We start from the raw sequence: 231,657 nt of genomic DNA on the forward strand, positions 1-231,657 counted from the left end.
AATAAAACGTTTCAGTTGAAAAGAAAAGACAATCCTTTTTTAATGAATCTACAATATGTCCCGTGGGGATCCGGGTTAAAACAGGTCCTCAGTACCCCTTACTTGTAGTAAGAGGTGACTAAATGGGGCGGTCCTTCGGATGAGACCGCAAAAACTGAGGTCCCGTGTCGCAGCAGGTGTGGCACGATAAAGATCACTCCCTGCTCAAAGGCCGTAAGCGCCGAGCATAGGCCTAAATTTTGCAACCCTTCAACGGCAATGGTGACGTCTCCATATGAGTGAAATATTCTCGAGAGGGACGTTAAACAATATATAATCAATCATATAAAATCCGTCAGACCTTTTTCTTTTTCTTCTCGACGGACTAATTCTCATTTTTATTTTTTGTCCTAATGGAATAAAAAAAACAATGAAATATGTGTTTTGCCCAGATTAACGTATACTTCTTTTAAAACATTCTTCATGTTCATGATCGCCATTTTAATAAATCACTGCGCTTAAACGTATTAAAATTCCTTTGCTGGCGGGGTTTATTTTATTGTTAGGTAATTTTATACACCATCCGCACGTGTGCTTTTCCGGAAGCCGTTTCTGGTAGAACTTGCAACAGTTCCGTTTAGAACACTAATATCTGCCAAATCAATTACAGGGTAACAGACTGCAGCTCTCTGATTTTTGTCGTGTTCTCTACTGATACTTGTTTCATCTGAAGCACTTCTGTCGATAGGTGGCGCGAGTGTTGCGCTAACAATATGACTGTTCTTCCAGTGAATTACAATACCCCACTCTGATCTCATAAGTAAACATTAATCTTCGTCTATTTTACAAATAAGATTTGTTCAATGTATATAAATGACCGCCATATACAAAAATCAATTAATGACAGTGAAAAATATTTCTCCCCTCGTAACATCTGGTGCGGGCTGAAAGTGAACGTAGCTATTTCGGACGCGTGCGAGTTCGCACTTTAAAATTCACGAGAAATGACGAGAATTAGTTGTTGGATCCTGTGTTCTTTGATTCTGTTTGTGAGTGGAAATGACGACGCCAAACGGCTGTATTATGACTTGTTGAAAAGATCCTACAACAAACTGATCAGACCCGTGAGCAACAGTTCGGACAAACTGATCGTCAAGATGGGGATCCGACTGTCACAGCTCATCGACATTGTAAGTAGTTTCTCGTTCCTAAACCTGCATAATAACTATTTATGTTATGTATGTTTGTACCGGCATATATATAGGTCATCAATCTGATACATATTCCATTTCGCGTTACGCAACATCAAATTAGATTAATTTGATTTAGAGTTAAACTGGTAGGGTATCTTGGATTAGTAGTTTAGTCGGATGTGGAACCGATTTCCGGACACCAGTGAGAATAATACTTCATGCAGTTTTAATCAATTCCGGACATTGGACTTGAAATTTTCTATTGTAGTATTCTCTTCGCGATACCCTCTTCAACTTTATATAATTGTTCACAGTATTGTGGCTTGTTAATTAATGGGAATCGAAATGAAAATCAATAGCAAAGAAAAAGCACGTGCATTTGTACGTCTATATACTTATCCTGTCACCATGGACACTGTGTTGGGACTCAGACACGACCTGGCGAGCTGGCTGCTTGTTTCTCCATACTTTCCTTTGTGAAATTGTCTAATGTGGCACCGCTGTCATTCCAGCTCTGTATGAATATTCAAATTTTTCTCCAATATATACAATTGTAATTGCTTTCTCTCTTGTGTATTGATTGAGTTAAAAGTATTGACACAGGACAGGCCCCATAGCTAATTTCTTTGTTCCAAATATTTCTTTCAGATATATAGATTTGTATGTTGCATATTTGTTGCATTACTCTTCTAAACTTTACTTCTCTTTTTCTTAATTTATGATGTTTTGATGTTTTCATAGCCATTAATAGATCACAGCTGTGTACTTCTCTTTACTTTATTAAAGTGCAATTCCAGAAAACGTTTACTTTTCCTCGGGTTATGTTACACGTGTATACAGAATCTTGATATTGTATCACTATATACATACGCTTCTTGTAAGTGAAAAATGTAAAACAAAGAATTAAACAAAATAAACGCACTAAAAAAAGACGGAACATCTTATACTGGCTGTACGTTAGGGACGGAGATAGCACCATAATCAACAAAATTCTACAGTATTTTAACCTAGTAAACTTTAGATATCTCTCTTCGATGTTAACATGTTTGTCTTTGGTTTTGTAAATTTTATTTACGTTTTCTTTCAGGTTTGCAACAAAAATATAGACTTTCACAACTGAATTTTGGCAATCCCTCTATTTGGGTCATACGAGCTCATTTTGTGAAAATCTTATTAAAAGAATTCATGTACAATACATCATGATACATAGTGCAGTTTATCGGATTTTTAAAAAACCTTAAATCTTTTCTTAAATGACATCAACACATCAATTTTTTAATAAAACCTCAACCAAGCGTGTAAAATTGTACCCGTATACTAAAAGAAACAAGAAACCTATGAATAATACAAAGTGGGTTTTCATTTTCCTCATTAACTTTCATTGATGGAGCCAAAATATCCTTTTGCTATCGTAGATTACTCTAAATCAATTTTTGTTCTTCTATTCTAAAACAGAAACCATGTACCGCCCAATTTGCCTTGAGCATTTCTTGTTACCCTCATTGATTTTTATTTTAAAACTGGAAGTTGTAAACAAACTGTAGAGGAATACTTCTAAAATGTTTGAACATCCCCGTGTACAACATGAAACCAAGCAATGAATGCTGTATATTAAACCAGTAATTACCAACGATGATTCTTCCTCGGAACAAGTCCTGTCAATTTAACCATGATTGATTTAATATCGTTTTCTGAGTTCATCATTCATATTTTGGACAATTTATTCAATAGTTTTCAGTCTATCCTCATCAAATCTTCTTCGACATCCCCTGATTCCCGCGTCAACTCTTCCGGCCGCGTGATAAATTGTCCCTTGTCAAATAAATCCCCGAGATCTGTCGCGGAGGAATATATAAGTTGGATATATTTTGGCGCAACAATAAAAACATTTACATGTCCACTGAGAATAATGTTTACTGTCTCCGTGGGATAGCCCTATTACTTATAACTGAATATTACAGACGAAGGACATTAAGACATCACGGCCGAAATTAGTCAATATCAGGGTATCTTCATTTATAGAGCACATATATAAGAAAACAAATGACTTGATTATTATGAATTCATTTGTGATAATTATCGCAATATTTCGGTTAATTAACTATTAGGATTAATTACTATATTCATAAGAAAGACAAAATGCTATAAGCATTTTGTATACTTTGAAAACATGCGATATGTCCTTTAAGGGAATAATTGAAAAGCAGTTAAGTTCTATAGCTTTAAAATTTAGAGCGTGTCGAAGATAAAACATTGCAGATCGCCCGGAAGCAATATCGCCCAGTCTCAATGAAATTTGATGGATATGAACAACTTACAATAGGTGTTACAATTAGATGGATGTTTTTAAAATTAGCTTTAAAACCTTGCTTTTGGACATAATTTTCAATTTAAGGTAGTTTCACCCTCATGTGACGAGATGTAAACTAGAAAAACTATTAATTTTCCCTTAATGTCGCTTAAGGGGCATTACATGTAGCTGTGAAAGTGATGGCAACAATTTTTTTCTTAAAATATCTCAATAGAATAGGAATGTATATTAATGACTAAAAACATTTATATTCTACAAAAAACAAGAGAAACCTAATGAAACTACGTTAAATAACCACTTTTAGACTTTTTCTGGTACCCAGTGAATAAAATTCCTACAAAAGATATATTCCTATCTTATATCCGGGTAAGTTTATACTTGTTTCTAGTACTGAGTTACTCGTACACATGATTTAATTACAATTGTTTGTAGGTCAGGATGACTTGTTTGTTGTGCATGTAATTGCCACCATTGAATTGTTATAGACAAGTTCACAAAATTACAGCATTGTAGAAAGTAATTTCTGTAGAATACTTGGTAACTTATTTAGCTTGGTCCAGCTACACATCTTCAAGTGAACACATATACTATATAACAAACAGTATTCAATTTATCAATCTGTGTATCTTGAAATAGTTAATGGTATATTACAAACGAAGTTTAAAATAAAGCCAGTGATAGGATAATATTTAAAATTTGCTTTAAGTTATACACTGTCCACAGAAATTGAACCCCTCGCTACACATAGATCTGCCGTGTCTTTGACACCTGTGTCTCTTGTAACATTGGATTGAGAAGCCTCTGTTGTTTGCTGTCTATTTTTTTTCTAATCATTAACTTGAATCTTTTAATTCCCTATCGTATTTAAAGCCCCCACAGAGGCTTGGAACAAGTGCTGGGGATAGAAAGGTCCATTTTCTTCACACATTCTGGAGTGTTAAGCACACACAGCAGTGGTTTCTTGAACCACTTATAACGTCACGCAACGCCCTGAAGAGGGCGCTGGGTGCATGGCCTCTCACGATTATAAAGTTTCTGTGGAGTGCCTGAGAATCAATTTTGGAGAAAATTGGAAAGCATGTTTTTAAAAGTTTGTTTACAAAGAGTCTATAAGAAAGGGATAATAATGATCTTTCTATTCTTGTATAGCAACTATTAAGACATCATAGAATGATTTTATTCAAATGTCCTTGAATTTTAGAAACAATGAATCTTTTGAGAGGTTCATTTTAAGCATTATTTGTCTTATTCTATAACTATATATTTCAAAGAAGTAAAACTTTGTACGTATTGATGGTTTACTTCGTATACTAGTATTATCCCAAGTGCTTGACGTTACACATTAAAAAGCACGTACATTCATGTATTTAGTATAGGCACTTGATTTTCAGCATTATTTTAGGCCTTTGGTGATGTCAAGCGCCTGTAAATTGATGTACAACTATGAACACATTTGCTGGTTTTACTCAATATTCTAGTGATCTAAAATCAGATTACCATGAAACAGAATACCGTAACCCTCTACCCTCTGTGTAAGGCTTCTTGTTAATCTAAATTTATGCTACTGTTTTGTGTCTTTGGCAGGATGAGAAGAATCAGATTATGACGACAAACGTTTGGCTTAGACAGGTATTGATCAGCTGTTCACACCAAAACTGAATTCCGAAAACTTCAAACACTGTGATTTTCACTCCAGTCTATCCAATTATGAAGGTGCTCGATAGGATTAATTATATTAAGTCCTGGGAGCTCAGGCTCTGAAGGAGGGCCCCTATAGGAAATAAACATCCTGGTTTTCTTTTCATCTTCCTTTTCATTTAGAAATCTTAAAGGCAAATGAACTTGTGCCATAATATTATTATCTGAAATCATAAAACGGAGTCGGATTTGACTTTTGATGAACGTGTTCAGAGCTTTGGTATCCACTGGAGTTAAGCCAATATCCGAACCATTGGCTTTAATATGTATGTATATCTCAAACTAATGCATTCTCGGTTCTCTATATAATTTTCCAGACCTAAAGTATAACAAGATGGGTCATCTTACTTTGGTAGAAGATAGTCTAAATCTGAACCCGTTGTAGTGATGACTTCTACTTAACTTAGGCTAATGCCGTACACGTCTACATACCATGAGAGTTATTAATAGACCAGATATATGTAACCTAAGTTCAGACTTGGTAGACAGGAACAGCTGGTCACACTTCCACTCTCTGACTTTCTGTATTTTGGGATGAATGCATGTTTATTGAGATGTACATGTATGTATTATTTTTGTTTGTATATCTAACAACATGCAATGTATCGCTGAGTTTTGTGCTGATGATAGCAATCACTGCTGTAATTATTCCACACACCCTTCTCCACACCTCACTTGCACGTCTAATGCTTACTCTTCCATTAATACTAATTCTACGTCTAGTACAGTCGCCTTTCTACTTCGTACATTTGCAAAGTTTAGTCGTGGTTCTCTTTTCATGATAGAATTTAGTCCATGTGAACTTTATTGCTTTGCAATGAGATTTAAAAATGCGATTATCTTGTATAATATATATATATATATATATATATATATATATATATATATATATATATATATATCTTTAATCTTTAGTTAGTTAGTTAGTGCATGCAAGAATCCTTGTGGCTGGTTTCACCAACAACAAAAAACCAAAACAAAAAAACCAAAAAACCACACGCACAGACACACTAATGAGTAAGATAAGAAAACAATAAAGTAACCACCACAATGTCTTAAGTAAGAATCTGTAGATGTATTTTATCTGCTAATTAAGAAATCTGAAAGTTATAGATAACAAAGAACTATCAGGATTGATTCTGTGTTTCAGTAATACTTTTTGTGAACCAGGCCACATTATAATAGACGTATTAGCTTTAGGTGATCTGATATAAGGTGGTATTTGGTTCGACTCTCTGATTGCCCCCGGTCATTGCTATCATGCGTCTTCATTACTAATTGTCACCTTTTTCTGCCACCTTTCCTCCCTGCTGCCTGCTCACCCATTAGGAATGGTATGACTACAAACTCTCCTGGAACCCGCGGGAATACGGTGGTGTGGATAGGCTCTACGTCCCCGCTAAAGATATATGGCTACCGGATATTGTATTGTATAATAAGTGAGTAGACTATCACTAAAACGTGTCGATATCTTATTATGTTGAAATCTTATTTTGATTCGTGGGTGAAAGTGTTTGCCAGTTGAAATGTTGCTTGAGAATCTGTATTAGAAGCATGATTACTTCTCGGGGATACCAGTCAATCACTCTATACCTTGTTATTTAGTAAATATAAACCACCAATCCGCGTGCTTTAGAGGGAACGACTCATTTAGTCCCAAGAAACATGGAAGATACTGCAAACAATGTCATGTCAATAATTTAAATCTTAAAAATGAACATTTTGAATGTTTTAATGTACACGCTTTTTGATATACATGTACCAAATTATTTATAAGATACCAAATTATTTATTACATACCAAATTATTTTCATGTCTAATCAGACATATGTACTCATTGACAATTGAAATTTTATATTAGTGATATTGACTATGTACTTATCATATATAACCTAGTTCTACCATGAAAATTCACAATATGATAGTATAGTAACTTGACGTAGTTGTCTTCCATGTGATGGAGGTTTGGTTTTGCTTTTTGTCACGAGGTAGCGGTCTCATAAGGTTTACTAACCACTAACTAAGGTAAGGTGAAGGTTATTGACTTTTCACCTCTCTGTACCGGAAGGAGTGGTATGACAATGGGTTAACCTGGAACCCCGTGGAGTACGGGGGGATTAAGACGATAGAGGTCCCCATAGATGACATCTGGAACCCGGATGTTGTGCTCTTCAACAAGTGAGTAGGGAAGGATATTTGAAAAAAAAAATATAGGGAAATAAAACTCAAAATTAGATAAGTTTGAGTGAACATTATAGACAGACAACTAGTAATTCGTAGTTATTGATTAAAAATTGTCTCATCTAATTGTTCAGCGTTCTAGAAAACGTGCAGAACGATCACGTTTCGTATTATGTCAAAACGCTACGGATGTAGCATATGTCTGGAAAGAGAAACTTATATGAATACAGATAAAAGATTCAGTGTCTGTCTTTTAACAGTGCCGATGGTAATTATGAGGTGACCCTGATGACGAAAGCTATCCTCCATCCCGATGGCAAGGTGGTGTGGGAGCCCCCTGCTATCTACAAAAGTTCCTGTATGATCGATGTGGAGTTCTTTCCCTTTGATATCCAGCTGTGTATCATGAAGTTTGGGTCATGGACCTACGACGGAAATCAAGTGGATCTCGTCCATCTGTGTGTTTCCGAAAGCTCGTCCACGGAGGTCATTCAGAAAGGGATAGACTTCCGGGATTTCTACCCCAGTGTGGAGTGGGACATTTTAGAGGGATCCGCCCAGAAACATTATAAACGCTACATCTGCTGTCCCTCTCCATTCCCTGACATCACATTCAGTATCACCATGAGGAGAAAGACTTTGTTCCACACGGTCAATCTGATCATTCCATGTGTATCCATATCATTTCTGACAGTCCTCGTCTTCTATCTCCCTAGTGACAGTGGAGAGAAAATTACTCTCTGTATTTCAATTTTGCTCTCATTAACCGTGTTTTTCCTGCTTCTCGCTGACATAATCCCCCCTACGTCAATTGTTGTTCCATTGATCGGAAAGTATTTACTTTTTACTATGATATTAGTGACTTTGTCCATCCTTGTAACTGTGATAGTACTTAACGTCCACTTCCGCTCGCCTTCTACTCATACAATGGCGCCATGGGTGAGAAGAGTGTTCTTAAATGTTTTGCCACGTCTTTTAATCATGCGCCGGCCAAACTTGGACAATGATCACAACACAAGGAGAGTGATTAGGACTTGTAACGGTGTAGAAATGACTGAATCGTACAAAGATATGATTCGTCGTAGAGCGGAACAGAGGAAATTCGAGAACAGCAGCAACTTTCACGACGCTGTTGAGGACGAACTAATGGGTATTACCAAGGAAACGGATCTAAGCGTCCGCCGTCGACAGAAACCGGTTCCCCGGGAGATTAAGGACGCCGTAGACAGTGTGTGCTTCATTGCTGAGCATCTAAAGAAGGACGACAAAGAAAACTCGGTAAATTACGGATTTATTACACACATAAATAAAACTACACTTCTCACGATAGCTTGCATTTGTTGGAAATTCTAAATAACAAAAAAAAACATAATTATATCTGTTACAGTTACATTAGTAAAATAGTTTCATAACAGGAAAGAATCTGCAGCTGCATCATCGTTGATTTATGTTTATGGCTTTTTTTCTAACTGCAGATAAAGGAGGACTGGAAATACGTTGCTATGGTGTTAGACAGACTTTTTCTGTGGATATTCACGATAGCTTGTGTGGTAGGGACGTTTGGAATCATCCTACAAGCTCCCACCCTCTATGATGACAGGCAAACCCTGACCCCACAGGCCCCCGATGATAGTTGTATCAAACCTGATTTCTGATAATGATGTCATGTTTATTCAATTTCAACGTCAGATCATGGTGCCACATCATATTGAGTTTTGAGGACAACGCCGTATTGCTAGTGATTATCACTGTAGACTTTTTAAAAAAAATGAACAACGATGAACACAAATTACCATGCAATAATTTATACTCGATTCGAATTTACTCACTGTCTATTTGTCCTTTTCTACATGCACGTGTACAAGTACAATTTCAGACACCCGCCCACCTATATATGGAATTTTAATGACTCGAGTTCACAAATATTCCACATTAACACTTTTTAAAACTTGAATTAGCACACCCGGTCGATAAATGTCAGGCTTTTTTATGTTTAAATACATGTATACATATACATTGTTCGATATCACATGTGTAGAAAAATATGTAACACGTCATTACGTGAAACAAAGAGTCCAGGAAACATATCAAAGAAAGAGAATGAGAGAGAATGCAATAAAATCAATTCCGTGTAGACAAGGTGTGTTATGTTCGTGTTTGTTAATTCCAAGTTTATTTTTGATAAAATTTAATAAATATTATGTACACTTTGTTACATCGTGTATGTCAAGATGGTTCAGTTGCTATTGGTCTTCTCCTGGGAGGATGACATGATGAGCGTTGTGTAGATACGGACACCAGCTGGTGACAATCCCGCTGACTTTGATCATGAGCCGGAGATGGGATTTGTACAGAAGGCCTCTTCCACCCCAGGCCACGGAAGAAACAAGTCGCAGAAAGACAGAGTCTAGACAAAATGGATCAGCAGCTATAATTAGCTTAAGCTTAGTTCAGTACTTTCTGCCTAACAATACAATTTAAATTTGTCGTTTACTGGGAAATTATTTCCTCAGAAATCTGCAGATGCTCGGTTTATGATTCTTCTTGGTATAAAGGTGAAAACTGTCTTAATAAATCTTATCTCTGTTCCTTTGATAGTGCATCATATAAAAACACTTTAAAGTTAATTTGATCAACGTCCCATGATTTATAGAGTGAAATAATGATGATCGTTAAATACTTTGCTATCATCAGATTTAGTCTGATAATGTACAAAATAGTGTATGCACAATTGTTAATTTAACTCGTTCGATAATGACAAGGGTATCGGGGTCAAAGATAGCAAACACATTGCTGTACTGTAAAATAACTGAATGTTTCCTATTGGCTTGCATTCTGACAAGGAGCGTGTGGAAAATTAAAGAGAAACCGGTTTCAAAGCATAAGAAATTTCAAGGTATTCTATGATTTATTTGGAGGGGGGGAATTGTGTATAAATCAAGCTTTATATAAATATGTGGGATTTTAAATGCCAGCAACAAACGATTTACACTAACATTAATTCAATTTCAACATTTTGTTGATGATTTTAAACATAATTTGACTCGACGTTGCAGACATATTTTTTCCCCGTTTAGTTATGTCTATGGATGCGCTACTTCTAATTTGGTCAATCGTTAGGATGGAGATAAGATGTTTATAAATACTGGCATAAAAAAAGAAATGTAACTGTAATATCCTAATTTAATTAAAACATTTTAATGCAATGCATTGGCATAGCTGATTATTACTATTATACTAGAACTTCACTGAAACCTTTCGATCAGACTTCGAAGGTACATGTACGTAATTGTTTGAAAAGAGTGAATGCAAGCCACGCCAGTCCAAATAGAGCACGGTTAAAAGAAAACAGGATTAGACATTTAAACATAGAGGGAATCAGATCTACAGATATTCACGCCGTTCACAACAGCGAAAAATCGCTAAAATAAACCTAGAACTAATCATCTAAGTCTATTCACTAATTGATCACCGCTGATTTGAAAACAAATACACGGCGTTCCGTCAAATAAATCCTCGCGCAACTTAAAGCCTCCGAAATACATATGTAGGTAGAAAAAGTGAGCAATGTCATGTCATTTATTTAAAACAAAAATAAATTTTCAACAAATCTTTTAACATGTTTTGCAAGCAGAATAAAACGAACACCGGGATCTCCCTCTAATCATCTGATTGTTGTTATAGCATCAGGTTGTTGATGATAAGACACTTATCCGACAGGTGGCGCGGAGGTATCAGTTATGACATATGGTGAAATAAAAGTGATAACGAGGCCTCCAGCATATGTTGGGGTCAGGACCCACAGAAGCGTTTGTTTTTACTTGCGAAATAACAACAATTCCTTTATGTTACACGCCGTACCGAGGCTGCGAAATTTAAGGCTCACAAGAATATGGAAATATCATTGTTATCAAATCGAGGAACGCAGGAAGTTCGTTGTCTTTGTTTTGCCAAAACAGAGGTGTTAAACATTGTTTCTGTTGGCATTTGATTCCGTACCTGCCTCACAGATTTATTGTAAGTCTTACACAAGTAATGTTTTGCAAAGGTTGATCATGCTTAGGGATCTGGTTCGGTACGAAGTTATATATTTAACCTTGACTGTATAAAGTTGTGTCTACTTCATATAGTCAAACATTTTCAACAAATGGAAATTCTAAAAATAGTTGAATGCACATATGATGAGATATTGCAATATAAGATGAACAGATTTGATTAAATTGAGGTTCACCAAAATACTGAGAAATTAATGATGAAGAACGATTACCTCCGTTTTTCTATCATGTTTTCAAAATAATATGCACTGCTTTAATCATCAAAAATAGTCTATTCCGAGAGGAGGACAATTCTAAATTAAAAGCTCTTATATTGTGGCCGTTTTTGCATACATGAAAAATTATGCTAGTGTGTGCCGTATCTTTAATACATGTTGAATTACGACAATTTATATGCCACGGTCATTGTATGGTTATACTTTGCACACAATATTTAGATATTCTCCAAAATCTGTTTTGAAGTCGAAAAAGAAATAGAAGGACTCTGGGCATTAATCAAGAAACATCAGATATGCAAATTCAATAATCGCAATGTGACATCTGTAGTAGCGCAGACGCACGTCTTATTCGTATGTAAATTCGCTGTTTTGTTTGGAATGAATCAGTGGTTTTGTTAGGAAAGGCTGAGGAAGTTAGCTCACGATTTACAGGTCTGATTGTCGGTCCTCATTACCAACAGTCGTAAAGAATGTTACACTCTGATGCCCCCGTCCAATTACTGTTCCAAATTCAGATTTACGTCAATTTACATTAATGATTTGTTTTTTAAAAAGACACAGCGGGTATTGATTCGTAGAACCCGTCTTATACATGTCCCAAGTCATTTTTCCATGTCTTTAATTGTGGTTACGTCACAATGGGAAATTAGAGCCGAGGGATGAAATTTTAATTAAGATAGAGGGAAACAATTAAACGTGCTATCAAAAAATAGATACTTATTCATCTGTTAAGAAATCAGTAATTGAAAGATGCATTTTTTGTATTATGCGAAACATATCCACGCACGATATGCTGACGTTTCGTCTTAAATGGATTTTTTCGGCATGCAATACACCACACTGATATCTAAATGAACACGACATATATTGCCATTTGAAGCATTTCCCTTTTTGGGGGGTCACTAAGTTTTACCCTGTACTTCGGATATCAATTTCTCATCAACCATTCCCCACAGCTGATATAGCAAAATATACTACAATATAATAAAAAAGGCTCGGAAGTCTAGAATCGCGTGATGCCATAAAAGTCATAAAAAGCAATTAGTGGTAACATGGTAAAAATTATAAAACGCCAGCCCAGATTCTCAGCAAATGAAAGAAACTTTTAAAATAGATGCTGAAGCATCTTGGCAAATGAATTAAAAAAGAAATTTGTGTTTGTGTAATGGGAAGAAAACATTTAAATCAATAGTGAGGCGAGCGAATGCATATGTCTCGTAAGTTAACATGGGAATCGTCAAGATGTTAGGAAAACTAGAGCGACAGTTAATGGGTTTCCATTGTGAATTCCTGCACTTCCGGATTATGTAACTCCTCTGATAGAGCAGAACAAAGGCGGTTTAAGTGAGCGGACGAAGATGCCAGGGATAACCGATTTCCCGACGGTGCTAATCACTGTATCCGGTCTATGGGGTCTGATCAGTCGACCCGGGTCTGTTGTATGTTCTACCGAGGAGGGGCAGCTCATTCATAAACTGTTAGACCATGCATACAATAAACTCGTGAGACCTCGGGGCGAGGGCACAAATGGAACTCTAAAAGTGAAAATAGGAATGAGGTTATCTCAGCTCCTGGACATTGTAAGTAAACTGAAATTGAAAGTAGGATTGAGGTTAACATTGCTTATTGGAATTATAAGTAAACTGAACGTGGAAATAGGAATGACATACGATTATTAAAGATCCTGAGAACAAATAGGAATGAAATCCTCTTCGCGTGGATAAACTGAAAATAAGATTGCGGCTAGCACAGATTCTGGGTTACTGTGTTTAAAGTGAAAGTATGACTGAGTAAGCTAGAAGTGAAAATATGAAAGTGATAATTACAGTTCCTTCGTATGTAAGTAAACTAAAAATGGATATAGGATATCTTAGCACCTAGAAATTGTAAATACACATAAAGTATAAAGATAATGGCTTTTTGTACGAATGAAACTAAGGTGTCAGGATGTGGCAGATTAAAATCTGTTCTTTTAATTGGTCGGACCAGTGATCCACGTCTCTGATCGGACTTTGTTTATGACGGATGCCTTCACACTATATTATTTGTTGTTCATGGAGCTCTTACTTTTCATAGTCATGACATACGGTTATCTATCAATGGGTTGTTTTTCAGCATAAGCATAAACATACGGTTTTGTGTTCAAACGATCCCAACTGATCTTTCAAGAGTAAATAAACTGTGATCTGTAAGGGATGGTTTCTTGTCAAACAAATTAAAAGATATGCAACAAAGAGAGGTGCATGTATTTTCTTCAGTTTTAAAACATAAGTTTCTATAATCATATTTATTCGTGTCTGCTACAATACTAATCTGGATTTGAATTATAAGAGGACAATACAACGGTTTAGTAAAACATCACTCTGTTCTCTCTACCGAGAAATGTGAATGTAATTTTAAGTCTTCTTTGAAACTGGCAAAAATTATATGGTGTGCTAAATTTTTATGCAATTTTTGGATGGGGGTCATATTTACATTAAGAAACCTTTGCGCTCGTATTCTTTTGGAAGGAAAATTGTTACATATTACTTAATAATGATAGATTGGTTATCCCCACTTTGCATTATCTGACGTCATTATGTATCTTATTACATCACATTTATCGTATGGAAATATCAGAATTTTATAAAGATATAACGATTAATGAGCAAACAATTATAATACTAGTGGTGGAAATTATTTGGTGTCTTTGTATTTACGTCTCACTGCCTCTTCCACATTGAAAATCAGAGTCCTCCCCGTGTTACGTCATTTGAGAAAATGGAGACTAAGTACTGCATATATACAACTGCAAAGCAGAGTTCTTTCTGTTATAGAACTAGTCAAATCAACTGTTGCTGCACTGTCAATAGTACTTATGTGTACGGAGTAAGCATGCAGTAAATTTAGGAGTTTAAAATTTTTAATATATCATATTAAGAAAATGCTAATATAAGCTGATCATACATATATTGCGCAACTTGTCATATCGCAATAACGCGCGTTATACACTGTGTATATTAATACCGTTTCGAGTTTAATGAAGAAAGTAGAAATTTGTTTATATACATTGTATTTATATTATGCTGAAAATTAAAATATAATTATATATATATATATATATATATACACTGTATAGTGAAACCCGTGTAATCCAACTTGCACGGCGAGACAAATTTTTGTCGGAATACAGTGTGTCGGAACAAACAGTATAAAAACAATGAAAATATGAAATTGAGAATGAAAATAAGTGTTGGAATGTCCAGTGAAATGCGCAGGTGTCGGATTAGTCTCGTTAAAAATCAGCATTTCGCAAATTCTATGGTCATTATAACGATCTAGTTTGCCAATACAACCTATCATTGGGTCAAATGATGTCTGACGTGTTTCATGCCGATTGTTAGGTCGTTCTTGCCACACAGATTTTGACTACGGATAACTCCATTTGCCTGATCAAGATATAGGGTTCACGGTGGGTGTGACCGGTCGACAGGAGATGCTTACTCCTCCTAGGCACCTGATCCCACCTCTGGTATGTCCAGGGGTCCGTGTTTGCCCAACTATCTATTTTGTATTGCTTATAGGAGTGACGAGATTGATCACTGTTCGTTATCTTCGCCTTTCATTAGGCAGTTTTCACTGTATTAGACACTGGCTTGCATGTACAATTGTGAAATTGTAGTGAGAGTTTTGACATATGGTGACTGTCCCTAAACACTATGTTACTTTGAAATGACCTCGAATCAAACAAACCGGTACTTATTTTTATCCAAATGTGGACTCTAAACATCTTTGCAAAAGGGATTCAAGGACCACAGTCACACCCTTCACCTTCAGTTATCCTCCTATATATGTTACCCCACATAGCACCTAGTGGCATAAAGGGCCTTAAAAGAGCGTCTCCGTCCATTCCTATACTGGCTGCTGTTCTCACTTCATTGTACAACTGCTAGCCAGCACCTGCCCTCTCCCTTTCTATTGTGCTGCGCCAAGTTGTTTATGGTCGCCCATGCTTTCTTCTTCCTTCGGGATACCCATGTTAATGCGAAGTTACAGTGGTAGGATCTTGTCTCTTTGTATGCATGTCCAATAAACTTCACACTCACGGGGAGTTAATTATTAATAAATAAAACCAGGATGGGGAGTTCTTGTAAAGAACCACAGAACCATGAACGTCAAAAATGGCAAGGAAGCTTATATACAGAAAAAATATGGGGAACGGGATAGGGTCGCTATAGGGTTTAAAATATCACAAAGGAGTATAAAGAAAAACCATCTTTAAGCACTTTCCTAATGCAAGAACCACAATATAACAAAGTATCAAATTCATAAGCAAGCATCGTCATGTAGAATATATTTTGAAGTTTTTTTTACACCATGTCCCACAAGGCAGGATACATTGGGTCGCAATTGGGGTTTAAAGTTTACACAGGAATATGTACAGATAACCCACACTTTTAAGAAAGCATGCCAAACTATGGTACAATTAAGAAAATTCCGACGAAGAGCTACAATTCAGTGCAACAAATTGAAATGTGGCAAATTAAAGCGATGGCGGAGACAAAACATGGTTTATAAGAATTAAAAAAGCATTCTTTAAAATCTTACGATTTGACAATTGATATGCAGCCTTTTTCATGCAGTGTAGGCTTCAAGGATGTGCAAATCAAAACCTTAACATCATATTAGGACAACATTTTACATAAACACAATAGGGTAACAGTTTACATAACCCCAACGTCACAATAGGGCAACAGTTTACATAACCCCAACGTCACAATAGGGCAACAGTTTACATAACCCCAACGTCACAATAGGGTAACAGTTTACATAACCCCAACGTCACAATAGGGTAACAGTTTACATAACCCCAACGTCACAATAGGGCAACAGTTTACATAACCCCAACGTCACAATAGGGTAACAGTTTACATAACCCCAACGTCACAATAGGACAACAGTTTACATAACCCCAACGTCACAATAGGGTAACACTTTACATAACCCCAACGTCACAATAGGGTAACAGTTTACATAACCTCAATGTTACAATAGGGCAACAGTTTAGATTTAAAGACTTGCACAATTAGGAAAATTCATCAGAATTATTCTTAGTCACAATAGGGCAACAGTTTACATAACCCCAACGTCACAATAGGGCAACAGTTTACATAACTCCAACGTCACAATAGGGTAACAGTTTACATAACCCCAACGTCATAATAGGGCAACAGTTTACATAACCCCAACGTCACAATAGGGTAACAGTTTACATAACCCCAACGTCACAATAGGGTAACAGTTTACATAACCCCAACGTCATAATAGGGCAACAGTTTACATAACCCCAACGTCACAATAGGGCAACAGTTTACATAACCCCAACGCCACAATAGGGTAACAGTTTACATAACCCCAACGTCACAATAGGGCAACAGTTTACATAACCCCAACGTCACAATAGGGTAACAGTTTACATAACCCCAACGTCACAATAGGGCAACAGTTTACATAACCCCAACGTCACAATAGGGTAGCAGTTTACATAACCCCAACGTCACAATAGGGTAGCAGTTTACATAACCCCAACGTCACAATAGGGCAACAGTTTACATAACCCCAACGTCACAATAGGGCAACAGTTTACATAACCCCAACGTCACAATAGGGCAACAGTTTACATAACCTCAATGTTACAATAGGGCAACAGTTTAGATTTAAAGACTTGCACAATTAGGAAAATTCATCAGAATTATTCTTAGGAATCATGTGATTACCAATTTTTCAAATCACTGTGCATTGATTCTCTGATAATGTAAATTCAACTGATAATGTGAATTCAACTGATAATGTAAACTAGTGGGTATTGTTTTTTACAACAAAAAAAACCCAGATGTCTCCCCTTCAAAGTTTGATTGTCTAATAACCGGGACAACAATAATGAGTGCAAACGTAAGAGGCAATAACAACGGCTTGCATCAATATTACACCTAAGAATGGTGTATTGATGTTAAAGGGTTAACAAGTTACTTGAGAAATGAACACATTTTTTGCCTATTTCTTGAATCATATTGACCAACACGACATCATTAGTTAGTTAAAGAGAGACATGATTTTGATTTGCTTCAGAAATGGGTCAAGATAAAAAATTTCCTGCAATGCATATAACCATGATCTCATCTCGTCTTAATGTCTGCTTTCCAAGGAATGGGTCAAGGTAAAAAAAAAAATTGGTGGAATTCCCCCTTTCCTCATTCCCCCTTCTCATATTCTAAGTTTGAAGTCTTAATGTCAAAGCGTTCTAAAGTTATGGTCAATTCATGTTTTTCTTAATTTGGCCTTGAATGAAGAAAGGGGTCAAGGTCAAAAAATTTTCTATGTCCTCTTGCCACGTTCCAAGTTTGAAATCATAATGTCAAAGGGTTCTCGGCTATTGGCCTGGACTATATGTTGACGTAAAAGATTGACCTTGACTTTATAAGTGGGTCAAGGTCAAAAGTTTTGGGAGCGGGCACCCCTCCTCTATACCATCTCCTTATGTTCTAAGTTTGAAGTCTTAAAGTCAAAGGGTTCTCTAGTTAGAGCCTGAACAAAATTTGGTTGAAGAAGAATAATGATAAGAAGAAGAAATATGACAAAAACAATATGTCTCCCCTTTGAGGGGGATGACATAATTCAAGTAATGACCTCTGAGGACGAGGCTACCATAGTTTTCAAGATTAAGTTTCCATGAGAGCTAGCGATATGACCGGTGGTTCTCTTGTTTTTCATTTTAGTGTTTTGAGACTGTTAAATCATAGAAGTTATATTGCAATGTCTGAAAACATGTACACTGTAGCTTCGCCGGTTATGTTTAACCTTGTGGAAACACTACATGCACCAGTATTTCGGCAAAGTGCCATTAAGCTACTTATGAACATATGAGTGCTTTGTGGGGTAACAGATATAAAAAGGCAAGGTTACAGGAAGCATATATTTTGTAAACCAGAATAATTTGTGTGTACACAGGTACATGTATGTGATGACTACAATGTACTGGTCAAGGTGTTCTCTAGAAACCAGTCGGAAAAATTGTGTATGTATGCCAGAAAGCCCCGTCCGGTCACCTCTGTATGCATGTCAGAGAGCCCCGTCCGGTCACCTCTGTATGCATGCCAGAAAGGCCCGTCTGGTCACCTTTGGGATTGAAAGTGAGTAGTCATCTATTATGGTCAGCATCAATCTGTCAATGAAATTTGATGACCAAAAGGTTTCCAGTACATGTATAATGTAATCAGCCAGCCAACATACCATCTACCAATGTGACCAACATCCAAGAGGGTGGAGGAGACGAAACTCCGATACATCTACATAAATCTCTCTCTTTTTCTTATATGTTGTGTCTTTCAATTTACATCTTTCTCTTTTTTTTTTTTTAAACAGAAAGCTTCCCACTTGTAATGTTTTCTGATCTAAAAAGTAAAACCATGTACCACCATTAACATTATACACTGTATAAGTGATTGGTTTACTTTTAGGATGAGAAGAACCAGATAATGAAGACGAGCGTATGGTTACATCATGTAAGTCATCAGAACTTCATCATGAAATACAGCTCATCATCAACAGGGAAGTCAAAACAGTTCAATGTTTCTAGCAATGCTTGATGTGTAACAGAGGTCGTCTCCTATTACAGTGTACACTGTTCAAAACTTAATGCTACGTTGATACTATCATATTATGTTTTATTGTTGACCATTTAAGCACCAACAAACAATACTTGTACATTATAGTAGTTGTAGAACCCAGACATTGTATATAATACAAATGTGGTAGCTGTTGTTAGTTTACTTATTCCGGTGTCAAAACCCATCACTATTCAACAACATGACTCTCTAGGTGAATTTTGTTTTATACTCATGCGCAGGAGTGGTCGGATAAGCGTCTTGTGTGGGATCCCCAGGACTTCGGGGGGATTGATATGACCCAGATACCGTCCTCTGATCTGTGGAAGCCAGACATTGTTCTGTACAACAAGTAGGTCTGCAATTCAATTGAAGGTCCTCTATAGACTTGTATATCCAATATTATCAGAAAATCCACACAGTACATGTAATTGTTGCATGATATTGCACAACCAGATGCTGTTCTTCATGTTGTGGTAGCTAGCAGTATTATCCTAGCTTCGTGACGCCAAAGACTTGGCTTCTGGTTCCTAATGACAGCTTACTTAACCCCATTTGGCCTATCAGCAGCCGTCATCTTATTTATTAGCCAATGATGGATAAGCAAATAATACAGGATGTAAATGTCGTAATTATTCTTTTCCAGCGCTGATGGCGATTTTATTGTGAAACATGAAACAAAGGCCAAGATCTATAATACGGGTAAAATTGTATGGGAGCCACCCGCTATCTACAAGAGTTATTGTCCTATAGATGTTGAGTTCTTCCCCTTTGACAGACAGGAGTGTTTCATGAAGTTTGGGTCCTGGACCTACGATATGGAACAGATTGACCTAGAACACATTTGCAATGAAAAAGCGATCACGTATAATGTCGGTGACAAAGAGGAGCGTGTGATTGATCGAGGGGTGGATCTCAAAGATTTTTATTTCAATGTGCAGTGGGACATCATTAATGTTACAGCCACGTGGCGGGAGAAATCTTTCCCTTGCTGTGAATATTCGTATACTTATATCCTGTTTAACATCACTATCCGCCGTCGGCCATTGTTCTACTCTCTTAACCTCATCATGCCGTGCCTGTCAATTTCCGGTCTTACAGTGCTGGTGTTCTACCTCCCGTCCGACAGCGGAGAGAAGATCACCCTGTCAATCTCCATACTTCTAGCCCTCACCGTGTTCTTCCTGCTGCTCTCCGACATCAATCCTCCAACATCATTTGTTATACCACTGATCGGGAAATACCTTCTGTTTACAATGATACTTGTGACGTTATCTATATTTTTAGCAGTTAGTTCCATTGGAATCACGAACAGAAAACCATCTACTCACAGTATGAGTCCCTGGGTAAAGCGAGTCTTCACAGACATGCTTCCTAGCATTCTGAGAATGAAGAGACCCGGTTATAAGAAAAGTTCTTCTGTGGTAGGAGGTAATTTGTTTCAATATGTTAAAAAGGACTATCATTGTTCGTTGCATCTATTGTCTTCAAAAGATGAAACGAAATCAACTTCCATGGAATTCCTGTCGTACCCAAAACAAGTTCAGCAAGCAGTGAACGGGGTCAAGATGATCGCAGACAACCTCAGGAAGAACGATGAAATCAGAATGGTTAATACCTAGTTATTTAACGTCATCAACAAATGTTTTACTTCCTTAAAGTAATAAAAAAAATATAATCATTTCAATTAATGTGAAAGTTGCAAAAAAAAAAAGTCATACTGAATCAATATTTGAACATGTTGCCCTTGAAAATCCATTATGTTAATAATGTTTGTAGGGCCATGTGAAATTGTTTAAAATAGACGGAATACGATGTATATTGATATAGGGAATACCAAAATCATATAAGTTACTATTTTCAAGTTATTTGAAGATTTTTTAAAGTAGAGAATTAGAGATATATTCAATTAACTAAATATATATATATATATATATATTTTCACTTCCCTTGGTCCGGTCGCGGTGGCTCAGTGGTATAGGCTTTGTGACCGGGAGGTCGTGGGTTCGAATCTCGCTCATGCCTTGGCCGATTCCAATTTCAGATGTAATACCTGTGTCACATTACACTGCGATTAGGTATCCGACTAGGTAGCGGGTTCTGAGCGGCCTGAGAATGCCAAAATCTGAAAAGTGTCCGACCGGGGACCATGCGGTGAGAACACGCCATTCAGGGCCCGTATACCCCACCGGCAGCTTTTAGCGCGGAGTTAAATCCTGGCGATGTCAACCCCATCGTAAGATAACGCTCACGTGCTTCAGCGAGTTGTAGACGTAGGAACGGCAGTCTCAGATGCCTCGGAGGATTGGCCATGTCAATGTTGATGGCAACAGCGTCGATGATGATGTTGGAGATGATGACGATGACGATAGGTATATATACACCAGTTTGCAATTGCCTTAATTGCACTTAACACGCATGAAAAGGCAAAGGTCACCGAACGATACCCGGATGTTCTCAGAACGGACATCGTCAGGGCTTCATCCGATACCCTTCAGGTGTCCGAGCGGTGACCGCACGGGGGTACCTAGTCCGTACGATGTCCGTATGGGTACCGGACGTACCCCTCCCGGTTACCTACCGATAACCTTACGGATATCGGGCGGCCACCAACACCATCATTCCATACGCTCCCCGCCCGGTAAACACACGGCTGCCTTCCTTGTCCCGCCCGAGGTGCGGGCGGTATATGAGGAGAGCTAATCACCCGGCAGACTTGGAAATGTGTCCCTACGGTGTTAGATCTTGACAGGTCCCCCACCGATACCTATACCTCGCCCGGTACCCGCTAGTAATGTGACACAGGCATAGAAGCAGGAAACGAATGGTTCCTTCGCCTAACGGTAGACATTTAGAAGTGAGAGTCGCGGGTCTTTCCGATGAGGTCTTAAAAAACCGAGGTCCCGTGTCATGGAGGGAATTGGCACGATAAAACATCCACAGTCCTGCACTGAGCGCTAAGCATATGTCTAAAGTGATCCCTCTACAGCTGTGATGTCTCAATATGAGTGAAAATATCTTGAAAGGACGTAAAAACATTTGGAGATATTACTAATTCATTCCTTGAATTAATCCTGTCAAAACGACCGCTAATTGAATTGCTAATTGAAGAGAGCTATTTCCATAAATGTTTCTATAATTGAATTCGCAGTGCGCTCAAATTCATTTGAAGAGTGCATTGATTCATTTGCAGATAAAGACCTAATTTAATGTGAGTGCGCACTTGAAAACAGAATTAGAAAGAACAATAATTAAGGGAATGCCTGAGTGATAATTCCAAAAGAAATAAAGATATTCCATTAGAATGTAGCGGTTGAAGATCTTGCTAATTACTTGAATTAATTGGAAAGTGATACAATCATTTGAGTATAATATGCTAATTGTACAGTACAGCACGCTGAAAATCAGATAGAATATCGCTAAATGAGTCAAAGATACTGTTAATTCTAAATGACAAATGGGGTGGATTTAATATTTAATCAGAAGGCCCTTTAATACATGTATGATTAGAGGGACCATTAAATCAGCTGTGCTTCTGAGACGTATTATTCAAATATGGATATGTCAAATGAAATTCGATCTTACCCCCGCCCTATCTCCCTTGTAGAGCTACAGTATTAAAGAGGACAACATTTTTTAATAAAATTGTGCTAATACCGCGTTCAATTTAGATTTAGTAGAAAAATGTTTATATTTTGTAGAAAATTAATTCATTTTACGATTCATGCAACTGAAGATCTTTATATGAAAAATGATATGGTTTAAACTATTACAATAAAATAATAAATTAGATTCTAGTAATGCATTCTGGGCTCGCATTTTGTAACGGACCACCCATTAAGAACTTTGAATTACAACATATGTATAGTGTTATGGACTGGTCTTTAAGGCATCTGATTTCATAATGTGTTATGTTGTTGTTGTTGATACTTAACATACACTTTTATTTCTGGACAGGAAGAAGTGGACTGGAAGTTTATAGCTACTGTGGTAGATCGCCTCTTCTTGTATCTCTTCACTGCGGCTTGTCTTTGTGGAACGCTCACCATTTTTCTGTATGCCCCCTCCTTGTATGACCACCGAGAAGCACTGCCTCTACAGGACGTTTCAGGAGATTGTGTCTATTGACGTCACAGAAGACTTTTGACGTCACAGAGGTCACTGTTTGTCATCTCCATGATGAACTCATAACGGGACATTATGGAGGATTATGGACACCACAGAGGACTGCGTTTATTGATTCGCAGTACAGGACATTGAGTTTACCGCATTTATAAAGAAATATATTATGTCATTATGAAATTCTCTTCATTATTTTGGTGATTTTAGAACTATTTCAACAACTCGGTGATGGTACTATTTGGTTTAATCTGAACGCACCCATGATATCCTTCTGTTTTGTGAGAGGATACTTTTCAAACAACGTTCACTTACATGATTCTTATGTGATATTGTGAATCCTTATTGTGGCCTCGCCCAGTGTGAAAACATTGAATCGACATTACATGAACATGCTTACATGTCAGTTAGACGAATTCTATCCTTATATCAATCGGATCACGCGCTCGTCCTTTTCCGTAACTGGTTACGGAAATAACCGAGTAGTTACGATTGTCCTTATATGGTTCAGATGTAAGGATTGGTAACAAATTTCCCTATATGTAGAACTTTGAGCTCCTAATGTATTCCTGGTCAGGCTCATGGTTTACACAAACTTGAATCTCTATTATATGATTAAGAAAGTTATGAAATTTTTGGGGTTTTTTTCTCGTTGTAATAGTTCTTGAAAAGATTGGATTGATTGATTGTATCAATCGAATTTGACGCCGATATTTCATATTTCGGTGGAGTAAACGTTCAAACTGCATGTATACTGCCTAAGAAAGATTGTCATTTCCTTAGAGATCCCTAATAGGCCTGTCCTTTTCAAACGAAACAAACTCACACTTTACTTTCACGGTCTTTTATCTCCTTTCGGAAGGGATGTGACATTTAGTTTTCAAATTCGCATTTTCCATTGTACTTCATAATGACACTGTTACATGGAATGTAGTAAAAATATTGACTACGGAATTTTTTTTAGCACACTTATCCCACCTACTCAATTTTTAGTTTGATAGAAATACCAGTATTCATGTACTTTAATTACATGTACACCTACACGTAATAGTTATTTGATAGCTTTTTAAATTAAAATAAATGCTCATTAATTAAATCATCCTTAAAGTAAACCAGTCAGTTATTCAAAGAAATTAAAGTTCTGAAATAATATACATCTCCCACAACTGCATTTCATTTTCACGTGTCCTCGATTTCTCACCAGAGGGCGTATTAACCTGCAATACAAAGCGTGCCCTCTGTTGGTTATTGATGTGACCTAACAGCCCAAACATTACTTCGTAGTGAACATGAAAATATATAATACTGTTTGGTATGCAATATAAAGCAGTTCAATTATGTTGCTCTTAGTCGGTGTTAACTCAACCAGAATAATAACCAACTCCTTGCTTATGTAAACTGACATGGCATTTTAACAACCTTGAATTCCCTTATTTAGCTTAGCCGTTCCAGAGCAAAGGCTGAAAATTTTTAGAAGTGACGATTAACGACGAGGGATGAAAATAGATACCAATAGGTCACCTAAAAATTCAGTACATTACGAGAAATCGACAAGAATCTAAAATCAAGTGAGGGAACGATGTGTTTGTGAAACACTGATGGCAGCAAAGTTGATAATGACCAAGGTTAAAGTTTTTAAAAAGGAAGTCAAACCTCATGATCAAAAACTATGGTGCCCAGAAAAGGTCTTGTTACAAGGAATACACGTGTGAAATATGAAAGTATTATCACCAACCATTACAAAAGTTATGGCCAAGGTTAAAGTGTTTTGGGGACTAAATGACAGACAGATAAACCAAAAAATATATGCCCTCGAATCTCCAATTATAGGGCATAACAAAGATTCAATCCAATGATCCTACAGACATGTAATTTGTATTAATAAGGCCTTATGAAAAGAGCTATCATTACCGTTTAATTATCATTGCCAAGGTTGAAGTTTTTCAAAAGTAGTGCAGACCCCAAGGTCAAGGTAACGAGGTAAAAAAAAAAAAAAACTATCTAAAACAAGATCTTGTCAAAAATAAACATGTGGAATATGAAAGTCCTATCATCAATCATTCAAAAGTTTTGACCAAGGTTAAAGTTATTCAAGAGTAGGCCAAACCCCAAGGTAAAGTTCATGAGATCAAAAATTTTACTACCAGAAAACAAGAGGCACACAGGCCTTATCGGTCACCTGAATACTAGTGAAAAGTATCATTACCAAAGGCTATGAAATCTAGAAAAAAAAATCCTGTTCTGAATATCTAAGCTAAACTCTAATGTTCAGCAACAGTATAAAACAAGATGTGTTCTTAAAATTAAATGTCCTCAAAGGTACATACACTGATGAAAGGCTTTACATAATATAATATGTGTATCAACATTAAAAGATATGACTAATCTGGACCCATCCTAGAGTCAAAACCCTGGGTTGCGTAATTCACCATTTTTTGTAAATCCTTTTCTGCTTTTCCTAATTATGCATTTAGATTTTACACAGTATCAGCAAACTTTAAAAAGTCCTTCAAATCATTATTATAATTTTGACACTACCCTGAAACCAAACCATTACCCCTATGATCATGCAATTTACAATTTTGGTAAATGACTACCTACTCCTTCTAGATACCCATTTAGTTTCAATTTAGTATGAATAGCACTAAAGAATATGTTAATTAAATGTTTTGCACATCAACACTATATACTAAGTTTGACCCCACCCTGGGGTAAAACCCCTACCCCGGGGATCATGAAATTTACAATTAAGGTAGAGGCCTTCCTGCTCTACATCATTATGCATTTAGTTTTTCTTAAACATGTACAGTTCTAGAAAAGAAGATGTTTGAAAATTGGTCAATTTGGGGCAGTTTTTGCCCCGCCCCTAAGGCCCCAGGGATGCAGGAGTCCTGGAATTTACAATCTATGCCCCCCTTGTTCCAAAGATGCTTCATACCAATTTGAAAAGAATTGGAATAGTAGTTATCAAGAAGAAATTAAAAAATGTTATTCTTCACACATTTAATTTGTTTTAATTCACTCAGGAAACCTAAAAATGTATACACATGTAAAATATGAAAGCTCTATCACTAATCATTCAAAAGTTTTGGTCAAGGTTAAAATTTTTGCAGAGAAACAGACCAAAAACTATATATATATATGTGTCCCGAATCTTCGATAACAGGGGGTATAAAAACCATAGTCTAAATTTTCTTATTTGTTTTATAAACAAAGATTGCGATAAATTTGTGACTGTCCAAAATCAAGATGATGTAAATCACAAAAACATTTCACATAAGAAGACTCTAGTCTTTGTTTATATAATACAGAGTTTAGTCTTATCCTTGCATGCAGAAGATCTAAATTTTGGCTGTCATCATTAAATGTGTTATATTTTTTTATGTTTAACATCAAAAATGAAAAATATTTTTTTCCCGAAAAACGTGAACTAGTCCTTTTAAGCATATGTCACACGAACGACCTTGGAGTTTCAAGATCGAACAAGAATTGCGTTCTTTTCTCTCTTTTTTTTAACTGAATGATGAAAACCACAAAAGATGGTATGTGTCCAGCAAACTTCATTTTCACTCTTCATTTCTTTTGTTCAGATTTTTGTTTGTACAATATACATAGTAGATCTGTAATATTCACGTTCCCTACATGATCTGTACCGTAGACACGCCCCCTGAACAATTCCAAATCAATTCCACGGAGTACTTCACAGAAAATTACTAGTTATCTTTCCACTCTTACAACGAGAACCTTCAAATAGTTCCATATCGACACCCGGCCCCGCCCACATTTCTCAATCTCCCTCTAATTTATATAATTATATGAAATGTACGTATTCAATATTGACAAATCCTTGTAATGCTTTAGAAATCTGGTGAAAAGTGTTAAAACGATTTATCCAATATTCTTGGCCGAGAATCAATATTGATTGTCCGACATTATCAGACACACGATACGAAGTTTCTTAAGAAAGTAGTTTTAAGTTAATAATATTTAACAGCTTTCTCGAGTAAACATTTTGGTAAAATGTAAGGTTATAGAGAGAGCACGATTGAAAAACCTTTAATGTTGGGAAATAACAAATGAAACTAAAGTTCGCAAAGTTCTGTCCACGTCTAAATGCACCCCTGTACGTGTACAGTAAGCGGCCAGACGATGCAATTCCATCACCCCCCCCCTTTTTTTTTTAAATGTCTTAACGTAATGTAAATCCAATACGTAAATGACATTAGATCGATTTAGTTCTTTGTAAATTTAGTTTATGCCGGGTTTTCAGTATTGCAAATATAACTTTTGTTTTCCATAAACAAAAATGAGGGAGTCGATCGATTTTTTTTCCCCTTTCTGACAAATGTTTTATTTTAGTTTTATGAGAATAGAAGAACGGCATGCCAGGTCCAGGATAGTTTGCTTTGCCTCCGAAAATGTAAAAGAGCAGTAAATTACCCATTACGATGCCTTGTAGAGATAACCATATTGCTTAGGACGACACTCGGTGTCTCAACATTTTATTGCGTAACCAAGCTTCAGATGAATCTGTAGTGAAAGGCAAAACAACTCTTAATGTCTGAGAAGAATCTGTGAATGGTGTTGTGGCACCCTGTGTGTAGTTGTCTGTACGGCGTATATAATGTGTATAACAACAGAACCATTCGCTAGGAACCGTGCAATTAGAGATAGAGGTGAAGTGTCATATCCGTATAAACAATACATAATGTTTGCGGAGCACACTGAGATTTACCGATAGATATTTTCCAACCATCAGTGAACGTCAGCTGGGCGGTGGACATATACAAACCGCCAATGGATTAACGGTGAAATGTAATGACAATCGGCAAACCCTGTCTCCTTCAGGTGCTGTGTACAATTCCACATTGATTTTAACTTGATCTAGTTTATTCATGCTTTAAGCTAGTGAACTTAGATATGGGGACCTTTTGTACGTTAATGGTGTGTGTGGGGTTACTGGGTGGTGTCCTCAGCATTCAGGAGCCGGCCGAGAAAAAGCTCCACGACCACCTTCTGAGTGACAAGTACAGTAAACTGATTCGTCCTACGGGGAACAGCTCGGTGAAGCTGACTGTGAAGCTGGGACTAAGACTGTCACAACTTCTGGAGATCGTAAGTAAACCCATGGCGTGTCTGCTATTTCAGTTTTCGGTGTTAATTCAAGAATTTTGCTAACAATATCCGTTGTTTGATTTTGATCATTTGAACACTTTTGATATCCGAGGCAATAGCGATCGATTGACATATATTGTTTCTTCATATACTACGTGAGAGATTTACAAATTGAATGATGAATAATTGCGCCCACGTTGTTAATAAGTCATTGTGTATTGAATTAAGTGTACAGGCGATTCGCTTACAAATTGGACAGGTTTATAGTACAGAGTAGAATATGAACTTTGCTTCCCATTGTTCGCTGCATATATCTGTTCAACAAATACATGGTATACCAATTATTATTAATAATTACTTGTTGAATAGCCCCCAAATGAAAAAAGAAAAAAGAAAGAAACTCCACTGTACATAGACTGCATCCAATTTATAGTACTATGAATGATCAATACGAAAATGTGTTTGGGGGATGTTAACTACCACAGATACAGTCGGTGTAAACTTCTTGAAGTGGAAAAAAATTGAATCAAATGAGCTTGTATTTCAAGACGTTACGGGGCAGTTAAAAAGGGAGTTCATTCACCACAATCAGGTAGACATGTAAAGAAAAACAAATAAAATACAAGTGAAGAACATTTTCAGATTAAACAATTGCACCGCGTGGATAGAAGATGAAATCCGTATATTTTGGAAATCATTCATTGATCAATATTGAAACAAAATATCTTTGGATACCACTTGGGTGTCAGATATGTAGATGGTTTAGAGCTATTCATGGTTTTCTCACGCTCTACCTGCATCTACCATTGTGACACCTATCATATTGAATTTAGACATGCTTTGGGCGTTAGATATATTCAGAAAAATATTTTGGGCAGATTTCTGTTTTGTTTATTGCAAGGTTCTTCCCAGAACTTGACATATAAAGACTTCGATTCTGTACAGAAGTACCCAAGTCGTACTTGCATGATAACATAAAAGTGTACAAAAATAATAACAGTATCTGAACTTCAGAAGATCAAGAGATTAAAGTATATTGCTAGATGAATTAGTTTCATGGACATTGCTATAATGCAGATTAATAGTATTCTGCCATGCACCATTGAAGACAGATTTCAATTTTAACGGCATTTCCGCTGTTTTGCTGAGATTTCCTTAGCGTTAAAGTTAATATTGTGATGCTACCCATCACTTGTGAGATGGCAAAATGATATACACTGTATTTTGTTTTAAACCCCCCTTTAATTAGGAAAATTATTCTCTGGCAAAATATCTAGTATTTATGATCCAGTGAATTCTAACTTGCTTCCCAATACACCAGTGCCCGGTATCAGTGGTGGCTGATAAACTGAGTTTGCGTTTTCTAATTTGTATAAAATGTCAGAGTGCAGATGTCTATGTGGTGAAATTATTCAAACGATGGAAGAAAAGAGTATATTGAAATCATTCATGAATTATATCCATTTACAAGAGTCAGAAATAGTTTTTAAAATTCCCAAAAGTGATGAAAAGCATTTTATTGTAACTATAGATGTAGTATATTGGTGCATCACAGAAAGTGATTCTAATATCCGAAGACGTTGAATCGAATTAATTGCATATTGCAGGAACTGAGTCAAACATTACGCCTCAATTGCATCAAATTATCCAAGTAATATCAATGCTCTTATTTAATGCTTCACTTCAATCGGAATCAGGATCTTCATCGACATATTTCACCGAGCAACAGATGAAATAATGAGACTACATGACATGCAGAATTAATTATCTGAAAACGTAATGGGTATCCAGAATGGTGTTCAAGTGGAGCAATCTAACACTTGTCCAAATTATCCAGTGGTTATGGACTATAAAATTCATTTATTGACATTTTTCGTCAACTTCTACAATCAGATTTTTTTTTCAGGACGAGAAAAACCAAATTATGACGACCAGCGTTTGGCTTAGACAGGTCAGTATTTGATTTACCATCAACAGATTTTTGTGATGATTAAAGTATGTTCGTGCGATAAATGTCTTATATCACACATACAGCAAGGTTTATATCACACATACAACAAGGTTAATATCACACATACAGCAAGGTATATATCACACATACAGCAAGGTTTATATCACACATACAACAAGGTTTATATCACACATACAACAAGGTTTATATCACACATACAGCAAGGTTTATATCAATAACACAGCAATGTTTATATTACACATATAGCAAGGTTAATATCACACATACAACAAGGTATACATCACACACACAGCAATGTTTATATTACACATATAGCAAGGTATATATCACACACACAGCAATGTTTATATCACACATATAACAAGGTATATATCACACACACAGCAATGTTTATATCACACATATAGCAAGGTTTATAACACACATACAACAAGGTATATATCACACATACAGCAAGGTCTACATAGTGCATACTGGAAATTACTTATAATATATCGGCCTATACCAAATCTGTGTTCTTATAGTGCCTACAGTAAGAAAATATCACGCATATCATGGCTTGAGACACACCAATTTACATAACATGGCCACACAATACGCTTTTGTGGAAAGGATGGACTTTGCATCAACCCATTACGTACGGATTTAATCATCTCGTTACTCAGAAATTCTAAAGCGAAGCAAAATACTGCATTATAGTATTACAGAATAACAACGCAACGATATCTCCATGTTTCTGTTTATTTTAGGAATGGGTTGATCTGCGGTTACTATGGGATCCGAAGTCCTATGGAGGGATTCTGATTACACACATTCCTTCGGAGTCCCTCTGGAGACCAGACATTGTACTGTACAACAAGTATGTCTCAAACAACCTAAATGAATTAAAACTGCTGGTATCTGTCATTTCGTCTTTACTGAATACATGTACAACCCGTATTTTTTGTTCTCGGCTTTGTCACCACGTTGTTGAATTGACTGTGCAGTATACAAAATCATGCGGGTTATGTCATTTTATTCATAGACATATTAAGAAATTATGATTTAATAGTAAATAAGTGATTGATGTTTTGCAGTGCAGATGGAGCTTTTGAGATCACACTTCTAACAAAGGCCACTGTTCACTACACAGGACGAATCGTGTGGGAACCGCCCGCCATTTACAAGAGCTACTGTCCGATTGATGTAGAGTTCTTTCCCTTTGACATGCAGGAGTGCTTTATGAAGTTTAGTTCTTGGACATATGATGGATATGAAATAGACTTACAACACGTGTGTGACTCTCAAGCTATATTCTACGAGGAAACGAAGGTGAAAATTATAGACCGTGGCATCGACATCAAGGATTTTTACCAGAATGTGGAATGGGACGTCATTAACGTCACGGCACGCCGGAAAGAGAAATTCTACCCCTGTTGTCCTCAACCCTATCCCGACATCATGTTCAACATCACCCTTCGTCGGCGCACCTTATTTTATTCTCTTAACCTCATCATGCCTTGCTTAACGATTTCCTGTCTTACAGTGCTGGTGTTCTACCTCCCTTCCGACAGCGGTGAGAAGATCACCCTGTCAATCTCCATACTTCTAGCCCTCACTGTGTTCTTCCTGCTGCTGTCAGACATCAGTCCCCCGACGTCTTTTGTAATTCCATTAATTAGTAAATACTTGTTGTTCACTATGATTGTAGTGACGTTATCGATATTCCTAGCCGTGTACACTTTAGGCATTCACTTCAGAAGACCCTCCACTCACCGAATGAGTCCTTGGGTGAAAAGGGTTTTCACAGAGATCCTACCGAAAATACTGCTAATGAAAAGACCTGACTTACACAGAAAATCAAACAATAAGTACAGAAGTATGAACGGTATAGAAATGCGCGATGTGGGCGAGAATCACGGAAATACAAGAGTTGGGTGGAACATGGATCTGCAGGAGGGATTACGTGTCCGGAACCCCTCGGGAGATTCCACAGAAATAAAGAGATATCCAAAAGAAGTGCTAGAGGCCATTGAAAGGGTCAAGTTTGTTGCTGACCATCTAAGAGAAGCAGACGCCGACAACATGGTGAGAACCCATTGCATTTTTCTAAAATACATGTGTCATATAGCGATTTGTTCAACGTCACGTGAATAAGCAATGCTCATTAATGTTTTCGTTACATGCTCCAAATTAGCTCTATATCTTTTGGATATTTTTTCATATTACAGGAAGAGAGAGACTGGAAGTATGTTGCCATGGTGATGGATCGTTTATTTTTATATATATTTACCACAGCCTGCGTGTGCGGAACTCTTAGTATTTTTTTATATGCACCATCTCTGTATGACCCCCGGGGTCCTCTTAGTTTGGATGATCAGCTGAATTGTACATATTAACAAGGTGAAATATTAATAACTTGGAATTCAACTTAATATCGTTATGCAGCTATGAATTGTACATGAATATTGTTATCAATGACTGCATATATATACGTTTGTTCATATCCTTGATGCAATTCTTCATAGTTTTATACACGAACATACTACTACTGTTCATGTACACAATTAACTGTTTATATTAGTAGGTACTATTTTCACATACACAATATAATAGTTCATTTTCGTGGATACAATCACTTGTACTGTAATAAACGATGTTATGCATAAAGTCATCTAAATTATTGAACACTATGAACAGTAAATGCATTCATGTAGACGGTCAGTTCAGCAAGCCAAACTTAGTTTTCATCTGTACGGTCAATTCTACACAGTAAGCCAAACTATCTACATGAACTCAACTGTAACATAACAAATCGGTTTAGTTTTTCCAAAATAAACAAATAATTATACGAATTACCCTCAGTGAGTTGCATATTATCCTCCGCTTTACTCAGAGTTTTCAAAAGACACGGAAGCTCGCCAGGTGGGTTCAGGGCTGTAGAGAAAAGGTACAGTGCACTATTCGGAATACAGCGAGAATCTGTTCAGAATGAACCTCATTGACGACATATCGACAGAATAATAAAGGGTATTTCATGAAAGAAACAATAACTTGTAAAGTCGTAATGAGAATCCTCCACTAGCTAGAGTTAATGAGGAATAACCGAGGTCAGTCAACCGGAAACGTGAATATAGGCCATGTAGCATCCAAATCATGAGTGATAATGTCATGTGTATCCCTGGATGCAAGGACTCCTACATAAAGAAAAGTTAAAATTTACTAAATGATAAGCTTGCTGCAAAAATTATGATATGGTCATTCATTCGGAGAATATAATTATAGGTCAGATTAATGAGTTGTATGCATCTATGGATGAGTGATCAATGTAAGAGGTTACTTATAGTTATGGAGGGATGGACCTGCTGGAAAACACTGTGCCTGGTTACTCATCCGAAAAATATTGGTCAGACGCAGCATCCAAATCCTGAATGACAGTGTACGTCCACAGATAAACCATTAATGTAAGTTTGAACCATGTACGAATTACAGTTTCTATGAAATTGACCATTTAAAAAACTTCATTCTGCTGGCCAGTGATGACACGAGACTAAGTTATTAGAACAGATTTCCAACGACATTCGTACCGACGAGCTAAAAATCGGTTCAACTGTTCACATTAAATGGTGTGTAGTGTGTACTGTATCAATCACATTAGCTGTATCCATTCTGTTCAACTATCTATTTATACCAGTCCACTGTACAAATTCAACTTTACACAGTCTCTCAACTACAAATACTAGTCCTAACATAGTCAATTATACCTACAGATATGACTAAGGCAACGGCTCACACAAAACGTAATTATGTCCTAGCCTATATTACCCAATGCCTACAAGAGCCACCTCATCAACTGCATACACAACTGTAAACATTGATACACAAACAACTGTAAACATTGATACACAAACAACTGTAAACATTGATACACAAACAACTGTAAACAATGCTACACAAACAACTGTAAACATTGATACACAAACTGTAAACATTGATACACAAACAACTGTAAACAATGCTACACAAACAACTGTAAACATTGATACACAAACAACTGTAAACATTGATACACAAACAACTGTAAACATTGATACACAAACAACTGTAAACAAAGCTACACAAACAACTGTAAACATTGATACACAAACTGTAAACATTGATACACAAACAACTGTAAACAATGCTACACAAACAACTGTAAACATTGATACACAAACAACTGTAAACATTGATACACAAACAACTGTAAACATTGCTACACAAACAACTGTAAACATTGATACACAAGCAACTGTAAACAAAGCTACACAAACAACTGTAAACATTGATACACAAACAACTGTAAACATTGATACACAGACAACTGTAAATATTGATACACATTGATACACAAACAACTGTAAATATTGATACACAAACAACTGTAAACATTGATACACAAACAACTGTAAACATTGCTACACAAACAACTGTAAACATTGATACACAAACAACTGTAAACATTGATACACAAACAACTGTAAACATTGATACACAAACAACTGTAAATATTGATACACAAACAACTGTGAATATTGATACACATTGATACACAAACAACTGTAAACATTGATACACAAACAACTGTAAACATTGATACACAAACAACTGTAAACATTGATACACAAACAACTGTAAATATTGATACACAAACAACTGTAAATATTGATACACAAACAACTGTGAATATTGATACACATTGATACACAAACAACTGTAAATATTGATACACAAACAACTGTAAATATTGATACACAAACAACTGTAAAAATTGATACACATTGATACACAAACAACTGTAAACATTGATACACAAACAATTGTAAATATTGATATACATTGATACACAAACAACTGTAAATATTGATACACAATGATACACAAACAACTGTAAACATTGATACACACAATTGTAAATATTGATATACATTGATACACAAACAATTGTAAATATGGATACACAAACAACTGTAAATATTGATGCAAACAAATATACACATCAGTACACAAACTGTGCAAAAATCGGTTCAGAATCACTCAAATAGAATACAATTTTAAAAGCCCATATGCTAACCTTAAACTGAAATTGTTTAAAACTGAAAACAAATGAAACTAATCTGATTATTATGATTTGATGTTAAGTACAAATGGGCTTGTCCAATATTCAGTGAGAAATTAGTACAACCCAGCGGATGAACACTACATACATGTATTGTTCATATTCTATCATTCTGGTGTCAGTTCAGAGTAGAGTAATATATTGCACATGCCAGACTGGCAAACAATTATTTCTACTAAAATATAAAGATGGGGAATTCTCCATCTTGAAATTCTTCACGCCATCAGCTTGACACGTTATTAAGTCGCTTGGATTTGATTATTTGTATTATTCATAATTTTGTTTCAGCGTCGGTTTATCTTTTTCTTAGTTAGAAATGTAAAATAGAAATTTACGTAATTGACTTTATCACCTTTGGGTCTTTCTTAACTTAAATAATCAGCGTCAAGCACGAAAACATACAGAGTGCGTTCTTCGTACATGTCGATACCGAACGCCGAGTACGCAACCCGAGAACGGGTTCGAGGTGCAAGAACTCACACCACCTCTGTAGGTAGTGTGCTCGATAAAACAAAGAACACGTTCGTGCGCACATGTTCTCGTTGTTCGCGACTCTAAAGGCCCTTTTATACTGAGCGCGAACACGAACGCGAACGCGACCACTGCGAGTTTTCACGCGACTTTCCGTGCGAATCATTGTTCGTATTGAAAGCGGTGATACTCGTGGAAATTCGCAGATGACACGAGGTCATTTATGTTTTGGCCATGGCGAGCAACATATCTTCAGATAGCGACGACGACATGTTGGCTTTGTACTTACTTCTGAAGAGAAGAAGACACAGGCGTTTATCTGTACACGAAATCTTTCAGAGTATGACTTTTGACCTCACATTCTGATTGGCTAATGAAAATTGTTCGCGCGGTCTTTTCCCAAAAATTCGCTCTGGAGGCTATCTCCGCGGTGTTCCGCGCGAACATGAATTCGGCCGCGTTCGCCGTCAGTATAAACAACATCATTCAAAATGAAGTTAAGCAATCTAATACGAACGCCGCGTTCGTGTTCGCGCTCAGTATAAAAGGGCCTTAAGAACGGAGCACGAAAACAACGGGAACGGCGACCTCGAACGCACTCTAAATGACAAGCACCCTGATTGGTAAAAAGGTCATATCCGGTACGTATCGAGTTTGAATAGAAATTGAATTTGTATCTCCACATTTTCGAATTCTGGCTAATAAGTAAAAAGCCTTTAAAATATTTTTGCAAGTTTATTTCTATGACAATTTAGACATGACATTAGGGTTTTGCACCTAAAATTTGTGATTGCCATTGTTACGATTTATTTAGAATAATTGAATATTTATCATATTTAGTCTGTTCTAATAAACTTTTCATTAAAATATTTCATATTTATACTTATTTCATTACCGTGTCACAGCAAGTGTGGCACGATAAAGATCCCTCCCTGCTCAAAGGCTATAAGCGCCGAACATAGGCCTAACTAAAGTTTGCAGCCTTGATCGGCAATGGTGACGTCTCCATACAAGAGGCCCACAGGCCTTAACGGTAACCTGAGTATCAGAGATCATACATGTATTTATAGATGTCATGTTTGTCATTTTCTTAACCCTTTATTCCGTAACCAACACTTCTTCATACCCACATTAACCTTGTGTGTACGTAATAATTAGTGCTGTCTTTCTAGACCACGAAATACTTCGGAGAATAACACAAAATTATGCTGATTTAGACCACGCCTTATTATTCTAGCAGATGGGGGGGGGGGGGGGGTAGCAACTCCAGTCACCCCTCTAATTTCACCATCGTCCTGTACGTTGGTGCAAACTGTCTACACGGAAACAATCTAAAATGTCCTTTTATAAGTTGTTAGGCCAAACTTCTCAATATTAAAACACAGCTTGTATGAAATTTCGTTTTGTGTAAGGGTTACAGATTATGAATAAGAATATTTTTTTGAAAATACACGAGGGCATGCAATCAGAAACAACCATGAAACACTTAATCCAGATTTCGAACTTTTTCTTTTAATGAACAGTGGTCCCTCACGAGATATACATAATTAGTAGATTGGAATCTGTACATTGATTAGTGCGTACGGTATTTAAATGCCAATAATTTTAAGACTTACTTATGTAACTGAAGTCTGTGATAATAATACTATGACTATATCAGTTCAGTTCATTGTAGTAAAAAATCTCCGTATTTTGGTTTAGGTTGGTAAACATTTATAAAGTTTGATTAACTAAGTTATTGGCTTTGATTTACTGAGTAAAAATGTTGTTACTTTAATTCACTACAGTAAAAACTTTATTTGTTGTACTAATTAAACTCTTTGAATTCAATTGATTCACTTTGCATCTTATACATGCCAGTAACTAAACGTCTCAAAAACGTAACACCGGGGTTATTTCTCTCAGCGATACACTGCAGAAAAAAAGCCACAACAGCTTGATTATCAAGCAATTCTCAAAACATTGTTGAGAAAAAGCCCAGTCTAAAACTCTGTGCACTTCATAAATCGAGTCTTAAATTGTTGTATCGGAGCTTTGATTTATATAGCATAATAGCTCCATTAGCAATGATATAGGGGGTCTTCTAACGAAGAGTCAGACTCCATATTTAATTATTTCTTTTGATATACAGCGCGCCGTCTCCAGTCTACGGAGGTATATAGAGTTGAACAATTACACAGATAATCATTACATCATACACGCACGAACACTACAAACCACATCATTCATGATACGTTTCCTTGAGTTTTTTCTATTTCAAAATCATTAAATTTTGGGTTCGAACCCCTGTCTTGCGTTATGTTCTTGTCAAATGTCTGTCGTGACTATTCAGACTTATGAAAGATAATCAATTGTAAAGGTGTATGTTAGCTCAGGTACATGAAAATTCAGCGAAATTTTTAAGATTCAAAATACATGTTCAAAACTCTTAAAATAAGGAACTTTCTCCTTATATGAGATAAATGTTCTGTGTGACCGTGACCTTGGTCCAAAAGTCTCCTGTCCCAAGGAATAGTTGTGATAAATTCTGATTGATTTCTGATGAAAGGTTTAGTTTAAGAGATGAAAACTTTTATATCAAACTGCTGAAATAAGAAACGTTTATGTTCTGAGTGACCTTGACCTTTCCAAAATGACCTTGAGACACTTTGGTCCACAAGTCCTTGTCTCAAGAAACATCAATTTCTGATAATTTGAGCTCGGAGGGAAGGACAGACAAGACAACGATTATATGCTTCCCCGAAAATTTTCGCAGAGGATAAAGACATTGTTCTGAAGGCGTTTATTTTTTATTTCAAAAACATAGTGCGACTTCGTGACATATTACTATTTTTACAAATGGCTTAATTTTGAAAGATGCTAGAACATATGCTGCAACAATATGTATTTTGTTCATGAAGCTATTTGCAAATACGAAAATCATAGAAAAATATACACGTTTCATTGATCTTTCAAAAATAAGCTCTTTCAAATGGATAACCAATAGTTTTCATATAACACATATTAGACATTTGTACGGACATCCTTCGTCAAAAAAGTAAACTTTCATATTTCTAAGTCATTTCAGGGGCCAAACTATGGTGGGCAAAACCATACAGAGTTCTTTACACATAAATGACCAAACAAAAAAATTTCCAACATTTAGGTGGAAAATTCACACGAATGACTGTTTTAATGTAAAACACATATTGTCAATTGTTCGCTGGCAGCCTTTGGGTTATTACACCTTCCTGCATTTTGTTGTTTGCACGTGCCTCGGTTGCAATGGTGCATTAAAATTCAGAGACGGTGTAAGGCCAGAGCGAGATCCGTTACAAATAACACGTCAGAACACTTTCAGTCAAAAGTTTCCGGCCCTATGTTTTCTTTTCAATTACAGATCAATAATGTCGCCGTCTGTTACCCATAACAAAACAAGATAAAGAACTTTCTTCTTTGCTCAAACAAAAACTGCGAAAGAAATAATTAATGAATGCGAGCTTTTAGAATTGAGCTTTGAAACAGCTGTTCTACGTCGAGTCTTGCTCTAATTGTAATGTTGCAAATGTTAGCTGGTGTTTTTATATATAGATATACCAGTCATCGTAATTCAAGATTTTACAAGATCTGCATTGAACAATCCACACACAAATCGAATAATAGTAGATAGAAATAATTAGAGTTGAAAAGTCGGGATGCCAAAGGCTTTCATGTTGGGTAATTAGCACTGCATATACCTCCTTCTTCGCGGAGGCACGCAAGGCGCGGACGATAGAGAAAGTATGCGGTAAATCTGACAGCGAATGACAGGGGGAATGCTATGACCATTCTAAAACAACTTCGCGCTATTTTGGAATAAAAACGTTTAATGAATAATTCTTAATCATCTGATGCATACATCTCTGCTCCAGAATAATATTATAAGACTGATTATATTGGCCATGTAATGAAGACGGGCAGCGAATGACCTTGCAGCGAAAAGTCGAATAATGTTTATACACGTGCTCAGACATGCTGTATGGTGTCGTCTTCGATAGGTTAACTATTCAAAATAAATAAATATTCGCCAGTTCATTTAACAACAAACGGATTAACATAGAAATGGAAATACACTTTGTGGACAGTTGGACTGCGGAGAATCATTGGTCGTTCAGGGCAGTTCAATGACAGTGATGTAAAGCCGTGTCGGAGCAGGGATAAGTCAATGAGAATGGATTTCATGGCGATGCTTGTTTCCGGAATAATTACCAGTCTCTTGGGATCTGCAACATGCAGGCATGAACCCGCAGAAAAAAAACTCCACGAGTACCTGCTGAGTGAAACGTATAGTAAGCTGATCAGACCGACCGGAAACAACTCGGTCCAACTCACAGTCAAACTGGGCATGCGCCTGTCACAGCTACTGGACGTGGTAAGTTTTGGGAGCAGTTAACGGGACGGTTAATTAGTGTCAGGAAATACCATTATATCGTCATAGGGGTAATGGCTGGAGTTCAGAATATTTTCTTGATTCATGGAAGGATCCTCAACAAGTCTCTAGAATATATTTACAAAGTGAATGGTGCATGTCTATAATGAACACTATTCATGTAAACCTACAGGAACAGTTTTGGTAATAATCATTATATAACTTATCATAATGTATATTACAATATATTTACAAAGGATATAGTGTGCAGTATTTGAGAACTCCCAAATTTCATCATTATAACTTGAATTAGGATTTATCATTTTATGATTAACTTTGATTACGATAATTATCCTCGGAATGTTTTTGTCGTTATTATATTGAAGTGAAATATTTTTTTTCCCACATTGCTGGCGATAACATATTTCTATAAAAAAGTTAAGTTGACTATATTATAACTCTTATCATTTTAAATTTGATTGCGATAGTTATCCTCAGAATGTTTTTGTCGTCATTATATTGAAGTTAAATTAAAAAGATCCTAATTTTTTATGAAGCATGAGAACAATATTCTGTATTTAAATACAATCAAAACCCGACAAAACACCGGTATATTTTAAAACGTCTTTAAGGGGGAATGAGTCATGCAATTATATGCTTTGACGATAAAAACTCAGCTTGGGTAGTGTAAATATCATCTAATGATTTCATAGACCTTCGGTTAGGCATGCTACACAAATTGATAAGTTGATGTTACATGGATTTCAAAAAGTTCGCTTAAAGTCAGCATTTCGCAAATTCTACAGTCGTTATAATGATCTTTTTTTGGCGACATTAGGTCGAATGCTGTCTGACGTGTTTCATACCAATTGTTAGGCCGTTCTTCACACACTGATTTTGACTACAGATTACTCCGTTGACCTGATCAGGATATAGGGCTCACGGCGGGTGTTACCGGTCAGCAGAGAATGCTTACTCCTCAAAGGCACCTGATCCCACCTCTGGTGTGTCCAGGGGTCCGTATTTGCCCTACTCTAAATTTTGCATTCTTTATAGGATTTGTGAGATTGAACAGTGTTCTTTATATTTACCTTTTCCGTGTTAAATAATGAACAAAAACGCGATCCGGAATGACATAATCAGCACCGATTTCGAGTTTCAGTATCCGCCATTTCCGGCGTCTTGACTATATTCTGCTGTACTTCGAAAAGCTTGAGTAAAACACTGCATCAGTCTACATAAATGTATCGTGCTTGCTAAGACAGATGATCTGAGCATATCAGTCACATCTGTTCATCGTTGAAGATGTATCGGAAACATATAACACCATTATCATACAACGTAACAATATACACTCCGGCGGAGGCCGTGTTATCTTAATTTATCTATAAAAATACTCTCACGTGTGGCAATGGTTTGCTTGGTGTCCACTTCTCAATTACAGCAAGTACTACACTTCATATCGATATTCACCTTGAATTACATGTAGGCAAAAACAAAAATCGAAAAGAAGTGTTTTAATATTTAGCTTGATGTTTAATCCGGGGGAAATCATGACATTAGGCGGGGTCCCTTCTGAAACTATAATACTAGTTTGCACACACTGTGGATAAAATCATAAATGCGAGGAACTTAGCATTCTTAGAAAAGCGTGTAATTTGTTTTCGTTAGCATTAATTTAGGTCGGACGATGGCTGTCTGATTGGGGCCGATCTGTTTTCGGTTTGTTGACCAGTTTCTGATTTATTTCTCATTGATAGACTTGTGTACATCTGGCGCTGTTAATGGACATGCAGCCTCTGTATAATCACATATCAACGATTTTCTCCGCTCTTATTTTTTCTGATACAAAGCCTGTGAAGTTTGTATTTGAGCAAACATTGCGTCTTTTCTAATCAAATCGTACCATCGATACACGAGCTCCATCTGAAGTTTACAGGACACCACAGTTCTGTCCTCGGTTGCAATGAGTCTGTCAAAGGTGCAGACTTTATCCTAATAACTATTTTCAAATTTATAATGTATAAAGAATAGACTGAGCTTGGTTAAAACATAAAGCCCACTTTTGCATAGCATTCCTTTATCTATGTATAATCAATGGAATGTGAATGGCTTCATTCAATGACATTATTGTTGTTCGTGCGTTGATGACAGAAGCCACCTGATAGAAGCAGCAAGGTTAATTTGGAAGTGTTTTCTTGTTCATTTCTCTTGTATTGTTTTACATAAATAAAAAAACCCCTCAAACATGAAAACCCCTTGCCAAATTCAAATTAAACGAAGGACAGCGTATGTCGCACGGAAATAATTAGAGCCTCCGAGCAAATTAAAGTCACTCTTCTTGTGAACTCGATCACGACAAGGTGGTTGTATTTTCAAAGTTTTCTTTCTAACTAATGACCAGGGAATAGTTTGGAGAAGACTTCCAAGGATCCGGTCACGTGTGTTATTGCTGTTTTCTTTCTTTCTTTTTTAGGATGAGAAGAACCAGATTATGACCACCAGTGTATGGCTGAGACAGGTAGCTTGTATTTTTTTTTTTTTTTTAGTGAATTGAAGAAATAAATGTTTTTCTAAAGTTCAACATTTAAATGATTATGATGAATAGGCTTAGAGAGCAAGCTTTATTACCAGAAGCCCTTAATGATCAGACACTACATACAGAACATAAAATAAGATAAAGGCCAAAAGAAACACAAGCAACAGACAAGAGACAAAATATTTAGATAATATTTGATACATGTATCATGCTGATTAAACAAGTAGGAAGGAGATGGGGACTGATTAAAAGTTTTTTGGGAACCAAAATTTTCTTCCGCAAAACTCGTAACCTTATTAAAAAAATTTATGTCAGTTCCGTTGCACAGAGAGTGGGGCGCCATCTCGTTGTTACGCGTTTGGAACTAGGTACATGGTTAATGCAGTTGTTTTCAAACAAGGGTTCTGCAGAACTACATTTAAATCGACAAAAACTCGCATCTTTGTGCAAGACATCCTTACATCTGTAACTGAAATTATATACACCAAATACACTCCGTCTTGCACACGGAATGTTTGTATTCTCTTTCAATATTACATTAACAATTGACCTTTAAAAACAATAGGAACATCGGTCTTTGTGTAAAGTATCATTCTAGATAACGATGCATATTAGAAATCCTCTTCAAATGATTTTGACATTTTTGCACTGACCTTGAAAACCAACAGAAACCAAGTTTTGTGTAATTACATTGAAATGAAATCATAAAGGATCTTGTTACTCAAGAAATATCTGAGTTTCCCTTCCAATGAAATTGATTCTCAAAACCTATCTTAATGTCGGCATTCCTGAAAGTGTGATAAAATGTGGCATACATCTTGCACACATGAAAGTTTAGAATTTTTTTTTCTTTCGATCTTGGCCTTTTACATTTGACCTTGAAAACCAAAAAGAAATCAAATCTTCATGGTAATTACAATTCTTTAGTATTTGATAAAATTCAAATAAATATTGCTTGAATCTGGCACCAAAAAGTTTTGGAATTTCGATAGCATTTTTTTTCCACCATCAAATTATGGCCCTTTCTCCATTACCGCATTTTGACCTAGATAATTCTGGAGGACATCACCCAAGTAGAAAACGATTTTTTCGAATTCCTTCGGAATATAAATTGATATGCCTTTACTGTCTTGCAATAAATTATAAAATATACATGTATCATTGACAAATCATGACGCATCTATAGAAATATGCAAGCAAATTCAGTGAATGCGTTTTCCCCGCTTAAGATTATGTAAATATATTGTGAGGACTTTTCTTACACAGTTCCTATAATTTATCACAAATAATACAGAACCCTTTCCTACCATGGTAAACTTGGTCGTGCGTTCTTAAATGTAATGTGATGATTTCTTGTGACAGTTTCATCGCCAAACGCTCGGCATTAGGTGTGAATGTCACGGGTCCTCATAGATGACCTTAAAACCGAACGTTCCATGCCACTGTAGGTGTATCACTAAAGAACCCTCACTGCTCAATGACCGTAAGCGCCGAGTGACATCTCCATATGAGTGAAATATTCTCGAGAGAGACCTTAAACAAGATACAATCAATCTTGTGTCACAGATTTGTGTAGCGTCATTACGTCTTCCACTGTGACCTTGACCTTTTGATCTAAACAATAACGACGATTTCTAAGTCAGAGATTCTTCTAATGAAGTATTTTAAAACCCGAATAGTCTTCAAGACATTATCTGACAGTCATGTAACCTGGCCCTATGACCATGAAATAATCAAGTCAAAATCTGAAGATTCCGACTACGGATTACTTCGTTTACCTGATCAAGATAAAGGGCTCACGGCGGGTATGGCCGGTCGACAGGAGATGCTTACTCCACAAAGGCACCTGATTCCAACTCTGGTATATCCATGGGCCCGTGTTTGCCCAACTCTCTATTGTATTCCTTATAAGATTGATCACTTGTTCTTTGTATTGACCTTTTCATGATTAAGAAGTCAATCATTCCAAAATAAAATTGTTATTCAATATTCAATCATTCCAAAATAAAATTGTTATTCAATATTCAATCATTCCAAAATAAAATTGTTATTCAATATCGTTTGATAAAATTTCTAATGTCTGCAAATAAAGAGTTTCGGTTTAAAAGTAATGAATACCTTTCAGGTGATTGAAATTTTGAGTTTGCTACATGATCCTGGAGCCAGCTGACCGTTCATCAATAGGGATCATCCCGCTAGCGGTCACAGAGACTCTTCTAGTGAAATTCAATAGCTAGCAAGATTGATTTAATATTTTTAACGTCCCTCTCGAGAATATTTCACTTATATGGAGACGTCACCATTGCCGGTGAAGGGCTGCAAAATTTAGGCCTATGCTCGGCACTTATGGTCTTTGAGCAGGGGGTGGGGGTGTTATTGTGTCACACCTACTGTGACACGGAGCCTCGGTTTTTGCGGTCTCATGTAGTCGCCTTTTACGACAAGCAAGGGGCACTGAGGACCTATTCTAACCCGGATCCCCACGGGACTAGCTAGCAAGAAGCTCAGTTGTAATTTAAATAAAAAAATCCAAACGATATTAAAGACTGATAGACCACTCGTGTACAGTATTGAAGTATTCTTCTTACATTTGTCTTCTGCTTTCCTCTAATCTTAATCAAGATATGCGTTATTTCGGAGAAATGCAAAAAAGCTCTACAAGAAATGTGAATCTTAATTATAATTCTATGCTTTATGAAATATTCTATTCATTGTTCATTTCTTGAATCAATCTTTCTCGACTTTATACATAGTAATATAAAAATATTTATTCCTGTACATGTATATGCAATATTTTGTATTTTCCAACCTTCTCTCTGTAATTTATGACTGTACATTTATGAGAATAAAACATTGATTAATTGGTTGTTGATCATATGATAATTGAAACATATCAGACCACAAATTGTAGAGAATTGTCAAAATAAGATTATCTAACATTATTTTCTAGGAGTGGGTGGACTTGAGATTGAGGTGGGATCCGCGATCTTACGGTGGTATCTCCATGACTCACATCCCCTCCGACTCTCTATGGCGACCTGACATCGTCCTCTACAACAAGTAAGCTTCTGTAGTGGTCAGTCTGAGTAAGCTTCTGTTGTGGTCAGTCTGAGTAAGCTTCTGTAGTGGTCAGTCTGAGTAAGCGTCTTAGTGGTCAGTCTGAGTAAGCTTCTGTAGTGGTCAGTCTGAGTAAGCTTCTGTAGTGGTCAGTCTGAGTAAGCGTCTTAGTGGTCAGTCTGAGTAAGCTTCTGTAGTGGTCAGTCTGGGTAAGCTTCTTAGTGGTCAGTCTGAGTAAGCGTCTTAGTGGTCAGTCTGAGTAAGCTTCTGTAGTGGTCAGTCTGGGTAAGCGTCTTAGTGGTCAGTCTGAGTAAGCTTCTGTTGTGGTCAATCTGAGTAAGCTTCTGTAGTGGTCAGTCTGAGTAAGCGTCTTAGTGGTCAGTCTGAGTAAGCTTCTGTAGTGGTCAGTCTGAGTAAGCTTCTGTAGTGGTCAGTCTGAGTAAGCGTCTTAGTGGTCAGTCTGAGTAAGCTTCTGTTGTGGTCAGTCTGAGTAAGCTTCTGTAGTGGTCAGTCTGAGTAAGCTTCTGTAGTGGTCAGTCTGAGTAAGCTTCTGTAGTGGTCAGTCTGCTTGTTGTTCTCCGTCCCACTCGGGAATTTTCAGCTGATAGAGATGTCTTCTCTTTAACATGGTACCTTCATTTTTAATATGAAGTCTTATAGATACTGCAAGATCCCCAACTTTCACTTCTAATGTCGGAGGCTAATTACTGGAAGCCCTCAGGAAAATTCAAAACTCGCCGTAAAATGGCGGATATAATGCCAAAACGGCATTAAACCCAAAACAATCAATCATTGCAATTCCTGTCGTGTAGCGAGGGAACAGTCACTGCCGATGTTAAACGTCTTCGCTTAGACGTTGCACCTAGATCGTGAATCGAACCCGGGACCTCCTATTGAGAATTGAGCGCTTTAAAATAGTGACGGGTCTGTCCTACGTAAAATATTTAGACTGAACGAAGGGATTATTCAAAGCGAGCACCCTAACCACGAAAATATCTTTAGGTGCAATATATACTACATGTACAAGGACCGAATATTCAAAGTACCCGAACCATGAAAATTGATATCAATATGCGGATTTATAGCCTTGTCCTTGAAGACACTTGCTGCAAATAAATTTTGCTACCTCCTTTAGAAGATTTGCAATTTTTTTTTCAGATTTTGACAAAATCTGGACATGTTTGAAAGTTTCCTTACCGTTGAGTATTTGATACTTATTTACCAACATGACGTACCTCGAGCTGCAGCTCTCTGAAAAAATATTGGGACAGATCAGAGCTACAGATCCACCCCTTATAAAAACCTTCGATTTACGGCTCACGGTTGAGGTCTGATATCATTGAATTCTTGTCATAAATATAAAAAAAATCCTAACATATTTTCCTACTATACTTGCATCCAAGCATACCTTCAAATACAGTGTATTCATTTTAGCTCCTATACGACCCGAAAACTCACAGCTTTCACGATTTTGTGCTGTAAATCGAAGGTTTTTATAAGGAGCCCCTATACGACCAACGATATATATTTATTACACTCGATAATTTTAATATGTAGACGTTTTGTTTGTTATCAGCTTTTGTAGTTTAGTTGTAGTGTTAGTTTTCTTTTCTATGTAAATATTCTATCGTCCTCAGGAAGATTTTTTTAATGACCTTGTTATATATATCAATCATTGTCTTTGTGGATGAAACTGGGCAAGTATCTTTTTGTTCGACGCATGTGAATATATTTTTTACCATTCAAGGACCTCTTTTCACCAGTTTTGATAGAATTACAGATTATGATTTTAAAAGATGTCATAAACAAGTGGTAAATCAGGATTTCGAGGGAAATGCATCTATTAAAACTATTCGTGTCTTTATCTTTTATAGCCCCATTTTGACATTTTTCCATCACGTCGATACTTTCCAAAAATACAGTAGTAACTGCATCTCTTGAATGTCTTTGCTCTACATTACCCTCTTGCTTAAAGTACGACGTCCATACAAATGTTTGTTGCTTTACAGTGCAGACGGAGACTTCGTTGTGACGTTACATACAAAAGCTACTGTGTACCACACGGGTAAAATTATCTGGGAGCCCCCCGTCATCTACAAGACGTACTGTCCCATTGACGTGGAATACTTTCCCTTTGACATGCAGGAATGTTTTATGAAGTTCGGATCGTGGACCTATGATGGACACGAAGTGGACCTTCAGCATCTGTGCGACTCTCAAGCCGTCTTTTACGAGACAACAAAGCAGAAAGTGATCGACCGAGGAATCGACCTCAAAGACTTCTACCAGAATGTGGAGTGGGACATCATAAACGTCACAGCCCGCCGGAAAGAAAAGTTTTATCCATGTTGTCCCGAACCGTATCCAGACATTACTTTCAACATCACAATCCGACGGCGGACACTGTTTTACTCTCTTAACCTCATCATGCCGTGCCTGTCAATTTCCTGTCTTACAGTGCTGGTGTTCTACCTCCCGTCCGACAGCGGTGAGAAGATCACCCTGTCAATCTCCATACTTCTAGCCCTCACCGTGTTCTTCCTGCTGCTCTCCGACATCAATCCTCCAACATCATTTGTTATACCACTGATCGGGAAATACCTTCTGTTTACAATGATAGTTGTGACGATGTCAATCTTTCTTGCAGTCTACACGTTAGGAATTCATTTCAGAAAACCCTCCACACATCGCATGAATCCATGGGTTAAACGGGTATTTACAGAAATTCTTCCGCGGATACTATTAATGAAAAGACCAGATTTGACACGTAAGCCTAAAGTGAGCGTGCGTAAACCTAATGGAATAGAACTTAGGGACATGGGGTCGATTCACGACTCCACAGAGAGCTGGCTGAACGGCCCCGACAACTTACGTCGCAGAAACAATTGTGGGGGATCGGACATAATGAGAAGATATCCACCTGAGGTCAGGGAAGCCCTGTCTGGGGTTAAATTCGTGGCTGACCACCTCAGAAGCATGGATGAGGATAATATGGTAAGTAACTACCACTTGCTTGTCGTAAGAGGCGAATGGGGCGGTCCTTCAGATGAGACTGCATAAACCGAGATCCCGTGTCACAGCAGGTGTGGCACAATAGAGATATCTTCCTGCTCAAAGGCCGTAAGGGCCAAGCATAGGCCTAAATTTTTCAACCCTTCACCGGTAATGGTGACTTCTCCATACGAGTGAAAAATTCTCAAGCGGGATAAACAAACCGTAAAGATTGCAGACGTCTTTTTGAAGGAAAAAAAATTCCCTTACCGAAGTCCTTTGGGGTGGGGTGGGGTTATTCTCACAAACGTCTTTGATATAGAAATAATAAAGTATTCCCCAATAAAGGAGTGAGTGGAAGGATAAATTTCAACGTTTATGGATCACCCTAATACACGATTAAATCTGGCCTTCTTGGGAACCTTCAATTTGATACACTATTTCATCAATGTCGTCAGAAATTACGATGCACATTTTTATCACGCACCTGTAATCGGAGATTCGGGGGGCATAGATTTTGGTCTGTTTGTCTCTGTCCGCAAAAAAATTAACCTTGGTCATAATTTTTTAATAGATGACGATAGAGCTTTCATATTTCACATGTGTTTACATTTCTTTTGGTTTCAAAATTTGTGACCTTTGACCTATTTTCGAAAAAACTTTAACCTTGGCCATAACGTTTAAATGGTTTGTGATAGGGCTTTCATATTTTGCATGCGTTTTCCTTTTGACTAGATCTTTGGGTACCAGAATTTCTTTATGGGCATCAGCGTTTCATTAACGCATCTTGTTTTCTCCCTAAATTTCAGGTATTTGACTTACATAACTGAAATAAACCTAAAATCAGGTGTTTATTTGTTCCTTCAAAATTGTTTTCACTCATGTAGAGACGTCACCAGCTGTAGGTACAGTGCAACAAACTTACATGTATACCCATACATAGCGCTCAGAGCCGTAACATGGAGGATTCTTTATCGCATCAATAGATGTGATAGACCAACGTTTTTATGATCTTATTCGAAAGACCCCCCCCCCCTCTCCGACTCCTCTTTCGAGGCGTTTGGCGACCTGTTTCAACGCATCAGGTTTAACTCGGCCAAGGTACAAGCGGGGCTCCAAGCACCCACGATTTTTGGTGACCAAGCAGTGCCACCGGAAACGGTCAAAATGAATGAAGTTGTAGTCTGAAGCTAATCAATAATGTCAATGATTTCCGCATTTGTATAGTTTAATCATATATTATGTAAGCATGGTACAGAAACAAGTTATTACTGTGGGCGTAATTTACTTTTCTAGAGAAGCATTGATAGTTTTACTATAAGGATATTGCACGAGAAATATTTTAATAGGGTCTTTTCACATGACAAAATTACTCTTCAACCATGAGCGGCCATATCTATTTTATTTTGTCGACCAATGAAACGACATATTCTAGAAATAAAGAGATAAACATAAGTGGAGCGGACATTTCAATATACGGTTTACATATCGTCCAGTTTTAGCACTGGTGCCTTTCATCAGACCCTATAAGTATATTCTAAGAAGGATCTTTATTTGGATTTTAAAGATCAAAGGTCATAAACAGTATGACTAGCAATGATTTTAGCCTTAAAATGTTATCTAGTTTACATGATCTAACACTGACAACGCATATATTAAGGTCAAAATTAACGTACTCGTTAAATATCGTTTTTGGATTGATAGATCGAGATTCATCAAAAACAGAGAATGTTGTTGTCTACAGATCAAGGGACGATGTCAGTCGCATTCTGTAAAATGAAGTTTTCTGTTTGTATATGAGCTACAGGGAGGAAAGTTTTAAAAGAATACAGCTTGAAAATGGCCTCAACTGAATTAGACATCATACCGAATACATTTCTCTAACCTAGAGGTTCTAAATTATTGTTGCTGTGCAAATTTGCAACCTGGCACACTGCATCTTTAATGCATAAACCACAAATATTTCTTGAGGAAGAATGTATTTTATTGCCTTCAAAGATGTGATATTTATAGACCTACAACCTCTTGGTATCCTTGGTCAATTTGCCAGTGGACAATAAATTCTCCTAATGATCTTAAATTTTATTGCAGGAGGAGAGAGATTGGAAATATGTTGCTATGGTGATGGATCGGCTGTTTTTATACATTTTCACTACAGCCTGTATATGTGGAACTCTCAGTATTTTTCTATATGCCCCGTCACTTTATGATCCGAGAGAACCTCTCAAAACAGATGAAGTCACAAACTGCACCTACTGAAAAATTCTAGTTTGATAGGCCAGTGGATCTCACAACAAAAATTTTCTTTCTGATTTTCAATCATACTAATTTTGAAAATCAGCAAGAGATGATATAATAATAAATTATATTGGTTTCTAATTTTGATATTTGTTGTAGTATTTTTAATGAAAAAACTGCATTATTTTGCATGACTTTAATTATGTATATCATACATGGGCACAATACAACAGGTTTCTAATGTTGTTTTATATATGATGCACTTCCAATCATAAGAGCAGTATATTGTTTTGTCAGCTGCAACTATTTTGAAGATTCTGTGAAATTGTGCATGACGTAAGACGTGATGTCAAATGCCCGTATATCAAGACAAATGAGCTGAAGGATTGGCAGACATCTTGTTTCCACTTTTCCACTACCTGTGTCCACTGTCTTCACAAAAAAATCTGAAATGTCAGGAGGAAATTTGATGTCGCTAAGATACAATTGTTTGGTTAAACAAAGAAATGTGATGCATCAGAGACATGTGAAACCATTGAGATTAGTTATTTCATAATAATACATATATGTGCTGTCAGAAATACAATGCATGTAGCTATTACTGGTCATACAGTATGACTGGTGTTATCTGTCAAATCTTTCATTTATGCCAAGCATGTATGTCCATATTTAGTTGAAGATTTAGGCAGTGAGATCTATTTTTAAGGTTACAATGTAAAATTTAGGGTGGGGGATGTTTATTTTTTAAATTAAAAAAATGGTCATCAAAATATATCTAATATTACTTTTTTCTTTATGCAAGTACATAAATACAAGCATTACCATTCTCTCAACCATGTTATCTACCTCTACTGTACTACTGTAGCTGAAGAACTTTAGCTCTCTGAGAAAGTGCTGGTCTGTCCAAGATTCCCCCAAGTGAGCTTCTGTTCTTCAGTTTCATCCAATGTACTTCTGGGAGACATACTGATTTCCTCTCCTTATCTTAAATATGTCCTCTCCCCTGATTTTTCCGATAAGTTTGATGAATTAAACAATTTTACCATTTTTTAGTACATTTTTGATGAAAAAGTGAAGATAACGAACAGTGATCAATTTTATAATTCCTATAAAGAGTACAAAATTAATAGTAGAGCAAACACGGACCCTAGACACACCAGAAGTTAGGTCAGGTTCCTAGGAGGAGTAAGTATTCCCTGTTGACTGGTCAAACCAAACGTGAGCCCAATATCTTGATCAGGTAAACGGAGTAAAACATAGTATATATTGAGAATGTAAAGGACAGCCAAACAATTGGTATGAAGAATATATTCATGCTATCAAATCAAATGAGAGACATAAATACCATATGCAAGGGATAGTGGTACTTTATATATGAATACGGAAAGTTAACGATGAAAGGCTGAAGTAATCCCGTTTGTCATGAAGTTGAGTTATTAATTTGCCATTAACACCTATGTTCAATAAAATATCCAGGTATGAATCGGGTGTGGAAGACTCTGTGATGTCTTTTATTCTAAGTTCACTGAGATATATTGAATCAACATACAAGTGAAAATGAGTATCATTAATAGATATTGTCGATAGTAATATATTCACAATATATAATAGATATTAATCGACATTGTCGATATATCTAAATGTCAAGTTGAGGGCCACAGCAAGATAATTTTTTTTTCTTCTCATGTAAAAGCTTTTGAATAAATTCTGCATTGTAAGAATATAACAAGAGGCCCATGGGCCACATCGCTCACCTGTGTCACTTTGGCCCATATCTGAAGACTTTCCATATATATTTGCATGTAAAACCTTAGTCCCTATTATGGCCCAAATTGCCCTTTGCAAACTTGAATCTACACTATGTCAGAAAGCTATCATGTAAATGTCAACTTCTTTGGCCTAATGGTTCTTGAGAAGAAGATTTTTAAAGCTTTTTCCTATATTTGTATGTAAAACTTTGACCCCCCCCCCCCCCCCTCTTGTGGCCCCATCCTACGCCCGGCTTTTCTGGCTTAGTGGTTCTTGAGAAGAAGATTTTTAAAGTTTTTCCCTATATATTTGTGTGTAAAACTTTGATCCCCCCTTGGGGCCCCATCCTATCCCGGGAGGCCATGATTTGAACAAACTTGAATCTGCACTAAGTCAGAAAGTTTTCATGTAAAAATCAGCTTTTCTGGCTTAGTGGTTCTTGAGAAGAAGATTTTTAAAGATTTTTCCTATATATTTGTATGCAAAACTTTGATCCCCTATTGTGGCACCATCCAACCCCAAGGGCCCATGATTTGAACAAACTTGAATCTGCATTATGTCAGGAAGCTTTCATGTAAATCTCAGCTTTTCTGGCTTAGTGGTTCTTGAGAAGAATATTTTTAAAGTTTTTCCCTATATATTTGTATGTAAAACTTTGATCCCCCCTTGGGGCCCCATCCTACCACCGGGGGCCATGATTTGAACAAACTTGAATCTGTAATATGTCAGGAAGCTTTCAGGTAAATTTCAGCTCTTCTGGCCCAGTGGTTCTTGAGAAGAAGATTTTTAAATGACCCCACCCTATTTTTGCATTTTTGTGATTATCTCCCCTTTGAAAGGGACATGGCCCTTCATTTGAACAAACTTGAATCCCCTACACCTAAGGATGCTTTTTGGCGAGTTTGGTTGAAATTGGCCCGGTGGTTCATGAGAAGAAGATGAAAATGTGAAAAGTTTACAGACAGACAGACGGACGCTGGACAAAATGTGATCAGAAAAGCTCACTTGAGCCTTCGGCTTAGGTGAGCTAAAAACAGGTCAGTTAATAAAGGAACACAATTCATGCCCATGGGAATACCAGGAGACTGTTGGAAGACCTGATCACATAGATATTGTCAATGAGGAACTCCAGCATCTTTTTAAATATCAACTTCTGAGTACTTGTGCATAGAATCAGAGTGTGTTTAATAAAGTAATGATGACTGATCAGAAGATACCTCTGCGAGATAACTTCAGGAACTTTTATGAATCATTCATGAAGTTTCATGAAATATTCATGATTGGTTCATGACTGGTTCATCAAGATGGTTCATGAATTTTATTCATGAATATATTCATAAAATGTAGGTCATGAACAAATGATGAATATATATATATATGAATAGTCGTACTTCAGCCTGCAAACTTAATTCAAGGGAATGAACATTCATGAATTTTCATGAACCAAAGATACTTAATTGACAGAGCATTTACACATCACATTAAGACAATGTCTTCATGAACATTCATGAATATTAAAACACAAAACACATCTTTATATAAATGTGACATATTTGCTTTATAAAAATTTTAATACAGTACTATCAAACATTTATGACACACAAGTTACTTTTGATGACTCAAACTTCCAATTTCTTCATCTCTCAAAGTGAAATTTGGGTACTAGCTGTTAAATATAATACATTATTTTTCACTTTTGATCTCTCGGAGTAGTGCCAGCATATACATGTACACACCATCTATCAAGTGCATCATTCTGGCCTTTCTTGGATATGGTGAATGCTTGTATGGGGCTAGCTTAAACATGCTAATTCAGAGGATGCCAAGGAATGGAAAATACAAGGAAAATGTGTCACAATAATCCCAAGATGTTGTGAATATCCAGTTACTGTGAAATCTGAATCTTAACAGTCTGTCCTTTAATTTCCAGATTTAATTCAACCTTCAATTTTTCAACATGTTAATCTTTCTAAGTTTTATAAAGATCCCTTGAACTTGGAGTTATGAAGAGTTACCAGTAGTTGCATTAAGATAGTGCCATGTTGCACTTACAGAGATGTCAGTGTAGTTTCCCTGATGTGGGGATGCTATCTACAGAGATGTCACAGTGTAGTTTACCTGATGTGGCTATCTACAGAGATGTGACAGTGTAGTTTACCTGATGTGGCTATCTACAGAGATGTGACAGTGTAGTTTACCTGATGTGGCTATCTACAGAGATGTCACAGTGAGTTTACCTGATGTGGCTATCTACAGAGATGTGACAGTGTAGTTTACCTGATGTGGCTATCTACAGAGATGTCACAGTGAGTTTACCTGATGTGGCTATCTACAGAGATGTGACAGTGTAGTTTACCTGATGTGGCTATCTACAGAGATGTCACAGTGCAGTTTACCTGATGTGGCTATCTACAGAGATGTGACAGTGTAGTTTACCTGATGTGGCTATCTACAGAGATGTCAGTGCAGTTTACCTGATGTGGCTATCTACAGAGATGTGACAGTGTAGTTTACCTGATATGGCTATCTACAGAGATGTCAGTGTAGTTTACCTGATGTGGCTATCTACAGAGATGTCACAGTGTAGTTTACCTGATGTGGCTATCTACAGAGATGTCACAGTGCAGTTTACCTGATGTGGCTATCTACAGAGATGTGACAGTGTAGTTTACCTGATGTGGCTATCTACAGAGATGTCAGTGTAGTTTACCTGATGTGGCTATCTACAGAGATGTCACAGTGCAGGTTACCTGATGTGGCTATCTACAGAGATGTCGCAGTGTAGTTTACCTGATGTGGGGATGATATCTACAGAGATGTGACAGTGTAGTTTACCTGATGTGGGGATGCTATATACAGAGATGTCACAGTGTAGTTTACCTGATGTTGGGATGCTATCTACAGAGATGTCACAGTGTAGTTTACCTGATGTTGGGATGATATCTACAGAGATGTCACAGTGCAGTTTACCTGATGTGGCTATCTACAGAGATGTGACAGTGTAGTTTACCTGATGTGGCTATCTACAGAGATGTGACAGTGCAGTTTACCTGATGTGGGGATGCTATCTATGTTAAGCACTGTCTCCTTAGACTGCTGGTGTTTATCTAACTGCAGTAGGAGTCTCTTCGGCTGTTGGAGGTGGTCTCCTTCCCGTAATAATTGAAGAAAGACCTCTACACTGTTTTCACACTTTCTATTCTGTAAAGTATTTAGATAGAGATGCTATAAGATTGTGAACTACAATGTCATAAAGAAGTAATTCTTTTAAATTAGTTGATGTCTTTAAGTTTAATGTTAGGCCTTTCAATGCCAATGAGTATTTTAACAAGGGCAACACTAGTGCTATGAAATATATCTGTCTGATACATTTAGTAATGCAGTAGCAGTCGATATTCAAATCATTTGAAGTTGTGAGTTTTCAGTTCTCATGGAAGCTTTAATGAACATTTGGAAAAAGTGTAGAGGGAAAATGTTGGGAAGTTTTTAATATCAAAATTTTGATATGGCGATGCAAAAATAAAACCATATTAAAAAACCTCAACTGTGTGCATAAAACCCTCCACCTTTAAATTTAATTGTATCAGGGGTGGATCTGCAACTCTCTAGTCTCTCCCAATTTTTTCTCATAGATTTACAACTAACTTGCATAGTAATGCTTACAAATAGCCATCACTTACATACAGATTTCTTAGAACCATATGCATGTCCTAGAATTTACAGCTCAAACATATTATGAACCAACAATAGCTTATAACAAGTTTGAGACTCATAAAACACTATTCCCATGCCCCTTTGAATATGTGTTCACTTGTGGTCAAGAACTAAAACAAGAACAACAGTTGAACAAAGATATCTATAACATTAATATCTCATATACCATGGATAAGGCAAAGTGAGATCCCAACTACATTTTCTTAAGGGCTATTCCAGCAAAAAAGGTATGGGGGACGGCAGCCAATATTTTTTTCGATGGGTGAGGTGATTTGGGAAAATATATTTGTATGGGTGGTTGTCTTTCAGGTTTAAAAAAACCATGGGTGCCTGTGAATTATGATAAAAATGAAAACGTATCACGTTACGTTTCTTTTATTACAAAAGAAGAAGAAAAGCGGAGCCATCCTACATTAAGTACAAAAAAAAAGATTGATAAATGCCTTAAAATGGGCAGATAACTCAATGTTACCTTAAAACTTTCCCCTCAAAGGCGTTACCCAACCTATTGTACCTGTCCTAAACTACCACCTGTCTAACGCAACCAACGATCATGAGTTTTACAACCTTTTTATGTAATTTCACCTTTATGAAATGACTGTGCATTTTTCGATTACAACGCGATTCCTACTTTCGAATTCGGTCGAGCATGACTATTCTGGGAATTATCGCCCCTAACACTTTTGTTTTAAAATGCACAGGTAATAGTTCGGCGGTGATCTTGTTTAATCGGCACTCTGAATCAATTATTATACCCAAGCTATCAATTGGTTAACGTGTAATTAACATGCAGCGTCGTGTGAGGTTAATTACCAAAATCCGAGTTGTTGTTTATTTAACAAAATCAAGGATCAGGGAATCAAGACCGTTGTTTCCGAAGGTGTGAATTTCGACAGACTTTGATACGTGCGGGGTAAATCGGATATGAAATCTCCCACCTGGTATACCATTTCATTTAACAGAGTGGAAAATTTGCCTGATTGCGATATAAATCAGGTAAATATTGTGCTTGGGACTGAAATTTCAAATGGAATATTCACGAGTTTCCTGTACGACTACGAGAGATTGTAGGGGGAAAAGTCAAAGGAAAAAAGTCACAATCTATATGCATACACTTTGTAATTTAGGGAAATATCTATGTCTTGCACTTAAGTTGCGAGAAAACCTAACTCGATGAAAAGTTCTTGTCCGTTGCTTGCTTGAATTTGTACACCGATATACAATGCCATTTTATGTATACATATTGTAACTGATGTAATAAGACACATGTCTTTTAAAAGCAATAAAGAGAGTAACAATATATGTGAATTTAAATTTTAAGTGGTATAATTTCATATTATTTAGTTTTATATCATTAAAAAAAAAAACAACTTGTTATTTCAACAATTAACAAGCATCCATATCATGACATGAGTTAAAAGGACAGCACATCTAGTCCAGAAATGATATGACAATATCCCACATCATTAGTCTAGTGAAACTATTTGTTTATAATAAGCAAACAGAGCTAGGTTTCTACAACTCACATGTTTCCAAAGTCTACAAAATTAATTGCATTTTTTCTATCATTTTATATGCTGAGATCATCCTTTTTTTTCTCCCTACCAAAATTGCATTGGAAACCAAAATATGTAATTTTTTTCTGCAATGATTGCTACCTTCATCTCCCAATGAAACAACAAAGAAAGACATTTTATTGTTTATATATTTATGCATTTTTAAAAATATAAACTAGAATTAAGTTCTAAAATATCATATGGTTGATTCATTTGTTACCTTAAATGAAACAGTCAATACCCCATTTGACCTTTGACTTGGTAATGATTATGTAGACAGGTGGTAATAGAAAACCGAATCGAGCTAGTTTGCAACAAACATGTATTCATTGTATGTTGAAAACAATGCCAATTTCAAAAGAAATATAAGAGAAAAGATTCAGTGAATGTAAATATATAGGATTAAAACCAATTTGAACTTGTTCAAACTAAACTCTACCTTTAAAGGAAAATCTTAATATACAGACAATTTCGGTATTGAATTCTTTATCTTATTTGTATGGGTGGTGGTGGCAGGGGATAATCTAATTGTATGGGTGGTGGTAGCAGAAGAAAATTTAATTGTATGGTTGGCTGTCTTAAAAAAATAAAGTGCCTTCCCTACCCCCATATTTTATTTGCTGGAATAGCCCTAATTGATTTTAACCTCAGTATCGTGAACTCTTGGATATCTTGAAGTTATTTTCTTGGTCCCATTGAGTTCGAGATAGCGAGGTTTGACTGTATAATATGATGAGGGTTGTATATAACCATTAGGATTAGAAGTCATATTTGTGCAAGAAATTTGATGCAAATCGGTTGTTTTCACCCATCTGGCAAAAATGTTCTCATCTTCAAGAAGTGGCTGGTATGATAAGGGTAAACTACACATGTTTGTAAACAAATGTTCTTTAAAAAGTGACCAGTGTCCGGTTTTGTAAAAATTTCTTTGTAAGGAAATGTTAAGACTTCTGCCGGGGCTTTGAAAATCGGCCAATTTTCAGAGAGAACTGGTTTTCTGAGGGGCCGGTTTGGAGAAGTTTCACTGTTACAGTATATATACAAATTAGTAACCAAAAAATATGCTTTAATTACTGAAGTCAGGAATATGTCTCCCTGGTTCTTTACAGCCTCCTCTAAACTTGACCACTCTGTATCTGTTAACTGGAGTAGCTTCTGAACCGCTTTAGAATAACATTTAACATTGGAAAAGGACGTTCCATCATCTATGGTAAAACTGAAATGGAATATTTCACAACATTATAGCTATGAAGTTGTACTGAAATCCGTACATGATAATTCATTACTTTCTGTCATTTTCACTCACCTTGCCGAAGCAAAGAATTTGGTGCCATGACCAGGATTACAGAGGGTGTTTTCACACTCTCCATTGTATATCACAGAACTGCAGTTGATACAGGAACTTTTAAATGCAAGTTTGGTAATCCTGTGGATATGACAGACACTCTGTAGCTTAATAAGACCTGATGATCTCTGAACCTCACATAGTCTGTGTAGAGACACATTCTCCCAAAGAGATTCCACATCTTTTGTTTCTTTGATTTTTACTTCACTAAAAACAAAAACTTGATCTATAGTGAGCATAAAACATGATGTAATAAGAGGCCTTTTGGCCACAACAATCACCTGAGCAGTTGCATTTTCCCCATGAGAAACATTAAATCCCAATTATAAGGGCTCTTGGTTTCTACTGTACAGGAGTATGCTGGCATATCAGTTTGACACAAAATTGTATCTTTTGTGTTCAGGGAAAGACTTCAAAAGACTTTTCACAGATTCTTATCTAAAACATTAAGCCTCATCCTGATCCTGGAAGTATCCTTGATATTCAATTTGACAAATTATAAAATAGATAAAAAAAAAAAAAATATATAATATGGGATTCTTGAGATTTTCCAAAACTTTCCCAATACATTCCTAATACATTCCTTTAGAAATGTGTGAACCCTACTATTGGTTGCGGTGTTCAATGTTATAATGAACCTTTACCTCCAATTCTTCATGATATAAACCTAGGAAGCTTCCAAGCAAGTGTTGGCTTTCCTGGTTTAAAGGTTTTTAAGAAGATTTTTTTTTACAACAAACCTTTATCTAAGGATGCTTTATGACATGTTTGTCTATAATTGGTCCTGTGGTCCAGGACCAGACAGTCACTGGACAAAATGAATGGGAAAATTTCATTTGAGCTTTTGGCTCAATAAAGTTGAAAAGAACATGTAGGAACAGTATTGCTACTCACTAATATTGCCTCCAGCTCTCTAATCAGAAAGAAAACAGTTGCTTAAGTCCACTGTATAATGTATCCTGTATACGTAAAAGGATAGGAGTTCTGAAGCTTGCTTTCAGTCTTAACATTTGAAACTTGTGAGGTGTTGCTTGTTACTGAATGCGTAAAACTTTTGTTCCTCAGCAAACACAAATACATTACAAGTATTATTATAAATCTTAAAAAACAAAACCAAAACAGCAAATCAGCACAGTATCCCATGCTAAATTTTTCGAATCCCCCCCCCGATATATGAAAGACTAAAGCAAAATTGTTCAATTATGTAAGGATCAATTGATGTGTTGAATAATATATATATATATATATATATATATATACACACACACACACACACATATATATATATAAATGTTAACCAAGCTCCCAAAGTTGAAAGTGCTCCAAATTACACTACCTTCCCTTAATGTACTGCATGGTATGGAGGTGAACATAGACATTATGAATTGCACTTTGTGCATTGAAGAAAAAGATGGAGAAATGATTTAACATCGATGTGACCAATGCCATTGTTGTAGATCATACACAATGATGACTGTTATGCTGAACAACTAGTAAGAAAGTGCACATACCCTTGTACATGAAACAAAAGGCCCATGGGCGACATCGCTCACCTGAGTCACCTTGGCCCATATCTAAAGATTTTCCCTACATATTCGCATATAAAACTTTGATCCCTAGGTGGTCCCAACCTACCCCTGGAGGGCATGATTTTTACAAACTTAAATCTGCCCTATGTCAGGAAGTTTTCATGTAAATATACACTATTCTGGCTCAGTGGTTCTTGAGAAGAAGATTTTTAAAGATTTTCCCTATATGGGGGTGATGGTGCGCGCATGATTTTAACAAACTAGAATCTGCACTGTTTTAAGAAGCTTTCATGTAAATTTGTACTTTAATGGCACAGTGGTTCTTGAGAAGAAGCTTTCAGATTTTCCCTATATATTTGTATGTAAAACTTTGATCCCCTATTGTGGGCCCATCCTACACCCAGGGGTCATGATTTTAAGAAACTTGAATCTGCACTATGTCAGGAAGTTTTCAGGTATATTTGTAATTTCTTAGCCAAGTAGTTCTTGAGAAGATGATTTTTTTTAAAGATTTTCCCTTTATATTTATTTGTATGTAAAATATTTGATCCCCTAGTGTGAGTGTGGCCCTATCCTACTCCCCCTCCCCCCAGGGGTCATTATTTTAACAAACTTGAATCTGCACTATGTCAGGAAGCTTTCATGTAAATTTCAGCTCTTCTGGCCCCATGGTTTTTGAGAAGATTTTTAAATGACCCCACCCTATTTCTGCATTTTTGTAATTATCTCCTCTTTGAAGGAGGTGTGGCCCTTCGTTTGAACACACTTGAAAGCCCTTCACCCAAGGATGCTTATTGTCAAGTTTGGTTGAAATTGGCCCAGTGGTTCTGAAGAAGAAGTCAAAAATGTGAAAGTTTGCAGACAGATAGACAATGGATGATCAGAAAAGCTCACTTGAGCTTTCAGCTCAGGTGAGCTAAAAGCAATATGTCTCCCCCTAGATGAGGGGAGACATAATAAGTACAATTCTGATCCTATACAAGTACCTGTCCAGGTGTTGCGTGACTGTGTCCAGGATTTGGACTGTTGAAATGACCACATACTGACAGTATACAGAACCATGCCGCGACACCTTCCTTTCCAAATTGTGAAACCTAATCACATGACCAGGCAGTAGGCCCAATGGATAGCTGATATTATTCAGGATCAGATAAACAACCATCTCCTCCCCCGAGTCTAGGCTGGACACAACTAAACTGATCTTCTGGTTGTCAAGTGTGGATACACCTAGAATGAACAGAATAGGTCCATAATACATATACAGAAGAGGGAAAAAACAACAAATTCTGTCATTTACTGTCTTTGACGTGTAAACATATAAAACTCTAAACCCTTCTTTATCATGAGATTGAACTGCACTACAGCAGTATAATCTCATTCAAAGCTCAACCCAGACTAGAAGTCAAACTGAGACAGTATATTTACAACCCAGACTAGAAGTCAAACTGAGACAGTATATTTACAACCCAGACTAGAAGTCAAACTGAGACAGTATATTTACAACCCAGACTAGAAGTCAAACTGAGACAGTATATCTACAACCCAATCGTAACTACTCGGCTATTTCCGTAACCGCAAATGAACCTCGTATGTGGATCGACGCCATCAGAGTTGGTTGTTACGTATACATAAACGTAACTTTGACGTCACAGTCGTACGTTACACTATGAAATGTGAACTTTCAAATGCATCTAAGATATTATACACATCTAAGGTATTGTACCACTATCAATTTCCACTTACATGTTATGTATTAGAGTAAATAAGACGTTAATGATACCAAAACTGAATCTGTGGTGAAAATATAAATAACATATTATTCAGGGATTCGGTTCTGGCCTTTTAACTCTCATCCACGGGCGCGCCTCCGGCGAAGAAATGCATCGATTTGATGCAATTCTTGCGCCGATCCACGTCCGAGTCTTCTTACTGGTTACGGAAAAAGACGAGCGCGTGATCCGATTGATCTACAACCCAGACTAGAAGTCAAACTGAGACAGTATATTTACATTTATTTGTATTTTGTCTACAATACAATGCAACTCCCATAATTTAAAAATTGCAGTTATTCCATAAATTGTCTTACACAGATTGGAGCAGCAGTTTGTGCTGGTTTTCATGTGAAGCTGTTTGTTTTCTCCGACAAGATGACGTCTACTCTTAATCCTTCCTTCTAAACTCACAATCCGAGTCGTGAATCTGAAAACAGCATTGCATATAGATAGTTAATTTCACAAATATCCTTAATATTTTGTGTATTTCATGAATCTCTGAAGATCTGACACTAATTAGGCAAGTCAATGTCTCATACATTTCATCAAACAGAATATGTAGACTGGAAAATAACTATAAGAATATTGTCTCCTATGACCCACTATACAGAGTTTGTTTATTGGACAGACATATTAGATCCTCATCTATGATAATAACCTACCAGATGAATTTTCTAGACTGGACAGAACTCTTAGATCAGTGCCCCCTATGAACTTTTAGATGAATTTTCTAGACTGGACAGAACTCTTAGATCAGTGCCCCCTATGAACTTTTAGATGAATTTTCTAGACTGGACAGAACTCACCTTTCCTTAATGATATCTCCTATATCTGTTACTGGGTGGGACTCCATACACACACAGCATGCCTGGAAATATATTTAATCTAGTCTGAACAATACCATACACTAGTAATCAGTAAATGATAGCATTTCTTTAACACTTGTTGCATTTGTGAAATACTATATGGCCCAATGACTATCAATCCAACAGTGACAAAATCTCACCTTTGAGCTTGACCTTCAGATGTCATATAACTTAAACTTTGACATTTCAACTCAGAGTTTCAAGTTTCTTGAGAATCTTAATGTATAGTTCAAAACTTATGACCAAGATTAATTTTGTAGATAGAGATGGACATAGAGCATAATAGACAGACAGAATGCCCTTCAGGGTCACTATAAAAGTAGTGATTACTAAACCTAGACCCGTCTAAACTCCATCCAAATCCTCTCTCGAGAGCAATCCAACTCACACATGCTTCAATTCAAGGTACCCAATACAGTTTCCATTATTGTATAGAGGATATATAACAGATTCAATAGATCATTTAAGAAATGAACAGCACTTTTGAGTTGTTCTTGGTCAATATGAACGGATTTGGATTTGAGGCAAATTCTGTGAATCGCACTAGCAATTCACAGAGAATTTGCCTCAAATCCAAATCCGATCACATTGACCATGAACAGTTCAAAAGTGATGTTTGTTTCTTATATCTATATTCATTTACTAAATCACCGTTTCTTTACATTGCTTGTACAAGTCAGGAAATATGTTGTTGCATAAAACAAACTCCTAAGATCCACCTATGTCACAGTCGTATTGTGAAGTACGTCAAAACATAGACATGACGTCACATTTACCCTGCCTTTTATCAACATTGCACGGTGCACTGTATTTTGGAGCTAGGAGACCACAATATTGGGATGATAATCCACCTAAATTCACAATCTTAATCTAGGGTGTAACTTTGCGAGATCTTTGTAACACATGTTGTATTTTTTCAAATCATTACGTTCTCTCAGTCGCTTGCTTTGAACTAGTTTATAATCTGTTCATAGTCAATATGAACGGATTGTGTCGCGTGCTGAAATTGGTTGGTTCATAGAGGAAAATGCGATTTGTAATATAAATATATTGCCATACACTCACAATCATCTAATGTAATACACGCTGTACTGTTGTATATGGTAGACACTAAATAAATCTTCTGTATTTGTTTATATACAAGTAATATGGATATATACATTAACCTGTAGCACTGACCTGTACTTTAGACAGTCTACTTATATACTGTAAATAAATTCAATTCAACCAATTTATTCAAACCAAAACCTACGTCAGACAAATCACCCAATTTGTGATCCTGAGAAATTTTGTATATACCTGTATTCTACAATGGTAAATCACTGTATGTTGATTTCATACATTACTTAAATCACCTGAGCTACATGTATAAGTGACCATGTCCACCATCTGCATGTTTGTCCAGGTGTAAACTTTAATTTTTGACTTCTTCTTCAGAACCACAGGGCTTATCAAAACCAAAATTGCCATAAACCTTGGTTAAAGTGGATTCAAAATTGTTCAAATGAAGGGTCACACCCTTTTCAAAGGTGAGATAATTAAACAAGAGGCCCAAGGGCCTAGAATCGCTCTTCTGATAAATTGTACAACCCCACCATTTCTATTCTTAGCTTCTTAGTATTCAAAATCTTTAGTTAAATCCTAAGAATTCAAAAAAAGTAGGTCAATGTGACCTACTTTTTGGTTTACACATTTTGAGAACCCAAGAAATATCAACTGACAAAGTTTGATGATTTTAAGCCAATTAGTATCTGAATATTGAAATATAGCTGTCAAATTCCAATCGTAGGTCATGGTGACCTACTTTTTGGTCAGCGAACTCCGAACATGCAAGACCCATCAACTGACAAAGTTTGATGACTATAGGTCAAATAGTATTTGAAATATATAAATATAGCTGTCCAATTCCATAAGTAGGTCAAGGTGACCTACTTTTTGGACGACACCCTTTGAACATGCAAGACGCATCAACTGACAAAGTTTGATGACTGTAGGTCAAATAGTATCTGAAATATATAAATATAGCCGTCCAATTCCAAAAGTAGGTCAAGTTGACCTACTTTTTGGTCGAAACCCTTCGAACATGCAAGACCCAACAACTGACAAAGTTTGATGACTGTAGGTCAAATAGTATTTGAAATATATAATATAGCCGTCCAATTCCAAAAGTAGGTCAAGGTGACCTACTTTTTGGTCGAAACCCTTTGAACATGCAAGACCCATCAACTGACAAAGTTTGATGACTGTAGGTCAAATAGTATCTGAAATATATAAATATAGCCGTCAAATTCTAAAAGTAGGTCAAGGTGACCTACTTTTTGGTCGACACACTCCGTAGACTCAAGATGCATCAACTGTCAAAGTTTGATGATTGTAGGTCAATTAGTGACTGAAATATATAAATATAACTGTCAAATGCCAAAAGTAGGTCACAGTGACCTACTTTTTGGTCGATACACTCCGAAGACTCAAGATGCATCAACTGACAAAGTTTGATGATTGTAGGTCAAATAGTGTCTGAAATATAGTAATTTAGCTGTCAAATACCAAAAGTAGGTCACGGTGACCTACTTTTTGGTCGACACAAACCGAAGACTGAAGACGAATCAACTGACAAAGTTTGATGATCCTAGGTTTTACAGTGCCCAAAATATGCATCTAAAATTGAAAATGTGAAATTTGAATATCTGCAAAATTCAAAAAGTAGGTCACTGTGACTACTTTTTTATAAATATGTTTCAAGTGCTCAAGATGCATCAACTTACAAGATTTGATGATTCTAAACCTCTCGGTATTTGAAATAACAACTTAAAATATATCTATAAATGATAAGCCTTAAAATTCAGAAAGTGGGTCACGGTGACCTATTTTTCAGTTGACGCATTTCAAGGTCCCATGATCCACCAACTGACAAGTTTTGATGATCATAGGCTTCAAAGTGTCCAAGATATGAATCAAAATTAATTTTAAAATAAATACCTGCAAAATTCAAAAAGTAGGTCACCGTGACCTACTTTTGAGACAACTTGACACAAGGTCCTAAGATGCATCAACTGTCAAAATTTGATGATCCTAGTCCTTATAATGACTAAAATATTAAAGATTTAAGGAAATATAAATTTAGGTCAACTTTGAAGTGACCTTGAGACCACGCCCTTTGCCCCAGGGTAATGCCTTGAACAATTTTTAATCTACAACATATCCTCATCCTTATGTGTAAGTTTGGTGATAATCTGCCCAGTGGTTCTTGAGAAGAAGATTTTTTAGCAACCACTACTTTTGTTTGTATTTTCCTGATTATCTCCCCTTGTTAAAGGGTCACATCCCTCTATTTAGTATGTATGAAAGCCCTTGGGCCAATGATACCCTGTAACAAATTTGAAAAAAATTGGCCAAGGGGTTCTTGAGTTATAGCCCTTTTTCTAAAAAGTTTACGCACACCGCACAAATGGCCATAGCATTAGCTCTTTGAGCCTTCGGCTCAGAAGAGCTAAAAATGCTTCTGTTTGAGATACCACATGGATTATAAATTACACAATCAGAAATCGGTTTTATATTTATAAAGAGAGAGAGAGAGAGAGAGAGAGAGAGAGAGAGAGAGAGAGAGAGAGAGATGTGTAAAACTGTAGCAATAATATAGATGTAATTATATGGCATGGCAATAGTGTTGCATACGTATGACAATAATTACTCATTTAGTCAATGATTGAGAGTAAGGGAGAGAGAGAAAAGGGGGGGGGGTAGACTAGCTATGTGTCAGCTTCTGTTTGGGATACCATTGTTACACAAACACTACGTCCACAGAAACCCTAAAGAGAGAGAGAGAGGAGGAGGGGGGGGGGGGTTAGACTTCGTGTCAGCTTCTGTTTGGGATACCACAATTACGCAAACACTACAGCTACAGAAACCCTACAGACGGCCCATATTGAAGGGTATCTTGATCATTCTTCATTTGGCTGTACATGTACACAGATCTACTTGGATTTATTCATTCTCTTGAAACATGGATATTTTACCTACTACATCCACGACACCGAGAACTCCCAGGACACCAGGAAGTGCCCGGAAACGCCGGGTAATATTATATTTAGGAAATCATTTATATACAATATATAACAATTTAATTAGAAGTTTTAAAAAGCAAAGGTTTAGAAATGGGCTAAACCTGTCATTTGCAAATACATAAATATGACCAAGTTTGAAGGTTTACGGGAAATAGAAATGCGGTATGCATGTAGGTAGAAATTTTAATTATATTTTTTTTTGCACAAATCAAGACACTAAGCATAATTTGTAATAACCTGAGAAATTTCCTGTGTATATCATAAAAATATACACAACAACCAATCTCTTGGCCAGGTAAATTCCAGGTAAATAACATTGACCATGGATAAGCTTCGCCCACATTCAGTGGGTCCTGACGGTGTTTTTTTTGGGGTCTTTAAACAAACTTGAAAATCTTTCACCCAAGGATGCTTTTTGCTATGTTTGGTTAAAATTGGCCCAGTGGTTCTGGAGAAGTTGAAAATGTAACTTGAATCTGCTTTTCAGCTCAAGTGAGCTAAAAAAGAAGAAATTTGCATTTTATTATTTTTTTTCCAATTCCCCAGAAATTAGGGTCAGCGGATCCGTAAACCAAGAAATAATTTTCAAGATATTCAAGATATTGAGCAGACAACACTATAAACCAATATGCCACCTCAAGGGGAGCAAACAAATTTTATGATTATAAGGTTACTTAGGTGAGAATTGTGGTCCATGCACCTCTTGTTGATTTACATTGAGCATTTATCCCATTATTAATTTATTAGCAACAAAATACTTTAACAGAGTCAAAATAGTGGCAGTCCTGAGATGAATAAATCAGTGTTTATGAATATTCGGTTGATGAATTGTTATTAATTATTGATCGGCTGTCTTTGTTTTAACTATCATTATTTCAATCAATCTATCATTAAGTCTTGATCTTATCATCTGTCGCACTGATTGGGTGGTTTATTTGGACTAACAGGTGATGCCAGAAAAATGCAAACATTTAACCTGATGTTTATTGAAATATATATACATTCACTAGTGTTTTGGAAAAAATAAATCTATGCTGTTCCAATGTATTTTATTTCTTGATCAATTCAAGTTGCATATTTATACAAGAGTTCGGTGCCTCGACTGTATGGATGTCTCAATATAGCAACAGACACGGTGATCATTTCTATATACCACCCAAACTTTGTTTGTGAGACCTATAACTGTTTGTTAGTTGTTGAAGCGTAAACAAGAAATGTATTAAAATTGAGAAACATATTCCCGGCCCCCAATGTGGCAATACATGTATTGAAAAGGCTAACTATAAATTTAGAATGTCTATAATGATAGTGAAAAAAGTTAAAGATGCCAGTGTGAACATTACTAAATGATATAAATGAAGTATTGTACGTAACTTGAAGGCTATCTGTTACGCCATAGAGGAGGAGAAGTGTTCATACGCTATTTTACACCCTCCAACCCTCTAGATCCACTATTGGGGATAACAATTGGATCCTCTTGTCCTGACAATATGCACATGGCAATGAAGCATTGCACAAAGTTTTAAATCAGATAAGCAATATAGGATAAGTGTTCACATGATTTTGTGACAGACAGACAGAAAGTACAAAACAATATGTTCCCCTGGAAGAGAGGAGAAATAATTATGCATATATGTAAGTGTATCTGCAACAATGTAGCCCTCCTGATTTTTAACATTTTGTCATTTCTGGGAGGGGGAGGACTAAAATTCCAAAGGGTCTTCTCTGTTGCAAATATAACCCAATTACTTCACTTACCAAAAAAGAAAGGATACAAATTTTTAGGATAAACCTTGATAAAGTGAAATCTAAATTCATATTCAGCAGACAAGTCTTTTCTTTATCAAAGCAACGGAAAATGTTGCATAATGCTTTTCGCTCCTGTAATGATTTTTCGAGAGTTACGCTTGAAAACTTGAAAACATTGATGCAAACTATACCTGTCAGAACTACATGATGTGAGATCCATCAGCAGATATGGTTTGATGTACAGGTGACTCTCGATAACTCAAAGTTCAAGGGACCTTGATAAAACTTCAAGAGATCAAGAGTTTGATAGATCGAAAAAAAATTCGGAACTTATAGGTCCGACCATATATAGTACATTGGTTCAGACTTTACAGGAACTGGAAATGTTTACCAGCTAGATCATGGGATTGTTTTGACAAGTTTTCCTTCATTTTGTCAGGAAGTTAATTTGATTTCAAATCAAAGAATTTTGCATTAATAAAAAGATTTCAAATTTTATGTATTTATTTGTTCCTTCATCACAGTAAGATAGGTGTACAAAACTAGTTTCCGATAAAGCTTTAATGTCGTTAGCTAAACAGAGCACATTTTATGTCGCTTTACACAAAGCAAAAATTCAAACAAATGAGGAAAATGATGTTTTAGAGTAGCTTTACAAAAAGTACAAACTCGAGAAATTAACAGCCTGTAGATCTCTAAAATATTGTCTCAAACTTACTCTCTCGTTGTCAAGTCTAAGCAAATCCTACATTTTATTCCTAGTTGGATTCTATACAAATTTTAATTATCACAATACCCCAGTGCATGGTGAATACTGAGCAATTAACCAATTATATACTCAAGAGCTCACCCCCACCCCACCCCCCAAGAAGCACATGTGAGGTATCACCTATGTAAACACATAATTACCACGACTACACAAGCCTCCGGCATTCAACAAAATCCAGGTAAGGTCAGACCGTAAATAATTACACGCTTGGGTAACGATCGGTATACCCTACCACCACTTCGAGAGATTGAGAATGAAAAACAATGAAATGTGTTTTACAGAACCCAACTTCACTTCAAGAGATCGAAAAGTCTGAGTGATCGAACGTTTGAGAGATCTATAGTAAATTTGCTTAGTTATATAGAGAAAAAAATCTGGACCAAGATTTCACTTCGAGAGACCGAGAACTTCGAAAGATTGAAGTTCGAGCCATCGAGAGTCACCTGTATACCAGGAAGATCATCAGCAGACATAATATGAATCTGTAGCCAAAAAATTCCAAAATGAGTCCAGTGACCTACTTTTGGGTCACAACACCCCCACCACTATCCCAAGATGTGTTAACTGCCATGTTTGATGGTCCTAGACCTCTGTGTGCAAGATATGACCCAGACACAATCTAAATATGTACAGCTATAAAATTCAAGAAGGATCAAGGCCACTGTGACTGACATATTTTTGGGTCATGACACATCCCCCCCCCCCCTTAAGATGCATCAGCTGACCAGGTTTGATTAATAGTCCTAGGCCTAACAGTGTGAAAGACATGACCCAGACACAAAAGTGACTCAGATGACCTCATGATAGGAATATCTTAATTTTTGTAGGTGTAATAAATAATACCGATACAATTGATCTTGTTTACCTGGTGTTGACACCTGTAGTTTAGTCTTCTCTCTGTCACCCACATATCCTCACCAACAGGGACACAGGCTTTACCTCCTGCCTGCTTCTCCACTTTCTTCATAAACCTAAGAGTACTTTTTGTAGAGATAGGAATCAGTTTCTCACTCGAGATAAACCAGTAAATATGGCCTGGCTGGATGGCCTCATACCACTGGACGGACTGACCCTGGAACAACAGGACAGTAGAGGCGGTCAAGGGAAATTTGTGTTGTCCTGCACAAGCAGTGCCCATCTCTGTCTCAACATCCAATTCGTAGGTTTTGTTCCAAAACTTAAAAGCATCCTGTGTAAAGTTGTGGATCTCTTCATCAGTCCAGGAATCATCCAAGAAATATCCAAAGGCCGTAAATCTCAATCGTGGCTGACCCGTGTTCATCCCCTCCATCTGCAGGGATTCCTTGCGAATCACACAACACAGGACTCGGTCACACTCGCTGTTCGTTAGAGTCCTGTTTTTACTCATCAAGATCTCAACATCTGACAAAGACATTGTCAAGTACAGTTCTTCTCTAAAATTACTGACATACTTCTCCTGACCATAGGAATCTAAGTTTGGATACCGACATAGCTGAAACTTTTCACACGCCACAGTGTAATATCGTACGGCCACAAGACATCCATTTAATGATGCTACCTCGAACGGATTTTTGTCCTGTCCTTTCAGTATGAGACATTTGTGACACCCTGTATCATCTATCAAGAGAATCTTACCATTGTCTGCACTGAACTTTATATACCCAATCAAAACCTGTAACGAAATATGTATATCACTTAAAACAATATAACATACCAAAAAAATAGTTAAAAAGTATCAAGTTAATGTAATATGGTTAAAACTATTACAGTAACTGTTCACAATATTAGGCAAAGAAAAAAAATAGCAATAGTTTCTCAGTTACTGTCAGTGTTATCAGTATTGTACGATACATGACCTTGGAGACATCCTGTGTTTACTGTACGATACATGACCTTGGAGACATCCTGTGTTTACTGTACGATACATCACCTTGGAGACATCCCGTGTTTACTGTACAATATATCACCTTGGAGACATCCTGTGTTTACTGTACGATACATCACCTTGGAGACATCCCGTGTTTACTGTACGATACATCACCTTGGAGACATCCCGTGTTTACTGTACGATACATCACCTTGGAGACATCCCGTGTTTACTGTATGATAAATCACCTTGGAGACATCCTGTGTTTACTGTACAATATATCACCTTGGAGACATCCTGTGTTTACTGTACGATTCATCACCTGGGAGACATCCTGTGTTTACTGTACGATACATCACCTTGAAGACATCCTGTGTTTACTGTACGACACATCACCTTGGAGACATCCTGTGTTTACTGTATGATACATCACCTTGGAGACATCCTGTGTTGTTGTATGATACATCACCTTTGAGACATCCTGTGTTTACTGTATGATACATCACCTTGGAGACATCCTGTGTTTATTGTAAGATACATCACCTTGGAGACATCCTGTGTTTACTGTACGATACATCACCTTGGAGACATCCTGTGTTTACTGTATGATACATCACCTTGGAGACATCCTGTGTTTACTGTACGATACATCACCTTGGAGACATCCTGTGTTTACTGTATGATACATCACCTTGGAGACATCCTGTGTGTTACTCTCAGTGTGATACATCCAGTACAGCTCTGTGTTTAGTCTCTCCGTGTTTTTCAGACTTTGGACAAGATTATATCCCAGCCTGTAGATTACCTCGGAGGCAAATGTGATGTCAGAACATAAAATCACCCCTGGTAGGAAGACGTCTTCTAGCTGTAGTAATTCAGAAAGTGTGCATTTAAATATCTGATGTTCTTTAAAAAATAAAGTCACTGCAGATATCTTTCTTGGAAAACAAGGAAATCACCATTATTTATGAAAGTACATGCACAGCAAATTAAATATTTTGTTCTAACATTATGTACTGGGGTATATTAAACCCAGTCTGTGACCTGTATGATATGGCAATGGAGGAGTCATGATTAAAGGGAGGAAACTCTTACAAATGTTAGTCACCTTTGTTTTATGCAGGAAACAGCTGTGTGGGCTGGATAAGAACTCCTCCATGTAGTTTCTCTTGGGGAGCTCCATACCACTGCTCACAAATCTGCCCAACATCCAATCAAACTGAGAACTGCAAATTGTATACAGAGACACAAAAATGTATGTTCATCTGTCTTCTCTAATTGTGGATGCTTCGACGTTTTACCATTTTAAGATTCCGGGAATTCTAAAATAAACTGAAATGATGAAATTCCCTGTGAAATCAGCTGTGTTCTATAAGCTACATGTCACTACTTTATCTTGTGCGCATAACCAATCATTTGCTCCAATTTCTGGAAATCCTTAGATAGGGTGCATGCTCCTTTTCCTGCATGAACATGAATGTTCTATTATCACACACCCTACAGACTCCTACTACACCTCCATAGTGTTACCATTCATTACACTGCAAAGTTTTGCTTAAGAAAATATTGCTTAAATGATTGAAATAGCCACAACTGTAGGTATCAATACACGTGTTTTTATTTGAATCTCTCGCTTCACGTTGTTATAAATAGAACCACATTCTCATTGGTTCCCACTATGGCTACGCAATAATATCGATATTCCGGTGTATTGCGGTTCGTTGACAAAAATATAGTTTTGCGATACGTTTTTTCAGTACTGATATACTGACGAAATGCTCGGGCTCGGAATTAAGTTACAAGCTTGGAATTCCTAAAATAAAATCACATAACGTACCAATGGCACGTGCGTTATCGTGATGATGGCTTTGCTATATTTCAGAGAAGAAAAAGAAATCTGTAATTTATTCACTATAGTTTATTCTGCTTACCAACTGCTTAAATTGTATATTGCTGAATTTAAATAAATATTATAATTTACTTACTTAGACATTACGGTGTATAAAGGAAAGCGATTTCAGGCAACTCGCATCCTGCATTTTTGAACGTACATCAAACCGACCAACACATTCCAGTATTTAAAACGCAAAAGTGCAGATAATCCTTCCTTTTTATGGGATTTGTTAAAGGTGAAACCATACATACGCCAAATGAGAAAAAGGAGTGATGAGGGATGTACAAAGAAAGTAAAAAAAATAATAAAATAAATAAAAATAAAAAAAACCCCAAAAACATGGTAAACTCCTTGTGTTTGTCACCAAATACAACCCTGGAATTCAAAATATAAAACAAAATAAAATACTATCACATCCTCCAGGGAGACTTCTGATCTACTTATTGTTCATAAGCACAATAAAAATTTAGGAGATATTTTCAAATCATCATGCAATTATAAAATTACATAATAATTGTAAAGTGCGAATAGACTCCTGATAATTAAGGTGGATTTGCATGCAGCTAAGATTCTATTCATTCCTCAATCATATCAATTATTTCAAAATTATAACCTCATATCACACCACCAAAACACTCGATTATTGTAGAGTCAAGTGATTATTGAGGTACATAGTTAATTGGGGTAATGTGTTTCCTTACTTAATAAGATAAGATCATTTTAATTCTTAGTGAAAATATTGTAATACAGTTTAAAATATCGTAATACAGTTTAAAATATCGTAATACGAAATTTCCAGACAATACCCAGCCCTAGTTCCCACTCTTTTGTGGAAACAATCAGAACGAGCCAATTTTTTTGAAAGTCACTGATGTCAGGGGTTAGTGCGAGGTAACAAATCTATAACTCTTGACTTGTGAAGATGATAATATAGATAAGTATACATTTTACATGTCGACAGGGGATGTTTACTCCTCCTAGGCACCTGATCCCACCTCTGGTATATCCTGGGGTCTGTGTTTGTCCAACTCTTTGTTTTGTATTGCTTATAGGAGTTATGAGATTGATCACTGTTCGTTATCTTTGCCTTTCATGTATCTGTTTTAACTCGCATTAAAACTATATAACTGTTTTGATGTTTATTATTGAATTTATTCCACATAGAATGATAGTACTGTTGCTTAGATGTATTTATTACTTTGTTTGAAATGACTTGTATATTCATGCTCTGTAAATTTATGTATGTTAAAAACGCGGGAAATACAACGCAGTAGGCTGTGACATTATAGTGTTAAGTACATTATGATGTCACAATAAGGCTCTCAAACCCATGCAAGCAAATTAGAACATCGATGAAGCACCATTTTTGGAATTTTGTTATTTTTCTAGAATTTCATGAAGTTTGATATAATCAGAATAAATTTTAACTGTACAGTTTATTGAAATTCTTCTATATTGATCACTATTGAAGGTACCATTTAAGTATATATAATGATAAAAGGCACTTAAGAGCACAAAGTTAAATGTTGCCATAATTCAACACTGAGGTCAGTTTGAATATTTCATATTCCCTTGACATATTAAGGTAGTGATTGCAAGGGTCATTGAAAATTAATGAATCAATGCATTTTTTAAATTTTTAAAAATATTTTGTAGTTGACAGTATGTGTAACTCATTATGAAAGTATCATGCATGGTTTTCACGGAAATTGTGACGCTACGGTTGTCGACTTTCTGTAATAAATGGTGCAGGTGTTTCAGATGGTGTTTAAAAATGATACGAAAAGAGAAAGTGATACAAATTTTATATCAAATTGAAGTTAAAGCCTTAATTAATATACAATTTGTATTAAGATGTCCATTTATTTTCATATGAAGTAATAGCATGGCTCCTTATAAGCAATTGTGCAATTTTTAGAAGGCAATTATTCACCAAAACAGACATATTTTCACCCATTGAAAAATAAATGACCAATGAATTCTTTTTATTTTTACATATGTTTTAACATATATCAGTAGGAATTTTTCCTGAAAGTATCAATATTGGTTTTCAGGTTTACTATGGCGCTATGAGCACTATAGTTACCCCCTCCTTACATAAATGCTGTAGGTGATAATACGATAAATATGTATCTTACATGTATTTATTTTAACTCATGTTAAAACTATAAGTATGTTTTGATGTTTACTAATGAATTAATTTCACATAAAATGATAGTACTGTTGCCTTGGAGATGTTTTTGTTACTTTCTGTTTGAAATGACTTGTATATGAGATGTTTTTATTACTTTCTGTTTGAAATGACTTGTATATTCATGCTCTGTAAGGGTAAGTTAAGAGCGCGGGAAATATAACAAAGCCGATGTAAACTGTGCATTGTGACGTTGTATTACCTGCAACGTTTTCTTTTCTTTTCAAACAAAGCGATTATCAAAGACAACACCACTTTCTTTATTTTCTAAATTATAAGAAATAACTGAACTATTTGTGAAAAACATATTAATAGCAAGCGCTGTTTTCAAAATTCACACTTGTTGATTTCTCTTAACATCCATGTTACAGTGTAGACTCCCTCGATTCCCTCTTAGCTGATGATCTCAAAGTGGACGATGGGAATATTTGTAGCAAAATAAAGTGTTTTCAATCTATGTATAGTGTACTTAGGAAAGATATGATTAAAATTATCAAAACTTTTTGCTCAAAATGATGCGCATTCATAACCCGTGCTTCCTCGACCTAACGGTTTCCCTTGGATATTACATATCCAGCATTTTAGATTTATGTGCACAAACACCATATGCATATTATGAAATTTATAGCATTATATATTATAATTTTAAAAGGCCTAGTGGTTTGTGAATTAAATTTACGTTTTGTAAGACTGAAAATTAACCGGGGCATGGGGTGGGTGGGGTATATGAATCATGGAGACGTAAACTATGAGTATTATTTAAAAGATAATTAAAACACAAGGGATTTTTCATTTGTATTTTATTTTACTTGTATATTTCTAAACATATTTTCACTTTACCCTGTTTACATGCAAGAACAAAATTCTCAGACATGCGCACCATACTTCAACGGTCCTCCTCCAGGTGGTTTTCGGACGGCCTTGCTTTCTTTTCCCTTCTGGAGTCCATGGAAATGAGACCCTAGTGATGTCATTGATGGGTTTTCTTAAGACATACCCAATCCATCTCCAGTAGTATTTCTTAAGTATGGTGCGCATGTCTGAGGATTTTGTTCTTCCGTGTAAATTAAGAACAATATAGCAACAGCAATAAAGAAGTTAAAAAAGCGACAAAAAAGGACAGACAAAACTTTATAGAAGGAATGGCAAAGGAAGCTGAGAAAGCTGCCTCCGAGCAGAGAATGGGAGATCTTTACCAGATAATCAAAAAACTATGTGGGAAGAGAAGAAACGCAAACATGCCAGTAAGAGACAAACAAGGAGCACTGATAACATCAGAAAGACAGCAATATGAGAGGTGGAAAGAACATTTTGAAGAGGTTCTTAATAGACCAGAACCCACTGTATTAGCAGAAATCCAAAAAGCAGAAGATGACTTAGTAATAAACATTGAGGAACCGTCAAAAATAGAGATTGTGAAAGCAATTACACTAAAAATAATTTTGACACCACCCTGAAACCAAACCCTTACCCCCTAGATTCATGAAATTTACAATTTTGATACAGGACTACCTACTCCTAAATATCTATTTAGTTTCAATTTATTATCAATAGCACTAAAAAAGATATTACCTAAATGTTTTACACATAAACACTATATACTAAGTTTGGCCCCATCTTGGGATCAGAAATCCTACCCCGGGGATCTTGAAATTTATAATTTAGGTAGAGACCTTCTTGCTCTACTTCGCAATGCATATAGTTTTTTTTATACACATGTGCAGTTGTAGAGAGGAAGATTTTTTAAATTGGTCAATTTTTGCCCTGCCTAAGGCCCCAAGGGTGCAGGAGTCCTGAAATCTACAATTTATGTCCCCCTTGTTCCAAAGATGCCTCATAACGAATTTGAAAAGAATTGGAATGGTAGTTATCAAGAAGAAGCTAAAAATTTCTATTGTTCACACATTTAATAACTGAAACCAAATCCTTACCCCTTAGAATCATGGAATTCACAATTTTGGTAAAGGACTACTTGCTCTTTCTAAAAATGCATTTAGTTTCAATTTAGCATCAATAGCACTAAAGAAGATGTCATTAAAGTGTTTTACATATATACACTATGTACTAAGTTTGGCCCCGCCCTGGAGTCAGAATCCCTACCCTGTGGATCATGAAATTTACAATTTTGGTAGAGGCCTTTCTGCTCTACATCACTATGCATTTAGTTTTTCTTACACATATATGGTTCTAGAGATTTTTGAAAATTGGTAAACTTTGGGCCACAAAATCTAAAAAGATAATTTAAAAAATATTGAAAAAAGTATCCATTCGCTATAGTCAGTGTGAATTTTAGACAGAAATTAATTTCAGAGAAAGTTGAACAGGTGAGACTATAAGGTAATGTTAGTAAGTTTTTTTTACTGATTTGAGGAGAGGAACTCTTTCAAGGCTACAATTTTACCAAATATGTGGAAAATTCAATGAGAAATAATTCCATACCACTGCCCTGCCTATCCTTAATACTTCCCAAGGTGATAAATTTGTTGATAGGCATATCCATATACAGTTGAACTTCAGTATCTCGAACTTCAATATCTCAAATACCATGGATATGTCGAAGTGATTCAGAACCACTTATTCTTTAAGTATTTTACCCTCAATATCTTGAATCCTTGGATATCTCGAAGTTTTTTCTCAGTCCCATTAAGTTCGAGATACCGAGGTTTCACTGTACATGTATGAATGCACTGATTCAAAAAGTAATCATATATTTACCATAGACTGTTGTTGAATTTGGTGTAAAGTGAAATCAGAAATCTGGCAAACTGGACAGCCATACCCTTACTGACTGCATATCTCAACAGCTTCTGTCTGACAAAGACAGACAACTTTATGCTCTAGAAAGGAAACCAAAAAATCAAAAACATTTGATTCATATATTATCATCTAATAGTCATGTTCAACTTGCCTATGAAATTTAATGACTATAGGGTAAAAAGCTTCACAATTATCAGTCCTGCAACATCTGTTAACCGCGACGGCACTAACAGTTATGTTCATGAAGTGGTAAATGCATATGACTTTAAGATAATACACACACACATATGTATATAGGAAATTTGGACCAAAATTATACTTCAAGATAAACAGGGTATTCAGGATTTTCATGTTCAACATAGTGAATTATTTTAAAATGATTTTTATTATAGTAAATACTGCTGGATTTGTTGAATTTGGGATACTTAAGTTTAACTGTATTTAACAACACCCTCTACATAATCAATGCAAAGAATATTTTGTGTACCTCACGATTGTCTCCAGACTGTCCTACCTTTGTTTGTGTGGAGAGATGAGAGAACTGTGTTACCTGATTATCTCCTGTCCTACCTTTGTTTGTGTGGAGAGATCAGAGAACCGCATTACCTGATTATGTCCTGTCCTACCTTTGTTTGTGTGGAGAGATCAGAGAACCGTGTTACCTGGTTATCTCCTGTCCTACCTTTGTTTGTGTGGAGAGATCAGAGAACCGCATTACCTGATTATCTCCTGTCCTACCTTTGTTTGTGTGGAGAGATGAGAGAACCGTCTTACCTAATTATCTCCTGTCCTACCTTTGTTTGTGTGGAGAGATGAGAGAACCGTCTTACCTAATTATCTCCTGTCCTACCTTTGTTTGTGTGGAGAGATGAGAGAACCGTCTTACCTAATTATCTCCTGTCCTACCTTTGTTTGTGTGGAGAGATGAGAGAACCGCATTACCTGATTATCTCCTGTCCTACCTTTGTTTGTGTGGAGAGATCAGAGAACCGTGTTACCCTGACACAACTAGAAGTACAGCTGATGAAACAGATCTTGGGAACCTGCAATCACAGTAAACACTGGATTAAATATTGAGACCAGATGGGCATTATACACCCAAAAAGTGCAACATCATCAAACAAATTTGTATCGTTAACAGATTTTCAAATTTCTTGATTTATGGATCTACCGACCCATTTCTTTTTACTTTTAAAATAGTAAAAAAAAAAAATAAATCAAGGTTTCTTTATGCATATGATGGTTGATATCACATTAGGGTAATAAATGAGCAGCAATGTTTAATTCTCAATAAAAATTTTATAAATATTTTTTTTAATTTTTATATTATTTCTAAGGAGGAAAAATACATCATAATGGCCGACTTCCTTTTTGAAACTTAAATGAAAATATATACATCAGCAATACATGTACAAGTATACTTGTTTCAAACGTAACTGCCTAGCTGGTAGCTTAATGGGTTTATTTGTCGATCACTGATAAGTAATGCTTGCTTTTAAGTCAAGCAGGGGTTTTATTTATTTTTCAGATTACTTTCCACTGAAATTACATTTTTTAACTATAAAAAGGTAAGTTTGAAACTTATCATTGTACATATACCCTCCATTTTCCACCCAAATCAGATTTCTCTGGTGTTATTCCTCCTTAATTCTATTCCCACTGACCAACCTTAAATGGGCGTGGACAAGCTGAAAATTTTATTTTGCCATTTTTGTTGTTTACAATGCTTAACTATTAAAGTATTTCTAATGGTCAACCAAAATTTGAAAATCAGTTTTAGAGTTACAAGTGAGATACAGCACTCACAATTCTTTGTTATGTAAACAAGGCTCGTGCTATGTTTTTTGCTTACATATGTATTGCTTAATAGAAAATAGCATGTTTAAAACAAAATGAGATGTGCTAAACACTAGAAACTACCTAATTGTGTTCAGAATTCACTTGTTAATTGAAAAATCTGCTTTAAACAAACTTTTACTAGTATATTTAGCCTATATGTACACAAAAACATGGCATGAGCCTTAATTGTTTAATTAAGAAAGAATTGTGAGTTCTGTATCTCCCATGTACCTCGACAACTGACATCGAAATTTTTACTGACCATTACAAATGCCTTAGTTAATCATTGTAAACATTACTCATACCAAAAAATAGTACACCAAAGTATATACCTTAATGATACTTTTATACCATATAAAATTGTACTTTTTAGAAAAAGGTCAGAAAGAGTATACTTTTTTTGTACTAGACCAGGTTGCCTCTAAAAGCCTATTTAGAGACTGCTATGTGGATGTTGTACACTAATACCTGTTTAGAGACTGTCATGTGGCTGTTGTACACTAATACCTGTTTAGAGACTGCCATGTGGCTGTTGTACACTAATACCTGTTTAGAGAGACTGCCATGTGGCTGTTGTACACTAATACCTGTTTAGAGAGACTGTCATGTGGCTGTTGTACACTAATACCTGTTTAGAGAGACTGCCATGTGGCTGTTGTACACTAATACCTGTTTAGAGACTGCCATGTGGATGTACACTAATACCTGTTTAGAGACTGTCAAGTGGATGTTGTACACTAATACCTATTTATAGACTGCCATGTGGATGTTGTACACTAATACCTGTTTAGAGACTGCCATGTGGATGTACACTAATACCTGTTTAGAGACTGTCATGTGGCTGTTGTACACTAATACCTGTTTATAGAGACTGTCATGTGGCTGTTGTACACTAATACCTGTTTAGAGACTGTCATGTGGCTGTTGTACACTAATACCTGTTTATAGAGACTGTCATGTGGCTGTTGTACACTAATACCTGTTTAAAGAGACTGTCATGTGGCTGTTGTACACTAATACCTGTTTAGAGACTGCCATGTGGATGTTGTACACTAATACCTGTTTATAGAGACTGCCATGTGGCTGTACACTAATACCTGTTTAGAGAGACTGTCATGTGGCTGTTGTACACTAATACCTGTTTAGAGACTGCCATGTGGATGTTGTACACTAATACCTGTTTATAGAGACTGCCATGTGGCTGTACACTAATACCTGTTTAGAGAGACTGTCATGTGGCTGTTGTACACTAATACCTGTTTAGAGACTGCCATGTGGATGTTGTACACTAATACCTGTTTATAGAGACTGCCATGTGGCTGTACACTAATACCTGTTTAGAGAGACTGTCATGTGGCTGTTGTACACTAATACCTGTTTAGAGACTGCCATGTGGATGTTGTACACTAATACCTGTTTAGAGAGACTGTCATGTGGCTGTACACTAATACCTGTTGAGAGACTGTCACGTGGCTGTTGTACACTAATACCTGTTTATAGAGACTGTCATGTGGTTGTTGTACACTAATACCTGTTTAGAGACTGTCATGTGGATGTTGTACACTAATCCTGTTTAGAGAGACTGCCATGTGGCTGTTGTACACTAATACCTGTTTAGAGACTGCCATGTGGCGTTGTACACTAATACCTGTTTATAGACTGTCATGTGGCTGTTGTACACTAATACCTGTTTAGAGACTGCCATGTGACTGTTGTACACTGCGATGTGGGTGCCAAGATTGAGATCTCTGGGGTAATGCACGTATGGCACACAGCTCAGAACCAACCTGATAAAATTCTTTCAAACTTTATAAAAATGCTACAACACCAACATTACATGAATTCTGTTGATATATCAGCAATCCAACAAAAAGATCCTTTAAAGTAAAGGTACATTTTGAAAAACAAATTCACTATTATAAGGATACTCACTTCCGCCCCTACCCGGGGTTGAACTCATGCCCTGTGGAACAAATCTCCTAGCAACAAGTGACTATTGCGCTAGACCACTCAACCATTTAGGCAAGTAAAAAAAACTTGCTTTTGATAACAATAGAATTCTCACCACGCTGTCAAACATTACACGGTCACTGAGAATGTTAATGGGCTACAGTCATTTGACGTAAATTTAAGAGGATCATACAAGATACACTCTGCATTTGAAATATTCTATAAAGCACAAAGGTTGCAATGAACTCTTAAATAAACATAACTGCCCGAAGTGAAGAGATAGTTTTGATATAAAGCACAGAGAAATTCTCCATTATATGTTGATACACTTCCGCTCCTACCCTGGGTTGAACTCACTACAGTCCCTGAAACGTTCTACTTTACCATTTTTCCGTTCATTCACCGTGCGCTCTCCGTTCACAGTTTTGCGTTCAGTGTGCGCTCACCATTCGTTCACCGTTCACAAAGTGTTCAGCGTGCGCTCACCGTTCGTTCACCGTTCACAAAGCGTTCAGCGTGCGCTCACCATTCACAAAGCGTTCAGCGTGCGCTCACCGTTCACAAAGCGTTCAGCGTGCGCTCACCGTTCGTTCATCGTTGAGTCTTTTCATTGTCATTCGGAACACCAAAGTGAAAGGACCAATCTTGATAGCAAGGCGAAAATGAAAATTGAACGTGTGCATAAGAGTGGAAGGATACTTTCTTACTATATCAGAAATTTAATTTTGAAGTACAAAATGTCAGGATTATCCACTGTGAATGCTGAAAGGTTCATTTGAGCTTTTGTTAAAAACAATTCTAAATTATAGACGAATATAAGAGCTTGTCGTTATGAATTTAACCCAACACATTGTACCGTATGTACGTGTCAGAATGTCAAACTGATATGGCTATTTTTACTCCTATATTTATGAAAGACGTTGTCAATAAACTGATATTTACTACTCTTGCAAAATTTGAAACTTTTGTAACATTTGTCCTAATGCAAAGATGTTATTTTTTATCTGGTACGTTTCTGCATTAGCCTTTAAACATTCTACGGGTAGTTCAGTATAATAAACAGTTTTATCTACATCAAATATATACAAATATTGCATGATCTAACAGCAATCTATGGTCACATCAATAATAAAAATAGAAAGTTTTGTACTGATTATTTCCTCGGGTTGATGTAGCTGCGACAAATGAATGCCACAAAATGTAAGTAGGAATATTTAATACTGTAAGGAGTGTTGGGGTGTTGACACAGGGTATACCATCCATATTGTTTGCTTGCTGCATCTATCTTGACTCCTTTTGGGGGTGTTTGTTAATTACAGGTATCCCAAAGTTTGAAGCCATACATGAACACCTGTAAATTCTAGATGTCACTACACATGTAGACTATAGTGTTTTCCATTTCACATGCATTGTATATATATTATACCCATGCATTAAATGTATCTGTACATGTAACAGTATACACAATGTACATACGAAATTTGCTTTTGTTTGTGTATGAATGTTGCGTGTATTAATGTACAATTTGCAATAATTTCATGAAATATATACATGTATACTTGGTACTTGTACAAAAATATATTACATTGAATATATCCAGAACTGTAAAATATGCTGTATCACGATTCCGGTTTATTTAATTTTTTATTAATTGATGAAATATACATGTACATGTATTTTATTACTTGATTATGAAATAAGTAAAATCCCAGGGAAAAATCCGAAACATTCCGAGTAAATAGATCATTTTGCGTTCAGCGTGCTTTCAGCGTGCGCTCAGCGTTCATTCACTTTGCGCTCTGCGTTTGCTCACCGTTCACCAAATTGGGTTCACCGTTCGCTCTGCGTTCGTTCACCGTTCAAGTGGGAAAGAAGAAGGTTTCAGGGACTGTACCTGTGGAACCAAATCTCCAAGCAGCGTGTGACCAGTGCGCTAGACCGCTCAACCATCCAGGCATTGATATAGATGCCGATATTTCCTAAAGTCCATTTGATAAACAGAAAAACAAGAGGCTCACAGGCCTTATCAGTCACCAGAGTACTAGTTAAAAGTACTATAACTACTCCCAAGGGTTATGAAATCTAGAAAAAATTCCTGTTCTGAATATCTAAGCTAAATTCTAAGATTCCGCAACAGTATAAAACAAGATGTATTCTTAAAACTTCAAAACCCTCAAAAGTCCATACACTGATGAAAGGCTTTACATAATATAATAGGTGTATTAACATTAAAAGATATGAGTCAAAGCCTGGGTTGTGAAATTCACCATCATGTTTAATATTCCTAAATATGCATTTAGATTTTATACCATATCAGTCCTTCAACTCATCATTATAATTTTGGCACCACCCTGAAAGCAAACACTTACCTCCTAGGATCATGAACTTTACAATTTTGGTACAGGACTATCTACTCTTTCTAAATATCCATTTAGTTTCAAATTAGTATCAATAGCACTAAAGAAGATGTTATTAAAAGGTTTTACAAATAAACACTATATACTGAGTTTGGACCCATCCTGGGGTCAAAACCCCTACCCTAGGGATCATGAAATTTACAATTTTGGTGGGTCTTTCTGCTCTACATCACTATGCATTTAGTATTTCTTACATAATTATGTGCAGTTGTATAGAAGTAGATTTTTGAAAATTGGTCAATTTTTTGGCTTTTTTTTTTGCCCCACCCCTAAGGCTCCAGGGGTGCAGGAGTCCTGAAATTTACACATTTATGTCCCCCTTATCCCAAAGATGCTTCATACCAAATTTGATAAGAATTGGAATGGTAGTTATCAAGAAAAAGTTAAAAATGTTCAATTGTTAATGCATGACGGATGATGCACAACAATGGACGACAACCAACTGCAATAGGTCAACAAATAAGGGAACCAAAATACTAATGTACCCAAGTCAGTAAACACATTCAAAACTGTGCCAAAAATCTCAGTCCGAACTTTACCATTTTTCCCTTTTACAAATTCCTGAGAGATACTACGGAAACGAAGCGTGAAACTAAAGAAACGTTTATTCTAGGATACAAACCTACATTAAACGCTCCATAAAATGCAGAACTTTATATAATTTAGAAACATTACCACACATTATAAATCTGTTTTATTTGATTGTCAATACATAAGTCAGAAGTCAATAGCTATGTAAACAAACTTGTCGGTCGTATATAACTTGTCATTATTATTGTACATATTGTATATTTTATATCCTGCACAGACAAGTAAGCTGTGTTTTTGTTTTTTTTTTCTCATGTAATACTTCATAACGTTGTATCATTACCTCATAATGATCTTTGTTACTCACCAGACAGTTTTGTCCAGCTGATATATTCCAAAGTTTTCCAGATCTGTGTTGGTTATTTCCCCCTGCATTGTAAAATACACTTTAAGTATTTAATTGTTAATTAATTCACACCCTTTCCCCCAACAGAAGAAAGTGAACAAATACCAAAAGCAGCAGCATCAAGACCCAACCAACATCCATTACCAGTTCAGATCTATAGTACAAGTACAATAATATAACAATTTCATGTTTCCTCTTGCATTCTTCATTCATCCATTACCAGTTCAGATCTATAGTACACGTACAATAATATAACAATTTCATGTTTCCTCTTGCATTCTTCCAGTATACTCGATACACTACTATTTTCACATAGTGCACAATTACTATTTCTTTGGTTTGAAAATATTTTATTGTAACTGAATTTACAAAGGGATTGAGCACAAGTTCTTAAAACTGAGAATGCTCTATCTCTATTTCTTTCATGTCTTGTTCCAATTTTTCAAATTGAGAAAACTGAAACAACTCCGTTATTTCAGAACAAAAGGCCCATGGGCCTTAATGCTCAACTGAGTCACTTTAGATATTTGCATATTGATATGATTTAGTATGGCCATGCTTATAGTGAAAATATTTTTTTTTTCAAATTTCCTATATACATGTACATTTTTATGTAAACCTTTGATCCCCTATTCAAGCCAAACCTAAGGAAATATGAATCTGCACTACATGGGAATGCTTGCATATTACCATCAAATATCAAACAAAATTTCAATGAAAAATTTTGATCCTCTACTGACGCCCCATCCTACCACCAGGTCATCATTTGAAAGAAACTGAACCTGTGGGCACCTGAGCATGTTTGTATTACAGTGATGACAAATCATGACAATGCTGGTCTTGAGATTTGATTTGATGTAAAATTTCTTATCATTGCCAAGCATAAATTCATTCCTCTATTGTGGCCCCACTTTACCCCTGGGGGCCATAATCTGAATAAACTGAGAATGGTTGCATATTGATACCCTGCTGGTCTTGAGAAGACTTTTATCTTTAAATTCCTATACAAAACTTTGTTTCCATATTGCCATCCCCCCAATCATTTGAACCAACTTGAAACTGCACTACCTTAGGATATTTACATTAAAATAACTTTTCTTCTTCGGGATTTTAGAAGATTTTATATATATATATATATATATATATATATATGAGAACTATAATAATAATAATACTATAAGAATATCAAGGTTACTATGTACTATACTACAGTACAATAACAATACTAATAGCTGAGTACTGTACCTTGTATGAGAATATCAAGGTTACTATGTACTATACTACAGTACAATAACAAACTAATAGCTGAGTACTGTACCTTGTATGAGAATATCAAGGTTACTATGTACTATACTACAGTACAATAACAAGACTAATAGCTGAGTACTATACCTTGTATGAGCACAGTTCCTGTCTACAGGAGAATGACATCTGCTCTCTGGGGTCCATCAATGTCATCTGCTGAGCTTTGCGATTCACATTCAGCCATCTCTATACAAATAAACAGCGTACTGTATAACTATACAAATAAACAGCGTACTGTATACTATACAAATAAACAGCGTACTGTATACACTACACAAATAAACAGCGTACTGTATACTATACAAATAAACAGTGTACTGTATACTATACAAATAAACAGCGTACTGTATACACTACACAAATAAACAGCGTACTGTATACACTACACAAATAAACAGCGTACTGTATACTACACAAATAAACAGCGTACTGTATACACTACAAATAAACAGCGCACTGTATACTACACAAATAAACAGCATACTGTATACACTACACAAATAAACAGCGTACTGTATACACTACACAAATAAATAGCGTACTGTATATACTACACAAATAAACTGCGTACTGTATTCACTACACAAATAAACAGCGTACTGTATACTGATTTTTTAAGTCACCATATTGTCATATAAAAAATTTATCCCCTATTGTGGTCTTACTTTGACCCTTGACCTTGTGACCACAAAATCAACAAGCATTCTGAGAGTATTGCATGGCAATACATAGTCTCCAACCGGTTGCAAATATCACTGTACCACAACAATATTCAAAGTTCATTATGTAGGTTATGGTAAAAGGGAAAATTGGGGAACTATTCGAGTAGAGACTAGACCAAGAAAAAAGACAAATTCATAATTAGGTTTAAATCTTTAACCAAGTCAATAAACTGTGACATGTAGATGATCATGAATAATTTAGCTATATTGTAGTATTACTATGCTAGAAGTTTTAATGAGTGTAGTATTCTTAATTCTTATCTACAGAGATAAGAAACTTGGATGTAAACTAACAATTCATGCTATTTTTCCACGTCCAAGGGCAATAACTTAATGGAAAATCAACGGACCATGATGAAATTCAAACTTGATCTGTAACTTGTTATGGCAAAGCAATGTACCTAATATCAAATCAATATCTGCAAGCACAACCAAAAAAAGTCCGGAAAGCTGATAATTCATGCTATTTTTCTAAGTCCAAGGGCCATAACTAAGTGAAAAATCAACAGACCAAGACGAAATTCAAACTTGATCTGTAACTTGTTATCGCAAAGCAATGTACCTAATATCAAATGAATATCTGCAAGCACAACTAAAAAAGTCAGGAAAACTGATTATTCATGACAATTTATACCAAATACAAGAGGTACTGTGAGCAATGCTCACTAAGAATACTGGTGCCCCGCTTACCCCAATCTCCCAAAGGGTGTTGGTAATGGGTATAAACTACCTCTTTTCTGAGTGTAAAAAACAAATGGCATGACAAACCAAACCATATTGCTACTTCGATGTCCAGTGCGTGTGACCTTTGACCTTTTGACCCCAAAATCAATAGGGAACATCTTCATCCCATAGGTAGTCCATATGTATGATATGGTGACTGTAGGTGGAAAGGATATGGTGACTGTAGGTGGAAAGGATATGGTGACTGTAGGTGGAAAGGATAACGCTTTAGAGCCCGGAAACTATATTGTTACAGTGGAACCCCGTTATTACGTTCCACCTTTATTACGTTAGTCCGCATATTATGTTGGAATTTCAAAGCACAAAACCATTTCTTAACAAACCTATATCAAATAGACCTCGTTATTATGTTGTCCTAAAATGCCGGGACTCGGTATTACATTGTAAAAATTCCGACAAAAACGTAATAAACCCTTAATTATTCAATAGTGATTCCCAAAATAATAAGCCATTCACACCTTGACTGCCTAAGGCAGTCACCACGTAAATTTCCTGGTCTGTTTGGGGATTAGAGATGCTTGACTGATCACGCTTCGATAGATCTAGCGACATCAATACAGGTGAATACCCCGTATAGAAATCAGTGATAAACAATTAAATAATGTTTATTTAGAAATTGTACTCTATGAAATTTACTTCATTTTTCATATTTTGATAATCAAAGAAATAATTTCTCAACCACCTGCGTGTTCAGCATAGTGTGATTACCTTCGCTATTAAAACTCTATTCACGGACAGCTTTGGTACCAAACAAGAAAGACAAGATTTATCGTAGCAATGTTACAACCGCTTGGGTAACTGCTTGGACATAGATGACTAAAGGTGTTCAATTAAAAAAATTGTTTGTTGTTTGGACATGCAGCTTGGGTGTTCGTAAATCTCGTCCATACATACACCAATCTATCGGCCGATTCGTGCACGGCATTTACCTCAGTGAATATTTTAAAATCCCTTGATGCGCAAGTGATTTTAGTGCCATCATTTAGCGTTATAAATGAAATCTTCGTGCATCATTATATTTTTTTTTATGTGGATTGCGCTTAAATTGTTCTCCGTGCATGTTTATCGTTGGTGAGAAGTGTGCAAGTGTTGGGTATCGTGTGCGTTTTGTGTCTATAGTTTTGTTGTTTTTTGGGTGGGATTTTTTTATTGTGTTGTGTATTGTGTAATTAGAGAACTTAATAAAAACGATGTTTTGTTATTTTTTAATACGAATGTTGAATACGAACCGGAACGAGTTATTGAGAGAAATTTACATGAACGCATTGTTTTAAAGTTGAACAAAATGGCGGCCAAAACGAATGCAGAAAAAGCAACGTTTATCAAAACATCCTTATGTATCCTACACCGAAATAAAGAAAAGGGATAAGAACATGAAGAATTACGGACATTAAAGATAAGATGTAAATAAAACAAAGTATCATAGTCTTTTAAACAAAGAAACAGTAAAGATATATTCACACACCCCTTCACGGAGTACCAACAGACGATATACAATTTCCAAATGATATTTTTAACTGATTTAACTGGGAACGTTTATTACGTTGCCCCCGGTATTACGTTATTTTATCGTGACAAAATAGAAAACGTAATAACGGGGTTCCACTGTACTTCAATGTCCAGTGCGCTTGACCTTTGAACCCCAAAATCGATAGGGAACATCTTCATCCTATGGGTAGTCCATATGTATGATATGGTGACTGTAGGTGGAAAGGATAACACTTTATAGCCCGGAAACCATGTTGCTACTTCGATGTCCAGTGCGCTTGACCTTTGACATTTTGACCCCAAAATCGATAGGTAACCTCTTCATCCCATGGGTAGTCCATATATATAATATGGTGACAGTAGGTGGAAAGGATAATGCTTTAGAGCCCGGAAACCATTGCGTCGACAGAAAGACGGACAACCCGATTCCAGTAATACCCCCCCCCCCCCCAAACTTGTTGCGGGGGGTATAATAAAATAAATATCTGCAAGAAGAGAAAAAAGTGACAAAAACTGGACTGACGGACAGAAGGACGGAACGCAAACCTAAAGTCCCCTTGACTTCGTCGGTAGGGGACTAATAAGGGACATCTACTTATTAGAATGTACCAGTGAACTCAGTTTGATGTCTCTTTTAAGATACTGAACGGACATCTTTCTATATCCAGAGTAAATTAATCCCTTGACCTTAATTGTAATTTCTAAATTCATTGAGGATATCTATTTCATAAGGGGAACCAATGTACCAAGTTTTATGTCCATCAAGCAATTGGTTCTCAAAGTTATTGAGCAGACACTATGTACACAGTAAATTGAACCTTGACTTTATGACCTAAAAATGAATAGGGACATGACCATACCGAAAAAAAGTTATAACTAACTAAGTTCTAATTAAAGTATAACTTAATTATACCTAGGCCTTGAGGTGCAAAAAAGTTATAACGAAAAAGTAACTTTTCTGGACTTAACCATTTTCATGTATAACTAAAATGTAACTTTTTGGACTTTGTCATTTTCACATAAAACTAAAATGTAACTTTTCTGGTCTTAACCATTTTCAAGCATATCCAATACATATGTACATGTACCAGTTTTGGGACTGTCATTTGGGGTTGGGGGGATACCAATACTTTTTGACACTTCATTTTTCATAGTAACTAATTGAATGTTAACTGGATTGACTTTTGTAAATTTTTAGTGATCATTCACTTTCAAACACTTCAGTGTCAATTTAGTGAACTACAGTACACGACACGAGTTTTATACACCCCACCGTGGAAAGACCACAGTGGAAAATCCACGGAGATACACCGTGTCCTCTGTGTTCCACGGTGTGTGTTATTTGCGAATACACACAGCTGCTAAGAGCTTTGTTCTGGCCACGGGTGCCTTGCGGGAGATGGGAAAATGTGCTGCAGGCCAAATAATCAAGATAAGGGTGGAATTTTAAGAAAAGAAAAAAATGTCAATATTTTCCCCCCTGATACTTATATTGTTTTTCAGCATTTTGAGCCAATTCCAACGATACCAAACACTATATGTCATGTTTTTAAGAAAACCTGGTTTTGAATTTTTTTCTTTTTGTCTTCTTTCTTCATTAAAATATGCTTAAATTCTATGTTTAAATAATGTATACTTGCAGGCAATTCCTGTTTTGAATGCGAATTAGTATATTCAGTAAATGAAAAACATACATGTACAACATGTGATAGGGATATTTAATAATTACCGATGCTCTCTCTCTCTCTCTCTCTGACAAATGCGCTGTTTAACCTAATTACTTCCATCATATTGTGTTGATATGCATCTTGACAAATATAACTTGATCCAATATAGAAATTAGAGCATTGTCGATGATTAACAAATTGGAATTAATTTATTACGTAATTAATAGAGGCAAAAATACAAACCATCGAATGATTCATTTTTAAAATCCCGAGTTAATTACATTTGACTGAGACTTATATTATGTACTTTGATAGAGGTTTTCATAAAAAAAAAGTTCATCGGGAGTGTCTGGATAATGCAATGATTTTTGTATGATAAGTATATACCATGCAAATTCCTAGGGTCTTTGTCACAGTATAACTAAATTACGGTTAGCTAATCTGGGTTTTGACTTTTCATGAAAAGTGTGAAATATATTGGGTCGGCGCGATATCAGATCTAGTCTAAGATCACGGGTATCTTGTGCCGACCCAATATATTTCACACTTTCCGCAAGAAGCTAAGCACTTCTGTTGATTTCAAATACATGGATTAGCTGACCCCCATTGTTCTACTGAAGCGAAAACCCCTTCGAATTTGCATGGAATGTACAAGTTATACACAGGTCATTGTTATAGTCATACATCATAGTACCGCTAACCCGACAAACATTTTTTTTTTTATTTTGAATAAGTTATTGAATGACGAAGTATGACCAAACTGCAGATTGAACTTTATAGAGCCCCGTGCTAACATTACTTATATTTTCCAATGTATCAATGTATCAAAAGGGGTATGTTGTCGGTTAAGTTGTGTAAAATTCTTGACAAGTAATAAAATAACAACAAAAATGGCTTAAATTGTCCGATTACGAAAACCATAAATTGGGAGCATGTGTGTGTGTGTGTGTGTGTGTCGTAGTAGTCTGAAACTGTCTCAATTTCCCCTTCCGACTATCAATATTTAAGGATGTAAATCCTCGGTGTCAAATGCAACTAGTTCATGGAAAAAAAAAACTAATATCAATATAAGCAGAAATGACTTAACGATTATTTGCTTTTATTCATATACGCTATCGATTATTAAAATCTTTAATTTAATCTTTAGATGCATTAGATAATGAGAGAGAGAGAGAGAGAGAGAGAGAGAGAGAGAGAGAGAGAGAGAGAGAGAGAGAGAGAGAGAGAGAGAGAGAGAATTCAAGTGGTAATCATTGATTATAATATTCATGAATGTATGCAGATACGGGAAGTTTAATACGTTCAGTATAAATCTTGAAAGTATAATTTCTTTCTGATTAATTATTCATCCCCTTTCATTCTTATTTCCCATTTCGTTTTCTTTACATGTTAAATTTTTCGGCTGGTCCGGGTTAGGACTAATGAATGAGCCCCCGTCCCCCTTCTTCTAAAACGATGTTACGTGCTTAGCTGTCTATCTCCCTCTCAGTCAAAAATAAAATAAATAATGCTATACATAATGCAACATCATTGGATTTACTGGATAATTCTTCGATTGCACCTTCATAATACATGTTAATGCAAGCGGACTATTTAGGCTTTTTTTCCCCCATCTTCGCTAGCCGAGATTATTCGTCCACGAAGGCACAGTTGACTCAAAACCCATTGCTAGCGGGGATTAGATGAATTTTACCCCTGTATTATGTTATAACTGACCAAAACCTAGTACGTTTGTTTTACAACTTTCATTCAGAAGACGCGCAATTAGTTATTGAGTTACTGAATAAACGAGAAAACGTCTGTATTTTTATTTCAATCGTTGTCAACTGTATACTTTGTGATATTTCAAGACTACATGTACTCAATTCAATTTATTGGATCTCATCACCATTATGCAATGGTATACAAAAATATAAAGACAAAAGGCTTTTATATATACATTTAATAAATAATACATGTATGGGCATTATAGGTAGGGGAGCACATTTTATTTTATTATTTTCTTAATGAAAGTACGGAGTTTTCTAAAGTTTTTTTTTTAAAGTAAAGATATTTTTAATATTTATTTGTTTAGGTGATAAAAATTTGATTTTTTGCTCACATTGCTTCACAGTTGAGTTCATAATGAAATTCATATACAATGTAAACATGATTGTGTTATTCCTACCACTCGTCGGTACATTGTTTCACGGCACGTGCAATTTCACCAAATAAAAGAAGGGTCATGAACAACGACAATCACATGCCAGTAATGTCAATTTGATAAATAGCAGTTCAAAGAAATGTGTACCATAAGCAATGGTTTATTTTTACGTAAAGTTTTCATTGTAATTAGGAATATGTGATTAAGGTCAGCTATATACATGTACATGTGAACGTCTGCAGGGAAGTCTACATACGGATATGTACCGAAAACACCAACGTATCATTAAACAACAATTACAAGAATTGAATGATTGATAGCTAATTTCTAAATAATTAATGGGATGGGGGCATGCATGCTGGCCAAGCGAAAAGGTTTTTTGGGTGAATATTTCGGAAATTATTTCTTTGTTTTATCACACGGAGGTACACGGTGGCATCGACGGAGGTACAGGTGACATCCACGGAGATGCGCGGTGGCATCCACGGAGATCCTCCGTGAACTTCAATGTCTAGCTCGCGCGGAAAAATAGGACTTCAAAGGGGCCGACAATTTTAAAGGTCCACGGTGTTTGGGGCAAATTTGTTCCACCGCGTTGCGTGGAACACGCATAAAACTCGTGTCGTGTACTGTATGTCATTTCTTATTTAGCCACAAAAAAGCTAGTCAGAGGGAAAGGACTAAGACCATGTTTATCAAAATTCGGCCTAACGTCCAAAGTGAATAATTTTTTGTTAGAAATATCCTCTAACATGTTCTTTTCCTATAATGTACTGGTTTTTATACTATAGTTCGTGAAAGAACACTATTTTTAGGTTTACATTACTAGTATAAATCCTATAATTTGCTCTACTTTGTAAGATTGCGTCATACAACGTCGCTATATATTATTAGAAGTGGTAACGTATTGTAAAACATAATTATGCAATGAGCAGTTTAATATATAATAAGATCTTGAAAAAGAAATTTTCTTTCAAAATACGCAATAAGGTTATTTTACTTATAGCCCGAATGGCACACCATATTTTTCAATCCTGCCTTCATTCGGCCATTTTCACACGCCGCGCCGTTAGCCTGTTTGTGCTGTTCGTGGAAGTTGCAGAGGATGTACTCATCGCATTTCAACGTAAGTTTTAGAAATATGAATATACTTCACCTCTACTCGTTAAACTGTATAACCAAATAGGTGTACCAATTGCTCTTAAAAATAATAAACAAGTCGCATGGAACGAATAGTATGGTGCGCCTGTGGTGTGTTGACAAACACATAATATTCACGCATTGGGCTGTTGGAAATCCCACAACAAATCTGTTAACTGTTGTCAACATATATTTATTGTTTATCTATTATAATTATATATTGTTAAGATTTAAAATTGTATGTATATCAGCTGATCAGAAAAATCAGCTGTTTCACGATCATGCCATTTTCAATTCCAAGTGCATGACCTTCTCGGGTCTATTTGAATTTTCTTACATGATGTTTGACTCACTTCACACTTTGAACATTCCATGTATCATTGTATGGTCTAAAAAGTATTTGTATAGGTTAAAGAGACATATAATTGTATATAGATGTATATTTCCATAATGGTATATGTCTCTGGGGTAACATGTAGGCCTGTGGGGGGTTATAGGTTGAATAATTTTCGAATGATTTGGTATTCTAGTATTCTACTATGTTTAAACTTAACTTAGTGATTATTTAGTAATCAAATAAAAGTTATATGATGAATCGATACATTTCTTCAATTTACTGTAAACAAAAACTGTTTCTGTGGTTTGGAATCTGTCTGGTATTAGTGCATAATAAATAACTTCATAAGTCAATAAATATATTCTTGTTGTAGTGATGACATTTGCAAAATCTGTGAGAATAGAAAAAAATGTGTTAGGGTCAACAGAAATTTTTAATTAGGGTAGGTCGAGAAAGTGGAAACCAATTAACATATATATATATTTTTTGGCCTTACGCGGAAACATGGATTAGAAAAGTCAGAATGATTTTTACATTCAATAATTTTTAAATACTTAAAAGCAACATTAAGCCAGGAAAATCATAAGAACAGTTTGGTTTTATAATTTAAATGTGCCATATTTCAAGATAAATTGTAAAACATGTCAAACTTAATTTCAACAATTACACTTACAACTTACATGCCTGCATTGGGATTAGATATAGAATCACTCAGAGAATGTTGAATTTCATGGGTACTACCATGATTTAAGCATATATTTTTTTATCTCCTTTATATTATTGAATATTAAATTTTTCCATACATCTCCCACAAGAAAGAGTATGAAACATAAAAATATTTTGTGAATTTGCTGATAATTGTGAAGTAAGATAATATATCAACATTAGCTACAACAAAAATTATTAGATGGGGAATCAAATTAAAATGAAATGTTTGTGTTTATAATTATTTATGCAGAAATGTACATGTAACTAAACTGTCCTCTATTGTTTAGTTGGAGACTAATAGAATCCTTCATTAGTACGAGTGTGAGATAGGGAAATTCCACCGAGGGGACAAGATTCGCAGTCTTGGACGAGGCTTTGCCGAGTCCTAGACAGCGAATCTTGTTCCAGAGGTGGAATTTCCCTATCCCACATGAGTAAATAATGAAGGATTATTTTTCTCACATTTTAACTACAGTTTAGTGCATAAAATTAGGAGTTTTCAGAAAATTTTAGATTATCAAAATCCTCATTTGAACTCCGATGCAAAAACTAATTAGATAGGCAGAAAGAGCATACCCGAAAATGGTTTACACTGTAAGTGTAAACTAAAAACCCCAAGGTTGTCCACCAGAAAGCTATACTACATTAAAATTTAAAGATAACAATGCAATATATTTTTACTTCACTGTGTAACGTAGATCTTCACCGTGTAACGTAAATCATAGAAAATATGTGACGTCACAATCAAATGACGTCGCAGCAGTGTGAGACAGAAAAATCTCACATGGCTGTCTCACATGGGTAAAGTCGATCTCACACTTGTGAGAAATGTCAATCTCCCACCGAATACATAAATGTAATTTTTCTGAATTCTGTATCAATGAAAATACATGAGGGCATGAAAGTACAACTTTTATATGAATATTATAATACAGGGGTTCGTGTTTGCCCAACTATCTATTTTGTATTGCTTGTAGGAGTTATGAGATTGATCACTGTTTGTTATCTTCACCTTTCATTTATGATATAGTTTTGATAATGATATAATACTGGAGTAATTTGAATTTCAGGATGATATAATATGTACAGCAAAAATTGATGGCAAGGGTGACATGAATCAGATTGACAAGAATCCATATTCCTACTCCTCAATAATGCTATCATCACTACCATCAGATTCATCAATGATAGTGGCATCAGTGACACATGCGGATAAGTGTTGGACATCACTGCAGGAATAGCTTCCTTGTTGTGCCTGCCAATAGCAAGGTACCAGATTATACAGCAGTTATGTGGAAACAGATTCCCACAATAGGGGGACCAGATTGACACCTACATTGTACAGTATCAGGCAGTTATATCAGAACTGGAAAAACTGGATCCAAACAAGACTATATTGCTTGGAAGAAACATGTCGACTCTAAAGTTTAACCCTTATTAACCCATGGCACTTCTATGTCATTTGAAATATACCTGTGGAGGTTTTTAAAGTGTTTTTTTGGGGGGGGGGGGGGGGGGTTGGGGGGTTATTATTTGGAAGAATTCATATTTGATGATTCAAATGAAAATCTGCAGGTTGAATTATGAATGTCATAATGTACTTTTTGAATGATGAAAAGTGTAGAGTCAAAAGTTATCAAATTGTCAAAAACACTGGTCAGGTCTCAATTCATCATCTTGGACACCTTGCAGTTGGAATTATGATCTCTATGAAGAAATGCTGAAAATCTTGCAAAAGAGGAAATGACAAGTTGGGTCCAAGGCACTTGCATATATGCATGAGAAGGTGTTCTATCCAGGCTTGAGGTCAATTACATAGCAATGTAACGCCTTACATTACCTAGAAAATTTCACATTACCATTACTCCTGTTTTGAAATATAATGTATTACATTACTTGAGAGTGAATTTACATTACACATTTACATAACATACTGTCATATATTAAAGAAATGGCAGAAAAATTATTTCTGAATTATGATTTTTAATTATACATTAATATAAGAACACAAAATATTCAGCAATGTTAGGAAACATATCTATTAAGTTATTCATTGCATTTGATTGTCATCAATGTTTCAAATGCTTCAGTCAATCACTAATAAAATGAATTATTCTAAATCTTCGAAATATCATCAAATATTTGAAGTAGTGTGAATGTAATGAAAAATAATGTACAGTACAGTATACATTACATTACCATTACTTGTAATGCAAAAATGGTCCATTACACCCCCATTACATTGAAACTGGTTGTCATTTAATTACCATTACCCCAGGCCTGGTTCTGTCGAGAGGTATTGAAATTCTCTGTAGAGACTTTGTCTCAGGAAGTGGCCGAGATTGATTGTGACAATTTTGTTGGATGTGAATTTACTGACACACATGTCTACACTTGCTACACAATATAGCATGTGGTGGTTTCAACAAGAAAGTTCTTACTCTGCAGGAAATGACGAATAGCTAATGGATTCACATTTTTTCTGACTTTTCTTCTGTACATTAGATGCATTGGAAAAACTTTCCTTTCCATTATCTTTTGCTAGTTCATTCTTTGAAATAAAATCAAGTCCGAAAATAAAGTATTTTGGTTTGGTTTTTTTCAATGAATTTTAAAAATGTAATCTGTAATCCTTGCATATTTTCTTGGTGTTCTGTGATTGTTATTTTTATTTGTATTCAGGTATAATTTCATCTTCAGTGTCTTGAAAGAAATTAATTTTTCAATAACGCCAAGAAAAATGTAGTTAACAGTATGATTAAAAAAAAAAAATATGGACACGGGTAGGAATTGAACCCGGATCTCCCGATTGAAGGACGGGCTCTCTACCACTAAGCCACGACATCTATGACGTCACACCCTTAAAAATCTTTTATACGTTTACTTGCTCTAGTTAACGATATACTTTCGATATATCGGCAATAGTTTTAGTTATATCAATGCATGTTCTATAAATTCTTTTCATTTTGATCTTAGTAATTCTGTTGGTGTCGTCTAAATAAAAACTTTCTATAGCATTGAAGGTCCGATTTGTCGGACAGCAGATTCGTTTGTTTACGCATCAAAATTCTATAGCTTTTGATAAAAACACCACATAGGGGTGTATTCTGCATGGAAATGATGTAGACTCCACATAAGTATGTTGTTTTAATTTTTCAAAGCAACATAATTAATAAAATACCCACAACTCTCACAAAAATAAATAATTCCGGATTGCTCTCGATTTAATTCAAAGTTGATATTCATCAACAGCACACCTTTCGATCCAAAAAATCGTTCGTGCAAAATTTATTTGTATTGATAGATTTTGATAGACTACAGTCAGTTTCTGGATCGAAGGTCGTGTTTTATATGAATTATATGACTAAATTTGAAAAAAGTGGAGATTTCTGCAGAAAACCAGACCGATACCGGTTTTGTCTTGTATAGAATTCCACAAGCTGACGTTTTGGCGGGGAAATCTTGGCACGTCGCGATGGTATAAAGATTATATTATCAAATGATAACAATTTTATTTCAATTAATTCTGCTTTATTTTTTAACACACCACAGGGCCGATATAGCTAAACATGGTCTTAGTCCTTTTAATGTTGAATTTTTAAATCTTTTTCTTTTGGGGGGGGGGGGGGGGAGGATTGAGGAATTGATTAGAAATTGCATGGAAAAATTACAAGGTTCGTACATGAAACATAGTTATGTGGCACACCTTGCTGTGTATAGTGAACTTACAGAGAGAGGAATGAGCTCAATTTTTTCCATTGTGGGAATCAATACTTCAGAATTTTTCCATGGAACCAAAACTTTTTTCTCCTGAGGTGTTCCCTGTAAGGATAACATATAAAATTATCTAAGTTATACAGTAGAAATTTCATATAATATTAAACACTGAAATCTTTTTGAAGATTGTCTGGATTACTATTTTTCCTGCAAGTGTTTTCCTCATATCAAATACACTGTATATATAGTGAAAGCAAGTATTGCACCAAAAATATTATGCATGACATGGGATCAATATGAAACTTTCCTGGATGATAGTATAACATTTGTAGATGTGCAGAACGATAGTCATTTTGTCTGCACGTACATTGCATTTATGGTACACAATATTTGAAATCAGAATACACAAGAGATCAATATGAAACCTTAATAGAATGATAGTATATCATTTGTAGATGTGCAAAATGATAGTCATTTTGTCTGCACATGCGTGCATGTCCATGCACGTGCATCACATTTTTGTACGCCAACTTTGTAATCAGTCTAACTTTTTTGTTGTTCATTGAAATTGTTTCACATTTATATCATAGGTGGATATTGAGACCCTTAATTGATTTGCATGGTCAAAATTATCAATCTGCACGCGCATGCATATACACTTCTTTTTGATTGGTTAATACTAAAATGTCTGTAACTCTCTTATTAATGAAGCGAAAGAGTTGATATTCACAGCAAAGGTAGATAATATGTGTACTTATATATTGGTGTAATACCAACGTACACGCGCATGTGCATTTATTGTCTTTCGAAAGTTCATTTTTGGAGGACGATAACGGTTTTGTTTTTCATCAAATTCTTTTGATGTTGAGGTTTTAGGTGTGTCTTGGTACTCCTTACATATTGCTGTGGTTAGAATTACTGCTCAGGTACCTCAGCACGTTCATGCATGCATGTGTGCTAATTTCTGATTGGACGATTTTTAAATCACTATAACTTCCTTATATTTGATGCAAAAAATTATGAAATTTATACTATGGGTATATGATACAAATACTTGTTGAATGACATTAATAAAAGTGCGGAATCATATAAAATTTGCATGCGCATGAATACACATGGATTGCTTCCTTTCATTTCTTGGTGCTGAAATTACCATATTGAACGTACTAATTAAAGGCTAAGATAAAATGATTTTTTTGCTATAGGTTTACAATGACACCACTTTTTAATTGGGGGATGTTTGGGGAACATATGTAACGGTCCCCGTCACAATTAAAACTAGTTGGTTTTTAAGATACACTTTCCACAATGACATCACCCCCTCAAAATGGAATAAACTTCCTTGAATTTCAAAAATTCTCAATCAAAATACCAGGTGCACAACTTTATTATTCATATAAATTATACAAAAAGTTATAATCAAATCTGTTCAAGATTTACCCTAAACAAATTATGTCTACCAACGGATGGCCAGACAGACAAGGTGATTCCAGCAAAACCCTCTAAACTTTGTTGAGGGTATAATAAGGTCCTCACTTCGAAAACTGTTAGAAAAGTTAGATGGACAAAGCATGTACTTTCAATGTAATATCTCCTCAAAACTGACCAAGTTCAGCAACCTGTATTTTTCTCAAAAATTCAAGAAAAACAAAATCCTTGCTACATGCACATCTTCAATACCCATACACTCTGTAAAATAAGAAGGTACTACCTTGTGACAGAGAAATGAAAATAGAAACAGAAAACTCAGAACAGACAAATGCACATACAGGCATCGCTGTACCATATGTCAAATCTAAAGACGGGCACATAAAAAGGAAAGCATAGGATAAAATATTTCATTGTGATGTTAATTAACATGAAAAGGCGTAAAGATGGTTGTAAATATACATATTACCATGGTTTTGTCACTCAAAACTTAAAATTACTGAATTTTTTTTTTATCTCTCAATTTCACATGAATTTACACACATGTTCAGGTCCAATTTACAAATGCATCATAGCTATCTGGTTTTGCAGTATTCAATTAGAAAATCACTTACCTTGTACATGGTGGTGGGCAACAATCCAAGGAACACATACTCTGTCTGCGGGGTCAGAAGGTCATGCCAGTACAAGTACTTCCTGTCCTGTAACATAAACTTTATTGTGACCAGAGAATCAATCAGATGGATGCCCCCTGAAAAGTTTAATAATCTAATTTGAAAAGTTTGATAATCTAATTTGATCCTCATCTAAAAGCATAAAATGTGTCACATTTTACCAGATTATGTCACATTGGGTCAGTGGACCTGTGGATAGCGTTCAGTCACTTACTTATATTTTAATGTATCTGATTTAATTAGCAACAATGTTACATGCTATGGTAAGTTTTTATTTAATCTAAAACTTTTATAAAATAAAAAGCCGCAAATATACTTCACAGCCAAAGACAACCATCCAACTTGAAAAAATTATTAACAAAAGCCAAATTCAATTCAACGCCTGAAAAATACGCAGTTTCTACATGTGGTGATTCAAGGTGTGGTACATGTCCCTTCCTAAAAACAGGACCTTCTATTACTTTTAAATGCGGAAAATATTTTACTGTAAATGATAACATGTCATGCAAGTCGAAAAACTTACTATACTGCATTATTTGCAACGGGTGTGGCGAGGAATATATTGGACAAACCGGAACACAACTAACAGCGAGGATGCGTGTCCATCACCAACAAATTAACGATCCCAGTACAAGAAATACCCCATGCAGCGAACACTTTGACAACAGTGCTAGAGGCAACTACAGCGTATTTCCATTTTATAAACTTAAAACAGACTCAACATCCATGAGACTTGCTAAAGAAAATTATTTCATTAAACTGTTTTCTCCTAAACTAAACAAACTTTAATCAATTCTGATTGTTAAACCTCTTAATTCATCAACTTTTATCATGTTAATGTTCATGCTTATTTTGTCCAAGTCACCTTTCCCGAATTTTTTGTATTATGACGTCATGTATGTATTCCCTCCTCGCAAAGACTATCATGACGTCACAATAGACGTCTCTAAGATAAACAACTTTGTATTCATTATTTAAAATTTGTATTCACCTGAGGATGGATGTTAAAATCCAGAAAGCGCTAGTGATTTAAATATATTTTGGAACTATATATTTTCCTGATTTTTTTATTGAATTATTTTGACTGTGTGATATCAACTCTTTCTATTTGGATTATATATATATATATTTAAAAGGGGGGGGGGGGGGGCGGGGGGGTATCAATGTTTTGCTTATGTCCCGGTAATCTCGCACTTGCTCGCGAGAATTGTTTTATTGACGCGCAAGAGCCATCAAAGCGCGATAACTCTGATGGGCTGGTAATAGGAAGTATTAATATGGCAACATACAAACACAAAGTTAGCTCACTAACTTACCTGAATTCATGCACGCTGTCATTCACCAGAAGTCTTAATAGTTTAATACTTCTACCTTGCTTCCTATTCTTTTACTATTCTAATTTTACTCTCAGTTTATCCGGTCTGTATTGCTAACTCGTACATAAAATTCCAGTTATTAAATGTTGTAATGACACGATGTTTAAAAATATTTTACCAATTTACTTGAAAATAGAGTTCATCCTTTTACAATGCCACAGAAGTATGCAGAGTTTGATAATCCTTGGTGCAAGGATTTTCTTTAAATTTTGCCCACAACCTGTAACGAACACACCCACACAAACATTAATCCCCTTCGCAACTAGTAGCGCGAGAGGATATAAAGGGAAAGCCAAACTGTCTATTTATGGTATTAAAATTTCTTTATTGTATGTTACTTAAAATAACAGTGTCTCTATTTGACAAATTAGCATAATTATGATAATCAATTAATAAAACAATTGTTTACTACATTGATATCAACCGACACCTTATATCCATCCACCATGGGGAAGTGATATTCACCTCACTCATTGGTTTCAGTAAATATTACTTAAAGAGTATCACAGTAGGGTTAAGATCCCTTAATCTCAACCTTTGCCTGAAAAAACTTTAGATATCACATATAAAGACAGACAGACAGACAAACTAATTATCATAGGGACTCTGAATGGACCCTATCTATGTGATTTATAAAGTACCTTTACAATGATGGCAACCCTGTCTTCCAACTCAATACACAGGAAAAAGTCCTCTTTAATTCTGTAAAAAAAAAGAAAAGAAAATCAATTTATTTCAAATCAATGGGTCTGGGCAAACAAGCACTTTCACCGTTCATAACATACATGTGATGTAGCAGAACCTGGGTACCGGTGACTCTTGATGGCTGGAACTACAATTTCTCAAAGTTCTTGATCTCTCAAAGTAAAATTTGTGTCCCATAAAATATATGTTGTCATTTTTCATTTTTGGTATTTTGAATGGTGGTAGCATGCCATCAATCGAGTGCATAATCATTTCAGCTTGGCCCTTATTTAGTTACAGACCCTGAAACGTACTACTACACCACTTGCACGGAACGAAACGATTCTTGCACGGAACGCTTAACGCTTTGCACAGAACGCTGAACGGTTTGCACGGAACGCTAAACAACGCTGTACAACTGATATACATGTAGAACAAATCAGATTTATAATGAATTCGTTACATTTGAATTATGAATTCGCTATAAATGTATAGCGAATTACGCTTCTAGCGAATTTTTATAGAGTGTCCGCAGAAATTCGCTATATCAGAGTTTTACTGTATACACTTCCGGTTACTAAATAGATCTGAACCAGAAAGACCTTTAATTTCCAGATTTAATTCAACCTTGACACTCTTGATTTCTCGTTGTTGGGGGGGAGGGACAAGTATCATGGAGATTTAGGGCCTAAACTATGACTATTATTTTAAAATAATTAAAACATAAGGAATTTTTCATTTGTAATTCTTTTACTTGTATATTTCTAAACATATTTTCACTGATGTGTCTGATTATAGCTGACAAGTCTTTGTTTCCATTGTCTGTCATTATTACTGATGCTTTAAAAGCACTTGATGTATACCGGAAACGAAAATAGTTTATTTTTAGATGCTATATGAATAAACCTCGTGATGCCTTGAAATCACTACCTTAATACCCCAGTGCGTCTGTAAGTCCGTCTAGCCGACACGCGTTATGCATACACTCGCAGCTTTTGAACAATACATCAAACATGTGCAACAACCATTAATCATCATCTCGATGGTCAACCAATGATTTTGGGAATGGATTATATTCCGTCTTTCAGAAATGTAAAGGTTGGGTGCCTGTTAACCCATGCAAATTTTATAAAGTTATAGCCAACTTCCCCAGTTTCCTTCCTTTTGTCATCCAAGACAACGATGCTACAATCTTTTGATCCTTTCTCCTCCATAGTCCATTCACTAGAAGGGATCATTATTAACCTCGTCTGATCAAATCATTCTTATTATGAGTTCATCTGGGATATTGTTTTACTTGATGCACTTAGAAATTTTACCACTAATATCTGTTTAAAATTTTCAAAGGTATCTGGAAGTTTTTGGGTAGTATTTGTGCCTTTTCTTTTTTTAAAGATATTCATTCTTATTATCAGAGAACGAACAAAATCAGGTAATATCCAGTTCTCTACCATTTTCCTTAAGCAAAGCAAGATTTGTATCCGAGTTTTATCCCTATTGCAGCAACATTCAGTCAACATTATTCTAAACAAAAAGAGTTATCAAATTGTTAATTACAAGGAACTAGAAAAAAATGAAAATACCAAAAAATTATCTTTCCTATGCGATATAGACTAGAGTCATTATCTTACCTAGACAAAATACCAATTTGCAAACATATTTTGATAAATCTAATAGTCAAATGTGTGCAAAACAGGAACTGCAGCTACTATAATTCATTAATACAACACGAATGGACACACAGCAGGACTTGAAGCTAACTTTTTATGTCACCCGTCCAGCCGGACTGATGGGGTATAATTTCAACCAGTCCGCTGGAAAATTTACCAGTCCAACAGAGTTTTCCAGAAATAATTAAACATAATTCATTAATGTTATTAAAATGAAATTTAGCTCAATATGTCTTAAACAATATTTTAACACTTAAATGTGGGATTTATATTTACAAATCAGATTTGTCTGATAGGTCTTCATATCAAAGCATGCCAAATGTGTAAATTTCATAAGTATATTTTCCAAAATGATGCTTTAGAAAATTAACCAGTCTCATCGGACTGACTAAAACAAATGTCAGTCAGTCCACCAGACTTTTAACCAGTCACAGATTGACGGGCATATGTTAATTTCGAGCCCTGTACAGCTACTATAATTCATTACTACAACACGACTGGACACAGCTACTATAATTCATTAATACAACACTACTGTACACAGCTACTATAATTCATTACTACAACACGACTGTACACAGCTACTATAATTCATTAATACAACACGACTGTACACAGCTACTATAATTCATTAATACAACACGACTGTACACAGCTACTATAATTCATTACTACAACACGACTGTACACAGCTACTATAATTCATTACTACAACACGACTGTACACAGCTACTATAATTCATTAATACAACACGACTGTACACAGCTACTATAATTCATTAATACAACAAGACTGTACACACATCTGGTGACATCTCAATATGAATGAAAATTTTCAAGGGGATGTCGAGAGCGAAATGAAGGAAGCCGGAATGACGTGGACTCAGCTGAAGAGAGCAGTCCATAACAGAGTCCGTTGGCGTGGTGTTGTTGCAGCCCTATGCTCCAACGGGAGTCAACAGGAATAAGTCAAAACAAACAAAAAACATACTTATTGCTTTCAGATCTCCAAATGTAATTTTATTTAGATAATTCATGATGGTAGACAAAAGCATTTATGTGACTATTTACCCAAACCATAAAAAGAATTTAAATATAATCACTTACTTAATTACTTCACTGACACAGCTAGTCTTTCCAATAACATTTACACAGCCAGGCTTTACTTTGTCCCTGTCAATATGAACAACTTTTAATTGAATTATAGTAAAAACAAGAGGCTCATGGGCTGGAACAATCACCAAAGTATCACACAAGATACACCAATTAGAGGCATTGCATATTGAGTGCACCTTTTAAACTGAATGTGGTCATTTTTTGTTTAATCATTATAAGCAATTTCATGAATTTTAATGTTCTACTGTAAATAAACCCCTGATCCAGGAGCCATATGAATTTCACAAGTAGTTATCCAAGATCACGATACCTATGCATTTACTTCGTTGTATGTTCCAGAGTAAAAGATGAGACTTTTAATTCAAAGATGGCATCATATTTATTTAAATTGTGGTCCCACCCTAAAGTCTCAAGAGGACAGTGAATATCAAATTAACAAGAGGCCCATGGGCCACATCGCTCACATATTGCCATGTACAACACTGACCCCCTATTGTGGTCCCATCCTACCCCTGGGGAGTCATGATTTGAATAAACTTCAATCCGCACTACCTGGGGATGCCTCCATAGTAATATGAGTATTCATGGTCCTGCGTAATATTTTTAAAGATTTTCCATATAAATTCCCATGTAAAACTTTGATCCCCTATTGTGACCTCACCCTATCACCGGGGACCACAATTTGAATCTGCACTACCTGGGAATGCTTGCATATTAATGAGAGTAATCATGACCCTGTTGTTCTCGAGACAAAGATTTTAAAAGTTTTATCCTATATATCCCCATATACAACTTTGGCCCTACCCTACCCCATACATGCCAACTTTCCCGATTTAGGCGGGATCTTCCCGATTTTACCCTCCGGTCCCGCTTTCCCGATCGGGAAAGCAAAATTACCCTAAAATCCCGATTTGAAATTTTTCCCGACCAAAATTTCCGATTTCACGATTAAAAACGAGTTTGAAAGCGGGATAATTGTGAAATCTCGTGACCAGAATTGGAAATCCCGCATCATTTCTGAACTGGCCAATCAGAAATCGGGACAATAGTCAGCCATTGCTGTTTACCTGTGTCACATGGTGTCGGGTTGGTCTGCCTGTGTCGGGGTGTTTATTGGACAGTACGAAGCATGTTTTGATAGTAATTAATCGGGAAGACGGATTTCAAATTGACCTATCCTTTACACAAACGTGAATGACAACGATGCTAGTGTCACCACCAAACAATCGGACATTCCGCCTCTCGCTGACAGCATCCAAAATTTGCAATAAGGTACGTCAAGTATATATTTTTTCCAACTATAATAATATAGGCTATCCAAATCTATCCGTCTATAGCGATGTATTATATAGTCTATATAGTGTAGTATTCATTAAATATACTTTGTGATGCGTAATTCGCACAAGTCTGTACTGAATTTTGTATTTAGCAAGTAGCCTTAATTTACAAGTAAAACAGAATATTTTGATGTGGTTTTTTTTTCCTGGTAATTATTTCAGATGTCATGGGTGCAAAGGTTTTGTTCGCAAACTTCATAGCAGGGCAGATCACTCCTTTTTTGGTTGCAATGCAGATTATTCCACCAGTCTCTGCAAGCCCATGTTTACAGACAAGCAAGATCGCCTTTGCAGTCGTACCTAAATGCATGTGCTTTAATTTAAATTTTGATATATAGACCGGCCAATGTTTATTGTATGGTGTAAAAGGATGCAACCTTAAATATTATTTGATATTATGTATGTGACTTGTTGGAGAAGATTTTTTGCTGAATAGATGATTTTAATAAAATATTAATGTATATCTTTCAAAGTTTTTTTTATATAGTTAATGGTCAAACACATTTGATGTTGTGTTAATATATGATACATTAACAATGATTTGATTGATATTTTATTTGAAAGGACAAATATTTATTTTCATGCTAAAATGTCGTGAATTTTGAGCTTTGAAAAAAGGTCGTCGCGCGCAAAATCTCCCATGGGGATTTTTAAAAGTTGGCATGTATGCTACCCTCAGGGGCCATGATTTGTACAAACATTATGTCATGAAGCTTTCATGTAAGTTTCAACTTTTCTGACCCAGTGGTTCTTGAGAAGATTTCTAAATGACCCCACCTATTTTGGCTTTTTGTTGATTATCTCCCCTTTGGAGAGAGCATGGTCCTACATTTGAACAAACTTGAATCCCTTTTACCCAATGATTTTTGCCAAATTTGTTTGAAATTGGCCCAGTGGTTTATCAGAAGATTTTTAAATGGTGCCACAAAATTTTTACTCATTCTTAATTATTTTCACTTCAAAAAGGGTGTGGCACTTCATTTGAAGAAACTCTTTACCCAAATATGTTTTGTGACAAACTTGGCTGAAATTAGCCCTGTGGTTCTTGAGAAGAAGTCAAAAATGTTAAAAGTTTATGGACAGACAGATGGGCGGACAGTATGTGATCAGAAAAGCTCACTTGAGCTTTCAGCTCATGAGAGCTGAAAACTTTAAAATCATGCAAATTTTTGTTTTTGATGAAAGAATCATTCCACCATAAAATGTATTCCTTTCAAAAATTGGAATCGACAAACAAATTTTTAACCAGATAGGTTAAAGAAGTAAATATATAATACATATATGGACAAATAGAATAAGTACTGAACCCTTATCTACACAGTTACAGCCCTTATCTATACAGTTACAGCCCTTATCTACACAGTTACAGCCCTTATCTATACAGTTACAGCCCTTATCTACACAGTTACAGCCCTTATCTACACAGTTACAGCCCTTATCTACACAGTTACAGCCCTTATCTATACAGTTACAGCCCTTATCTACACAGTTACAGCCCTTATCTACACAGTTACAGCCCTTATCTACACAGTTACAGCCCTTATCTACACAGTTACAGCCCTTATCTACACAGTTACAGCCCTTATCTACACAGTTACAGCCCTTATCTACACAGTTACAGCCCTTATCTACACAGTTACAGCATTCTGTGCCATTGTGCTCACATGTTAAAGAGTTAACTTCCTTAACCACATATGAATTTCATCTGGGTATTCCTGTGATGTATCTATATCCTGAATTTTAATTCAAAATGTCCATGATATAATGCGCAGAAACTTTGAATTGTTCCGAAATTTTCTTAGTCTATGGGGCACAACTCTGTCAAAATTCTTTTATACAAAATGATATAATATTGTCATAATGTATCTAAATACTGAATATTAGTTGAATTGAATTATGACGGAATGACAGAAAAGGGTAACACTATATGTCCCACTCGTTTAATGAAGGGGCATGAAAAAGATTATAATACTAATATTTTCCAGAGTAAGTTTCGGTAATATAGTAATAAACAAATAATCATGACAGTATTGATAATTGTATTGATAGAGTTGACAGACAGACCTGGCAACACAATAATTGCATTGATAGAGTTGACAGACAGACCTGGCAACACAATAATTGTGTTGATAGAGTTGACTGACAGACCTGGCAACACAATAATTGTATTGATAGAGTTGACAGACAGATCTGGCAACACAATAATTGTATTGATAGAGTTGACAGACAGACCTGGCAACACAATAATGATAATGATATACAAAGCCCAGACATACAACAATGTCTTGTATGTGTAATATCACTAGACTGCTAAAGTAGTAAACATTTCATAATTTTGATACTTGTTTTCCAGTAAGAGTGCCACATCAGCTGTTGACAACACTTGAATCTCTCTCTTCTTGTGAACATCCTCTTCTTGGAAAAATTTTGTAACTTCAATAAAGATGGTACCTAAGAAAAAATGTATAAGTGAACTTATACTGTTCAAAGATCACAAACACATTTAATGAACAAACTAATGAAATTTACAAACCAAGTCCCTTTGAAATCAATCTCCAGGAAGATAAGAAACACCATGAATCTTGACTGTGGATCAATTTCCTCCTGAAAGACTCGGTAACCTGGAAATATAGACATGTTTCACTACCCATGAATATACATTCAATTGTGATCTCAATTCCTCCCCATCCCATTGGATCCACCATACGTACCCATATAGTAGATAATGTTGAGTCTTTAGCTTGAAAACTATAAGGTGTCAAAATTATAAGCTTATCCCTGAACAAGCGGAGCTTTAAGGCCACATACCGATGTTACAGATATGAAACAGTATAAACTCATCCTCCAGTGGAGGATGACATTACCCCCAAAATGTGTCAATTTCTCATATTCTCACATTACCCCCCCCCCCCAGTCATATAGACACAATCATCTATGTTACTTAGGTAGACACAATCATCTATGTTATGTAGACACAATCATCTATGTTACATAGACACAATCATCTATGTTATGTAGACACAATCATCTATGTTACATAGACACAATCATCTATATTACGTAGACACAATCATCTATGTTATGTAGACACAATCATCTATGTTATGTAGACACAATCATCTATGTTATGTAGACACAATCATCTATGTTACGTAGACACAATCATCTATGTTATGTAGACACAATCATCTGTTACATAGACACAATCATCTATGTTACTTAGGTAGACACAATCATCTATGTTATGTAGACACAATCATCTATGTTACGTAGACACAATCATCTATATTACGTAGACACAATCATCTATGTTACGTAGACACAATCATCTATGTTATGTAGACACAATCATCTATGTTACGTAGACACAATCATCTATATTACGTAGACACAATCATCTATGTTACGTAGACACAATCATCTGTTACATAGACACAATCAGCTATATTATGTAGACACAATCATCTGTTACATAGACACAATCATCTATGTTACGTAGACACAATCATCTATGTTACATAGACACAATCATCTATATTACGTAGACACAATCATCTATGTTATGTAGACACAATCATCTATGTTATGTAGACACAATCATCTATGTTATGTAGACACAATCATCTGTTATGTAGACACAATCATCTATGTTACATAGACACAATCATCTATGTTATGTAGACACAATCATCTATGTTACGTAGACACAATCATCTGTTATGTAGACACAATCATCTGTTATGTAGACACAATCATCTATGTTACATAGACACAATCATCTATTATGTAGACACAATCATCTATGTTATGTAGACACAATCATCTATGTTATGTAGACACAATCATCTATTATGTAGACACAATCATCTATGTTACGTAGACACAATCATCTATATTACATAGACACAATCATCTATGTTACATAGACACAATCATCTATGTTATGTAGACACAATCATCTATGTTACATAGACACAATCAGCTATATTATGTAGACACAATCATCTGTTATGTAGACACAATCATCTATGTTACTTAGGTAGACACAATCATCTATGTTATGTAGACACAATCATCTATGTTATGTAGACACAATCATCTATTATGTAGACACAATCATCTATGTTACGTAGACACAATCATCTATATTACATAGACACAATCATCTATGTTATGTAGACACAATCATCTATGTTATGTAGACACAATCATCTATTATGTAGACACAATCATCTATGTTACGTAGACACAATCATCTATATTACATAGACACAATCATCTATGTTACATAGACACAATCATCTATGTTATGTAGACACAATCATCTATGTTATGTAGACACAATCATCTATTATGTAGACACAATCATCTATGTTACGTAGACACAATCATCTATGTTATGTAGACACAATCATCTATGTTATGTAGACACAATCATCTATGTTATGTAGACACAATCATCTATGTTATGTAGACACAATCATCTATGTTATGTAGACACAATCATCTATGTTATGTAGACACAATCATCTATGTTATGTAGACACAATCATCTATGTTATGTAGACACAATCATCTATGTTATGTAGACACAATCATCTATTATGTAGACACAATCATCTATATTATGTAGACACAATCATCTATGTTATGTAGACACAATCATCTATGTTACATAGACACAATCAGCTATATTATGTAGACACAATCATCTGTTATGTAGACACAATCATCTATGTTATGTAGACACAATCATCTATGTTATGTAGACACAATCATCTATTATGTAGACACAATCATCTATATTATGTAGACACAATCATCTATGTTATGTAGACACAATCATCTATGTTACATAGACACAATCAGCTATATTATGTAGACACAATCATCTGTTATGTAGACACAATCATCTATGTTACGTAGACACAATCATCTATATTACACAGACACAATCAGCTATGTTACATAGACACAATCAGCTATGTTACATAGACACAATCATCTATGTTACATAGACACAATCAGCTATATTATGTAGACACAATCATCTGTTATGTAGACACAATCATCTATGTTACGTAGACACAATCAGCTATGTTACATAGACACAATCATCTATGTTACATAGACACAATCATCTATGTTATGTAGACACAATCATCTATGTTATGTAGACACAATCATCTATGTTATGTAGACACAATCATCTATGTTATGTAGACACAATCATCTGTTATGTAGACACAATCATCTGTTATGTAGACACAATCATCTGTTATGTAGACACAATCATCTATGTTACGTAGACACAATCATCTATGTTACATAGACACAATCATCTATGTTATGTAGACACAATCATCTATGTTACATAGACACAATCATCTATATTACATAGACACAATCAGCTATGTTACATAGACACAATCAGCTATGTTACATAGACACAATCATCTATGTTACATAGACACAATCATCTATGTTACGTAGACACAATCATCTCTTACATAAAAACAATCATCTGTTACGTAGACACAATCATCTATGTTACGTAGACACAATCATCTATGTTACGTAGACACAATCATCTATGTTACGTAGACACAATCATCTATGTAATGCTAAGACTCAGGAATACCTTGCAGTGAACTGTTCCGGTTTCGTCTTGTAGATGAATGAAGGATATCTCATCATTCTCGGTTGGAAATGAGAAACTAAATTTTCCAGACAAAATGCTTCTACAATAGAAGTTAAAATTGAAATTCACAATAAAGCAAACGACAAAATATCACGAGACAACATTAACTGTGTTGAATGAGACAACATTGACTGTGTTGAATGAGACAACATTAACTGTGTTGATTGAGACAACATTAACTGCATTGAATGAGACAACATTAACTGTGTTGAATGAGACAACATCAACTGCGTTGAATGAGACAACCTTAACTGTGTTGAATGAGACAACATTGACTGTGTTGAGACAACATTAACTGTGTTGAATGAGACAACATTGACTGCATTGAATGAGACAACATTAACTGCATTGAATGAGACAACATTAACTGTGTTGAATGAGACAACATTGACTGTGTTGAATGAGACAACATTAACTGCATTGAATGAGACAACATTAACTGTGTTGAATGAGACAACATTAACTGTGTTGAATGAGACAACATTAACTGCGTTGAGACAACATTAACTGCGTTGAATGAGACAACATTGACTGTTGAATGAGACAACATTAACTGTTGAATGAGACAACATTAACTGTGTTGAATGAGACAACATTAACTGTTGAATGAGACAACATTAACTGTGTTGAATGAGACAACATTAACTGTTGAATGAGACAACATTAACTGTGTTGAATGAGACAACATTAACTGTTGAATGAGACAACATTAACTGCGTTGAATGAGACAACATTAACTGCGTTGAATGAGACAACATTAACTGCGTTGAATGAGACAACATTGACTGTGTTGAGACAACATTAACTGCGTTGAATGAGACAACATTAACTGTGTTGAATGAGACAACATTAACTGTTGAATGAGACAACATTAACTGTGTTGAATGAGACAACATTAACTGTTGAATGAGACAACATTAACTGTGTTGATTGAGACAACATTAACTGTGTTGAATGAGACAACATTAACTGTGTTGAATGAGACAACATTGACTGTGTTGAGACAACATTAACTGTGTTGAATGAGACAACATTGACTGCATTGAATGAGACAACATTAACTGCATTGAATGAGACAACATTAACTGTGTTGAATGAGACAACATTGACTGTGTTGAATGAGACAACATTAACTGCATTGAATGAGACAACATTAACTGTGTTGAATGAGACAACATTAACTGTGTTGAATGAGACAACATTAACTGCGTTGAGACAACATTAACTGCGTTGAATGAGACAACATTGACTGTGTTGAGACAACATTAACTGTTGAATGAGACAACATTAACTGTGTTGAATGAGACAACATTAACTGTTGAATGAGACAACATTAACTGTGTTGAATGAGACAACATTAACTGTTGAATGAGACAACATTAACTGTGTTGAATGAGACAACATTAACTGTGTTGAATGAGACAACATTAACTGTTGAATGAGACAACATTAACTGCGTTGAATGAGACAACATTAACTGCGTTGAATGAGACAACATTAACTGCGTTGAATGAGACAACATTGACTGTGTTGAGACAACATTAACTGTTGAATGAGACAACATTAACTGTGTTGAATGAGATAACATTAACTGTTGAATGAGACAACATTAACTGTGTTGAATGAGACAACATTAACTGTTGAATGAGACAACATTAACTGTGTTGAATGAGACAACATTAACTGTGTTGAATGAGACAACATTAACTGCGTTGAATGAGACAACATTAACTGTTGAATGAGACAACATTAACTGCGTTGAGACAACATTAACTGCGTTGAATGAGACAACATTGACTGCGTTGAATGAGACAACATTAACTGTGTTGAATGAGACAACATTAACTGCGTTGAATGAGACAACATTGACTGTGTTGAATGAGACAACATTAACTGCATTGAATGAGACAACATTAACTGTGTTGAATGAGACAACATTAACTGTGTTGAATGAGACAACATTAACTGTGTTGAATGAGACAACATTGACTGCGTTGATTTCATTAGGTGTTTCACATGCTGTAAATGTACTTCATTCCAAGGAATCATTATTTCGCGAATTATCATTGCTGGTTTGGTTTGCGGGTACGAAATTTTGCTGGGTTGCATATGACCTACACGTACATGAAAATGACATACGTACTTAAGTCCGTTGGTATAAAATTACACGAATATTATGTGACCGCGGACTTAGAAGAAATAAGTATCGTGCATAAGAATGTTTACAGTAATCTCTTAAGTTAAACTACTACAGCTTTACAGAAGTAATTTATAATCCCTACCTGTGAATTCTTCCTTATCTAATCACAAGCCTATCATGGCCTTTACCTGCAAACTTTTGGCCCAGAAATTCATGTACAAATTTTAAAACAAAACCATTTTGTCATGAGGAAATATTAACTAAACAAAATGCTTTTGTGAAACATCATCCCTGCATGAGTAAGGCAAAGTTCAATTGCAATAAATTTGACCTTGACAAATGAGTGAAATGATCTTTTTATTCACTAACTGTAAAGCCTCTATCTTGCAAAGTTTAAAAGTTATGAGCAAGATTTAAAGATAGACACACACACCACTGAGGGGACAAGATTCGTAGTCTAGGACAAGGCTTTGCCGAGTCCTAGCGAATCTTGTTCCAGAAGTGGAATATCCCTATCACATACGAGTAAATAATGAAGGATTATTTTTCTCACATTTTACCTACAGTTTATTGCATAAATTCAGGAGCTTTGAGAAAATTCTAAATCATCAAAATCCTCATTTGAACTTTAATTGATGCAAAAACTAATTAGATAGACAGAAAGAGCATACCCCAAAATGGTTTACACTGTAAGTGTAAACTAAGAAACCCAAGGTTGTCCACCACTACATTAAAATTCAAAGAAAACAATGCAAAATATTTTTACTTCACAGTGTACAACGTAAATCTTCACACCATGTAACGCAAATCATAGAAAATATATGACGTCACAATCAAATGACGTCGCAGCAGTGTGAGACAGAAAAATCTTACACGGCTGTCTCACATGGGTAAAGTCGATCTCACACTGGTGATAATGTGAGAAAAATATGTCATATTCTTGGAATTAAACTGTTCTTCATCATACTCATTGTACACTTTTGTACACTTTTATACCCCCCCCCCCCAAAAAAAACCCCTGAAAAATTAGATTTTCATAAAAATTTGTCATTTTACAGCATTTAAAAACCACTGAGTCCTACCTGTGCAGTCCTCTCCCGGTACCAAGTGGACCTGTGACAGACTGATCCCCTATAAAGTTCTCAGGACTGTCCACCAGTTCTCTCACACTGACTAAGCTGTAGTCTAAATACCCACTGTGTACAAGCCTCTGAAGTCCAGACAGGAAGTGGTGATGTTTATAAGAAATGTGTCCTCTAGTGATACAGAGCTTGTCATACAGTGATATCAGCCAACTTTTCTCCTGAAAAAAAAATTAAAAACTATGAAACGATAGTACTACCGTATATACTCACCTATATGTCGTCTTTTTGGGAGTTAAAAATTGGTCCAAAACTCTACATCCGACTTAAGGTATTCCATGTATAATGAAAGGATAATGAACAATTTCGAAGGATTTAGATCAACATAAAAGTTTATTGTTAAATATTGATGAAAGTGAAGCAGATGAAATTCACATGACTGGTAAACGATTAGAAGCTGACCTTTTTGCACCAAGACTTTTTGGAAGAGTTGTCTGCCCTTTGTAAAAATAAGAAAAATCTAATTTTCTAAAAATGTGTGCGGTCAATGATTAATTTTATTTCATATTTTCATAAAAAGAAAGTGTATGTAACTTTCTACCAAGAGATTAGTGTGAAAATATAATTTGTTTTTAAAATATTGTAATAAAACATGCTTTTCCCATATACTTCAATGTTAAATTCTAGGTGAAATAAATCAAGCAGTAAACAAAATTTTAAAAAATTCCTATGGTGGATTATTTTTATTTGGTGAACCCTTCAAAATGATACCATGATTACAAATATTCCACCATCCATTTATTAGATATGAAATATGGTCATTATACATTGAATACCTTAAAGGCGAGTCCTATAAAGATTAGCATTTTTCTGGACAGCGTAATTTTGTATAGTATTTTTTAAACATCTTCGTACTCCCAACGATTAACATTGACTGGACATATTGTATTATTCATGTATTCTATGATTATATGCATAAAGTACAAGTATTTACATATTTTAATGATTTTATTCATCTCAAGTAAATATTATTGAAATTGATTTGTTGAGAAAATGAATAAATATCAGCGCATTTCACAAAATATTATTTGAAACAGAGGTGAAAACGTTAGAGCATTTATTTGAAATTGTCAACCGATTCTTGATAAAAAAAAAAAAGTAATACCAACTTATAAGCGGGACAATGGCAAATCCCTCCTATATCACCGACTTACAGGCGAACCGACATATAGGCGAGTATATACGATAAATACTATTTGTTTCAATATATCTCACAGTTAGATCTGTTGTCATTGACAGCTAATTAAGCCCAAAGGAGGTATACAACATAGTCATAATGTGACTTCCTTTTAAAACATGAATGAAAATATAAATATATCAACAATATTTGTATTAACATATTCCTTTTCAATATGATTGCCTAGCTGGATAGCTCAGTCGGTTGACATGTTGACTGCTGATCTGTAAGATTGCGTGTGCATGTCCAGCAGAAGTTAAAAAATTTCAGATTATTTTCTACTAAACTGCATTTTTTTTTTACTAAATAAAGTATACTTTCTAAAGTTTTCAATTGGTACATACAATATATATTCCATGTTTTATCCATATCAAACTCTGGTGTGTTATTCCTACTTAAATAAATGTAGTCAGAATTTTCCAAACCTGTTCATTCTTTCCAATATGTAATGTATCTGCTGATGCTTTCAGGAATTCATCGATTTCACAATCCTCATTCATGATCTACATGTAGTCCCCATTTACTAAAATGTATAACGCTACCACTTTGCATCACTGACAATTTCTTCACATCGTCTTCTAAAACAAGAGATGTTTGTAAAACACATATGCCCCCCATGGTGCAAAATTGAAAAGGGTTATACACACACATCATTTAATTGATAGTAGTATCATCAATTCAAAATACTGAGCAGAAAATATCTTCCTATGTCAAGAGTGAATTGACCATGTGACCTAAAAATCAATAGGGGTCATCTACTCCTTATGTTGTACCAGTGTAACAAGTTTGGTGTCAATCAAGTAAATAATTCTTAAAATATAGGAGACAATATATTACTATGTCCAGTTCAACTATTGACCATGTGACCTCAAAATCAATATGGGTCATCTTCTCCTGAAGATGTACCAGTGTACTAAGTTTGATGTCTGTCAAGCAAAAGGGTTCTCAAGATATTGAGTGGACAGTATATTATATGTCCAATTTGCCCCTTGACCATGTGACCTCAAAATCAATAGGAGTCATCTTCTCCTGAATATACACCAGTGTACTAAGTTTGATGTCTGTCAAGCAAAGGGTTCTCAAGATATTGAGTGGACAGTATATTCCAATGTCCAGGTTAACCCTTGACCTTTGACCATGTGACCTCAAAATCAATAGGGGTCATTTTCACCTGAAGATGTACCAGTGTACCAAGTTTGAAATCTGTCAAGCAAAGGGTTCTCAAGATATTGAACGGACAGTATATTCCTATGTCCAATTTGCCCCTTGCCCTTTGACCATGTGACCTCAAAATCAATAGGAATCATCTTCTCCTGAATATACACCAGTGTACTAAGTTTGATGTCTGTCAAGCAAAGGGTTCTCAAGATATTGAGTGGACAGTATATTCCAATGTCCAGGTTAATCCTTGACCTTTAAACATGTGACCTCAAAATCAATAGGGAACATCTTCTGAGGATGTACCGAGTTTGATGTCTGTCAAGCAAAGGGTTCTCAAGATAATGAACAGACAGTATATTCCTATGTCCAGTTTGACCCTTGACCTTTGACCATGTGACCTCAAAATCAACAGGGGTCTCATGAAGAACAGGGGTCAACATTAACGTTTGTCCGCTACCAGTGGAAAAACATTTCGGACAAGTGAATATTGATGGGCACTTGTCCGATTGGACAAGTGCTTTTTTTATGTAAAGAAGTCTCCAAACAATTTTGTGAAAAGTTTATAGGAGTTGAGAGTCGGAAGTACATGTGTAATGCATGGAAAATGAACTTCGATCCCGATATCAATCGCTATGTAAACTAGCTTAGTCAAACTCAATCGGGATTGGTATTCACTTATGGACTATATATATTAAGTAATTTAAATACAGTTTTCAAGTTGACAATATTAGATCCTTTTTTGAAAAATTTTCGGACAAGTGAAGTTGAAGTTCAGACAAGTAAATATCTTTGTCCCTTGTCCGAATGGACAAGTAGGAAAAAAAGTTAATGTTGAGCCCTGAAGAAGTACCAGTGTACCAAGTTTGATGTCTGTCAAGCAAAGGGTTCTCAAGATATTGAACGGACAGTATATTCCTATGTCCAGTTTGACCCTTGACCTTTGACCATGTGACCTCAAAATCAATAGGGGTCATCTTCTCCTGAAGAAGTACCAGTGTACCAAGTTTGATGTCTGTCAAGCAAAGGGTTCTCAAGATATTGAGCAGACGGTATATTCCAATGTCCAGTTTGACCCTTGACCTTTAAACATGTGACCTAAAAATCAATAGGGATCATTTTCTCCTGAAGATGTATCAGTGTACCAAGTCTGAAATCTGTCAAGCAAAGGGTTCTCAAGATATTGAACGGACAGTATATTCCATTGTTCAGTGTGACCCTTGACCTTTGACCATGTGACCTCAAAATCAATAGGGGTCATCTTCTCCTGAAGAAGTACCAGTGTACCAAGTTTGATGTCTGTCAAGCAAAGGGTTCTCAAGATATTGAACAGACAGTATATTCCAATGTCCAGTTTGACCCTTGACCTTTGACCATGTGACCTCAAAATCAATAGGGGTCATTTTCACCTGAAGATGTACCAGTGTACCAAGTTTGAAATCTGTCAAGCAAAGGGTTCTCAAGATATTGAACGGACAGTATATTCCTATGTCCAGTGTGACCCTTGACCTTTGACCATGTGACCTCAAAATCAATAGGAGTCATCTTCTCCTGAAGATATACCAGTGTACTAAGTTTGATGTCTGTCAAGCAAAGGGTTCTCAAAATATTGAGCAGACATATTACTATGACCATTTTGACCCTTGACCTTTGACCATGTGACCTCAAAATCAATAGGGGTCATCTTTTCCTGAAGACGTACCAGTGTACCAAGTTTGATGTCTGTCAAGCAAAGGGTTCTCAAGATATTGAGCGGACATTATATTACTATGACCATTTTGACCCTTGACCATGTGACCTCAAAATCAATATGGGTCATCTTCTCCTGAAGACGTACCAGTGTACCAAGTTTGATGTCTGTCAAGCAAAGGGTTCTCAAGATATTGAATGGACAGTATATTCCTATGTCCAGTTTGACCCTTGACCATGTGACCTCAAAATCAATAGGGGTCATCTTCTCCTGAAGACGTACCAGTGTACCAAGTTTGATGTCTGTCAAGCAAAGGGTTCTAAAGATATTGAATGGACAGTATATTCCTATGTCCAGTTTGACCCTTGACCATGTGACCTCAAAATCAATAGGGGTCATCTTCTTCTGAAGATGTACTGGTGTACCAAGTTTGATGTCTGTCAAGCAAAGGGTTCTCTAGACATTGAATGGTCAGTATATTCCTATGCCCAGTTTGACCCTTGACCATGTGACCTCAAAATCAATAGGGGTCATCTTCTCCTGAAGACGTACCAGTGTACCAAGTTTGATGTCTGTCAAGCAAAGGGTTCTAAAGATATTGAATGGACAGTATATTCCTATGTCCAGTTTGACCCTTGACCATGTGACCTCAAAATCAATAGGGGTCATCTTCTTCTGAAGATGTACTGGTGTACCAAGTTTGATGTCTGTCAAGCAAAGGGTTCTCTAGACATTGAATGGTCAGTATATTCCTATGCCCAGTTTGACCCTTGACCTTTGACCATATGACCTCAAAATCAATAGGGGTCATCTACTTCTTAGGATGTACCAGTGTGCCAAGTTTGATGTCTTTCAAGTAAAGGGTTCTCAAGATATTGAGCGAACATTATATTCCTATGTCCAGAGTAGATTGACCCTTGACCTTTTGACCTGAAAAACTATAAGGGTCCTCTTCTACTCATAACCAACCCACATATGAAATATCATTATCATCAAGTGAATGGTTCTCAAGATATTGAGCGGACAACATGTGGTCTACCGACCGACAGGTGCAAACCAATATGCCCTTCTTCTTTGAAGGAGGGGGGGGGGGGGGCATAAAAATCCAAATTTAAAACTATAGAGGTCATGGGGGGCGCATAAAAATCCAAAGTTAAAACTATAGAGGCCATCATCTACATCAGTGATTTTTTAAGGCCCATTTTGGGTCCGAATTTCGGCCCTTTCCCCTCCTAAAAATTGTCCATTTTTTAGCTTGCATTTTCCCCAATAATAATTATGAAAGGAAAACGTATTTGAAAAAATAAACATTCGATGTAACAAAGAGTTTTGGATAGAATAGATCAAAATTTTAGAAGTTAGAGTTAAAGAAAATTAGATGTGTAAAATAAAGATAATATAATGTTTGATGTGATTTTAAAACTTAATTATTTATGATAAAATTGATTTTTCCCAATTTGACTAAAATGTTGATCATTTTTCCCAATTCGAAAGCCAAAGGACCCTTGTTAAAAATGTAGAAAAATCACTGACTACTGAATCAGACAGAGCATCTCCACAACCAAATACAGCTCTCATTCTAACATCTACTGTATCTAGCTGCAATAATGTAGCTCTATCCAATTTTTTTTTATTCTGACGTTTTCAGGATAGGGCTACAATTCCATAGGATCTCCGTAATGGTGCAAAATGATTTTATGAATAACCGATAATAAACTCTGTGTATTAGTCCCAAATGTTGTTTACATCAAAAGGAGTACCAACTTTGTGCTCGGGCATGTCTAATAAAGGTGTTTTTCATTAAATATAATGTACAGCATGCAAAATTCTTCGTCTGCTCCGCCATGCTTGTTATCGCGAGATCTCGTAGGTGGATCTAATGAAAAACCTAAATTGACAATCAGCGCGAAAATGTAGTTACTCGAGCCACTTCGACAAAGAAAGGAAAATCATATTGTTGCAGAAAGAATTTACACTCTGCTGTTCGGTTTTTAACTTGATATTAAATTCAAACCTTTTCAATACCGACGAAATAGCTTTCGTCTCCATACTTGTCCATTGATGTAAATACTACCTTATATGGCATATGCAAATGACTTGACAATCGGAAGTTGAAACTTCAGTACATCCAACATGGCGCACAAATATGAATCGAGAAATTGGAATTTATCGAAATTGTTGAAAACGGTAGAATAGAGCCTCACAAATCTTAAGTTGCAGGTTGTAAATTTATATATTGACTAAGAAACATAGAATATCATTTTATTTACGTAAAGAAAGTCAGGAAATGTTTAGAATGAGCGCAAATGTTGCGGGAGTGAATCACTCCCGCATTTGCACCATTACGGAGATCCTAAGGAGTTGTAGCCCTCTCCCTAAAAAAAAAAAAAAAATCAGAGAGGGCTACATTATTGCAGCTACTACTGTATCAGACAGAGCATCTCCACAACCAAATACAGCTCTCATTCTAACATTTGCTGAATCAGACAGAGCATCTCCACAACCAAATACAGCTCTCATTCTAACATCTACTGAATCACACCCAGCATCTCCACAACCAAATACAACTCTCACTCTAACATCTACTGAATCAGACAGAGCATCTCCACAACTAAATACAGCTCCCATTCTAACATCTACTGAATCAGACCCAGCATCTCCACAACCAAATACAACTCTCACTCTAACATCTACTGAATCAGACCCAGCATCTCCACAACCAAATACAACTCTCACTCTAACATCTACTGAATCAGACAGAGCATCTCCACAACCAAATACAGCTCTCATTCTAACATCTACTGAATCACACCCAGCATCTCCACAACCAAATACAACTCTCACTCTAACATCTACTGAATCAGACCCAGCATCTCCACAACCAAATACAACTCTCACTCTAACATCTACTGAATCAGACAGAGCATCTCCACAACCAAATACAGCTCTCATTCTAACATCTACTGAATCACACCCAGCATCTCCACAACCAAATACAACTCTCACTCTAACATCTACTGAATCAGACAGAGCATCTCCACAACCAAATACAGCTCTCACTCTAACATCTACTGAATCAGACCGAGCATCTCCACAACCAAATACAGTTCTCATTCTAACATCTACTGAATCAGACCCAGCATCTCCACAACCAAATACAACTCTCATTCTAACATCTACATAGCGAAGTTAATAAAATGTACTTGATTGACCAAGCCATGAGCTATGCGTAAGTGTAAGCATAGCTCATGGCTTGGTCAATCAAGTACATTTTATTAACTTCATTGATAACATTTCAAACTCCTGTGATATAGGACAGGCGCGCGCAGGCCTATCAGTCAGTATCACATGAAATGTGAACTCACCTTCATCAGCTGTTCATTCCTTGTAGGATTGTAAAACGTAGCTGAGATTTTAAATTTGATTCTACGACACACATCATCTAGGCTAACTAGACCTCTGAGTCCTGCTTGATGTCATTTGACCGTGAATTGACACAATCAAGCTAATATAGCATATAATTTTGAAAGAAAAAAAATGCCGCCAAAATGTCTGTAAATATTAATTCGTTCCGTTGTCGGTGGAGAAAAATTGCAATTCTTTTAAAATACTTTGAGATAGAGTAATCAAAACATAGAAATTGATTTAAATTTATTTGATATATTGTTACGGACCATGATTAGCAATATTATGTAATATTTGTGTGTATATTATTTGTGTAGTATCATAAAACGAGATCCCATAGTACGAGTTAATGTGAGCATGATCAACAACTTCCGTTGTACCTTGTGATGTGTCCAAAACTTCGCTGTATCTATGATTGAATGAATTTAGAGTTTTGCGTCATCGTTTACATCATGATAGTTAACTAAGCAGTCAACATGGCATCAGAAGCAGTTTTTCTTTTTTCCATTGTTGTCTTTCTGACAATTTTCCCCTTATTTCCATGTGCTGAATCAGATACTTCATCAAAATCCAATACAACTTCCACAGTGATATTGGACACCACGACACAGAACAGCACGAATGGCACTGTTACGCCGCCAAGTGAAGGTGGAATAATGGAAACCATTACAAATAACAAGGACATGTTAATGAGAGCGTTTTATGTGTTGATAGGAATAACTGCTATAGTAGTGGTGTACTTTGGAGTTAAGGCCTGGAGGTAAATTCTGCTGTGCTGTTTGTATTATTCTTGTCGTGCGTTTTAGTTTACATGCATTAACTAATTGTTAAAGTAGCTTGTTTTATATTTGTTGAAACATCTTGACCACACTGGCAAATTTTAAATATGTGGAGTTGTTGACCTTGTTAGCTCATTTTTGTATGAAGTTGCCGACCGGGTTCGATTGCCAGTATACAGATGGCTCAATTTAGCACCTGACTAGAGATTCAGGATGCATAGGTTGAAGTCCTACTCTAGTCCTATGCATTTTTTCCCATCGTGTTAAATTTGGTGCTATGAGCTAACCCCTTGAATTGACGTGTAATAGGTCCAGTGATTGGGAAAGGCTTGCACCACGCACCACAATTTCATTGAAGTAAAAAATGGTGCCTTAAAGGGAAAGGCAACCCTAACCACATTGTTGCTTTTATGAATGAAGTATTACTTACTGGTTTCGGAAATGACAGTCTTTAACAACAAAAACCCATGCTTAACGATTAAATCAATATCAATCTATCATATATTTTGAATTACACCCATTTAAGTTTAATTTATGACATCACACCGTTGGTTCCGGTTTATTTCATCAGCATCACTGTAAACATGACAAGTCATGAACAGTTAAGTTTGGGGCCATATAGATTTGAGCCTGTTCTTTCGCAAGAAGAAATTGAGAAAAGATGCTCGGTCGAGTGGCAGATCAGGCAGATGGTACACATGTATTCATACAAATGTCTCGAACCTCAACTTGTCATTACGCAAATGATGGATCCACAGTTTACAGTTTTTTCTTTTTAGATGACTTGGTCGGATCAGGAATTTCGAGGATAAAAAACTTTTCACATCTCCCCTTTGCATTAATTAGTGCAGTTAACAGCTTGACAGAAAGGCATCTACCTATTCGTAAATTCTATCACATGCACATATTTGATGATCTTAGAATCTCATCAAAACCGGAACAGACAGTGTGACGTTAAAATTACTGATTTTTGTGGTCTTTAATACATAAGAGTTCCACATCATGACAGCCTCTATAGATGGCGGGAATTTTTAAAACTTTTAAGGTTTTCAAATTTGTTTCGTACTGAAGCTTAACTAGGCCGTATATCAACAGAATAGTATGACAAATTTTATCATCTAATTAATCCTATCATTCATCATGTAAAAAAAATTTTGGGTTGCCTTCCCCTTTAAATCAATTACTCTCTATACCAAATTGCAATAAGTTTGCAATAAGTTTTCTGCAGAAAGTTGGAAATAACATTGTGTATGACCAGAGGTTTATTTAGGTTCTTTTTACTACTGGTAATTAAGGGGTACCTTTCCCCCTTTTGACAACAAATGAATATTTCCCCTTTCCACAGGTAAAAATATCCCTTCGATTGTAAAAACTACACAAAGTTGTATGAGAATTAACAAAAATCATATTTATGTACATGTATTCCAAGTCATTTCTATGTTATCAAAGTCTTGCAATATAGATGAAAATCAGTAATCAATCAATTTATATGTCTGGTTTGAGATATTCAGGGCTTGAAGCTAACTTTTTTATGTCTGACATCAATCCAGCCGGACTGATGGGATATAATTTCAACCAGTCCGCAGAAAAATTTACCAGTCCAACAGAGTTTTACAGAAATAATTAAACATATTTCGTTAATATTATTACAATGAAATTTTACTCAATATGCCTCAGACAATAACTTGTAACACTTTATGTGGGATTTATATTTACGAATCAAATTCATCTACAAATCGAAGCATGCCAAATGTGTGTATAAAATTTCATAAGTATATTTTCCAAAATGATGCTTTAGAAAATTAACCAGTCCTATCGGACTGACTAAAACAAATGTCAGTCAGTCCACCAGACTTTTAACCAGTCACAGACTGACGGGCATACCTGTATATGTTAATTTCAAGCCCTGATATTATTATGAGGATGTCCCCACCCTACTTTCCTCCCCTTGAAGCTCACGACTGCATTCTTGAAAAGTCCCATTATTACAGTCTTCACGAAAACATTTGAAACTTGCTGACCAGTAGGACCAGTAAACTGTCTGAATTCAAAGACCCACAGTGAAATTTAACACACACACACACAATTTTTATATTATGGAATGTATTGTATAATATTGTACAATTAATGTACTAAAAAATTTTCAAATATGATTATTACTCATATTCATATCCACCCTATGACATCTTTTCTGTCGATACCAGAAAAACAGAACCTTACTGGTATTTTCTCTCTCTCTCTCTCTCTCTCTCTCTCTCTCTCTCTCTCTCTCTCTCTCTCTCTTCACCCTCAAACAAGATTACAAATTTACATATTTTTCACAAACATCAAAACAGCCCGAGTGCACCTTAGGAAGTAGTCTCATCTCCCACATCAAATGTATGAAAGGGTAGTAACATATAGAAAACTGGATAAAACCCTGACGACTTGTTTCATCCTCTTACTTTCGTTTTAAATCCAGCAATTTCATACAACAAATTTCATTGGTGTAAACCCTTTGAATAAAAATAAGACTACCGGTGAACTGTTTTCTCTTATATTAGCACACAGTAAGGGTTCAACTACCACAAGGGATGCCCCAAAGAAACAACGACATGTGGACACGAAATAAAAATTACAAATGTCATCTTCATTTTTGCCATTTATGGAAATGTAGTGTCATTAAACATGAGAAACCTGTAGTAATATTACTCGTTCAAGATTAGAAACGTGTCGTAATATTACTCATTCAAGATTAGAGACGTGTAGTAATATTACTCATTCAAGATTAGAAACGTGTCGTAATATTACTCATTCAAGATTAGAGACGTGTAGTAATATTACTAATTCAAGATTAGAGACGTGTCGTAATATTACTCATTCAAGATTAGAAACGTGTAGTAATATTACTCATTCAAGATTAGAGACGTGTCGTAATATTACTCATTCAAGATTAGAAACGTGTAGTAATATTACTCATTCAAGATTAGAAACGTGTAGTAATATTACTAATTCAAGATTAGAAACGTGTAGTAATATTACTCATTCAAGATTAGAAACGTGTAGTAATATTACTCATTCAAGATTAGAAACGTGTCGTAGTATTACTCATTCAAGATTAGAAACTTTGTTAATTTATATTACTTCATAGTACAACTTAAATGTTATAAATAAAAGTGAAATTAAGAAATTGTTTTACATTCAATAAGACCCTAGACACACACAGACAAAATTTACTAGCTTGATCATTGAGGAATTATGATATGTATTCAAATTAATTAAGGACCCCCAAGGGCATGTACTCAGCCCAAATCCATCATGATTTTGAGCCCTGATTAAAGTGAGATTCTTCAAATGAAAACACATGGGTGTGTCACAAAACATTTTTTATCATGAATCATTTATTTTCAACCAGTCTTGACAATTTTGCAGACTGGAGTCAAATGTAAATATAATGGACGTCCATGTGACATGCTCTAGCTTCTACAGTGTTATTACATAAAAGTATATACATGTAATAATATAACATCAGTCTTCAGTATACACTAGTAACCTTTTTCCTTGTTTCAAAAAGTCTCATGTCGAGAAGTAAATGAAGTTATTTGTCATGTTATGTCTTAACCGAAAGCACTGAAAATGAGATGCATGTAATGGTAATACTGATTACACTATACTATGCTGAAAAATTGTAACCATCTGACATATATTTATCACATGCTATACATGTGCACTGCATATTACTTACTTATGTCTACTACTCCTTGAGGGGCATGGGCCACCCACAAGATTTCTCCAGACCCCAGTTTGTACCAGTTCTTTCCACATTTTCCCCATTCTTTTGATGTCGGCCTCCAGGTGTTTCTTGGTCTGTTCCTCTTGCGCTTTCCTCACTGCATATTATCCCCATTATATTTGCACTGAGTAAGGAATGCCCAGGTTCTGCGTGATCACGAGACAGTTAAAACTGTTGCCCAGTGTCAATTAATGTAGACACTGACATGACAAAGAGCCTTTATCAACTAAAGACAAACTGGGGACATGCACTCAGTGAGTCAGTACCACTACTTAAATGGTGACATTCAGATTTTCTTTAGGGAAGGGGGGGATATTTTTAAAAGGGGAGGCAATGCTCTTGCTGAAATAGCCCTGGGCATATGGTTTCTTGCATTTGCATTTCTCCTATGACTGGTGACATTTTTTGTGAGTGAAATAACTACATAATTATAATTATACCTGCAACAGATAGCATTTAATAGTGATAATGTAATGATTAGATATGTTAGAGTTTTTTGCCTAAGGCCACTTTTTTTCCCCTGGTATTGCAGAGCTGTAATGACAAATTAAATTTGAAATATTCCTCATTAATGGAGCTATACAGCTATGGTGTTAACGGTATTGACACATACCTAACTGTAACACGTCACTTTAGGTCTTTAAAGCAGCAAATATTAAAGCTCTTGTTCAAAATTTGAAATTTGTGTGTTGGAATGTCGTCAGAGAATTTCAAAGACGCAGTTGACTTTGAGTTTTTAAGATTTCAACAGGAATTGAAGGCTTCAAGCGAAGGCAAAATATGGCAGCTCATTGTGTCTCCCCTCTTTCAGGGGGAGACATTGGTTTTGTAGTTTCTGTCCGTCTGTCAGTCACAAAATCTTGTGAATGCTTTTCCTCCTATATGGCTTATCGGATAGACTTAAAACTTTGTACATCGGTCATTGCCATTTGTAGATGTGCATATTGTAGGGACAGGAGGATACAATTATTTTCGTAAAAGTTATAGTGGATTTAAGAGGGGTGGAGGATGTAAAGTAGTTTGTAAACACTTCACCTATGTGGCTTAATGTCTATGTTCCAGCTCATGCTTTCTCCTCCATACCATGCAGTACATTAAGGGGAGGAGGTTTCATTTTGAGCACTTCCAATTTGGGGAACTAATGCTAATTTACTTGTACATGTATAGCTTTTTCTTTAATTTTAGTTTGACAAGTCTTTAGTACTTTATTAGTACTTTTTATTATGATACTAGTATCTATGATATGATATGGTAGGTATTTCAGTTTCATGCACATATGAGTTCATGTACTGTAACAATGTACATAGACATGTAATTAAGTGCATGATTCTTTTGATTTAAAAATTAAAATGATATCAAATGAACAAATAGTAGAGGAGTATTCAATAGGAATTTAAAAATGATTGAATTAATGTGAATTTGGATTTCAAACAGGCTGAGGAGAAAACGTAACAAGTCAAAGAAATATGGTTTGATTACTGGGCGTGGAGCAGACTATGAAATGGCGCCACTTGATGCGGATGACGACGACGACGATGAAGACACAACTGTTTTTGAAATGAACAGAAGAAAAAAGTGAATTTCTTCAAATTGAGGTGATATAAATCAATTGATGTTTATCCTTGCAACTATTGTCTAGATTAGAAAAAGATTACTGTAAATTTTGGATGATAGGACAATACTTTTTTAGATCACTAGAGTACCACTTATTGCTATCAGTGTTGGTTATCGACATGTGTGTAACAATTTACATTTATAATGTCTTCTTCTCGAGAAGTTATGGGCCAATTTCAAACAAACTTATTGGATCATATAAAAAAGAGAAAAATATTTTTCTCAATTTTTTCCTTAGGAATAAGTCATCTGAAAAGTTGGCTGAGAGGGATAGCAAGTTCAAGATACATATTTACTATACCCTGTTACTTTTGTCAGTTACAACTTATTCCCTTAGTTTTGAAAATCTTATCTTCCTGTGATTCTGTCCTACTGCAGACAAACATCAGTGCTTTCAAATGAGGGAATAAGTGATGTTATTTACTATGCTGTTGATTCACCAAAAATATATATCCTTATGATTTAACTTCCCTATCTGAGAATGCAATATTACAACTCTAAGACAGAGTACTGTGGCTCCATGAACTACATGTTTCATAACTGGAAAAAATACATGCACATATGACGCATATCATCTAATTTGTCTGAATGATGACAAGAATCCATCCTTAATGGAAAACACATTTTCGTGATCACTGAACACATGCTAAAGTACCTGATACTCTCAACAAGAAGTATAGCATTTCATTTGTACACAACAATTCTTCTACCTTTGACATCACTATACACTTATATGCGAAATGATTGTAAATTTGTACTTAAATTGAAATGAGATGCAAGTGTGTTATATGTTACTGTCTGACACTTTTAATAATTGTCATTGTCTCTGCTCTTGCCTTTAAATGTCTTGCCTTTGGATGCAAATATATACATGTAACTAAAGTTCTACAATCTGTAAAAGAGAGTGGTGGTCAGGCTTTAGGTCAGAATGACAGTCTGTTCCTAGAATCACAATATGAGAGAAATGCAAAGAATCCCCAGGAATGGGGTGGTCAGACTGGTTTCATTGCCAGTACATGTACCAGGTAGCTCAGTTAGTAGTTTGAGAACCTGCCTGGAGATCCGGTGGTCAGAGGACCTGGTTCAACGCCTGGTCTGCTCCATCATATTTCCTCCTTTCTTTAAAATTACAAGTGAATGGAGTCTCAATATGTAATGTAGCAATACATGTCTTGTGTTCAGGCAATGCACTTTGCTACATTTTGAATATACATGTATGTGTGTAGTTCTGGTAATAAAATATCAGAAATGATTTTTTTAAAAATATGCATCCGGAATAAATTATTTTCAGTTGTTATTTAGAGTCATGTATAAAAATAATGTTAGAAAAATAATCTTATAGTGTTCTTCTCTCCAATATTTGCAAGAATTTTATTGTGATCTTTGTATTTTCATTTGTAGTTGGGATGACAAAATGGACTGTCAAAATGCAACAGAGGAATCCACGGAATATGCTGTAAATTTACATGGGGCTTTATTGACCGTACATTTGATAAAACGTCCACATACACATATTTTATTGAACATTTTGTTCACTACACTTAAAGTGATTGTAGTCAGCTTTAAGAAATCCATTGTAAAAATTTCATGTACCTCATCATGTTGATTGAATTATTTAAGATCTGGGTTTTACGCAACATTGACATTTTCTAGTTGCATAATGCCAATGAGATTAACAAGTGCTTGTACTTTAATCATAAATTCAATTATAGGGATATGACATGAATTACAGAATACTCGAATGACATTAAATGTGAAAGAGAAGGTGCTGTTTTAAACATGACTTACTCTGTCTTGGTGTGACTATCTGTTATGAAATCCAGTTCTATTTTTGTATGTTTTGTATTCTTTCAGTGCTTTAGGGAGTATGACTTATTAAGTTTCTGTAAATTGTTGAGATGGATGTTTCTTCTGTGTTATTGATTGGTCAGAAATTGTGTGGGATGAAGCTTTTTTTTTATTTATTGAGCACATGTTTGCAAGTTTGTAGTGTGGAAATATGTTGGGTTTTTCTTTATCCATTTGATTAATTCCATATTATTTTGTATAATGGTGATGGTGCTTTAATGTTAAACCAAAACTTTCTATTCGTTCAAATGTGATGTAAGCATTTTATAAGATTGACTTTACAAGGTGTATTGTAAGTTCAACCAAAGCAATGCTACTTCAACCATTTTCAGCAGAGGAGCATCATTAAGTGTTTCTTATAGTATGAATTGTAATTGTAGGTCCGAGATGAAGGTATACACACATTACATTGATGCTTACAGTTTAGGAATGTTCAAAGTACATGCTCAAATATTATACAATCAAAATATTGTCCAAGATGAAAACTGTTTGAGAATTTGAAATTGTATATAATTTTGTTAGCTTGCAAGTACATATTTTGAATTAATGAGACGATCAAATATTAATTATAATTCCCTGAGGCTCTAAAATCACTGCTTTGTCATACTGTTTTAATGATAGATATGACATTTAGTTTTGTTTTTAGGGTATTTTGAACTGTTCTTATTGGTGTCTGGGATTTCGGTCACCTGAATTACACGCACCCCAGTCACATGACCTATCATGATAAGTGCCAGTCACTTGTTGTCTATCCTGTTTTATTAGTTAGCATTTGGAATATTCAATTTCGTACATGACCAATTTTTGCCAAATATTGGTATATAGCGCTTTGGGGGGGGGGGGGGATGGAGGGGATGGATGGTGATGATACAAACAAATAAAAGTTTCCCACTTGTTGCACCAGCAACCCCCCCACAGCAACACTTTAGTGCTATAGGTTGAGTGTCTTGTCTTGTACTCAGGTGACCGTTAAGGCCCATGGGTCTGTTGTTTTTTATATGCATGAAATGCATATTGAATTACTCATTGCTCTTGTATGATGTTTATTATACTTGCCTTATTCTTTATCTATAATAGATAATTGTCGTTCAATTCATTTACTTGTGATTTGTCTTAAATAGTTTTCATGTAAAAGAGGTAGAAATTGGCGAAACGGGGCTCAATTTCTGTAAAGGATACCGTGCCATTGTACTGAAGTCATAGGAGGCAAAGGATGATAATTAATTCAAAACTTTTGGAAATTCAATGAAAAGAAAATTTAGAACAGAGAGGTCACAAATATGATGCTATGATGAAGTCGAAGTCAGGTATTTGAACAGAAAGTGGATCTTTGCTTCAGTATGTACCATTCCGTGAGGAATTGTAAAGGATCGAGAAGTCCTTCATTTTAATGTCATTGGATTTGGAAAAGTTCTGGGATTTCAAATTTCCTAAATGTTCATGAGAAACTACATTTGACTTCTCGAATTTGTTGTGGCCTGGTACATTTAGAGTTTCTTCACAGCACAATTATTTTACGAGAAGTAAACATGAGGGCTTGGTAGAACATTACTTGATCCTGCGATATACATGTATCTCTGTAAGGATTTTTTATGAAGTAACTCAAATTCATCTGACCCATAGACTAGATCGATATTAAAAGTGTTTAAAACTGAAACGTGATTATGAAGATTTCCGTCCTTTGTAAGTGAACTGTGAGTATTAAGTTGGATTTCCAAATGTGGAATTAAAGACAAGTTCTTCTAAATTACATTAATTTGTAGTAATAAGCCTAAATACAAACAAAGAGTATGTTGATGAAAGCTTTGCAGCTGGAATTGGTACATATAATTCCTCATGTAACCTGTCTGATTTTATCATCACTTCTGTTTTACTAAACACGAAATGATAGATGGTATGCATTTAATTTTAACTTGTCTAATATGAGAATTTAATATTTTATGATACACTTTGTCCATTCTGACAAGGTGCCAGGATCTTCTTCATACTTGGCAACATCGTTTGGCATAGTCTTATACAGAATTCATAGTAGAACTGCAGTTTTGTTGGAAATTGAAAGACCAGGCTCCTTGAATTTTGCATGCCTTCTCTTATTGTCTAAAGAAAAATATATAAAACTATACACGAAATGATAAATTTAATACATTAGTCTTAAATATTGAATGCCATATTAACATAAACTTAATAACTGAAGGTAACTATTGCCCGTGAAAGGCTGCAAAATTTAGGCCTATCCTCAGGGCTTACGGCCTTTGAGCAGGGAGGGATCTTTATCGTGCCACACCTGTTGTGACACGGGACCTCGGTTTTTGCTGTCTCATCCGAAGAACCGCCCCATTTAGTCGCCTCTTACAACAAGGAAGGGGTACTGAGGACCTATTCTAACCTGGATTCCCATGGGACAGCTGCAATTCAATTGAAGAGAGCAATAGTTCAATTAATGTACACATTAATTGAATTATTGTTCTCTTTAATTGAATTATTGCATGCATCAATTCAATTAATGCGTGCAATAGTTCGACGGAATACCTAGGAAAATCATCTGGTGGGCGATGCACAGGCTAGGTATTGATGAATGGTTAGTCAAGAGTTGTGCAGATCATGTACTCAAATGCAAGAAGCCATGTAATGTAGGAGATGGCTATAGTGACGAGTTTAATGTCAAGGTTGGTGTTGATCAAGGATCTGTTTTGAGTCCATTGCTGTTTATCGTTGTATTGGAAGCACTGGCACTCCAATTTCATACAAGCTGCCCTTGGGAGCTCCTGTATGCGGATGATCTAGCAGTTGTTGACACTTCCATTGAGTTGCTGATCGAATAAGTGGCCGAGTGGAAGAAAGGTTTGGAGGAGACTCTTGAAAGGTCAATGTGGGCAAGACCAAAGTAATGATATCAGTCTTGAATGTAGAATCTGTGAGAAGTTCAGGGAAGTACCCATGTTCAGTCTGCCTAAAAGGCACAGTTAGGAACTCCATCTTCTGTAACAGCTGCTTGTGCTGGGTCCATAAGAAATGTAGTGGAATCAATGGTCCTCTTAAACCTGATCCAAGATACAAGTGTCTGCGCTGTCATGGAGGTAAAAATTGGCAAGGATACATTTGAAGTTTTAGCAGACTTCTTTTACCTTGGGGACACTTTGTCATTCGGTGGGGCATGTGAACTTGCAACACAATGCAAGTCTTTTTGGAAGAAATTCAGAAAGCTTCTTTCAATCCTGACAAACAAACATCTGGCAATCACAACCAGAGGCCATCTATATTCAACTTATGCGGAAGGCTGGGGTTTGAATCCTGACCGCGACAGACCTACATGTAAGTCGTTAAAACAGGTAGTGACAGTTCCATCGTCAAACACTCGACATCGGGTGTGAATGTCACTGGTCCTCAGAGATGACCTTAAAAATGGATGTCCCATGTCACAGTAGGTGTAACATGCTAAAGAGCCCTCACTGCTCAATGGCCGTAAGTACAGAGTATAGGTCTAAATTTGAAGCCCTTCACCGGTCTTGGTGACGTTTCCATATGAGTGAAAAATTCTCGAGCAAGATGTTTAAGAATTTAAGGTACAATCAATCAATCGACCTCAACAGGACAGTCTAGCCTCACCCTTGCAAAAGGATTACTTTGGCCTGGATATGACGATGATGAATTATTGAATCATTGCTTTCTTCAATTAATGATATCATTAATTCAATTGATGCTCGCAATTATTCTTTTAGAGAGAACAGCTATCTAATTAAAGATATCTTTAACCATCATATCCACAATTTGGTTAATGATCTCTTTGATAGGATTGCTTCTCTATTTAAAAGAATTGATGGCGCATTAATTCATTATACAATATCATTGTAGATAATTGAAGATATCTTTAATTATTTGAGTTTATGTTAATTTGGTGCTCCATAGTATATGTGTACGTGCATTTAAGAAATGAATAAAGTTTTTCAATGAACAAGGTGCATCATGGGAAATGTGTTAACAGAACAACTGCAGTTTATATCATCATGTTCACTGAGATAGGTTTTTTCTTGTTTATATCGAGAATTTGTACTTTTTGTTTCGTTCGGAAAAGTTAATATCAGATGTGTTCGATTAATTTCTATCATAACTTATCAACAGCCGTAAAAGTGAAAAATTAAAATACATGATATTCCTCCATGAAATCACTACAATATATGTGGTAATACTACATAGATTTGATTGTGACATTTTGACTTCTTTTGATGATATGTATGTGCGAAGACTGCATGTATTTTTATTTGATGCAAGGCCCCCAGATACTGATCAAGTTCCTAGATCTAGGGCATTGCAAGATGTTGGTGTTTGAAGTATTTACAATGGCCTTTAGTTGGGTATATCTTATCTATTTCTTATTCTAGTGTTTGTGGTATTAACGTGCGCTTGATTCAATTTCAATGAAAATGCAACCTCTAGTCAAATAACTGACTAGAGGCTGTACCAAGTTTGGTTGAAATTGGCCCAGTGGTTCTGGAGAAGAAGATTTTTAAAATTTGTTTATGTATTTTCACTATTTCGCTATCATCTGCTCTTGGAAAAGGGCATGGCCCTTGATTTGAACAAACTTTAATCCTCTTCACCCAAGGATTCTTTGTGCCAAGTTTGGTTAAAATTGGCCCAATGGTTCTGGAGAAGATGAAAATGTGAAAAGTTTACGACACCAATGACGACAGACAACTTTCGATGAGAAAAGCTCACTTGAGCCTTTGGCTCAGGTGAGCTAAAACAATGTTTGGGAAAGACCACGAGATCGATGCTCACTGTGGATAACATATAAAATGATTAGGTTCAAAATCAAAATTGCATGGCAGTAATGATTGTGGGGTGTCCCTACCAATTCTATCAACAATGAACGTTGTGACAAACCACAGCAAGTAATCCCAACTTAGAGTAGATGTGGGGTTTTTTTTAATCCACCACCAAAGACAAGATAGAGCGAACACCAAGGCTGATGATATTCGAGATACGGGACCAAAATACAGGGAGAGGGTTGAAATAGGCTATGCCTGCTGCCCATTGTTTGAATTAAAAAATTCACTAGTTTCAGTTAGAGTGAGAACAGTTTTCAAATTCAAACTACAAAAATCACATACATTTTTGTGGTTTCTTACTATATTTCTTTTATTGATAACGTTTTGTCGAATCCAATTACCAGTGTATAGGACCCAAGCAGTTAGTTATCCTGTACTAGAAACCCAAGATTAGTTACCCTTCACTAGAAACCCAAGGTTAGTTACCCTGTACTAGAAACCCAAGGTTAGTTACCCTGCACTAGAAACCCAAGGTTAGTTACCCTGTACTAGAAATCCAAGGTTAGTTACCCTGCACTAGAAACTCAAGGTTAGTTACCCTGTACTAGAAACCCAAGGTTAGTTACCCTGCACTAGAAACCCAAGGTTAGTTACCCTGTACTAGAAATCCAAGGTTAGTTACCCTGCACTAGAAACTCAAGGTTAGTTACCCTGCACTAGAAACTCAAGATTAGTTACCCTTCACTAGAAACCCAAGGTTAATTACCCTGTGCTAGAAACCCAAGGTTAGTTACCCTGCACTAGAAACCCAAGGTTAGTTACCCTGTACTAGAAATCCAAGGTTAGTTACCCTGCACTAGAAACCCAAGGTTAGTTACCCTGTACTAGAAATCCAAGGTTAATTACCCTGCACTAGAAACCCTAGGTTAGTTACCCTGTACTAGAAACCCAAGGTTAGTTACCCTGCACTAGAAACCCAAGGTTAGTTACCCTGCACTAGAAACCCAAGGTTAGTTACCCTGCACTAGAAACCCAAGGTTAGTTACCCTGCACTAGAAATCCAAGGTTAGTAACCCTGTACAAGAAACCCAAGGTTAGTTACCCTGCACTATAAACCCCAAGGTTAGTTACCCTGCACTAGAAACCCCAAGATTAGTTACCCTGCACTAGAAACCCAAGGTTAGTTATCCTGTACTAGAAACCCAAGGTTAGTTATCCTGTACTAGAAACCCAAGATTAGTTATCCTGCACTAGAAACCCAAGATTAGTTACCCTGTACTAGAAACCCAAGATTAGTTATCCTGAACTAGAAACCCAAGGTTAGTTACCCTGCACTAGAAACCCAAGGTTAGTTACCCTGCACTAGAAACCCAAGATTAGTTACCCTGCACTATAAACCCCAAGATTAGTTATCCTGTACTAGAAACCCCAAGATTAGTTACCCTGCACTAGAAACCCCAAGATTAGTTATCCTGTACTAGAAACCCCAAGATTAGTTACCCTGCACTAGAAACCCAAGGTTAGTTACCCTGCACTAGAAACCCAGGGTTAGTTACCCTGTACTAGAAACCCAAGATTAGTTACCCTGCACTTTAAACCCCAAGATTAGTTATCCTGTACTAGAAACCCCAAGGTTAGTTATCCTGTACTAGAAACCCAAGATTAGTTACCCTGCACTAGAAACCCCAAGATTAGTTATCCTGTACTAGAAACCCAAGATTAGTTACCCTGCACTAGAAACCCAAGGTTAGTTACCCTGCACTATAAACCCCAAGGTTAGTTATCCTGTACTAGAAACCCCAAGGTTAGTTACCCTGTACTAGAAACCCCAAGGTTAGCTACCCTGCACTAGAAACCCAAGGTTAGTTATCCTGCACTAGAAACCCAAGGTTAGTTATCCTGTACTAGAAACCCAAGGTTAGTTATCCTGTAGTAGAAACCCCAAGGTTAGCTACCCTGCACTAGAAACCCCAAGGTTAGTTATCCTGCACTAGAAACCCAAGATTAGTTACCCTGTACTAGAAACCCAAGATTAGTTATCCAGTACTAGAAATCCAAGGTTAGTTACCCTGTACTAGAAACCCAAGGTTAGTTACCCTGTACTAGAAACCCAAGATTAGTTATCCTGTACAAGAAACCCCAAGGTTAGTTATCCTGCACTAGAAACCCAAGGTTAGTTATCCTGTACTAGAAACCCAAGATTAGTTATCCTGCACTAGAAACCCAAGATTAGTTACCCTGCACTAGAAACCCAAGGTTAGTTACCCTGCACTAGAAACCCAAGGTTAGTTACCCTGCACTAGAAACCCATGAGGTTCATTGGAGGCATAATGTGAAGGCTAGCTCACATGAGAATAGACATTTTCCTTTTTGCAAACATTTGATATGGGTGATAATTTGAATCTACTAAAAATTAAAACAAATAAAACAATGCATTTATTTATGTGTTTTATTTTATAAATTGTTCAAATGCTACAAAACCATATTACAATGCCAGTTGAAAATTCAAGAGAGTTAATTACTGTGAAGTGAACATCCACACCTCACACTGCTCTATATTTAAGTACTAAGCTTATGGCAAAATCACTATAAAATAGCACTGATACAAGCACAACAGATATGAAAAGACTGTGAATAGAACATCATAGTAAAATCATGGTATTTCCCTATTAAGTAAAATTTCATTGGTTTCAGATAAAAATTAAAATACTGCTTCACGGTGCCTTGAATTCATGGTCTTTAGAATAGAAGACTGAGGTACAGCAATTATTGTAATTTACTTTAAATTTCGTAAAGTATGCATGTTCATACCATGAAATCAACTAGATTTACTCTATTGTGATAATTAATTTGGCAATGTTCTGAAGGTAGAGCGGCATTCTGGGGCAAATATCATTTAATAACTATCAATATTTAGTTACCTTTAAACTGTACACAAAGCAAGAGCTAGTAAGCATTTTCAACAAGGGTCAAATCCGATCCCTCTATGATCAAAAAGGATGTACCAGTCTCTACATAGTAAAATATAATTTACATAATTTGTGAGTGAAAAATCCAAATAAAGTATTCAAATGTGAATACCAGTATTACAAAGCAGACTAGTCCGAAAATTTCAGCCCACAGAACTGCCATTGTTAGGATAAAGTCTCACACTGTCTCCATCTGCTGATTTTAATCTAATCATCTGAGATGGGGGTTTGTCACACCACATCAGATCTTAACAAAGTTAATAAAATCTGAGTCCTGTCCACTGGACATTTCAGAGATTTTACAAATGGTGATATGCAGTCACATTCTGTCTGTTCAAAGGAAATTCTAGTAAACAAAACCTTTAAATCAGAAGTTTTCTTAAGTTTTCAAAAACTCATAAATACATATAACCACTTGTTGAATATGATTCTCAAATTTCAAAAACAAAAAGATACCATGGCTAGATGTAATACATGCAGTGCAAAAAAAAAATTCAAGTGATTGCATGAATTATTCTTCAGTCATACAAAAATTAAATAACATTCAGGCAAGTCCAACACTCAAGTATGAGAAAATCGGACAATCATCCAAAACCTGTGCACATCTACATCAATGTTAAGCTGTGTAATATCATACTGTAGAAGAATTTGTGAATATTGTTGATGCAACACAGACAGTTGGACATTGTGAAACCAATACATGTATATCTCCATATATAATTGTGGTGGGCTGTCATTAGCATACTAAAAGTTCATGCGATTCCATGAAAACTTTTATTGGTTTATACTATGCAACATACAAAAATAGACCTTTTTTTGAAAAATTTCAGTCAATTGACATTGCTAACTATGAGGTAAAAATCAAGAGATGTCAACATCAAATTAAAGAGTGTATATCTTCAATTTTTCTTTCTAGATGCATTCTTCAGTTATTACAGGATGATATGAAAATTGCTAACATTTTTACAAATAAATGTATCTTAAATTTTTCTTGAATTCCCACATGTTTCAAGACAAATGGGAACTCTGAATAAAAAACTGAAAATTTGTCAATCACATAAATTCACTACCCCCTTATTATTAGAGATGATGATTATATCAACATGTAGTGACCCGGGGGATGTGTGTGTTTTAGATAAATCTAACTTGGGACTTTTTTCTTTTTCCAAAGGTATCATTAAGACTTCATGATATATTGTAAATTGGATATATTTTATAAATCCTTGTAATAAATCTGTGAAATTAAAATTCCATAACCACATAGTCTTTACATATGTGGAAATAAATACCATAAATATAAAATGGAGTGAATACAGATTTTCATTTGAAATCTTACAAAAATGAAATAAATATATATTATTACTACAGTAACTTGATCCGAAGAGTCGGATCACGTCGAGTTGACAGGCACGGATCATCAGATCACACGAGACGCGAAGCGTCGAGTTTGATCTGATGATCCGCGCCTGTCAACGAGACGTGATCCAACTCTTCGGATCAAGTTACTGTAGTAATGATAAATTTATTATATACCCCCTTCTGCATTTTAAATCCACATTTATAAGATGATAAATGTAATCCAAATTATCAAAAACAGACATAGATCTACCATGAAATTATGTTTTGTGTACGTAGTTTTGTTTTGTGACGCGGTCAATATTTTCCACAAATAACGTTGCGTTGATGCATTGTGACGTCATTGTGACGGCATCAGTTTCAGAGGATACTGATACGGAATCAGAAAACCACAGTGTGGTGATCCGGAAAACCGGATCACACGCTGTGAAATCCACAGTATCAAAGAACGATACATTGATGGGTATATAATAAATGAATATATTTTTACAAATACACGTGCAAACATACATCATTTATAAATTAAGTTAATATGTGAGAATAGTGTAAATGACACTTTGATTTTTGTAAAATACATGAGGATATGAACTGTGACTTTATGAAGCGCATTTCAATACGAGTACACACTGACACTTGGCTTTGTTCATGTTAATTCTGAAGTACTGTAATAAACTGCTTGGAGTTACATGGAACACCACATAAAATAACATCCAATTAGAAACAGGATACACACATTTAAAAAGAAAAAAAGTATTGCACAGAACAACACCATCTGCGAAAAACGTCTTTGGACTACAACTCTGATTTACATGATTAACAGTATGGCAAAAGGTCCATCTTCTCAGAATTGCATTAATTCATTCCAATGTCTTATCACATTCTGAAGCATGGATGCTGGACTTCCCACTCCTCAGAAGAAAATAATGTCACTCTATACAAAAGTAGCTCTCTAGCCGGACACCAGGGTGTAGATCATGCTAAAAGATACACAATACATATTTTAAATATCCTGTACACAGACCACATCAGAATGGTATTTCACTAATTCTATGTATGCATATTTTAAAACTGTATGATATTAATAATTTCTATCTAACACTGTATTTTATTTCTAGAGGGAACAACTACCTTTTGTCTTTAATGCTATTGCTCATTTAGTGGACACAAAGTTTTGTGATATACCAAATCAAAACAATTAATGACCTCAAATCTTAAGGTCGATCGATCCTCATGTGACTTAATAATAATGGTTAAAAGGATCGATTAACCTTAAGGCATTTAATTATCATCATCACACAACTCTCAGTATCTTTCTCTAATGTTTACCCTAATTTTCGTTATTTTTCATAAATCTTAATGTTTATACAATTCCTAACTTTTGTGTGTTAGTCTTCTATGATAGCGCAATTGAAAGCTTTGTCTCTTGTCACTGTTCATTTACCAGCATCACACCTAAACACATCAGAGTACTTAGACTCTCAGTATTATAAACTAACACATCCGAGTATTTAGATTCTCAGTATTATAAACTAACACATCAGAATATTTAGATTCTCAGTATTATAAACTAACACATCAGAATACTTAGACTCTCAGTATTATAAACTAATACATCAGAATATTTAGATTCTCAGTATTATAAACTTATACATCAGAATATTTAGATTCTCAGTATTATAAACTAATACATCAGAATATTTAGATTCTCAGTATTATAAACTAATACATCAGAATATTTAGATTCTCAGTATTATAAACTAACACATCAGAATATTTAGATTCTCAGTATTATAAACTAACACATCAGAATACTTAGCAGGGCTCGAAATTAACATATGTCCGTCAGTCTGTGACTGGCCAAAAGTCTGGCGGACTGACTGACATTTGTTTTAGTCAGTCTGATGGGACTGGTTAATTTTCTAAAGCATTATTTTGGAAAATATACTTAATATGAAATTTCATACACATTTGGCATGCTTCGATCTGTTTAATCAACTGGACGAATCTGATTCGTAAATATAAATTCCACATTTAAGTGTTACAATATTGTCTAAGGCATAATGAGTTAAATTTCATTTTAATGATATCAACAAAATATATTTGATTATTTCTGGAAAACTCTGTTGGACTGGTAATTTTTTCTGCGGACTGGTTAAAATTATACCCCATCAGTCCGGCTGGACTGGTGACATAAAAAGTTAGCTTCAAGCCCTGCTTAGACTCTCAGTATTATAAACTAACACATCCGAGTATTTAGATTCTCAGTATTATAAACTTTACCAGCATCACACCTAAACACATCGGAGTATTTAGATTCTCAGTATGTATAAATTTACCAAAGCCCCATCCCTTTGTCCATACCTGTACAAGTAATAGAAAAATGAGATAAGATAGAAAGCCAGCTTAATCCATCCTTCTTTTTGGGCTCGGTTAAGTTCATCGGCATTCATAATTGTAGTTGGGTCGTACAAACCAGGCCCGCTCATGACTGGTCGGTTTATATACCTGAAATCAGTTCCTAACAGTCAAGTTTGTTATCTCCTTATCACTCAGTTTAATGTAAAATCTGTTAATAAACTATAAACGGAAGGCCAACTCTGTTTTACTGTAATTGTCAAACAAAATTGCTGATTAATCATTAAATATTCTCTGAAATCGAGAACTTGACATATTAATATACTCAACAAGACTAAAATATTGAATTCAACAGCTATATTGAGAAAACAATACACAGAATATACTTTTACATACTTATTCTTATGCCATGAAAACAACAAACACCAGCTATAGCTCGGATGTATAAAAAAAAAAATAGATAAGTTACCTTCGTATATGGTAGACTATGAGAGGAATATTGATGACAACAGTGAACCATTCCATGGCAGTGATGAAGAGGAATGTAAAGAGAATATGGATGAAGTACTCTGGCAGCACCAGCTGTTAAAACAAAGCTTTCTTAGTCATCTTCTCTTTCTAACACATATACATACACCAAGAGCAGTTATACATTGATGACATTTGTCAGCAAACCAAGTGTAGTTGTAAGAGAAAAGGTGAATTCTGATTAAGATGTACCCTCTGTATTCCATACAAAGCCATCTTTTACAAATCATAGTAATTAACAACATATCAACTAAATTGTAAATTTTTGGTTTATCGTCAATTTTTTGTTTTTATACAAAATGATTTAAGGCATATGACAGTGAAGAAGCAGAATAAATGTATCAAGTTTACTGTGCCAAGATTTTGATCATTTCTATTCAACAACAATATCAATATGATGTTGTACCAGTGTTGCATAGTTGCCTTTCCTTAGTAGCTTTCTCCCTAGATAACTAGAGATAGAATACTTTGCTCTCTTTTTTTACAGTTAGCTTTGTGCAATCATATTCACACATAATGTGAATTCTACATCTAATTTTCCATTCTGGATTTGATACATGAGGAAATCTTGTTTTCAGATTATAAGATCTGATTATAGAAAATCTCGATCCTAGGCATGTGAGTTATGGACCATCATAAATTTGGCTCCAAGTTTGGTAATATTAGAACCACATCCTGTATTTGAGCTACTGTAAGGTATGATATTCAACCATATTAAACATGAATTTTTGGCATAATTTTCAAGTACTCAAGTTTTATCAAAATCATACACAAAATCAACCCTTCATATGATATTGTTATGGTTCATGACTTCACTCATTAATAAACTGCTTTATACCTATACGATATCAAACTTACTTGATAACAGATATAACTTTAGAATTATCTTATCAAATCCATATCATTAGGTACAATGTTGTGGTTTTCATTCAGACTAACCACGTATGATGTAATATTATGAACTCTGAACCCGATGTTTAAAACTACTAGTAAAGTATTTGTAAACAAACTATGAACAATAGAAATGAACTACAACTGGTTTTATAGAACTTTATTACTTTGATTTGCATATTTTTATAAAAAATGTTATGTTTCTTATGTTTATATTGGTACAACATCATTAAGTAACATTTACAAATTTAACGCGCTAACTCAGATAAATGTATGACATTATCAGTTTGGAACGTCACTACGTCATCACAACAACCATTGTAAATAAAAGACAGCTGTTTTAAGAGAAGAGACCAGTCAACTGCAGGGAGCGACTCAGTAAACTTCAGAAACAAGACAATGGTATGTACTAAACAGTACCAAGTCTAAGTTACATGTAACCACATATTTACTAAGTGTGACATCAAGTTTTACAGTAAGTTACAAACCATTTTAATAGTAGGAACGTCAGTGTATTCCCAACTAAATAATGTTGTACCAACCAAACGAGTTACCATTTTATGTGTATATATAATTTGACCAAAGTATCGTCACAATGAATGTTATAAACTTTATGCAGAATATTATTCTTATAACTATCAAGTAAAAGTATTATTTAAAAGTGGACCAACAATTGGTCGTCGTTTGTCAAATAAATTGCAATCCATGTACGTAACCATTTCAACCTTGACAATTTACCAGAAAATAAACAGCGGCCAATGATTTTGTAACTACCCCATACCCTCGGTTTTGTTACTATATATAGTAAAGCTTGGGACTATGTCGGAAAGCTACCCCGACCAAAATTATGTGACAATTGACAAATATTTCTATTAGAAACGATGAAGGATGGATGGACAGACCAGCGGACATGATGATTCCCTTATACTCTCCATATTTTGTCTGATGAGGGTATAGCAAATTCAACAATACCAATATACATGAAAACATTGCACCAGGAAAATCATATTAAATTCTAAAGATATACAAGGACTAGAACTTACTGGGTTTAAACTTCCACATTGGTCTATTGGATTTTTGTAGTCAGTCTTAAGTTCATCAAATGCAATTATCTGTAAAGAAAAGAAAAAAGTACAACAATATTCTGAACAATAAAGAGCATTTGGATACTTTTCAGATTTTCTGTTATCAATACTTCTCTAGTAGTTAGAGAGGTTCCATCATTGTTGAACAGATAGCCCACTTGGTAGAGTACCTGACCAGAATTACAGGGGAGCCAGGCTCTGCATTCTCCCCTGTTAGAACAGGTAGGTGAAAATACTTCCAGGGAGAGCCTAGTTCTTCAAGAGGGAGGAGGTTGGTGGAACATAGTGATCAGATTGCTTCATTCACTAGTGACCAAAAGACCCAGTGGTTAGAGCAACTAACTAAATTTATAAAATTTTCGTTTTTATACAAAACAATCGAAGATTTAGGTCATCCACTAAAAGTATGATTTTAAGGCACCCACAGGTGAATTATAAATGAAAATGTGAATGCACCTGTTATCTGCAACCATGCAGTATTACATGTAACAACATAGTAGCGGTCTTTATATAGTGTCCAAACATTGCTACATTTAATCACTGACAAACCATAACCTATGACCCTTTGACAAAGAGGGTTCTTTCTCCCTTTAACTGCTATCTCTGTAGCAAGTATGTGACATAATATTGGAGTGGTACTCTTTTGAGTTATACCGAGTCCCAGCATTTTTATATTCAATCTGTTGTCCACTGTCCTTACTGACACAGAATTCATCAGGGATGTCCCCTACCTATTACCTCTGTAGCAGAGATACCACAATATCAGGACATGGCAGTCACATACAGACAAAAGACCCACCCCGAAAACCATGATTTCTTTGTTAATTGCCAAATTTAAATTGCATGATCAACTGGAGGAATAGCTTCACATATTAAACTAGTAATGAATTTGAAGTTTCTTTCAGCGGAGTATTCGCCTTCAAGTTGCCCCCAGACTTCCTCAACCATTATTCTCTTTAGAGAAGTGGACACGCATATCCTAGATCCACTTCTCTTCACAAGCCTTCGTGGTTTCTTCTGGAAAATGCATAAATGCCAGAACCAGTGACAGTTTACACTACGACCATTGTTTCGACATAAATTTGCCTGGAAAAAAAATCCAAAGTCGGAAAATTTGGAAAAATGAGTAAACAAGCATTTTGTTTCCCGAGAAGCTTTCTGAAATTTCACTTTTGATTAAGCATATGTTTTTTGTTAATATCAACAAAAATAATTATTTTAACTTTCTCAAAATGCTTTCCGAGAAACCAAATGCGTGTGTAGTAATTTTTCCAAAGGTGTTGCGCATCTCATGTTAATTTTCCTATACGTTTTGCATGATAAGATAAAGATATTCAAATATATAATAAACCAATTGGAACATAGGTCTTGAAGCAAACATTTTTGAAAATAAGTTTAAAAGATGGGTATTGACAAGATTAGTGAAAATAATTTTAGTTTAAATCAAGTAATAAGCAATTTATATGATTTATAGCGTTAAAATACAGGGGTATCCCAGAATTTCAGAAAAAGTGCCACTGTGAAACAAAATAAATTTTGCATGAACATGTTCTTCAAATTTTCCACACAAAAAACTGTCGCTTTGAAATTTTGTTTCACATTTGGCATTTTTTTTTGTAAATATCAAAAAATAGAAACATTTCTCTGATATTATTTTCAACTTCACCTGTACTTTAATTCTCCATTGGAAGTTACGATCTACTGCGTGGTTCGGTGGTTAAGGTCATAAACTTTAAAGGGGAAAGATGTTTTCATTTTTTAAATGACTGGGCTCAAACCCTTCACAGACTTCAGATTTTTTTCATATTATAATTTCAATATATTTTTGTTTCTCAATTGAAACACACTCCTAGTCTTCATAAATGTTTCATATCAAATTTCTGTTTACTACAATGTGCCGAGTTTGAAATAAACTTTCAACTTGGACACTGTTTAGTTTGTTTATGCTGTAAACGACTTCTTGTACAAGATGTGAATGGGACTCACAACAAACACCCCGAATACAGCGTGTGATACCGGTGTTTTATTAGTCAAGGCTGCTAAAGAGAACTTATGTGTTTTCTAAATGAAAGGCTTACCATTAGTACTGGGGAATCCTACAGGTATTTGAATGGCAAATACATAATAAAGCAAAATCTGGATGAAGGTCAGTTCTACGTCACGAGTGTTTAGATATCCGGCAGAGTCCCAATTGGGAGACTTACTGCCTCTGTGCAACACCCTCTTTTCCGACTTTGGATTTTTTTCTACCATTAATAGGCATAAACTCATAATTTAAACCCAGGACTTGGAAATAGTGAAAATGGATTGTCAGCGAGTAAGTGCTGATTTCCTTATGAAAGACGCATGCATCAATCAAAAACATTACAATTATGGAAATAAGTAGTCTACTAGTGTTGAACCAATAATCAGAAAACATCGACTGTTGAAAAAGTTGCTGATTTTGATGATCGATTATTTTTTTCCATAATCGATCATCGAATGTATATACCCTTCTTATAGAATGTATTCTGGAGTTATCCTGTTTCCACTTCTACAAAGCACAAAGATTGCAATTTATTAACTCCTTACCAAATATAACTGCCCTAAGTGAAGTAATATTTAATACAAGAGGCCTAAGGGCCACATCGCTCACCTGAGTTACCTTGGCCCATAACTGGACTTTCCTTCTATATTTGCATGTAAAACCTAAGTCCATATTGTGGCCCCAACCTACCCCTGGAGGCCATGATATGAACAAACTTGAATCTGCACTATATCAGGAAGCTTTCATGAAAATTTCAGCTCCTCTGGTCCAGTGGTTCTTGAAAAGAAGATTTTTAAATGATCCCACCCTATTTTTTATTTTTGTGATTATCTCCCATTTGAAGGGGGCATGGCCCTTTATTTGAACAAACTTGAAAGCCCTTTACCCAAGGATGCTTTTGGCCAAGTTTGATTATAATAGGCCTAGTGGTTCTTGAGAAGAAGATGAAAATGTGAAAAGTTTACGACGACAGACAACGGACAAATTTTGATCAGAAAAGCTCACTTGAGCCTTCGGCTCAGGTGAGCTAATAAAGCACAGAAAAAATCTATTTGTATAGCCACTTCTGCCCCTGCCCGGGGTTGAACTCACAACCTGCGGAACCAAATCTTTTAGCAGCGTGCAACTCGTGCACTAGTCTACCAGACCACTCTACAATTTATACAAGTCATTCAAACTTGCTTTCGATGATGATGGAATTATTTCCATGCTGTCACTTGCCACATGGTCATTGAGAATGGATATTTGGCGTAAATTTAGATGTACACGTACCGCTTTTGAAATATTTCATATAAAGCACAAAGATTGCAATGAACCCTTGAACAAATATAAACTTTTTATATATAATTATATGTATGTGTAAATACCCCGGCATATAGATATACATATGCAAATGGGGGAAAAACATGTAATATTTGTAAGATTATACTTTTTAAAATAAAACCTGTCTTCCGATTATAATCAGTAAAATCACAAAGGAAGTAGCAACCGATGATAGATTATGAAAATTAACTGATATCCCATCACTGTAGTCTACTATGTAAATAAAATCCGGATCCAGGAAAATTTTAGTTGAAATGTCGAAGTGTAAACCATCACAGGTTCACTTCCGGCATTTACACATTTTCCAGAATCAAAACATGAAGGCTTGCAAAGAGAAGTGAATGTAGGCTATGCTTGTCTAAAAGATTACCTCAACCATATGTGCATGACTGCCATACAACAGTTTAAAAATCATTTCAGAGCATATAGTTCCAGCTTAATACTGCCGTCTAAGAAAAACAAACAACTTTTTCCTCTCGGTTTTAAAGAAGGGGCAAGCTGGTCAAGACTATCCACGGTGAGGAAATTCGAACGAGCAGTCTCAAAAGGATTGGTGATCAAACAGAATAGATATTTTCGAGGATAATCTTACATGAAAAATTGCAAAGAAGATCAAAACTGCCGTCAGAATAAGCGCCAAAATGTAGCAAAATGCAGCGAAAGTAAAAGCCATTTTCTTTCTCTAGTTGGCTACAGGCTAGGCTAGTAGTGGTAGTAGTAGATCAATCTAGAGATGTATCCGGAAGTATGTCTGAATGTAAATTCTAAAATGTATAATGGAAACAATGTTCCGGAATGTAACACAGGGTTTTGACACAATCTGAGCAAACTCGACATTTTTAAATATCCATGATAAAAAAAATTGTCTCCCTATAAAAAAGATATATTTCGTCAGAAATTTTTTCTTTAAAAAGATAAAAAAAAAAAATGCAATTTAAGGATGAACCCACCCCCCCCCCCCCCCTTGAAAACCAAAATTAATATTAGACCCCCATTCAAAAATTCTTGGAATCCACCCCTGTGCCCAGACTTTACTGTTAGGACGTGTGTTGTCTCTGCAGACATCAACGGTAGCACAAAAGCCCAGGCCTACACATAATTTTCAACAACAAAAAAGTTGTCTTTGCCTAAATAAAAAAATTTAGTCGCCTATGCCTATCTCTATGCACTTTCTGCTTAGGGCCACTTTGGTATGCTATTTCCATTCACCATAACGTTAAATTAACGATACTCGATTGCATCCTTTGAGTTTCCGTCATTTGTTGAAGTATGGATATTACTACCCCCTTTTGGTGGGATTTATGTAATTGTTTCACGCTTTTTGTAAGCTTTAGAGATTGGCCTTCTACCGGTATATCAATTTTATTATACTAGCTTTAATCTTAATTTTCATTTGAAATTTTCAAGTGGGCTAAAATCAGGGGATTAAAATGTTTCCTCAAGTCTGAATCAATATGAAGATAAAACAGCCATCTATATGGCGTTTTCGACAGGGGAGGGGTTCCCCGACCCCTAGCCGCTTGGTGCCTACACTTCAATTTATAATTTGTTACGCCCTCGTCAGTTACCGTAGGTGTTCCACCTACCCTTCCTGTTCAAGGCGCTTCCTTGTTGTTGGGCAACGATTTGACTAGTGACAAAGTTGCAGCAGATCTAATATAGTTTGTGAGAAAATCACTTCCGATGACAAAGATGACAGTTTAAACTCAGCCTGTGCTGTTATCAGAGCGATGACCAGAATACAAGAAACCGAGGCTGATTCATCTCATAAAACTGAATGGCCTCAGTGACACTTTTCATTTGGACCTCGATGGTGGTTCACCAGTTATGAAAGCATGTGAGATCAAACAGTCATTTAAGGACAAGTACCAACAAAAAACAGTGTACCGCCAGCAGTACAATATACGCCCGTCAGACAGTGAAATTCAGCCTGGAAGCATATTGTGCACTCTGAATTGATACAACACACATTCTGAATAAAAAGCCTTAAAAAGTGGGTCATGGTGCACCAATCCATCTGACATGTGAACTGATTATGTATTTCTCCGAGAGTGAGGTTGTGAAAAAATGTCGGTGTAATATCTATGTCAGATGAGAAAAAGTCCAAGAAACCATATGATCTACCTTTAGCCCTAGATTAGGTCATGGTGCACCAAATAAGTTGAAATATTTGAAATGTAAACTGATTATGTATTTCTTTGATTATGTATTTCTCTGAGAGGAGGTTGTGACAAAATTTCAGGGCAATACCTGAGACCATACTGAAAAAAAGTCTGGAAAACTGTTTGACCTACTTCTACCCCTAACGTATAGGTCGTGATGCACCAATCCAGCTGAAATGCAAACTGAACTTGTACTCCTCCTTGAGGAAGCATGTGACTAAATTTCAGGGAAACATCGGCATCAATAATGGGGAAAAAAAGCTCGAAAAACTGACCTACATTTAGTCCTAATGAAGGTCATGGACGAACTAATCCAGCTTAAATGTAAAGTGAACTTGTATTTCTCCTAGAAGGAAGCCTTTGACTAAATTTCAGGGCAATATCTGTATCTGTAACAAAAAAAAGTCCGGGAAACTATCTTACCTACTTAGAGCCCTAAAGTAGGTCAATGTACACCAAGCCAGCTGATAAGCAAACTCGCCTTTATGCTTCTTGAGGGAGAAATTGTGACCAAATTTCAAAGTCGTACATGCATCCGTTACGGGAAAAAAGTCCGGAAAACATGACCTCGGGCGGACAGCCATGAATCAGCCGGAGAGACGCACAGAAAGCGCCGTAGACCTAATGACGCGCGTATAAAAATTGATGCATGGATTGGCATGTGGTGGGGTTTTTTTTTGGGGGGGGGGGGGGCACTTTGGTTGTGATAGGTACAGATATTCATTTAAAAATAAGGGAATTAATTTCTATCATGTTCAAAAATCCCTCCCTATATACATATGTAACTCTTTCTCTCTATATATATGTATTCCTATGTTTTGGACTTTTTTGAAAATAACGGGAATAAAATTACATTCCATACAGTGAATAATATTCATTTTACTAATTTAACTTTCGTTTTAATCATTTTCGAAAAAGTTTGTAACAAGTCTTGATGTTCAGTGAGTCTCAGCTGAAATCCAGTGTTGATGATGGTACCAATCCGCAGTCGAGAGCAGTTACTTTCCGTGGAAATTAAGACCACGATATTGTCCAACGTAGCTAGAGGTCCATTCCACAAGAAAAGGCCACCAAAGTGGGGGAGTACTGTTACATGAAAGACGACATTCTTATGCGAAAATGGCGATTACCTGATGCACCTCCAGAGGAAGCATGGCGTGTAGATAGTACTTAGTCAGTTCAAGTGATATACCACTGGGACATCATGGGACGTCTATGTATAAAATGAAAATGTTCGAACAGGTCCTGAACGAATTCCTAACATTGCTAACCCATGTCCTATCAATTCCTAACCTACAATAATTTAGGACATGTGTTAGCAATGTTAGGAATTCGTTCGGACCTGCCAAGGTTTAATATTCCTAACATAAAATAAAAAAGTCCGAACAGGTCCCGAACGAATTCCTAACCCATGTCCTAACAATTCCTAAACTACAATAATTAAGGACATGGGTTAGCATAGTCCGAAATATCTGACGATTTCCTGGCTTTTTTTATGATTTTGATGTTTACCGTGCCAGGAAAACGTCAGAACCGGCGCCATTACTGAACTGGAAATTTTGCCACCTCCAGCTGGAGGCGGCATTCTTGGGCCGATTTTAAATACTTGCGAGCCGAATTCAATGTTAAACTCACAACTTAATCAATAAAACGATGCTTCTTGTACTTACTAATATCAATTGAAAGAAAATACAACTCCAAAATTCGATAACAGAAGCACACGATTGCAATCAACCGAATTTTGGCTGTCATTTGAGCGAACGAGTTACGCGACTCAAAACAAAGCTCGATAGTTTATTAAAATGTTTTCAGGATACTGTTTATGTGATGAAAGAACCCATAAAATATACCTGGCACGGTAAATATCAAGCCAGGAGAAAACGTCAGATATTTCGGACGAGGGTTAGCAATGTTAGGAATTCGTTCGAACCTGCCAAGTTTTATTCCTAACATGAAATGAAAAAGTCCGAACAGGTCCCGAACGAGTTCCTAACATTGCTAACCCATGTCCTAACAATACCTAACCTACAATAATCTAGGACATGGGTTATCCGTTCGGAAGTTAGGATCATGGGTGTATGCATGCATTCCTTGTGACTAGTAGCCTAGTGCCCTGCCCTTCCCATTATGCTCTGCATTTGCGGATCATTATGGGAAGCCTAGGGCACTACGCTAGACCTTTCCTTTGGTTCCAAAATTGTCGACCTTTGGGTTACGTGGTTATGTGTACAACATTTAAATATCATCTTTATCGTTTCTAAAATAAAACTTTAGTGGACATTAAGAAAGGGCAGGTAGCCCTTTACCCAAATTGTAAATTTCATGATCCCAAGGGTTGGCACCAGGATATGTATACATATATTGCTTAATGTGTGCGTTAACATTTGAGCATTTTAAACTCCTCCTTGATATTCTTTTCAAGTTTGTTATGAAGCATATTTGGGAAAATGGGACATAGATTGTAAAACTACACCCTTTTGGGGTAAAACATTCATGCATATTTGGGGGGGGGGGGGGTGTCTAGAATGAATCGTCTGGTTACTCCTTGTAACATCTAACGTTATGGTTTACTGGAGAGATGTTCTATAGTAGGATTTCAGGACAATAAAATGTGTTTTCATAAATTCCTAAAATCGGTCTCTGTACCTCGAAATTGTTGTAACTTCCTTATGCATATGTGATTCAGGCACCATCAAGTCCACCAAATGCATGGGCTCTCGATATTTGATGGCGTTGTATTTAAATGCTACCGCTTTTTAAGAAATGCCGCTACTGGATGATGTTCATCGGACGACTGGCATGTGTATCACAATTTGCTGTTGCAAAAGATTTCAACGATGCACAAAGCAACTTATCTCACCTTTAGAGCAGATCGTCCGGCATAAAGCATCTAGACCACGCGTGATGTCAGCAGCACAGTATCGCTTTGAATATCGGAGTGCATTATTCATAAAATAATGTACCAAATTTGTCGTTCCTGGGATTCGTAGAATACCGGTATCAGATCAGATCACACTGTTGGTAATCGACTATGGAATGCTGGGATCAAAGCGCGTAGACCTGTTCGTGGCATTTTTTTTTTTTTTTTTGACTCCGCAGTATCGCCGGAACCGACTTTAATGGTCTCAGATTCATTTAGAGTAACGCTGACAGTTTGGTTCAGCGATGAATTTCAATTCCTGATGGAAGACTCGGAGTGTATAGGCACAAAAATAAACGCTTTGCGCAAAATTGCATACAGGAGGCTGACCGGTTTGGAGAGGGCAGTGTTATGATATGGACACCAATATCCTAAACAGGCATGACAGCATTGATTCACATACACGGTACTTTGACGACTCAACAGTATACTGATGACACCATACAGCCACTTACTTACTTACTTAGGCCTTTCGTTCCGCGAGGAACATAGGCCATCGACGACAGTCCTCCAACGAACACGATTCTGGGCTGCTTTTGCGGCGTCATGTCAGGTCATGTCCTGCGCCTTTAATTCTGCCTCCGAGTCACGCTACAAGGTGCTTCTTGGACGTCCTCTCTTTCTCTTGCACTGCGGGTTCCAGGTCAGGCCCTGGCGTGTGGTGCTGGATGGTGGATTCCGTAGGGTGTGTCCAATACAGCCACTTCCTCCGTCTGATTTCATTGCATGTCAAATGGTTCCTGCCCTGCACTCTTCCATAGTTCTTCATTTGTGATCCTTTCAGGCCATCAGATGTTGAAGATGCGCCCGAGACAGGTGTTGTAAGATGTCTGGATCTTTTGTAGGGTTGTTTTGGTCGTTCTCCATGTCTCTGCTCCATGCATTGGAGTTGAGGATCCGCAGTTTGGTAGTAATGCTAGATATTGAACTTGGGCGACCGAACTGTTAATGACTGCAATTATCATTAGTGGTTGCAATACTTTGATTATTAACTCACCGTTAGCCTTATAAATACATTGATTATTAACTCACTGTAGGCCTACATTAATCTCGGTTGAGATTCGGCTCGGCTGAATCTCGGAGCAGTCCTTGATAATTCATGTCTGGAAATTTACTTTCAGCTTCGGTCAGTTCTAGCAATCTGGGGTTAATCGTTTGCAAAACAGAAGGGGAAAAAAATAAATTCGACGAGGATGGGATTCGAACCCACGCGGGGAGACCCCAATGGATTAGCAGTCCATCGCCTTAACCACTCGGCCACCTCGTCTTACGGCTAAGTGTGAGATATATTGAATATATCGTTAAGTGTTTCTTCATAAGCAATCACCACACCATGCTTATTGTAGTGCATTTCCTTAAAAAAATCTAATATTAAAATCCACAATCATGTCTGATTTGAATTTATAGGTGCATGCTTTTCAGTCCATCGGGATCGGTATTTCACACAGATTGGATTTTAAAGACGAAAGTAAGTAGCTTTGGTTTACATTACATTCGTCTCTGAGTCAGTGAATGTAAGAATGACACTGTAACGTAAAATAGGGCCTATGTATCAACAAGAAAATCTAACCGGATTTTAAAATTGTAAATAGGCTAAAATGTCCGTTTTTTAACAGATGCGACATATGTCACTGTGTACCAAACCCGACTACATTACACTTCCATTTTAATGTAGCTTTCACGAGAGAACATTCTATCCAGGTATAGATATAGTATAGTCATTGTGTTTAATTTTATTTGTGAAATTCATTCGCTCGTTTTTTTTTTTTTATTAGGGGTGGTATTATACAGACCCTTACTATCATTATTACAGACAAAATTACTGGTTCCGGTGGTTTGATATCTATTCTATAACACTGTATAAAGCTGTCAAGGAAAGAGTTCTCAAGATATTCATTGAATGAACAATATCTTCCTATGTTCAGAGTAAATAGATTTTTGATGTTTGACCATGTTACTTCAAAATCGACACTGAATATAAGGGATCATCGACTCCTTAAGATGTACCATTGTACCAAGTTTGATGTCTGTTGATCAAGCTCAAGCAAAGGGTTCTAATTCTCAGAGACAATAATATATCAGGATACATGTCCAGTTTGACCCTTAACCATTTGAACCAAGAACTTTATGATGTACCAGTGTACCTTGAGTTTGATGTCTGTCAATGAAAGGGTTCTCAAAATAATTGAGTGGACAATAATCTACCTATGTCCAGAGTAGATTGAACCTTGACCTTTGACCATGTAACCTAAATCATTAGGGGTCATTTAATCATTTTAAAAGATGTACCAGTGTACCAAGTTTGATGTCTGTCAAGCAAAGGGTTATTAGAAACTGAGCAGACAAGACTTGGTCTACAGACTGACCGACCAGCAGGTGCGAAACTTTTTTAAAGGGGGGCATAGAATTGTATAGTGGGTTATACGCAATTTTTTCTGCAATGTTTACAACCTTAATTTCTGTTTAACAAACGAAAGAAAGACATTTTATTACTTAGAACTTAGTTTATATGTTAGATTGATTGATTTCATTGTATATTGTTTAATGTCCCTCGAGAAAATCTTGACATGGAGACGCCACCATTGCCGGTGAAGGGCTGCAAAATTTAGGCCTATACTTGGCACATACGGCCTTTTAGCAGGTAGGGGTCTTTATCATGCTACACCTGCTTTGACACGGGACCTTGGGTTTTCTTGGTCTCATCCGATGGACCATCCCATTTAGTCCCTCTGTATCACAAGGAAGGGGTATTGAGGACCTATTCTAACCCGGATTCCCATGGGGATGTTTATATGTAAGAAATTTGTAGGACTTTGATGTAGGGTTTAGCATATATAAACTTTAAAATTTGTGGTTATGTATAGAGGTGGGAATGAGCATCCAGAAAATTTATCCTTCAAATTCAAATAGAAAAATGGCTCTTTTAAGGTTATTGACTGAATATCAGGAAATATGCCCATCTGAGTTCATTGCACAATAATTTCGCAATATTCAGTTAATATCCTTTATAGATTCTATACTTTTAAAATTCTAGAAGTGCACAATTTAAAGTGAAGTGGTCCCTGGTCATTGCAGGCATTTATGGCTCAGTAAAAGCACAGATATTCTCTATAGAATCTATATTTATAAAAAAAAATTTTTTTTTTATATAATAACAGGTCTTCTATAATGAAGGAATGTTTAGTACTCCCTTAACTTGGGTGGGTACAGGTCAGTGTATATGTATATAATTAATACAACGTAGATCTATATACAGATCCATAGTAGTACACTGTCACATGTCAAAATGACCATAGAAAGAAGAAATGTAGAAAAAAAAAGCAGTTTCAGTTAATGGGAAAGAAAATTAAAACACAGGTCTGTGAACCTTGAATTCATGATTTGCAAATTGGCAATCTCCCACTCAGCTAACCAGATGGACAAAATAATTTTGAAGGACTATGAATACATACTGATTTAATTGTCCATTTGTATTTTGAAAGGAAGACAACCATTATGATGACGTGTTAGTCCCTTTTAAGCTATTAAATTTTTAAAATAAACAATTCAGTTTATTATTTATTTCTACATGGTTACAATTGATAATGTCAGCAATAGTAAAATTTGATAGTTGAGGTATTTTATTGTGTGTTAGATGGGTACAAACACTTGTTGCCAGATATCTCAGTTGCTAGAGCACCTGGCTAGAGATTCAGGGGGCCTGGGTTGGAATCCTGATCTGGTCTGTTGCATTTTCTCCCTTCTTGCTACATTTGGTGCCATAGACCAGCCTCTGGAACTAACAGTTGAAAATGTCTGCCAGGGGGTAAAGATCATGGGTTGATGTCTTCAAGGTGTGAAAACATTTAAGGAGGGAGGAAAGTAGTGGTCAGACAGGTACGATTGCTGGTGGCCAGATAGCTCAGTTGGTAGAGCACCTGACTAGAGATTCAGGGGTCCTGGGTTCGAATCCCAGTCTGGCATTTTCTCTATTCCTGTTACATTATAATTCTAGAATACCTTTAAATTTACATGTACTAATTTTGAATATCCTGCAGTTCAGGTGGCTGTATAGATCTGAAAATCTTCCTTTAGGCAATATGAGACAAATATTCAGGAATTGCAGTATTTTATCTTTATAGTGAGAATGGCGATTTAATGAGTTAAGGAATTTTTGCAAAGTTCTGCAATAAATCAACATAAAATTGATAAACATTTATAATGTATTTGGAACACAGCAAACGTGAACATTATTGAAACTTTGGCATGCTGTAAGAAAATGATCGCTTTCAACGGCATGCATACAGTTTTTAAATGTCAGATTCAGACAATATAACAAATATTTTGAGATACATCTTCATTGTGCACTGTGTGAATCTGCAGCAGGCTTTATCAGCAAATCCAAATTTTCTTCATTTGTTGAAATTTCAGTTGTTTGAGTGTCTTGATGGATTAGGCGTTTAATGAGCAGCTGAGTTGACAATTGTGCTGGTAATTTCACTTACTGAATGGCTGAATCCTTGAAATCCTTGAAATAGGAACAGGGTTTCTTGGAGATCAAAAAGAGATCACTCATGTTTGTGATCACTTCTTTCTCACAGTCCAAATTTCTAATTTATTAGTTTAAGTACTATTCTAGATAACATTCAGAACATATGCTATTATTCATTTACTAACTTTATGAAGGCTTTCAGTCAGTCACTGTCCAATGCATGTGTCAGGGAGCTGAAATGTTGGGGAAATTGGAAGGATTAGATCTCTTGCATTTAATTTGGTAATGACATATACTGATGTTCCATCTTCATAGTACATGTATATGTACAAAACTGTTGCAAAGAGGAATATGCTAGCTAAAATCGTTGCCTTCATAATAAAGAAATTAAAACTCTGAGAGTAACACTGGAGCTTTCACTTTTAAGAGGAAGGGAGAAAATGCAATGGACAAGACCAGGATTCAAATCTGGGCTCTCTCTCTCTCTCTCTCTCTCTCTCTCTCTCTCTCTCTCTCTCTCTCTCTCTCTCTCTCTTTTGCATTAAAGGTGCTTTACTAAGTTATCAACTGAGCTATCTTGCCACTGGCAATCAAATCTGGTTGACCCTCCGATTTCCTCCCTCCTTAAAGATTTTCACTTCCAAAGACACACAACCCAGGATCGTTATCTCCTGGTAGGTACTCTCACTACTCCTCCAAGCAAGGGCATCAGTTAACATCTACCTCAATACAGGAAAAAAGATATAAAAGTAAAATAAAATAAGATGAAATATAATAAAGAATGAAAACAAAAACATACATGTAGCTGTCAGACGGTTCGATCACCAGAGGCCACATAACTAAGCAGTTGGTAGAGCACCTGACTAGAGATTTAGGGGGCCCAGGTTCAAATCCTAGTCTGGGCCGATGCTGATCATGCATTTTCTCCCTTCTTGTTACACATGCCATAACAGAATAAAAGCATTACTGCTGAAACTGTAGCTCAGACGGGAGAAATACTCACCTGTCAAACCCAGGGTGTGGCATCAGTTCTAACAGGAAGGAAAATATGTAGTGGATCAGACCTGGATTCAAACCTAGGTTTCCGGAATCTCTAGTCAGGTGTTCTAGGACTGAGCTCTGGCCAATTGACTGACCGCATATATATTAGATCAATATATCTATCAATATGCATGCTGCATTTCATACATCTATAAACTGTGCTCTATATGGTAATTGTCACAATATATAAATTATCAGGTTTTGAAGATTACTACATTGATTTTAGGATGTATAAGTTTGTATGTAGCTGAAATTTTTTAAATAAATACGTTGATATACACATGCAGTGACAAATGCAGTACTAAATGAAAAGTGTGAATGACAAATATTTCAAATTAAGACTTAGATATATAAGCGAGATTATCATGTCATTGACTGTATATAAAATAGCTGTTGCTAGATACACACAAACCCCCTGTGTATTATTTATATCAATGCATGTATTGATAAGTTTTACATACTTACATACATGTATTATTGAAGATAAAGATGCCACTGTTTTAAGAGTGGAAACTGAAAAATGTCAATTTTTGATATACTGATTCTGTGACGTGCCACTTGTAAACAGCATTTTGTGACAAATTTGCTGAGGATTTAGGCTATTATATTTATTGTGTGACAGCAGGCAGTTGACCATTGTGGATAACACTTATGTGCAGGAAAATTGATTTTGTACCAGATTAGTTTTGCCTCTGCCAAATTAGCAGCATCGATGTAGTGTGTATAATAGCTTATTCAGTATTCATAAATAAATTTCCTAAAAAGCACTGACTATAAACGTGAAGTGTGGAACTGTGTATGAGGATTTGGGTGAGAATTCAGCATATAGAATTTTCTGAACTCCGGGTGGTTTTCTCTCTATGTGTCATACAATCGCAGTGTGCTTGCTTCCACTTCCCTTTTTAGTGAGGCTCAGATGAGATTTTCTTCTCAAAATTTGCCTGTAGTCTGTCTTAATAAATTTTTCACATTTTCAAATTCTTCTCCAGAACCACTTGGCCAATTTCAATGTAATTTGCCTCTCAGTATTCTTGGTTTCAGGGAATTTGAGTTTAATCATTTGAGAAGGCATCACTTCCAAGCAGAGAAAATATGAAAAAGGACGAGATGTTTAAATACAGGTCGTCCGTTAAATTAGCCACTAGCCTGGAAAATGAAAACTTGCATGAAGCCTTCCCTAGATAGTATAAATTCAAGTTTCCCAGGGGTCAGGGAGGGACCTGAATGAGGGATTAACTTTTATATAAGAATATGTAGGGAATATCATTACAGGGGCCAGTTGCACGAAAGTTAGTTCAGTTTAACTGATAGTTAACGTCAAGTTAACACCATATAAGTGTTCAAGTTAATGGTAAGTTAACTGTCAGTTAAAGTTAACTAACCTTTGTGCAACTGGGTCCTGATCTTCTGCTGAACTACAAGGGTATATAGATATGCAAACACCCACTTCAGCATGGTAGAGGTTCACAGTGAGATACCCACTCCAACATGCTAGATGCTAGAGGTTCACAGTGAGATACCCACTCCAACATGCTAGATGCTAGAGGTTCACAGTGAGATACCCACTCCAACATGCTAGAGGTTCACAGTGAGATACCCACTCCAACATGCTAGAGGTTCACAGTGAGATACCCACTCTAACATGCTAAAGGTTCACAGCTAGACACCCACTCCAACATGCTAGAGGTTCACACTGAGATACTCACTTCAGCATGCTAGAGGTTCACAGCGAGATACCCACTCCAACATGCTAGAGGTTCACAGTGAGATACCCACTCCAACATGCTAGATGCTAGAGGTTCACAGTGAGATGCCCACTCCAACATGCTAGAGGTTCACAGTGAGATACCCACTCCAACATGCTAGATGCTAGAGGTTCACAGTGAGATACCCACTCCAACATGCTAGATGCTAGAGGTTCACAGTGAGATACCCACTCCAACATGCTAGAGGTTCACAGCAAGATACCCACTCCAACATGCTAGAGGTTCAGAGTGAGACACCCACTCCAACATGCTAGAGGTTCACAGTGAGACACCCACTCCAACATGCTAGATGCTAGAGGTTCACAGTGAGATACCCACTCCAACATGCTAGATGCTAGAGGTTCACAGTGAGATACCCACTCCAACATGCTAGAGGTTCACAGTGAGATACCCACTCCAACATGCTAGAGGTTCACAGTGAGATACCCACTCCAACATGCTAGATGCTAGAGGTTCACAGTGAGATACCCACTCCAACATGCTAGATGCTAGAGGTTCACAGTGAGATACCCACTCCAACATGCTAGAGGTTCACAGTGAGACACCCACTCCAACATGCTAGAGGTTCACAGCAAGATACCCACTCCAACATGCTAGAGGTTCAGATTGAGACACCCACTCCAACATGCTAGAGGTTCACAGCTAGACACCCACTCCAACATGCTAGAGGTTCACAACGAGATACCCACTTCAGCATGCTAGAGGTTCACAGCTAGACACCCACTCCAACATGCTAGTGGTTCACAGCGATATACCCACTCCAGCATGGTAGAGGTTCACAGCAAGATGCCCACTTTAGCATGGTAGAGGTTCACAGCGAGATACTTTAGCCTTGGTACCGCTTATATAAGGGACGTTAACCGAGGCTTTAACTTGTTGGAGTATGCAAACACCTAGATGTAGTGTAGATTTGATTTTGTTCAATCCTTTCAGACCTAGGATCAGAGTTGGGGTACAATAGTATTTTCAATTGAATGATAGAAACTCAAGTTGTACACTACTTAAAGTCTCAAAGTTGTGAGGCTTTATCTCTGTATGAATAAGGTGAGCGTTGTGGCCCATGTGTTTTAGATTAAGCGTATATTTACTCTATGTCCTAGTCCTTCAATTGCTGGATTTGTACTGTGTTGATAACACATTCATAAACTTCATTTTCCTCAAAATACTTTCTCTTTGTACCCATAGTACACATCTCTGTTGTACTACCTGGATTAGAAGTCTGTTGACATAGAAAGTCTACTCTCATTGTAGGTCTGCTCACAGTGTCTGTGTACCGTTATTCCAGGTCTGCTCTCATCCTATAGGTCTGCTCTCATCCTATAGGTCTACTCTCATCCTATAGGTCTGCTCTCATCCTATAGGTCTGCTCTCATCCTATAAGTCTGCTCTCATCTTACAGATCTGCTCTCATCCTATAGGTCTGCTCTCATCCTATAGGTCTACTCTCATCCTATAGGTCTACCCTCATCTTATAGGTCTGCTCTCATCCTATAAGTCTGCTCTCATCCTATAGGTCTGCTATCATCCTATAGGTCTGCTCTCATCCTATAAGTCGGCTTTCATCCTCTAGAACTGCTCTCATCCTATAGGTCTACTCTCATCCTAATCCTCTAGGCCTGCTTTCACCGTAGGTCTATAACCAGTCTAGTTCTGCTCCCAGTGTAAATCTGGTTCCATTCTAGGTTTCCTTGGTATGCTTCAAGTTAGGTCTTCACCAAGAGTAGGTCTGCTCCCAGTGTAGGCCTTCTTCTAAATCATAGATATATGGTATGTTTTGGGGTGTAACAATATAAAAGCTAACCGCATTGCACAAAAAATTGTATCGTATTACGGTATGAAAACCTGTGTGCCACAATATATATAATATACTCGTCATTTAATGTTTGTTTATAAGAACAAAACTGTTTAAACAAATAACCATAACTGATGATTTATTCTCATAAACCAATGTACAAAAAGGTATAGAGAAATACAAATACTACAGTATACAATACACAAAGTCAGTATCCAGAGTAGAACAAAAGGTATAGAGAAATACAAATACTACAGTATACAATACACAAAGTCAGTATCCAGAGTAGAACAAAAGGTATAGAGAAATACAAATACTACAGTATACAATACACAAAGTCAGTATCCAGAGTAGAACAAAAGATATAGAGAAATACAAATACTACAGTATACAATACACAAAGTCAGTATCCAGAGTATAACAAAAGAGAAAAGGAAAAAAGAAGAAAGAAAAAACAAAACATAATATTTTTTCAAATTAAATAAAACGATTTCTGTACAAACGTAAGTGTGGACAAACTTAAATATAATGAAACTCATCTCCTAAGTCATTTTTGTCACAAAAAATGCATTTTCATTCATTTCTTTCAACATTTTGCCATTTACCAGTTTCTATTACTAATTTATGGTTACAAGTTCTAAGTCGACAAAAAGTTATTCTGTCGTTGGTATCTAATTTATCTAAATGATCTTCAAAGCCAAAGTTTTCTTTAAATATTCTACAGTTTAATCCCTTTGGAGAATTTGAGACATCAAATTTCCAGGTTTGCTGAAATTGGTCAAACAATCTACGTTTCACACTTTCATTTAACCACTTTTTGTTTATCGGGTTCTGGGACATGAAAATATTGCTGTATCCTGATGAATCTAAAGTATGTTTTATACATAATAGCCATTTTGAATTAAATAACGAATTTGATAAAGGAATTTTCTTTATTTACTTGTGTTATTTATTATTGTGTTTCAGAGTGTATTTATTATATATATGTCTTCTCTTAGCATATTAAGATAAGTACACTGTATCATTCCAGAACAGAAAAGCACAAATTACTGAATAAATCATGAAAGTGATATACAGTATAATCTGTCTACACCGGCTATGTGTGGTTCCAAAGAAATTGGCCGGTTTGCACAGAGTCCGGAGTGCAGAATTTTTATTATACAGTTTAAAATCTAGGAATTATTCGCGCAATTTTCTGTTGGTAATTTGTCAATTTTGTCTACATCATCGCCGTTTTCAAGTGCTACATTATGTACGTTTGTCAAGTTTGTGTTGTGTTCGTCTAAAATTTGTCTTTTCCAGCTTTCATTGTAAATGTATCGCTTTCAACTGTCTCAATTTGTGAAACGGAAACTGATGTAATGCCGAGTGATCGACCAGACATGGCGAGTTGTGCTAACTAACTGCATATCATCACTGTCTGATTTGCCGTAGAGTTGTGAGAAGTCTATGAGGGGAAACCCTGCTTTTGAAAAACATAGCGGGATTGTTGCCGATTTTGTTTCATTCCAAGAATGTATCGAATTCATCGATTAATTGAACTTTGTCTTTTAATGTCAGTTCTCGTCTCTGTCGTTAGGGGGAGGGTGCCATTACCTCGTGTGTGGTAATGAAATTGAAAAGTGCACCCCCTAAAAATCAGGTTTTATTTTAAACTGATTGCAACTCATCGCCAGTTGCACTCTTTTATTTACCGGTGGCTTCCCTTGCGACACCCTTTGTGTACACCGCATATGATCGGCCGAATACCGACAGGTTGGTCATCGTGGGGTGGCTGGTTTAAATGCGATAATTAGAGCTAATTACGAGCAGTTGGGACCTTGTGTACACCGAATACAATTAGGGTGGTGTATCATCGATCGGCCAGTTTAAACAGGATAATTAAAGTTAATTGATAGCAGTTGGGACTGTGTAAGCCGGCCGATATACAGAATACGCAGTATCCAGAGTACAGGGAATTATTGATAAAGGATTTGTTAAAGAAATGTTAGGGACTATATTTTGTGGCTGGAATTGACAGAGTGCCGGAGTACTCAGAGGCCGGTTTGGACAAATTATACTGTATCACGATACAGTCTTAATGTATCATGATATATCACAATATGCTTCTGAATCAGCTGTATTGGTACACCCCAAGTATGCTTCCAATGAAGGTTTGCTCCCATTATACATGTAGGACTTAGTCTGCTCCAAGTGTAGGTCATCGATGAGTGTAGGTGTGCTCCCAGTGGATCATACTAGATATGCCAGCATTTATTGTAGGCGTAGTTCTGCTCCTACAGTCTGCTCCTAATTTGGAAGTTTGTTCTCATTGTAGGTCGCAGTTCCCAATTTGTAGGTCTGCTCCTGATTTGTAAGTTTGCCATCAGTGTAGGTCTGCACCCAAGTTATAGGTATATGATATGCTTCCAATCCAATGGAGATTTGCTCCCATTATAGGTTATAGGCCTGCTCCCAGTCAGAGTGTAGTCCTGCAGGCATAATGTAGGACTCCTCCCAGTAATGTAGGACTCCTCCCTGTAATGTAGGACTCCTCCCAGTAATATAGAATGTAGGACTCCTCCCAGTAATGTAGGACTCCTCCCAGTAATGTAAAATGTAGGATTCCTCCCAGTAATGTAGGACTCCTCCCAGTAATATAGAATGTAGGACTCCTCCCAGTAATTTAGGACTCCTTCCAGTAATGTAGGACTCCTCCCAATAATGTAGTACTCCTCTCAATAATGTAGAATGTAGGACTCCTCCCAGTAATGTAGGACTCCTCTCAATAATGTAGAATGTAGGACTCCTCCCAGTAATGTAGGACTCCTCCCAGTAATGTTGAATGTAGGACTCCTCCATGTAATGTAGGACTTCTCCCAGTAATATAGAATGTAGGACCCCTCCCAGTAATGTAGGACTCCTCTCAGTAATATAAAATGTAGGACTCCTCCCAGTAATGTAGGACTCCTCCCAGTAATATAGAATGTAGGACTCCTCCCAGTAATGTATGACTCCTCCCAGTAATATAGAATGTATGACCCCTCCCAGTAATGTAGGACTCCTCCCAGTAATATAGAATGTAGGACTCCTCCCAGTAATGTATGACTCCTCTCAGTAATATAGAATGTAGGACTCCTCCCAGTAATGTAGGACTCCTCCCAGTAATGTTGAATGCAGGACTCATCCAAGTAATGTAGGACTTCTCCCAGTAATATAGAATGTAGGACACCTCCCAGTAATGTAGGACTCCTCCCAGTAATATAGAATGTATGACCCCTCCCAGTAATGTAGGACTCCTCCCAGTAATATAGAATGTAGGACTCCTCCCAGTAATGTAGGACTCCTCCCAGTAATATAGAATGTATGACCCCTCACAGTAATGTAGGACTCCTCCCAGTAATATAGAATGTAGGACTCCTCCCAGTAATGTAGGATTCCTCCCAGTAATGTAGGACTCCTCCCAGTGATGCAGGACTCCTCCCAGCAATGTAGGACTCCTCCCAGTAATGTAGGACTCCTCCCAGTGCAGATCTGCCTCCATTGGAGGTGTTCAGATTACTCATGTCTGGTTTACTAGTATATTACTGGGCCAATGATATGTTTCTGATTAATGTTACATTTTGAGATATTCTTTTATTTGATTGTTTATGGTTAGTATGATTGCCGGGAACATTTTTAATTAGTTTGATTATCAGCAACTCTTATGACTTAAAATGAATTACTGCAGCAAGATCTCTTTCTCCTCTGTGTGACTGAATCATATTTTTGATTATAACTGGTTGATGCATTTCTTTTTCATGTATTTGGAGAGAGTTCTAGACAAATAAGATCAATCTGTATGTGTCATCCTCAACAGTAGAAATGTCAAGTGTGACCGTTTACAATCCCTGTTAATAATGCATTTTTAAAATAAATATAGCTATATCAATTTTACAACTGGGAATGCAATTATTCGATATTGTATTCCATAAGACGTGAAGGAAAGTGCGGGATTCCTGTAATCTATAGTCCAGATCATTGACTTCCTTAGGCATAAAATGGAGACATCCATTGATTTTTTATTCAGAAGCCAAGTTTTCTCATATTCTCATAAGAGGAAGAGATGGTCAAATACATTTCTAAATACATGTATTAGAATATAATGATGTTCACAGTTGGATTCAGCAATAAAAGAACTGTAGAAGGCCATTGAGGCATCAAGAGATGTCTGTAAAATTCATCTGTGTCCATACACATGCTGTATAATTCTTCAGTCTCAAGGAAATCTAAATGTACATAGACTGAGTGCATCAGAAATTCTTCAAATTAATTAAGGTTTCATTCAATAAGACCAAATTAAATAGCTAGTGAATCTGAGGTGGACTGACAACAAGTAAAAATATAAATATGCTGACTCAGCAGGTCTGGAAGCATTGGCCTTCATAGATTGAAAGGAATTATAACAGATAATCAGTAGATTGAAAGGAATGGGATGGCATCAACTGTATTTTAATTAAATGTTGGTACCTTTGTGATAGAGAATTAAAAGGTAGGCTTTGAAGTTTGCAATATGATCTCTTCCAGCTTCATCATGGCATGTTTTCCAGAAAACAGCTTTTTGTTCTGTCATAAATTCTAAACCATATTAAAGTAGACCTATACTCGGCCTACGTCACCATCAAATGTAAATGCGAAACCACGCTTCCGTTTTCCGAAATGTGATATTTTAACGATATCTATTTGATTTTAACATGACGATACGAGATATGAATATTCGATATCAATTCCTTCCTGGTTGTTCTTATCATCTTATCAGTCAAATTTTAAGTTGATATCTTGTGGGTTTTAATTTAAACAAGGGGGAGATAGAGATGATTATAGCTTTAGACAAAAAAAAAATCGGTTGGAGAACAAACAATTAACATTTTGGTGGATGGGGGTGTGTCAATTACATTGTAGATGTTCGTGAGACATTCAGTGTACATTGACTATTCCTGTATGTAAAAGTTTTACTATGATTCAAATGTTCAACATATGGAATTGCGGGGCATCAGAAAGTGGGGGAGACAGATGGGAAAGGGGAGGGGGAAGGTCAGACCAATTCAGATTTCCACGAGCATCATGATGATATTTCTTTTGTGAGGATCCGGGTTAAAATACATTATAGGTTCCAAATTATCATCAACAAATACATGGTACGCTCATGTAAAAAAGAAAAGTTCACATATCGTAGTTGTGTTCGCTGCTACAATGTTACTGATATTGACGCAAGCTTCAAAGATCAGCTGCAAATAATTTGTTTTATTTCACCGACCGTCATGAAATTGTCATTTTTTCCTCATCCTCTCTCCTTTTTCAAAATTATTGGGGCGGCATCTATTAGTTTCTTATTGAGATTGCATCTACTTAGACCGGTGTAAGTATTGTACATGTACATGTAACATGTATAACATGCATCCAATTTATGTACATGTAAATGATTTCATGACCTGTAGAGATTCATAGAAAACTTTGTCTCAGGATATAAGATATATCACACATTACACTTATGCATTGATCATATAAGCAAAATCATCAAAATTCAGTTTGTTACTTTCGTTTTACATTTACATTGTGCAAAGCCTTCTCTAGAATATTTTTTTTTAGATAAAATGTAAAATTTAATTGTAAACCACATGTATCTTATAATAGTTATAGTTTAGAATAGTTCAAATTATTATCCAAGGTTGTAAATATGCTCAAACTTCACGATGATATGATAATGTATAATTTTTCAAGATTTTAGGGAGGGGGGTGTACTTGTTGTAGAGCTGATAGCTTCTAAAATAATATGTAAACATATGATTTTCTTACTCAAATCCTTATTTTAAGATAATAATATGTAGATTAAAACCAATTAATTCAGAGTTTAGTCCATAAAAATTAGGGAAAAGACCAATATTGACGTCAAATGGTATTTCCTACAGTATTTCTGTTAACATGTTTGGGCTCACAAAGTGTACATTATGAAAATATTTATTCCAATTTATTAGTATATATGATTACATACCATTAAATAAAGGGTATATAGTCTATGTTGCTTATTACAGCCCATTTGTTTGGGAAAATAATAATTATTAAGAAAAATAAAGAAGGAGGAGTGCATTTTCCTTAATGTTGATGGGGTGCTTACTTTTGAGAAGCAATAACAACGAAAATAGCATGTCAACATATATATTTTTCAATGTCTATCTATTACTGGAATATATATTTATCATGTAAAGGCAATTTTTTCATGATCGAGTCCATTTAAGGCCGAGTATAGATCTACCTTAAATATAGATCTATCCAGGTACCTATGAAAGCATTCCAGAAGATACCAATTAAAAACAATTTGCTTTGAAATTATATGCTTTTCATCATGTTCATTTAGACTAAGTGATATATTGTTACATTACGTAAATTGATTTTGAATTTTCAGAATTAAATTTCTGGTTAACATGGTTATGGCCGGGGCATTAGCTGAATATGTGTTTTAAGGCAAGTCAGTGTATAAAGCCCCTGCAGTTAAAAAGTGGTATAAAATTGTCCTTTCAGTTTTATGAACAAAATGCAAATAGGGAGTATATCTACATATTATTTGAATATTTGGCAGACATTTAAAAATAAAATGTTCCCCTGTTTACGTACAATATACCAATTGTAAATCAAGGTGGGCAAACTACATTATATGTATGAAGATATTTGATTTGCCCTTGAACTTGTGAAAGTGATATATGAAATGTCTATAAGCCACAGCTCGCTAAGTGTCATAAAACTAGAATTTATTGGAGACAGTGGTAAAAGAACGGAAGCTTTTGAGTAAAGTACGGTGGAACTTTGTATGCAAATGTAAAATATGCTGATAATGTACTGATACACTGCATTATTTATGTTTAACAATTGTTTAAAATTCTGTATACTCACATGTTAAATGTAATGCATTAGAAAAGGAAACTTTTCAGACAAATGTATTGGTGAAGAGAGTATTTGATGTATTATTAACACAGTCTTCAAAATGGGAATTAAAATGTTTGGGTTTTTTTTGTTGTTGAAAGGTTGTGGGGTGTACTTTAATTAAATCAGATTTTAATTTCAAGGAAATTTTGGCACAATTACACCATTCAATAGCACTGATTTTATGTACAGTATAATCTGTCTAAACCGACTATGTGTGGTTCCAAAGAAATTGGCCGGTTTGCACAGAGTCCGGAGTGTAGAATGGTGACAAGAATGAGAGTTGCTTCCCTTGTATTCACTATCTATGCATACATGTGTAATGATTGCTAACGTTTTAATATACATTTATCACAAAAGAATTCAAAATGTAAAAATATAAATGTCAGTGTTTTATTGTAGTGCTCATTTGAAAAAGTTTCAATTTTTATTAAACAGTTTAAAATCTGGGAATTATTCGCGCAATTTTCTGTTGGTAAATTGTCGATTTCGTCTACATCATTGCCGTTATCAAGTGCTACATTATGTACGTTCGTCAAGTTTGTGTTGTGTTCGTTTAAAATTTGTCTTTCCCATCGTTCATTGTAAATGTATCGCTTTCATTTGTCTCAATTTGTGAAACGGAAACTAATACAATGCCGAGTGATCGACTGGACATGGCGAGTTGTGCTAACTAACTGCATATCATTACTGTCTGGCTCGTCAGAGAGCTCCGAGAAGTCCACGAGGGGAAACCCTGCTTTTGGAAAACATAACGGGATTGTTGCCGATTTTGTTTCATTCCAAGAATGTATCGAATTCATCGATTAATTGAACTTTGTCTTTTAATGTCAGTTCTCGTCTCTGTCATTAGGGGGAGGGCGCCATTACCTCGTGCGTGGTGCTGTCATAATTGTTGTATGTTATGGTTATAAGGGTGTTACTTAGGTCAGAATAACTGTTGTATGTTATGGTTATAAGGGAGTTAGTCGAGGTCAGAATAACTGTTGTATGTTATGGTTATAAGAGAGTTAGTCGAGGTCAGAATAACTGTTGTATGTTATGGTTATAAGGGTGTTAGTCTAGGTCAGAATAACTGTTGTATGTTATGGTTATAAGGGTGTTACTTAGGTCAGAATAACTGATGTATGTTATGGTTATAAGAGAGTTAGTCGAGGTCAGAATAACTGTTGTATGTTATGGTTATAAGAGAGTTAGTCGAGGTCAGAATAACTGTTGTATGTTATGGTTATAAGGGTGTTAGTCTAGGTCAGAATAACTGTTGTATGTTATGGTTATAAGGGTGTTACTTAGGTCAGAATAACTGTTGTATGTTATGGTTATAAGGGTGTTAGTCTAGGTCAGAATAACTGTTGTATGTTATGGTTATAAGAGAGTTAGTCTAGGTCAGAATAACTGTTGTATGTTATGGTTATAAGGGAGTTAGTCTAGGTCAGAATAACTGTTGTATGTTATGATTATAAGGGTGTTAGTCTAGGTCAGAATAACTGTTGTGTGTTCTGGTTATAACTTATAAGGGAGTTAGTCTAGGTCAGAATAACTGTTGTATGTTATGGTTATAAGAGAGTTAGTCTAGGTCAGAATAACTGTTGCATGTTATGGTTATAAGGGTGTTACCTTAAGTCAGAATAACTGCTGTATGTTATGATTATAAGGGTGTTAGTCTAGGTCAGAATAACTGTTGTATGTTATGGTTATGGTTATATTAAGGATGTTAGCCTAAGAAAGAATTACTGTTGTACGAGGGTGTTCGATATCTAATGTGTATTTTACGATATCTCAAAAGCATTCGACTCAAATAGTGAAATGAACATTACATCCCTTCAAAGTAAATTCTCCGAGGTTTGAAATACATAATTTCAATCTCTGAATCCATTTCGGAATGCGTCACGGTACGCTGATTTAGGGAAACCTCTGAGACACTGACTGATGGCTGAGCCAAGGGCTTGTTGGGACTTGTAATGACGACCAGATAAGAACTTATTTAGTTTTGGAAAAAGGAAAAAGTCACATGGGGCTAGATCTGGAGAGTATGGTGGGTGTGGTAAGACGGTAACTTTCTTCAATTTCAAATATTGCTTCACAAGCTCAGATGTATGTGATGGAGCATTATCCTGAAGTAGACGAACATGCCTAAATCCTGACACAGGGCATTGGTTTATGATAATATTTCTTGAGCTTTTTTAGTATAACATCTCGGTAATACCGGCCTGTAACACTTTTGCCCTTCGGCACCGGAATTTGTATGGCTATACCATCACATGAGAAGAATATGCAATAAAGAACCTTCTTTGTGCTTATGGTTCTTTTGGCAACTACAGGCCTTCTACCGTGTTTAGTTAGCCATATTTTGTGTCCAATTTTTCTTACTGGTTCAAACTAGTGAATCCATGTTTCGTCACCAGTAACAATATTTGCAAATTGTCTTTGATTGAATTTGGGAAACATTTTGAACAATTGTTTAGCGGTTTGTACTCGTATCCGTTTTTGGGCATCTGTCAATATATGCCGTATCCATCTGGCAGAAATCTTTTGTACTTTCAAAATACGCTTCAAAATGAAATGCACCCGCGATAGCGATATGCCAACAGCTTTGGCAGTATCACGAATTGTGTATCTGCCATCACATTCAATTATATCCCTGACTTTTGAGACATTTGCCTTACCTGTTACTACAGTCACAGGTTGGCCAGATTTTGCTGCATCTTTGACGGACTCTAGCTGTGCCAGTCAGAAATTTCTTTCTCCACCTATGAACTGTCTCGTACAATACCTTATCAGACCCACAGACTTCCCCCAATTCAGTAAAAATCTGCATTACCGAATGACCGAGTTTTGTGCAAACTTTTATATAAGCTCTAATTTCTTCAATATTCTCAACCTGTTTCCCAACCATTTTTACAACAGTGGTCAACAACTGGCTCTATTTAAATGACTATATCTCGTAAGTTTAAAACTATGTGGAGCTGAAGGTTCGTATTTATGCCGTTGGAAAGGTATTGAATAGAGCTATTCAAGAGTATCATCATCAACGAAATCGTGCAAAGCGTTATCGTGCTGTGGTACAATACACATTATATATCGAACAGCCCATGTATGTTATTATAATGGTTATAAGGGTGTTAGCCTAAGTCAGAATAACTGTTGTGTGTTATGGTTATAAGGTTGTTAGCCTAAGTCAGAATAATTGTTGTGTGTTATGGTTATGGTTATATTGGTTGTTAGCTGAAGTCAGAATAACTGTTGTGTGTTATGGTTATAAGGTTGTTAGCTGAAGTCAGAATAACTGTTGTGTGTTATGGTTATATATTAAAGGTTGTTATAGCTGAAGTCAGAATAACTATTGTGTGTTATGGTTATAAGGTTATTCGCATAAGTCAGAATAACTGTTGTACTTGGAATGTTATCATTAAGGTTTTCCTGTATACTCGCTTATAAGTCGATCCGCGTATAAGATGGTGACCCTTTTTGGAGAAATTTTTATATAAGTTATATTTTCAGTTTGTCTTGTTTTGTGGTGATAGGAAAAAATGATTGCACATGTAAAACTTGACAATGTAAGAGAAAGATTTAATTATGAGATGCTAGATGCCCAAGCTGTTGATGCTCATGCACTGCCCAAGCCATATCTCTGGTAAAGTGTGGTCAAGTAATTGGATGATCAATTAATTACTTAATTTAATCATAAAAGGTAACTGGTGGCAATAACACTGCATGCACCCCTTATAGCATTTGACAGAAACCATAAGCTGGTGTGTGCTTGTGTAATGGCACTTAATTACCCCTTTTTTATGAAGATGACTGGTAAATAAAAAAAAACTTGTATCCACACTGCAAATTTTAAATGCATAGGAATCCTGTGGGGATCCGGGTTAGAATATCTAGGTCCTCTGAGTACCCCTTGCTTGTTGAAGGCGACTAAATGGGGCATGCAGTCCTTTGGGTGAGACTGCAAAAAACCAAGGTCCTGTTTCACAGCAGGTGTGGCATGATAAAGATCCCTCCCTGTTCAAAGGCCATAAATTTTGCAGCCCTTCACCTGCAATGTGACGTCTCCATATGAGTGAAATATTCTCCAGAGAGATGTTATGTAATATTCAATCAATAAATACATAGGGAAGATCTAGTACATGCAGTGCCTGTATTTTGATTAAGAAAATACATGCTGATGTACATTACAAATTGGACTTGTTCCTTGTAAAATGTTTGCATAAAAATTGCTATGTAATGACTTTAACTTGCATAAGAATAACAAATGACTGTATTGATCCTATTGAGCACCCCTACCCTTTAAGCACTCCTGGGACTTTTTTTCAACTCTCAAAAATTAAGAGCCCCTATTTAAATACAGTATGACTTACCTTTTAACGGTAATAGCTGCTACTGTAAAAGAATAAAAGTTAATTGGTGCATATGTATTTAAATCGCAATCGCAAGTCCCAAGACACTGGCATAAATTAATTCCCATAGGTTGGGGCCACAATAGGATCAAAGTTTTACATGTGAATATGTATAGGGAAAATCTTTAAATATGGGCCAAGGTGACTCAGGTGAGTGATGTGGTCCACGATGGGCCTCTTGTTGTTCTCTGCCTTTTATGGAATATATGGAATTAAATTCATATTTCTTTAGGATTTTCAAATATTGATAAGCATTACAAGTTTTGTGTAAGCATAAACACGTACATGTTATATTATGATGTAGATTGGCAGTAGTGAGAGTGAACAAAGTTCAATGCCACCTAGGTCAACATTGAAATGAGTTTAAGTACAATGTACTTCAAATATTGTGATGGTATAACAATTAAGTCTGGACAAGAGCAATATTCACTACAGAGTGGCAGTCAAGATGACAGCAGATGGTGGCTTGTCAGAACTTAAACAGGAAAAGAAGAGTTTTTATCTTCCCAACAATATCATGAACAGATCATATGATAAACTTTATCATATAAGTATATGATAAAGTATATCATATGATCTGTTCATGATAATGATTATGCAGATTCTGCACTGCATGATACGGGTGACATCACAATAGCCGATATCAATGAAAACCCATGTCACATGCATATATCAGATTGGTGTGCAAAAATGCACATCATGCTGGAAATTATGTATGCGCTCATAACAATGTACGTATCAAAGTTTTAACCATGATATATCAATGTATCAAAGTTTTTACTGTAGTAATTAAATCAATGTGTGAGAGTTTTTAATCATAGTTAAAATAAATTATGATTAATGTATCAAAGTTTTTATCATAGTTAAAGGGTCTATGCAATGCAATGTTTAAGTAGAATAAACAACTATTAACTTAAAACTTAAGACAAAGATATGAATTGCATTGAGGGAGAATATTAGCGAAAATCTCCAAATCACACCTGAAAGTATTAATGTATCAAAGATTTACCATTAAACTAGAAATCATGGTATCAAGGTTTGACTATAGTGATGTAATCAATGTACCAAAATATTCCTTATTTAAAATGCAAAAAGAGTAACCTGCATGTGCATGATTTTCTAAGATCAGCTCCCGGACTCCATATCAAATATCAAAAAAGAATCATAAACACCATGCCATTCATATACAATATCTAAGCATGAAAAAGTGCAGTATATGATAAATAAAATATCACATGCAAAATCCTTATGCAAAATCTTTATATATGTCATATCGGCCATCAGGCCCAATATCAACCCTTGGGTCTTCGTCCCTCGGGCTGATATGGGACAGCACTGGGGCGGATATGACATATGATATGGATTTTAGCATGTAATATTCTCTATACAGGATGTCACTCAGAATAAAGACAGCAATGGACTAATCCACGAGTTGAACTTAAAACTAATGTACCTCAGAGAAAAAGATAGGATATTTCATTTGCTACATGTACTAGAATCTCTGTTTAAATGTATATGATATATGTACATGTATTATCTACATTTATGCTTTGAAGGTCATTTATTGGCATCAATTTGAAAGGTAATAGTACCATACTCTCTTTATTCAAGATAACACAAGTTCTCGCTGTGTGCCCGTGGGGATCCGGATTAGAATAGATCCTCAGTACCTCTTGTCATAAGAGGCAACTACATGGGGTGGTCCTTTGGATAAGACTGCAAAAACCTAGGCCCCATGTCACAGCAGGTGTGGCACAATAAAGATCCCTCCCTGCTCAAAGGCACCGAGCATAGGCATTAATTTTGCAGCCCTTCACCGGCATATGAGTGAAAAGTTCTAGAGAGGGACGTTAAAGGGACTGATCCACGATTTTCCCCAAAATTTTGTTTTTCACTTTTAATGATCAAAATCTACTGTCTAATGTGTTTAAAAGATTTCACATAAAAAATTAAGGTTATACATCATCACAGAAGCTCATTTTAGAGAGTTTATTATTTGTTTTGTAAACAAAGATTGCGGTATGTTATTGTTTATGAAATTTTCAAAAGAAATGGATATTGATCTAAGTTTATTATATCTTTCACATTTCAAGCATTCATTGGGTAAAATGTGCCATCTAAAAGTTAGAATTTGTGACTATGCAAAATTAAGATGTTTTATATTACAAATTTGATATTTCACTGGTTTGTTTGTATACATAAAAGTCTTTGTTTACATAACACCGATTTATGGCTAAAGTACAGCTTTTATTCTTGCATTCAGAATTCAGTAAAAATTTTGGCTGCATGTCATCATTAAATGAGTTATATTCTTAATGTTAACATAAATTTTTTTTTTTTTTCTAAATCGTGAACTTAAATGATATACAACCAACCAACTATTAAAAAGCTAGATACAGCATGCATCATTTTATTACACAGGCGAGTGACATAGCCCCAGGTCTGTCCTGAATTTTCTGCTTAATCATACGAAAAACTTTCATAGCCCCTGGACTCACAGTGGTCTGATTCAATACAAGTATAAAATTTAAGTAGCCTTGACAAGATAATAAGCAGGGTTTTAAAACAACTCATCTGATGTTGATAGTTTAACAAAAGTACCAGTCTGTCTATCGATTCTCTTAACGCCCACACACTCAGGACACTTTAAGGGAATATATTTAAATGTTATAACAGCTCTTTCTGTCATTAAATTTACAATTGTCTATGAGCTCGGCAACATTTCTCTGTGGTGGTGGATTTTCTCTGTGCATGTTCATGAAATTTTGTGGAGTGCCAGTCATAATGCACATAGATTGACAGGTAATGTTAATTGATCATCAGTTTTTTGTTAATTACATTCTGTAGTGTATTTCCAACTTAATTAAGATGTGCTTTTTGCACCTGTACATGGTGAGAGTTTTATGAGCTGTTGGAAGATCAAATAAACACAGGTGATCCATCAAATGTGTTTTCTTTAGTAATGTGTGAGGTATTGCTGGTGTATATGATGTAGAGCCCCCCAAAATGCAACTCGATTTCCCTCACATTGATCATTCCTGATTACTACGGTGTACATGTGTCTTATTTATGTCTACATTCGAATATTCGATTGCAAAAGTTGAGACAGGTGTCTGAATAATTTGTCTTCTTAAGTGTATAATAATTATATACTGTATTTAGAATAAGATGGGATTTACCCCGGAAAGATAAGTAGATGGTCATGCAGTTTGAGAACTACAGAAAATATTTGAAAGATTTGCAAGGTGAATGTCCCTGCTAGCTTAAAGTACAGTTGATAACTGATGAATGATTTTGTGCTGGTTAAAGTCCTTTTGAGAATGTCTTAATAGTAATATTTGTGCAAGAACAGTATTTGTCGACTAGTATTCGACCTTGGTACATATATGTACATGTAGTTGTTTTTTGCTGAATTTTATTGCATTTTTCATCAGGTTCGTGGTTCTGATAGGATTTCAGATGGGGACCAGTATAAAACCTTTCTTGCTGTTGAATTGCATAATGTATACATTAACATTTTGGAATAAGAATTTGCACTGCACATTGATAACTGTTGTTGCTTTTGTCATAGGAAAGAAGTGACATGAAGTTCACCGCGTCAATGTCACATTTTATACCCACTTACAAATCTTTAGGTTTCTCATTATTTAAAAAAAAAAAGAATTTATAATGAGTTGTACTCGCCCTTTAGTATTTCATATTGTTTCATTGTCTGAGTCATTGTCTACAAGCCTACAGGATCATCATGCCTTTTCAGTACTACTATGAAAACTTCTGTATGAAAATCTCAATTATAAACATTTCAGTAATAAATAGGAATAATTTGAAAATCCCCCAAATTAGGTTAAAAGAAATTCTTGGTTATTAAAGAAATGGGGATATTATTTAGCTGAATTTCACAATTATGATTTTTTAAAAATGCCAATTCTCGGTATCTTATCACATATTTATGTCTTCACCTTCATACAGGTAATGTATATATAAACAAAGTTTTATAGCCGAGCATCAGGAAGTCCAGGCATCAATATTTCACAATTCTTTGCAATACCTTGAGTTAATTGTTTGCAATTGAGCTTTAATTACCATTAAAACTTTAAATGACTAATCGACCTTTCACAAACAAGGTTTGGGGGGGGGGGATATTTAGGAAACACAACCATATGTCTGTCAATCAGTCAATCTCACTATTTTTGTCTGGGCCATAACTTTGTTACGAAGAGAGATTAGAAGCTCATACTAGTAACTGTAGCTCAATAACAAGCATTGCGACCCCAGTTTTTCTTTTAATTTTCTATAATTCTCCCTCAATGTAGAAATAAAAAATACACTTCCCAAAAAAATTGACATTACTCCAAAGCTCAGGTGCAAACCTCTTTAAATCAGGCATATTAATTTACCACTAAAAAAAATGACCATTGAATCAGTGATTTGAATCTGTAATTTTTCACTTTAGAAAGTGGACTTCAATCTATGAATTATTTCCACTATATGTATAATTATCAGATTTATTGTGATTATGAAAGTACAGTGATGGTGCTTTGTCAGGGAAAAATTTGGGAGCAATATTAGGAAGATTTGGTAATCAGCCCAGAATCTGCATTTGTGGAAATCCATTATAAATTTTGAAACTTGTAAATTTGTTGGTCATAAAAAAAAATAGCAGAATTAAATTAATCTGATCTTTGGGCCGGATCATTCTTTAGACCAACAGGTTTGATTCAGATTGATGTCATGCATGTACTTTTATACAGCATAAACATAATACATGTATGTAGATTTTGCAAATAATACACGTACAGTAGTAATATTCAATCAATCCAGTCATTTGTAGCACTAGCTATTATACGTAGCAAAGTGGCTGTAGCTAAAAGTCCCCTTAGGTTACCTAATTGACTAATGATATTATGAAATCGAGAGAGGGTTCCAAACAGCAGCTGTGAAATGCGTAATCATAGTCCATGGTATGTTCAACTTAGAAGTCTTTAGCCTGCTTGATGTGCTAATACTATGTGCTGTACAGGGATACATGTACTGCAAGCTCATTTTTAGTGGTTGGAAAATTTGCTGAATTTATGAAATAAAAGTATGTCAATAATTTGATGGCAATAGTTAAGAAGTTAGAAAATTTTATAAATATCTCAACAGCTATATAAAAAAAAACCTGAAGGATTATGTATGACAATAGCCTGGGCCCCTGTAAAACTCAATATTTTAAAGCTTAAAAGGATTTTCTTTCATTTCCTACAATAGACCATGTCCAATACAATTTCACATAATTTTATTGTCTTTGATTGTCTTCAATTAATTTGAGTACATATAGCATAAAAATTGATAGTTTCTCAAATTTACTCAAAAAGATGGGTGAAGTTTAGTTGGGCTGAATGCCAACAGAAGGAAAATTAATGAAGATTGCATAAAAAATTGTCTCAAATTGACAAACATTGCATTTTGTAGTTCAAAGTATATCATAAGTCAGTTTTATTTTATTTTAAATTTCAGTTGAACTTCGATATCTTGAATACCTTGGATATATTGAAGTGATTCAGAAGTCCCAACCACTTATTATTTTAAAAGTATGTAAAAGGTCAAGGTCACAGTATCACTTAGTAGGAAAACCTTTTTAGGCAGTATACAGACCAAACTGTTGGGGCTAGGAATGTCAAACTTGGTACATGCACATACATTTCATGCCAAGTGGAGGATGCCTATTGTTTCTCAAGGTCAAGGTCGTAGTTGCTGGATACAGACCGAATCGTTGGGGCTTAGGGCCATCAAATTTTGTACATGCATACATCTTGTGCCAAGTGAAAATATTACATAGAGAGTACATGATTTGTCTGTTTTTATGATGCAAAGAAAGTACAGTGTATGTCACACCCTGATGATTGCTGATACTACTTGAAGCCAAGTTCTACAGATCATGGTGTAAGAAAAACACCCTATGTTAGGTTTTCACGGGCGTATTATGTACTGTTGGCGGTTTTCAGGGGCGTATTATGTACCGTTGGCGGTTTCCAGGGGTGTATTATGTACACCCTTTGTTAGGTTTTCACGGCCGTATTATGTACCGTTGGCGGTTTTCACAGGCGTATTATGTACCGTTGGCAGTTTTCATGGGTGTATTATGTACCGTTGGCGGTTTTCATGGATGTATTCTGTACACCCTATGTTAGGTTTTCATGGGCGTATTATGTACCATTGGCGCTTTTCATGGGCGTATTACGTACCATTGGCGCTTTTCATGGGCGTATTATGTACCGTTGGCGCTTTTCATGGGCGTATTATGTACCGTTGGCGGTACTCTTGTTTTAACATGTTATTCTGATTCTATATCATTTTATCAAATTGAGAATAACTACTGTGTTGCATCAGGATTCTTGCTAAAATACATATAGTAGACGTATGTATATTCAGGAAAACAATCATGTTATATCAGTTTACAGCTTGCGATTAACAAAATACAAAGATGTGGCAACAGTGACAATAGTAGATGTGGCAACAGTGACAATAGTAGATGATATATGCTTGAGCATGAATATCGATTTTGATTGGCAAATAGAGCTAACACTATTATAATTTATATAAAGTCCTTTAGTGATTATTATTTTTAGCAAATTGCAACCTGTCGTTAGAATTGGCACTCCTTGAATATAATTAAACCAAACCCATCTGACATTGTGTGTCATTATATAAAGGGGCGGACCTGATGTGTATATGTCATTACATGAAGGGCAGACCTGATGTGTGTCATTACATGAAGGGCGGACCTGATATGTGTCAATACATGAAGGGCAGACCTGATGTATGTCATTACATGAAGGGCGGACCTGATGTACATGTATGTCATTACATGAAGGGCGGACAGGGTTCGAAATTACCTCATGTCCGTAAGTCCGAGACTAGTAGTAAAAAACGTGTCGGACTAGTAAATTCTCTATAGCACTAGTCCGTACGGACTTGTGAAAATCCGGAAATCAATCTTGAATTGGTTAAGAATTTAGCAAAATTTGTCTGAGCGTCTCTTAGATGTTTGAACTTATGGCCGATTACCTGCATGGTTAAGTGTCTATGACATCCTGATCTTCCAAACACATGGTGTACCTTCGAGACCGCCGTTCTTTGAACGATCACAAATTCCTATGATTCTGAACGCCGACTACGCATCACGAGAACGGGTTCGAGGTGCAAGAACTGCAAGTAGTAATACTGGTCTAAGAAGAAGCACGTTTGTGTGCACGTTCTCGTCATTCGTGACTCTAACACAGGAGTTTGTAACACTATATAGCTCATGGCTTGGCCAATCGAGTGAATTTTATTGACTTTATTGATAAAATTTCAAACTCCTGTGACTCTTAAGAACTGAGCACGAAAACAACGGGAACGTCGATCTCGAACGCACTTATGTAGTTATGGACGTTTATATAAAAGGATTAACTCGGAGGTTACTGTATGCTTCTAAAGATCTTGAATGCAGAATAAAGTATGGTGGTCTTTTTCTTCTGTAGGTGTCAGAAACTGAATTGCTTGCAACTGTGATGTGTTTAGTTTCATTAAATACTATTGAATAAAATGAAGGTCATTTAATATGATATACTGGACGGACTAGTGAAATGCTTTGCGGACTAGTGAACATCAATAGTGACTAGTCCGTACGGACTGGTGCTTGAAAAAGTTAATTTCAAACCCTGGAGGACCTGATGTGTGACATTATATGAAGGGCGGACCTGATGTGTGTCATTACATGAAGGGCAGACCTGATGTGTGTCATTACATGAAGGGTGGACCTGATGAGTGTCATTACATGAAGGGCGGACCTGATGTGTATCATTATATGAAGGGCGGACCTGATTTGTGTCATTACATGAAGGGCGGACCTGATGTATGTCATTACATGAAGGGTGGACCTGATGTATGTCATTACATGAAGGGCGGACCTGATGTGTGTCATTACATGAAGGGTGGCCATGATGTATGTCATTACATGAAGGGTAGACCTGATGCATGTCATTACATGAAGGGCAGACCTGAGTGGCATGGCTATTGTGTAACTGGATGACCAGTTTACAACTATTACAAATATTTTTGTTAAAAAAATTATTTCAATCAAATTTAACCTGGAGATATTGATGTTGGGAGAGGGATAACATTATGTTCATGCAAATTCATATTTTCATCCATGAAGATCGTGGAGTTCATTGAAGCGAAGAGATAAACATTTTATAGACCCGATGTTTACCTGTAGTTTGTTGGTAATTGTGTAGATATAAAGAGACAAAGCAACATCAGAACATATACTGGTTAGGATCAGCAATATTCCTTGAGCACAAGTTTTATGGTCTTGATGTATTATTGTGTGAAAAGTAAAAAGTTGGTTTTCCACTTATGTTGCTTAATTGTGACAAACTGTGTAAAGGGACAGACAGAAATATATCTTTGCACTCCATTAATGGTCTAATGAAATGTGGGGCTTAAACTGCACTTTCTGAACATTGTGATTGTCTCGTGAACATAAAATTGGCAAGTTCCATGAAATCAGTTAATGTATTTGTTCTTTTACAGACTGCAGAGACCAATATTGTGCAGTATCGCACAGCACTCGCCCCCACTTACGCCTACGAAGACCTGGTTGAATTCTCATGCAGGAGCCCCAGGGGAGAAATCTTCTAGACAATTAAGGTAGGCTTTGTGAGGTAGAACAATCACTGGAATACAGGTGTGTATTAAAGGTATAGATGTACAGAAAAACATCTAAACAGCATACATTGTCCACTGATAAATCTTGAAATTTTCTAAGAGGGAAGGGGACTGATTTTACAAAGTTTAAACTTAATACAATAACCTCCATCAAAGAAGAGTTCATTTATGAAAATTATCAAAACTGGACACAAAATTTTATATGTTAATTGATTATATTCATGAGCTAAACAGAAGGAGAAAAAATCATTTCATTTCTGACAGTGACTTCGCTGAGTGATGCCAGATTGAAAACCCCATCTTATCAAGCTGGGGGGTGAAGAAATCAAAGTGCTATATCATGATTAAAACCTGATTATAAGCAGGTTTTGGGGGGCAAAAACTCTGATAATGAAGATTAATAATCACTTTTGGCAGAATTCAGCTGAGAGCATTCTTCTAAATTGAATTGCTGGTCTATAATTACACTTAACTACAAATCCCATAGCTACTAATGATGGTTGTTTGACAATACTGACTGTAGTACAGGAGGACAGTGGAGTAATGAGGAGGGGAAGGAATTCAGCCTGATCAGTGACTGTTTAAAATTATACTCCCCCACCCTGAAATCTGTGTCGGAGCAATTTATTTCGTAATAAACATGGTTTAGCTTTTCGAAAGTTTAAGGAATCACTCTAGTTTGTTAGGTATCTGAGGTGATTAATTACGATGGAAAACAAAAAAATTGATTATCTTTTATAAAATTTCACCATGATTTCCATTGCAATATATTTATATTTGAAATAAAAATGAAATATAAAATCATCATATAAAAAATACTGCTTGATAGAAATTGAAATGCATGGTCCTTCAAATGAGACTGCTTAAACCGAGGTCCCATGGCACAGCAGGTGGGGCATGATTCTTCCCTGCTCAAAGGTCATAAGCGCCAAGCATAGGCCTAAATTTTGCAGCCCTTCACCGGCAATGGTGACGTCTCCATGAGTGAAAAATTCTCGAGAGGGATATTAACCAGTATACAAATCAATCCATGTTAATTTCCATGGGCTCCACCCACTGACATCATTCATATGCATGCAAGTGAAAAATTTACATACAGTAACACATTGCATCATGGAGCTTCATTCAATGGGTTATCATAGAGAAAACAGTTGGAAATGTAAATTATTTAATATTACTGTCTTGATGAAAATTATGGTGATTTTGATTGGCTAAAAAATTCGTTTGATTTCTGCATCAAAGAAAACCTGATTTTGACTTCATGTTATGTATTGATACATTTTATGAATTTGAAAACAAAATCATGTTGTATTATTTAAACTCAATGTTTTAAAATATCTAAGGTATTCAATATATAATAACCATATTTCATAGCTAATAAATGTATGATGGGATTTTTGTAATGTTATCATTTTGAAGGGTTCATCAAATGAAAGTAATCCACCATAGGAAGTTTGAAATTTTTTTTACTGCTTGATTTATTTCACCTAGAATTTTACATTGAAGTCTATATATGGGAAGAGCATGTTTGATTGCAATATTAAAAAGAAATTATATTTTCATACAAATCCCTTGGTAAAAAGTTGCATATACGTTCTCTTTATGAAGATATGGAATAAAATTAATCATTTACCTTACACTTTTTTTTTTTCTTTTTTTTTTTAGAAAATTAGATTTTTCTTATTTTTTCAAAGGGCAGATAACTCTTCAAAAAAGTCTCAACTGCAAAAAGGTCAGCTTCTAATCATCTACCAGTCATGTGAATTTCATCTACTTCACTTTCATCATTGTTTACTGCTTGATTTATTTCATCTAGAATTTAACATTGAAGTCTATATATGGGAATATTGTATATTTAAATAATAAACATTTATCTTGATTTAAATTCAAAATTGTTCATTATCCTTTTGTTATACATTGAATACTTTAAATGATCATTAAATGATAAGAAATGAATTGTATCATTCTTTTCTTGGTTGTGGCATCATAGGAAAATTAGAGAGAAAATAATAGCGCATATAATTATTGATGAAGTTTTCTGTCCAATTTTCCCTCTGATACCTTCATCAAATCAAGAAAAGAATGATAAGATTCATTTTATATATATACATATGAATGAACACCTGCAAATCACATATGCTAGCTAGCCTATTATTGACAACACATTTGACATGCAATGCCTTTTGTTTCTTGTGTTATATATAGTCATGTAATGAAGAAAATGATTACCTAGCTGTTCTCTGTTTATTGGGATATTTCCTACATTTGTGTGATCCTAATGTATTCTCTCCAAAACAATACTATTTTCTTGGTTTTAATTCTTACTTGCACACATAATCTAATAAATGCATGATAAATGATATAGAAGGGTTACAATATATACATATTTTTTTACTTGTGCTTTATTTGTTAATGGGTATCGTTTTGACTAATTTGCGTTGTCGCTCCGGTAACATAAAGATTATTACATGATATAGATAATGCTCATTCACGTTTTATCTGAAATTGATCAAAGCTATAAAGTATATATATATTGAACTTCATCAAAATACACAAATGTTTAAGATTTTTCCATTGTGGTCAGTGTCTTTAAAAATTTGTTGTCTCCTGAAAAAAAGAAATTTATATTATAATAGATATGATATCTCAGTGATATGCTGCTTAAAATGTTTATAAAGATTATTGAAAAGCCTCATTAGAAAACAAAATAAATTACAAGAGTACATCGCCTTTTCTGTTCAAAATTCAAGCGTCGTATTAAGGAGGTACGTTACACTCATATATTGTAAATCCTTTTTGATGATGTATGGTGTATTCATCTCGTGTATATGAAATCACACCAATACGAGTCCAATTTATCGACACATTGATAGTCAACTCTTATTTTCTATCTGTAAAAGTAAGTATTTTACCTTTTATTTGTAATATTTTAGATACAATAAACATGTCTGGTAATATTCAATTGGTTTTGATTATTAATAACTTAGTGTATATGTTAAAACAAATGATTAAAAATCTTTCAAATCAAACATGTATCATGTTAAATACAGAAGAAACACTATAGTCTACATACATACAACATGTTTGAGATTAAATGATTTATGAATCAGATGTGCCTGTTTATTGTAGTAGTCTACAATCTTCAAAGAAAAGCAATATTTTTAGGTCAACTGAGTAAACTCAGGTGACCTATTGCAATTGGTTGTCGTCCGTCGATCGTCATCCGTCGTGCATTAACAATTCAACATTTTTAACTTCTTCTTAATAACTATCTGTCCAATTCTTTTCAAATTTGGTATGAGGCATCATTGGGACAAGGGGGAAATAAATTGTAAATTTCAGGACTCGAGCACCCCTGGGGCCCTAGGGGCAGGCAAAAACTGCCCAAAATTGACCAATTTTCAAAAATCTTCTCAAGAACCACACACATGTAAGAAAAACTAAATGCATAGTGATGTAGAGCAAGAAAGCCTCTACCAAAATTGTAAATTTCATGATTCCTGGGGTAGGGGTTCTGACCCCAGGGTGGGGCCAAACTTGGTATATAGTGTTTATGTGTAAAACACTTAAATAAAATCTTCTTTAGTGCTATTGATACTAAATTGAAAGTAAATAGGTATTTAGAAAGAACGCAGGTAGTCCTTTACCAACATTGTAAATTTGATGATCCCAGGGGTAGGGGTTTTGGTATCAGGGTGGGGCCAAAATGGTCAGTTATTAAATGTGTGAACAATAGACATTTTTAACTTCTTCTTGATAACTATCATTCCAATTCTTTTCAAACTTGGTATGAAACATATTTGGAACAAGGGGAACAGAAATTATAAATTTCAAGATTCCTGCACCCCTGAGGCCTTATGGGCGGGGCAAAAACTGCCCAAAATTGACCAATTTTCAAAAATCTTCTTCTCAAGAACCGTACACATGTAAGAAAAACTAAATGCATAGTGATGTTAAGAGCAGGAAGGCCTCTACCAAAATTTCATGATCCCCGGGGTAGGGGTTCTGACCCCAGGGCGGGGCCAAACTTGGTTTATAGTGCTAAATGGATAGAGCAGGTAGTCTTTTACCAAAATTGTAAATTTGATTTTCTCCAGAGTAAGGGTTCTGACCCCAGGGTGGGGCCAAACTTAGTATATAGTATGTATGTGTAAGTTTGCTGATACTGTATAAAATCTGAATGCATACTTAAGAATAGCAGAAAAGGATGTACAAAAAATGGTGACTTTCATAACCCAGGGTGATGACTTTAGGATTAGTCATATCTTTTGATGTTATAATGTAAATACACCTATTATTTAAAGCCTTTCATCAGTGTATGCACTTTAGAGGGCAGTGAAGTTTTAAGAACACATCTTGTTTATACTGTTGCTGAACATTATACATTTATTGCATGATCGTGAGGGAGATATGAAGATTTATTCACCCAAGAAAAATCATATTCCCCGAGGGCAATATGATTTTTCTAGGGTGAATAAATCTTCATATCTCCCAAACATTCATGCAATAAATTGTTTATTATATCGAAACAAAGCAAGACTACAAAAGTGCATTTGAAATTGGAGTCCGCTCATCTATATATTGTATGTAGTTGAGATCGTCCTAACGGTAACACCGCACCATCAACGTATTACGGTAGAAGGTAAAAACAACGAAATACAGTGATTATGATAACCAGTTTTTGTATTTCCATTCCCCTTGAATGCTGATTTACTTGCTTGTTTTTGTATAAACCAAAACCATGCGATTCAACTGTGTATCAGAGACCCGCATATTTTTTGCCTTACGAAATATGAAAGTAGAATGACTCGGACTTATTGTGATGTCACAATACACTTCGTTTACCTTGACGTTAAATTTATGGAAATTGCACGAGGCTGCCTAAGGGGTAAATATGATAGGGAGATATGATATTTGAGAAGGAGATATGAAGTTTTGTCATCCCTGGCACGTGACCGTCTAGACCAATCAGATTACTGAGGTATAATAATAGAATTTAGCTTAGATACATGTATTCAGAACAGGAAATTTTTTCTAGATTTCATAGCCCATGGAAGTAATGATACTTTTTCACTAGTATTCAGATGACCGATAAGGCCTGAGGGCCTCTTGTTATTAATACGTCTATTACTGTTTAGTAAAAATTAGCGCATTTATAATAATAACAAATTACTTATTTAGGCATCAAAATAATTGGAAAAAAAAGATAATCATCTTGAATGAAAACCATTGCATAAAACATGCAATATATATTGCCAATGCCTCTTTATAGTCTCTTTGTATATAACATATTCCCTATTTTTATACAGCCCTTCAATAATTTGCACTATTGAAGTATAGTTTTAATTTCATAAAGTAAATTTCAAGACAACGTAAATTTCATTGCATGTTTTCTCTCAGAATTTAATTCTTCATGCATGGGGGAAAAAAAATCAGTTTTATCATAATTTGATATGACTGTTTTCAAATGCTTTGGCAGCAATATGTTTTCATTTTGATGAACGGACCGTGTAACTTGTGTTATGTTGTGAAGAAAATGAATAGCTTAACAGTATTGTTCACATTATTCTTTCTTCAGTGTGAAAAATATACACATTGATTATCTAGAAATGAAAGTTTTGGTAACAGTATGACCTGCAAATAATTTTTTATACGGATGGAAATGTAGTGTTAAATTGCAGTAGAGAAAATACATAGTAAAACTCTTAGAATAGGAGACAATTAACTTTGAAAATATCTGATTCATTGCTTATATTTTAAAAGCATCTTTATTTGATTGATAAAAGTTTAATTGCTGATCATGTTTAGTCATCTTATGGAAAACAGTGAAGAGGAAATGTATGCTTATTTTGGAAATGTAAATTACATAGAGCTATGAAGCCCATACTTTACTGAAGTGAAGTTTCTAAACAGTTAGAATTTGAGTCCTGAAATTTTGAACATTAAATTGTTACGATAAATATCATCCATAGGAAAATGTCCAACCAACAGTATTTTTCAATTATTTTTTTTTCAAAAATATTTCTGAAAGTGTCCCAATGAACATAGAATATGTGAATAGTTTGATGCTGATTAAGCTGACCAATGAAGAAATATGTTTTCATTATATAGGCCTGTAAAAATCGTGTTTAGCTGATGTTCTGGAGTCCCCTGGCAGACCTCAACCAGACAGGGGGGACCATCATTGATTATCACAGTTTCCGTGGATTAACAATGACTCACTTCCTGCCCATTTTCTTGTCAGGTATTTATAATGGCTAAAGACCGAAATGCAAGATTATGAACAGACTCTGTTTTATAGGGGTCACAATTTAAGGTGAACCAACAGGTAAATGAATATTTGTATGAAAGTTCAACAGTGAAGTTCTTGTGTTGGACTAAGTAATACATGTACTGAATACTACTAAGAGTACAGATGAGTTGTTAAAAGTGACTATATTTTTACACAATTCATGTACAAAAGGAAGGGGTTTATTTAAAAACCCAGACTGTGTTATGTGTGACTCAAAAGGAGTAATGTAATCCATTATATTTCTTTCTAGACAAAAATAGTGGTCATGCATGCATCGAGGTGAATTAGAAAATCTTCAAAAGTTAGAGATTCGTTATGTGGATGATCTCATCAGCCAACTTGAGGATATCTGGGGAACATCTGCTATATATAGAACAACATGAGGTATAATTAACTTTGTAGAACTTTAACAGTGCAGTATACTAAAGTCTAGGAACAGGCTGTCAGGTGCAAAAAAAATATTGCATCAGCAATGCTTGTAATTCCATAAACAATTGAATTGGCCAAAGGATTAATTATGCTTTTTATGATAAGACACCATGTGTAGTTTAGTGATATGAATTTTATTACTGCAAGAGTCTGAAGATGTTATAATGTATATACATGTATTTGTTAATTATAACATGATTAAAATAATTAACAATTCCATTTGCTTGATATGGCCTCTAAACTTGGATGGTGTGTTAGATTTGATTTGTTAAGATGCAAACCTACAGTTGACACCAAGTCCTCAGAGACTCTCAGCAGCTATTGCCACAAATTGATTCTAAATATACTCTGTTAAGTTCTCCCCGGAGCAATGGGAAATTGCCACAATGTCATTGTGGGCATTCTTATTGGAATTTGAAGAGCAGATTGGACTTTAAAGAGACTGTCATCAGCATCATAAATAATTAACTGACTTCTCTAAAAAGAAATATGTAGAAGTTTTAAAACTGTTATTATATATATATATGTGTGTGTGTGTGTGTGAAGTTGTACATGTACAGTTCATATTTTCACACGTTTTACCACACTGTGAATTCACATGTAAACATCATTATCAGAAGTACCAAGTGAGTAGACACAATTATCCCGTCATGGTGAAGAAAATCGTGTATCCTATTAAAAGTTCATTCTGTTGCTATTGTTGAGTGTTGGCAAAGAATTCCTTTGATATTTTTTTACACACCTTCTGAGCAGGTTGAAACAGTTACCAAAAATAATCCCTAGTCTGTAGAGAGTTAATGAGTAATCCTGGTTTTAACTCTGGCTTTTGGCTCTGTGATGGAGAAAAGTTTGCAGCCATAAAGGAATGAGCACATCAGCTTCTCCTCTGATTCCCGGGGAGATAGAATTAGCTCTAAGTATCTGCAATTACCTGTTACCACCTTCTTTATAGGATTGAGAAAATTTGGATCAGATGATCCGACCCAGACAGAATGCTTCGAGATTGCAAGTGTGTATTCCTTGGAATTCTTTTCCTTTTTTTTTTGTTCAGTATGCAACTGATTTGTATCAAGTATTTGTGTATTGTCAATTATGTTTTAGTGGTTTATGTGTCGTTTATGCATAGATTAATGATAAGTGATTAACGATGTCAGATTCACTGATGGCTTTCTCCTCCATTAATTTGGGATTGCTTTATGATTTTATGCATGACAGTGAAGTGATGAATAGTAAACCTAATCAATTCCACATGGACTAGCTTTGTGGTGGGAGTCTTTTTTAATTCTCACCAAGGTGAAAAAAAATTCCCCTATAAGTGTTTATTTCTAACAAATACTTAGGAAACTCCCTCACCACTTTTTGTGGTAATTTGGAAGGATATGTTTAATGTGAACCATAAAGTGCCCGCAGTTTCCTGTCCATGTTGGGAGTAGTGAACATGTGGTACAGTACATTTAAATATCATGCCGACAGTCGAGGACTTCTCCAGGGGTTGCTTTAATTTTCTCACTGTGGTGGATATGTCTCTCTGATTAAACTTGGTGGATTTCAACCTCAGGATGACAAGGTAGTGTTTACAGTATATATATATATATATATATATATATATATATATATATATATATATCTGTGACTAATCCTCATGGGTATAGAACTACTGCATGCTTTTATCAAGTAATCATGGGCTCCAGTATATATAATGTATATAAGATATTATATTTATACAGATGTTGAAAATTAACAGTAATATAGAATATACCGATAGTCATTTGATTTTACTAGTTACATACTTCCTTTTTCTGTGGTTTGATCAAAACAACTTAAAATTACTCACTTGTCTGTCATCATCTTTTAACTTTTCACTTATCAACTTCTCAAAAAACTTGCCACCATTTATCCTTGATTAAAGGGGATGCAGTTCTTTTTATCAAATGAAGGACCATATCACTTTCAAGGGGAGAAAAAAAAAAATAACTGGTAGTGAAAATAGATTGGGATGTTAAAAAATCATCTCAAGGATACTGCTTGTTTAATTAAAATGGAACTGTTTGTTCCAAACGGGGATCAAGTTTTAATTGTCTCATTTTCTTAATTTATTCTGAAAGGGTGATCTTAAAGGTACATATAAATTTGTTGGTGTTATGCAAACACTTCATTGCTAAAGGGGAATAACATGTCACAAGTGTCTCTGATGAATAAATAAGCATCATTTATAGATACCTGCATATTCCTATTGTTACCTATCAATGGATGAAAGCAAATAGCTATACTAATCTATAAATCATGAGGTCAAGTTCCTCAAGGGTTTTTGATTGATGTTTTTACACTAACTCTCCGATTTTCAATTAATGTTTGATGATTTTTAAAACCATTGGATTTATTATGCACCTGTAATATTGAGATTAGTGGTTTCATTATAATTGTGTAATGGATTAAAAATGGCTCATACATGTAAATGCCGCAGAACAGAATGGAGATTACTGCATGATATATAAGCAAAAATAATTCAACATTTATCTGAAGCTTTAATAAAATGCTTGGGCTAAAAATTGGAAGAACATGTCTTTTTTGTTACCAGTTTTCTTTAATTTTAAAAAATTATGCATTATTTCAAACTGTGTATATTATAGTGAATTTGATGTCGAAGATGGAATTTGACAAGTTTCGCATCATTCAAAATGATGAGGAAATCATATGATGGAATCAATGTATGTTCAAATCAATGAAAACGTCACAGAGGTATTACACACATATCAAAATTCTCATTAATGAAAGCTATATAAAGTGTTTAATAATGAAGTTATGGTGTTAAGAATTTAAAACTTTGCCTAATGTAGCAATTTTAGTATAAAATCAATCATCAAAAGAAAAAAATCAAAGTCCCCATGGGACTCAAACTTTTGGTCTACAGATTGCCAGCCTAACTGAGCTTATGAGATAGGTGATGAAATTGTAAAAGGACAAAGAAAATATTTCTGATCTCATTTTTGTCACAATGATGTACTGTTTGATAAACCGTGATGATGTGTTATTTATGCTTAATAGAATATTTGATAATCCTGTTTTGTTGAAGCTTGATTAACACAGAATTTGATGGAGATATAAACTTACCGAGATCTACACTACCTATGGATATTTAGGTTATCTGAATCACTCAGGTGACATACATTGTATACCTATCCATTGTTTCTCGTAAGACAATGAAACAAAATTATTCGGTTAAGGTCAAACTCACTGTTAAAAAAGTTATGAAATATTTGTCCTTGACTTTTAGTGGAAAGACATTAGTAACTTATAGTTTGCATTGCTTAAGAGAAACTTTGAGCCATGACAATGTACTTTTTGGCCAAGATGAAGATCAGTTATTAAAAAGTTTGAAATATTTGTTTAGGCAATAAAATCAGAAGTTTCCAGACTTTTTAGCTCACCTAAGTGAGCTTTTCTGATCAAAATTCGTCTGTTGTCTGTTGTCGTCGTCGTTGTAAACTTTTCACATTTTCATCTTCTTCTCCAGAACCACAGGGTCAATTTAAACCAAACCAAAAAATGCCCCCTTTAAAGGTGAGATAATCACAAAAAATACAAAATTAAGGTACGGTCATTTAAAAATCTTTTTCTCAAGAACCAATGAGCCAGAGGAGCTGACATTTACATGAAAACTTCCTGACATAGTGCAGATTCAAGTTTGTTCAAATCATGGCCCACGGGGGTAGGATGGGTCCACAATAGGGGATCAAAGTTTTACATAGAAATATATAGGGAAAATCTATAAAAATCGTCTTCTCAAGAACCAATGAGCCAGAAGAGCTGAGATTTACATAAAAGCTTTCTGAAATAGTGCAGATTCAAGTTTGTTCAAATCATGGCTTCCAGGGAGTAGGTTGGGGTCACAATAAGGGATCAAACTTTTACATGTGAATAAATAGAGAAGATCTTTAAAAATCTTCTTCTCAAGAACCACTGAGCCAGAAGAGCTGAGATTTACATAAAAGCTTTCTGAAATAGTGCAGATTCAAGTTTGTTCAAATCATGGCTTCCAGGGATAGGTTGGGGCCACAATAGGGGATCAAAGTTTTAAATAGAAATATATAGAGAAAATCTTTAAAAATCTTCTTCTGAAGAACCATTGGGCCAAAGAAGTTGACATTTACATGAAAGCTTTCTGAAATAGTGCAGATTCAAGTTTGTAAAAATCATGGCCTCCAGGGGTAGGTTGGGGCCACAATAGGGACTAAGGTTTTACATGCAAATATGTATGGAAAGTCTTCAGATAAGGGCCAAGGTGAGTGATGTGGCCCATGGGCCTCTTGTTGTTTTGTTGTACTTTAGATGTTAATTTGATATTTGGTAAATTGCTTTGCCTTAACAACAGGCTGTCCAGCTGCCCTAAAATTAATAAAAAATCCTTTTTTTTTTTTGTTTTGCTATTAAATTCCTAAAAATATGTTAAATTCAAGGGGAAATCCTAAAAAGGCCCTAATTTTTCATGTCAATTCTTTAATTTTTTTTTACCTTGCTACTCTAGCAATTTTGAAAATATACACATGTGTATATATATAAATGTATAGTTTGCAGATCATCAGATAATGCAGTGAAAAGCATTTGACCAGTGGATCCATGTGTCGAGCTTGTTTATTGGTTGTGACTGTGACAAAGATGTTATTATTAAGGTTATAGCCAATAACAGCTGGGACAATGGAACCCTAAAAGATGTCTTTCCTGTACTTACAGTATTTTTAGGTCACCTGAATCACTCGGGTGACTATATTGCCATTGGTGTTCGTCATCGTGCACCGTGTGTTGTTCGTTAACAATTTTACATTAACTTCTTGAAAACTACATGGTCAATTGTTACAATTTATGGTGTGAAGCATCTTTAGGATAAGAGGAATATAAATTGTGAAGTTTATGACCTTACCACCCCTGGGGCCTATGAGCGGGGCCAAATATGCTTTTAAAATGGCCATATTTTTAAAAATCTTTTCAACTCCCACACATGTGGGAGAAAAACTAAATACATGGATATGATGTCAATGAAGCCCTAATTTACTTAAATTGCGATATTCATGGCCCCTGAGTCAGGAGTTCAGGTCCTATGACAAGGTCAATGTGACCATATAGTGAACATGTATTAAATCTTCTCTTCTCCTATATATATTTGGGGGAAAAAACCCAACTAAATGCATGGTTATGATGTCCATGAAGCTCTCTATCAAAATTGTGAAATTCATGGCCCCTGGGTCAGGGGTTCAGGCCCAAGGATGGAGCCAAAATTACCATATAGTGAAAATGTATTAGATCTTAGAAAATCTTTAGAAATGATTATGATGTCCATGAAGCTATCTACCTGAATTGTGAAATTCAGGGTTCAGGCCCTAGGGCATGGCAAATATGCCACATACTAGTGGTGAAAATGTATTGAATCTTAGAAAATCTTCTTCTCTACTGCCATATACGCAGTTGAGTTAAGGCTTTCCCCATAAATTTTTTAATACCAGTGCTGTACATAAATATACTTTACCGCACTGGCACATTGCACGACGTCACAATGAAAAATACGCCATGACGAAGGTCATGACGTACATATCTACAGTCCTTTTGTGGTTGGAAATGTCAAAATATTGTTTCGTTATTTACCACCGCTGTCAAACGGTAAACTGCAATCGCATAAAAGTTTCTGTCAAATGGGTTATATTAATTCTCTTTGATATTGAAAAAGTTTTAATTTCTTCTTTATATAGCATACATGCTAAAGTAATTATAATATCCATGTTATATTGTGATCTAGATATCGCCCCTAATCTACACGTATAGTTACTTTCACAATGGACTCATTTGCATAAACAGGGTTTCCGTACATAAAAATTTCATCATTGGCACGACACCCCGAGGTTTTTAAGTGAAAGATGTTTGATTTATGTGACATGTGAACTTCAGTGCCAAAGGAAAATTAGGGGAGCAAGTTCTGGCTTCAACAGAAAATATGTTTTTCAGGCTAGATTCAACTTTGTATGTGCAAAAATCGCTGCGTCTTGCATATTCAATGCAAAAATTAGACATGTTACAAGTCACAATAAACTTGCTCTCAGAACTTTTCAAATTAAGAAATTAATATGCTTTGAAGTTATATTAACTGCAACTTGCATTGATATCTGGATATCGTGCCAATTCAACGATTTATACATACACGATACGTTTTTATCTTGATATTTGATCATGTGATACAGAGTTGATGTAGAAACTGTTGGTCTGGTGAAAAATGTATAAGAGGTCAATATGCACTTAATGATACATATATATACATATTGTTTTTGTATAAAAGGGTTGTGTTTACAGGATTTGTCACAAATTGATCTGTTTATTAATGATTTTTTCCTGACATATTTCTATGGCCCTACTTAACACAACTGCGTATATAATTATGAGAAAAACTAAATCCATGATTGTGGTGATGTTCATGAAGCTTTCTACTAAATTGTGAAAGTCATTGCTCCTGTGTCAGGGGTTCAGGCCCTTGGCAGGGCCAATATGACCACATAATGAAAATGTATTAAAAATAAAAAAATTCTCTACTTTCACCATCATGGGACATAAAAAACTGGTATAACTTTAAAACCAGGACTAATAGTGACATGGAATCTTCAGAAATGGCAAGAGGATGACGGGGCCTACGAATTAGTATCAAGGTCAAGTGACCACAGTGACCTTGACCTGTGACTTTAGAACATAAAACTGGTATTACTTAAGACCCAGATCTGATAGTCATGGGGTTTTCAGAAATGATGAAAGGATGATGAGATCTACAGATTAGTATCAAGGTCAAGTGACTCCAGTGACCTTAACCTCTGACCTTGAACATACAAACTGGTATAACTTTAAAACCAGGACTGATAGCAACATGGAATCTTCAGAAATGGTAAAAGGATGACAGAACCTACAAACTAGTATCAAGGACAAGTGACTTCAGTAACCTTGACCTTTGAACTTAAAATGGTATTACTTAAGAACCAGGTCTGATAGAGACATGGGGTCTTCAGAAATGTTGAAAGGATGATGAGATCTACAAATCAGTATCAAGATCAGGTGACTTCAGTGACCTTGACCTCTGACCTTAGATCAAAAATTTGGTATTACTCAAGAACTAGGTACAATAAAGAGATGGAATCTTCAGAAATAATAAAAGGATGATGGGATCTACAAATTGATATCAAGGTCAAGTGACTCTAGTAACCTTGACCGCTGACCTTAGAACATAAAATTGGTATTACTTAAGAATCTGGGGCCCGTTTTACAAAACAACTTACGACAAAGTCGCAAGTCTTAAATTCTATTGCACAGTTATTACTTTGAATGAATGAAGCAAAACTTTTCTAAGGCTTAATTTTCAACATTTTTGTTAAAAAAAATTGCATTTGGAGTGAATGATCTTACAATAAACTGGTAAATTCCAGTATGTAAAGTTGGTCGTAAGTCGTAAGTTCTTTTGTAAAACGCGCCTTAGGTCTGATAGAGATATGGGATCTTCAGAAATGATGAAAGGATGATGAGATCTACCATGATGAGATCTACAAATCAGTATCAAGGTCAGGTGACTCCAGTGACCTTGACCTCTGACCTTAGATCATAAACTTGGCATTACTTAAGAACTAGATATGATAAAGAGATGGAATTTTCAGAAATGATAAAAGGATGATGGGATCTACATATTGGTATTAAGGTCAAGTGAATCCAGTGACTTTGACCTCTGACCCTAAACATAAGTCTGGTATAACTTTAGAACTGGGAATGATAGAGACATGGTATCTTTAGAAATGAAGGGTGTAGTGACCTACTAAGTAGTATCTCCATTGACCTTGATTATAAAAACTTGTATAACTTTAGAAACCAGGACTCATTGAGACATGGGATCATCAAAAATGAACAGAAGATGTAGGGACCTACAAACAAGGTCAAGTGACACCAGTTTTACTGAAGGAAAACAGGGGGATTTTTTTTTAAAAAAAATCAAAACCAAAGCCTTCGTGATTTAGATCTTTTAAATGAAGTTGAAATTGGCATGGATTTTGTCAAGGGAGGAAAATAGTAGTACTCAGAAAAAGCCACTCTTATGCAGCCAGTACTTCGTTTGGGAGACTTTATAATCGGTAGATTATAATCATATCTTCTTATAAATTTGTCTTTCTTCCTGGTCTAGTCTTGGTACCTGAATAGTATTTGATTTCCAACCATTCCTATCCTGGTTCCCCAAAATTCCCCTTTACCATAACCTACATAATGAACTTTGAATATTGTTGTGGCCCAGTAATTTTGCAACCGGTAGGGGACTATATATTGCCATGCAATATTCTCGGAATGCTTGTTTTGGTTAAAGGGCCAATTTGGGTACTTTGTGGCAATCTACTTCTTTGGCAAAATATACTATTTGGTGCAACTTGCATGAAACCAGTTTTCAAGCCTTAAGTAATTATGCAATTAAAATATTTTACACAATTTACACTTCTAAACAATATGACACTCGACTTGAGTAGTGCCATCTAGTTGGATGCATAAAAGTAGTACAGTATAGCACATGGTATAAGGATTTATTGTATTTTATGCATTCCTTTAATATGTGTAGATTTGTCATTCATTTTGGGATGGGGGAGAGGGGGGGGGTGGTAGGTGAGCTTGCTCACTCTTTCATTACAGATATGCTCGGCTGATTGCACACTAGACCACTGTGTGATATTTGTGTATTTACAGATATGCTCGGCTGATTGCACACTACCACTGTGATATTTGTGTATTTACAGATATGCTGAACTGATTGCACACTACCACTGTGTGATATTTGTGTATTTACAGATATGCTTGGCTGATTGCACACTACCACTGTGATATTTGTGTATTTACAGATATGCTCGGCTGATTGCACACTAGACCACTGTGTGATATTTGTGTATTTACAGATATGCTCGGTGATTGCACACTACCACTGTGATATTTGTGTATTTACAGATATGCTGAACTGATTGCACACTACCACTGTGTGATATTTGTGTATTTACAGATATGCTCGGTGATTGCACACTACCACTGTGATATTTGTGTATTTACAGATATGCTCGGTGATTGCACACTACCACTGTGTGATATTTGTGTATTTACAGATATGCTGAACTGATTGCACACTACCACTGTGATATTTGTGTATTTACAGATATTCTTGGCTGATTGCCCACTACATTTTTGTACTACTGTGTGATTTTTGTGTATTTACAGATATGCTCGGCTGATTGCACACTACCCCTATGTGATCATTCTGAGCATCCTCTGCATTGCTGTAGCCTGCCTAGTGCTGTGTGTGACAGTAGTGCAGCTGCCAAACTTTCAGGATCCCAAAGCAGTAAGCAGGAAATATACATTAAAAATCAATATCTGAATTAAGATAATATGATCATAATCACAAAAAAAAATTGCATGTTACAAGTTGGTTTGAAATGAAACCTCTCATTTGTTCCCATTATTAATATGTCACAGTGGGGAAGACTGGCAGATAGCCCATTTTTTGGTTCTTTAAATCATTGGACCAATATCAATTAAACTCTGCACCAGCATCCAGTTTGTTCACATGAATATAATTGGATCATTTAGAAACCTAAAGAAACCACTTGCTCCCCCCCCCCCCCCCCCAAAAAAAGAGTTTTGAGTTCCATACATATATTTACATATAGACTAAAGCTTACTTTTTTGGTGAGAAATTTTATCATGTCATTGAATATATATAGATCTACTCCTGGAAGAAATTTTTAGCTCTTCTGAGCCGAAGGCTCAAAGAGCTAATGCTATGGCCATTTGTGCGGTGTGCGTAAACTTCTTAGAAAAAGGGCTATAACTCAAGAACCCCTTGGCCAATTTTTTTCAAATTTGTTACAGGGTATCATTGGCCCAAGGGTTTTCATACATACTAAATAGAGGGATGTGACCCTTTAACAAGGGGAGATAATCAGGAAAATACAAACAAAAGTAGTGGTTGCTAAAAAATCTTCTTCTCAAGAACCACTGGGCAGATTATCACCAAACTTACACATAAGGATGAGGATATGTTGTAGATTAAAAATTGTTCAAGGCATTACCCTGGGGCAAAGGGCGTGGTCTCAAGGTCACTTCAAAGTTGACCTAAATTTATATTTCCTTAAATCTTTGATATTTTAGTCATTATAAGGACTAGGATCATCAAACTTTGACAGTTGATGCATCTTAGGACCTTGTGTCAAGTTGTCTCAAAAGTACGTCACGGTGACCTACTTTTTGAATTTTGCAGGTATTTATTTTAAAATTAATTTTGATGCATATCTTGGACACTTTGAAGCCTATGATCATCAAAACTTGTCAGTTGGTGGATCATGGGACCTTGAAATGCGTCAACTGAAAAATAGGTCACCGTGACCTACTTTCTGAATTTTATGGCTTATCATTTATAGATATATTTTAAGTTGTTATTTCAAATACCGAGAGGTTTAGAATCATCAAATCTTGTAAGTTGATGCATCTTGAGGCCTTGAAACATATTTATAAAAAAGTAGGTCACAGTGACCTACTTTTTGAATTTTGCAGATATTCAAATTTCACATTTTCAATTTTAGATGCATATTTTGGGCACTGTAAAACCTAGGATCGTCAGACTTTGTCAGTTGATGCGTCTTCAGTCTTCGGTTTGTGTCGACCAAAAAGTAGGTCACCGTGACCTACTTTTGGTATTTGACAGCTAAATTACTATATTTCAGACACTATTTGACCTACAATCATCAAACTTTGTCAGTTGATGCATCTTGAGTCTTCGGAGTGTATCGACCAAAAAGTAGGTCACTGTGACCTACTTTTGGCATTTGACAGTTATATTTATATATTTCAGTCACTAATTGACCTACAATCATCAAACTTTGACAGTTGATGCATCTTGAGTCTACGGAGTGTGTCGACCAAAAAATAGGTCACCTTGACCTACTTTTGGAATTTGACGGCTATATTTATATATTTCAGATACTATTTGACCTACAGTCATCAAACTTTGTCAGTTGATGGGTCTTGCATGTTCGAAGGGTTTCGACCAAAAAGTAGGTCACCTTGACCTACTTTTGGAATTGGACGGTTTTATTTATATATTTCAGATACTATTTGACCTACAGTCATCAAACTTTGTCAGTTGATGGGTCTTGCATGTTCGGAGTTCGCTGACCAAAAAGTAGGTCACCATGACCTACGATTGGAATTTGACAGCTATATTTCAATATTCAGATACTAATTGGCTTAAAATCATCAAACTTTGTCAGTTGATATTTCTTGGGTTCTCAAAATGTGTAAACCAAAAATTAGGTCACATTGACCTACTTTATTTGAATTCTTAGGATTTAACTAAAGATTTAGAATACTAAGAGGCTAAGAATAGAAATGGTGGGGTTGTACAATTTATCAGAAGAGCGATTCTAGGCCCTTGGGCATCTTGTTTTTCTTTGTATTCGCATGTGATTAAGGTACTGTGAATAAGCCAGTGCATTTATATAAAAGTGTGCCCTATTCATTTGTAATAATATCTTCCATTGGAATGGTTTATTTCAGGAGAAAGAGAATTATTCCATATGTTTTAAGCATTGGAAATAGTCAGATGCTCTCATGAGTTTTAAAATTTAAAAATAGATCCCTTCATCACTCTATGAAATACCTCACTTTTTCTTGCCATTTTCCTTTATGAAATACCTCATTTTTCCCCACCATTTTCCTTTTTGAAGGCAATTTTTGATAGACAATGAACTCATAGTATTTGTAAGGTTGATGCAATAAATAAGCATATGTTTGTGTATGCAAAATTTTAATGTACAGTCATTTGACCAAATTTGCACACACGAGCAGAAGATTTGCTTTTGCTCATTTGAGTATTAAAGATATGCGCGTAGCCCAGTTACAGGAGTCTGTTTTGTATATACATGTACATGTATAAGCCTGTCTGTTTATACTGCAGGATCTGCTTAAGGAATAAGCCTGTCTGTTTATACTGCAGGATCTGCTTAAGGAATAAGCCTGTCTGTTTATACTGCAGGATCTGCTTAAGCAGTATTCAATAATAACTAAGTAATCACTGCACAAACAAGGCATTAGACCAAAAAAAGTAGAATTTAGTTTCTCAGGCACTGCCCCAATAGACCACAGTAATCAATTTTATCAACCTACTGAAAAATGGGAATCATTCAATTTTCTCTTTCATCCATTTAATTCAGAAGTGTTTTAAATCATTTAACTCAGAAGTGTTTTAAATTATGAAGTTAAAGGAATAAAATGTTTGCATGTAAAAAAAATTATCTGAGAAACTAAAGATTAATTTTCATAGGATTCAAATCATGGACCATTGCCAATTATTGGCCACAAAAGGATTGCAAGGTTAACTGTAGGAAAAATAGCTAAACATCTTCTTCTCTAGATGTAATATCTGATGTAGTATATACCACCATATAGTAGGCACCAGATCCCACCTCTGGTGTGTCCAGGGGTCCGTGTTTGTCCAACTATCTATTTTGTATTGCTTAGGAGTTTTGAGATTGATCACTGTTCGTTATCTTCACCTTTCATACATGTATTTTACTTTATTCAGAATATTGTTTCTAGGGTCAAGATTGTGCCACAATAAAGTCATAAACTTTTGAATAGGAAAATGTAAAGAAATAGTTTAACAGTCTTCTTCAATAGCAATGCTGCTTCTATTTGTCAGAATGATATTGGGGCATCAGTTTTTCGCACATTTTCAAGTTTATTTTACCATGATGACCTCTATATCAGAGTGAGGATCCTGTAAACTAGGTGTATGGTAGAATTTGGACTTGATAGCTCATCTTTAAATAGTATGGTGATTCAGATGAGCATTGTATCCCATTGTCCTCCCGAAACCTGAATAGTAATCACTAATCACCATACATTGGAATCAGTGTGGCTTTTTAAAAAGTTTTCATGCTGTTCCATGTGATAATACCTTATGCTCTTACTTCTATCACCTTGACTTTGAGTTTGACTTCCCTTTTAATACTTCAACATTGAATGAGTATTTGAGATAGGTCCTTTAGACCAGAGCCACCTTTGCAGCTCAGAAAATGTAAAAGCTTTGCATACACTTTCTGACATTGCATTCTTCTTTGCAAGCCCTGTTGTCTGCTGACAACTCTTGTTAATCAATATAGTAAGCAAGAGTCAAATTTACTTGATATGTTTGTAGCCCATGTGTTTGTATATCTAATCTGTAAAACCTCATATTTTCATCGATTTTTGCAGGATGGGTTCATTTCATTTGCCTTTTTTTAACTTGGACTTTCTAAAATGTTCCTGTCAAAATAGGTTGGGGTTTGTAACTTCATTCATGAACAAATGAAGATAATGAACAGTGATCATTAAGAGAAGGACAAACCAGAGGTGCCTAGGAGGAGTAAGCATCCCTACTGACCGGTCACACCTGCCGTGAGCAGGTTAAACAAAGTAATCCATAGCAGAGTTCAAAATTTACTTTTTCCAGCCCTAGTCCATATGGACTAGTGGCTATTGATGTTCACTAGTCCACAAAGCATTTCACTAGTCTGTCCAGTTAATAGTATTTAATCAAATCAAACACTTCACAGTTGCAAACAATTCAGTTTCTGACACAGCAGTAGAAGAAGACAACCACACAGTAACCTCTGAGTTACTCATGTAACCACTTTTATAAATGTCCATGTGTTTGGAGGGTCAGCATATTGTTGTCACACAAACATTTAACAAACATTTAACCTTGCAGGTAAGCAACAAGTTCAAATATCTAAGAGACTTGGACAAATTTGCTAAAATCTTGACCAATTCAAGATCGATATCCGGATTTTCTCCAGTCTGTACAGACTAGTGCCATAGAGAGTATAAAAGTCTGACATGTTTTTCGCTAGTCTCGAACTTATGGACATGAGGTACTTTTGAACCCTGCACAGCCAAATCACTATGTAAAGAATAGCCAACAATTGGTGTGAAACATGTCAGACAGCATTCATCCCAGTGATAGCTTGTATTTGCAAATTACATCATTATAACAATTATAGAATTGATAAATGTTAGACTGTTGAAACCCATGTAACATCAACTTATTTTTCAGTAGTCTGCCTAGATTTAAAAATTGATCATACACAGAACATGCTCTAGCATATCGAATCAGTTAAGAAGCATACAAGTACCATATGCAGGTGATAATGGAATATTTTTACACAAATATTGGAAGTTGATGATGGAGAAGCTGAAGTTGTCTCATTTGGCATAAAGTTGTGTTGTTAGTTTGCTGTTGACATCTATGTTCCATGAAATATCCAAATATGAAGCAGATATGGAAGACTGTGGTGTCTTTTATTTTAAGTTCATTGGGATATATCGAATGGACATATGGATGAAAATGAGTATTGTTAATACATAAAACATTGATATATCAAATGTCAAGTTGAAGGCCACAGCAAGAGATTTTTTTTTTCATGTTGAAACTTGAAGCAGGCTTCTTTTTGTATTGTTTTTATACACCCATCAAAGACGGGATGTATTATGGTATGGCATCGTCCGTCTGTCTGTCCAGACATTGTGGGATACCAACCAAACCATAAACTCCAGGATTTTACAACTAGGTACATTTGATCTCCATAATGAGAGGAAGATACCTATTGTTTTTCAAAATCAGAGGTCAAAGGTTAAGGTTGTAGTATTACTTAGTAGGAAAACATTGTAGGCTGGATACAAACCCAACCGTAAACTCCAGGATATTACAACTTGGTATATTTGATCACCATGATGAGAGGAAAATGCTTATTTAATATTTTTTTTCAATCTCAAAGGTCAAGGTCAAAGTATCAGTTAATAGGTAATCCTTGTAGGCAGAATACAGACTGAATTGTTGGAGCTAGGACTGTCAAACTCAGTACACATACTCCTCATGCCAAATGGAGGAAGCCTTTTGTTTTTTGAAGGTCAAAGGTCAAGGTTGTAGTATTACTTAGTAGGAAAACCTTGTAGGCAGGATGCAAACTGAACCGTAAGATCCAGGTTATTACAACTTGATACATTTAACCCCCATAATGAGAGGAAGATGCCTATTATTTTTCAAGGTCAAGGACACATTATCACTTCGTTGGAAAATCTTGTAGGCAGTATACATACCGAACTGTTGGGGCTAGGACCGTCAAACTTGGTACACATACACTTTATATGCCAAGTGGAGGATGCCTATTGTTGGTCAAGGTCAAGGTCGTAGTAGCGGGATGCCGACCGAACCGTTTGGACTAGGACCATCAAACTATGTACACATACACCTTATGCCAAGCGAAAATATTACATAGACAGTACATGATTTGTCTGTTTTTATAATGCAAAGAAAGTATGTCACACCTTGATGATTGCTGATTCTACCTGAAGCCAAGTTCCACAAATCATGGTGTAAGAAAAACACCCTATATTAGCTTTTCACGGGCGTATTATGTACTGTTGGAGGTACTCTTGTGTTAATTTTGTGTCTTCATTTTGAATGTAACACAAAAGGAAACATAAAAATTCCTCACTTTTAATTGTGAAGTTCAGTAAGTGTCATGATTTCAGGGATTTGAACCAAGAAGAACTGATATTGCTAATAGAATTGTGGCTTACAACAACCTTGTGGATAACCGTAATGGAAAGGTTTCTCTCACACCAGGACGGGAGTGGGAATACCAGAGACAGGAAACCATACGCTATAGCACAGAGAACCAGACCAAGACACGGAGAAGCACCAGATCAGGAACCAGATTAACAGAACAGACAGAAAGACATGATATTGTGGACAGAAGTGCACCTCATTCTAAAAATCCATTTTTCTGTGATATTCAAGGTATATTTTGTCATTTTTTTCATAATTTTTGTAATACTGCTGCATTTCATGTACATAGACGACATTTGATTTATGTTTGTAATGTGATATCTTGATTTGAGTCAAATTTGTTTTCCAGAGAGTTACTTTTCCCTTTTTGCACGAATTGTCTTCACCAGTGCTGATGGCAGCAACTTGTTCACTGCTTCTAAACTGAAGCAGATGTGCCATATAGAAGACTACCACATTCGCACACATTCCACATTTGCCACAAATTGCCAGACAAAGATAAATAAACAGTGTTGCCTTAGCTGGTCTCTGGGCAACTATGTTGCTATGTTGTCTGACAAGAGAGACTGTTCTTCCATCACTGAGCAGGATGTGAAGATGACCAAAGACCTACTGACATCATGTGCTGGACATTACTACAACACAACACTTAAATCTACTTGTGATACAGATAAAAAATCTCGCCATTTTTGCTCAGGAATTCCTAAAAAGTGTATAAAATTCCAGTCAGTATACAATATACTGCACCACATAGCGGATGTGAACTTCGTGCACCCAAACAAACAAAATCAAGAACCGTTTCTGACGTATGCTGTGACGTTTTTGCCCGTGGTAGGTGGAGTTGACTCAGTAGAGCTATTTAAACACATCGAATCATGGCCGAAAGACTTCGGTGATGAAGTCCGCGTTTCTGGTGCTAATTTCGGAATTAAGGATACATTATTCAACCAACATTTAATTGCAGATAGTGTATGGCTTCTGATATCCGGCATTGTTATATTTTTGTTGTTATGGTTGTACAGTTTGTCCATATTTGTTACTATAATGACATTCTTCATGATGTTCTGGTCACTAGAGATGGCCTATCTTTTATATATCATGGTGTTTGACATCAGTTTCTTCCCCTACATGAATCTCGTTGCCGTTATAATAATTCTTGCCATTGGAGCAGACGATGTCTTCATTTATGTCAAAGTTTGGGAAATGGCTAAATCGGAACGAAATAATGGTACTTTCGAAAAAATCGTGTCGGACACTTTAAAGAATGGAAGTGTGTCGATGTTTGTGACGAGTCTGACGACTGCAGCTGCTCTGTATTGCAATGCTTTCAGCTCCATCACTTCCATTAAATGTTTCAGTATATACGCAGGAACTGCTGTTCTGTGTAACTTTGTTCTCGTTGTTACGTGGATGCCGGCATCCATTGTTATTTATGAAAAATGGTGCAACTGTGAAAAACTCTATAACCCTGAACTCGGTCCACGAAAAAATGTGTGCTATTATATATGTAAACTACCGCAGCAAACATATCACAAAATTTCAGACTGGTGCAGAATCCTTTTCGAAAAACTGCTTCCGTTTGTTATCATTCGTGGTAAATTTATATGGTTAGTGGCGCTTAGCGTGTTAGGTATTCTAGGAATAGTTGTTATATTTTTTTACCCAAGACTAAAACTTCCGTCTTCAGAGAAATTCCAAGTGTTTTCATCGGACCATTTGATGGAGAGGTATGACTTTGGTTTGAGCGATCAGTTTTGGTTCGAGAGACAACAACGAAAACAAGAGATCCTTCCACTGCGATTTGTATGGGGGATTGAGGCGACCGATACGGGTTCGAACCTTGATCCCACTGACAAAGGAGACATCGTTTTTGATGGAAGTTTTGACCCTACAACTCCAGAAGCTCAAATATGGCTGCTGAATTTTTGTCAGGACTTACGTCAAATGGATTTCTACCAAAATGTTGGGGGATTTGAGCAGACGAACTGCTTCTTCGAGTTCTTCAGTCATTTCATGCAACAGCCATGTTCTACTGACTTTTATAATCAGAAACCATGTTGTAATTACAGCACGAGCATAATAAAGTCCCCGGATCTAATGCAGTGTATTCCAGTCTACATTCCGTCTTTGATGAACTCTCCAAGCGTAATATACAACTCATTTACGCCTGGTCCAAGATTTACTAATGGCAGACTCAGTGCCTTAATCGTTGAATTCTACAGCAACTTTCATTTCACTACATCTTTTCCCAATATGTCTAGCTTTTACACTAGTGTTGACCAATTCCTTGACGAGAAATTAAAATCTGCTCCATCTGAAATTAAGAATGGCTGGTTCATTAGCGAACTGGAGTTTTTCAGTGTCCAAAAAAGTCTTAGTGATGAGACACCAATGACTTTGGGGATTTCGCTCATCATTGTAACAATTGTGACTTTTTTGACAACTTTGAATTTTTTGATCAGCATTTTTGCTATTGTGAGCATCGCGTTTGTAATGTTCGTTACCATAGCTTCATTGACTCTCTTGGGCTGGGAACTAAACATTCTGGAATCTGTAGTGATCACAGTGGCAGTTGGACTGTCCATAGACTTCACATTACACATAGGAGTATCATTTCGAAACTCTCCAGATCTCAGTAAAGATATGCGCATAGTGTCCACCACCAGTAAACTTGGTGGAGTGGTTACCATGGCAGCTATTACCACATTCCTAGCGGGAGCACTAATGATGCCATCGACCATTTTGGCGTACCAAAAATTCGGGACCTTTCTGATGATAGTGATTTCTACGAGCTGGCTCTATGCTGTATTCTTCTTTCAGTCTCTTTTATGTGTGTTGGGTCCCCATGGAGGCTTTGGGCAACTTCACTGGCCTTCCTTCAAATTCTGCTCACGATCGGACAAGAAACATGTTGACAAGACGGTGTATTTGACAACAGAGTCAACCTCTAGTTATTACCCAGCGCTGAGTAGCTTCAGCGAACCGTCACAAGACATGGAAATCCAGTCGAACACCCACAAAGCGTCACTGTTTCAACACCGAAGATCCCGCTCCCGTGGGCATTATGTGAAAGCGGAAACGCGAAGCGACAGTCCGGAGTCCGATCGCTCTGAAAGGAAGGAGGGTCAGGTTAAATTTTCCGGAGGCAGTGAAATCGGAGAAACAGCTTCGGAAGTCAGAGATGATTGGACAGTGTCGGGAGCTGATGATTCTGTGTTTGATGAACCGAGAGGTTTGACAATTAATGAGTTGGAAGGTCGTTATTTGTCTGTCAAGCCAAGTCCGATTGAAATTCATTTTGCGGAAAGTTTGACTTGATTGACTAGTTAAAGATGTGATATTTCATAGTTTAAAAAAAATCCTCTACATTCCTCTTACATGCCATCATTTTTTCTTCTTCTTCAGTATTTGAAAGTCCAATATGTTTTTAGCACGAATGATGTAGTTGAACAGAATATAGTAAAATTTTAGAATTAGTTGATATCTATAAATTTTAAGATCTATATTGCTTGTATTCCAAATACCCGTAAGGTGAAGTCTATTAGTATGTTTTTGTTATTTGGGTGTGTCGTCTGGTAGTCCTTGACTATATAGTCGTACTGAATATAAACAAATACCCATAAGGTGAAGTCTATTAGTATGTTTTTGTTATTTGGGTGTGTCGTCTGGCAGTCCTTGACTATATACATATATGTAGTCGTACTGAATACAAAAATATAAATGACACTGGTAAGTATACTCACTGCTGATGTTGATTTTTTTATTTACCAATTTTTCTTCTTCAGTTTCAGAGTTTTGTATCGTCTATAGTTTCAGTATGGATATTGAATAAGGGTGTTATATACATTGTAAATTATTTTGTGGGCTATCTGTTCAGCAGGGTTGGATATTGAATAAGGGTGTTATATACATTGTAAATTATTTTGTTGGCTATCTGTTCAGCAGGGTTGCTGACCTTAACGCCCTGTCGTCCGCAGTGTCAGAGCTTTAAATAGTAGTTCATGAAATAAATTTTGAATTAGATTTATCAATTATTTGTATTCGTTTTTATACATTATCTGTATATTTTACTAGGATTTGTTTTGTTGTGCTGTCTTGCCAAATATAGGAAGTTCATGTTCACTGCTTAGATTTGATTCCAAACATAAAACTGTTGTTTCATTTATAGTTTTTCTTGTATCAGATTGAAACAGAAATAAATCTTCTACCTCATTTACTGATATAGTTAGTTGTCCCTGCATGAGATCCATGAAATGATTGGGGCATATAGTGTTTCCCCTTTCCGTCCGTCATTCTGACAAAATTAGTTTTTCGGACCTCCTTTTTTGTTTGTTAGTTTCTTTGCTGTGCTTGTAGATAATAAGCCATTATTTGGTATATCTCTTTGTATTGATAACTTACAGTTCGAGTTTCATGTTGATTGACCTATTTTCGTTAAAGTTATTACCCTTAGATTTTGAACATTTCCTAATTGTTCACCGTTTTCCGGACTTTTTTCTGCTGTGCTTGTAGATAATGAGCGGATTTTTTTGGAAGGTGTGTGTTGGGGGGGGGGGATGACTATACTTAGATAATGAGCAGATTTTTTGGGAAGGTGTGTGTGTGTGTGTTGGGGGGTGGGTGACTGTACTTAGATAACTGGCAGATTTTTGCATGTCCCTTTATATTGACGGCTTACTTGCATCTACATGTAGATTTGCCTATTTTCACCATAGTAGTTGGGGGCGAAATCAAAATTAAAGGTCAATGTCAAATAAAAATTAACTGTTTTATTGTACTTTCAAAGTGACATTTAAATATTATATGCACACTTTCATTAGTGAAGAAACAGTAGAGAAATATGTAGAGTGATATTAGTACTTGAACGAAATCGATTTGTATCAATATTCATCATATTTTAGGGGGGGGGTGTCTCGATGGAACCTATGTGAATTGAGTTTTATTACAGAACTGTGGATCTTGCCCCTTATTGCTTATAACTTTGAATCACTGTTTTCAGGACTTTGTTTCCAATCCTGTGCTTGTAGATAATGAGCAGATTATTTATTTCATTTTAAAAGTCATTGGTGTATTAATAACTCATTACATGTATTAGGTCCACCTTGCTCTTCCATGACCTTAAAAACTAATGTAATTCAATTCTCTTCACATGATTCAAGAAAACAAAAGCATAGATATGACATCAATTTTTTGCTTCATTTGCACCCGTTATTTCCAAACCCTTGGACTTCAAATATTTCAAACTTGAATATTCATGTTATACTGGCATATATTTACAATTCAGTTATTCGTAGTGTTAATAATTTGAGATGCATTAAATTTTTGAAAAGGTGAGGGCATTTTGTGTTTACCAATAGACAAGATATCAATTGCATTGTCGAATATTATAAGTAATTTGTGACTTTTGGAAACACAGGCTGTTTCAACGTGGATCAAACGTTGAGACAAAGTACTAGTAAAACATAGGAAATTAAAATCTGGATAGCAATATGATTTTCAACACTATGTGTTCTTCATGGATAACTAATCTTTTGGTGGACATGACTGATTTTCCTCGCTATTGACAATTGAACGACGTCATTTAATTCAAGTTTTAATATTTGGAACAAGAACATTAAAACAAAATTCCTACCATCGGTACCACATATAACATATCGCAATAAAGTAAAAGTGTTTAAAAGCATTTCAAATTGTCCATAAACTTTCAAAAGAAAACGTGTCCTTTGGTTTTAACGCGCAGCAAGCAGCTTACGCCCTGCAAAAGAAAAAAAAACCCATAAAAACTCAATGAATTATCTGGCTGTATACAGTCAGGCTTTCAAGCGGGCCCTTATTTTCCTACAACAGTCCTTATTTTCCTTATTTGAGCTTTAGAATCCTAAAAAAGCCCTAATTTTTTGTTGAAATTCCTACATTTTCAAATTTTGAAAGTTTAAATAAATTTGACATAAAGTAAGTGTTGGAATTTATTAAATTTAGTCTTGGTATACTTTTTTCTTTCCTATTGATTTGTAAATTTAACCCTAATTTTTGTCTAAAAAGCCCTTAAAAATCCTTTTTAAAAAAAGGCCTTATTTTTTTTATAATTTTGCCCTAAAAATGGCCCTTATTTTTTGCAAAATGTCTCTTGAAAGCCTGTATACTGTGTACAATTTTATAAACAGAAATTTTGAGGACGACATACCTCCTGTCATGACTTCGGGTTTTATAAAGTCGTCCATAGCAGTGGACACAAAGTTGTTTCCTGCAAAAATAGAATCAAAATGATAAGCACTTGCTGCAATTATAATATAAGCACTGTTTTTACTAAATAACGGGTAATTCGCCCAAACCAATGGAACGGGGATTACTTTTTGTATATACCCTGCAGTTTACTTTTTGGAATGGTAGGACTAATTTAACGTTATCTAATTGTACAGGTTTTTCTGTTATACTGACTTCCAGAATTGTCTGTGTGGAACAGGTGCGAGTTGGCGATCGCCTTGCCATTCTTTTGATCTGTATCTTGGACCATCCTCCACTGGGCGTCTGTCAGTCTGTGACACGAAACAGTGTATAAAATAATTTTAAATTACAGTAAACACTTTGTAGGGTTTCATCCTCATCTTATACTGCTTAAAAGTATTGGGATCTCAGAATGTTTGTTTGAAATGTGACTTTATGAACACAATTACATATACTTGGAATTGGTAGGAGGCAACCTAATGACTTATTTTATGTATTCGGAAGTTATAATAGCTAAAGAACGCAGCGGACACGGTGCTTTTCACTAACCCGTCTTACTAATGAAACGCGCGATGCTTACTACCGTGCTAGCTACGTAACATTAAAAAATGCAAAGCACCCAAGTTATGGCATTTGTGTTGCTACATGTATTACGAACATCTTACCCTCTTCTGTGCAGTGCAGGATAATCTGCTTTCATTACTGACGTGGTAAAGGCGTGTTCTTTTGGCGGGTCCAGGTGGGCAGCTCGCGCGATCAGACTCTCCTGTTTACTGACGGTAAATGGGTCCGCCGCCTTAAGATCCTGGGTATTTTCGCTGATGGACACGTGCTTGAACTTCACAGCTGCGTTTGTCTCCGTTTTTCCGGCTGGAGCGATGTGAGAATCATTCTTTTTGTTTCCTTGGAATTTCATATGTGTTTCAGAGGAGAAATCCATCGGATTGTAGCCCACAGTGAAGTGTGTGCTCCGCCCGTCCTCCAGGCGAGACTTGCACATTGTGTTCTTGGAGTGGCGCCGGTCTAGAGCGTGACCACCGGACATGAAGGTCCCTATATAGTTGTTCTGAAAAGGAAATGAAAATCGAGGTTTTTATATGAAAACAAAATTGAAAGCTGATACTAGTGGCAGAAGAAGTATTCATAATTTACCTTGGCCTCAGACGTGCGGTTTTCGGGTGGTGGGTAGGGAAGGGCATCATTGGGGGTTAGGTAATCGTACTCCACTTCCGGTCTGGACATCGGTTCCATTGGTCGATATCCAGGAGGTGGGCCTCGGAAATCCGTGTGAGCCACTAAAAATTGATATGCATGTAGTTAAGTCTTCACTGATTTCAATGATCTTTCAAAAATAAAATTATGTAATCGGAAATGACTAACTTACATGATGTTTGTCTGTCAGCCGTATGACGTGATCGGTCGAAACTGAAGATGACGTTATCCGTGTGACGACGCTCGATGTTGACTTCCATCTGCGTCTTGCCTTCTGCGTTCTGTAAATATGTTGGGTATAATAATAACAACACTTTAACAGAAATGTATGTCATTTGTGCTTGATATCAGACCATTCAAAAACAACTTTTAAGTATACCAGGGTAGGCATTGCTGGTGTGTAGCTAAAGTCTGCCTGGTTCGATGTTGACATCATTGATGCATAAGCGGGGTCGTTTTGGAGCAACTGCAATGTTGAAAAAATATTTGTTAGTATAGTACAGTATTTCTTTTAAAAATCAGTGCATAAAAGTGTTTATGTATATGGACTTACCCTTCCCGCATCCGGTACAAGACACTTCTGAGGTGGTCCACTTGATGTCATAGAACCGGGGGCGAAATCCTTTCCATACACTGTGTGGATGGTGTTTGGGTCAGATCCAAACTATAAATAAAAGTAATTGCCGATTTACACATTGCACACGATTTTCTCTTAATATATTGCTTTTTAAGGTTTCCAAAGAAAATACCTGAAAATGTGCCGCTGTCTGATAAGTGCGTTCATCGGCTGCGTCTGTAACGAGACACAAAACGGCCTGTTTGAAAGTGAAGAGATAATTGTTCTCGACGAAGTATACTACCATGAATTATTTATTAAACCCCCTAAAGTGTATTAATTACTACTTGTTTATTTTGCACTGTACATACCGTTACAATAGATCTTCCAATTCAAAGTGAATTCACATTGCAGCGTTTGGCTATGTACAGTGCAGATGCAAGTCAATGGGGTCAAAATATTGTTTTAAGTGCATTAAATGCAATCTACTTTAATATCTTGAAAAGACTAAGAACCTTTAAAGACTTTTGGAACTGTCGTCTGCCGGGCATGCACCGTTAGGTGATTGACACGTGTGTGGTCGTCGGGCAGTGACGATGATGACGTAGAGCTCTCCACGCCATTCTCCCCGGAATCCTTCTTTTTCTCCGATCTAATCCTATTAAAGACGAATCCTATGCATTTACTTCCTTCTACCCCACAATTACTACTCTATTTGGACCTTTACCGACGTCAGTTTGTTATAATGACCATATTAGAAGCAAAAACTGGGTTAACTTAGTGGTAGAAATCGATTAATGACGCTGACTTACTGCGCGGCTTTGAGGGCTCTGGCCGCATGCTCTGCAGGAGGCAGGGTTCGTGGTCCAAATTCATCATTAACTGTCGTCTGAAAATTCCCGACTGAAAAATAAACCCATCAGATTATTCAGACAAATTCAAATACACTATCTGAATTGAAATATTCAACTAAGGATACTGCACTAAACATCAATAAAGAACAATAACAAAAACTACACACACACACACACACACACACACATGTATATATATAATATATATATACAGCGCTGTGTATATATATATATATTTATATATATATATATATATATAGTTTTTATTGTTCTTCATTGATATTGGCGACATTATGTTATTCTTTTCGTTTGTCCTGAAGAAGGGACGGGTCGTCCCGAAAATTTGACAATCTGGTTGTTCGTGTCGTTAGTCATTTTAGTGCTTTGTATATATATATATATATATATATATATATACACGTTTACTTGATTTTAAAGGGAAAAAACATTATATAATTTTGCCTACTTCGGTTTAATATTACTTTATGTCTTTTTTCTTTATGCTTTTATTGTTCTTTGGCTTTAGTTTGTTTTACATTAAATAGAACCATTATATAGTTTAACTTTTTCCTATGCTTAGCTACTTCAGTTTTTCATGCATTTATTGTTCTTTGGTTTTAGTTTGTTTTCCATGTAAAGCGATTTAGGGTAGTTGTGTTGATAAGATAAAGCGCTATATAAATTTACAATAATGATAAACGCATTACTAGTAATGAGTTGGTCTTCCGTTACACTACCTCCGGTACACAGTTTCCTGTTCGTATGAGAACTATTCAAATATATCTGAGAAAGTGCCTTGACAAAAAACAGGAAAACTGTGATCAAAATTTGAAAGGAATATTAAAAACTATAACTGGTGTGGACGAGTACTTCTGTGATGTTTTATCCTTAAATCTCAGCGTCTCCTTATTGACTATAACCCTTGAAAGTTTAATGTTTCTATCTAAATATATTCTACACACAAAAAACGGGTGGACAAAAAGAGTGGTGCGGACCTGCCGACTAGAAGTGAACTTTTCGTCATATCACTCATATATTAAAAGCCAAATAGTGTTTATCATGTCTAAAAATGTCATTTTGATTAAATGTTTCATAGATCAGAAATCTTCTTATTAGAAATTATCTTCCATTACTTCCTGTGACGACCGGAAGTGACGGACGAAAATGACAGACCTATTTCAGAAGTCTAGAGATTACAGTCTATCATCCATACAAGTTTCAGAATTGAATCTCAAATAGTTTCGGAGATATTTCTCAGAAACTATTTGAGGTTCAAGAGGAGTGAAACACATAATTTTAAGTAGCCATCGCCCACGCATGCGCACGCAAACAAACACGTATAAATCAATTTTAAACTTGAATTTTGTATATTCTACATGTACACACTCCATAGCACATATATAGATAATATGAAGAACAAAGAAAATTTAAAAAGTTTGCTTCATCTATCGTAACTTCCGGTGTTTGTTTTCCAGTCAAAAACTTTCCGACTGCCATAAAACTGTGCCAATGTTCGCTGCTTCTATCGCACGTAGAACTATCATTTTAGTATATATTTGTTGCTGAGAAAATCTTTCAAATGTTGATATAAATTATGTGACAATTCGTTATTGATAAAGGTTTTACTTGTTCGTTTGAATTTTTCCTTGTGTTGACTTTGGTTGTTATTTTTCCAGGCAATAGGCCAAGCCAAAGTCACGTGATTCGCTACCGTGAATCATCGTAACTTAACGACAGCCTATGGGCTATCCTAAGTTAAAATGTATTTCTTCTTTCATCTAAATAAAAATAGCTGCCCTTGACTTGGCACGCTGTTTCTGGACATTTTCAGAGAAAATGAAGGCAACCCTTCCCGTCATCGATCATTGAAGTTATAACTACTAGCTTATGAACTCATGAAAGGTAAAGATAACGAACAGTGATCAATCTCACAACTCCTAAAATAAATACAAAATAAATAGTTGGGCACACACGGACCCCTGAATACACCAGAGGTGGGATCAGGTGCCTAGGTGGAATAAGCATCCCCCGTCGACCGGTCACACCCGCCGTGAGCCCTATATCCTGATCAGGTAAACGGAGTTATCCGTAGTCAAAATCAGTGTGTCAAGAACGGCCTAACAATCAGCATGAAACACGTCAGACACCATTTGACCCAATGATAGGTTGTATTGACGAACTAGATCGTCATAAAGACCATAGAATTTGCGAAATGCTGACTTCAATCGAGACTGTTGAAACCCCTGTACCATCAACTTGTTTGTCAGTAGCTTGCCTCGATTTAAAAACTGACTATACGCAGATCAAGCTCTTGCTTATCGAATCAGTTGAGAGATATAAACACCATATGCAGGTGATAATGGAATATTGCTACATAAATATGGGAAGTTGACGATGGAGAAGTTGAAATCATCCCGTTTGTCATACAGTTGAGTTGTCAATGTGCCGTTAATGTCTACTTTCAATAAAATTCTTAAACCATAATGTTTTTCAAAAGATACATATACGTAGTAAAACGTGACGCGTTTCTTTTCATCATACATTAATAGCATATTTGCAGAAAAGAAATTTAGGTACATGTATATTACCGATTCCATTGTAATCGCCCATCCTGAACACGTGGGAATGCTTCGCCATGTCCTTCATTTTCCTGCTCACTTCCTTTCCCATGTGTCCCTTTTCCCTTATAAACCCGTCAGGTGGCCCCTCCCGCCCGACGCCGTACACACGTTGGTGCTCGCTGAACAGCCTGTCAAATAACACGAGATTGGTAGGTAAACTTGAGCGTAGACTGTACCTTACATGTTACTAATCTTGAGAAAAAGAAATCTTGAAGGTGGTTCGTATTTCACCATATTCTGTCATGACATGAAATGAAAAAGTTAATATCAACGCTATCGAGACAATAAATTTCTCAAGATTGTTTAATTCCTCCCTCGATTGATATCGTACTGTACTGCAACAGAAAGAAAATAGAACAGAATTTTGGCGAGTTCGTATTCAAATCGCGCAACAATAGATCTACATGAGGACCATGATCCCCTATCCCGTCTTACTGTGGGACGTCGCTGCCTAGCTTTATGTTGGTGCCTCTCTGCCTCCAGAACTTTTCAGGGTCTAAAGGAAGTTTAAGTTTAGATGTATTGACCCGGGGATACAATGGCGGGACTGGTCCATCTCGTATCTGTAACGACCAGAACAATAGCGTTAGTATAGTAACTGAACATTGTGAAATCACTATATTGTTCACCGAGTATCGTAATGATTCAATTTTGGTGGACTAGGTGGTGTCCAGCCAAAACGAATATAAAAATCTAGCAATACCGATTAGTATAAAAACGCATTCTTAGAAGTAACTAATTCTGTTGTGATAACCAATTCAGTTTGATGAATTTCTATATGTTAACCAATTCAGAGTGATAACTCCATGCTGCTCTTAGTGAAAACCAGATCCTAGTGATAGCTAACGGGTAATTCTTAGTGATAACCAGATCCTAGTGATACATGTAGCGACCGGGTAATTCATAATGATAACCAATTCATATAGTGATAGCTACTAAGTAATTCTTTGTGATAACCAGATCCTAGTGATAGCTATTAAGTAATTTTTTGATAACCAGATCTTAGTGATAGCTACTAAGTAATTTTTAGTGATAACCAGATCTTAGTGGTAGCTATCAGGTCATTATTAGTGATAACCAGATCCTAGTGATAGCTACTAAGTAATTCTTAGTGATAACCAGATCCTATTGGTAGCTATCAGGTAATTCTTTGTGATAACCAGATCTTAGTGATAGCTACTAAGTAATTCTTAGTGATAACCAGATCCTATTGGTAGCTATCAGGTAATTGTTTGTGATAACCAGATCCTAGTGATAGCTACCAGGTAATTCTTAGTGATAACCAAATCTTAGTGATAGCTACTAAGTAATTCTTAGTGATAACCAGATCCTGTTGGTAGCTACCAGGTAATTCTTAGTGATAACCAGACCCTAGTGATAGCTACTAACTAATTCTTAGTGATAACCAGATCCTAGTGGTAGCTACCAGGTAATTCTTAGTGATAACCAGATCCTAGTGATAGCTACCAGGTAATTCTTAGTGATAACCAGATCCTAGTGGTAGCTATCAGCAGGGGTGTGATTTTTCCTCTTTTCAGAGGAAATTCTCTGATTTGCTCAATTTTCCAAAAAATGAAACACTCTGGATTTGATCTAAAGTGGCAGAAAATTATATTTTTCCAGGTAAGGTGAGGTGTTTTTCTCCATTTTTTGACCAGTTTTCCTCTGATTTCTGAGGAATTCAGTCACATTCCTGATCAGGTAATTCTTAGTGATAACCAGATCCTAGTAGTAGCTACCAGGTAATTCTTAGTGAAAACCAATTCATATAGTAATAGATTATCTCGTAGTATTTCAATTTTTCTACAAAGATTTGCGGGGTCCGTCTCCGTTATTTTTTTAATTAAACTCGCATGTAAAATTCCATCACATGGAAGGTGTGAAGGTTGGTATAAACTTGAAAATACTTACATCTGGTATATAGGAGGATTTATATTCGGAATCCGCCATTTTTCTACTGACCATGTAGCGAGGGGCCATATCCTGGAATTGAACAAGTCTTGTTATTCTGTGAACTCCTTTACCATATACAACTGACAAATAGCATTCACAAGCTTTGTGTAAATCTTAAATGAAACTATTGTAGTTATAGGAAATTAAGTTATGTATGATTTCTTTTCCGTCGCACAAACAAAATCCTCTTCCATTTATACTAATGCATACAAGACTTCATATCTAAAATTTGTATGTTTAAAAAAAAAAAACTGCGACTTTTTTGTACTTGCCGGCCAGTTAATTATTCCTGGGTCTTGAAGAGTCTTGGGCTGTAAATAAACCATAATATATAATAATAAACTGGTAAATCATGGAAATGTAATTGTCGCTAATGAGATCATAAATGTCAGGAACAAATAAGCATTGTTTTAACGCTACTCTTGGGAGAAAAGTCTGAACGTATGATCTCATAAAACATTGTAGTATTACGCATCCGACGTATTAAAAGAAACAGGGCTCAACAAAAGCTACTGAAATTGAGAAATTAAGCGTTTGAGAGTAAAATGCAGTGTTCAGAGATCATCAACTGTTGTCATTGCATAAAATATTCTAACTGCCCATGCAATTTTTGTTGGTTATTAAAAAAAATTCCGCAAATTGTTCTTTTGAAAATGACAAACTCGTGCAAAATTCGTATAAATTGGACCGTAATAGCCTAGCGTGTATTTTTTCCAGAGATTTTTTAGAGATAATTGCATTTTATGATTTTGTCGTGATAATTCCGTGATGATATAAACCTTTTGATGTCATGCATTTATTTTGATTAATGTACATCCGCGCTTTACTTGTGGGCTACACAAGAAAGTGGACTTTAGTATACTTGTGGGCTACACAAGAAAGTGGACTTTAGTATACTTCGCTAAGTTAAAGTATATCGTTATGATCTTGAGATCACTCTGTCTAGTTGAATGTGTTTCATTATCACTCTATTATATTCTCTGTAGTAAAATTTTCTGAAACTAATATTTACATTGTGATTTATTGATACATATGTACATATACAGTTTTTACATTGCTACAGGATTGATCCGCTAAATGCTACAGGATGGCCCGCTGTATATGTTTACATGGCTATAGTACTGCTCCGCTGTATGTATTTACATTACTATAGGACTGATCCGCTGTCTGTATTTACATTGCTATAGTACTGCTTCGCTGTATGTATTTACATTGCTATAGTACTGCTCCGCTGTATGTATTTACAATGCTATAGTACTGCTCCGCTGTATGTATTTACAATGCTATAGGACTGATCCGCTGTATGCATTTACATTGCTATAGTACTAATCCGCTGTAAATGTTTACATTACTATAGGACTGATCCGCTGTATATGTTTACATTGCTACAGTACCGGTCCACTGTATGTATTTACATTGCTACAGTACCGATCCGCTGTATGTATTTATATTGCTATAGGACTGATCCGCTGTAAATGTTTACATTACTATAGGACTGATCCGCTGTATATGTTTACATTGCTACAGTACCGGTCCGCTGTATGTGTTTACATTGCTACAGTACCGGTCCGCTGTATGTATTTATATTGCTATAGGACTGATCCGCTGTAAATGTTTACATTACTATAGGACTGATCCGCTGTATATGTTTACATTGCTACAGTACCGGTCCGCTGTATGTATTTACATTACTATAGAACTGGTCCGCTGTATGTATTTACATTACTATAGAACTGGTCCGCTGTATGTATTTACATTGCTATAAGACTGATCCGCTGTATGTATTTACATTGCTATAGTACTGCTCCGCTGTATGTATTTACATTGCTATAGGACTGATCCGCTGTATGTATTTATATTGCTACAGGACTGATCCGCTGTATGTATTTACATTGCTATAGGACTGATTTGCTGTATGTATTTATAATGTATTTATATTGCTATAGAACTGATCCGCTGTATGTATTTACATTGCTATAGGACTGATTTGCTGTATGTATTTATAATGTATTTATATTGCTATAGAACTGATCCGCTGTATGTATTTACATTGCTATAGGACTGATCCGCTGTATGTATTTATATTGCTACAGAACTGATCCGCTGTATGTATTTACATTGCTATAGGACTGATCTGCTGTATGTATTTATAATGTATTTATATTGCTATAGAACTGATCCGCTGTATGTATTTACATTGCTACAGGACTAATCCGATGTATGTATTTACATTGCTACAGGACTGATCCGCTGTATGTATTTACATTGCTACAGGACTGATTTGTGAAGTCGGATTATGTGATACTTTGTGTGTATGGTTGTTTGTATTGACTCTGTGTGTATATTTGTGTTTGACTGTGTGTGTATGTTTGTTTGTGTTTGACTGTGTGTGTATGTATGTTTGTATTGACTTTGTGTGTATGGTTGTTTGTGTTTGACTGTGTGTGTATGTTTGTTTGTGTTTGACTTTGTGTGTATGGTTGTTTGTGTTTGACTGTGTGTGTATGTTTGTTTGTGTTTGACTTTGTGTGTATGTTTGTTTGTATTGACTGTGTGTGTATGTTTGTTTGTGTTTGACTGTGTGTGTATGTATGTTTGTATTGACTGTGTGTGTATGTTTGTTTGTGTTTGACTGTGTGTGTTTGTTTTTATTGACGTTGTGTGTATGTTTGTTTGTGTTTACCTTGCTATAGGACTGCTCTGTGAAGTCGGATTTGGTTGTACTCTGTTGGTAGGTTTCTGCCGGAACCATTTCTCCACTATCATTTCCGAGATAAAAATGATGATCCAACTACATTATGCAATATTTCAAAATTATTAAATTACATGTTGAGGCCACTCAAGGTTGCAAGCAGTACGTCAACATATAAGCTTAAGACACTCATGGTATTATACCGGAAAGGAATTAGTCAACGACAAAGGAAAGTTTATCTATGAACTTATCTCCCAATAGTACTATACGGATCTTGCCACTTGTTTTAACAACTTCATGATAAAAAATAAAAGAAATTCTACTATTTAGCACATTATATTGCCTCCAATATCCCCTCCGCAATAGATTCAAAATATCAAAATAAAAACAGACGGATACTTCTAAAATGTCTATTGTGGTGGTGTTTTCGTTTCTCTCATACAAAAAAGTCAAAAATAAAGAAAGGGTATACATGTATTTAAAAAATATTTACAAAAAAGTTACAAAAAGCATTTAAAACACACACCGAAAAACAGTGTTTAAAGCTAATTGTATGATACATCTAGACAAGCTCACCTGTCCGTGTTGTTCTGGTAGGAACGATGGGTCTAGCGAGGCACCCTGTAACAAAAATATTCTCAGTCAGGTCAGTACAGCTTTATCATTTTACAGGAATCACGGTTATAGCGTCTCACCAAGAACGCCTGGTGTGTCCCGTTATAATTTGTTGTATCCGTTTATTCTTTTTTACCATGCTTAATGAAAATCACTACGTCAAATAACGTTAATTTATTCTAGCGTATTCTTGACGACCTTGTTTTGACTTTTTAAAATTCTTATACATATACCAGTATTAGTGAATTTTCAATTTTGTACCAATACAAATAACATTAACCCAGAAATACACACACACACCCAAAAATACACGGGCACAAACACATGCGCTACGAATGTTGCGACCTGTACCGTCTCATTCAATGTACAGGAGTGCATCCGGAAACCCTTATCAAACTGCATGCTTGGCTTGAAATTTAAGCGATTCATACATATTTATTACAGGCACGTAGCATCGGGGGGGGGGGGGGGGGGGGGGGGGGGGGGGTCAGGAGGAGGAAAATTTACTTCACAATTGTCTAAATTCTTGGCAAGCAAAGTAATTTAAAAAAAAAAACTAAATGACGTTCTTTTGCTCAAACGTAAAATCCTAGAAACTAATAAACAAAATACTCAATTCATTAGTTCTTGCTTTCAATCCTACTATAACAATATGGGGACAATCAGCCAATGTATTCTTATTTTGCCCGTGAAAATAACTAATTTTGCATGTTAAAATATCGGAAAATGAACTTTGTCAAAAAGTGGCCCCAATCCCCCAGTTCTACGTGCCCGTATTATTGTGTGAATAAGTTCTACAGTGCAGTCTAACTATACCGCATTTGGCTTCTTAGTCTGGAAAACGAATTTCTTTGTTACTTTTGATATAATGAACGCTGTCTTTGTACTTATTTCTGCTTAAAATTAATATACTGTTCGATGCCGCTATCTCGTATAACATTAAGATATATGGTATCTTAGTTCCCATCTAACTGTGTAGTGAATGGGTCTAGACCCCCCCCCCCCCCCCCCCCCCCCACTGCAGAACGAGAGCACAATGTACATGTATATGCAAATGTATGGAGGATTCTTTTATTCACGTCATTTCCCGAAAACTTGATGTATGCATACAAAGAGACAATCTAGTGTAGACATTCCGTTCTTTTAACACTTTTAATGAATTATTCCTACAGTGGCGGTCCCAAGATGTTTAAATTGATATATTCCTGCATTCAAATATTTTTCTAGATCAAATATACCTGTTATGTTCTTTTGAAGAGCTTACTTCTTTAAGGTGCTCATTTAAAAAGAGATAATGACAAAATATTAGAGGAGGTCAAGGGCACAAAAATGGTTACTTCAGTATTTTTATACGAATGGATTTTTTTAAGGCTTTTTGTGAAATATAAGATTTTCCTCCATAATACAAAATTTTGTATATATACATTCAAAAAATATATAAATAAATAATAATGATTCGAAATATTTTTTGTCGTGTTTCTTTTGTCTTTTAATGAAATTAATCACATGAATGAAATTTACAATTAGTCAAGACAGGTCAACATACACGTACATAGTTGTGTTTATACGACTTCATAAACTTATTTTGTGTAATTCAACATAGTTTTTACGCCAGCATGCACGGTATATGCAGATCCTGTTCATATTCTTTTGAAAATTACTTATACTTTCCGATCGTGCAGAAATGATTAGTGTGAAGAGCCACGTAAAGTGTTGTATGGGAGTATATACATGTTCTAGCTATTTCAAAATTTAGTGGGACACCTTAAATTAGGTTCGTACGCGGGTTTACTTCGTTTCAGATTCTTGTGAAACTTAGCTAAACAACTTTAAATAGTCTGCAAATCAACCCGTCATTCGTATGTCGACGATTCCAGATAAAAGGACGATGTCCAATGTTCCGGAAAAACGCCCATTGTTTCTATGTTATTCCTGCCACAAACTGACTGCACCGTTTCCTTTGATAAGATTGTATTTCACGCTTTACATAATTTAATCTATATCCATTTTTCAGTCAGTCCGACTGAATGAATGTATTTTAAACTGATTAAAGAACTCGTTTATCGTTTTATTACTTGTTGGATTATTCCTTATAGGAGGATTATTTTTCATACAAAACTTCACAAATACAAGGGAGCACAAATGCACACGAGGACTGTTTAATGACACTATTCAAAATAAATGTAAAATATCCCAAAATTCCACAACCACTACAATGTATATGTACAACCCTGGTTCAGTTGAATGATAGTGTTAGGAAATTTTATAACATTATATAACGTTATAACGTATTTTGATTCTTGAGAATATCAAATGCACTAGGTATGCAGACAAATTAAAACATATGTCTTGTAATCAAATGTGAATCGACATTGAAGCAGTTTTATCAATTTTAAGAACTACTCACAGGATAATCGCGAGTGTAACTCGTGTCAAATATTCCCTCTTTCAGATTGTTCGCAGTGAGATTGTACTCGCCATCTTTAAGGACACAGCTCTTTGACAGCTTTTCCCGGATTTCCTGTACTTTGAGATTCCGGGAGGGTCCATACAACCTTCGCTTTCTTTCCTCCTGAGATTCCATTATTTTTCCTGGAGCTGTGAGATTATCCAAGAAAAGAAGCACACAGAAAAATGACACTCACAATTTTACAACAGAAGAAATAAATGTTTCCGTTTTAGTGAAATTACATATTGGTTCATAAATTGTAATAAGAATCCATAAGATAAAAACAATGGACGATGTGGAAGTTGTACAGCTCTTTACTGTGACCCCGCGTTATTGTCTTGGGTCGTTATAACAACGACCCCCTAATCTGACGAGCGGGTAATTAAACACCTTAATCTGCCATCAATACCTTTCTAATATGATCTAAACTAATGGGGATGATTTTTTTTTAAATAAAACAAATATTGTATGCAACTTTATTGATGGTTTATCACCGTTAATTCATGAAATTCGGAACAATAAAAAAGTAGTTTAAAACATTTATATTAGTCTATCGCGACATGCATTTCAATGCCCGGCATGTGATACATTTTGTAAGGAAGTTGATACTGAGGTCAAATATTTTGACACCAGTCAGAGTTTCCATTTAGTCGATTTACTGCATTTAAATAAGTTTGTTTATCGTGCATTCAAATAAGTTTGTTTATCGTACCGATATCGCAGTTTTTGGTCTAAGATAAAGGCAGAAAAAGAAGTCTTTTAAAATTCTGACAAAGAAGCTTTATAACGACATCAAGTTTTTTCAGCTGTTTTTACAATTTATCACCCTACCTGCCCACACATAACAGGGGCGGATCCAGGAATTGCGGTGGGGTGGGGGTGGGGGGGGGGTGGGGGGGGGGGACTGTGGATTTCACAGATTTTATAAGGCTTGAAATATGTCTCATATGTAGTCATTTTTACTATTCTTTGTCATTTTTAATAAGGTGAAATTAATTAATAAAATGACGTAAATTCTAAGGATTTTTTGGGGGAAAAATGCAATTTCCCCCCAAAATAGTAATTCAGTAAATCGAAAGATGTTGTCATTTATTCCTCCGAGAGTGGAAGAAATTATTGCTTATTTTATCGTTTACATTTTTCTAAACTAGAGACCACGATTGGAAAATTTTAAAGGGGGGGGGGGGCACCGGCTGCACCACCCTTAAATCCGCCACTGCACATAACCTTTTATCATAGAATCCCCTCCTAGGAAAAACGGACCCAGTGCTAGTTCAGACCTTTCCCGCTCCTCCCCTTTGTCTTGAAATAGAATTTCTGTCATGTAAATTTTCCCATGGCTTAAAAACCGTTGCGTTTCTGGGTTTTCTTTAGATTAAGCTTGTGTTACTGATCTCATCTATGGATAGCATCATCTAATAAAATCAATGATATAATCAAGGATAAAAATGATCTCGGAGGCATCTACTCAAACAGACAGGCGTTGGAAGTAACAAATATCTCATTGTCAACTCATTGTCAACATCACAATATGAGCTGCAAATGATCTTCACAAAACCCCATTAAAGAATGATTAAAGTGCAAAGTTTGGTACCTTTCAAGGTAAAATACCGTTTTTTGGACAAAAGCTATTCTCCCTTTCAACGCTACTCTGATTTTTACTTGTTGCCTTGTGTAGCAAATATTGCAAACCAACATGTCCTGTATTTCGCTATGCTACCGCATAGCTCATGGTTTAGTCCATTGAGTGAATTTTATTGACAAAATTTCAAACTCTTTTGATATCTTGGGATCTTGATCTGTGCTCCTTTATTAAGATTCACGCTATTTTGTTGTATATGGATTCTTTGAGAGTAACAAACTTTTGATAATGAAGCATACTTTCTAATTATGCGAAGAGTAAGTAGTCGCAAAGAACTGACATGCATGAGTTGATCTACATGTGGTAGACACAACCAAATCCCGGTAATGGCTACATATAGGGGGTTGGGAGTGGTAGTAGTCATTTAGGGGGGGGGGGTGTGTCTTCACTGGGCCTGTCTACCAAGGGGGATTTCTACATAGTTTAATTTTTCAAAAGGGGGATTTGACCAGAGCCCGTCTTTGGGGAATACTACAAGGGGATTCGACCTGGGCCCGTCTTTCCGGGGAATACTGCAATGGGGATTCTATGCCACAGCCCCGGGTCTGGTTACTTTGAATCCATTTCAATGTACTTTGCTATTCAATATTGATTTGTTCGTATGTTGTTTAACGTCTCATTTGGGGATCAACTGAAGGGTTTTTTTTTATCACTCACGTAGATACGTCATCAACTGAAGGTTTTTTTTATCACTCACGTAGAGACGTCATCAACTGAAGGTTTTTTTTTATCACTCACGTAGAGACGTCATCAACTGAAGGTTTTTTTTTATCACTCACGTAGAGACGTCATCAACTGAAGTTTTTTTTTATCACTCACGTAGAGACGTCATCAACTGAAGTTTTTTTTTATCACTCACGTAGAGACGTCATCAACTGAAGTTTTTTTTTATCACTCACGTAGAGACGTCATCAACTGAAGGTTTTTTTATCACTCACGTAGAGACGTCATCAACTGAAGGTTTTTTTGGTATTGTTTGTTTGACGTCCCTTCAAGAAATTTTCACTTATATTGAGACGTCACCAGGTGAAGTGCCACTAAAGGCTTATGCTTAGCACTCAAGACCAACGCCTGTCGCGACACGGGACTACTGTTTTCAATCTAATTAAAATTAGATCTTTGATCCGCTCATGCAATCGCTTTGTGTAGCGATTGCATGAGCGGATCAAAGATCTAATTTTAATTAGATTGTACTGTTTTTAAAGTAATATCAGAAAGACCCATGACTTTCACCTCGGCACTTGGAAAAGTTAACTGTATATGCCTTACTTTGAGCACAGGCACTCGACGTTTTATCTATAATAAAAGAATTGTCTTTCTGTAAACATAATATTCGTCGAGTGCCTGTGACTTTGAGATAGCATACGAAATGAAATACAGGTACTCACCTTTCAAGTCACCAGACTACTCCATACTGTCAATGAAGGTAAGGAGTTTGGAAAAAAATTACCATCACAGAAATAGTCCAACATTAAATACCCCTTTTCGTAGACAACACGAAGATCACTGGATCGGGACCCTAGATACTGCATTTCTATACGGATGCAATGATAATGTATATGATGTGGGTGACTTGTCCACAAGGAAATAACGCGACTGTGATGGGACTCTTTCCCAATACTCAAAGACGGAAACGCAGTCATGGACATCGTTCATATAAAAGACCAAGTATAAATGATGTCACGTTTGATTCCTTTTCCCTTACGTCGACAGATAATTAGGTCCACATCACATTCGCACAAAACTCTACTCTGTTCAATTGAGAGTTTTACATACGTTATTTCAAGAAGCCACAGCTAGTCTATACTTGGATTTTTCAACACCTGAATATAGACTGAACTCTTTGATTATGGATATTGCTAATCACAGACTCTTTAAACCACCACGAGTCATGGATGATATTCCTTCCAAATCGTGCCGCCAGTTCCTTAAGCTCAAATTTGCAAACAAAGGGATTGATACTGTCAACAAAAGCAACATTATTCGTCATAAAAAAAGTTCAGTCATGTATTACAACTTATTTCAAGTTCAAATCTACACCCAGTATTTCCTACAAATATACTTCTACTATTGCATTCAAACTTTTCAATTATAAACAAACTTTGCAGTACCTAGATATAGACCATCTTATACTGAATCCACCTACGTGTTCTTGTTCTTCATCTTCTTTCACCTATAGTCCAGCTAGACATGTCATTACTGGTGATGTTGATATAGTTGAAAATGAGGACCTCAAATCACTTATAATAAAAGGCCCTCAATACAGAGAACCTCGGTCTTCGATTGGCGACAGAACTTCCATTTCTATTATGAATTCTGTCGAGGATTCTGCCAGACGATGGGCTAAATATGAAAAAGAACTTGATACATTGTTAGAGTGGATTAAAAGCATACATACCATCTATCCTCCTGTGTTTAGTACACTAGAAGTGATAACAGAATTAGATAGGTTACATGAGGAATATGTTTTGGTTCCAGATGACAAAGTTTGTAACAACATTGTCTTTGTTTGTAAGGCTCATTATTACAACTGTATTTTAAACGAACTTGACATTACTTCCTCTTTTGGTAATCGTACCTATACTCCAACTGCCCTTTCAAAAGACGAAATTCTTCAAAACCATGCTTCAGTTTTAGACACATTTAATATCCCAGTCAATGGGTCGGATGAATATGAGTTACCGTACCTATACTGGATTCCTAAACTTCATAAAACCCCTTACAAACAAAGATACATTGCTGGATCCAGTAGATATTCTCCTGTCTTTGCTCCTCACGAAAATATTAACAGCTGTGAAGGAAAAACTTCAAACATACTGTGCGACTACATATGCCAGAAGTAGTGTAAATCAAATGTGGATTCTAAAATATTCTAAAGAACTTAGTAAACTTGAAATCACAAAACTTTTTTCAAATCAACAACATCAAAACTTATGACTTTTTAACTCTTTACATGACCATTCCTCACGATAAATTAAAGACTAGACTTATTTACATCATAGACAGTTGCTTCTTCAACAAAAATTGAAAACGCAAATATTCCTATCTAGTGATCAGCCATCCAAACAATTACTTTGTTAAACGCCACTCTGATTCCACGCACAAGTATTCTGAAGTTGAAATAAAATACTGGAGTTCCTCATTGACAATATATTCGTGGTCGTTGGTGATCAGGTCTTCCAACATTCTGTTGGAATCTCCAATGGGCACGAATTGTGCTCCTTTGTTAGCTGACTTGTTTTTATATTCCTATGAAGCAGAATTTATTAAATAACTTCTACGTGAGAAGAAAAAATCTCTTGCTGTGGCCTTCAATTCGACATTTAGATATATCGACGATGTATTATCTATTAACAATAATAATTTTCATTCATATGTCGATTCAGTATATCCCAGTGAACTCGAAATAAAAGACATCACAGATTCGTCGACTTCTGCATCATACTTAGATATTTTATTGAAAGTAGATATTAACGGCAAACTAACAACTCAACTTTATGACAAACGGGATGATTCAACTTCTCCATCGTCAACTTCCCATTGTTATGTAGCAATATTCTATTATCACATGTATACATATGGTGTTTATATCTCTCTATTGATTCGATACGCAAGAGCTTGTTCTGTGTATGGTCAGTTTTTAAATCGAAGCAAGCTACTGAGAAACAAGTTGATAGTGCAGGGGTTCCAACATTCTCGTTTGCCAATACAACCTATCATTGGGTCAAATGCTGTCTGACGTGTTTCATACCGATTGTTTGGCTGTTCTTGGCACACTGATTTTGACTACGGATAACTCCGTTTACCTGATCAAGATATAGGGCTCACGGCGGGTGTGACCGGTCGACAGGGAATGCTTACTCCTCCTAGGCACCTGCTGATCCCACATCTGGTGTGTCCAGGGGTCCGTGTTCGCCCAACTATCTATTTTGTATTGCGTATAGGAGTTATGAGATTGATCGCTGTTCGTTACCTTCACCTTTCATAAAAAAAAAAATTGCCTACAAAATAATTATGTCAGTCGTTATTGGAGACATATGTAAACAAATGA

The 231,657-nt window shown here is 35.8% G+C and overlaps 9 protein-coding genes, 2 long non-coding RNA genes and 1 other non-coding gene across 34 annotated transcripts; 8 read left to right on the top strand and 4 right to left on the bottom strand.

The window, feature by feature from the left end:
* The first annotated feature begins 628 nt into the window (after positions 1–628).
* LOC125651884 (acetylcholine receptor subunit alpha-like 1) lies at positions 629–9,572 on the top strand. 2 transcript variants are annotated; one of them, XM_048880722.2, is made up of 5 exons: positions 629–1,169; positions 5,068–5,112; positions 7,250–7,359; positions 7,623–8,640; positions 8,838–9,572. In XM_048880722.2, the coding sequence occupies exons 1-5, from the start codon at positions 984–986 to the stop codon at positions 9,015–9,017; spliced, it is 1,539 nt and encodes a 512-aa protein (XP_048736679.1). In that variant the 5' UTR covers positions 629–983; the 3' UTR covers positions 9,018–9,572. The 2 variants fall into 2 exon arrangements, with proteins under 2 accessions (XP_048736679.1, XP_048736681.1); XM_048880724.2 differs by lacking the exon at positions 7,250–7,359 and adding an exon at positions 6,511–6,620 and having other exon boundaries at positions 666–1,169.
* Positions 9,573–10,204: 632 nt separating this feature from the next.
* Positions 10,205–24,029, top strand: LOC125649162 (acetylcholine receptor subunit alpha-like 1). Of its 3 annotated transcripts, none has more exons than XM_048876432.2 (5): positions 10,205–10,258; positions 19,132–19,176; positions 19,521–19,630; positions 19,925–20,888; positions 23,236–23,580. In XM_048876432.2, the coding sequence occupies exons 2-5, from the start codon at positions 19,150–19,152 to the stop codon at positions 23,404–23,406; spliced, it is 1,272 nt and encodes a 423-aa protein (XP_048732389.1). In that variant the 5' UTR covers positions 10,205–10,258; positions 19,132–19,149; the 3' UTR covers positions 23,407–23,580. The 3 variants fall into 3 exon arrangements, with proteins under 3 accessions (XP_048732389.1, XP_048732388.1, XP_048732386.1); XM_048876431.2 differs by lacking the exon at positions 10,205–10,258 and adding an exon at positions 11,185–11,379; XM_048876429.2 differs by lacking the exon at positions 10,205–10,258 and adding an exon at positions 12,824–13,215 and having other exon boundaries at positions 23,236–24,029.
* A 14-nt stretch (positions 24,030–24,043) lies between these two features.
* On the top strand, positions 24,044–33,318 carry LOC125649163 (acetylcholine receptor subunit alpha-like 1). Its single transcript, XM_048876433.2, has 5 exons — positions 24,044–28,512; positions 30,419–30,463; positions 31,234–31,343; positions 31,561–32,551; positions 32,695–33,318. Exons 1-5 carry the CDS (start codon positions 28,318–28,320, stop codon positions 32,860–32,862), a joined length of 1,509 nt encoding a protein of 502 aa, XP_048732390.1. The 5' UTR covers positions 24,044–28,317; the 3' UTR covers positions 32,863–33,318.
* Positions 33,319–39,820: 6,502 nt separating this feature from the next.
* Positions 39,821–52,078, top strand: LOC125649161 (acetylcholine receptor subunit alpha-like 1). 2 transcript variants are annotated; one of them, XM_048876428.2, is made up of 5 exons: positions 39,821–40,482; positions 42,956–43,000; positions 45,969–46,078; positions 48,085–49,069; positions 51,158–52,078. In XM_048876428.2, exons 1-5 carry the CDS (start codon positions 40,276–40,278, stop codon positions 51,323–51,325), a joined length of 1,515 nt encoding a protein of 504 aa, XP_048732385.1. In that variant the 5' UTR covers positions 39,821–40,275; the 3' UTR covers positions 51,326–52,078. The 2 variants fall into 2 exon arrangements, with proteins under 2 accessions (XP_048732385.1, XP_056020892.1); XM_056164917.1 differs by having other exon boundaries at positions 40,447–40,683.
* Positions 51,484–125,067, bottom strand: LOC125649160 (CST complex subunit CTC1-like). 3 transcript variants are annotated; one of them, XM_048876427.2, is made up of 25 exons: positions 124,878–125,067; positions 119,090–119,187; positions 117,428–117,648; positions 114,146–114,245; positions 111,038–111,125; positions 110,847–110,955; positions 107,159–107,224; positions 104,339–104,399; positions 102,262–102,348; positions 100,232–100,324; positions 87,641–87,739; positions 86,210–86,271; positions 82,635–82,734; positions 80,071–80,151; positions 79,067–79,188; positions 73,375–73,492; positions 72,958–73,131; positions 71,283–72,071; positions 63,776–63,837; positions 63,284–63,396; positions 62,184–62,424; positions 59,630–59,875; positions 59,398–59,539; positions 56,104–56,254; positions 51,484–51,750 (listed from the first exon to the last, which is right to left on the bottom strand). In XM_048876427.2, exons 2-25 carry the CDS (start codon positions 119,162–119,164, stop codon positions 51,608–51,610), a joined length of 3,543 nt encoding a protein of 1,180 aa, XP_048732384.1. In that variant the 5' UTR covers positions 119,165–119,187; positions 124,878–125,067; the 3' UTR covers positions 51,484–51,607. The 3 variants fall into 3 exon arrangements, with proteins under 3 accessions (XP_048732384.1, XP_048732383.1, XP_056020891.1); XM_048876426.2 differs by having other exon boundaries at positions 119,090–119,242; positions 124,878–125,054; XM_056164916.1 differs by lacking the exons at positions 51,484–51,750; positions 56,104–56,254; positions 59,398–59,539; positions 59,630–59,875 and adding an exon at positions 60,568–60,627.
* Positions 95,123–99,083, top strand: LOC130054599 (uncharacterized). Its single transcript, XR_008802916.1, has 2 exons — positions 95,123–95,443; positions 97,573–99,083. It is a non-coding gene; the product is annotated as an uncharacterized LOC130054599 (long non-coding RNA).
* Positions 108,190–108,967, top strand: LOC130054598 (uncharacterized). The gene is made up of 2 exons (XR_008802915.1): positions 108,190–108,439; positions 108,667–108,967. It is a non-coding gene; the product is annotated as an uncharacterized LOC130054598 (long non-coding RNA).
* Positions 125,068–125,270: 203 nt separating the features above from the next.
* LOC125651632 (membrane protein FAM174-like) lies at positions 125,271–134,022 on the top strand. The gene is made up of 3 exons (XM_048880319.2): positions 125,271–125,677; positions 130,903–131,063; positions 132,484–134,022. The coding sequence occupies exons 1-2, from the start codon at positions 125,394–125,396 to the stop codon at positions 131,045–131,047; spliced, it is 429 nt and encodes a 142-aa protein (XP_048736276.1). The 5' UTR covers positions 125,271–125,393; the 3' UTR covers positions 131,048–131,063; positions 132,484–134,022.
* Positions 134,023–140,130: 6,108 nt separating this feature from the next.
* Positions 140,131–151,179, bottom strand: LOC125651455 (protein cornichon homolog 1-like). The gene is made up of 5 exons (XM_048880054.2): positions 150,825–151,179; positions 146,842–146,910; positions 144,849–144,961; positions 144,386–144,529; positions 140,131–143,001 (listed from the first exon to the last, which is right to left on the bottom strand). The coding sequence occupies exons 1-5, from the start codon at positions 150,903–150,905 to the stop codon at positions 142,974–142,976; spliced, it is 435 nt and encodes a 144-aa protein (XP_048736011.1). The 5' UTR covers positions 150,906–151,179; the 3' UTR covers positions 140,131–142,973.
* A 5,320-nt stretch (positions 151,180–156,499) lies between these two features.
* Positions 156,500–156,581, bottom strand: Trnas-gcu (transfer RNA serine (anticodon GCU)). The gene has a single exon. It is a non-coding gene; the product is annotated as a tRNA-Ser (tRNA).
* Positions 156,582–156,634: 53 nt separating this feature from the next.
* On the top strand, positions 156,635–211,003 carry LOC125649606 (protein dispatched homolog 1-like). Of its 14 annotated transcripts, none has more exons than XM_048877259.2 (8): positions 156,635–156,782; positions 184,280–184,396; positions 186,080–186,146; positions 190,526–190,658; positions 190,957–191,090; positions 200,397–200,520; positions 206,751–207,018; positions 207,137–211,003. In XM_048877259.2, the coding sequence occupies exons 5-8, from the start codon at positions 191,086–191,088 to the stop codon at positions 210,103–210,105; spliced, it is 3,366 nt and encodes a 1,121-aa protein (XP_048733216.1). In that variant the 5' UTR covers positions 156,635–156,782; positions 184,280–184,396; positions 186,080–186,146; positions 190,526–190,658; positions 190,957–191,085; the 3' UTR covers positions 210,106–211,003. The 14 variants fall into 14 exon arrangements, with proteins under 14 accessions (XP_048733216.1, XP_048733215.1, XP_048733212.1 ...); XM_048877258.2 differs by having other exon boundaries at positions 186,114–186,146; XM_056164920.1 differs by lacking the exon at positions 156,635–156,782 and adding an exon at positions 178,385–178,522.
* A 1,364-nt stretch (positions 211,004–212,367) lies between these two features.
* Positions 212,368–229,961, bottom strand: LOC125649607 (uncharacterized). Of its 4 annotated transcripts, XM_048877265.2 has the most exons (21): positions 229,753–229,961; positions 228,995–229,567; positions 225,923–226,113; positions 224,332–224,349; positions 223,477–223,521; positions 222,892–222,999; positions 220,481–220,519; positions 220,167–220,238; positions 218,691–218,818; positions 218,223–218,383; positions 215,593–215,683; positions 215,296–215,438; positions 214,974–215,017; positions 214,778–214,888; positions 214,604–214,690; positions 214,397–214,505; positions 214,165–214,307; positions 213,678–214,078; positions 213,226–213,323; positions 212,972–213,031; positions 212,368–212,542 (listed from the first exon to the last, which is right to left on the bottom strand). In XM_048877265.2, the coding sequence occupies exons 3-21, from the start codon at positions 226,097–226,099 to the stop codon at positions 212,517–212,519; spliced, it is 2,061 nt and encodes a 686-aa protein (XP_048733222.1). In that variant the 5' UTR covers positions 226,100–226,113; positions 228,995–229,567; positions 229,753–229,961; the 3' UTR covers positions 212,368–212,516. The 4 variants fall into 4 exon arrangements, with proteins under 4 accessions (XP_048733222.1, XP_048733221.1, XP_048733223.1 ...); XM_048877264.2 differs by lacking the exons at positions 228,995–229,567; positions 229,753–229,961 and having other exon boundaries at positions 225,923–226,780; XM_048877266.2 differs by lacking the exons at positions 224,332–224,349; positions 228,995–229,567; positions 229,753–229,961 and having other exon boundaries at positions 225,923–226,777.
* Between the last annotated feature and the right edge of the window lie 1,696 nt (positions 229,962–231,657).

The sequence above is a fragment of the Ostrea edulis genome, chromosome 5, assembly GCF_947568905.1.
Source record: "Ostrea edulis chromosome 5, xbOstEdul1.1, whole genome shotgun sequence".
Classification (NCBI taxonomy): Eukaryota; Metazoa; Mollusca; class Bivalvia; order Ostreida; family Ostreidae; genus Ostrea; species Ostrea edulis.

Coding starts and splice junctions, on each gene's coding strand:
- LOC125651884 (XM_048880722.2), top strand. CDS start 984: ATGACGAGAATTAGTTGTTGGATCCTGTGTTCTTTGATTCTGTTTGTG. Junction 7,360..7,622: donor GATGTTGTGCTCTTCAACAA/GTGAGTAGGGAA, acceptor GTCTTTTAACAG/TGCCGATGGTAATTATGAGG. Junction 8,641..8,837: donor AGGACGACAAAGAAAACTCG/GTAAATTACGGA, acceptor TTCTAACTGCAG/ATAAAGGAGGACTGGAAATA.
- LOC125649162 (XM_048876429.2), top strand. CDS start 12,994: ATGCCAGGGATAACCGATTTCCCGACGGTGCTAATCACTGTATCCGGT. Junction 19,631..19,924: donor GACATTGTTCTGTACAACAA/GTAGGTCTGCAA, acceptor ATTCTTTTCCAG/CGCTGATGGCGATTTTATTG. Junction 20,889..23,235: donor AGAACGATGAAATCAGAATG/GTTAATACCTAG, acceptor ATTTCTGGACAG/GAAGAAGTGGACTGGAAGTT.
- LOC125649163 (XM_048876433.2), top strand. CDS start 28,318: ATGGGGACCTTTTGTACGTTAATGGTGTGTGTGGGGTTACTGGGTGGT. Junction 28,513..30,418: donor TGTCACAACTTCTGGAGATC/GTAAGTAAACCC, acceptor TTTTTTTTTCAG/GACGAGAAAAACCAAATTAT. Junction 30,464..31,233: donor CCAGCGTTTGGCTTAGACAG/GTCAGTATTTGA, acceptor TGTTTATTTTAG/GAATGGGTTGATCTGCGGTT.
- LOC125649161 (XM_048876428.2), top strand. CDS start 40,276: ATGAGAATGGATTTCATGGCGATGCTTGTTTCCGGAATAATTACCAGT. Junction 40,483..42,955: donor TGTCACAGCTACTGGACGTG/GTAAGTTTTGGG, acceptor TTTCTTTTTTAG/GATGAGAAGAACCAGATTAT. Junction 49,070..51,157: donor GCATGGATGAGGATAATATG/GTAAGTAACTAC, acceptor ATTTTATTGCAG/GAGGAGAGAGATTGGAAATA.
- LOC125649160 (XM_048876427.2), bottom strand. CDS start 119,164: ATGAATGAGGATTGTGAAATCGATGAATTCCTGAAAGCATCAGCAGAT. Junction 117,649..119,089: donor ATATTGGAAAGAATGAACAG/GTTTGGAAAATT, acceptor TTTTTTTTTCAG/GAGAAAAGTTGGCTGATATC. Junction 59,540..59,629: donor AAATTCTTTGCTTCGGCAAG/GTGAGTGAAAAT, acceptor ATTCCATTTCAG/TTTTACCATAGATGATGGAA.
- LOC125651632 (XM_048880319.2), top strand. CDS start 125,394: ATGGCATCAGAAGCAGTTTTTCTTTTTTCCATTGTTGTCTTTCTGACA. Junction 125,678..130,902: donor TTTGGAGTTAAGGCCTGGAG/GTAAATTCTGCT, acceptor GATTTCAAACAG/GCTGAGGAGAAAACGTAACA.
- LOC125651455 (XM_048880054.2), bottom strand. CDS start 150,905: ATGGCTTTTACTTTCGCTGCATTTTGCTACATTTTGGCGCTTATTCTG. Junction 146,911..150,824: donor TCTTCTTTGCAATTTTTCAT/GTAAGATTATCC, acceptor TTTTCTTTACAG/ATAATTGCATTTGATGAACT. Junction 144,530..144,848: donor ATAGTCTACCATATACGAAG/GTAACTTATCTA, acceptor AACTGATTTCAG/GTATATAAACCGACCAGTCA.
- LOC125649606 (XM_048877253.2), top strand. Junction 200,521..206,750: donor ACTTTCAGGATCCCAAAGCA/GTAAGCAGGAAA, acceptor TCATGATTTCAG/GGATTTGAACCAAGAAGAAC. Junction 207,019..207,136: donor ATTTTTCTGTGATATTCAAG/GTATATTTTGTC, acceptor TTTGTTTTCCAG/AGAGTTACTTTTCCCTTTTT.
- LOC125649607 (XM_048877265.2), bottom strand. CDS start 226,099: ATGGAATCTCAGGAGGAAAGAAAGCGAAGGTTGTATGGACCCTCCCGG. Junction 218,819..220,166: donor AATCCTCCTATATACCAGAT/GTAAGTATTTTC, acceptor TGGTCGTTACAG/ATACGAGATGGACCAGTCCC. Junction 215,018..215,295: donor AGTTCCAAAAGTCTTTAAAG/GTTCTTAGTCTT, acceptor GTCTCGTTACAG/ACGCAGCCGATGAACGCACT.